We start from the raw sequence: 288,358 nt of genomic DNA on the forward strand, positions 1-288,358 counted from the left end.
TATGATCCCAACTAAATTCATTGCTACAAGAGGTTTCAATATTGGATTGTGAACTTTGTGAGTTCAAGGATGTATCATACAATCCATCTATGATCACAAAGGATTAAAGAGTTTATGTAAAGCAGCTCTCAGTGTTACTCTTTAACTTGAGGGCTGCTCAACATGAACTTCTCCCTTCATTTGCATTTGCTTATAACCCCTTCTCTGCTAATTTATAGGTACATGCCAGGGCTATGGGAATAATGCACTAGTTAAATCCAAATGCAGAACTTTAGAGTGTAGCTTTCAAACAACTCTGGCTGCTAGAAACGCAACAGGCTTGTTTTATGCTCTCCAGAGTGCCTTCCTGATGAAGACACTAGGGCACATTGAGAAAAATGACCAGTCATAAGTTTTAAAAGAAGCAATCTCAAAGGTAATTTTTTGTTTTCAATTACCTTAGGACATAGTTAGTATCAAAAATATTAATTGTTTAATAAGTAGACGGAACAAATGTACATAACAGAAGTCTGACAACAGTTACTAAGCCCAGTGATGCAGATTCAACTTTCAGCTCAGGAAGTCCCCAAGCAGTAATTTGCCAGAAGCCATAGGAGAAGGAGCAATATCATGTGAAGTAACGCTCTATACCTGTGCCATTCCTAAGCATTCAGCTCTGGATGTTTTCCAGAAAGCTAGAGGACCTAGCAGCCACAGCCACTAACAAATTTAACATGTCTTCGGTGTGACCCGATACAGACATTAAGTTCCCATGGACTGTCCAGGAAAACACAGACACATGACTTTAAATGTATCTTTATGCACGTATCTTTAAGGTTTTGAGTGGGCTTGTTTCCCGGTATCTCAAGGACTGCTTCACACAACAAGATAATTGCCAGTGCAGTTATAACTCAGAACTATATAACTTTCTACATAAGTGTGACATGCATCTGCAGGGAGAGAAAAATTCCTTCCAAAGCTACAAAATAAGGTCCTGTACTCACCTCCTTACCTGCAATGCAAGTTCCTTCACCTTTGTCACTGTTAACATCAAGCAGACACGATCTTGTTAATATTGAAATAAAAAAAAAAAAAAAAAAAACCATACCAAAAAAGAAAACCTACTGTGCCTTACTTCTGGAATGGCCTGAATGAATTTTGTTGCAATTGTGACGGTGTTCCAAGTAGAGAAAAAACCCTGATTTGAGCAAGGTTTGTTGTTCTGCCTCCAAGAAAGTTACTAACTGAGGCAGGTCTGGATGCAGCAACTGGAGTGAGGAAGCCTTATTCCTAAAGGGAGGGAGATTTGTTCTGGAAGAAGGTTTCAATAGGTAGCACAGACAACAATTAATGGCTTAGGGATCATGATCTTGTGTGCTTGTGAATATCTTAGTGGTAGGAACGAATGCAGTGCAGTGTTCTACTGAAATGAGTATTGCTTTAAATATACATCAGGCTAACCTAAAAGCTGTCAGAGTGAGGGTCAGACTAATGAATTTGATGCCTTTTCAGTATGCCTCACTGCAAAGTTACGATGAAAAGTATGGATCTTGGTAGACAAAACTAAAATAAATCTGCTATGTTTTTTCAGTTTTGAAAACAGTCTTTCCAAGAAAATTTTGCTCTGCTGTAGAATTAAAAGACATCGTAACAACGTTTTATCATTCATAGTTGCTTGCATGTAAAGTTTAACATAGTCCACTGAGAGTATCAGAACAATATCAAAATTAAATTTTCAATTCTATTCTGTGTTTTATGCAATGTTATCCTTTTTCTTCTTTAGTCATCTGGCACCTCTGAATGACATTTTCCCACTGAACTATTTTTAACTGAAGCAAAATCAATATTAGTTTGAAAGACTGGGAAAGGGAAAAAAGACTTCAGCATTTTCAGTTAGCAGATGTTGGAAAGATAGGGGGAAAGTTTCTTGCTAACAAAGTGTTTCTCAAGGATAAACAATGATTTAATAACAATTTGATCTAAAGCATATTCTGCTGAGGAATTTACAGTATCTTTACCACACCTATTTAAGTTACATGAGGCTGAGATGAGACACTGCGGCCAAGAAATATTTGTGATTGCCCTGAACAGGAGGAAGTTCACTGTAGTCCTACATTCAGTTTTCTACAGCTTTAGCCTGGTCCTGCATGGAAAGAAAGACTCAAAGCTCTCTTACATCCTCTTAAATCTGACACATCATCTTCATCTTGTGTGGCTACCACAGATTTAATTTCTTGCAATTTTTTTTCACTGGGAAGGAGGACGTGATAACAGAATCCAATTATTTCTGTTCACTTCCAAAGAGTATGCAAAATCTCTTATCCCTGCAGGCAAGAGCCAAAGAGCAAAGCAAAGGTTTTTTGCAGAAAACTCTGAACCTCTTTGAGCCAGCACCTAGCTGAAAAAATCCCTCTTCAAACTTTTCCTCAGTCAGTCACTTACAGGTCTTGTTCCCATTCTCTCTCCTGGCCTTGTAAGTTTATTTTCTCTTTGTCACACACAAAATGCCACCAAACTAATATACAGTCATGGTCCCTATACCCTCCTTGCTTTTTGACTCAGAATTCAGTGAAACATTGTTGGTTTGGACCCCTGGCTGGACTTTCACACGGCCTGTGCCTTTAGTGTTTGGTTTTCATTAAGACATATTGACTGTTCCTTGAATGACAGGTGTGCCGTTCACCTGTTTGAAGAGAGAGAACTTCCTTCAGCCTCTGCTCTTCATCCTCACGTGACAGAAAAGCACCATTATGCCTACCTTCCTGATAGGAAGACAGAAAAAAAGGTAACAGAGGCCATTATTTTCCACACATCCCCCTGAAAGTTCATTTTGCACCTGTAACCAGGTCTCCTGGGCTGGTGCCCCAACCCTTGCACCGTTCACTTGGTACCCCACAACCTCTGCAGCCCCTCTTTCACACGAGACCTGCATCCTCCCCAGCCCCCAGACCACGCCAAGCCTCATGGTGAGCCACAGGGCAGCGTGGGGGCTGCCCCACTCCTCCCAGGGCTGCCTGATGCCTCTCCTCAGCCTGACGCCTCGGTGCAGTGTTGCACTGTCACAGTGCACCATTTAACCCTGCCTGCCTGCAAGCTGTTTTAAGCCTATGCATTACAAACCCTTAAATGAACAGGCACTTTAATGAGTTGCTTTTGTATGATTAATTCATCAATATAAAACTGTGTTTTAATCATGATATTGCAATTTTTAGCACATTCGTAAAGAAGTATGGAAAGGGGTGCTGCAGTAGTCAGTCACTGCTAGGTAATATTCATCTGAATTAGAAATTATACTGACTCTAGACTAAAGCAGCTCAAAATGTCCTACAGCCTGATGTAAAGGGAGAAAATTTAAAAGACGTTTTGACTGCATATGAATTGCCCAAAACTTAGGAATGGCATATCAAATCCGTTACATATTTATAAAAGGCTTCTACATTGGCCATCAAATTAATTAATATTTAACTATGCTCAATCAAATTCAATATTTTAAGCATGTAAAATACTGCAACATGTGAGACTTATCCTTTCTTGATAAGGTGGTGTGTAGAAGCATGTAAGAATCTTCATGCGAGTACAACAGGGCTGTATTCCTCTGCATAAATACTCACTTGCATGAACATTTGTGGTATTTGAGCTTTTTCTTGTAGATTTTGGCTCTTTGTGAAAATCCATAAACTGGGATTCTAATAATGCAAACACTTGCATATCTGAGTTAACGCTGTGCGTATGAATAATCTAATTGAACTCACATGCACAAAATTATTTACATATGTTTGTAGGATCATGGCCAAAAGAATATTGATTACTATGACATATATTTACTCCTTTCACTTCATTTAAGATGAGCCTGAGCCACAAAGTGCTGGCCTAATGCTTCATCATCTCAAAGTGTGGGGGTGTTCTGAATAAGATCTTGGTCTCAGCCCATTTCTCGCACAATTAACATTTTATATATTTCATTTGATTGTCTGTTCTGATTTCATTCATCAGAACAAAATGTATGGCTCCAATCACTGAACAATACCTGGATTATTCATCTCATCTCCCTATGGTTAAAGAAAACATGAATGTACATACCCCAGTATAATAAGAAGCTCAATTTAGTAACTTACTACCTTAATGTAATGACCCTTTTCCTCTGAGAACTGGCTTTGACTCCAACCCAAACTAAGGCAGAGGAAACTCATTTTGACTGTAATGGCTACAAGTATAATGAGATTAGGCTGACAGAATCCTGCTCAATCCTTGTAGCCCAAAGGTATTCAATTCAAAACCTCCTTCTTCGCTTGGAGGGGGAAGGTGCTAATATTGGACCCGCTGGTCACTTACCAGCCTGCTCAAAACACTTTTATTTTATGCCATCATACTGACTTCTGTAATGAAAAACACTGTACAAAGCATGGTATCTAATGCAAAATCTCCAGATAAAGTTGTCTCTTTACCCAAGAAACTCTGCTAAGCCCTCTAAGAATCTGCAGAGACCATGCTGTTGTATGGTATATGAAATTAGGGCCATAATGTTTCATTTCCTGGCATTCATGTATGCTTAATTAACTTATGAATTTGGTAGCTTCTACCTAGCCCAGCTAAGGTGAATATAAGAGCAAGATGAAGAGATTTTCATTTTAAGACAGAGTACCTGCCTTTCAAAGGAACCAACAGAAGTAGCATGTAAAATTTTAAGCTTCTGCAAACTATTTTAAGGAACAGAGTTGCAGAGATGCTTGTATGTAACACAGCAGCCAGGTGTTGTGCTGACACACAGGGTAAAACTCTTTTTCACTGCCCCTGTGTAATCTGTTGTCCCACTCTATTGAACAGTGCATTTTGAGACAAGAAGGGTCCATTTTTGTAATTTAATTCTACTTCTTTCACCTAATTATTTTCACACCAAAACCATTCTTCTAGTTTCAGTTGCAGCCTCACTTTGTGAAAGATATCTTATCCCTCAGCTAAAATGCCAGCATTGATGAATCAGCCATGCTTTGCAAGAGGTTGTTTCAATTCCTGCACTTTGAAAAATATGCCCTGTCTTTCTGACCCAACTCTAAGAAATCATTGTGCCTTTTCTGTGAGATTAAATAGCTATCTCTAGGAGAAATCTTTTTCACATCAATATTTGTAAATTGTTGTCAAGTGCTATCTGTGAAGACCTGTGAACCAGTGTAGCAGGCAGTACACCATCACTTTTTCTTAGGACTAAGGCAGACTGTCACAGAGTATCACTGGAAAGGACTTTTCAACTTCAGGACGTTATTTTAACAGATTGCCATCACACTCCTTTTAGTATTTGTCTAGCACTTTTTTTTCAATGGTTTTACCTTATTTAAAGTATGATCATCAAAAAAGCATGTACGTTTTCTGCATTAAAACATCTTTGTTATTTCAGTGGAAAGCAGAGCACTGCTATGATCTTAAAGCAATAACTACATATTTTCAGAAGGAAAAAATTACAACAAATCAAAGGACTACAAGCTTCCATAATTTCTTTCAGGAAGAAGCATGCACAACGTTTGCCTAATCAATTAGTCCCTGTGTGAAACAAATAGGAGTATTGTTCCACATAGAAATTCTCCAAGCACTGAATCCATCAGACTTAGACCTTATTATTCACAGGTTCAGATTTAACATGTCATGAAACTCCTCATACTTCCTAACATTCTTGTTTCTGAGCTCCTGTGATCAGTGCTGCTTATTAACATGGCCTGTGGTGCACCACAGACACCATTACAAACCTGCTGTTAAATCAATCACTGGGTGGCACCCAAGAGCCAGCTAAGAGATGTATTGAATTGCAGACGCTCTCTAATACACATATTTTAACAATTTCCTCCGTCTTCAGTGAAATTATGCTAATATTTTAGTTGAGTTTCCTTAAGTCTGGAACTCAAATTAAGTCTGTCTGTTTCGTTTTTATGATAGTGCTTGAAATCACTTGCAGACAAGGGGTTGTTGGACCATGAGATTTATAGTGGCAATGCCACAAAGGTGAAACACATCCTGAGGAAGAGGAAAGCAATCTGTATATCCAGTGTTTTCACTGCAGTAAAGTTTATAGCAGTATTAAGGGAATAGTTACAAATCAGTTTGATGGTGTTGATTTCATTGAGAATAAGTATATTTACACTTGCAAGCTTTCTCTTAATAATTTTCAGTATGTTTTACACAATGGGGTTAGTGAAGGTTGAATCTGAGCATATTTCAGGAGTGACAAAATCTGTTTTTCTTTTTCCCACCCATCCTTCTATTTTATTTCACAAAAATGGTTTTATAACAGCTCCTAAGGGGCTGAGTCAAGGTTCAGCTATTTTACTGAGGCTCGCTGATGTTTCTGAAGATGCTGCAGAATCTTTTATGTTCAGATGCTTTTGGTTATGATGTAGACATGTGTGGGAAGTAAAATACTCACAGTGTATGAGTACCAAAAGCCATCCACTTCCTCTACTGGCTCCATATCACCAATTAATTACCTGGAAGGGTGGGGTTAGAGTATATGATTTCCAAATATAAAGCCTTATAAAGCATACAGGTTATAATAATTTTTCTTCCCTGGTGGCAATTGAACTGTTCACACCTCATTGTGCTTCTGTAGCATGTGAACTTGTCACTTGCATAATATCTCAAAATTCAGCCGCTTTGGGGTTCAGAGTGAACCCTTAAAACATATATATGTAACAGATACACAAGTGTACTTGGGGACAATTACACTAGGTAAGGGCAATAAACTGGCTGTCTTCTTCAGATAATATTCCAGTTGAGAGATCACATTTCTTGAAGGACACTTGGGTCTGAAAACCCTTTCCAGAGTGAAAGAAAGGGCTAGCAGCAGGAAAACCAGAACCAGAGAGAAAAATGAGAGAAGATAGACTCTCGGGGAGGTTTTAAGGACTATTTCCAGCAATGGCAAGAGAAGGGTACATAAAGGTGAATTATGAAACAGCAGTTGCATCCAACACGAAGGGGCAGCTGGAGAGCACTCATCACAGGGGTCAGGATGCTGGTCAGCAGGCAGAGAAAAAACACTGGGGAAGGTCTATCTATCAGATACCTGTTTCAAAGGTGTATTATCCAAAAATGCAACAGAGGGTGGGAGCATGTATGCTCTGAACCGTGATGAACATAAGTCCATCCTCTCTCTCTTCCTTCTCTCTTCAAATCTATCCAGAACTGTTCTGCATTCAAGCATTTTACACTGTCAGCCCTTCAAAAAGTTGGCCAAATGTTGTTGTTGTGTTGTCCTAGCACATCATGTTCAAAGTCTTCCCTCACCGCAGCCCTGAACAGCACAGACATTACACTCAGAGTTTCCCACTAACCCGCCTACCCTAAACGGCTTTTCTCTTCGTCTTCTGCTTCCTTCACATACACCCAATTTTTGTGTCTTTGCTTTTCTAACTAAAACAGGCTTCCAATTAATGTTTGCCTTTAGGATAGTGTACCCTCCACAGTGTGGAGCAAGGCAAGGTCACGGACCTCACTTCCTTCCTTAAACTAAGTAAGTGCAATTGCATGGGCCACACAAAGAGGACTGTCCTTTTTCCTCCCCGCCTTTGTTCATCCATGCAAAAGACTCCTACAATTCAGCCCTGAAGTACTAAGGCAAACTGTAGCTATACAGCTGAAATTACGACAGACTCATCTTTGGCACTCATGAGAGCTCTGCTTTAAGATGTAGCCACCATGTGCCTAACTTCTGTCCCCAAATAAGGTATAATAAAAAGTTAACATGTCTGCTTGTACATGCTCACTCTTTGGAGTACATGAAATAGAGCATCAATAGCTTGAGAAATTAGATTTCTCTAGAGATAAAAAGGTTAAGTCTTTTTATATAACAAATTAAGCTCCTATATAATTCTTAAGCTTTTTTATTTCAAGGGGTAGGAAAATGGTCTAGTTTTGTCAATTAAAATGCTTTAAGCTAAATCCTTGCAGTGATTTTCTTTATAATGAAAAAAATATTTTACTTTTATAGAGAGCAATGAATGGTTATGATAGTTACTTTTTTTTTTCTCATTTTAAAGAACAATAGGTCTATTCAAGAAATGTGGTTTTGTTCTTTTTATTGAGTACTTTAAATTTTTTAGTTTCCAGTTTCCTTTGTATAATGTTTGCTCATTCATTGGAGTAGGAAATTAATATAAATCACTTATTCCAATGACACAATTTGGAGTATTTTTTTCCTTAGATAATCTTTTAAGAGCAGAGCAATCATAATATAATATCTTTATATTGAAGAGATTTCTTCCTGTCCCAGGTCTTACAAAAATATAATTCATAATAGTGTGAAATATAATGTCAGCCTCTACAATTTCCATGCCTCTGTGCAATGCTGAGGCTGTTTTTTTATTGGCAAAACTGGGCTAAAACAAAACAAAACAAAAAAAAAAGGTGATAGTAAAATTCTAGATAACATGTTTAAACTGCAGGGACATGATTGTCAAGGTGCATGCCTGTCTGATGAAAAGTAACCTTGCTGTTATGCCTGTGGAACTGTGCATCACTGGGTTAGGATTTATTTCTGATTTATACCCTCGTAAGTGAGACCAGAGCCTGTGCAAGTTAGTGACTTCAGAAATGAATGAGAATAGGGGTAGCAGAGCCTGACTGTACCCCACCATTTCTTCATCCTGCATGCGTTGTGTGACAAGGTTGTGCTAGTGTGCGGGTCACCTCTTCCCTCCCATTCAAATCATGAATGCATCTAGATCTGCATTTTGTTCCCAACTAAACACCAGCTAACGGATCTCCTTCTTTCACTGAAGTTGTTCTCAGTAGTCCACACAGCTGTACAAAAAGTCGTCTTGCAGTTTTTTCATACTGACATATTGCAAACAGTGCCTTTATAGATTAATGATATTTCAGTGTAGAACTATAATTTGAGATTAATCTGATGAACTACACAGTCTTGGAGGACAATTAGCATTAGATGTTCAGAAATATGAAGGACCCATTGTCCTTCAAATGCTTAACTTGGGTACGTAAATGCCATTTATCCAGGTATGATAATACCCAACTTGCTCATATGTGGACTTTCTAGATATGAGTTAAACGCAAATGCATTTTTCTACATTGTTAACTTCAGCTCTGGCTCTAGTCTGAGTTCAAGAGTCTACACTGCCAGATCATAGTGGGAATGTATCCCTAATTCAAGTGTCCTACTGGCCTATTTCCCTCAAATACACACTTGCTATGTGGCAGTGAGTGATGAATAATCTGTATATAACATAAAAGGATGTCCTTAATATTGTATTGTTTTAATTAAACTTTCATTAGACATTGGCCAAAAGTTATCACCACTTCCAATTCTAAGTTCTTCACTTGAAATGACTGCTGTGATAGCTTAAAGAGCTAGAAGTCAATTGGACAAGGTGCAAGGACTATTTTCTTGAAAACTTACAAGAACATTCGAACCTGTCTTTAATGCAGTATAAAAATCACTGAAAGCAGTAGTTTTAATTATTTTTTTGGGGGGGACTACAAGTTTTTAAGCACATGACCTCATTTCTGCTTTTTGTTCTCTTTTTGCTTTGCTCACTGTCGAAGAGGCACACAACTGAGGTGAGCTCTGTGTGGAGTCAGAGCACATCATGCCTCAATAAAGAGCAGAACAGGATATCTATCTGGAGAAGGCTCTTTCCCTTAACACAACAGCAGTTTCTGTCCAATGTGTTAGTTCAAATTCAGCCAGGGTTAGTCATTTAAAAGGTTGCATCTTGTTCTGGTAACTGAGGTCTAATGACATGTTCAAATTCCTCTCTGAAAATTACTTGATTTTGGGTGAAATCACTCATTATCTCTATATAACACAACCTCTTCAACCTAATGACTTTCAGACTACTCATTTTATTTCTCTACTGCTCCTCCATCTTTCTTCTCCTCGTCCTCTTGCCTAATATATCTGAAGAATCTTTTCATCCATCAACTTTCTCCATCAATAACTGACTAATTTCTTCAATGAAGAAATCAAACATGATCATCTCTAATATTTTGTTCTCATACTTGTTTTACAAACGCGCTGCAGTACGTGCAGATTTCCCAGTGTCAAAAACAAACTGCAACCACATCCATAGTTCCAGCTCCCTTTCCACCACATTTAGCTGAACTCTCAGACCTTCTCTCCAACTCTGCTTTCATTCTGCACTAGCTATAGCATTAGCTTTTATCTTTTCCTCTTTTAAGTAAGTAGACATTTTTCTTACCTCATTCTGTGTATTTGAAGAGTCTGTCAGGGGCATAAGAGTCTTTTCTCCCTTTGGAAGCCTATTCCATAAACTCACCAGCCATCTCCATGCTGAGAAATCACATACTCTACACCTTTAGTCTAAACTGAAGCTGTAATCACTCTGCCATCTGCTAGCGTATACATATCTAGCTCTAGGCCAGTTACATGGAGAAGTTCCAAGACTACCACAATAGTTCAAATATCAGATTGCAAAATATCTTCTTTCCTACTAAGCCAAAATAACAGAACAATAGTACCCCGTTAGTAGCAGCCAAATAAAATGTTGACCCTCTTCTAACTGAGCAGTGTAGCACACCTGTCCTGCTCTGAAAGTCCACCTCTCACCTTAGAGTTGCTCTTGCCACAGTGCTCCTGTCTATCCTGGAAGAGTTTTAAACCTCTACTCACAGGCATCAGAATTATCTTTTTTTCCGATTTACATCTCCTGCGTGTACCTTAGCAATCTAGGTTTTTTTCTGGGACTTTAAAAGGAACCACATGCTTCATTTTATCTGCCAGTCAGGTTCAATAGAGTTAGGGGAAATAGTGCAACACCTTTTGATTGCTGTAGAGGCTACTGCTCCTTGACTTAAGTTGCAGTTTCTACTGGAGACTCTCTCTCAAGCTCATATCGAACCTTACTGCTTTATGTGTTTGGAGGTTCTATTGGCCTTTTGAATTTAACCAGGCAGCCAAAAACCCATTCAAGGTCTCTCTTTGGTTGCTACAATTTCACTCTCTCTAGCTTTGGCAAATAACCCATAGTACCATCATAACTTTTGGGGGACACCTTGTGATGACCTGCTTACTTTATCCCTTTGAGTGCATAAGGTCCTCTACAGACTCCTTCACTTCTATTTTATATATCAAATAAAAAAATACTTATCTTCACTTTCAAGGTCATCATACCCTACTTCCAGCCTATTTATACTTCTCTTTCACCACTAAATTGAGTCCCTGAGCCATATGCAATTAAGAGCTCATCTGTTGGGGACATTTTGAAACAAATAATTCTATGCTTTCTCTCAGGAACAGCAAAAGTTTCTCTCCTGCTCACTGTAAAGATATCTCAGATTATTTTCTCAAAGCCTTCCTTTGCTGGGATGGCTCCAGGAGTGAGCTGTGTGGCTGGACTTCACTTACTTACTGTTGCCTTGCAGCTGGACTGAGAGCTATTCAGGGCACAGGCTGCATTTCAGGGGCAGGGAGGAAGATGAGGACTCCTCACATAGCGCAGTCATAGTTAGTCATTGTTCCTAATTGCTTTGATAACACAAAAAAAATATTCATAATAACAGCTGCAATAGCAGTAAAGAGTTACAGCTGTCTATCTAACAGATTAAAGACTGAGTTTTCAGTAAGGCTTTTTCAGTTGTGGAATTTATCATTAGCTACCACATCACGAGTCTCTTGCCATTCGGGTCACACAACAAAATCATTTGACCTGATGGAATTTAGAAAGCCAAATATGTTGATAGGATGGCTTTATACTCAGTTTTTTTGGCAGGTTATAGAAAATCAGTTTTATTGAATATTTTTATCTTAGATGTTTGAAACATTCAGAAATGGCTCAACCTTGACTAGATCACTCATTTTGTGCTTTCAAGGAAAACAGAAATGATTGAAATGGAAATAAAACCTTTTGGTTTTCATTATGATCAAATGAATGCCATATATGGGGCCTCAAACATTTCAGAAAAACTCAGATGAAAAATGTACACTGAAGGACAAATGTGCTAAATATAAAGCCATATCAGTTTTAGATACTGGCATTCAATTTGTATTACTAGTTTTCCATTGCTAGTATAGACATTCCAATTAAGTTTTACATAAGAATGTGAAAAGGTTCTATACTGAAAAAAAAGGAATTTGAAGTTCACTTTGCATCTCTTCTTACAGCGTAGATACAATGTAACATTCCTTCCCCATCACTGGAGCTTTTCATTTTACATTAAAAGAAAAATCTAAGGGTTTTTTCCCAATATTATTGAAATGCACTGTTTCTGATGGGACTTTAATGTTCATATAACCTGCTTGGGGAAAAAAAAGTCAGAGCCATAGTACAATGTCAGTGCAAACTTTCAGGGAGCTAGTAGTGATCTTTCTGTTTTCTGACTGCTGGCTCTTCAACATTTTCCATCTCATAAGAGAGCTCAGAGCTATCCCTGTAAGATCTTGCCCCATGGTGGATGCTGCAAATGAAGGTGGTGCTAAGGCCTCCATCTCTCTTGGGAGCCATCACCCCCCTCACCCATCCCTCCCACAGGACCCACAGATCCTCACTGACTCTTCATGTGAGAATGACTGGAAACAGTGATTCTCCACTATTTCATTTGTGGAAGAAACTAATTTAAAAAAAAATCCAATCTATGAGCTCTGACTTTTTCAATAAAGATGGAGTAAAACCCACGAGCTAGGTAAGTCTGTAATCTATCACCCTGACTGTAAGTCAGAAGACCTCCAAATCTACCGCTCTTTCCAGCTCAAAGGAAATAGCGTTGCTCCCTAAAAATGAATTTTTCTTTGCTCAGAGCTAATACATCACCTGCTCCCTACATCCTCTAGGGACTTGCCATGCAACAAACTCAGGAAAGCAACTGTGACTGGTGTTCACACAGGCTAAGCAGACTGATTTAGCTTCCTTCTCACAGTTGCATCTGTTGTTGTGGACAAGAGTATCTGTCACGGTCCATTTGGATCTCTCAGATTTACAGGGCAATGTATCCTGTGAATACAAATACTGAATGCATACATTGTGAACAAATAGTTTCTTCTTGTTTAGGCAGAAGACTGCTGCCTGACTGCAGTTGCAGTCAGTAAGTTGTTTTACATTTAATTTCTGTTCATTTTGGAAACTAAGCAGCAGTTTGAATAGTAACAATTAAAGCTACAACATGATGAAAAATATTATCCACTTCAGATCTACTTAAACTTGTCACATTCAGTAAACATAGTATAGAAAGAACAGCCAAGAAATGTAAATGTCTCTGCAGTAAATTTATATTAGTCCAAACAGCTATTTCAAATGAGGTCAGTAGGGTGCATTTTCCATTTAAGAGAGTCCTCCAGACTTAACAGAAGGCATTGAACACATATTGGATCCTTCAAAGAAGAACAAAACATAGTTGTCAGGCAATTTAAACAAATACTAGGTTGTCAGTTAATCCTTATAGCTGCATGGCAGATATTTATTGTAAACTAGGGATCACTCTAGTTCACATTGTTTATACTTTATTTGATATTAGTGTTTTTAATATATAAGTAGCACTGAAACTACAGACTGAAGGGTATATGTAGTACTTCTCTACGTAAGTATCTGTGTCAATTTTTTGACTAGGAAATATGCCACCATTTCAATTCTGCTGTGAACAGTGGGTGGTCAAACAAAAGGCTTGGTGCTACTAATGCATTTAAAATTAAACTGTGACTAACAATCCCTAATAAACATGCAAAGTCAAGATACTCACCCTCGCACTGGTGTAAATTTGGAATAGTTCCTCTGGTTTAAGTGCACGGCTCAAATTTACACCACTAAAAAGGGAAGCTGAATGTGGTCCTGGTCTTATCACAAGTAAATGAAGAATCTGTTATGTACCTTCTTCCTACCGCAAAGCATTCTCAAATGATACCTTCTGTGCTCTTAAAAAATGAGAACCTAAGCTGTTGTGAATTGTGCTTCTGCAGGAATTCCCACAGTGAGGGAGTGATCATTGCCACATAGCTCTCTTTTCATGCTTTGTTAACAGATATTTATATTCCATAAATACCATCTCATACTCTGCCCCTTTCCTACAATGCCACCACTTTACTGGGAAACCTAAGGCCCCATTGGTCCTTTAACTCCCTTTTTACTCTGAATCCAAAGTAAATAACATCGCCTTGAGAAAGATTGTTTGAAAGATTAGGTTACTCAATTAGAGGGATTTATTCTACTTTACCAACATCCTTATAAACATTTTCATTTGAATTTTTGAGGACAGGAGTCCATTCTCATAACATGAGTGGGCCAGGCTCCGCATACCATCTGACATTTCTTTATGTGGCTTGTCTTAATCAAAATTGAAAGCTTCTTTTGTCAAGTCAGGTGTTAGCATCAGCATGGATGTAGGCCATCATGGAAAGCTCATAAAACCTAGGTCTCTATCAACACATTTAAACATCAGCCGGGGCTCCACTGGTGACATGCTCTACGTAAATGGGAAGAATAAATGCTGCTACTATCCAGCAAGGTAATAGATACATATTACTACTCAGAGGCTAAGATACAAATATAATCTGAAGAACAGTGACACAAACATGACAAGGTGACTTACTAAATTTCTTCATGGGGGATGGTCATCATGCTCTGGAAACAACCATGTTCAAAGCTCAAGATTTCTCTGACCTGCACACTATTGTGCATCCAGAGCTCCCTACACTGATTAATACTCCTAGCGGTGTTAGGAGGGTTTCCTTTCTAGATCTCATAGATTTATAGACTTCAAGGTCAAAAGGAATCACTGTAGTACTATCATCCGACTTCCTGCATAATGTGGGCTACCAGCCTGCCCTGACCTAATTAACTCCAGTAAGTGGCAGTAACAAAATCTCTGCTCGCACAGTTAGCACTTAATAAATAATAAAATGCAATATCTATAGTAGATGATGAGGAGCAAGAGTCTCGTGGCTGACACAGGACACAGCAGACCTGAGCTCTATCCCTCTCCCCGCTGCTGTGACCCTCCTATGTGCCCACCATTTGCAGACAGAACCTTCCTTTCTCTCTGCTGCAAGATGCTGAAGTGCTTTCCCCCTATCACAGGACTCTTAAACACTTGCAAATTGCATTTCAGACTTCATAAAGAAGATGCCAGGGAGTCACAGAGAACTCATTTTTGGATGGTGTGTATTTCAGCAGAAACCAATCTCATTCAACAGACTTCCAGTTGGAGATCTGAAACCTCAGAAAGAAGCAATGTATTCTGATTTAAATGACAACACGTTCTAGTCACTTGCGTGTTACTGCAATGTAGAGTAGCTAGTCATAATAAAGGGTATTTTTCCCATTCAAATAAGGATTGTGCATTCAAATCTGCTTTAAACTTTTTTTTTTTTCCTGATTCCTTTACTTTAATCTAATAGCACTAATCCACTGACCTTTATTTTTGACAATGTACATCATATCTAGCCAGCAGGCCATTGGAAAAGACTAAATAGTATTTTACAGATCAATGCCAAAGTATTTGTGAAGGTGTCAGTGTGTTTTTAGTGTGAAATGTGCTGTCCTTTTCTCAGAAGTTTCCACCCATAATAATTAGCTAGAGAAGAGGCTTTATGAAAAATACAGGTATTTTGTTACTGTGTGACAAATGGACTTAATAGATCCAAGCAAGGAAATATCTTGAATAACCACATTTTTCTGCAGTTCAAGAGTGGCAAGAATCAGTAGGAGTCCTGTGTCTCCAAGGGTCCTGCCTAATGTAGAGGTCTGAAACTGCCTCAATTTGCTGTGGTGCATCTGGGCAAGAAAAGAGAGAGAGAGAAAGAGAGGGAGAGAGAGAAGAAAAAGGCAAGGAGACATGGAAAATAACATAAAATCCTTCTGCATTACCAACCAGCCCAATAGTTAAACAAAGCTTGCCTTTACATCCCCAAAAATACCTCAACACTTTTTGTTTTATCAATCAAGTAAATAACACTCTCTGAGTTCACCCCCCATCTGGCATTGATACAGCACTGCTGCTCCAGTATTAGCTATCCTGGAATTGAGATTTTGATCAGAGAGAATTGTAGTAGAATTCTTAGCCACTGAAAAAGTGTTGCATGATGGCCACCTATATGTGATGCATCCATTTTACTCAACTTTGAAAGGAAAACCAGTGGACATCATATCAACACAGCACAGAAAAAAGATACATGGCTCTCAGGGGAGCATTCACATTCTTAAAGGTAAGCATGTGTGTAACGTTTGCAAAATCAGAAGCTTACAGAGGGAAAACAATTATTTTAGAGTTAAGATAGGTCACTCATTCAAGGTTGCATTTACCTGTCACAGGGGAAAGCCAATTTTGCATGTTATTTTGGGAATAGCAAAGCTCTCCATGACAGAATGTCCATTTTTTCTTATTCACAAAAACTACTTTTAAAAAATTGTAGTTGGTTTTGCATTTTCTGTTCACAACCTGTTTCATCCATTCCCACTTCCCACTTAGGAACAGAAGACTTTCTGCATTTTTTGTACCAATAATCCACTTAGCCCAGCATAGAGTCTTTAATGGTGACAGCTGCAATAGGGAAGAGTATATAATACAAGTTACAGGAAGCAATCCATCCCTTAGTACATTTTCATAATTTACAGGAATTAACAGTTTAGGGGTTTCCTGAGTCTGTGGTTAAATATGAACAGTTGTATTGACAGACCTACCCTCTAGGAACCTATCCGGTCCCTTTGTGAGCCAGTTGAGGTCTTTGGCCTTCTCAACATTCTATCCCAATGAGTTCCATAATTTAACTATGTGCTAAGTCAAAACATTTTCTTTAAATGCAATGCCTAGTAATTGTATTGAATGCATTGTTATTATAGAAAATAATCATCCTCTGTCTACCTTCTCAACACCATTCGTTAATCTTACAGACCTCTATCAGACTCTCCCATCATATTTTATGGGAATTCAGAGACAACTCTTCCCAGAAGAAGAATCCTACCCTACTTTGCCTCTGACTATGTGGCAGTTGCTGTATCCTCTAACCACTCTCATCTAGTTCAGTGACGTGCCAGGATACAGAGAGCAGTCAAAGATGGGAGCATCAAGATTTGGTATAGTTGTGATTTCTGTTTCTAATTATTTCTCCACAACTGCTAATGTTATATGGCATTAAGACCAGTCCTGGGCACTAAGATGGTCTATTCATGTAACAAATGATGACTCCCAAGTCTCTCTTGACTAGTCAAACCTAATTTGGAGATTTTGTATGGACCATTCAGGTTGTCTGGATACAGACAGACTGGGCAATGTTGTTCTTATCAGCCTTTCTACCAGGCATAAGACCATGATTAATGATTGAGGTCTCACCACTGTAGGAACTGGGGCCACAACTCAGGGAAGAAAGAACGGAAGGAAAAATCATTTGACCTAAGCAGTGAGGATATATGATATCTGGTTGTCTGATCTGCTGTTTCTGAGACCTAAGATGAAACAGCATTTTGAAGACCTTTTTAAGATATTAGACTGGGTCTAAATGACATGTCTGTCCCAGTCACCCTGACATGCCATACTATTGGGACTTTTTTCCTGCAACAACTGCATTCTTGGGCTTGCATAGTCAAAATCTGTTGATCTTTGGGACAGACTGCAAGCCTACTTTCTTGCTTGGTTATTTCTGGGAAGTTGAGAGCAGCTTGAATGGTAGGAATGAGGAGTGTTAGTGGGTTGCCTGCTGTACTTTGTAATGTGGAACTTGGTCATGTCAATCTGGATTTTTGTTATTTTTTCATGTTCATACGGCAGGACACTTGAAAATGTCTAAATAACTTGGAACCTCACAGAGGCAACTCTTTCAGGCTAAAAGAGCAAGAATAAACAAATAAACAGAATCTAGCCTGCTGCATCCCTCCCTTCCATGGCACCTGCGTCAGACCCCAAGGCCGTGCTGACCACCCCGCTGCCACCAGAGCTAGCACGTTGTTTCAGGGCCCGTGCCAGTGACAGCAGAACTGGCATCAGGCACCATTGATCATCTCTGCTCTGCCACATCCCCGAGGGGTTCCTGACAGAGTCCAAAAGTACAGTACTTTAGTAACACATAAGCATGGCAATAAATATAACGCCTTTCTTCGCTTGAACACTTAATCTATTACCTAAAAGCTCCACGCTAAGAAGAAATATTTGTCTTGAAGGAAAAACATTTTACTGTTCCTCATCTGTTTTTACAAATCCACACTTACTCTGGTAAAGATATCCGCTGTCATTTTAAATGAAAACTGACTGAATGTTACATCAGTTTAGAATTATCTCATACTGCAGTTAGAATTTACTGTAGAGAAGCTGGGTTTTATTCCTATTTTTTAAAGAGAACATATGGATTATGACAGAACCTATTAAATATCTCTGGAGTGTATCTGGGTAGCTGTGTCGCTTTACTCTGAGATGCATCATTGAATTTCTGTCTGAACATCTTAGTCTTCTGTAGGGTCCCATCAAGTTACAAGAAGATAGAAACCAGAAAAGCCTTTCTTAAACATGCTTGAAAACATAGCTGGGTGAATAGCACAGTTTCCTTGCTAATTCTTTGTCTTGCTTGCATAGGTGACATTTGAAATTAGTCCAGGCTGTTCTTTTTCTTGCCCCAGTTAATACAGATGAAAAGTGCACACTTGAATGTGTGAACTGGGGATCATCAACTTTTCACCTCACCTCCGTGTTATCTGGTGCAGTGGATAACCTACTACACAGCAGTATCTTTTGTAGAGATTAATGCCCTGGTTTACAAATGCTTTTATTAGATTACTTGCTATTGCTAAGGTTTATGGCAAATATATGTCTGTCACTTTGTTCATTTTATTGTGTTATGGTAGCAGTGTTTTCATATTCAGCAAAGCGAGAGAGCGTTAAGACAGAACACAGCTGTCAGCCCACGCCTGCAACACTCTCCAGCAGTTTCTGTAAGAGGGTGAGTGAAAATAGCTTACTCAGTGGAAGCTGGATGGGTGATTTCTAGGCAGACTGAGTGCAATTACCTGGCTGGGAATTTGTAGAGGAAACTGTGGTTAGTGCCCCTCCTCTCCTGAAAAGTGCATGGGATCTTTAGCAACCACAATGGTCAAGATTTCAGGCTTTAGTTTAATTACTGGGAGACGCACTGTACCATTAACACAGGGGGTGAAGGAGGGGTAGAGCTTGGTGTGTAGAGTGAGTGAGTGTGTGTGTGGGGGGGTGCGTGTTTTAAATGCCATTTGATAGCCTTTAAAAGCTCTATGCTGGAGCAGCTCAGATGCTTTATTGTTTAGAAAACTTATGAAGCAGAAATTCTGTTGAAAGAAACTTCACTGGAATACATTAAGATCCTTCATTTGTTGGCAGCTGACATTATGAATGTTACTGGTCTTTACAAAGAAGATGTAATATTACATTTTATTAAATTGCAGAATTTGTCTTGTTGCACTGTTGCAAACTTCTCAGGTGTTGCAGTCTGTTTTGTTTTATAATATATTTTGTATTACTAACTGATAATTAAGACACCGATTCTGTAAACACTGTGCCAGTGAGTTGTCATTGCACTCCTTGCCTGTGCATTTTAAACAAAATGTCTGCTGATACTAAAAGCAAATATTCATTATTATGAACTGTATCATTTTCAACTTGTAACCATTTATAGAATCCTTAGCGTATGAGAGGAAAAAAATACAGTTTGATTGTTATGTTCCAAGTTATTTGCAAAATTGGCAGGAAAAAACATTTTCAGACATAACAACATGAGCACTTCTTTATTTTATGTGTTTCTAACAATAAACACACCAACTCTGAAAGAAAAAAAGCAGTTTTCTAGCACTGACATTTAGGATGTTGATAATAGAACAAATCATCAATTCACCTTAAGAAAATAGATTATTAGAGAAATGTGTAACAGTGAGAAATAAAATAAATATTCAAATACATGAAGCTTCTCTAAAGGTGAAGCATTAGTGAAAGATTTCATCACACTGACCTATCAACCACCACTTTTAACACTGATTACATGTTTATGGCTTGAACTGGAGACATAAATCAGACTACTGCTGACAAACACAATCAATTTGTGATCACAGAAAAGCAGCATGTCTTTCTCACACAAATTGCACTTGCAAACAGGAAAGCAAAGAACCAGCATGTCTGGAAACTTGCTTTTGAAAATGTAGCAACGTGTTTCTGAAGATCTACAAAGTGGAAATAATTCTTAAATTTGCATGAAGAATAGCTGTTGAGAAAGCTTTCTGAGGAAAAAATAAAAGCATCGTATGAATGATAGTCAAGGAAGCTGATGTGCTGAAAAGGCATAAGGGTCCGGTGTACTAACCTATAGTCAGTTAGTGGAACTGCTGCTGTGGGGTGAAGTCTCTACATTGCACTATTCATTTTTAAGGTACTACAGTTCAGAGTACCGTTCGTATTGTTTCGATATTTAACTGTGGTGAAAATAACTTTTTTTTTGTTATGTCCACATAAGAAGCTTGTTTTCCACAAAGATTCCAAAAGTCGGTTTTATCCTTCAAATGTTTCCTACTGCACATCTTTTGTCAGTGATCCAGCGGTTTGAATGAAGGCCAAGCAGACCAGGTTTTGCCATGAATACACAGCAGTTGGTGATCCCCTCCCCACATGATCAAGTGATGGAAAAAGCATTAAAACATCTGTAATTATAAATCTTATGGCCTTTTTAGAGAGGCAAGGGGACCACTGCGTGAGATACTGAAGGATAAAGGGGGTGCTTCACTTTGCATTTTGCAGCACTACAAATACTTTGTGTTGTCCAGAGTAGAACATTTGCTCTCCCACAACCTCCTTCAATTTCAGTCCATCTTCCTCTCAAATTAGTCTAGCTGTAGTGGAAGGACAACACTCTTTGTATTCAAAAAAGTACCAGGTTTTGGAATTTTGTTCTTAATAAAGCCAAAAGAGCTAAAGTATTTTAGTAGAACATCATCAAGTAATCCAACCACAAAATACATCTCCAATCCAAGTTTACTTGGCCTTTTAGCAGTCACAGCTCCCCTTGTTCCCTCTTCCATAACCAGCATTCTCCACTGAGTGAGTGTGAAGGCAACTTCAGAAACACAGGGGAAAAAACATATCACTGCTCTCTTGAACTGCCTTTGGACCAGTGAGAAATAGGGGGTTTGAAAACAATCTTTGCTTCATCCAAAGTCACATATGACCAGTCATAACCTTGCCCATTCTTTGCAACTTGGCTTCCATAAGTCTTTTAGCTTATAAGAATGTAAAGACAGAAGTAGAACAAGATTAGATGGAGGGATCTGTTAGGATATGGATGACGGGTCATTTCCTTTCCTTAATAAAAGTAAATTAATTCCCAGTAAATTACTCTTCACATTGCTTTAACTCACCACAATGCGCTGCAGTTTTGGAGCAATTGGTATTGGTGTGCAGACGTTTTAATTGGGTTTTGTTTGACGGCTGTGAATGAGATATGAATACGATTGTGCAAGGCACACAGACACATGTGTGAGTTCATCAGTTTCTGAAGTTGCTTTTAATCTTCTCCCTAATAAAGTATTTTCTGAGAAAGATACTGAATGAAATTCAGCCTTGGTGTGGCAACTGGAGTTGCACCAGTGTCAAAATGAGCAACTTGAGGTTTGGATCTTATTTCTATTCTAGATGTTCTCTGAGTGGCTTTCCATACCAGGATGGATGAATGAGCAGCACAGTTAAAAATTAATAGCAAATCCTACTGTCTCCTCACTAATAGCATGAATTTCTATTGTTGACTTTGTAGGTCCCTACACGTCTACTGAACTTGGTGGTCCCTTTCCCATTGCAGCTCTAGGGCTATAGTCAAGTATTTTCCTAATTGAACGGTGTGCTTATTAGACGCAGTCTGTCTCCCAGACTGTCCTCCCTATGTGTAGATTATTGTGGACCTCAGAAATTGCTCTGAATAGTGGCTGTGGATGGAGAAAACAGACATTCTACTTGCAGACTAAGTTACACAAATTCTTCTCTTTTTTAAGCACAGTTGATGTTTAAAAACTGTATCAATAGGCCTCTTAGGAGTTTTTGTCTCAATCCAATGTTAAGCCTAGCTGTTGTACTTGCTAATTCTCAGGGCAAAATCTCATTTGTTCCACAAGACTCTTTTTCTTGTTTGACATGTGTTCTCCAGTGGGAATTCCATCACCCTTTGATTTAATTCTTCCAGATGTTTCATGCATCCTATTATGAGTCTCTTCAAAGAAAAAATAGTCACTGGTCTAAAAAGCACTTGCATTTTCATTGTTCCAGGGAAGGTAATAATTTTATGCTAGGAAACAGGAGCAAAAAAGTGTATGGGTAGTTGAACATATATGTGTCTATATGTATATATATAAATCAGTAATAAAGAACTCTCTAAAATCTTGTCAGTTAAACCCAATGGAAATATACTACATTTAAGCAGTAAATACATACATAAAAAATACATTCTATCTGAAGGTAACAGTATCCTTGGGAATGGAAGATTTAGAGCTTTTAACTTCTCCCCTTTCCACATAATGATTTGCTTTGTGTTTATAAAGGGGTGTTGTTACAAAGAGGGGTAGTTTATTGCACCTGAAAGTCATAATGCCCTCATGAAAGACTGTAACAAAATGGACATTTGTAGAACAGATTTTAGATTTTGGCACTTAAAGCAATATTACACTTCAAATAAAAGAAGTCAAACGCATGGCTGAATCTTTGTTCTCACTCTGAACTTAAAGGTTGCTCCTATAGTAATTATTTTATGAATATTTCCATATTGGCTATTTGTATAACTTATTGTCAACAAATTGACTGCACATATTATTTCTCTCCTAGCACAATGCTTTTTCATCATTGTCATACAACTATTGATTAGGGACCATTAACTTTTTCTAATTCATTCAGAACCTCTAGGCTTGAGAGGAAGGATTAATTAGCTACGTTTTCAAAGAATTTTTGACATCATATTGTGCCTTTCCTGTTCCTTCAAATAGAAATCACAGCTTAATTTCTCCTCCCAAATGTTTATAGAGTACATCCAGCTAACGTCCCCTCATAATTCACTGGTCTACACAAGCTCAAATCATTGGGTTGTTGATTAATTATATTTCAAGAGCATCTTCAGTTCAAGCTACTTTTTCTCTCAGGAATCCTGGAATATTCTCTGCAAACACTAACATTTTTTCCAAAATTATATGTCATGACAAACAGTCTGAAGATAATATTTTCATTTTCTTTTGTCTTAAAAAACAAACAAACAAACAAACAAACAAGCAGGGTAGGTAGTCAATATCATAAACTCTGTTACCAAGTCCTGTACCTTTCCAGTTTCAGCACTTTACCTCCAATGTCTCCAGACAGAGGAGGGCAGATTTTGCTGTCTTGGGGTTTCACCCATAGATCAAGTTGAAATTCTACTAATTGCATGAGATTAGAATTAGTCCTTGTTTCAGCATTCCTCATCATCTGACTACTCTAAAAGCAGAAAACGTTTTCTTTGCTTATAGATGGTACTGTGAGAGGGACCTAACTTGTAATGACTGCAGAAAGGATGTGCTGGAACAGCTGTGCTCAGCCTCCATGCTGCTATCGACGGCCCATCTAGATCCTGTCCTCCGGGGTACAAGGGGCACCCACCTTTCAATTAGCAATGTAAGAAGGGCAGAAGATCTGAGAACCTTGAGTATGAATATCCCACACTGGAAAACCCACCCTCAAGCCCAAAACGTAGGTGGAGCACACTGATTACACCCACCCGAGCTTTGTCACTTTAGTGCCACAAATGTGTTGAAAACTGGATTTGATAGTTTTTGCTCAAAGTGCTCTAGATTACATTTACCAATATTTCTGTGAGCTTCATGTTATGAATATTGATCTTTCTAAAACGTAGTATACATGCCAGGCATATATTTGTCCCTGTAGAAACACAGCAGAAATAAACATTTGGACTTAACTAACCTGAAAGAGCTTTCCAAAAACAGCAGATGAACAGAGCATCTTTGTACAACCACGTCTAAAATAACATGCCCAGATTCTCTCAGCAACTACAGCAGCAACTAACACTACAAGTATCAGCATTTCTTTTTACCTGTAAAGATCTAAGTCACTGAAAAGAAGACCTGAAGTTTCTTTGTCCTTACAAACTTTCGTAACAGAGACAAATGGAAACCTTTTAGAAAACCTGAGTCCACACTGTGTCCCAGCAATAAGTCAAGGTTTTGGTTTGACAATTATTGACCTACGTACAGGAGGAAGCAACTGAAACCTTCCATGTGTAACTGGCAGTTAGGTTGTTATGGATTATTAGGCTCACAAAAACAACTAGATCACAATCTGTGATTACTTACACGTGGCAACAGAGACCTCTTTGGTCTCCAAAACTAAACCATAATGCAATCCAATGGCTACAGGTGGGACTAAAATTACTTTTTAAGTGTGTAATTGCTCCCTGAAGCAAAATAATTCCTTATGGTCTTTGTCACTTGAAGTCTTTCAGCTGAACATCTTTCTTCTTCAGTCACAAGTTACTGAGTTTGGTAATGTTCACTAATTTGGGCACTGATCTAATCACTGTCAGTAAGGGTGATGCAAAGGAAAGCAATTCTTTAACATTTGAAAAGAATGAAATCCTGTGATCTGGAGGGAGCTGCCAATTAGGCTGGGTTAGCATGTTAGTCCCTCCTGAATGTGAAATTTAAGGATGTAACCAAAATTTCCACTGACTATTCTGAAGCCAAATTTACCCCGAGTCTTTTAAAAGACATCTTACATTCCCTGTATATGTGTGTTTCCATGGGTTTGTTTATATCCTCATGTTGAGAGAGGAGTAAGATACTGCATTAGACCAAGTAATGTCACTCTTCTGTTCTGATGTTTTTATCTCTATTCCAAAATATGAATGTTGATATGTCAGTGATTAGTGGTGGTGTAACTGTGATGATTCAAGTGTATTATTGGGGTACAATCTGTAACTAATTCTCCTCGCTAACCTTGCTTCATGTTCACCCTTCATGTCTTGCCGCTAATGATGCTGCTATTATTTATCTCTTAGGAAATTAATGTGATACACCTTGAAGTGATGTTTTGGTTTGATATAGAGTATGATATATTTCTTCTTCTGGCAAAATCTGCTTATTTGCTTTGTCCCAATTCCCTTTGTTTTGTAGAAAGAAGCACTTTTCCCAGGAGCCAAACATCTCTGAATGATTTGAAATACTATTTCTCACAGCTTAGCAATACTATTACTTACAGTTTAGTAATGTCCAGAGTACCAAAACATGTTGGGGTTCCATTTTACCAGAATAGAATTTTTTTTTTTTTTTGGAAGAGGGATGATAGGCTAAATACTGAGTGAGTGTAACACACTGGTAGGGTAAGAGGGAAGGGAGGGACACCTAGGAGGAGAATGTTCCTAGATGGAAAAAAAAGAAAATTGTATCTGTTGCATGAATGGATGGTTTCCCTCTTGAGAAGGACCAGCAGATCAGTAGGAGTGGTCCGCAGCTGTCACCTGCCCCATGTGTACTCAAGCCAGTGACTCCGACTTGCTTCTTTTGTGTTAGCAGAGGTTTTACTCTTACTCGGAAAGAAGCAGGATGACCCAGTGTGAACTGAGTAGGGGGTAAAATGAATGACAGAAGGATTCAGCAGTAATTCTGCATTTCCTTGATTTTGTCAGTTTAAAGTTGACCTCTTAACATTAATGTAGATTTTGTCATTTATTTTTTATGCCTGGTGTACCTACCTTAATACAGGGACAACAGTTCATGCTGAGTGTTTTATACATAATTTATATCCAATACTAAAACCCTTTGTACTGCTTTAAGGAGTTATAAATTCACTGCAGCCTAGCGGACACGTTAATGCAAAACTCCTGGCCTGCACTTTTTACTTGATGTGAATTGCCTATGATTTTCCACCCTAGACATTTTGCCAGCAATATATAAAAAAAAAAGAGTTACAGAATGTATCCATGAGCAATAATAAAAGCTGCCTTCCTGGGAATAATCACATCTCTCATAATAATTATCCACCAAAGTTTGGATCATATATTCATTGTTCACATTACTTTATTATCCATGAAGCAGTGCTATTTCCAAGACTTGTACAACATCCAAAGTTGTGGTTGTAGAGAAGTGTAACAACACTATATCCAATTTTATTGCACTCCGTCATATCAAGTTAACAACATACCGAGAGTTCTGTTATATTTTGTCTTGCTTGTTTACACATTGGCTAAGATGAGCTAAACCCGTTATTATGATACATAAAAGTCATCCTAAGGGTATTCCATTGTGTTCTGTGAAATAAACACTATAAAATACATCCAATTCATCTTCACATCCCTATTTATTATTGGCCTTCCTGTCTTTGCACAATGACATTAGTGGTTAAGATGCTTTCTAGATGTGACAAGTATAGTCATTTTCCACAAGAACTTGCACTTTTGGGGCACTATTCTACAGACTGTGCCCTTTATACACTTTGGTTTTTAGAAGCTTGCAGGACTAAACATTAAATTATGATGTGACATAACAAAATAGAAAAAGAAAAGAAGGAAAAATTCATGTGCAGAGCCAAGTCAGAGCAGCGTGCACTATCTAAAGGAGCTGCATTTGCATCTTTAGAGTTCTAGAGCGGGTGTTGGCACACATCAGTGCGCGTGTATCAAAGATATAATTTCTGTCATGAGACTGATATTAAGAAGAGACAACAGGACTGGACGCTTGTTTGGAAGACACTGGTATTTCACTACTTTATACGTGTGCAAACATGGTCCCTCCATTGCCTAGATGGTGCTTTCTTTTCATTCAGCCTCCATCCCATGGGTCTCTACAATGGAGCCCCTTCATGGAGAGCTTTCTAGGTAGAGACACAATCATATTGCAGACATGGAGTGGAGATAGAGAGGCAAACTGACAGATCTCAAATGTAGGCTGGGGTAGGAGCAATGAAATGTGGGAAATGAAGCTCGGTTGCATGTAACCGTTTTTGTTGCATTAAGACTCTCCTTTTGTAGCAGGAGCTGGAGGAGACCTCCTGCTGCTCTAGCTCCTACTGTGGCTAGACAGATGAGGATTAGAGTGCTGTTATTAAATCTCTGGGTCTACCAATTTCCCCTTCCTCCAAGAGCTGCTCAGTGCTGCATAGGATGATGGCCTCTCTGGGTCCTCAGGGATGGCTTGCTCCCCACCAAAAACCCAGGGGCATCCACTCTGCATCACAGAGCCAGCTCTCATCTCCTGGAGAGGGGAAAATAATGAATCTAAGAAAACTGCAAAGTAAATTCAAGAAGCCAGAGCATCATTATTGATGTTATAGTCTCTTATGAAAGGCTGCAAGGGAACTTTAAGATTTCAAATAAGCTTTCAGAGCTTCGGTTTTATGTTCAAATAAAATAAAACAAAAATGAAATTAAAAAGGGATTTCTCTATGGACACAGCTTCTCCTGAAACCACACGGGAGCCTTGATCAAACACAGAGCCTTGAGAAAATGTACTGTTTTATGTACAACATTTCCAACAGGCCCCAAACTTCCCTTGGCAGCCTCTCATCCAGATGCTTACCAAACCAAACACACCTTTATTTCATTCAGTCTCACAGGCTCTCAGTCCATCATGTTAAGGGTACAAGACCTTAAGAAATATATAAATCTACTCTGTAAGTGGTATGGAAACATGTCCAGTGTGCTAGGTACTGTGTCTCGTAGTAATATGCACACAGAAAAGCTGTCATCCCATGCAGGGTTAAAATAATACTGCTTTATTTTCCACGGAAATTGTTTTTGTTTTTCTGAAGGGGAGCACAATTGTTCAGGCTGTTGTAAACTGAGTCAGAATAGATTTCAGCAAAGACTTACATTTCACTGAATTATTTTTGACAGCTTTGATTAATCACAGATGTGATAATCAGATTTTTTCAATTTCTTATTAACTACAGTACCTTTTTTTATCAGGACCTGATTTTTCTTCTTTGCTGGTGATAATGTAAACCTGACCCAAAGGCTGGCTTCAGTCCAGCCTTGGCAGCTTGCAGCCACGAGCAAAGGAACAGGTAGCCTCTGGCTCTTTGTTTGTTTTAAAGTCTCTGTGATGATTGCAATCTGGCAGCAAGAAGACAGATACAGGTCTCGTTTTTTACAATTGTTATAACGGGGAAATTTTATAAAATTCCTTGAAGCCAGTGATGAAACAGGACAACGTTCCTCTGTCATTACAACCCCATCAAATGGCAAAGAGGATCAGAATATGTCCTGTGTGTTTAGGAAGAACTCCCCCTGAAAATTAATTAAGACCTAGGGTTTTAAAATGTCACCAAAATATATATGTTTAAGAGATAAAAGGAAAAAATTACTTTGAGGTTACAGTCAACACTTAAGTTAATTTAAGTCAATTCTGTTTATTTTACTTACAGGCAGCGAGAGGTATTGGATTTCAACACATTACACACCTGCATCTTCGGGGCTTGTTTGCTTTCCATCCCATGACTGCATTCAGTAGACAATAGTAACAGTCAGTAAGAGCAAAATATTTTCTAAGCTAAAATGAATGAAAATCCACATCTCAGTTTTTAGAGTTTAAGTGAACTTTAGAGACCATGAGAGAAATTTGGGATATTGCAAATAGCCCATAGTCATGCCTTCAGGTTGCACAGAAATCATATTAGTTAACGCCGAGGCATGATCAGTAAGTGCTAATGTTCACCATTGGGCTGCTCCTGCTGAAAGTCAAGTTGTCACCTCTAGGTAAACGTATTCCTACTTTGATGTGAAATTAATGGAAAATTCAAAATTTGTTTCAGGGCACAAAAATTGTCAGCAAGTACTAATATTTTTTTGTTTCTCTCTCCTCAAATTGCTTATATATGAGGCTTGACCTCCTGAAGTCAGTAAAAGGACTTTGTTTTTATGAAGTTTTGAATCTGCCCTCTGAGTACACAAAGGCTTTTAAACAAGAGGGCAGAGCATAAAGCCTCACACGTGTCGACATCTCCACAGCCGTGGGCGTGTGTGTGTGTACATGCAGGAGGGCTGCGGGTGGGGCATGCTGAAATGTTCTTGGCTTTTGTTTTCATTTTGCCTTTTCTTCAAGGAGAGAGAGGTCTGTGCTTCAGTCTGAATGTAAGTCCTCAGTTCAGCTTTAAGAAAAGTTACGTAAAGAATAATGTCGCTTGGGATAAAAGCTATAAGGTTTTCAATGTGTCTTCTGACTATCTGTAAGTAATTGAGGTCTACTGGGAGGACACTTCCCTCTATTTATCTTTCCTTTTTAACCTGACACTAAGAACCTCATAAATCTCTCCCAGTAGTCCCACTTCGCCTCATAGACATCTTGAGCAGTACCACCAAGGTTCTGTGGCATGCAGCTAGCAACTACCACTCATTACAGCTGCTTAATAAAATCACCTGAATTCTGTCATTCTGCTTTTACTGGTTTCCAATAAATTAGTTGAAAAATGTAAAAAATAGCTAAAAATAGAAAGAGGAGGTGCTGTAAAAATGCTGACTAGGAGCCTGTAAGATTCTCCCTGGGTACTGGACTTTCCAGAAAGATACATAGGAAGCTTCCTCTGTTGGAATTTATTTTTTTTTTAAATTTACTTAAACTGGGGATTTTATGAGTGTCTCCTTAGAAGGGAAATGTTTGTTTTCTTGGAAGGAAGGGCAGGAGAGCAAGTCCTCTAACACCCATGAAGTTCAGGGATCAGTAGGGCAAAGCAGCTCAAAACCTCCCCTGGCCTCTACATGAAAGGCTGCCTGACTCCAGACTCCCCTTACAGTTGATATCATGGTTTTCCTCGGAGACGTGCTGCCACCAGCAGCTAATGTCTTGGAACAGGAGCTGGTATTCCCTTCAATTCTCTGAGAGATGCCGTTGGAGTTTCCCACTAGTCCTGCTCGGAAATATTCCCTCTTCTACCTACCTCAGGCTCTTTGCTTTGTGGAGCTGCTACAAGCATCTTGGAAGAGGACACATATTCAAGATCAATCTTTCCCACACGTCCTCCTGTGATGGGCATTCAGAGCTTTCCTTTTCCTTCAACTACTATGTATTCATCAGTCCAAGAGTGTAAGGCCCAAAGAGAGAATACAATTACACAGAAGTGAACTTCAAAAGCAGAATTGTTAAACTATTTTTTTTTCTATATGAACTTGCCATGACTTGTATGCAAAATATCTTCATTTCCAAAAATGGAGAGCAAAGGAGATGGGATGAATGGTTGCAGTGGAAACATGCGGTTCATTTTCTTACATTTCAGTTTAAAAACAGACTAGGAAGGAAATAGTGACCTTGGATACAGTAATTTCTCAATCTTCTCACCATAGTCAAAAAAAGTATTGCATTGTTCTGAAATGTGGCACAGTGTTTTGTTTGTTTGTTTCCAGAGAGTAGAGGTGTTCAGATCTGAAGATGTTAGGTTCATTAGAAAGACAAACAGAGCTGGGACTACCTGTGTCTGTAAAACTAGAATTTTTGAGAGACTGATGTTCTCTGTCTCCCTTTTCCTCTCTCTCTCTCTTTGATTCTGTTTGTCTAAGTATCTTTATTCTATTTTTTGAAATTTCATGGCTGGAATTTAGCATTTCTTTTCCAGACATCCTTTCCTCTGTCCAATAATAAGCACAATTCCCGCCCTCGCCCCACTTTGTCACGATGAAACATCTTCTGTGAGCTCAGACCTGGCTCTTTATTGCTAACACCAGCTGTTGTTATCAAGAAAACTGGGGAACTTCCAGGTGAGATGTGGCAGATTTCTGCATTGTGATTTAGATACTGGATCTAGTACAAGTTTTAGACCCTGATATTTTGTTGAAGATGTTCAAAATGGAAGGTTGAAGAGGACCATTTATCGAAACAAGAAATAATTGCAATATTCAAGTGCAGGATTTTATTTTAATCATCCCCACTTGAGAGTTTTGAGCTTTATGTTGGTAATAAAAGAATCTGGTCCTTCTTTTATGCCTTTTCCTTAAGAATTTACCTGTGGCAGAATAGAAAAATAAACATTCTGAACTTTTATGCATTTATTCCACAGTTACTTAAATTTCCCATGTTGAAAGTTAACGGAATTGTCATGTGGGAAGATGTAAAAAAAAAAGGAAAAAAGATTAACCTGGATGATGGAGAATGCTAAAAATATTCAGATGTATACAGAAAGGCAACTGTTCTTGTTGCTTCTAAAACTGCTTGATTACCACTTGATTATTAGTCTTTTATTTTTATTCCTAGATTACCGGAATGTTTTAGTACCATCAATGATGGATGATATTTTTCTGAATCTCTTTTACCTCTGCTATGCGGTGAAGTTCAGCCACTCTGTACAAAGGTTATACCCAGTTAAAACAGCCTGTTAATTATTTATGAGACAACAAGAAGACCAATGGGACTTTCACTTGTCCTTCTGGAGAAATAATGAGACCATTACAGTCTATTTAACACCATGAAAAACAATATCCACAGGTGACCTTTCAGAATCATTGCCAAGTTGGATTTATGGCCATCACGTACTCTCATCAAGTAAGCATATCAAAGAGGGGCTTAAAGTTAAATCGGAACTTCAAATGGCAACAGTGTCCTGAGGTTTGATAATAATAAAATCTCTTCATTTTCCTTTACTTTATTTAAATGTGTGAATGTCTCTCACTATCATGTGATAGCTGGTGGTGTGTTTTTTTAAGTTCTGGGAGCTTACTGAATACTTTGAGTATGTGCTGTGATATGACGTAACGATAATGGCTGAGATATTGTTGTGTCTGTTAAAATGGTCAAAACATCTGTACTTGGAGAAAAATTTCAGCACTCCATTCCTTCAGCCACACAGTCCCTGAAACCAGCGCTGGATATTGAAACTGAAAGTTTTTCTAGTAGTGCTTACTGGTCCCACTGGCCACAGGTACAAAAAAACTGAATACCACTATCACCTCCCAGGGATGAGAATTAACTTAAAAATAAAAATACATAACACTTTGTTTTTAATTAGTAACTAATTCAAAGGAAAAAATAAAGTTTTCCTGTCCTTTATGGTAGCAGATTATACTGAGGTAGATACAATTTCAATCCTGATCCCTAGGTGGGTTCGAAAAGACATGTACATCTATCAGAATGGTGACTATAGGAAGAAATAATAACTTAATCCAAATGTTGTCACTGAACAAAACAGCAGCATGTAGGACACATGCAGCTGTGAAACTGAAGATGGAATAACAAGGAAACAGAAGTTAACTGCATATCTTGAAACAGATGTGAAGCAGAAGGGGCATGTTCCCAGCAGCTGATTTGAAAAAAAAAAAAAAAAAAAAAGACAAGTTGCATTGAACTAAATATAATTGACTGCTTAGCTTTAAAAAATTACAATAATTGGTGATATACAGTTTCAAGATGTAGTCTCGGTCCTTGTCTAAATGACTGCACAATGGCATGGCTGCAACTTCTTCATGTGATAAAAGAGCATGACCCACAAATACCTGTGCCATGGGAACTTCCAGGGAAGCCAAACTTGGCATCCAAGAAATGCTGAGTTCAGGCAAAAGGCACAAAAGTTAGCAAGATGTTTACTCATCTTCTGTCATAAGCACCACATTCATGTGCTTTTCTTGGCCAAAGAGGTAACGTCTTCCACCTTCTGCCTTGTCTGTCCCTTCCTTCTCCACCGAAGCAGTCAGCAATATTCTCCTCCCTTACAGCAAAGGAACAGCAAATGAGAAGTTTTCTTCATTATAAGACTCTGGTTATAAGAACTCCCTTTATGTCAGAAGCCATTTCTTCAAGTTGCCTCAGACTTTGGGTATGAGCAACACCGACTCTTGTGGAGCTCGACCCTCCGCGTTACTTTTGTGGAGTCTCCTCCTCTGCGTTAATTAAGCCATCTGCCTACACAGCTGCACAGCTCCAGCTGTCATTGCTGCTGCTGGCCGTTGTGTTCCCGACTTGTCACCCTAACCCCCTCCTGCATCACCACCTACCTCTGCCCCCAACCAGTCCCATGCAGCCCATCAGAAAAGGTTGTAAAACCTCAGCATGTGCCTTCTCAGCAGTGCCAGAGCCCTGACCAGCTCCACAAATTCCTGTTTGCTCTGTCTGATGCTGTAATAGCAATGGATGTATTATCTATAAATAATGACACAAAACTTCCAAATCTTAAGTGACTGCAGATTCAGCAGAAATTTTTGTGTCACTTCTTCATATTGAGTAGTTTCAAGATCCTCACACCTTTGGGAAAGGAGGTGTTTATTGAACTCCTAGTCAGAAGGCCCTTCACAAGGAACTTGTGAATTACCAGATTTTGCTTTAGGGCAAAAGAACCTGTATTCCTGTTTGACCTTCACAGTTCAGAAGCTAGGACAACTGTATGTCCTCCCATAACTCATTAGCAGTAAGGAAATTGTAGGATTAAGCATGGTATAATCTTCTCCTTCCCCTACTTACTTTTAAAATCCATGAACTCTGTATTCTGGATTTCTTTTCCCTTTTTTTTTTTTTTTTTTTTTTTTTTTTTTTCCCCAAATCCCACAGTAAATGAACTGGAGACTATTCACACATCAAATGTTAAATGCTCTAGTATCTGAGATCACCTAAATCCTGGGAACAATGTTGGCTGCTTTCCAGCTCAACAGCCCATAATCTGTATATTTTTTTTCCAGTTCACTTTCAGAGCTCTCTTAAATTCAGTGTAGTCTGGTGGTCTTCTACAATTCAGTATTTTAAGCAGTTATCAGGCATTTTGGAAAAAAAAAAAAAAAAAAAAAAGCAAAACCAAAAAAACAACAACAACAAAAAAATGAAATAAAAAGATGCCTATTGTTTTTTTTTTTTTTTGTCACGAGCAGTGTTTTTGTGGTCTGCTCTTGAAGCCCTCCCACATTCATCCTCTCCTTTTCACCCTCTTGAAGAATCTGATACACCATGTCAAAGCAGAGCCAACATTTGAGGAATAGAATATCTGTCCAAATGGTTTCATCTGAGTTTTCACTTTGGGTCTGTAGAGTACCTGCTGACAGGGAGCAGATTCCTCATTTCCTGCTGTTCAACATACAACTGGATCGTAAATGAAGCTCTTGACATTGCCTCTGTTACTAAAATCTGGCTTCATCCTCCCACCAAGTGATCTCTTCCTCAAGTCCTCATTTATCACTTTCATATTCCACTTTGAAAGAAACCAAACTTCCAGGGAGCAAAGTACCAGAAGGGAACCATTAGGAGAGGATGTTTGGGGAGAAAATTATCTACACAGACCATCAAGTTTTGTCTATTCATTTTTATAGGTTCAAGACAAACCTTGATCAAAGAGTGCTTCCTTCCTATCCCCAACCCCCCAAACTACAGCAGAAACAATTTATAAGAAACTGATTTTTGAAGATTCTGTTTGTTTATTTTAGAGGGATCACCACAACATGTAAATTCTTCAGAGGCCACTCTTCTTCAAGGCAAGCTTCTGCCATGCCTCTTCAAACCAGTATTCTCACCAAAATAAAATACTGTGTATTTTTGATCTGCCAGAGTTTGCTTCTAAAGAACAGAGAGCTGTTCTGTCCGAGCAGGAGCAGCCACCCTTTCTTCCTGAGTAGCCAATACATGCTTTTGGTAATTGAGTGCAGCTGTTCTCCTTTCTGCCCCTTCTTAAGCTTTTGAAGGAAATCCTACTTAGAGAGATACCAGTGCCTTCGGCAGGGATCCAGAACATGAGGGAACGCCAACTGGAAAGATTACCTTTGCAAAGGATAGGTACTGTGTGACCCCACTCTTAAATCACTGCAGAGAATGTGTGTGTGATGTCACAGGAAAGTATAATTTCAACTATCTATATTTCAGAGTCTAAACAGATAGCTGACATTTCTTTAAAAGGTCTTCCACAAGCGAGATAGCCTTCTGGTCTCTTGGATGGAGATGTCAAATCCTTTTGCCAGTGAGATAATTCATATGAAAAAGACTTTCTGTAGCCATCTATAGACACCTCATCTATTACTTGTCAGCATGACTGCCCTCATGGAGATGTCCAGGGAGTAGAAGTATGGTAGTTCTCAGTGGTAGACCCATGGGTCTGCATAGCCTCTCCCATACTATCATTAAAATATTAATGCAGGTGAGCCACAGAATACAACCTTAGAAGGAAGGGACTAAAATGAACTTTAAAACTTACTGTTTGTTATTTGTAACATCACCAGTAAACACAATTTTATGTTTATGCCTTCACATTTAGATGAGACTGCAATGTGGACCTTGGACTTTCATAACTGAATACATATTTCAGCGTTGCAAATTTTGGGAACACGCTTTTAGAACAAAAGATAGATTTTCTATAATTACAAATGAGTATACTGTGACAGTTAATGGAAAGTGCAAAATTAATACCAGGAATGAAGCCTCAGGAGAGTTAGTAATAACAATAGCAAGACTTCAATAAATTAATGGCTTTACTCAAATTGTGCAATTCTTCAGAGTTATGCCAACGCAAGCATGAGTGACAAGGACAGTGGAAGTGTTGTAACTTCTTAAAATGGATCTTAAATTAAGCAGATAGTTTCATTCTCTCAGGCTACAGACACAGGATCCAGTAGATAATGCTCAAGGCGTAAGCCCAGATCAAATCTCACTGCAGCAGCAGTATACAAAGGAGCAGAGAATAAGCAGTCAAAAGCATGCTGACCATGCATTGAAGCGAGGGCACTTGAAAGCCCCTATTTACCCTTGTTTCAGCCAGAGATACAGTTCTAAGTGTATGGGTGATGCAAAAATAGCTCTTGAGTATTGTGTCAAGCATTCATACACAGCATTTTAAATAACGATGAGCTGATGTGCTAGAGATTAACTGCATTGTAAACATGGCTGCAGTGTTCTGTTGAGTGAGGTGCAGTGTTTCCTGAGGCAGGAAAAGAAAAAAAAGTCATTACTCCCACAAAATGACACATCACCCAATCTAGTGAACCAGGATGTCCAGAATTTTGTAACACTGAAGTAGGTCTGGTTCAGGCATGTCTACATCACATCACACAGGCATCAGCTGCTCTACACCTGCATCATGTGTCCATAACCCTAAAGAAATATTCTTCCACAGGTAGTTACTGAGAGTTTTACTAAGTTAAAATCAGCCAGAGTGCCTCACATCACTGCTGGCAGAATTTTGCCCCCTGAATCTGGAAGCAAATTCTTCTGTAATTAGAAATCCAGGAAGAACTAGGGCAGCCTCTGAAGTACGAAGAGCTTTCACAGCAGCTGCCTTCACACTTTTATGGACATCAGTGAGACTGCACGGCTCTAGGTGAGGATGGATCACAGCTCCTGAATGCTTATTTATGGGAAGAGGGGGAGAATCTGTGAATGTAAGATCAGTGCTTGGCCTCCTCTAAAACAAATGTTCTCAATGGCTGAGAAGGATGCCAAATTGCAGAAGCCAGAACTTTTGGGGGTGAAATAAACATTTCTTTTTTTCTTTATATTTTTTAACAACCTTTGAGAATCTCTTGGCTACAGCAGCAAAACTGTCTACAGTAAAAAAATAAATCACTAATTCCTTCAGTTTACACTCTGGCATAAACTTTTCAAACCTTGACTGTCTTTATTACATTCTGAATTAAAGCATTTCTGCTGAATGTGGTGATTTATTTATATTTTTGTTGTTTCTGTTGGCATTTTATGTTCAGACATTTTTTGAAGTACTTAATATAAAATAAACTCACATGCAGATAACTTTGGAGCAGTGCAGTACTTTAAAAACCACATGTTTACAATAAAACAGTGAGAGCTTTGAAATAGAAGTTAAGCTCAGGATGAACCTGGGGAATAAACTTAGAAAGGTTGTGCTCGTGAGTTTGATTCTGCCCGAGCTGGGTCAAAAGTCTTTTCTCATCAAAAATGACTTAAATCTGAACTTCTCCCAGTCAGTCCATGAAGATACTTTGTGTATGCTCCTCTCAGGAAAAGCATAATCAAGGCCTCTGGTCCCACTTTTAGTTTAGGTAATAGAAAATCCCAAAAGCTGAAGAAATATGGATAAAAGACAGCCATCTAAGGCTTAAGGGTTTCATCCATTCACTCAAAATGTTTTTGTTGCCTCTATCTTTGATTTCTGTATGCTCCGATTTTGTACCATTTTACAAGGGATTTTGTAAATGAGAGGCAACTTTAAATAAAAGTCACTTACTGAATGCATTAAAAATATGAAATACCTGGTATCATATAAACTCTGAGCTGATATGGAATAGTATTTTCCTTCCTCATATTTTTGGCAGATTTGTATTGGTTTTGGTGGTGGGAAAATGACCAAAGAATGGTAAAAACAAACCCATCATTCATTGGTAGCCAGATTTTTCTGGAAAAATATAAACTAAGCTAGTGTTCTCTGAAGATTTCATCTTGCTTTAATTATACCTTAATTATGTTTTAGCAACCCAGTTTGAGAAAGGTAAGAAAAGTTATGCAGGTATCAGCTTTAAAGATGCCCCACATTTTTAAAACTCTAATTGAATAACTAAGAAAAGGCATATTTATTGTGCAATTCACTTCATTTTTAGTTACTGTTGTCTGGTTCATCCAATTCAAAGCTCACTGACTGGAAGCTTGGCCTGTGTTTTCTGCTGTGGCCACTTGAGGGAATCAGTCTGTAGCTGTGGTCCATAATTTTTGTTTTTACACTAAGGAAGTAAGAAAAATTATATTTGTTACAGAAAGTTTTCCAACTTCACTTCAACATGAAAGACATCACAAAGCACCGGCTCAGAAATAAATTACTCCCTACATACTAAATATCCAGGAAGGGAAAAAAAATGTTGATAAATGAGAGTCTTGGGAGTTGCTAAGTGAGGTCCCTGAACACAATTTATGATCATGCACTCTTGGAACTTCAGAATGATTAATACAGCTAATTCTCAGTAGAATAAGAGCTGTTTTAGCCCAGGAGAGAACTGTATGCTATTGTTTATAGAAGCAGATAACATCAAAGTGGCCCACTGCTTGTGTTAAGCAAATAGAGAATTCTGGGTCAGTGCAAATTAATCCTAAAGGAGTATGAAAAAGTTCTTAATGACTGTTAGATCAGTGTGTTATCACTTTTCATACAACCGAAAATGGTAGAACTGTTAATGAGAATTACAAATGGCCTCGCTCACCACAGCGCGCTGGCAGCTGCCTATTAGCATGGTCACCATTAAGTCCTCTGACAATCTGTACATATGTCATTTGCTAATGAAGTGAAGAAGATTTAGGGAATTATCTGAAATATTTGAGCCATTTCAAAATGGTCTTTTGCAACAAACATGCAGAGCTGCAATAAGCTGAGTGGACTGAGAGCCTTAAAGCCATTATCTTCAATTCATATAGTAAGATCTGGTTCACAGAAGTTGAATGAACTGAATATACACATGAAGTAACTGTGGGGAACGAAAAAAAAAGTCATGTTGGTTGTGTCTATTAAGCTGTGTTTTCTAGTTCAAAGACAAAGAAAGCAGACAGTTTAGCTTTGTTTAGAAGGAATAGGTTGCATTTCACAGACTGACAGTACCGCAAAGTTTACAAATTGCCTTAGAAGCATTATTTCGTTCCCTTAAAGTACAATTTAACAGCTAGACCACAAGAAGGTCTAGAAAATAAACTTCTTTTATTTGCTTTTTGGAGGTGGTTCGGGTTTTATTGGTAATGATTTGTGCACCTCCGAACATACCCCAACACATTATAATTCTGTTCCAGTCCCACTGACGTGATCTACGCGCCACGTTATAGGATGGGGCAGGGCTGTTGACAGGAAAGGAGTGGGAATAGGCTGTAAGGGTACAGTGGCCTTGTAAGCTGCCGGCTCGTTAGCTGTGCTGGCGGAACAGAAGGGCAAAAGTCTCCTCAATCCCTGTTGGCAGGTCCATGCCTGTTTACAAGTCATCATAAAACAGTATGAATACACACTCTGTGGGCAATTTAACTCTCCCAGTGTAGTCACTGTACAATTATTTCTCCATTAAATTTGTTTTGACATAAATTGTCTTGTTTCATTCAGGATCATTACACCAAGAAACTATTTACATAATTATTAGGTCCTCTGATATATTGTCCTCTGGAACAGTTGTTGTCACTCAGCAAAGCTTTTCAGTGCTTCTCAGAATATTTGGCCATGAAAGCAAACACTTTTCAGAATGCAGTTACAGCAAAAATAGTTTCCCCCCCTCCCTGACTTATATCTTTCCTTTCTACCACTTCATGAATGTGGTGCATCTTTGCATATGGAGACATTTCCTGATGTAAGCCGAGGATGTGAAATACCCCTGTGTGTACACGGAGGGAAAATGTTTGCCTTGTATAGGACACCAGCTCTTTTTTTTTCCTCACATTGATACTCTTATGCGGGAGAGTTCTTTGCTCAGGGGATGCAACAGAGTAGAGCTGTAGCAGTGTTGCTTTATTCTATCATCAAACTTCCCTGAAGACCTCTGAGATCTTTTTGTATGTATCTGGGTGGGGGGTAACCCAGATCCCTACGTATGCTGTCTGGAGTAAATGAGCCAACTCTTTAGCAACACACAGAGGGGCTCCAGATATTTGCCAAAAACACTACGGTTGGCGGGAAAAGCTGCTGACTTCCGAAATTAATAGCCTCCCAAAGGAGAGTTTATTAAGAAGGGGAAAAAAATCCCCCCCCACAAAATGAAAATACATCTTCTCTTCCTGTCTTTAGCCCTTCTCACTTAGTTTGGTTGAGGAAGGTGAGCAGCTTTCCCTTCCATCCGTGGTAAACCAGTTGCCTGACCAGGAGGGCGGTCACCCAACATTACACAGGTAAAAATTGCACAGCCTGTGGTCTTTGTCCTAGGGAGAATGTCCGTAGGTGGCTCTTAAGCCCACCGCCCCATCATTGCTTAACCAAGTCATTCACATTTAATTTTTTTGAATCTTCCCACAGAGGTCTGTCCCTCCTGCACTTTAATCAGCCTTGATGTTTCTCTCTGAACTCCATCCAGTATGTCTACATTTTTTGCTCGTGTGTATCTGGAACTAAACACAGTGTAACGAGTGCAGAACAGAGCTGTATTGTCATGGGCACACTGAAGAAAAAACATGTCTTCGGACTTGGGTATCCACTGTCTAGCAAAGTTAATTTACAAATTTTGTGCTTGAAAAGGCAAAAATATGCTATTATTCATTTGCAGATAAAATTCTGAAATCTTCCACCTCCACTCTAAATGCTAGCAAAAAGAGGCACAAAAGGAAACTACTGAGTGACTGCTTGTGTTTCGGCTCTGTCTGTGTCTCAGAAAACCATACCCAGACCCATTAAAATGCTCTGCAGACTTTCTTGGTGCTTGGCTTGTCCAGTTCACCCTTTCTTAGCATCATACAAGTAATATGCTGTGCAACTGGCCACTCTGACAGCTTTCATGATGCCGAAGTTTATGGCAACTGTAAATCTATTAAGCCACAATTTGCACTTAATAAAATGAAACAGCAAGTAGTTAAACGAAAGCTCAATCCTAAACTGGAGAACATTTTTCAGGAAAAGTCATTGAGCCTGCCGTTGCTACTGCTGCCTTCCTTTGAGAAATTTAATCGTGCTGATTGAGGAAACCTGGAGAGAGACGGCTATTCCTTCCTTTGGTTCATAATTGCCCCGTAGACCATTTAATCATCTGTAGATGAAACAAAGCCTGTGCTGTGGAGTGCCGGAAGGGCAGGCATGCGCTTATCAAACGCTTCCTACCCACCGAGCAGAGCTGGGAGCTCATCCCGGTGCCTCTGAGCAGCCCTGCTGTCAAAGCAAGGAGCTGAGAGCAGACTGGCTCTTCCTGCTGTCGCTACGCCGGCCTTCCTGCCTGCCTTGATTTTATTACAGTGAAGTCCTCGCAAGCCAGTTTTTCAGGAGCGGGGTTCAGAGCAGAGAATGAAGGTCTTTCTGCCAGCGAAGGCAGGCGGGCACTGAGACACCCGCCAGGACATGATACTGTCTTGACCAGAAGAGATAAACCCTGAAAACTGAATAAGAGGAGAGAGGATTTAGCAGCTCCTGTAAAACGCATTTATCTGTCAGCTTTAAAATGTCATTCTTCATACCCCCAGCTCTGTCTGTGCTCCATATTGTGGTGTTTCTGGGTGACCAAGTGGATGGCTCTGTTTCACAGATGAATAGTCTGGTCAGAAACCATATGCCCAGTTTCATTAACTCGAAGGAAAGAAAAAAAAAAAAAGCCTGGCCAAGGGAGGCACTGAGAGCTCGAAAACCTGATCCATCATACTAATTGGTTTGGAATATTAGCCTTTAGTTGAGATTTGAAATCCACTTCCTCCTGAATATAGGCAATTTGCCTAACAGCTCAAGCGCTATACATAACCACGTAAAGCTTGACACTCTGCCCTTGACTCCTAGCTTGTATTTTCTGGAATATACCTAGAGAATGCGGCACTCAAAGTAGAGTTACAAGAACTGGCTGCTCCTGGGAGGGCATCTCTAGGCACGTATCTTGCCCCCTTCTGAAACTTTTGTAAGGAAGAATTCTTATGAGGATTTTTAATTCACAAAAAAACGCTCAGTGCTGACTAATGCGTGCCAATTAAGTTCAGCCCATTGAATCAACAGTTTCCTGTTACCTGTTCCTTCAGGTAGAACAGCGGCTGATACCCCTGCCCTTTCCCAGGCTTCTGTGCAGGGACCTTTCCTGCCTGAAAACAGTGGGGACACCTGTTTTCCGAGCACGGAAGGCCAGCACCTGAAATCCTAGGAATGGGCCCGCTATTGAGAAAAGGGTGCTTGATAAGGCAGCCACTGTGATAGGCAGCGGAAATTTGATGATGAAAGGAGATGCCTAATAGATTAATCTGGTGTGATTTGCCAAAACACAGGGTTTTCTGGAAGATTATCCACACTCGCAATAGGAAGCCCTTTGTTTTGTAAAAGTCCCCACTTATCATGGTATTCTTTATCTCAACAAGAAACATAATGGTTTACTTGTTTACATGCATGGCAGATATATTCAGAGCTGGGCTTAGGAACTGTGAACTCCTTTTCATTTGAAATGTTTCCAGCAGGCACGTTATTAGCTGAGGGGGAACAAGCAGTTGGACACACATAAAATTTAAATCTGCCTTGCTTAGATTGGCAAAAATGAATGTTATTTCATCCACTGGGAAAATGTTTTACTTCCTGCTCAAATACTTTTGGAAGAAAATCACAAGCTCATTTGTAGACATCATATATGTATGTATATATTTTTTTAGCGTTAAGTGGTATGTCTACAGAAACGTATTTGTTACTGTATACCAGTTATTTTCCACTAATATTAATTATTTTATTAGCTTGTCTTTACTTCTTCAATTTTGCTTTGCTTACTATAAAATGTGACTGATGGCTTTACGTTATTTATACTGAATGTGTGGCTGGAATCTAGCCCTTGATGTACCTTGGATAGAACTGCATTGGTTTCTGGAATTGATTTTTAAATACCTTACACATCCGGGACTGCAGAACTACCAAAGCACTGTGTTCTTGATCTCTGAAAATAAACAAAAACTACCGTGTTAGAAAACAGCTTTATTAAAGCCCTTTTTAGCAATCTTATAGCAACAACGTTTTTCACAGAGTGCAATATTATGTTTGCTGGATACACAACAAACATGCCGTACACAAGCGCGCGCAGCAAGAACACACATTGTATAAAAGGAGCTGGAGCACAGGAGTTTGACGGAGTTATTTTTTGTGCTCCTCAGCGGTAGCATATTGTGTGTACCATATAGGTTTTAAATTTACTGCAGAGGCAGCCAGTTTCCATATCATAACAAGTACGAGGAGGGGGGTCATTTCACACACGGCTAAAAGAAAGGGAAGGCGAGTAAGCAAGCTGCTCGCCCTGATGCCGCAGGATTAGTTATGTGGACCTACCTCAGCAATCCGCTGCAGCCAGCACAACAGCGAGGGAGGAACAGAAATTAGAAAGAGGGGGGAAATGGGGCTGGAAATCTGATAAATCCATCAAATAAAGAATAGATCTCCAAAGATTTGTCTGTCTAGACCAGTGGACGGCTACCAACGGGAGTTAGTGGCTCATGCAAATGGATACAGTGTAATGAAAAATTACCATGGAGTAATGCTTGGCATAGACAAAGGTTTTTATTTTACTTGTAGGACATATTTTATGGTTTATGAAGACATTGGAAATCTACTTTCTGTTTTCTTCTTCCATATTCATAGTTTACATTACTTATTTTACAATGTGTTCAGGCACACGTTATACGTTTTTCTGTCTGCTCCAAACCTTCCTATAGTTCAAATTGCACTTAAAGCCAAGTCCTGCAATCCAGCATAGTCAGTGCACAGCAGAAACTGAGGAGTGCAGGGTAGGCCTTCAGAATTTGCTTGGAATTAGTGCAAAATCATCACAATATTTGCAAAATTTCTTCTTTGGGTTCGCAGCATCCATACAGTGTCCATAAAAACCCTTAGGTGGGAACGGCAAGCAGAATAAAATATCACAGACACACACACACACATGCAACATGCACAGACACCAAAAAAAAAAAAAAAAAAAGAGGAAGACTTGTTCGGTTTTACACTAGTTTCACAAAGGTGTCTGAATAAAGTTACATGATGGAAAATAACAGCATCTTCTGGCCACAATCAGTGGGACTGCTTTCAGAGGAAAGCCCTTAGCAAAGCAAGAGTGACGTCTATACTCTCTTAACTGTAGCAGTAGAAACAAAAAAATAATTTCTTGATGTATTTTTTGGCACTTAGTTCTTCCTGCATATTTATTGAAACAATTGCACTTTCAGTACTTTCTACTTTCTATATTTTTAATTTAGGCTTGTGTTTAAAACATTCTAGCAAATACGAGATGATTAAACATTTTAGCCTTTGAAGACACGTTGCTTCCACTACAAAAATGAAAACATATCTCATTAGGGTAAGTATGGTCAGCCTTATGTTTCATACCACTGTTTCTCACTCCCTTATCCTGAACATAGTACAGGCTTCTAAAAGAGTCCTTAATTTTTTGGGGGGTAGGAGGTACTAGATTTTTTAGAATTGGTTTGTTTTCTCATTTTGGGGGAGAGGAGAGGGGTAGCAAATAAATCACACCTATTTATTTGCTATTAAAAGCTTATGATTACACCAACAGACACTAAAAATAAGATAATTCCTTTTGTATAGATACTAAAATATTATATCTGACTAGTCTTTCTCCCTAAAAAGTACCTTCTAGGTTAGTCAGGTTTCTGCAGTCACACGCATAGATCACCTATGGCTTTGTGACCCACTCTCACACATAAAATTTTCCTGGTGATGTTAGAATACTTCTATTCGAAGGGGACTTCTACAAATAACTTTTGGCTTTTATTATTGTTATTTTAACGTCAGAAGCAAAAGTGTCTATCCGCATCCCAAGTCTCCTGGAGGAATATGTGCCCCCTTGAGAAAAGGAAATACAATGCCAAAGTGAAGTGCTGATGCACCACGAAGGACGTGGCCATTGTGCTGAGCCCTGTTATAGCACAGTGTGCTCCAGAGGAATCTACAGCAGTGGTTTAGATCAGATCAGAAGTGCATTTCTGAACAAATCTCCTGGTTGTTCCCAGTCACTATGCTTTGATTCGCAGCACAGAGTGGTCTAAGAAAAGATTCAATAAACGTTTTTTGGATGAAACTAAGCCAGATGTGCTCCAGGACTGCACCTAATGCACTCCAACAGTTAACAGGTAGCTGACAGGTCCCAGACCCAGGCACAAACTAACCCAAAGCAAACCCCCTCTGACACGTGCCTGGTCCTCGGCACAACAGATTTGCTCCACTGATCTGCTCATACCAGCCTGTACTACCTGCTACTGCATGCACAGCTTCTGTGACCAGCACTAATTTTGCCATATGGAAGGAAGTTTATGTGAATAAAAACACAGCGGTGGATTTCAGAGCAGATTAAGATGTCCTGGCACAAACAGAAACGTTGCATAGGGGATGGGTGGTTTGGTGAGAGGCAGGGCTTTAGCAGAAGCAAAGCATCTTGGTAGACATATGGAGGAAGCCCTGACGCTTCCACACAAGCCTGTTTGCTGCACACTTATACTCCCCATCAGATCTGTCACTCATCAGTACAACAGACACTTGTGAGTGTGACTGAACAAAAGCAAGGACTCTATTTCAAATCAGTTCCCTGTGTTGTTGTGAATGTCCATCACAGGAAAACATTTCTTAAAAATACATGGAAAGAGTACTGGGGAAAAATTACATGTATAACAATGAAGTAGCAGGCGATGGCACATCTCTGGCTAGTGACACAGGCCCTTCAGCATTTCTGGTTCACCATTAGAGAGAGATGAGACAGACCTTTGTTTCTGGAAGCTCACGGGCTGCTTTTCTGCTTTCTTGCTCCAGTTAAGTCTAGTAAAAGATACCAGCTCTCCTTACAAGCTTTGACTCGGTTGTAAACTTAGATCATCCAAACTGCAACAGCAACAGGACAAACTCCGCATAGCACAAAAGTGATTTGCAGGGTCAGCATGAAACTGATCCTGGCTCTTGGATGAAGAGAGAGCTATATATGTTGTGTCACATCCACGGAGCTGCCAGCACCTGCTAAGAACCCTCAACACCAACTGAAGCCAAAGTGAGCTGAGATCACGCTTCAGGCATGCCAGGATGGGTGAAGTCATTGTGTTCAGTGACCCTGGCTAAATGCAGTGGCATTGCAATGTATACATATTGCAAAACCACGGTCCTCTGTCCATCCTCTGTTCCAGTTGTCCTTGGTCCTGCTCTATGGAAGACATGCAGGAAGGGTAGCCTTTTGACTGTGTGGAACAGCTACAGAATTGATTTCTACACTGTCAGATTAGGTACAGACTTTGTATGCATGGTCTGAATTCAGCCCAACATATTTTCAAGGTTTTCCAGAAGATGTTAAACGTGTCTTAAATTCACCTTTGAAACAAATGTGTGAAGTATATTTTGTAAGATATATTCAGCTCTACTGACCCCCCTAATGGGAAGACAATCATGGCATCTTTACTGAACAGAAGGATGACTTTGGCATGTCAGCTCTCCACCACTGGATCTGAAGCAACAGAACATTTATTGTTTTCAGGTCTGAGATTTTTTTAAAGAAAATCTTGGATTTTTGGCAGCTGAAAATAAGAGCTTTTGATTCAGACAAAATAATTGTTGTTTCTGGTACTCGTCCAAAGGATTAAATACAACATAAAAGGTAATATACTTCTGGCTGTACCTTAATGCAAATGAGGTGTGCACTCTAATTTTGTCCTCTTCATCTTTATTGATGGACAGATTTGCCATCTTTTGCTTCGTTGGTCATCTTCCCTGCACAAGAAGACATGGTGTGTGATGTCCCTCTAATCTCTCATTTGGCTATACGCATCTAGGAATGGACACTATGACAAAAGGTCATCAGATCTATTAATTAGTATGATCTTTGTGTAGAAACTCATACTCTTTCACGTTAGAGAGACCGCTTCCATTATCTAGCTTGTTGTCCAGCATACCGTAGAAGTAAATGCAGGTGTTTCATTTTGGAGCCAGTAGACAGTTCCCATCATCAGTAGCAAAATGACAACTGTTAGATTCATGTTATCTGCTTGTCCCCTCTGTGTGTCTCTCCTCTCCCCTGACCCACCCATCCTGCCCACGGCTCATCACTTCCTATGAAACTGGATGGAACTATTCTCAGTTATTCTCTGGAGAGGAGTCACCTTCCTAGTTTCAGCCTTGGGAGACTCTTCACTTCAGGCCAAATCACCACTGGACAAAGAGATCCCTCCACCTCTTCTCTATCCTTCTGCACAATGCACATGGCAGAAGGATCTCAGTTATCTTTTGTCAGTTCAAACAAAGGCTGTTCAGGAGGAAAGAGCATTCCCATTGCCATCCTTCTCTCCCACACAAATGATGATCATTTATAGCAATTTACAATAATACAGCTTTGGAAAATATATATTGGAGCAGAAAGTGTTGTTCTAAGAACTATGTGGAATTTTCAACGTAAAACTGAGAAAAGCACAGGCAATTTTTAGTGGTAAAATATTTAAATCCCTGCATATTTGACAGATTATTCCAGGCGAATGATAATGATTTGTTGTAAATATCACCATAGCAACTACGTATAAATATATACAGTCTAATCTGACTTCAGAATAAAGCAAGGTTTATCTTTATTACCTGGTACGCCACCAAGAATAGAAACATCCCCTTCATATTCTTGAGAAATTAGATCCAAGGTTTGCTTTTCTTTTTTTTTTTTTTTCCTTTCATTTACATAGTGAGAAAATTACAATGCAAGTTAGCCAGAAAATGTTGGCAATTGCACATTGGATAGACTTGAGGGGTGAAATCTGAGAATCCCAGAGACAAAGGATGTTGTCAGGAACAGAAACTTACATTTGGTAGCCACCCTCCTAGAGATGTTTGAAAAAAACATGAAAATGAATTACGTTGCCGAGGGATGAGTTGGAAAGAGAGAAAGGGAGCAATGAAAGAAGAAAGCCTTAAGAAAACACTGAGATGCAGAAGAAGAGGCAATAAAAGGAGCAGAGGAAGGGAAGTACTAAGTGGCTCCAGAAGCATTAGGAAATCAGAGGGGGAAACAATTCAGTTGTCTAAAGGAGCAAGTGACCACAGAAGAGCGGTGATGGAGAAGCAGCAAGAGAAATCTGCTTGAAGAAGGTGGCAATGGCCTCAGTGAAAGCACTGCAGGAAAGCTGGTGCAGGGGAAGACGTGTAAAAGGGCAGCTCCTGAGTCAGGGAGAGAAGAGGAGGTGGAAAATGACAGAGCCCGTGAGGGAACCTCTCTGCCCACTCTGCACGTGGTCACCCCACCTCTGACCCTCCGGCACGGGCTGGGCGGAGAAGCGATGGCCAGACCGCACGGCTGTTAATGCAGCTGAAGGTCCTAATCGTGTTCCTTCCCAGAGAAATTACTTTTCTTTAGGCCCATCCTGAGGGGGAAAGAAAGTGTTTCTTACACTGTTGTGGCTGTTGATCTCACCCTGAGAGCAGGGTCTGAACGAGCTCCTCCTCCACTTAGGCTGTTCACACCATCCATCTGAAGGCATTTGAAGGTAGCACCTAAGCCAGGGGTAGGGTCTCTCCAGCTCCCACACAGCCAACAGAACAAGAGAGGTTGCTCCAAGCAGCAGTTCCAGGCTCCTGGCACAAGCTTCTCTTCTTGACTGCCCTCAGGAAGCCACTTTTTCTCTCTCTGGCCTGTACATGGGACCTAAGGAGTCCAGCCCCCAGAGGGGCAATGCTCCACCACCAAGTCTCCCAAGCCAGCTCCAGATTTCTTATGGTGAAAGCAAAAGCTATAGTTAAAGATAAGTTAAAAGCTTATCCTTGTATGTCTACTAGGATTCTTTTTTTCCCTTTTTACATTTTTGAATGGATCGTTTCCTGAATACTTTTAATTCAAATGAAAAATGGCACGTACATCAATTTTTTGTAAATCTGAAAATGCTTAAATACATATGCAAAATAATAGGAAGAATCGTAAAGCTAACTCATGCATTCAGCAGTGAAGAATATGAACAGAAACTTAACATGTTATCCTTTAAAAGGCACTAGTGTTGTATGCATTGGTGTAGAAATACCATAGATCCTGTTTCAATTAAATTACTTCATTGAAAGAGCCATAGCATGAAGATAGAATGCTACTATTTATTGAAAGTGATAAATTATCCAAGAATTATAGTTCATAAACATGAGACTCAATGTCTAGGAAAAAATGTAATAACTACCTTAGATATATTTAAAAAACAAGCTGTTCTGTGAGTAGCTAGCAGAGCCTGATCCCCTGTATGTTTGTATCTTATATCCTCTACACATTACTACTGCATTAACCCTATTCATCCCTCACGTCTCTACTTGATAATCCCTTTTGGCAAGAGACAGCACAGCCTGAAGCCAGCCCAGAGCTGTGGGTTTACTGGTGAACTGGCAAATACATGGCCATGAGCATTCGTCACGCACCTGGCCTTTGCCAGGCAGAAGAAAAGCTGGCTTTGCCGAATGGGGGCCAAGTTACCTGGAAGAACAAATAATGTTTTTTCCCTTCCACCCAACCACAAACTTTCGTAGCCGTTATTGGAATTTAACGATGTTTGGAAGTTCTCCTCCTCTCTCAAATGTGGTTGAAATTGGCCTGAATTTTTGTGGGGACAGGAGGGGGGGGGGGGGGGGGGGGGGGGGAAGAGAGAGAGAGAAAATAGGGCTAAAAATAAAAATGCTTAGATTTTTCCAGTCCATTTATCCTGGAATATTAGAAAATGTTATGTCCAAAATAATACTTTTTTTTTTTTTTTTACACTAAAGGCACATAGTAGTAGACATAAATTGATTATTGTTATTTTGACCCAGTAATACACTTTCACGCACATTGATGGCTGCATTTTCTTCAATTCAGAGTACATACACTTTGAGGTCTGTATTTTTCATCTCCCAACAGTGTGGACAACAGACTAGGGAGTCATTTGGCCACTGGAGGAGCAAGAATATTTTCCAGTGTGTGGATTATTATGGAGATAAATCCACAGCTGTGTGAGGAGCACATCAGTAGAACCACATCTGTTTACATCAGTTGAAGGTCTATCACTTATCTGTAGCAATATGTTTCCCAAGACAGCTTAACTGATTTGGACTTAATACTTGATTACATGCTTACATTAAGAACTCTACAATGGCCCATAAGAGAAATCTTACTGTCTTCAGTAGTCTTGTCTAATTTATGCTCTAGGTCCCACAACTATTACTGATACTATGTATTAACAAACTAAAGGGACTGGTTTTAATAGTCTGTGCCATTGTGTTCACGCTACTCATCAGTAAATTTATAATTTTGGGGAGTTAAAAATCTTTCTTTAAAGTAACTGGGCCTAAAGGCTGGTCCATGGGCATAACTAACAGTACCAGGGGTTGGAATGTAATTCAAGTCCTATGTGCTAATGCCAAGACCAAGATACAGCAGGTTCAGCACAGCCCCTGCCCTGTATTTGGCATTCTGATTACATGGATAAATATAAATTATTATTTTTAAGAATAGTTTCCTCCCTCAAGTTCATATTTTCACACTAGTTTCAATTTGGCTTACTGCATCTTAATTACAAATCTGTCCTCTCTTTTCCATGCCTACCTCCATGGTATCCAATTAAATCCTACAGAGGTGCAAGACACCAGATCAGCATGTGGCAGATGAGATGCAGATGCATCTAGCAAAGGCTTTGCTGTTATGTATGTTGTAATTTATAGCTTTTGTCACGTGTCACTCAAAGGAAATAAGTTTACACACATACACAATTATCTCTGCCTTTCCTCCTACTTCCCCCCCCCCTTATTTCTTTATTTTCTTTTTCTGTCTCAATATATCTCTACTGTTCTGTTGTTTCCTTATGGAATGGCACCATTTTATATGTTTAGATGTCTACAGTGAAAAAAAGCAAAAGAAAATGGATCAATGTAAACATTGGCTTTACAGACAACTGAAGTGGGAAAATGGCCAAGGAAATTCTGCTGCAAAGTCGGTGAAGAAGCCAAAACTTTTAAATTTCACTGCCTCCAATGCACATCACCCTAATGTTCATTCCATCAGGAAAAGCATGGGTAACTTAGAAATCTAATTACATTGAACTTCAGGGGTAATTTTTACTTGCTGCCACTCCAAAGCCAGAATTCAATCTCAGGGCCCATAGTCCCTTGTTCTCATTTTTAAAAATTAATGACAGTGCATCCGTCCATAGTCCAGATCTCAAGATGCCAAACTTTTCTTTTCCTTTTTCTTTTTTCTTCCCACAGGAATGTTGGTAGATGCATAGATGAAGCTGAGAGTTTTGTTCAGATCAGCTTTTTACATATGCACTGTTTCACATTGAAAAAAAAAACAAAACAAAAAAAAAAAAAAAAAAAAAAAAAAAAAAAACTTAGGAATCATACCTATAGAGAAGGAACAGCTTTATTTATAGAGAAATAACTGTTTTGTCTGTTCTTAATTTACTACACATTCAATTCCTTTCTGAATATATCATAGGGGTTATTGTACTCCAAATACACTTTTCAGACATCTACCAACACAATAATCAGTTGTGTTTACATTACAATCAGACTTGACTCGTGCCTGTAAAGTCATCCCATTTTATATATTTACACACAGACTTTGTCCCCGCTCTTTCCCCCAACAGACCATATAAAATTCAAGGAATGGTTCATACATTCTGAAGTCAAATCTGCAAAAGTTGCAAAATGTCGGGATAAGGCTGTTTCTTAAACTAGAAGAATAACTGGTAGTTGGGATTAGGTCATCTGTGGACTGACTCCAGAGGAAGAGCTGGGGTACCCTCTCAGTGCATTTTAGAGCTAGAAACAGGAGAGAAAATTGAACGGTGATCCTCAGGCATCCCACATCTCTTTCCAGGCTGTGGACCAGGCAAGGAAAAATGAACTTTTAAGAAACAGCAAAAGAGCAAGTTTGCACTGTCATTATGTTTTTCGTAGTGGGTTAAAGTCACTGCAGACAAACGTAGGGCTTGAATGTGCAGCTTCAGGAGCTGAATCTCTGCTGCCTGTATTCCAAATGTCAATCAGCTGGATTTCAACACGCAGAAATTACAACTGCAACTCTTGCACTGTGTGAATAGGTTTGCTCATGCAAGTCTTTCAAAGATAGGGATTTTTGAACAGGAATTTTTAATGAAATTTGGATGAAAAAAGGGATCAAAGAGGCAAACAATGAAAACAAAAAGGTACAAACAGCCTTTAAATTGCCTATCCGTAGTTCTGCCACAGGACTTGTGTGGCTGATATGGAGGAATTGATATTTTTATTAGACAGCTCTACAGCAGCCCTTTTGATGACTTAAAAACTGTGAAAAACACGTCACCCACTCAAACACTTCCCAGTCTATCTCTAAGGCCAAGTGACTTGACTCACCATACAGCAGTGTACTAAAGAGCCTGTACCATTTGAAGCACAAATGGTCCCCCTGATTTGATGTCAAGCACTAGGAAGAAAAATCAAACAGTCAAAGATCACAGGGGTTCACAGGAGTGTGAATTTACCCAGAGGTTGAATTTAATTGGCAATCACAACATTGTTTTATCAGGTCTAATAGTGATTCACCATGCTAAAAATCTAAATGCAACTGTATGGTAAAAAAAAAAAAAAAAATCCAGTCAGAAAAAAATCATCACCATGAAGAGGGAAGATGCTTCAACCAAAACCTCACAAGGAGATATCTGGCATGGAACCACTAAAATAAACACTTTGCCAAATACTTGTTGGCAAGGTCAAATGTTGTTGTTTTCATTCAAGTCTACAAAATGAAAAAAACAATCACTCTAGGACCTACTATTTGTAGCTGTGTTTTGTCAATAAAATTATCCTGTAGGAAAGGTAGCATGCACGTTGTTTATTATCATTTTAAATTGGTGAAGTTTAGATTTTCTTCCACTCTGAAGTGATTCCAGAGTGTACTCTGTGTCAGAAAGACTTTAGATGAAAAGTAAGTATGAAGTTTAATAATACAAACATGACAAAATTATAATTAATTTATGCAAAAAAACATAATAAAAGTACATCGTAAGATTTCAGTGTTGTGGTGAATATATTTAAAAAAAAAAAAATAATGCTCTTGCAGCAGATTATCTTTTTTCTGTATTCTTTAAACGTTCTGATTTCAAATTTCAAAACACTTTCCTATGTCAATGACAATCTTAATAGAGTCCAATTAGTTCCACAAGACACTTTCTTATGCACAAGCCCCTGGCTTGATTGCGGTGAATGGTGGGTATTTCCTGTGTTTAAGTCCACATATGGATTGAGTAAGGCAGTGGCAGAGAGACTACTGTTTTCCTTCACTACATCTTCATTTCTTTTTCACAGGCTAAGCCTTTTTTGTTTTTCCTGGCTCTGTTGTCAAAACATTGACCAGAGTTTTGGCTCATGGTATTGGAATAGGAGGCCAAAACAATCCTCTGGAAGCCAGTGTGGCAAAATGTATTTTAAATCTATACATTCACCATTCAACCACGGGAGTAACCACGCCCACTGCCCCACTCTGTGGTTTAAAAACAACATGGGTTTGCCCCCAGAACTGTTTGATTTATTTGACAAGCTTTTTCAAGCTGGGTATATCAACATTTGAACTGTTCTGAGGCTTGGCTTCCTACGTCACATGTACAGCAAGTATTAAAACACACTCTAATCATTTTCTGCCTCTATTAAAGTAGACAAGGTGAATGCATTGTGCATTCTGCAGGATTTCTTTGAAAACCTGTTAGTCTCTCCAAAGACAGACAGGCTACAGTGATGATTTTTTTTTTCCCTCAAAAGCATACAATTGGGATCTTTGAAATGTTACCTTTGTCACATCTTTTTTGGAAAATACATCTCTATAATAAATAGGTAGAGCTAAGACCTTTTCCTGACATACAGAAGTCCAGTGCAAAGCAGTACGAGATGACGCATTTTAAAGACTTCTTCATAAAACATAGCATAATGCACAAGTACATTGCAAATTATTTTCCTGTGTTGTCAGGTTCCTGGTGGGATTCTCTTTCCTCAGGGGTAACTAGGAATACAAACGAAAACTCAACTGTAAAATTGAAATCAGGACAAGACTAATTTTGCACACATAATTGGGAAAATTAAAGTATAGAGATGGTGTGTGGTAGATTAAATAATCTATTCAAACATAATCTAGTAGCTTAAGTACTAGGATGTAATTCCTCTGAACCAGAATTCCTGTATCATTTACTTCCAGCTTTTTTCATTCCATTTTTTGCATTGGGTACCACAGCACAGAGCTGGGCCTCTTTCAGTGGAGATTGCATGGACGTGATCTACGTAACACATATCAACAGAAATATATGCATAGACACGCAACAGTACTCCTAAATTTGGGGTGAGGATCTGCTTCTACCTTGAACCATCTAGAAATGATCCGTGTGACACTTGAACTGAATTTAAATGTCCCACCTGGATTTACTCCCAGACTGCACAGCGGGAACCAAAGAGAGGGCCAGAAAGTGCCTTTTGTTGTTAAATAAAACATAAACTTCTAATCCAAACCTGTTTCATTGTGCATGCCGCAGAAAGCTTGGGGGGGGGGGAGGGTAGAAGAAAAAAATACATGTTTGTGAACGTAGTGACACGTTTTACGGTTTCTCTTTTCTCTCCCGCAGCCCAGAGCTCCCCTGCCCGATTTCCACCGGCGGGGAGAAGCAGCGTGGGGAAGCGAGCTGGCCCTAATTGCGAGAAAAGCAAAAGCAATTAGCGCGGGGGGGGGCGGGCACCCCTCTCGCCGGGCCGCTGCTGCTGGAGGGCCCGGAGCCCCCCGAGCCGCCCCCCGGCTCCCCCTGGAGCCCCCCCGGGCCCCCGGAGCGGTGGCTGGGCAGGGAGCGGGGGGGCGGGGGGGGCCCCCCCGGGGGAGGGGGGGGGACACTCACCTTCGCTCGCCACCTCCCGCCTCCTCGGCGGCGGCTTTTTCCTCCTTCAGAGTGTTCCATCGGCCCTTCGTCAGGAAAACTGTAAAAGCGCTGTGCTGGATTTCTAGTGGCTAAATACAGAGCACCAAAAAAAAAAAAAAAAAAAAAAAAAAAATGGGGGGGTGGGGGGGAAAAAGTAACATGAAGCAGCGTTTCAACAGACCCCATAAACCCAAGATGCGAGAGCCAGCGAGAAGGGGAAGGGGGAAGGGAGGAGGAGAAGCTTGAAACTAACAGTGCAAATAGCAAATAGCTTAGTTTTTACTCCCAGACACCATAACTTGTTTTACGATTAGTGATGTGTTTAAAGATTTGTCCTGGAAGTACTTGATATTGGGTTACAAAAGGTTACGTTAATTGCATTACGCCATAATGACCCATGAAGGACTGCAGAGACTTAGAGAAAAACACGCTTCTTCCTTAAAGAAATAAAACATTAAAAAAAAAAAAAAAAAAAAAAAAAAAAAACAAAAAACGGGGGGGATGAAATAATGAAATTAAGAGAAATAAAAGAAAACAAAATAATAAAATAATAAAAATTAAAATAACATAAAAGACAAGTGGGAGTGCAGCAGGGCGGCGGGACGGGCGGCGCGGCCGGGGCTCCCGGAGGAGGCAGCGCCCCGGCCCCGGTGGGCTCCGGCCCCGGGTGTCCCCCGGGTGCCCCCACGGGTGCCCTCGCCCCCCGCCCGGCACAGCCACGCCGGGAGGGCGTGTGTCAGCCCTGGGCGCAGCCGCCTGCGTTATGGTCCGGAATTAAACGTGTCTACTAATAATCTATAGTCTCGCTGGCCGGGGCAGAGCAGACAAACAAAATTGTCATTCCAAATGAAAAGAAAACACTATTTCTTAGAAGTGTTTAGGAGGGTGCACAGCAGGGCATATTTTCTTTCTTACTGGCAAGAGTTTGTAACTGGATCCCTTAACATTACTGAGAACATGAAAACATTAAACAAAAGTATTGATCCAAGAATTCGCAGAAGAAAAGTATCCAAGTACACACTGGTTTGTTTGAATTTTTTTTAAGGTTACATCAGATGTTTACGGGGGAAGTGGAAGCTTGCGCTATAGCTCTTGCCATGCCCCATCGAAACATACGTGGAGGAAAGTGTTATTTGTGTTGTTAAATTTGCATTATGTTCACTTTAATTGCATCAGCTGCTAGATAGATCTAGGAATAATGGCGTTTAAGAGGGAAATAGCAATCATCTTCAGAAGACTGCAGCATAATGGAGGAACCTAATTAATTTAACCTTGCAGTCTTCCATAATGGCTGCACTTTATCATTTCCACAGATGGAGCTTGAAGGAATTAACAATGTTGTTTATCCCAGCAGACATCTCTGACTGTGGTTAGCCAATGGCAGATCTCCCACTTAAAGATGCGTTTCTTCACTTGAGGGAAACCAGCTCGAGCCCTGGCAGTAGCTGTCGAAACTTGCTAGTGCTACATGTGTGGGGGCTACTGAAAAACGGAGAAAATGTACAATATGTGTCTTTTTATGGTCTCATCAAGTGGCGCTGGAAGAAGACAGAGTGTTTCCTTGCTTACCAGAGCCAAGACTTTCCCAATACCATTTCAGTTTCTCTCCTTAGTTTTCCCCTACACTGTATTTTTTTCTTTATCAACGTATCTTGCTAATGTTTTGGGGTTTGGTTTGGTTTTGTTTTTTGTTTGTTTGTTTTTTAATTATTTATTTTTATTTTGAAAACGCAGTACGTGTCTGTTTCTAGACTCGTAGAATTCAACCCAACACTTCTAGATGATTTGCAATGTTTACAGACTTTTTATGCTTGGGAAACCTGAGTAGACTTGAGGTAAGCACTCCTCCACAGACAAAACTCAGCAAAAGCCGGGTTATTTGAACAAGCCGATTGTTTATTAATTCAGGAAATAATGCGTTTTCCACGCTGTCATATTCTAGGGTGCACACGCACGCACACACTTAGGTCACTCGTGGGTGTCAGACCGGACTCGGGCAGGGAGAAATCCGCGGCTCCGTGGTTTTGGGCTGTGAGAGAATTCCCGCTCTCCCGTGGTAGTGACCGAGAAACAAACTACAGCCATTACATGCTCTACGCTTTTACCTGCATAGCTGGGATATTAAAGAGCGTCGTCTGGCCACTTTGAGGTGGATATTTGTTCCCCCGAGCAGCCGGGACCTGAGGAGTTAGGCAGCCGTGGGAGTGACTGGGGGGGGTCAGACGAGCCCCTTTTCTGCCCGATTCTCTCCCCCCGCTCTTCTACAGAGAGAAACGTTCATCGGTGGCTCGAAGAGAAGGATAATTCTGCTTTCCGTGTACAGTACCTGTGTTTTGTGTTCCAGATAGATCTTAAACAGTATTTTTTTTTTAAGGTTTATTGGTATCGGGGGGTTACTGTTGCTGCTGTTTGAGTTTTGGGGGTTTTTTGTTGTTTGTTTGTTTGCTTGTTTGTTTGGTTGGTTTTTGGTTTGGTTTGGTTTTTTTTTGGGGGGGTGTGTGTCTTGGTTTGTTGGGCTTTCTTGTTTTTTTTTTTTTTGGGGGGGGGGGGTGTGTTTTCTTTTTTTTTGCACACTTCCTAGCGCCTGGCAAGCAAAACTCCCATCCTTGAACTTAGACCTTGTCCCTGCCGCAGATGATAACTTGATACCGTTCTTACACCCTGACACAGAAAGCGTCTTTTCTATCCCTCCTTTGTCCGGAGCAGCGTCCGATAGAAACCAACGTACACAGGGATGATCGCGGGGCTGCTATTAAAATTCGTACCATTATTAGTTGCTATAAAGCGGTAAAGGTGAATGGCAGCCCAGGAGCCACCTGGGCTGCTTGTGCCGTGTCATTTTAGGAGGGCAGGTTTGGATCAAAACCCCGATTTGTTAATCTGGCAGGTATCTATCTCCACCACCAGCCAGCGGCGTGACACTGAATATCTCTACACTCTATGAAACACTTGGGTGTGCTGTCTCTTCTCTCGTTGGCGGGATACCTCCCTGGCTGCTGCACGGCGGGGAGAAGCGCAGGGCCACTCTGACGGGGGGAGATGCTGTGATTTGGGCTGATGACGTGCTCCGTGACGCTAACCCAGCTAATGGGCAGCTAATGATGCCGCTCCGTCAAACAAAGGAGGCAAAGCGGTTTGAAGTCCTAGTCATTGGCCACCTGGAAAGAACCCTGTCCACCTGTGTGTGTATATATTCCCGTGGAAGAAGTAGAAGAAGAAAAAATAATAACATTTTTTTTTTTTTAAAAAAATGAGTATAAGGAAGAAATCGGCACAGAAAGTAGCACAGGGGAGCTCAGGCTGAGACCGGCACGTAGCTGAAGTCTGGGCATGAGGCAAAGCGTGAGGGCAGCACCGCTGCATGGAAAGCTGTTAAACCAGCCAAAAAATTGATTTTTTTTTTTTAAATGATAATAATAGTAATGAAAAAAGGAGAATAAAGACGATCGGTGAAGCCCACAGAGGCACGGCGGCGCCTGGGAGCCGGCAGCACCTGCTCGCCCCGCCGGGCCGCCCCCGCGCAGCCGGCTCCGCGCAGCCCCGCGCAGCCCCGCGCAGCCCCGCGCAGCCCCGCCGGGCGCTGCCCGCAGCGGAGGCCGTGGGTGCACACGGGTTGCCTGTGCTCCCTAGGGTGCCGGCGAGCCGAGGGGGAGCCCCGCGAGGGCTCGGAGGAGAGGGGATGGGGGGGCTGCGAGGTGGCAGTGATGAGGTCGCGGGGGGGGGGGGGGGGGGGCGGGATTTTAAGTTTTGGTTCGTGATTTCGGTTAACGCCGTCGTGGGAATGCGCCACACGGCAAATCCCGCCCGTGGGAAGACGGCTTTGCAGCTCCTGCCCCTGCTCTACGGCCGCACATTCCCGGTGACAGTGATTTCACGGAAAACAAGAAAAAGCTGAAAAACCCGCGAGCTGTCACCGCTAGAAAGCTAGAACACAAATCCCAGCGGGAAGCCCGAATGCTGCGGGATCCCCCTCTCCCCTCGCAGGAGCCGGAGGGCCCCGGCCGCGGAGGTCCCCCCGCCGCCTCCGCGCCCCTCGCAGGGCCGTGGGCGGGAGGAGAGCGGTTCCCCCCCTGCTCCCGCCTCGGCCGCTCCTCCCTCCGGCTCGGGGAGATCTGCCCGGGGATCCGGCAGGATTTCCCTGTTTACCCAGCCCCGGTGGCCCCCGCTGGTGCTACCTCTGGTGCCGGCGCCCTTGGGAGGGGAAAGGGGGAACAGGGGGAGATGGTGGCGGCGGGGAACCAGGAGACGGGAAGGCTGCAAGAGAAGCTCCTTTTTTTTTTTTTTTTTTTTTTTTTTTTTTTTAGGATCCGGGCTGTACTTGTCCTGCTCAGCCGGGGGACAGCGCTGCTGCGCATCTTCCTCCCCCCTTGCGCCCCTCCAGCCTGAAACCCGCGGAGGCCAAACCTCCCCGGTGCCCCTGCGAGAGCCCCGCAGCCAAGACACCGGGGAGGTTTGCACCAGCGCAAAAGCCCTGGTGCGACCCCCCCCCGGTCCTCCCCCACCCCCTCGCCCCGCGGCTGAGACTCCCGTGGGCTCCATTCACGGCGCAAGTCGCTTATGCAAAGCGAAGGGGCCGGGGCAGGGTTGGTCCGCCCCAGGTAGGGCGCGGAGCGGCGCGGAGCGGTGCGGAGCGGTGCGGAGCGGTGCGGAGAGGCTGCAGCCGCCTCCGCCGGTGCTTCCCGCCGGGCCGGGTGCCGGCGCTCCCTCCGGAGGGTGGGCTCCTCTTGTAACGGGGAGATCACGTAAATCTTCAAAGCTCCTATGAAAATTAATAAAAACACACGAAATCCTAGACAGTCCATAGCAACTGATTTTTATCTACCGTTTTACGCGCTTCATTATCCACCTAAATATAACCACTCCGTGATTTAATGTAGTTTACGGAGACCACAGGCATTTTTGGCTTCCCTTAGCCTTTTCACTCTAGCGCTGGCAGTGGGCTGACTTCAGACTTCTCTCAGCAGTTGAATATATCTGGGGGTTGGGATAGAACCAAAGAAGGAGAAAAAAAAACCGCATTCAATGTACTTGTCTCGGTGCCTCTTCAAACCCACTTGGGGAGCCCCAAGCGCTTCAAACCCCGTATTTCTGTGCGCCTCCGCGGGCGCTTAGCTCTGTCACCGACACGGCCCGACGGACAGTTTCTCTGGAAGCTGGAGACCCCGGTCGGGCTCGGGGGGAGGCGGGGGTTGGCTTTAATCAGCATTGTCAGAGAACCAGAATCAGGTGTGGATATGTTTCAGGCCATGTTTACATCAATCAGTATTTTCGTTACAATCTTGTCAACAGTTTTAATTCAAAGCGTATGCTAAAGCCGGAGAAATTAAGCGGTACAAGGGAGAGCGTTTTTTTATATATATGTATATACATATATATTTAGAAAAATATTGTTAAACAATGCGGCCTGGCTGAAATATTTTGATTGTACCAGAGGCTCCGATTTTTTTTTTTTTTTCTCAGCTTTACCGGCAACGAGATGGCTCGATAATTTTAGCGACAGTGGCCTGCCAATGCGGAGGAGCACAGGGTCCCCCCCTGAACGCCTCAGCCAGGCGCAGCCACAACCCTCCGGTTTCCCCACCCCCGGGGCGAGCACGGGGCGGGGGGGGGGGGGGCGCTGAGGGCCGGGGTAACCCCAGCGCCAGCCCTTGCGCGCCTTGGGGCGCCCCGCTTGCAGCCCCCGGGGGACCCGCCGTGCCCTCCTGCGCTCCGGTGCTGGGGGCAAAGAGGGGGCGGGAGCCCGCCGCGCCCCCCCAGGGCTTTGCGCGGCAGAGGGTGGCGAGCCTGTGCGCGGGTTTGCGGGGGGGGGGGGGGGGGGGGGGCAGCCGATGCCAGGCGCGGAGACCCGCGGAGAGCATCTCCCGCGGAGCCGGGGCCGGCGCAGCCACCCTGCCACCCGGCTCGGGAGGTTGAATCCACCGGATTAAAAACTGAACCGACGGAGAAGCGCTCCTACCTGCGCGGTATTTTTGGCTCAGCTATTTGCGCGGGGCCGGGGCGGGCCGGCTGCGCGGCGCGGCGCGGTGCGGGCGCCCTGCGTGCGTCTCGCCGGCCCGTTTCGCTCCCGCGCTCCGGCATCCCCAGCTCACTTTTCACATCTAATAGGCCATTAACTTTTGATCATCCTTGCTGTTACATTCCAGGTTTCCCAGCGATGGTTCCTGCACGCTGAGTCTCCCTCCTCCACCACCCCCCCCACCTCCCCCCCGCCCCCACTGCTGTCTCACTTCGCATTTAAACACTGCCCGGTAGATCTGAATTTCTGTCGAAAATGTAATTTTGATTATACGCACTCATTTGTATCTTCGCGCTTGGCCTCACATCGAAATCCCTCTCGGAGAAGGGACCTAACTTTTTTAGATACCCCAGAAGAGTGTTGAATTTTTGGTTTGCTTACACCTTCCAGCAAGCGAGCCAGAATGAGACCTATTAAAATACTGATTAATGCCTGCGAAGACAATTTCCATAACTTCAAAGCCCTTACGCGACTATTAGCAGTGGCTGCGCTCAAGCGCTGCAAACAGCCAAAGGGATCGGGGGGGGCATCAGCAACTCGTGTTGAGGACGTTATTAAGCAGAAGGCAGCCACTCAATCTTCTGCCGAATAGGGGTTTTTTTGTTGGTTTGTTTGTTTTTTTTTTTTTTTTTTTTTTTTGGGGTGTGTGTGTGTGTTGTTTTTTGTTTGTTTGTTTGTTTGTTTGTTGTTTTTTTTTGTGTGTGTGTGTGTTTTGTTTTGTTTTGTTTTGTTTTGTTTTGTTTTGTTTTTTCTCCATTTGATCTCCTAGCTTCGTCTCTTGGCCCTAGGAAACCACTCGAGTGATCGAATGTAATGTTGAAGGAGCACCCCCAAGGTGCTACAAGAGATCCCCTCTGCGAGACAGCGGCGTCGGCCCACGGTGGGTGGAAGGGGATGATTTCACGCATATTCGTGCTTTTGCACCCCGGGCTCCACTTCCCCAAACCCTCGCTGCGGGGGGACCGGGCGCGGGAGGCCCGGGTTAGGTCCCTGCCACATCCCTCGGAGCATCACTCCGGCCCCGTGATCCCCGTGGGACCGCAAGCCTGGCAAGTCCCGTCAGAGCAGCCACGGAGGGGAGAGTTCCAAACACAGAGCTCGGCAGCATCCCCAGCCCGGGCTCCGCGCAGCTCCGGCTCCGCGGAAGCGGCTGCGCGGCTGCGGAGCGGGGCGGGCGGCGAGCGGGCACCGCTCCTCCCTCTGCCCCGGTTTGCTCCCAGCACGTTTGCACCGGCAGATTTGGTCGTGGGGTAATATTTACTTAAAATTCGCCGTTCCGTTAAGTGTCTTGACAATAAATTAACTTTCTGGAATATTTCCAGACGCGTGCTCAGAACAGCCCTGAACAAACTCGGAGAAAGTGGTCTTAAATTCAAGCCTCTCCCCCAGATATCTAAGGATGAATTTTTTTCCTATTAACCTGTCAGAAACGTGTTGCAATGCCTTCATAACCTTTTGTTCATTAAAGGAATACTATTCTTTTATTTCCTCATCATTACAATAAATATATGCCTTTTGGGTTAATATTTTCTTCGAAGGCATTTGAACACCCTGCTACAATTTTCTCGAATGTACCGAGAAATTTTCTTTACTGATCTTCCTGAGGATATAGTAATGATAGATAAGCAAGATTTACATTGTCAACAAAATGATTAAATTACACGGGCCAGCCTCTCGGACTGCTAGGAGTTAAGTCGAGCCACAGAGTTCTAAGGAAAAGGAGGAACGTTGAATATATACAAGTTTTCCAAGATCCCCGAATAAGACACCTTTGATTAAACTCCTGTATCTGGTAAACTGCAGTTCCAATTTTGCAATAGCGACTCTGCGCTTAACTACTTCCGCAAGTGGTTTTATGTAAAACTGATGCACAAGTCTGTGTTTGCAGAGTATGACCTTAAATGAGTGGATTGTCGCTCTGAAAGGTGCAGCCTCCCATTAATACCTGTGTTATGTACACAGGCTTCTGATTTCAGGCCTTTACTGCTGAAGAACCTCATTTACAACTGTAGAAAGACCAAAGCTAAGGATATTATTCCATTCCACACGGAGTATTCAGTTTTAAGATCTTAATGAACAAAGGCACAATAAAAATTACCAGAAAGTTTAAAATATAAAATAAGATTTCATTGATAATCTACTTTATAATCTGGTTTTAGCCAGTTATTTCCTGGAGGAAAAATCTGTAAATCCATGTATTCATAAATAGCATTGTGAGTAGATTCATTAAAATTACAAACACGAGTGTTTACAGTGTTAGATCTTAGAAACCATTAGAGATGAATTTACAGACACTGAAAAAAAAAAAAAAAAAGTGCTTGAAACTCACTGGGAGAGGGACTTCGACCACTGACCTGAGGAGCTGTGGGAAACTTCTATCTGCAGCGACACAATTACCAGATTATGAAGCTGGAAGACGATCTCTTTATCTGCTCTACACAATGTTAAATTGCTGCTTTTCCCACCTCCCTCCATCTTCATCAGTTTTTGTTTTTTTTTTTTTTTTTTAAAAAAAGTCTCTATCAGAAAAAAAATATATTGACAAACTAACGGAGTGTCAGAGGAGAAATGAGCAGCATAGCAGAGGAGGGAATATTGAAAATTTTATTTTCTAAATCAGCATCTCATGTGGAGGATAACAACAAACACTGGAGGTATTGAAAACACAAGCACTAGAGATGAAAACGGTTTCTTTTGGGGAATCAAAGAAAACATAACCAAGAGTTAGAAGATTAAACAGATTTCATTTTGAGTGGACTACATGTTATTTTTCTTCTCGTGGGATCTACTAAAGGAGTAAGTGAAGCTCTGCTATCACACGTGGCTTGCCAACATAGCATTATAGGTGCCAGTTCGTACTGGATCCCAGTAGCATATACCTCAGAAATGTTCCCATGTTCCATTAGAAACCATTACTGGAAACGTTCCCTTTGAATCTTGTGGGTTTTTTCTAGTAATAAAAATTTTGCTTTTAATTGCATCTAGGTGCAACTGAGGGCTGCATCTACCTCTGGAACTGAAAAGTTCAGTTTTACTAGCCCTTCTTTGCATGGGGAAGTCAGGTTTACACTCATGGCAGTGCTTTTGCTCATAATGCCCGTGCCAGAGCAACAGCCAGCCCGTCTGTGACAGCTGCACACATCGTGCAGGGGACACGGGGCAACAGCATGAAACACCCCTGTCTGGTACTGCAGGAAACCCAAAAGACACTGAGGGAGACAAGAGGATGTTTACTGACTAAGGAGGTCCGGTTTTATACTCCCTTTCTTGGATGAAGCTTCACTTTAGTAAAACAATTAATGTTTCAGAAACTAAACGTATGCCCGAGTTGCTTCTGGAAAGTTAAACCGCAGTGTCGACTGAGCGCTGGGTTGTGTTTTTCTGGCTTTGTTTTGTTTTGTTTTTTACTTGTCAGGTCAAGGCAAGCAGCATGATACAGCAGACCTGACACAGAAGGGAAAAACATACAGATAGGGTACAACGATGTTTCTGGTAATGAACTCAAATCCTCGAGTCTGTAAACCCACATTGTATTCCTGAGTGATGAATTTTGTATTTGGATCACTAACTTAGTTGAAAGAAGTGTAAAGACAGCTTCCTACTGGCAAAATATCTGAGGAGGTTATAGAATGCTGTTTATTCCAGCTAGTGTCTGGAATAAATTATGTTCAAGAAATTGGCTCCTGATACTCCTATTTCAGATGAGAATTTGTACGGTGTGCTAAATCCTAACACTTCTGGCCAAACCATAGCCTTCATTAGGATTTGCCATTCATCATACCTGCCAGGAGCTCTCAGATCTGGAGAGGTGCTTGTTTTCGAGGAGTGAAAGAATAACAGAAAAGAAACAGTTTAACTTAGAGCTACTGTCCGTTCTCAAAGGCACTGGTCTTCCCAATTTCAGGGCTCTGAGTTGCCAGTCCTAATATGTTTTCTTACTATTCCTACTGAAATTCATTAGCTAGATGAGGGAGACCCAAATTGTTTGTAGATAACACTGTAGGTTGCATAAGCCACTTAACGTTTGGGAGGTTTCTACTGCAGATAAGAGGATAATGGCAGCAGGTGACCTGACAGCTCTGGGGGTGGGAGGGAGGGAGCTTTCACAACTTGCTTTTACTCCAGTGGCAACAGCAGATGCTTGGCAACTCATGAGTCTGGACTCTAGGAAGTAAGATGGCAATCTGAGTGCTACTTCAATCATTTTGATCTATAAGCCGTGTTTATCAATCACCTCCTGTGAACGGTAATTATGTTGATTTTTTACTCAGTGCCCTAATATTATACAGGTTTCACTTGATTCTTCTCACAACATCCACAGCTCAAAACCCTGCAGAAGGGGAAATCCAACAGAAACACTGCAAAATCAAATCAAAGACAACCTAAATCACTCATTACCATACTGTCCAGGGCTTGTTTTAGGAAGGAGGTCTACCCTTTTACTTCCAGAACTAGGCTCAGGGCTCTCTTGAGAGCATGGTCCTGCTTGGGGCTGTGTTGCCAGCATTCTCACATGTCTACGCAACATTTACCCTCATGCTTGAGCTGACATTCATATTTTATTCTGAGGTATCCCCCACAAAAATAAGAGCATCCCTGGGGTCCTAGATGTGCTCTGGTAGAGACCTTCTTAAATTTTTTGGGTATGTGTATGGTCTTCCAATACTCAACTACTTGCTCAAAATTAGTAAATGCCTAGGAAATATGAATCTTTGAATTTTTACCAGGCAAGACTTCTAGGTGAAAAGGGACAGAATTTGGATGTATGCTTAGCCCTACACCTGACCTTGAAGAAAGGGTTTATCACAGAGTGGATAGTCAACTACCTGTTCAGTCAAAGAGTGTGAATTTCTAAAGAAACTGCTTTGTACAATGTAGATTTTAGGCTGCACATCTATTCCATGAATCCATGAGAAAGTATGTTGCAGAAATCCTGTTTTCCTCTTTGCTTCCAGAGATTTTCCTGAACCCGCATGTTCTCTTCTCCATTTCATATTCCACTAGAAGGGAGCAAGTGGACTTGTGGCTTTACCTCTCCTGCGTCTTTCTTGTAATCTGTGGACCACAGTTTTAACAACTTGTAAATCTCATTCTCCCCTCAGGTGTATGAGGGCTATATCTGCTTCCCTGCAGTATAAAAACACTCAGCTGAGGTAGTATCATCCATTATTTCCCACCATCATGGGTCACAGTGAGTTTGGCTACTGAATTTAATAGGAATTAGAGTAAGCTCTGTTTAAGATCTTAAAATTGTGTTGAACTAGAAATAGTTTAATGAAAAAAAAATTAAATACAAATAAATATCCCATATTTGGTAAGTCAAAATACAGCCTAATAAATTAATTTAACTTCAAAAGGATATGAACTCCATCTCAGTTTGTCTGTATGTTTGTACATAGTCCCATGCTTGACATTTTACTTCTCACCCTTTAGTTTACAGGACCGTTACACTGGAGAAGAAACAGGTGGGGGAAAAAAACTTTAAACTTATTAAAAAGAATGGATTCCAAGTGATTGGGGTCCTTCAGGACAAACACCTACATATTCTAGTGACTTAAATGGCATTGTTTGTGTATCTACAGTTAAGGAAAATCATAAATGCTTGTAGGAACATAATTTCAATTTCTCTAAAGGTAGAGATATATTTAGAACTTTCTGAAATGGGCATACAGGCAGACTGTGGAAAAGGTAAATAGTGTAATAGTATGTATTGAAGATGAAGAAGTGTTTGAGATAAACAGAAGAGCCTGAAGCAATGGCAACTTTTTTGTTTTGCCTTCTGGTTCAAGAAAGAAGAAAGGGAGGAGGAGGCCTGGACTTCAGTGTTCATCTTTAACGTACAGGTTAAAAAAAAAAAAAAAAAAAAAAAAAATCTGTGGCCGTGTTGCTTCCATGCGTGGAGCAGCTTGCCAAATTGAGCAGCGCATTGAGCATAACGTAAATATGTTTAGACTCAGATGCCTGTGCTTCACACTTCACGCAGGGTCTCAGTTCATGCCTCCAGCACGGGCAAGCAAAGAGAATGTTCTACCACTGCTGTGCGCTGACTTCGTACCTGCGGTGCCAAGGCACAAGGAATCAGACTCGTGCTTTCTCTCTTCACAGGTAGGGAGGAGGGGACGGTGTGCCCCAGCCCTGATTTTAGGGCCAATCCGCGGGGTCAGGTGCCATAAGCTCAGCACAGCTTCTCCCACCGCAGCGTTCCCACGCCGCCCCCGATGCCTCGGACCCGTTCTTTGCCTTCTCCGCCAAGGCCAGCGATGGCTCATCCCAGCGCGGCGAGGAGCGGTGTCACCTAACCCCCTCCGCGCTGCCAAGGCAAGCGGCGGAGCTGCCGCCTGGGTTTGGGGGGGTGTCCAACCTGCGGCCACCCCCTACGGCCCGCAGCACTGCGGGGAGCCGGCAGCCCTCAGGGCCCGTCCTTCCCCTCTGCAATAACACCTTCCTTCTGAATAATAAATAATAATAAATAAATAAAAATAAAAATAAAAATAATAAAAATAAAAATAAAAATAAAAATAAAAATAATAATAATAATAATAATAATAATAATAATAATAATAATAATAATAATAATAATAATAAAGGGCGGGGGGGGGGGGAAGGCCGGCGATCCAGCGATGCTGTCGGTGCGCCCCGGGCAGGCGCGGTGCTGCCGCCGGGCGAGGCGGCGGCGGGAGGAGGAGGAGGAGGAGGAGGAGGAGGAGGAGGAGGAGGAGGGGGAGGCGGGCGGGCGGTCGAGCCGCTCCGGGGAAGTTTCCTCGCCGCCGCCTCCCCGAAACCCCTCCCCGCAACTTACCGCCGGGCGCCGCTCCTGGGGACCCGCCGGGCCCTCGCCGCCGCCCCGGAGGCCCCCGCGGAGTAAGTGCGCGCCGTGCGGAGCCGGGGCTGGTCGGTACCCGCCCCCACCCCCCGCCCCACGGAGCGGGCGCGGCGTGGGGTGCCGGACACGTGGGTGCGGCGGGGGACGGGCGGGACGCGGCGGCTCAGCCCCGGGCGTTGCGCACAGAGGGCCGTTACGCGGGCGCGGAGCGCCGCGGGGTTTGCGGCTGGGGGGAGGGGAGGGGAAGGGGGCGAGGCAGCGGGAGCCCGCGGGGGGGTGGGAGTTGGGGGGGTGGGGGGTGGGAGAAGGGGCGGCGGAGCTCGGCTCGCCCGGCCGCCGCGGGAGCCCCCGGTACCGGCCGGCAGCCGCGGAGCTTCCGCGGGGGCCTGAGCGCGTCGGCTCCGCTGAACGCGTTTTTATGTGGCAAAGGGTAAAAAAATCTGCGGGGGGTGGTGTGTGTGTGTGTGTGTTAAAAATCCCGCTGAGGACGAGCGTGCTGCCTTCACCCCTCTCCCCGGGGCCTGCCGGCGGGCAGGGCGGCAAGTGCGGGGGGGGGGGTGGGTGTCCCCCCGGGCCCCCGGCAAGGAGCGGGCAGCTCCTCCTCCGGTGCCGGGGCTCCGCACCCCGCGCTGCCCGCAGCCCCGGGCACGGCCCCGGGCGGGCTGCCCGCCCCCGGGGGGTCGGGGGAAGGCGGGAGGGAAGGGAGGATGCTCTCCTCCCCCCCCTCCGCACGTCCCAGAGCCTTGGTCGGGACGAGGAGAGTGCCGAGCATCGGCGGCAGGGAGGGGGCACCCACAGGTGTCCCTCTCCCCAGCTCGCCCCTGGGGTTTTCATCTCGCCCCCCGGCACCTAAATCCTTCCAAAGGACTCTTGGATATGGCTATTTACGAGATTATTTTTGTCTGTGGTGTTGGTTGGGCAGAAAAAGCTTTTTTTTTTTTTTTTTTTTTTTTTTTTTTTTGTCTGTAAATACTCTGTTCTTTAAAGCTGTAATTAAATAGGCAATTTTTCTATTGCAATGTCAAAGATCAGAATTTTCTTCAATTATTAAAGTATAACATTAGGCTTTTTTTTTTTTTAATTTTAAGCTCTAAGGAACATAGTGCTGCATTGAAATTGCAAAGAGTAGTACACATTGACTTTTAGTAGCAAAGCACTTTCATGGTTATGTATGCTCTGGCAAAATGCAGTAAGAACAGCAGCACTGGACAGTCGCTTCGTTTGAAGACTCACTTTCCACAGTTTTTTGGAATATGAATATGGTTATAAGAAGAGAAATCAGTCATTCAGTGCTGTGAGAGGTTCTTTAAAAAGAGAATGTGGTGTGTGGAAAGTCCCTATGAAACAATTTCCAGATTAGAGCTGTTCGTTCTCTGCCAAAAGCTGTGTAAGCATGAACCATAATGAGGGTAGTTGTAGGATCACAGAGTAGTCATGGAGCAGGTAGTCTGGCTGCACCAAAAAATAAGAGGCAGAAGGGCAATATGTATGGAAATGTCCCTAATTAAAGGCTGCAGCTGATGGAGGTAGCTGGCGTATCTTCTGAAGGCTAATCTGGATTTGCTCCCCCCAGACCTTTGTTTTAGCTTGCAAAGATAGATCCCATTCTACGCTAGATTTCAGTGAAAGGTAAACTGCAAGCATCTGTGTCCTTGAACAAACTTTAAGAATTTGTCTTTATGAATGGTTCAGCAATCTTCAGAACTGTAGAATTTGTCGTAGCATCGATAAAAATGTTTACAACCCTTCTAAGTAGAAATTAAGTCACTGGCTCCTGACAGCTGTGTGATTTATTCCAGGCCTGATGTTTCATTCCTAATTTTCTTCATTAGCTGCATCTTTCCCATGTAAACTGAATCATAAAATGGTAGGAAGAAAAAGAAGGAAGCAAGTCACTCTTTTTCATGTTTGTGGCTCTGTCTTCCTTGTGCTTCAATCCTGTCACTGTGGGCATGGTGAGGGGTGGACTCTGGCAGGGGAATTTTAAAATCTTCAAGGGTCATTTGAACAGTTTCTCCAAGTCAACTGGAAACTGGAGGCCTCTTGCATCCTGTGCATTTAGAGACTTTTAGGTTATTTTCTTTGTTTCTTTCATTCAATTACTTAATTATAGAATCCACAAATATTGTTGCTCAAAATAACCTTCTAGATTTAGGGAGAGGGAGAGTGATACAAAATTAAGAAATTAAATTGAATTAAAAGGCTTGAGTTTTTTCCTTCCTTTCATTTTTACTCTTTTTATCCTTGACTGTTTAATCTGATATATCAAACGTCATAAGATAATGATTTCTCAAATGTCTGGACACTTTTAATGCTCTTTTTTTTTTTTTTTTTTTTACCTCTTTGTGACACAGCATCTCTTCTCACTCTGTCTCAGAGTGCTAGTCCTACCGCATGGCCATAGAAAGTAAAATGTGAATTTACCATTGAGTTCTGTGATACAGGTCAAGCTACCAAGAAAAGGCTTTAGTGGCTGGACCAAGAAAGATTTGCCCAGGTTTAATGCTGTGACAGTGAGCTGGTGGCTGCTTTGCAAGGGCAGCTCTTGGGGGGGTCTGGGGGGGCAGCTGCTGCCCATACCCAGGGCAGGTCCCGGGCAGCGGGTGGGGGCGTGGGGGGCGCAGGCAGCGAACGCCCCCACCCCGGCCCGCCCAGGGCCCCCCCGTGCTGGGCCGCCTGGAAAAATCACAAGAGGTGAACTCCCACCCTGTGAGGTGGGTCTGCATTTTTGCAGCTCCCCTTATAATGAAGTGAGCTAGGGGAAAGCTCTTTTTATTTATAAGAACGGAAATTGTGTGCAAAGTCCTTAAAATCAAGGAGGCCACAGCTGGGTACTTCATATGCTTTTAAAAGCTTTGCCAAATCAAAGTTGTTTCTCTGTCCTTCCTATGCTGTTTCCATAGCGAGTCACACCTACTGCCACTTTAGGCAATTGGCCTAATTCCTGAAATTTCTGAATTTTAATTTCTTAGCTCAGTGTCTTGAATTCTTTGTCATCTGGATATTGAAGGGAATTGCATGGTTTTGTGTGACTAAAATTTTCTTTTTTTAGCTTTTAGGTCATATGGTTCTCAAAGGAAAGTGAAACATTATGTTCAGAATATGTGTAGTACATTATTTTCTCCTTTAGAATGAAATATTATTTATTACAACTTAGTTAAAACATTATTTGATAAATGAAACAATAAGTAATCTCTCGCAACAAATTGTAAAAATCATGGTATAAGGATGACAACTATTTTATGTTGTGTTTTTCACGCTTATTATATTACTGTAGCCAGTAATAGATAACAATAATTACAGATTTATCTTGAGCTGTGATGGTGAAACCATTGTGAGAGTATTAGGATAAGCAAACTCGGAAGAAGTGTGGCTGTTGCTGGAGGACAGGGTGATTTAGTGACTTAAAGAACTTCAGTTGTGTTTTGCCCTTATGTGTTTTTATTTTTTCATAAATGTATATAAAATTAATTCTCATTGGTGGATACAGTTTGGAGACATGGAGAACTGAAACTGACTACTGCTGTTTGACTAAACCTGGTGCGTTTTTTGCTGACAAAGAACACATAATGCATCTTTGTGTAGTTGTGTAAGCAGAACCTATTTGTCAAGGTGCCCAATCCTTAAGTTTTGCTGTTATTATGTTAAAAAATGATGAGTTACTGGATTAATTTTCATGAAAACACAGTCTGGAAGAAATCAGAAGAAAAGAATGTCACCTGTCAAGCAAGAGATATGACAGAGTTGAACAAACCAGCGTTTTAAAATAGTTTTTAGCATTGTTTTCCAAGGAGCTGGGAGTCCTACAAACGTTCTTACAATCATCTCCTTTTCCTCCCCTGTAATATTCACACCCATTGCCCAAATTTGGCAAAGATTTATTGGTGGGGGGGTTTAGTTTCACCAGAAGTGGCTGCTGGCTAGAGGAGAGGGGTCCTAGCCAGTGCTTCCTCCCTTGACCCACTCGGAGTGGGGATGACCCCGTGGGGATCCGGGCATCACTGTCCCTGGGATTTCTGCCTGAGAGGCAAGAGCTCGAGGACGTAGCACAGAAACGTGAAGGAAAGCTGGCAAGGTTGTTAGGTAAATACAGTACCACTTCTGTTTTAAAATTAACTCTCAGTTAGTGAGTTGGTGGTGTTTCTGGTCACCACAGCTCAGGCTTCCAAAGGTCTGTTGGTGACTAAAGGTGCAGCTGGGTGCTTACTGTCATTCATAAGGGTGCTTGCAGTATAAACAATAAATAAATAAGTAAATGTAAATGATGTAAGCTGATGAGTGGCCTTTAAATATCCCATTGGACGTCACATTGGCAACTTTGGCAGTTCAGTGATACAGCCCTCTGGTTTTCTCAGGCGTAGGACCATTCATTCTCTTTTACTTGGACTTTAACAGAGATTGGAAGAGAAAAAAAAAAAGAAAAAAAACCCGTCTTCCTTTTTCCATTCTTATAGATGAGTCCAAATGAAGAAAATAGCCTACTTGCCCTACTAGTGAAACTCACGCCCACTGCAAGTAGGTACTGCTTCACTGCATGATGAGAAGAAGAAGTATTTGTAGATAGAAAATGTGAATTCTGGCATCTGGTCTGTTGTAAATATTGAAAGCGGGCTGCGTCTTGCAATAGGTGAACGTTGTGACTTACCAAAGAAGATTTAGGTTGACCCCGAGAGACAGGGTAGTTTTCTCAGTGTAGGGTAGGCAAATAAGGAGAGCGGCCTCCGTAGCCTGGCGGGCGGAAGGTGGCCGGTACGCCCCCGCGGCTGGTGCTGGACCTGTCACGAGTGGGAGTGCTGGCCCGGAGGGGGCCGGGGGGCTGTCACAGCGCGTGGGACCCCAGGGCGCCCAACCCTCGCGCTCGGGAAGCCCTGCGCCCGCGGAGGCCAGGCCCTCGGCCCGCCGGTTCCCCAGCTGCGCCTCGGCTCTCCGTAGCCGCGGTGCCTCGCTTACGACCACGCTTTCTCTGACCCGTCCTATCTCTGGGTATGTTTTTCTGCTCTCTGGGATGCTGGGGCTTCCACTGCTGAAAATACTGCCAACGGTGTTTATTTCTTGAATGCTTTTAGAAGCTTGGGGGAAGCCTCGGTTTTAACGAAGTTTGTTACAATTTTAGACTCAAATGTATCTGATTTATTTAAAAAAAAAAAAAGGAATACGGGTGAAAAGGCTGATTAAAATAAGGCATGATTTCACCTAAAGGAAAATTACTTTTGATTGCTCTGTGTAAACCTTGAAGCCTTGTATTAATTACGATTAGCAAACCTTTACTTGTTTGCACTGAATTGTGCAGAAGCAGTACAGTTGTTTGTTGTTAGACCACAAACTTTTATAGACTGCATATATTTTACAAACTACTTTAAAAGCCCATGTAAAAGAATAAGTAATGCCTTACCTTTAGTCTAAATTTATAATAGGTGTAGAAAGGTTTCCTAGAGCACGTATATAATTATTTTTCATTAGAAATGTTGTCTAGAACCTCATGGGTTGAAAGTAAGCTTTGTTTGTAAAGCATCTTACACTTCTTTTCCGAGCTAGCTAAAGTATTCCAGTTGCACATTATGATTCTAAGCTCAACATTTTTCTTGTATGTATTTCATATTCTTTATTAACCATGGCACTTAGTCTAATAGTCAGTGTTAATCTCTGGACCCCCTCATCTTTTGTAGTGTGTTTGACACGTAAAAAGCAGAAAATGGACGTACTGCTCAAAAAACTCACAACGAAGGAATTGACTGTTGTGTTCTCTTTTTATTCTCTGTTACTGGTACATAAACAAACCCAGGGAAAGTAGGGACTCCTGTCACTGATAGTAAAGATTCCGTGGAATGCTAAGAGCAGAGCTGTTTAATCCTGTTTGAGGCACAGAATTCACATTGTAAATGGTAATTTTATTAATTTTTAAAAACATAAGTTTCCCTTATGTTTTCACCTTAAAAATATTCCTTATTTCCTGTCCTAAACTGTTCGCGTGTTTCTTTGCTGAACAGTTTCAACCTACATTTCAGATACAAATAAAGTGGATCCCACCGGGTAGTTTAAACGTCATATTAATTTTGTAAGTCATTTACAAAAAAAATCCTGGCAAGCAAGTTGCCAGTATAATTTTAATGTTGTTTTACAGTTTGACTTTCATGTGTATTTAGTATTCAGTGAAAAATACGATCTTTTTGCTATGTTTGGAGAGCTCTGCTTTTAGAATAACATTATTGCTTTAAAATTATATATGTATCTGCGTCTCCTGCTTTGGCCCTTTGCGGAGCTTCCCAACAGAGGTGTCCTGCTGGGCGCCTCTGCCAGGGAGATGCGCTCGGCAACCCGGCCATCGCTGGCTCCAGATTTGGAACCTGGAGCACATACTCACCAGGGCCTCCTTCCCATTCACAGTTTAAACCATTCCTGAGCGTGGTAGATGAAGGAAGCAACACAAAGACTTTATCGAGACAGCTTCTGAACCAGTTATATTTCAGTTTTAGAACTTGTAATAGCAATGGCTAATTATTAACTGAATTTTTGCAGCTCTCCAGTCTTAAACTTTTGTCCTTCCCAGGTGCTGTGGGAGTTTTGGTCACTATGTTGTCAGGTTTCTTTCTCCACCTCAGGAAAGGTTTCTTTGCATTTGACCAAGTCTCTTCCAACAGAAGAGGGGGACCAAAGAGCTCTTCTGAACTTGCTGAAATGAGCAGCCACCAGATTCCCATTCCTTGATAAACATGCCAACATCTTTTGCCTTTGTTATTTCTTCAGGTGGGAATTTTCTGTTATTCTCACTCCACTTTCTTCAAATAGATTAGTCTGAATAATTGTGCTAATCAGGCACAATCATTTTTCTAGGTTGCTTCCACTCGAATGGAAAATATTCTGGGTTAGCAATTTAAATCAGCAAATTGTTTATAAATGACTTGGAGAATGAGTGGAATAGCAATGAGAGCAGAATGTGAAGAACTGCACAAAGACCTTATGAGACAAGTCACTAGACAATAAAGTGACAAATGAAATTCTGCAGGGATAAATGTACCAGGCCCTGGGCAAAATAGTTGTAGCTGTATGTGGAAAGTGATGGGCACTGAGCTGACTCTCATCATTCAGAAATGAGATCCTGTCATCAAGTACAATTCCAAGAAAAATTTTGTTCAGTGCTCAGTAATGCCCCCCAAAAATGAATGTTCAGAATTGTTAGGAATCCAGAAAGTTTGCGTGGGTTCAGGAGGAGGATGGACAAGTACTTGAGAGATCTATACTGAGGGTTGCTAGCCAGATGAACTCGATCAGAATCAGGAAATCCTCTGAACTGAAATAGCAGGAAACTGGGAAAAGAGTGGGGAAATAGCATATGCTTGTTCTGTTCTTGCTCTTCTGTGTCCAGTTAGGTCTGTTGTTGGAGACAGCACCAGGAGGATTGTTGGTCTGAACCAGTATCATGGTCCTTGTGTTCTCAAAACCTCTTTTTCTTGTTAGATTTAATCGTATATGGGAGAAATGTAGCACAAAATCTATTGTCAAATGGTTTCAAGACAGGCTTACAGTATTGTTGTAATTTTATAAGTATAATCAGGATTCAAAAAGTAGTGCAAATATATTTCCCAGGATGTCACTAATGTCATTTGGCTCTGCTGTATTCTTTGTGTTTATAGTGCTTCCATCCTTCTTTCTTTCTTCCATGTGCTCTTGTGCTCTGTTAATCTGGTCCAGCACCCAGTGAGATTTCAGTATAGGTAGATGAGACCTCGTGTTTCCTTACTAGAAATTTTAGTTTTCAAGGAAATTAAAAACATTAAGGAAGTACCATAATTTTAGGTTTTAACTGATTTTTTTAAATCTTTAAAGTTAGAAGTGACCACCTAGATAGCCAAAAAATCTAGATATTTAATTTACTTAACTGACTTAAAAAGAGCGAGATTATTTTGATGCTGACCTAGGCATCACAGTGAGTAGAAGTGTCATTGGTTTTACACATGCCTGTCCAGGACTCCAGAGTGCTTGTTTTATATTTATATAAAGGAAAGCTTACCAATGGACCAATAAAACTGAAGTTTTTCAGCCCTCTGCCCTGCAAGTTTACTCCAGCCACAGGTCCTGACACTCCCTGCATTTCTGCTCAGTGGTATTGGAAAAAAACGGTTTGTTGAGATGGACCTGGGTGTTTCTGGGGATGCAGAAGCGGTGACCCACCTCCCGTGCTGTGGTGCCGAGCGTGTCGCCTGAGGGTGCTGTACCCAGGGAGAGGGCTGGGGCTGGCCCAGGGTCTGTGTTTCGGGCAGTGTCAGCACTACAGCTGGTGTGGGGTGTCTTCCAGCAAATGTGCATGTTAGGTCCTGTGCATCTGGGCACCTATATGTTTTACTGGAGTTCCTGAGGCTGGAAGGGAGAATGCGGTATTGCATCTGCAGGCGTTCCAGGTTGTATCAGAGGTGGTCCTCAGTCACAGCACTGGAGTTAATTGTTTATAAAGCTGATGAAAGGTCCCTACTAAATTTCATTTAAAAAAAAAAAATCTTTCCCTCTTCCCTTCTATTTCCTTCCTCATTTTTTTTTTTTTTTCTCTTTGGTTTTTAGCTGTTACGCTTGGCAAGTTTCTTTCCTAGCATTTGGAAATAATTGTTTTCTAAATGCTACTGAGGTTATCTGCCAAATTTAACACCTTAAAAGGAAGCAGGGGTGGGGAACGAGAGACCTACCTGGGAATGGAGTAAATGTAACGAGCCTTTAGCAAGTGCTGAAAAGGAAACTTCCCAAATATAGCACCTAAAATCAAAACCATCAAGTTCCCTAGCATTAACTGTAAAATACCACATGCTTTCATCTACATGGTAAAAAGAGACCATTTCTCCAAGCCTCATAGCCTCTTTCTGTCTTCCCCTAACAAATGATAAAGCATGTGTGGCTTTTATGTTGGTTTGTTTGGTTGGTTGGTTGTTTTTTTTTTCTTCTAATGAATGTGTATGGTTTGCGGAGATACAGTTTTATCTGGGTGTTGTTAGAAAGTCCTACCAGTTCCTTGGAAAGTGTGATCAGTCTGGCAAATTTTAAATAAGAACAAAGCAGTATCCACTGGTGACACTAAAAGTGACCTCATCTTGGAACTTTGCAATGGCATAATCAGCTGGGAGGTTCTAGGGCAGGAGCAGTTTTGCTGGTGGCTCAGGAACAGGAAGAAAAGTTTAATCCCTTCTCTGTGATGATGGAAAGGGCAAGGTAACCCAAGTCATTGCTGTGCTTGGGCTGGTTGTGATCACAGTGAGCTTCGGCGGGGGCTCGCTCCAGCTGAACGTGCGTTACAGAAGCCCTGGGTCGGCTCCGAGCTGTGGCAGAGTAGGGCTTGCGTGGGAACTGCAAAGCTTTTCTGGAGAACAGCTCGGCGAGCACAAGAAACCAGGTTCCTTGTCCTTAAATGTCAGTGCCTGTGAGTGCCAGGAGTCAGCCGTGGCCAGTCAGTCACTTTTTGGTCACTTTTGCCGATACCTTCCAGCCCGAAGAGATGATTTCACGGTGTCCCCGATGGCGTTTAGCATCTGATTCCTGTGTAACCAGCCACTTGCTTTTGTCAGGTTTTTGGGTGGGTGCTCAGGTGGGGACAGCCCTTGCACAACAAGGAGCTTACTGAAGCTCCCGGCCACCTCCGCAGCCTGGCCGGGGAGCAGTTGGCAGCCGCCCTGCGCCTGGCTCCAAAGGCACGCGTTCGTATCCATGTGTGCGGGGAAAATTGCATGGCGTTGGCTAGCGTTTCAGAAAGAAGGGAATAAAATCCCCCGTAAACCACTTTCTGGACTTTGCTGCTCTTTGTGTTTTTTTTTTTTTTTTTTTTTTATTCCCTTTACAATGGTAATAGCTGTTTGGAAAAGGGGGCTGCTGGTTATCATGCCCGGTACAATAGTACTTCCTTAGCTGGTGGGACTCTAACTGCTACCATCATGTATTTAATAATAATAATAATATTTAACCAAGCAAATGACTTCCAAAGTAGTAGAGAAAAATAAAAGGGGATATGTACTTTCATGACTTCCCTTCCATTTAGATCTTGTCTTTTTCAATAATTTGAGGTATTTTCCCTCATATTCGGTGGCACATTTTGCATATAACGACTTTGCTGTAATAGATACTCTATGTAATTTAGATGTAATTTTTGATACATTAACAACCCAAGGGAATTTAATTAGTTTTCGTAAAGCTTTGCTGAAAGTTAAAAATAACCTAAGATGACAATTATAATAAGGATAACTAAGTTGCTCTTGTTTAAAAGTTGAATTTTTCAAAATTAAAATTACTTAATTACATTGTAAATCAGCTGTTCTGTATTAACGTCTAAGCCCTCATGTTACTGCTAGCTTGATTCTGCTGCCAGAGGTCTCTGGTGTCTGCTGAGAAAGACGAGTCTTTGCCCCTAACAGTGTGTGTGGGGGGTATGTATAGGACCTTTTCTTAAATCTCTTTTGCAGTGACTGGGAGGGCAGAATACATCAGAGCAGAATATGCAGTAGTGGGCTCTTTTGACGCTGGTGTGTTGTAGGAACCTCTCCCAGAGAAAGAAAATGTTTGCTGCAGCAGCTTCTGCAAGCTAAGTTGCCTAATGACGGTTGAACTACGATATACGCTAAAACATATATGCTTTTTCCTTATGGGCTTTAGCAGAAAATGCTTTTTAAATGTAGACGATTACCAGTCTTGGTAAAGTTTTCTTTCCATTAGTAAAGAGAGCACTGCTGATCTGAAAAGCTGTCAGGTCATCCACATACCAGCATTACATCAATTGACTTTTGAATATTTTTCCATTAGAAAAGGCTCCATTTTATTCCCTTGCTGAAGTGGCAGACTTTCAGCTTGTGCGGTTTTTCCATTTATTGAATTTTGCAATAAAAGAGTTTTTGAAACAGATGTCAGTCATTGCTTAGGAGTGGGGCATTGTTAGAGAACTGTTTTCTTCTGCTCTTTGCTATTACTATTTTTTTTAAAGTTAGGATAAATTCTTCTTCCCCTCCCTAACTTTAATTGTCACTTTTTAAAGCCCTGAATCATTTTCTAACCTATAATCTGGTGTCAGAACAAATATGAGCACCAAACCCTGATTTCATAGAAATATTTTAGATTTGCCATTGTTCTCAGCAGGAGCGGGACTGGATTTGATCTCTCAATTGTAAACCAGAAAGAAGGGAGTGGATGCATTACAGAAGCATGGTTCATATTAGCATCCTCCCTAGGCTGTGGAGTGGACCTGTTAACACTTTATTAATGTTTAGATTTTACCGAACTAGTCAAATGTGTGCTATGAGTAGTGTCCAATATGGATTTATTGTGCACAGGACAACTGGGCTTGAAGGGATTTCTTTTTTTCTTGCAAAAATCCCATTCAGGTAGAAAGACACAGAATAAGTTTTTTGGATCCTCATCCTAAAATATACACGTGTCATATACAGAGTGGTTTTAGGACAAATTGAATATCCTCAGACCATCAGATCTTCACTTATCATAGATAAGCAAATTGCTATTCGCATTTCTGTACATATAGATACATGTATATATATATGTACACATACACACACACACACTTAAAAAACAGATTTACGTTTTTATTATTCTTCAGCAGTCTGCAGCTGTCCCATGTCATTAAGAAAAAAAGTCAACTTTTGTAATGAGGATTTTAGTTGTGTTTGAATCATTCGAATGACTAAGTCTAAATTTTAAGAAGGCCAGAGCATTTTATTCTGAAGAAAACTGTCTCTGTAAGGAAACCATATTTTGAATTGATGTCAGTCTGGGGGGTAAGCCTTTGTTACTTCATCTCTGCGCTTCACTGTTATTTTTAACATCAAAGAACACTGTTTCCAAAGGTGAGAGAACACAAAGCATCCCATATTTATAATTTATAGGGGCTAGGACTGTGACCTAATGTAAACTTGAAGAGATTTAGTATAAAAATATCCTTAGCTTGAGGGCAACATTTTGAAAACTTTGTGGATTTTCTTTTTTTATCCTGGCTCAATCTACAATCATATTTCTTTGTTATTATTTCCTCTTAGCATTAAAGTAGAATTGACATTGATAGATATCAGGGAGAGGCTGAACTTCACCAGAAAAACAAAACAAAACAAAACAAAACCAAACCAAACCAAAAAAGAAAAAAAAAGAAAAAAAAAAAAAAGAAAAGATGTGTTGTTGGCACAGAAATAGCAGCGGTGGAAGAGTTCCTGGCTGCCTTTTATTCGTCTGCCGACAGCGAGCACAACGGGGCTCTTGCTGCCTGCTTTTGGCTCGTGTGGACTTGTGATGAACAGCTCTGCTATATATTTATTTTTAAGATTAATTCTATTCATCGAAGATAACCGCTTCTAACTTGTGAATACTTGTTAGTTAATGGAAAGTTGCAGATGTAAAGATCAGCTCTTAATTTCATGCCAACAAATTAATACGGCAACGTGGTACTGTCTTCTCCACAGGTGTGTGTGTGTACTAGGACTGTGTGAACCTCACTGTAACTAATAGCCTGTATATAACTTGGAAGAAGAAATCTTCAATGGAAGACCCGCAGGGAATAAATGGGAAGTCTGTAAGTAAACAACTTGTCAGTCCTGAGAAAAAAAGTTATGGCTTTTAAAGTGATAATTATTTTTGTTGCGACTGCGTGGCTGGGAAGTTTTAGAAAGCCACATGCGCTTTTAATGATTGGAAGCCATGAATGATGAAATTCATTAAGAGGTGGAGGCTTATGCTAAAGCTACAGAAAATAAATACAGATTTAAAAATATTTGTTTTCACTTATTCATTTTACAAAATGATGGTTGTTGCTTTCTCTAAGAAATATCTGGCTTGCTGCATATTGTTAACATTTGATCTGTTAGACAGTTTTAATCCTGTTATTTTAAGTTATTTCTCTTTGTCTGTGTGAATATACGCAAACATTGCTTCTGGGAAAAGCGGGTGCAGCTCTTAGCTGCAAAGTCTTATGAACATTGGCAAAATTCGTGCTGCTTTAAAAAAAAAATCTTTAGCAGCATAGCTGTTTCTTGTAAATGCCTGTTTATAAAGTCACAATAGTAAGAATTTTTGCAAACTATCAGACATGGTTAATAATATCTTAAAATGATATTCCGCGCATGGCCAAATGATTAGTGTGTATTACAGATTTGTTGGTTTAGTTTGTGATATCATTCTTGGCACTTGGTGAACATCAAAATGCTACATATATGTTTTTATTCCGGATTGCTTTAACAGAAACAGTGCACACTGAAATTGCCTTATTTTTACTAGTTGTAAAATAACTCCAAAACCTTCTATTTAGTACATTTGATTAGATTTATTTCCTGCATTTTTTTCTGTTTTTTTTTTTTTTTTTTTATTTTCTACATTTGACAGTAGTCTGCATCATCTCTCACTTGTATATCGAGTTTCCCCGATGCTTATGTTAGCTTTTCACGTAGCAACAGAGTAGAAAGACCTAAGCCACCTAATAATAAGCCTGTTGTGTTGCGTGTTTTTCTTAGACCTCTCATCTAGTGTCATTTTTACTGTCTGAAGCAATATGGCTTTGATTATTTTCCAATGTTCATTTCTTCCACAGTCTGTCTCTATGCGTACGTTTGGGTATTTATCCATCGCTGCTACAGCAATGTGTGAAAAGGACCAATTCACTCCTGGAGAAAGGGGTGGCCATGGTTACCGACTGGTGCTAAACAGGGATGGTCCTCTTCACAGTTGCAGTCCCAGAGCTTTCAGCACCACCCAAGCTCAGTCCTCCTTCTGTTTGGGATCAGCCTTTCCTCTATGCATGGAAAGCTTTTCCCTGAAGCTGTCGGGATTTTCTGCCGCCTCCACTGCAATCCCACCTCCCCAAATGCCCGGTATAGCCCAGGCTTCGTGTGCTGCGGTGGGTTTGGGTCGAGTAATCGGATACTGGAGCTGTATGTAATGACAAATGTAACTGTCGCTTAACATAACGGGAGTATTAAGGGAAATATTTGTTCATGGTTTGGCACCACCAGCACTCCTGTTGGGGTTATTCATTCCATTCCTTCTTTTCACCACTTAGTCCAGAGAGCCTGTAAAGCACTTCGTCTGCTCAGAATTTCCCTTCACATTACCCAAGTGGGTGGTAGTCATGGATGTTATCAGGATTATCAAAATCTAAACCAGTAACTGCTGAATAGACTTGCTGCATCGACAAGCACTCGGGCTTCTGTAACGGTGAGGACTGGACAGCCCAAAGGTATATGACACAGGACAGAGGTACCACTGCGGGGTGTGATTCTTCTGGTTGTTGTGTCATTGGATAGGTTTAAAATTGGCATATTAAACTTGTGAAGCAAATCCCGTGGTTAGGCCTCACTTTAATTCATTCTTAATCAGACGGGCTATTGCATTTGTAACAGTCAGTTGACCAGCATGGAGGTTTCTTAAAAGCAGTAGTCAGAAGGCAAAATAGTCTCAGGGAAAATAAAGAAGATGCTGTGAACACTGTTTTTGTTTATTCTGCTCTCTGTGCGTGCAGAGAAGAAAAAGAGAGGTTGAGGGACAGATTAACACTCTGCAGTGACAATACAGAAACGAAAAGCTGTTTGGGATTTAAGATCCCAAACATTTGTAGATACTCCTAAAACATGGTGGTAGCACATCGGAAAAGAGGAAAACTTTTCTACAAGCATCATTTGAAAGATACTTTAATTTTGGAACTGGCCAGCGCAAACCATGTTGTGGAAGCAATTTCAGGTACATGTGGGTAAGGGGAAAGCTTTATTCAACAACTGAGAATTGAAGCTGTATAATGTTTTAGGAAAATAGAGCTAGATGGGCAACAGTGCAAGTCCCAGGAGAAAGGGAAAGGAAAGATAAATGAAAAAAGGTTTATCAGACAACAGCATGAGAGAGTAGATGAGTAAGTACTTTGCCACTGTCTTTGGCCCAGATTTCTCTGTTGAGAAGGAGGATGATGTTTCACATGGGAATGCAAGCCACCAGTGTTGTTGTGTACAAGAGGATCCCATAATAAGCCAGTTAGGCTAACTTCTGCTCTCTGTCACATTCATACAGCTGAGAGAGGATCTAAACAACACTTTCATCACCTGGAGAAATGGCCCTGATGGTGCTGTCATGTGTTTGGTTCATATTCTGTAGCAACTGACTTGCAAACTTGTGCTTGCAAACTTGAATACTGCATCTGCCCCTGCCTTCCTTTTACCAGGTGTCTGAGAAAGAAGCATAACACAAATCTGAGCCTGCCTAGACGTAGGGTATCAGTGTGTTAGCCTGCCTGAAAAAGGCACTGATGTTCTGTTTCTTTCTGTCTTTTCAAGTCCAAAAAAGGTTTTGAAACTTGTTTGCTAATGATTTATGCACCTATTAAAGATGGTCCACTCGTGTTTTATCAAGCAAAAACAAGTGGTGGGTTATTTTTAATTTGTGTTACTCTATTAACAAATTGGTTGTTTATTTCAACCCAGTTTATCAATGAAGCAGAGATCTTCATGATAACCAAGATGTTATGAATTCCTGCAACTGGGATGCATCAATGACTGGGCTGTTTCTTCTCAAAGACTGTCAAAAAGCCGTGCTGCTCACCTCACTGATCTTTCTGTGGATGTACATCTTCACTTGATCGACTTTAGAGCAAACACCAGCAAAGCAGTGCTATTTGACTTGCTACTGAAATCTTCAAGTCTGGTACATAGCCAGCATGTTGAAGTGCCATGCATAAGGTTGCATCTCAGGCCAGATTTGATATACTGGTGCTCCAATCTCCATTTGTGTTTGTCAGACCATGCTCTTCACCATCCTGAGGGGGCTCTTCTGCCTGCCAGTCATTTGCAATGGGTCCCACTGCTCACACACAACCCAAGAAATGAAAACCAACATCTGGTTTTAAATATTTTTGAGATTAAAATGTCATTTTGGATATTAGAGAAATTCTAAGGAAACTGAGAATGGGTAACTGTACATCTTATACCAAATTGATTTAAAAAAATTGATGTAAAATTATTGTGGCTTACATTTCTGGTAGGCTGAATCTCTACCAGTCCCTAAATTGTCATTGCTGTGAATGCATTGCCCTAGAAACCCTCTAGAAGCCTTAGAAACATGACACTGATAATCAGAAGATTCTGGCATGATATGCTTGATGTAGCTATGCACCTGGGCTAGAGGTACCCTGATGACAACTTTTAAAAAAACTCCAAAAGGGCGTTGCAGAGGTAAGCAGGTATTTTATTTCATTTGATTTGCTTATTGATTAAAAAAAAAAAAAAATCATGGGTTTTTATTTATTTGCAGGATTCAGCACAAGGAAGTTTTCTCAAGTAGATATTAGCATGTTTTCGACAATTGTTGTACCCTCTGGGGATATTTTGGAGGGGCGTTTCTTCCCTATCAGTCTCTTTTTGGTAGGTTATTATATAGCATAAAATGCTTTTCATTCCTACCCCGTCCAGTCTCATAGTTGAAAATTCTCATTGCAAAGTTGTACACTAAGAAGTATTTTCATCAGCGAGCATTTTTGATGATGGGCTTTGCCCATCTGGAAAACAGAGCGAAGACTCTGAGGCCCTCAGCAGTCAAGTTAGATCCAAACTGTGTGTACCCAATGAGCCAAGAAGGGGAGGTGCTCCTAGTCTGCTTCAGCAGTTAGTCTTCTCCGATTCCCCCCGCAGCCCCCAAACCCCAGCTTTCGGTCAGCGCTCTAGGCAGCCTGGCTGCATACTTCCAACATCTCGCTCCTCCCCGCTGCTCGCCGGACACCGCTCTCCTGCTTACCCCATGCCATGTACCGGAGAGCGGCGCTTGCACTGAAAATCCACCTTGTACCTCCGCTAATGGAAAGATGCAGAGCGAGTAGCCAGTTTCAGCAAGAAAAGGCGGGGGGGGGGGGGGGGGGGGGGGGGCAGGGAGGGGGTAGAAAACCAAACCAAAAAACATCCAGCACCTGGCTGCAGCAAAATAATGAATTTTGCAGCAAACATGCGAGATTCTGTGGAATCTTGGAAAAATGCCAGACTCCACGACCACAGAAATGCTGAGTCCATGGGGCCCAGAGAGAGATGGCTGGGGCAGTTCACATCTCTCAGTCTTTGTTTCAAGCTCCTTGCAGTCTTACTGAGGCATCGGATTACACTCTCTTCACATTTTCAAGGTTATCTTCACTACCAGAAGGGCTAGGAAGTTCATTTTGTTTCGAGGCGAGCTGGGATTCGGCGGCACGGCTCTCCAGCCCGGCAGCGGTTTCAGCGGCCACCGCCACGGTGGTGGCACGGCTGTGCCTGTGGACATGGCTGTGGCAGCCAGACACGACCTCTGGGTTCGAACAGCGTCATCGACAGCACGTTTGTCGTGCTACCTGTTTGTTACATTAGAGAACAAGGTCTATGAGGAAAATGGGTGAAAATGCAAGTATTTTTACCTTCTGTTGAAAACTCATAGTGGTGTCACCTGTGAAAATCACGTATGTTGGTGCTACCTCAGTTTCTCTCAAAGGCTGGCACAGCGCTGTACTCCTTTTTGCGTTCCCTTCCTTTTCTGAAGAAATGTGTCACACGCTTCCTTTTTGGAAAGCTCTGCGAGGCAATAACCAACAAGCACCATGCAATTGCAATCTGTAACTGAGCCTATAAAATGTAATCGCCCGCACCCTTCCCACTCCCCTTCCCCTCTCTATCTGCAATTGGTAGGATATTGGAAACATAAGCCACAAAACCCACTTATAACACTCGGTGAGTGTGAAAAATAGTGAACAGCCGGAACTAGCTGATGTATTTAAATTCCTCAAATTGAAAGGAGCTGCTGCTAGGCAGTCTATGGTAACTGCTCAATCAGTATCTATTAGCATAATTTTTTCTTTAAAAACATTTTAGTGAAAATACTCCTGAAAATTGTAAACTGTTTGTGGATAGTTTGAAGAGCATACCTTATTCCCTACAAACCATTAATTCAGCTGGGTTTTCAATAGCACCGTGGATGAATTCGTGTTACTTAAAATGTGCTTTTCCTAAGCGGTGGCAGAAACCCTACAGGGCTGTAGGCAACGATGCTTGCAGAACCGAAAGATGTACTTCCACCCACAGCTCGTGGGGTTGGGCATACTCATTTTGCAGAACCAGAACCTAAACACAGCATTCATTGTAGCTCATATTTTTAATGAGTATTTGTAATTTTCTGCCAATGATACTGGAAACTAATCCCACTGCCAGTGTAACTCTTAGTACATTTTCTGTACACACATGTCAGTGCTGACCTTATGGTCCCAGCTTTAGGAGCAGGAAAGAAACCTTGCAGGGTTTTTGTTGGGGTCTGTCAACAGATACCATCACTGATCTCAGCTACGAACCCTCTTTTCCTCAGAGAGGTGGATCTTTGTCTTTGTTACGTGTGAGGCATTTTTAGATCACCTTATAAAGATGAATATATAATGGGTATATAAAAAAAACAAAGTCCATCTGACTCTTTCCAGCAGCTATATACATGCACTGTATGCATAGTGTTCTGCGTGAAGTCTCGTCTTGAAAGTCTTGATGAAGTTGTAGCCCTTAACAGTAAAAAGCAAACTGCCAGTGAAGTTTATTTTCTTTTTACTAGGTTTTCTGGACCATTGTTCCGCTCGAGGAGCCATGTTTGTTAGTTTTGGCTCTCTGACTTTTCTTCCTTAAGGATAAACTCTCCTTAGGCAGTTGTACAACTATGCACTAAAAGACTGCATAGCAGTTTATTCACAGCCCAAGCTCCAGCAGAATTCAACTGTGTGACTTCCTGGCTTAAGCGGGGGTGCATCCGTAATGTAAATACCTACTTGATTTTGTGGAAAACCAGGGGGTTTTTTGTTTGTTCTTGTAAAAGATTCCTGCTGGAAGCTTAACTTTAAAGTTGGCATCCAGCCTCCTCTGCTGTGACTCGGATACTGATCTGATTTTGTGCTTTCATGGACATTTTTATATTTTAAAATTTTTAATTCAACATTAGCTTTGCTTACAAGCTACAGAGCAGAATAAAATCGCATTACAAACATTGTAGTATTAGATTTTATCACCATTTATTTCTTCTCGTCTGCCCAGGGATTTCTACATGTTCGGTAGAACTAATTTGCAGTCAGACACTGAGGTCTTCTAGAAGGCCAGCAGGCTCCACAAACTAATTTATCCAAATAACCAATCCCTCATAGGCCAACCATAGAAGGACACCAAAATGGCCTAAGCAGGCAAAGCCCCCTTTTGAAGTCTGGAATGTTTTGACTGACTTGAAACAGGCGGCAGGAATGAAGGGATAATTTTCAGTGACCCATGGGACTTTTTTGCCATTTTCAAATATTAGGTAAAACAAAGAGAAATTGCTTGTTCTAATTTAGAAAGACTTAGCAATCCGGAAGGTAGCTAGACTCAGAATTGAGTATTAAGGTATAGAGCTGAAGTTTACTCAATGCATTGAGCGTTTGCATCTGGGTATATAGTATTTACACACCCACACATACACACACTGCTTTTCTTATGCATACACATACCTAAACTGTTTTTTGAATTTTTGTAGCAAAACTTTAGTACAGAGTATGTCTATACAATGTTAAGTGAACTACCTGAAACACTGTTCTTAAGTACATACTGTTTTTCTGGAAACAGTAATTTTTAATTAGGATGATGTGTTTCTGTTGCTGTTTCAGAAGCTGGGATACTCACTCAGAGGGCGAGACTTTCATGACATACCTGTTTTCTTACACCCCCTGTCCTGGTGCCATTTGAACAAATGAGAAAATTAAAATTATTTTAAAGTGACTTTTCTAGTCTAAAGTAGTCTTGCAGACACAAAAGGGAAGTATTTTGCTAAATACATAAACCCACAGTTTTCTATGAACACTTCTAGGGAGAGAGAGAATGTGAATATTTAGGAACAAAATTAAAACAGTATGGATCAGGTACTTCATGCTCAGCTGCTTGAATGTGTATCTTAACAACAGTGTGGAACAATCACAGGGATTTCAGCAACTCTTTTAGAGACACGCTCTTGTAAATTTTGTCTCAAATTTACCATGCAGGTTTGTGTGGCAGGTCCAACCCTGTGTTTAGCAACACTAATGACACAGTCCGACTCCAGCTCTCAGGTTTGTCTCCATGACGTTGACTCACAGATAAGCTGGAGCTTCCTAGCAGAAAGAGTGTTGTCTGTAGGGAGGAATCACTAAGCCAGTAGTGGAGTTTCTCTACCCATGCTTAATAGAAGTATGTTTCCTTAAAACAATATTTTGGCAAGGATTTCGGTCACCAACTCACCCTTTTCCTTCTGACATCTTCGATGGTTCTTAGGAGCTGTACAGATACAATACTCATGGTTAAGGGAGAGGGTAAAATGCCATCTCCTGCGCACTCAGAGTGAGGTTACAGGTTTAGGGGTCTGCAGAGCATTTCTGTGGGGCTCGTGTGTCCTGATAACTGTATGGATACCAATTTTAATCTGGCAGTTTAAAATTGGCGCTTAAAGCTCTATGGTACTTGGTTGGGCTATAGCTATTGCTGGTATTGCTTCTGCACACACAGCAAACTCCTAGATTTAGTTTGTTATTTTACATGGGGTATTGAAATACAAGTTCCTCCTGATTTCAGATTTCTCTGAAGTATTTGTGCTTAGTATTGGCATATGGTAATAGAAAAATATGATAAAATGACAGAGAAATCCTGTTGAAGTGCAGTTTTCAAACTTATATATACTGACCTCAGATTAGTGCATTTCAGTAACATGATGTTTAAATTAATGTTATTTTGGTGTGAGTGTATATATGTGTGTCTGTGTGCATGGAATGTATTAGATTAAATTAAGTTATGTTCCAGCTTTTACTTGAGGAATATAATTTTGTTAGTAGTTAATAATGTTAATGCCATGATTTTCTCATATTATGTTTACATATATGGCTACAGTAAAATCAAATTATATTTGCTGGGGGTAAGATTAGTCAGTCAAGGACCTGTTTACAACAGGAGAAATTAAAATTCGGAGTTCGTAGGAAAGAGATGCTTCTCTGTTTCTGTCTGCCTTGCTTTAGCTGTGTTGTCTAGACCGTCCTGGAAGTCGTAGACTTGCTGGTCTCGCGGTCCCTGCGCATAGCATAGCGGCAGAGTCTGGCAGCGAGTGGGGAGGCTTTGCAGGGATTTCTCATCAATCACATAGAATTTGTCATTCTGACATTTTTGGCGTTCAAAGCCTTATATTCTGCCACCAGCATTCACATAGGGTGAACTTTCCATCGTACCAACAATGCACCTATACAACTGTGCAGTGCAGCAGATGGGAGAAAATTTCTTCCCAGCTCCTATGGTGATCAGCTCATACCCTGAAGGACAGGATTGGATTATCCTGATTATAAATTACAGAGCTATTAATGTTGTTAATGGTCATGAGTCAATGAATAAAATTGCTTGAAGATAAAAAATTGCTCGGTTTTTTTCTCATTCTGTTTTAAAAGGAGCAAGTAAGAGAGTAAGTCATTTCAGGCACACTTCCACACTGTCCTTATGCAGCGAAGTAATTTTAAAATATAAACTGTTACATTTGGACAAAAAGAATGAGGATTAAAAGAGAGCTATCTTTTAGAGTAAGCACTGCTTTGGGTGCTTGTAGATTCAGTCATTTGCTCTTGCTGAATGTGTTTAGTACTGTAGATATTTTTAGGAAAGTAAGCATGATCTATTTTTTATTTTATTTTTATTCTTAATAATTGGACATATTTTTCATGTTTGACCACCCTTTTAGGCCTGTAAATAATTTAAAAGATCTAAAAGTATCTCTGTATTCAGAATCAACTAGTTAAATGCTTATATGCCTTGCTTTCACCTTCAGTTATTTGTACATGAAAAAAGAATCTAAATTTAGGGATGGCCTGTTTCACTTCTATTTTTCTACTCTAGTTTGAAGCGTTAGGTTTTTTGGGAACAAGGTATATTTAGTGGTAGGCTGATAGGTACATCAGATTTGTGTCATTTGCAGCAGTATTTTGGAAAGGGAGAATGTGTAAGATCTGTGTTTTATTTTTCTCTGGTTTTAGTAAGGCATTGTAAAAGCTAAGTGGCACATCAAGCAGGTTTATATAGTGCAGACACTGCATAAATCCCCTGCTCAGTCCCTGGACAGGCTGTATGCTGCCATTATGCTTTCTATAAACAGAAGACAAGCACACTGCCAAATCCTTGCAGCACTGGACGCCAGCTCTTTCTGTTCTGAGCTTGTCTTGTTTATTGTTGCTCAAATACTGTCTTTGCCAGTATTGCATCCGCTTTTGAGCATCAGGAGCAAAGAGTATCCTGCACTTCTTGGTAGCTGGACTCTCCATCTTCTCGATTTCTTCTCCATATGCAGTTTTAAATAAAATAATTGCCTCCGATGAGTGTAATTAATTTGACAGTATTTTGGTCTGGCTAAGGAGAGTTAACGACAGTATCTAATCAGAAGCAAATGCTTTTGAGGCTGGACAGGAAAACAGGAGCCATGTATGACAGCTTAAAGAACGCTCAGACTTGGACTGGCAGAGGAGAGCAAGAGGTATGTAAGTGCCACTACGTTGGGTTAAACAACATAACTTAGTTTGCTGTTGTGCATCTGACAGGGACCGTTAGCAAACATTTAAAGACAGTAGGAAAAATAGAGCAAATCCTGCTTTTGATAGGATGGAAGATACACCCAAACTATTGTGTTTAATGCTATCCTTCATGAACTTGCTTTTACTTGAACATGTTTATGCTTTGAGCCTCTGTAGTGATGAGTTCCACAAGTTAATTATGTATTTTCTAAGTCTTTTTGTTGTTTTATGCTTTCTGCCTCATAACTGCAGCAAAACCATGCGGGTGTTAAGCTTTTCTGACATGACAAATAATGAATTGTCAATCTCTGTTCCCTTCCTGCAGTCTCATTTCTGATTCTGTAGACTTTTGTTGTTCTCACGACACTGAGGTGTCTCTTCCAAGCGGAGGAGCCCCGTTTTCTCCTGAGGCTGCTGCTGAGCTTTGTGTGAGAGGTTCAAGATGTGAGCACTCTGGCTTTATAATGTTTTCTGGTTTACTCTGTGTTTGCTTTCTAAAAATTTTTAACACTATATCCACTCTTTTGATTGCTATTGGCCACTGAGCTGCTGTTTTTAGAAAATTATTGGCAACAACTCCAAGATCTCTTACCTGAGAACAGTAGTTAATTTAGCACTTATCCTTGCCCATCCTCAGTTTGAGTTGTCGTTTACTTTGCATTTATTAACACAGAATTTCACTGGCATTTGTCGTGTGTAGTCACCGCGATGGCAGTTCTCTGTAGGCAGCTTTACTTTGAGCTGGCCTGAGTAGTTTAGCAAATTTATAACCTTGCTGTTTGACATCTTTTCCAGGGCATTTATGTTTAATAGAGCAGGTTCTTTTGGAATTCCACTAGTAATGTTGTGAAAACTACCCACTTATTCTGTTCCATCCTTTAAATAGTAATTCATGACAGACCTTTTATTTTACCTTTTGACAAATTGTTTAAGAGCTTTTGGCTTGTGAGATCTTTTCAGAAATCTAAATATACTACATTAACCAAATCATCCTTATCCAAATAATCATTAACTCCTTACAGAAATGCTAGTAAACTTGAAGTTATGACTTCTCTTTACAAAGCCATGCTTTCTCTTCCCCATTACATCATATTCCCATGTGCCTACCAATTCTCTTGTTTATTATAGCAGCTGATTTGATCATGCTTCCATCATTTTAGAGCTCTTGGGTGAACTCTTAGGTCTGGGTGTTTTGTGCCTCTTCATTTTGTTAGTCTGCCTCAAACCTTCCTCTGCTAATACTTTGGTTTAGAGCTGTCAAGGTCTTATCTTCTTGCATAGTGAGTATCATGCAAATAATTAATTTAGCTTTTCTGCAATGGTCCTGCCTTGACTCATTGACCTTGAGAATCTCTTTATTACCACAGGCAAATGTTGGCTTTTTGCATGTTTTCCATGAAGCTTTTACATTAATCTGAACCAACAGCAAATGGTTCTGTAGGGCTTTTTTTTTTTTTTTTTTTTTTTTTTTTTTTTGTCCTGTGTTCTCCTGGATTTGCATTTGAATCTACAGAATATAAGCCCTTCTCCAGTTCCAGGTATTCATCTGTAATGTATAGTGCTCAGCCTGTGTATTATCTCTGGACCCTCAGCATCTGCTCCAGTGAAGCTTGAGTCTTACGCAGCTCTGCACAGCTCAGCTAGTCCTGTGCAAGTGGCTAGGACACCTAAAATAGCACTAAAGACCTTGTCTGAACATCAGAATTGCTTGCAGTGTCTTTTTATTTTATTAGTCTTGTATCCTCCTGTTTAGTAATTTTGTCTTTTTGTACTTTTTTACTCTTTGCAGTGTATAGAGTGAACATACTGTTGCAGATCATTTACCTCCTACAAGTGTTATTTGCTATTTTGTATCTATAAATCCTTGGTTTAGTGGGATCTATGGATCACATGTATTATGTATAAAAATAGAAAACCAGAAAACGTGGGGGGTGAATTGCATGCTGACTTCCAGGTGATACAGTTATAAAGCACAAGCCTCATAACTTCCAAGAAATTAGGTATTTGAAGCATACATACCATGCCAACTGTCAGTACTGTGAGCATGTCTGGTAGCATGACTGAATGCATACTTGCACCTTTGGAATCTCTTCTATTTCTTAGGAAATGAAAAAATATTCCTGGTGTTAGTATATAGTAGTTGATTAATAACTTTTCCTGGTTTATATGCTACAGGAGTCCTGGTATGCAAAGCCCTCCTAATATGAGTATTGATCTAATTCTTTTTTATTGTTTAAATGAATGTTTCAGAAAGCCATCTCCCGCACGGTCTTACAAAGAATTTAAATAGAAGCCTAGAAATCTCTTTAGTCTGTCTAACATGCTCTTGAAAGATTTTTGAGATTTGGTTCCTTTAGGTGGGCTGCTGTAGTCTTGTTCATGTCTAAGGCAGAGGGGGTAGATGTGTCTGCTGCCCAGGCAGATGCCCAGCCACTGCCTGCTGACACCACTGAGGACAGCCGTCTCTTCCAAACGGAAAACTGAGCCACACAAGTAATGGCACTTCTCTTTCTGTCAAAGATAAAACAACAGCAACAACAACAGGATATTTCAACATCCCTGAAACATTTTTAAACAATTGGATTTTATCCTGCTGCCTGTTTTGTTGAAGGTGAGCTCTTCAAACTACATCAGGAAGAATTAGGTCACAAAACTGGTACGCAGATGGCATTTTTGAAGCCATTTCCTTATAATATAGATAACTACAGAAATGAAGTTGCAAAACAAGCAGAGTATACTTCTTGTTATTATTTGAAGCAACAGGTTCTCTTTACGAGACCAGAGCGCTCTGTGACGATGTGTAAAGCTTTTGTATGATGTGCCAATGACTGAGAACAGAACTTACTATCCTGTGGTAACTTTTGCAGTGGGAGGTTTTATACTCCATGCAGATGTGACAGTACAGCACTAGGGTGAGATCTGCATAAAGCTTTTTGCTGTTGTTAGAAAGAGTTGTTTGAACAGTTAAGCTGAACAGACTGTCACCAAAAAGAGGTCCCTTCTCCAGCTGAGAATTGCCAGCTGAGAATTGAGGTGACAAAATGTTGCTTTTCACATGGTATTCATCACATTTGATGCATGAGCTGAATAGCAGAGCTCATTACAGTGAGTGGTAGAAGTGTTGATATAACTGTGATGAACTAAAGAGGCAAATGAGGTAAGATTTGCAGGAAAAAATTGTGTCTTTTTATAAGATCAAAATGATGGAGTAAGAGATTGGAAAAATAAAAGCAATTTTAGGTGGAAAAACATTCAGAACCTTTCTCACTGAATGTATTCAGTTTAAAAAACTAATAGCTTTGAAAATGAAACTCTGTGAATTTGTGTTGAATTGGGGTTAATAGTTTTGAACAAAAAAAAAAAAAAACCAAAACAGAAACTGGGGGCGATAGCATCAGTTGCAAGTGGGGAAGGTGTGATTCCACCCCTTCTTCACTCTGTTCTCTGGTGACAGTGAGTGACATGTTGGGTCAGAGAGCAGAGAGGTGAATGAACACCTTGCCCTTGCGAGCAAGTGTCCTACCCACTTGACTGCAGATATTCCAAGGGAGAGGTTTGAGAGCAACTAGTTCCAGAAAAGCAAGAGGGAAGATGCTTTCTAGGACAAGCAGTTTGAATTCAAGCTCTAATCAGGCAGAAGTGGGGTTCACACTCCATTTTGCATTCTTTGGGTTGTAGGATAGTCAGGGTGCTAAGAAACACCTGCTCCAGCCACCTGCCCCCCCCCCCCTCCTTTTGTTATCTAATATTTTTGTTAAAAGATTTTTCTCCAAAACTTTTTTCTTCCCCTGCTAGTGGGGACATAGCCTTCCAGCAAAATTCCATATTCACAGCTGTGTATTTCACATTCTTTTTGGAACCTGTATCTCACTGACCAAGAAAAGATGATGTTTGGAAACATTCCATTATTTACATATTATTTTAAAGTTGGTTAGTAGCTCTGTGATTTTTAAAAAATATAATTATCCTTTATATCAAAGACCCATCCTGGTAGGTGGCACAGAGAGAGGAAAGAGGAAAGCAAGCTGTCACTTAAAGATCTTGCAAGTTTAATTTATAGAAGGATATGGTAGAAGAATAAACATTAGAGCTGTAAGCCCATCTGTTCTAGAAACAGCTTCTGAGAGCTGAATTAATTAATTTAATTTTTTAAAAAAGATTCTATTGATGTTTTTTATGAAAAATAAATATAATCAATACCCTTAATAAGTAAGCCAGTGATTAGTTTTTCTTTTCTTCTAGTCAAACAGATGTACTAATTGAAGATTGGCTCTAATACAGGGCTTTATTCCTGTTGTTAAAAATCAGTAGCCAGTGACATCCACTGACTCTCAGGAATGGGGTAGTTCAGCCACTCTGGCCTCAGTGCACATTTGGAGCCAGTGCCTGCTGCAGTGTTGCTGGAAAAATCCTAGATCTTTGGACAGAAAAGAGAGTCTGCATCACCATTTCTATCCACTGTGGATAGATCCCATGCAAGTCACCTGGAGTACAAGATGTGGGCTTCTGCTCTTACCTCGTGCAGTACTTCCCTTCCTCCACTTTATTCCTCATCTTCCCATCTCTGTTGCCTTCTGTCCAAAAAAACCACATCCTAAGTAACCAGCATGATTCCCCTAACAAGTCAGTTGTGAATCCTCAACTAGTGAAACCGCTAAAAAGTAAGCTTTACACTGTCTGTTGCTAGCATAGTTTGATAGATCTGAGAATGGCTGATAAAATCATGAGCTCAATATGGTCAAGAAACTAAAATTAAAAGTGTGCAGGAAACACAGAATCTGATTTTATTTTAATTGTGCTTCCTTCTCCTTTTGTAAGTATTTTCTTTGTTTTATCTTCGAGAACGGGAGACTGGACACCAGCAACATGGCAGCTCCAAATCCTTTTTTCTGCCTCTTCCTAGACTTTGTCCAGCAAAGAGTTAATCCAGTGGCAGCTGGATTATAATGACACCACAAAAAGATTTTATCTCCCTCTTGACTTCCCCCATGAAGTGGTTTGGCATATAAGTGGGAAGAGAGTAAGAAGTGTTAGCAAAAGTAAAGCAGTATGTAATACCTTTGTAATTTAAAAGAGTTAATTGCTCTTCTTTAATAAAGTTTTAGACAGTTTGTGTGGGGTTCGTTGTCATGGGGGCCTGTGATGGCTTCTCTGTACTTGCAACACCAAGATGTTTTGTCTCCTTGTCACTGTGTATTGAAAAAGGTCATACTAACTCCTCTGGCTCCATGGGCCTTTTAGAGCATGTCCATTCTCCTATGTTTTACAGCTGCTTACCTGCACGTTACAGCATGCAATGTGTTGTGCAGGAGGAGGCTGTGGTGAGCAAGTGAAACGTGAGGAGGAAGGTGGGAGCTGCACTGTGTGGTGTGATGCATGAATGGGTAGTAAAATGCTGTGGAAGATGACTCTGAACTGTAAGAGAGTCAAGTAAGTTTGAAGAAAGAAGCACAAGTCATTTGCTCCCTCCTTTTACCTCCAGGTGAAAGTGCTCCTCCACTCACCTGCCTTTCCTAGCGTTTGACTTCTCATCTTTGTTTTCACATTTACCAGCACAAACAATCGTTTTTTTTCAGTTGAGGTTAACACATGACCAAGGATCATACCAGCTCATGCTTGAAAATTTATTTGTGCCTCTGAGCTCTCAAGTCTTATATGACCTGCCATAAAATTAAAAATGCACGTTAAACGCTTTCTCAGAATGACTTTGAGAGGTATCAATTATGTACTTATCTTTTGCTGATGAGCATTGTGTCCATTTGCTTACTTCACACTAATGCCAGATTTACACTCATGCTTTTTAGGTCATCCCGAGTCCTTTCCTTAAGCACTGGTACACCTTTGGCTTTCTTCCCATTCACTGTCAGCTTGTGCTAATAATAATCTGTGGGTCTCAGCTATTTTTGTCAAAAGACCAGTGCTCTTTTAGGGATTTTTTTTTTTTTTTCTACACTCATCTTATTCAACCACTGATGTTTTGTGCCACTCTAGTTTCTTATTGTCAACGGTTAAGTAGGAAAATGTTGTTCCCTCCAAAGTGTGCACAGGGTGTTCAACATTAGAGACAGCTGCTAGAAATAGAAGTTGTGTCCTTCTTGGTTTTGCTGAGCGGTTGTGGATAGTTCATGTCAAATGAACTTGGAGGGAGACTTCATGTAGTTGTTACTGCTGTTACCCAGAGAAGATTACAAACTTTTGCCATGGTTTTTTATTACAGATGGCTTTTACGGTCAAAGAGTTCTTGTCTTAGTATTTTTTCTTTTTACAGAGTCACTTGGCAAATGTTTCACGCTTAACTATCTTTACTCCTAAATCCTTGTGAGATACTAGTTTGGAGGGCCTTATTATTCTGCCTGTAAGTCTTGTGCCCCACTGAGAAATTGTGAGAGTTACACTTTTAAGTCAAAGAGTATTGTCAGAAATGAGCGGTGCTGACAAACCTGATGTATTTTGTACTTTAACATTTGTTTTCTGTGAGTCATTTGTATGTATAAAAGCAACATTTGAGTGAGTTAAGTGCTAAGAAGTGTTACATAGGACCTGTGTAGGTCTGCCAACAAAAATAAATGTGGCTGCGATGAGGTGTGTGATGGTGGTGTTAGCAGGGCTGTGGAGGCTCTTGGAGGGATGCTGAACAAGTACCTTTGGTACCACAAACAGGCTGACCATGGGGAGTGTAGGTGCTGGGATTCTGAACCAGAGATTACCTTAATTCAGCACAGCCTTTCATTTTAATGTTCATAACAGAATTTTAAAACTTTGTTATTTTTAACAGTCCTGAATCTGTCAAAACTGAAGGACTGGGTTAACTGGCTGTAACAGCCAATGTGCTTAATCCAAAAACTTTGTGTTAGCCCATTGTGCTGAAACTGTCACTAGAGGTTTCATGGTTGCTCTGCTGTCACTTTTTAAATACCTAGGACTTCAATGAGGAGGAAATTAGATTTCTAGCTTTGAGATGTCATTTTCTAATTGGATGTAATGTTTAGGTGGCAAGGAGGGCTTTGTCATTAAGACACAGCCCTGACATTGGGATATATGAATCTTCTCCATGGCTGTCCTGCATATTGCTCGCATGACTGTAGTGATGCCATATAGCCTGTCTCTGCCTATTCTTTCTCTGCAAAATGGGATAGTAATGCTTTCCCTCGCATCATATTAGCCTAATTAATTTGAGCGAATTGTAGTAAAGAAGTTGCACTAAGCACTGTGTCTTGCAGTCTTGAGTACTGAATTTGTGTTTCCTTTTTAAAGTCAGGTGAGAGAGTGCCAGACATGAAAGATATACTACTCGAAGCTTTTGCTTTCAGTAATGAAAATGATGATGCTCCAAATATTCCTATGAGCATCTCTGTGTAAATGCTCATAGCAACTATATTCCAGCGGACAAATCCAAAACACACAGGGACTGACCCCTATGCTTTTGCAGTGATAAAGATCTGAAGTCTAGATTTGAACACTGTATAATCTGTCCCTGTGGGGGCAGTGGGAGTTATATGTGCACAGCTGAAGCCGTGAATTTGATCCAGAATTTTCTCCTATGCTCTGTAAAGGTAGTAATTTCTCTTAAAGCATATTCTTGTGTATGGTTTCTTCTTCTTTGTGACTGTACACATACTTTATTGTAAGACTGTTATACGGTTATGAAAAACTGTGTGCTTTTGAATTGTTTGAATTCTAGAGAAATAATTTTCTATAGCAGACTGACATTTTTAAATACTGAGCACATCTTTAAATGACATTGTTCAATCCTTTCCCATTTCTTTGTTCTCATCAGGTCAGAATATAGTGTGGGAATATTTTGTGATAAACCAATTTGTAGAATATGTTTAATGTTTATTTAGTCCATTGAGTAGTTTAATTAATTAATGTGAAGTGGTACTGAGAGGCAAATGAAGGAAATGGCAGGATAAATAAAGCAAATTTTAAACTTGTTATTTAGCTCTTTTTTCTAAAATAGGACAAAATTAGTAGACTTACTTTTAGACGTCTGCTGTTGCTACTGTGCACAAATGATGCCGCATGAGCAGAGGGCTACGTGATGCAATTTTAATAGTAGCAAGAATCTATTATCTTGTAACTTGATGGGTTTTTAAACAATGCAAATTTTAGAACAAATATTTTTACATGATAAATATAAAAGTAGTTTCCACATGTATTTCTTTTATTTATTTTATATTTAGCTGTGGTTCCTCTATTAATCTTTGTTTCAAATATTAAATGCCTTCCTCATGGCAGCTGTCCATTCACTCGTACCATGACTACTGGCATGTTAAGTTCAAAGTGGAATGTCATGGAGAATGCAGATAATATATTTAGTTCCTGTCACCAGACAGCACAAGGCACCAGTGCGTCTCGTTCTCAGAGGGGGAAGCCAGCTACTTTCACTGCAATGTTCCCCTTCAGTTAATATAATTTGGGGTTTTTTAGAGGAAGTGTTAATCATGTCTATCGGTGTGATTTTTACTGTAATCTTCAGTGTTATGAGTACCTGAAAGACATGTTTTAAACAAAATAATTTTAAAAGCAGTGTCAGAGAGAATATGTAGAAGAATATATGTTTATTTTTCAATGCTTTGATATGTGTGTGCCAAAAAATTAGCTGTAGCTGGAGCGGATGCAAGAGAACTCTGGGTCTGAATGATCAGAAGCAAGCCATTTTAAAACAAATTATAGAGGCTTATAGAAGAGAAAACTTTCCCAAGAGCATAGTGAAAGGCTTAATCCATATTTCTAGAAAATTGCAGCTGTCAGGCTTTCTTTTATTGCCCTAGCAAAATGCTGTGTCAGGTGTTACAAAGAAGTTTGGCCATGCATTTAGAAAATTAATAGCTTCCTTACATCAGATGTGTTAAATAGAAACATGTCTGGTTGTGTAGGCAGTTGTCATATTTTGATGTTCCTATTGAAAGTTATTTCTTTTACTGTATAATTTATGTTCTGTAATTAAGCTATGAGGAAAGAAACATTTGTTGGAACAGTGATCTTAATGCACATAAAAAACATTTATAGGATGAGACCAACGTTTGCTATGCCAGTCTTTCTGTATATAATGTCAGGTGCTCCTGAGAGCAGTTGCTATTCAGTCACAGTGAATTCCAGTGTAGAACAACAAAGACTTGCAAATTTACCACAAAGGAAAAAACTAGTATTGACAAATACATTTATATCCCTGATAAATTGTGTTCGGTTTGTCAAGAGAAAAAAGTAACAGTCAATAGAAGTATCTTACACTGATGCTTTGATTTTTAGTAAGTTCTACCTTGTCGTGATAGGCTTTCCAGCTTTCCAGTGCTTTCATCTAACCAACAGATTACTACTTGCAACAATTTAAACCTCAGGTTTTATGGGGTTGGATTCTTCATTCTATGTTATGATTAGCATACAGAAAACTGGTGCTACATTACTCTCATGGTGAAACTTTTTTCCCCTGTCTAATTTCCCATGTTGAACCTGGTGTTTGTTGTCTCTTACCCTGTCATTGCACACCTCCATGAAGAATCAGGCTTAATCTTCTCCTTATCTTCCCACTAGGAAGATGTAAAGAGCAATAAGGTTTCCTATTAGTCTTTTCTTTAGTCTGACCAAACCCAGTTCCATCAGTCTCTTCTCATATGGCAAGTACCACCTAATCTTCTTGATAACCTCCCGTTGGGCTCGTTCCAGTACAGCAATGTCTCTGATATACTGGGAAGTCCAAAACAAGACACAATACTCCAGATGTGGTCTCTCAAGTGCCAAATAGATGGGGGAAATAACTTTTTCTGATCTGCTGCTTGCAATTTTGCTAATACAGCCCCATATGCTTTAGCCTTCTTCACTTTTGCTAGATCAGGTTCACATGCTCCACTAAGTACCCCCATCCTTTTCTGTAAATCTCCTTTCTACCCACTTGGCCACCAGCCTGCACTGTTGCATGGGGTTATTCTGTCCAGGCATGGGAACTGGCATTTCCCTTTGTTGAACTCCATGAGGTTCCTGTAGGCCCATATCCCCTGCATATCGAGGTCCATCAGATGAATATCAGCCCTGTCCTACCAGTATGGGAGTGCAGGGTTGCAAACTTTCAAACTTTGCAGTCTGTGAACTTGCTGAGAGTACATACCACCCATCTCCCCGCTTGTTAGTAAAGATGCCAAACAGTATTGGCCATATTATCAATCCCTGAGAGATGACACTGGCAAGTACCTTCCAGCTGGCCTTTAGATGGCTGATATCAAGCCTCTGAGCCCAAAGGTTCAGCCAATTTTCCACCTGCCTTATCTTCAACTTATTTGTCTGAAAGGATACAGTGGAAGACTTATGGGCTCTTGTCCACAGAGACAGTCATTTCATCATGAAGGCAACTGGGTCAGTTAAGTACAAGTTGCCCTTGCTAAATTTGTGCTGGCTGTTCCTAATTATCTTCTTGCCCATGATGTGCCTGGAAATAGCTTCTGAGAGGATTTGTTCCATAACCTTTCTGGAGATTGAGTTTAGGCTGACTGGCCTGTATTTTCCCACAAGCTCCGTGTTATTCTTGAAGATGGTGTGACATTTGCCCTTTACCAGTCTTCAGGAGTTTTCTCTGATCATTATGACCTCTCAAAGACAGTCAGTGGTTAGTGCTTTTCTAACTCTATCCATACACACTCAGGCCACGTCTCTATACTCCTTGAAAGTAGCCTGTGCCCACCCCTTTATGCACTTCATTTTTGTGGTTAAGATCAGTCAGGAGTGTCTTGTTCATCCATGCTGGCCTTCTGCCCTTCCTGCTCAGATTCCTACATGTTGGAAAGGAAAATGCTTTGGAGAGGTTGTCGTCGAGGGTCAGCCAGCTTTCTTTGCCCCTCTACACCCATGGGATCCTGCCAAACAGGTCCCATCTGCTCTTCTGAATGATAAGTTTTGGATAGATGAGAGAGTGAGACTCAGTCATAGTCTGTAGGATGAGAGTGTTCATGGTATGGGGTTGGCTTCTCTCTGTGGGACAGGTCAGAAGAGAAGGGAGAGGAGGTAGGTCTGGTCTCCAAGCTGGCAGCATTTTGAGGGAATGTGGAGAGGAAGAAGCAGAAGTACACGTCTTCCATTGAAGAAAGACTACTGTTGCTGATAACAGACCTGCTGATGACACTAGGTAATGGTGTTAGCAAGATAAATTTTAAAGCTGTGATTTAGACAGTCCAAATGTGGAGAAGACGATTATTACAAAGGGCACATGGGATTTGTAATGTTTTGGAAAAGTCCTTTAGCACTGGAGTCCACAGGGTAATATATCAAACCTGAAAAAGGTAATAATGAAAGATTGGCCAAAATTTTTCCCCCACCTTGTGTCTCTGCTTCAGAATTACTTACATTGTAATACTCTTCAGCTAGATAAGTATATAGGACTGTTACTAACCTCTGTATAACTCTATATAACTAAGAGGTAACTGCACATATAAGAGTAGCCTATGCTATCACTGTTAATTTCCTTACACAGTGTTGGCGTATTAGACCCCAACATCAGTTGATATTTCTAATGTATCAATACTTCATTGACATTACAAAACCCCTTAAAAAAAAAATAAAACAACAACAAAACCAACAGGAGAGTGTGTAGACATTATTATGCTTGTTCTTCAGTGTTTTTAGAACAATATGTATGTGATTTTTCCTCACTTTAAAATATGATGCTGAATCCAAATGCACGTGCCTGTTTCCACAGAGTCAAGGCAGAATGAAAAGGCCTGGGTCTTCTGAAGAAACAGAACCTCACATTATTTTTAATTTACTGCTTGAGTCAGGAGACATTCTGAGCCTTAGAAAGTAATTGCTTTGTTTCTCTCAGTTTTTCATGAAACTCAGCTTGTTTATTTGAGTGCAAACTAGCTAGGAAAACATCACACAAGAGACTCAATGACAAGAAAAGAAGAAACAGTGGAGTTTGTGTTTTAGTTACAACTGTTGAATTAATCAGAAAGAAAAAGAAAAAAGAAATTACAAGCACTGTTTATGTTTTGACTGTAATATTATGCATTGTGAAAAATCTCCATATTCAGTTTTTACACAGTCCCTAATTTGCTGAATTACCACATGCATAAGGCTTTATTCTGGCAGCACTTCTGAATATGCAGCTATCGAAGCAGTTCTTCACTCAGTAGCCCAAAGTCCTTGCATCACTAGCTGAGGAAGAAAAAGAAAGTCTACAAGTAATATTTGTAAAAAGCAATCAGACCTTCTCAGTGTTAGGATAAATGCAGATTTATTAGAATCTGAAAGATTTATTGAAAATAAAGTAATTGGGATGCGGTTTGAGGTGGCAGAACAAACCGGAGCCACTTCAGAGAGCTGCGGGCGCTGATCGGCCGGGGAGGTGGGACTGGGAGGGAGCAGGTGGGAGGCACTGCACTTCGGAGGGGTCAGGGGTGCCTGAGAAGTTGGAAGCAGAGCAGTGAGGTGTAGATCGTCTGAGCAGCCACAGTAGCAGCGATGTGGCTTTGCTGTATTTTTGATCTTGTCCATAACCGTGTGGTACCCATTGCTAACTCTGCCAAGACTGCAATGCATTTGAACCAGAAGAATGCTCCCTACGGCAGCGTTATCCCTGCCCCACTAATGGATTTGAGACATACTCTTTTTTCTCAAAATTAGAACAATTTTTCAAGGCCATTTTTATCCGTAAATTTCAAAGGAAATATCTTTAAATAAGTGAGTGTTTGCCTAGAAATTGGCAATATTTAAAGCTGGCTGAATGCCCTTTTAAATAAAAAAAAAAAAAAATCAAATAGTAAAACATGAGTGCAGATTATGGATGTAAACCATGGCTGGTTAGGTGGAAAGAGAAAATTGATTTAAGTGTGCTTTTTTTTTTTTTCATTACAGAATACTGTGAAGTAATTATTATATTTTGAATGACTGTTGTTTCTGCATAATGCTTATGGCATAAACACAGCCCTCGACTTCTGAGAGCCTGATAGAATTTTATCAATTCCTGGGGGAAGTTCTCACTTCTGAATGACGAGCAATTTTATGTCAGTTTATCTAATTGGTAATGTTTATGCCTGTACAGTGTACAAAACAGAAAACCGCTTTTGTGGCAAATTTTAAAAGCTGAAGCTAGGCTACAAAATTTGATAACCACAAAAACTATTTAATGCAGCTAAATGCCAGGGCCCAAATATTTTCCCATTATGTAATGTAACAAATTCAATACCCACAACATTAAAACAATGCTTTTCTCTACTTCCTGGGATGCTTACAGTTCTCTGCCTTTTATTTTGAAGATTTTTATAAGTATGCTATTTGTTGGCCCTGTTTGCAGAGAAGGACAATAATCACTAAATGAGTAAACTTACTGATAAGTTGACAAAAAGCATTAGCTCTTCAGTCACTGTAGGTGGACTTTTGTAAGCACATACTGTGAGATAAGGTACACTAAGGAATACAATATTGAGTTCATGATTGAGACATGAAGAGGCTGAATGTTAAAGAGGTTGAGTTATATGTAGATGTTAAAATGTTAGCGGTTCCTCTGCCTTTTCCACCTTAGCCAGTTTATGTTACAGAATGCTAAAGGCGACATAGTTAATTTTGAAATCGCTAAGGAGACTTCAAGAACAATTACCAAAATCTAGTTTAAATTCTGTAGTCCCTTCCGACTTGCAGTCAGATTTCCGGCAAATAAACTGCTGCCCTGCTGACCTTAAGCCTGGGGATATCCTCAACACAAAATGCTATTTGTACTAAATTATGAAATCTTAGTTTTATAATGTAGCTTGTGTTATCTAGGGGCTAAACTGAGACTATCAGAGTCCCGTATTTGTTGAACCTAGATGTTAAGTATCAAAATAACTTTTTCTTATTTTCTAAAATGTACACAAACTACTAATACTAATACTAATACTAACACTAATACTAATTAACACTAATACAAATACTAATACTAGGCCTAAAGTTTCATCTTTTCTTGATCCTTTACTGGTAGGAATTAGACTTCCCTGGTGGTTTCTGGAATAGTCACAATAGTTGAAACACCATCAAGTAACTAAAAGACCTTAATAAATGGCCAGGTCTTAAAAAAGACTACTTAAGATACAAAAGGGTGTTACTGAGGGTTTTTTTATTAAGTATTTTTATGTCAAAACCATTTTTGCATCCCTTACAGCTGTGAGTTTCTTATTAATGAGATCTATACAAGTATTTACAAAGGGGAAAATGAGGCACATAGCTGAATATTAGTGCAGTTGTTTTCAGCTGTGATGAACACAGTAGTTGAGTAGTATCTGTGATGATGTGGTTAATTTTAAACTTTTCATGCTAATGACATGTCTGTTTCTGTAAAACACACCTGAGTAAAACATACATGTTGTCTAATTACATATATAATCATGTTATAGAAATACATGTATATGTGTGTTATATATGTGTGTTATATGTGTGTTAAGTAAACTGGGAAGATGTGTAGAAAGCTTCTCAGTAGTATTGCAAGTATAACTGTTGTGAATGGATCTCAAGTTTACATCCATGAAAAATGTTCTATTAATTTTTTTTCTATATTCTAAATGAATTTTCAAAATGTTTCTACTGAATCCGTTGCTTTAATTCCTTCGGTGTTAATCTTTTAATCTTTGCAGAAGCAAAGTATTACAATCACTAAAAATCTTAGAGTCTTGATTTAGTAGATCACATCTCCCAAAAGGGGACTTGTAAGAGGGAATATTATACTTAACTTTTCTAGGTATCTGATTGACAGAATATTAGTGAGAAAACTTTATTAGAGCCCAGACTCATTTTTAAGGTGACTGACATTTCTGAACTGCAGCCAAGGTGATGGTTAGGCAGGTCATTTGTTATGCTGTTGGATTTTCCATTGATTTTTGATTGTGAGATTTCAAGCTTACAGGGAAGATCCTGAGTATGAACCAAGTGTAAATGGAACATTTCAGTGTTACTATAATTAGTCCTACCAACAAGCAGTGCTTTTGCAGACCTTCTGTTTCTATATTTATGAACTATTTTTAGTTTGTCATAATACAAACAACATAAAAATACTTCACTGTAGTATCTAGGGGCCTAATCACAGACTATGTATTTCTAGGTGAATGATGAAATACATTATTATTTTTAATGGTTGGACCTAATGCAAATATCATGAGAGAAACTACTACCGTGCTGAAGTCAGCAAAAGGACTATCAGCGATTTCAGAGGGACTAGGCTCTCATTTTTTTTGCAAATGTAATTTTTTTTCTTACTTGAGATAATTCCATAATTCCATGGCCCAAATTTCTCCCTTTTTACAATTCTAGTTTCTACCAGTTGATAATTAGTCTATAGTGGATTAGTCTATTAGTCTACCATGCATTTCAAAGACTATTATTTTGAATTATATCAGATTAAAAGTAGACCTGTGGTGAAATTTATGAAGATCAGTTTTCAATAGCTGTCCCCTGTGTGGATTGTCTATTATCTAAAATCTGACTGAGGTTATGAGGCAGCCTTTGGCTTTATGGTGAAGAGCTAATCAAAATCTCCCTTCTAGTTAGTCTGCTCTGTTCCTTAGCACTGTAGAAGCTGCCCTCTCCTGCCAGGTTCAAATGTTACCAAAGAAAGAATGAGAGACATGTGGCCTGTATGACAGTAAAATACTTGGTGGTTGTAACTTTGATGTGAAATTGAATTTCTGTTTTCTGTGTAATTAAAAAAAAAAAAAGAAAAAAAAAAAAAAGATAAGTTTTAAACATACCTTCACCTTTCTCTCATGTAAGTATTAAATTTTAATAACAGGTATGTCACTGTTCATGGAAAATCCCTAAGCTTCATCCTGTGTTGAAAATATGCTTTCTAGTAAATTAAACTAGATGCCAAGAAGCATTTCACAGGATCTTTTTCAAAGTCAGATCACATGTTAATATAAGATTTCACATATTTTACACAATTTAATGATAAGATTGGTAACCTGGGTAACACATCTCAGGGAAACAATTGGTAGTTATTTAAAATCCTGGAAGAAGTGAGATGGGGACTGTGTGGAATCTTAACAGGAAATTGTAACTTCTACTCTTGACTTCTGTGTCCTACATGTTTTAGCAGGAACTCATGTAGTTCTCTTATGGGTACCACGCCATTTCCCACAAGTGAGTTACTAATGTAATCATAGAATCACAGAATCATAGAATAGTTTGGGTAGGAAGGGACCTTTAAAGGTCATCTAGTCTACCCCCCTCCCCCAATAAGCAGGGACCTCTTCAACTAGATCAGGTTGCTCAGAGCCCCATCCAACCCTGCCTTGGATGTTTCCAGGGATGGGGCATCTACCACCTCTCTGGGCAACCTGTTCCAGTGTTTCATGACCCTTGTCATAAAAAATTCCTTCCTCATACCTGTCTGAATCTCTCCTCTTTTAGTTTAAAACCATTACCCATTGTCCTATTACTATAAGCCCTACTAAAAAATCCATCGACATCTTTCTTATAAGCCCCCTTTAAGTACTGAAGGCTGCAACAAGGTCTTCTCTTTACCAGGCTGAACAACCCCAACTCTCTCAGCTTTTCTTCATAGGAGAGGTCTTCCAGACCTCTGATAATTCTTGCGGCCCTCCTCTGGAACCCCTCCAACAGGTCCATGTCTTTCTTGTATTGAGGACTCCAGAGATGAACACAGTACTCCAGGTGGACTCTCATGAGAGCACAGCAGAGGGGCAGAACCTCCCTCAACCTGCTGGACACACTTCTTTTGATGCAGCCCAGAATGTGGTTAGCCTTCTGGGCTGAGAGCACAAATTGCCAACTCATGTCCCGTCTTTCATCCACCAATACTCCCGAGTCCTTCTCCGCAGGGCTGCTCTGAATCCATTCACCCTCCAGACTGTACCGATACCGGGGTTTGCCCTGACCCAGGTGCAGGACCTTGCACTTGGCCTTGTTGGACCTCAGGAAATTCATATGGGCAGACTTCTTGAGCTTGTCCAGGTCCCTCTGGATGTCATCCCATCCCTCAGGCGTGTCAATCGCACCACTCAGCTTGGTGTCATCTGCAGACTTGCTGAGGGCGCACTCAATCCCACTGTCTATGCCACTGATGAAGATATTAAACAGTCTGGTCCCTTTAATAGCTTTAATAGTAGATGAAATTTCTTGATGTTTACTGGCTGAAAAGTGACTAAAAGCAGGATTATTCATAACAAAAAAAAAAAAAAAAAAACACAAACCACAAACCAAACAATTCCTGACAAAAAAATCATACAGAACCATAAAACTTTTGATATATATTTTAATATCTATTTCCATTTTGTTATACCAAACAGTGTTAATAGACTGGCAGACTTTTAAAAGTCATCTGCAACTGCCTATAACTCTCAGATAATTATAACTGATCACACCTTATCCAGGTATTTGTGGGCCATATTCTCACTGGCCAGCTGCCATGTTTCATCACATACGTCCCTGAAAAGGAGTATACAACATGATTGATTTTATTTGATAGGATTTTGTGTTCCTTTATAAACACACTGTTTGTATATAAATGACAATGCAAAGTCCAGGGGACTTAGATGAATGTGCCTGGAAGATAGTTTTAACCATCCTATTTCAAATGAACCAGAGGGGACAGGCTGACTGTCTTGAGGACCAGAAAAATTTTCTGTGTCTAGTCAAGACATAGAAATTTAGAGGGATCAGTGACCTAATTAAAGAACATGAATCCTTGTAGTGTTGACGCCTAAAGTTCAAATGTTCTTTTTATACAGGAAACTCGCCTGCCTGGCTGCTACACAAATATTAAAACAACTCTGTGTGAGACAAGTTTTTTCAGCATCTGGTCTGCAGCACCATGAGACAGTAGCTAAATCTTTGCTATGCAAGACCTCCTTGTCAATCTTGAGCCTAAACATACTAGCCAGTGTACTAGGATGTTTATTAGGGGAAAAAAATAGTTCATGTCTTGAGATAAGCTCCTAACATAGACCACATTCCTCTTGCAAGTTACTGTAAAATGACTACTGTGTTTTCTTCCTAACTGTATTCCTTTCAGGAAGAGATTCTGCATGCCTGCTATAGTCATTTGCAGCCTTGTCCTCCATATAAATTAATGTCAAGGTTGAATAAGACAACTAATGAGTTGGACAACTTCATACTTGAACACCAGAAGAGAGGTAGCTCCAAGTTTCCTTCCTTTAATCATTGGTGGGTCGCTCTTATCCTCATAACTTTTTCTCCCAACAATCTCCTTACTGTGTGTTTCTGGAAAAAAAATACCTTATCTAGGGCTTATCCAAATCACATTTACTTCGTTACCACATTCACCTTGGGACAAAAGCTCTTAATGCAGGACAGGAGTAAAATATGAAAACAATGGTTTCCAACTGTTCTAAATCTTTACATTTTTATAACTAAATATTTTAGTGTCAGAAATTTAGCTAATAAATCGAAAGCTTTCAAAATCACAACCAGGAGGTATGCTGTACCCTATAGCACATGTTTTAAAAAGGAAATGACTGAATAAATTAAAACATGGGAAGACAATCTGAGTTACATAATAGCTATATGTATTAAATCATTCAGGAGAAGTTGCAGCTGAACTAACACTCTGTAAAAATGAACTCTCTGTGGTAGACTCTTCACTCACTGAACTTATTTAAAATGTAACAGAGAGGAGTGAATGGTTGTACAAAATGGAAAATTGCTGCCATGAAAGAGATATGTTCAGATTTATTCCTTCCAGAGGAGAAGATGATGATTCAGTTACATACAAGTGAGAAGCAATTAACTGTATCTTTCAGTTTAAATCTGATGCTTATTTGAAATTATGTTTAACCCCCAAAACAATTCTGTCCCTCTTATCTAAATGCTCATCTATAAAAGGAAGAAAGCATGATCTATTCATAGAGAAGACACTGTAGATGTAATTAGAAATTGTTTACAGTCTGTATAAACACCAGGTCTAAATGCTTTCCCCATAAATGCTCATATAAGCACCCCATTGACCATTTTTTCCTCAAAATGTTCAATTATGTTTTCACTTCAACTACATGACATAACTACAGCCTGACTAAAATTAAAGTCTTAATAGCCTAATATACAGTCCCTTACAGGGGGCCCCTTACAGACCAACCAGCCTTATGAATTCAGATCTTACTGTTTTATCTAAATTAGGAGCCAATGAGCTGGAACACATAATTTAATTTTATGATGTACTGAAAGTATTTCAGTAAGTAGTCATACCAGACTGCTACAACACACAGTCTCAGAAGGGTATTTTACAGGTTGTCTGTATAATAGATTTTAAAGAACAAAAATTATCCGCTATTAGTAAACATAGAAATATTTCTGATTTGTCAGAAGGGTACTTTTACTGGTTTTTAAAGAACTGAGTTTGAAAAATGCTTTGACATGTATAAGACCAAAATACTGCAGATAATGCTTGGAGAACCAGTTCTTTTTCTTTCTTCTGTTCCTTTTTCAAAAAGGTCACTTGCCAGAGCTGCTTTCTAGAGATCTTCCTTTTGTAGCTGCTATGAAAACGTTAGCTTTTATTTTGTCAGAGAAATAAGCATAAACATATAGACAATCTCCTATATTCATATGCTAAAGGCATTAATATTTCATTATTGCACCTAGAATTTACCAGTTCAAGGGACTGTCCGCTCATGCATCCTGGAAAAAGAATGAATTCCCTCATCAGGATGCACACAGTTGGTAATTGTATAACATATAAAACTTTTACTACAGAAATTATCTAAATTTACTTATTTATGAGAAATACACAGAAAATGGTAATATTAATTGGAAGGACTACGTTGTATTTCCTGACATGCTTTCTAATCAGTGATTTAGAATCATAAATCAGAGATACTGTGCTGAGATTTCAGGGAAGAACTTTACTACGTGCTAATGCTTTAGCGGTTGCTCCATCTTTTCTGAGCTCTTGTCACGTCAGCTGGGGCAATTTCAGTGAGGGAAGACAACACAAATTCAGTGTGTCCTGTACTTCCTGATGTCTTTGAAGAAGAAACTGAGTTGAATCCCCTGTAGTCAGGCTAGTGAAAACTTGGAAGTGAATGGACTGTGAATACTGAAGTTCATTTTATTCAACAGGGCTGCAAATTTTAAACCAGAGGTGGACAAACCTCTTCACTGTAGGAGCCCCATCCTAAAATCCCTGTGGATAAATAGGTGCATGGGGTCCATTGAATACTTAAGAGTCAGGGGTAGAAGCAGTGTGATTTCCCAATAAGAAGTGACAGAAAAGTCCCTCTGCTCCATCGGGCTGATCTGTCTTGCTTCTGTGTCCCAAAGCAGCTGAGGGATGTCATCTTCAGCAAGCTGAAACTCGCTGGCAATACAGATTACCTGGCAGCCTGACTAAAACTTTGCTGTTGGCCTTTCTATTTAGCTTCACTGTAGGGAAATCCCTTTGAATATCCACTTCTGTCTAGCACCACATTTAGGCCAGCCTTATCTGATTGCTTTAAGAATCAGAATCAGCTTAAGCATTAACCTCAGGAGTAAATGGTCTCATTATAATCAATGCAGTTAGCAACAGCCTAAACTTATGGTTCATGATTTAGGACCCTCCATTAATAGATGAATAGAGTGGATTCTAGTGGTTCCATATGTCCACTCATTTTTCATTTATTGAAAGATACTACACCAGCCACAGTTCAGACCAAGCTGCTTTACAACACGTTACTATAATCTATTTGAGATAGGAATATACAGTAAGTAGTGAGGTTAGACACAAGCCTCGTTCATTTGAAAAGGTACAGTGAAAACATGTTTATTTCATTTGAAACTCCTGTATGCTCCATTAAAGAATAGCAGCTTATTTCTTTTGCTAAATTTCTGAGGATTTATTGTATTGAAACTAGTGCTTGAAGCTGAGAGTTACTCTTTTTAGACTTATAAAAGAGTATTTTTCAGAGAAATTTATCAAGAGTGGGACTACTCTGCTTTGTAGAAATCCAAAGAGGATAAAGTCCATTCTTGGCTGATACAGTAGTCTAAGCGGTAATACTGCAAATGATACAAGACAACTCCTACTCTTGTTATTGATAGTTGCTTTATCATTTATCTGTAGAGGACATTTCTTATAAGAAATTTGAGACTTTGATCTACGAATAAGAGTAAAATCAGGCTTTTCATTCCTAATGACATTTTTACTACATTATCACCATAATATTTTAAATATGCTGACTGTAAATAGAACAATATTAATAGAAGCATAAATGAGTATTTACTTCAACAAATTGTTTCATCACCATCTCTGAAGCAGGATCAAATACCTTAATTATTGTTGTACCAGTGGACATTTATCTAACATGATGGTGGAGTTTGTTCCATTCCCAGTTCACAGAGGATAATTTACTGCCCTCTTTGTGAGAGACTTTTAGGAACTGGTAGTGATTCATCATACCTCTTCTCAATTTTCTCCTTTCTAGATCCACCAGCTCTAGGTCCACCAAGCTCAGTTCTTTAAGTGATTCCTGATAATTCATGTTTCCTCAACTTGATTGTCTCTGTTACTCCTTGCAATGTTCATCTGCTGATTCATGTTTTTATTCGGGTGTGTTACCTGAGAGAAGCTGAGACTGTACTGGAGTAGAGATGTGTGGGAGGATTACTTTGCACATCCTGCATTTGACATTGCAGTTTATCTGTTACAATAGGATGAACACTTTTTTTTTCTCTGTGTAGATTGCTTTAGACTCAGTTTGTGATCTGCTCCAAAGCCATTTCTCCAGAGCCGCTACTTGTCCAGTGGTTGCTTTCTCATACCTGTGCAGCTGCCTGTTTAGACCTTGCAGTTGTTTTACATATTAAATATAATTTCAGTTTATAATAATTAAAAGAAACTAAAAATACAGGCTCATTTTTCTGACCTGACAGTGACGGAAATGCTAGAACCTTTCAGTGAGCATCTTTAATTCTAACTTTTGCTCTTATTTTGCTGATCTTTATATTTTTTCCTCACTGTTCTTGAAATAAATGTTCAGTACACAATAAATTAGAGCTATACCACAACTAGAGTGAAACCTCTCAGTCTGCATTTTAATTAGTTAAAACATGTATTTTTTTATTGTTGGTGTCTAGTAACTATTATATTGTCAGTCCCTTTTTCTTGAATTTTTAGTGGAAGTCTTGGAAGGGCATTTATTTTTACTGGTAACTTCTGTAAAATTAATTATTTTTTTGTCAGATGCTCAGACATAAACTGTTGGTTTTGATTATGTCCCGTAGCACTGCTTTCCTAGACCATGTTCTTGCAGACATGCATTTGCATGTAACTAATGTGGTGGAATTTGAGGGGACTGCTTGCAGGGCATACATTTAAACATGTGTTTACATCTTCTGAGTACTGAGTCTTTACTTTGAAGTTTTCAGGGAAGAAACTCAGTTTGCTTTCCTCCACGGAGGGTGACTTACGGATTATAAAAACAACAAATATTATGAAGAATGGGTATATTTTCTTATTCCAGCATACTACTATACACAAAGAAAACTAGGTTCTTCCAAATTTTCAAGTGCCTGCATATTTCTTTAGCAAATACTTTTGTTGTCTGATGACCTTTCCTTCATTAGTATGAATTTCCCTTCAAGGCAGGCATTTTTCAATCAACAGTAATTTGCATATAATTTATCAAGAGAAAAGAGAAGCAAAATAATTTTATTTAAATATTTCCCTTTGTTTTAAGTGTCATTAGCAGTTCTGACTAATCAGATTTTTACAATCTCATCAGGAGCTTTTAGAAAATCTCTATGAACTCATCTAGAGGATGCATTTATTCCTAAGTGTCCTGTATTGCATTACAGCACAGTAACGAGTCACCGACTGCTACAGATGTTTATGTGAAATGCAATTAACACTCTGCCAATTTAGTTTTTATAGGGACACAATCAATTTTTATTCATTTTAAAGCTAGAATGCTTTCTTTTATTGTGTGCTGCCTCTCTGCTGATTATATAGCTAAACAAATTATTCTTCTGTTTGTAGTAAATGGTAGTGTTTAGTCAGACAGTACTGTGGCATTTTACATGGATCACGTATAAGATAGGAATTAAATATTTGGATTATGTAGAATTTGTAAGAACTAAAAGCTAATTTAAAAATATACTTAAGTTTGATTTATTAAAAAAAAAATCACATAGAAATGTGAATGATATATTTAGAGATGTTTAATCGCAAGCTTGGTCCTGTGATATGCTTAGTGTCTACAGCTACAGTGACTTTCTTTATTAGGGGAATAGAAAACTCAGCTTGTTCAGGGTCTCCTTTAATAATGACATTTTCTTGGATATTTGACTTAGTTAAAGCAATTGCAGTGAACAATACTAAATTATTATATACTAATCTTTGCTTCATAGAGAGACCCTAAGTGGTACATTCAACAAACATAGGACTATTGTTGTAGGTAAGGGCTGTCAAAGGCATGAGAAGAATGGAGATTTCTGGATGGTCCCAGGTGGGTAATATTTTGAGGTTATTAAAGGTGATATTAATTCAAGTAAACAATAAGAAGGCAAAAGTAAGACTGGAGGTAGCATTTATGTGAAATATTAGGAGAAATTTTGCTCAGAATGAACCACCTTCTGCACTTAGCAAAATTATTGATAAAAATGGCCTGTGCTCATGCAGAAGCTATTTTTATTAGAAGGTGATTCCACCTTAAATGAATACATGTTATCCTGACCTTAGTGATCACATGCAGAATCTGTAAATAGAGCTTCTGCTCATTATTCTTCCTTTAGAAGCATGCCCGTGTCATTTCCTATCCTTTCCTTACGCATTTGTTTGTTTGCTTTTCTCCCTTGACTGTTGGGCTATGTTTAACTTCTTCAGTAAAACCTTATCAAAGAGTTACTTGCTGCCTATCCTTAGTGTATATGACTGTATCATCGAGCTGGCCAGGGAAACACCTGAACGTGACTGCATCTAGGCCATCTGCTGGCATCTTCTGTTTGGGAAGGCTGTGGTTGACCCCCGAGCTGTTCCCCTGTGCACTCTCTATGTTTCGTACTCAAGTGAGCAGTCTCAGCACCCTTCTTCCACCGTTACTGGTGTTTCTTCCTTGGTGGGTCCTCCTGGTCACTTTTCTTTCTCATGGTCAGTTCTAGTGTTCATTCCTGGGGTGTTCCCACCTCTTGTTCTTTCCATCCTCCAACCCCAGGTCCTGCACTGCCCCTTATGTCCCTGCATCCCCAGCTCCTGTCTCACCAGTCCTACCTTTCTTCTTCCTCTTTTTGCTCACCTCTCTCCCTATTCTTCCTGTTTTTCTCAGCCCCAGAGCTCATTTTCTCTCTCATCTGCTCTTCTTTCCCTGCATTTGAATCAACTTCTTTCTCTGTCCTTCATGGACACAATGCAGAGAATGAAGGGAAGGAAAAGATCATTTAAAAAAAAAAAAAAAAAAAAAGATAAAACCCCATTTCTGCCCTAATTTTATGAGACAGTCCACTCAGAATTCTCCAAACAATGCCAACAGTGGACTAAAATGTAATATGCTGTCAAGTTTCTACCATGTGCTGCAGTTTTCCAAGATTAATTATTTTTTACCAACTTCATAGAGAAGTTGCTGCCTTGAAATAAATTTCATGTTCCTGATCGATAGTCCATCTTAAGAGAAAATAATTCATTATTTTGAATGTGAGTGGAGTTGTTTTCCTTTTCATCATCCTCAGAATGGTTGAACATTATTGATCAACATTTCATATCAATCAGCTTATTAGTGGCGAAGCTGTAAATCTACTTTGGAACTTTTTCCTCTAGCAGATAAAACATGTGCACATTTAAGTTTTCTAGGTCTCTTCCAGCCAAGTTGGAAAGTAAGTTGAAAAGCCATTTCTTCTGCAACTGCCTTGCTACCCTTTCACTGCCAGGCTGCAAGGCTTATAAGTGTTTTTATAGTCCCAGTCACTCAGAGAATGCTTAGATTACACCTACTGACTATCAGAATCACCTCTGTATAACCTATGCAACTATTAAAATACTTTCAGTTTCAGAGAAAGCAGTAAGAATGTGCATGCTATGTGTGTTTAAAGCCCACATTTACATCCTCTGAATTTCTGCTGCACGTTTCGGAGAGATTTCAGTCTAACCCCAGATGTATGAGTGCTTAAAGGCAGTCTTGTCTTTATACTTGCCTGTCAAGTGTCATGAATGCTTATAGTTTTGTTATCCGCACCAATGTTAATTTACTTAGGATGCAGTTACAGCATACTGCTGAATTTTATTGACCTCAAGCACTGAGACAGAAACTTAAAGCACAGAAATAGTTTCCTTAAATTCAAACTGTGACTATAAGTAATGCATACACTTTTGTGTAATGAATTAATTAATATTTTCCCCCAAGTGTAAACTACTAAAATTAATATTTACATTTTTTAAAAGTTCAGATTTCTATCAAATTCCTCTAATAACTGTATAGAGCACCCCAATACAAATCTAAATAAAATATTTACAGATTAATTAGCCCCTCCATTTGAAATTGGTCATGTAAGGATGATTCAGAAAAAAACATGCAAAAGTTTTGCTTTCTTTTTTAAGGTGTTTTTCACCTGATCTGGTTCTCTTTGGCAAGTAACAATTAGCACCAAGGGTGCTAGTACTAATAACTCACAACCTAACTCAGTTTTCTGAGGCCTCCCTGCAGACAGTATGAAGGCTTCTTGTTTCAGTTCTTAAAATTTATTAGTATTCAAGTTCAGTGAAGCCTAGATGAATAATTGCAGAAAATAAACACCTCTAGGAAGTGTGAATAAGGTGAGCTATAGAAGCTGCTCTTGCACCAAAATCAGATGAGATCCACATTTGGTTCTCTTTCATATTTCTCTTCCAACTTTTCAAAGGAAATAGTACAATGACCATTTTTAGTAACATGCTGTAATTGCCACAAGATTAGGACACAAAGCATTGTGAAGCAGGGGAAAAAAAAAAGGCTGAAAATGACCAGCAAGGACACTTTAATGAACACTTGAATGCACCTCAAATGAAAACCAGATGTTCTTTGTTAACTTCAGCAGTAAGCCTTCTGTTCCGATTGAGGAAACTGTACCTTCATCAAGGACAGAGAACAAGGAGAGCTCTTTCCAACAACAATGCGTATTTCTTATGTTTAATAGATAATACTGCAGAGGTATGTTTCTGAACCTTTATGGCATATTTAACATCAGTGATATAAATAACAACCCATGGCGCCGTAATTTTATGATTTGAACAGTACAGTTCTTTATTTCAGAAAGCCCTGTAACACAATTTGCTTAGCAAATGGAAAATATTTCTGCAAAATAACTACCAAAAAACTACAAAAAAGAACTACTTCCTTACCATTTCACTGCACCAGAAGGAATACTGCAAATAAAGTGATGCTGTAAATAGGGTTTGATTTTCATCATAGTTTTGATTTAATAGATCGTAAATACCATTTTTAAGCTATCCGTTCTCCAAATTCTAGTGGGACTACCTAGGTCTGGCAAATCAACCGCTGACAGGAAACTAAAAATTCCTGGGAGAATTAGTTGCAGTATTTATGTGCATATGTGTATCTATATCAATACATACCTAGACATTCAGAGATATATAGCATTGTATAGAAACTTTAGACCTTAAAACGTACTGGTTTGTAGAACACCTACAGCAGCTAAGCCAGCTATTAGGTACTCCAGTTATCCCTGTAGACCTGCAGTCCTACTGCAAGTACAACTTTGTGGACACTGCTGGAGCATAGAAATAGTAAATTGTCTCTTCAGACTATAAGGAAGAGGTTTAATCAGGGATGTTCAGAACTAATTCTGGAAACCTGTAACATTTTATAGGTTCAGCACTGATTTCTCCAAGTCATCATGTTGTTCTGCATCACACGGTATGTGGCCAGCTGAATCACTGATATGTAGTGAGTATCCTACCTCTGCCCCGGGAAGGATACAGATAATTTTCCTGTACCATCCATCCCCTTTCCCATTAGGAAAAGTGGAGCTGGAGGCAGAGACAAGTCATGGTGGAGCTAACTGCTCTGTGCTTCATTACTTGTTGGACTGTGCTAGTGGAAGTACAGGTGGGTTGTTTTAGCTGGAGGTAAGGAACGGTGAGGAATAGCCAGCTTCTTGTGTCTGTCCGTCTCTACTATGTATGAACATAGTACTAGGATTATGTATGTTGTGTTATTTCATTAATTACTCATGTAATATGAATCATTGCAATCTGCTATGTCAAGACCTACTGAATGGAAATGTAATATATGATGCCAAGATCTATTTGGAGACAATTTAATTTGTGTCTTATTGACTAAAATTTGTGACCATTTTCTTCTGAGCTTTTAATATATGCTGCATGAGGGTTTATCAAGGCATTTGTTCTAGAATAAGTGATGTAGGAGATCTGAAAGACTAGCATGCAGTGGCTCATGCTAAGCAATATACTACAGCTACAAGGTATGTGTATTAATTCTTCTGTAATTAATATTTCATTATTTAGCCATTTATCTGTTTAGATAGATGATAACTTAGAAAGTTAGGTTTATATGAAAATTCAGTTTGGAAGGCAACCCAGGAGATCCCTAGTCCAACCTGCTGCTCAAAGTAGGATCACCTATAAGGTGAGACCAGGTTGCTCAGAGCTTTATCTAGTCCAGTCTTGCAAAACCTACAGATGTTTCATTTCAGAGTGAAAAAGGTTTTCCTATTATCCACTCTGAAACTTTTCTGTTTCAGTTTATGCTCATTGCCCTTCATCCTCCCACCATATATCACTGTAAAGAGCCTGGCTCTTGTCTTGATGACCTTGCAGGTCTGGAAGGCTGCTGTTAGGTTCCCCTTAAGCCTGCTAAACATGATAGAGTTTGCCTGATTTAATTCACAGGCCAATCCATGTGTTATTTTGAGGAATAAAGGCCAGGTTTTAACCATTAAACATTTCCCAACATCTCACATGTTTAGGTCCTTCAGACTTTTTGCCCTCTTTGTTTGTTAGTACCGTGCCTCTCTGTGCTGTACAAGAGTTGGCCTGAAATCAGTGAGCATTTATGAGCATTGTGCGTGGAGGTTCAGCATGAGGAGAATTAAATGTTGGAGGGGGGATGTTTAGGTTGTGGATACTCAGTGTTCTCTGTCAGCTGCAGAAGGCTTTTGGTTTTGAGTTCCTCTTCACATAATAGGAGTAATCTGCTATTTACCTTAGTCACACAAGGTTCCTCCACAGGACCGTGGATATCTCCTCTCTTGTGTTGTTTTCACTTAATCTGTTCAGGAGGACATACCCTGTTTGTATCCTTCTTGCTTTTTACCCTTTTTCAGGAACTTTAATCTCTGAATTGAAAGTCAGATCCTCAAAGCTACTGGGAACTCCAGTTCATCTTCAGAGAACTTCTGTTTAGCTCATCTTCACCAGATTATACCATTTATACTACTACTTAGGATTTCATAAAACTCTTAAGACATCCGCTCCTTCTCTTTGACTGTTATTTGTTTTGCTCTGCATTTCTTTAGCGCATTTAAGTGTCAACACAAGATGTCTGAAAATGTTCATACTATGAAAAGTGGTTCATCTGTTTTTGTGAACAGTTTCTTTTTTACAAATACATGAATCTCATCTTCCTGAGAATGTGTTCCAAAGTTGCCATTAGCTGTCTTCATTACCTTGCATTCAAAATTGTTTTATTCTTGTGGCTGGATTGAGACTGGAGTAGAGGGAGTAGGTGGGACATTCCCATACATCATCAGAGGGAATTCAAGGGTGTATCTTACATTTGTTTCAAAGTAAAATGACAAAATTGACCAAAAATAAGCGTGGTCTATATCAATCCTTTCTTTCACATTTTCCATTTGAAAGAAGAGATCCTATGTATGCCTTGGGATAAAAGTGAAAATCTGTTACTTTCCAGCCAGTAGTTTAAGAATACAGAACTGACTTCTATAGCTGTATTAACGAGTTTGCATACAGCATTTGCAGCACACCAGAAATTACTGTGTGTAAGATATTGGAAAGACCAGATTCATAGATATTTTCGGAGCCTTGCTCGTCTTTCACAACTTTATGCTTGGCTCCAATGTTTCTGTCTTATAGGGGAGCTGCAGACATGTAGCTGGGCTGCATGCAGCTGAAGCTTTCATAAAGCCTTAGCAAAGTATATCCAACAGATCATTTTAAGCTCAAACTGTTGGCAGGAAATTTGAGGAATTCCTTCTTGAGATTCTGTCAAGCTTTATACTTGGTATTTAAAGATTTTTTTCCACAATACATAGTATATCTACTGTAGAGACTCAATTTACCTTGGCTAGATGTAGAGGTGGAAACATTTTCTTTTTGATTTCTGCATTGTTAGAAATGAGTGGCCGTTTAGCATATTGTCCTCATCCTTGGAAGACTTGTAGGAGATTTAGTGCCATGTGAGACTGTAGAGAGATGCACTAGATGAGAAGGGAGGGGAGCAGATCACCAGGTCCTCCTTCTGAATATCAGAAATTGTGATCATTTAGATTTGGTGGTAGCTACTGATGAACAGTATCTATGTATGGATAGATGGACAGTTTTCTCTGAGCAGATTTGCTGACTTTTGTTTGATAGCAGCCTTACAGTGCCTTGAGAAGGCTTCAATTAGCGACAGGTACCCAGTCCAAGTTCTACAGATTTTGACTGGTTCTATCAGAGCATCCCTCCCATACTGCAAGCAGGAAAAATATTAGTGTTTTGGTTTCTTTCTATTTTAAGTAGACTTTTTCTCCAGTGTAACTGAAGTTTTGTTGTTCATTATGCCAACTAGTATGTCTCATGGAGAACTGAGGTCATGGAAATCAGCTGGGGAAGGACTTCACAGCAGCAGGAAGGAGTCCAGAAATGGCAGTAAAACTGTTTTTTTCGTTTGGTCATTGAGGCCTATTAAATTTATGTTTAAGCGAGCAAACTTATGATATATGAGTTTGTACACTGCAAAAAAAAAAGTTTGGTTTCCTGTATTTCAAGCTCTAGCAATTAAAAGTGTAAATTCATGTGCTATTGCTTGTTGTTTTATATAAAAGCCAGTCTGGGATACTGATTCATGTGATTTGTGGAAATAGTAAAAGATATAATTATTTGGGAAGTCATTCTTAGGTTTAATTTATATATTTTGAATTGGTCTTGCAAAGTTTATCCCAGTGTCATCATAAAATAGATTCACTCCTACTTTAAGTGACAGTAGTACAACAAAATTATGTTTACAGAAGTAGATTTCAAAAGAAATATTAGATAAACCAAATAAGCCCCAAATGTACAATAACTTAGGTACAAATGCAGTTTTAAAAACTAGTTTGAGGATAAGTTTAACAGGGCAAATATTACATGTATTTCATCTGTTTCCTCATAGTTTCTGTGCATTAAGTTTCAGTAATGCATGCATGCAAAAAGCAGAGCTTTACAAAAGCACTAACTGGTGTACTCATTAATACCACATATCAGCTCTTTACTAGAAGATGTTGACGTGTAGAATCACTGGTTAGAAAAAGTCCTTGGATTTGCAAGCTGAAATTACAATTTTTCGATACCATACTATGGTAATTTTGCTGTTTTAGAATACATGGAATCATTATTCAGCTACACATCAGTGTTAAACTTTGCATATACTGGAGTACTGCATGAAAACTTTGACTGCCAAAGTTTGGAGTTTAAGGTGGCTGACGGGAATTTTCATAAAAAAACCCAAACCAACAAACAATAACAAACAAACGTGAAAAAGGGAATTATACTACTTAGATATATTTTTGATTCCCACCAAAATATCTCCATGTTATTTTTTCATTTGGGTCTTTTTTTCCCTTTTATGACTTATTGGAATTTTGTGTTACAGTCTGGGAAAGCATTGTAACAGGGAGTAGAAATCACAGATTATAATTTAAATCCATGGTATGATCGCTATTGCAACATTGGATATAGCTGTCTGCTGAGGTTTTGGTATAAGAATATTAGTTCCTGGGGGGGAAATGGAATTGTAACTTAATAGGAAAAATAAATAGAAGGTCCCAGTCTTAGAAAAACAAAATCCCCCTGCCCCTAGCCCCTTAAAATTTGGACACCATTCAGAGTTAAAGTTATACTCCAACAAGCCACTGTGGAAATGCAACGTGGAAAGGGAAGAAATCAGTGTCTTTTATATATGTGTCCTGTATTTTATATAAAGCAAGGAAAGTCTTCATTTTATAGTGCCTCGTATATTTTAGCTTGGTTTACTGGAGGTCTCCTTAGAGAAACAGAGAAGTGGATAGAGAACTTCATTAGTTCTTGAAGGACAGAACAGATTAATGAATAATCAGCAGAGATCTTACCTCTCAGCTGTTTGAATTAAATAAGCTGTAATAAAAGGTACACAAATCCTCCAAGAGATTTAAGCAGATGACTGTGCCTGAGGAAGTTGAATTATAGAAAAGAACATCTTAATTTCAGCCCACTGTCTCTGAAACTCATTTCATAAGCACTGAGAATATTTCACTCTCAAAGAAATCAGGCTGCTGAATTCTGGATACCCAAGAGAGAAAATATAGCCCCTTGTATTTTCCCAAGACATATATATTTTCGTTTGTAGAGAAATAGGTGGAAGATGTTAGCTTATAAATAACAAAAAAATATTTTGTGATGATTTTTCTTAGGTTCCTTTTGATAATCCCCACTAAAATAAAAACCATCAAATTGTTCATTTTGTAAAAGCCAAAACTTTAATCAGTCAAGCTATTAAACTATAAGAAAATAAATATAGTAGTCAAGAAGGAAAGAGGCACTATATCTCTATAATGACTCATGAATGATTCATTTATGTTTCTGTAAAACTAAACACCTACTTCTTATACAAAGTTGAGGAACGATTTGTGTTTACAGTACTGAAGGAGGTGCTAAACCAAATAACGAAACAGCAGCAAGAAAGCCAAATGGCATTGTATTTGTTCAGCTTAAGAAGGGGCTGGTTAAAAAAATGAGTAACAATACTGAAAAGTGCTGAGACATATCTTTGTATGAGGTAACCATTGAGTGTGGAGGTGTAAATCCCTCAGAGAACATATGTGAGACACAATGAGACTTCTGCATTCTTCACGTGGACCACTGAGAAGGTGAACAAAACCCAGACAGATATAGTATATTTGGATTTTTGAAAAAAGCTTTAGAAGCAATTCAAGAAACACGTTATTGCTAAACTTCTGTGTGGATTGAAAAGTGGCTGGCAGAATAAAGAGCAAATAGAAATAGGAGACTGATACTTATGCAAAAACTTCAGCATCTCTACTACAAGTACTTTGATAAATGCACTTATTAATCAACTAAAAATAGGATGAGTGGAGAGATGGCAAACTTAAGACAAGATAATTTAGGTGCAGAAGATTAAGAAAGGCTGAAGAACTCCTGTGGGAGCTGATGTAACTGACAAATAATGATGCAAACTATTTGGAAGGACTGTGAGCTGCTGTAGCCAGAGGTCCCAGAGAGATTCAAGCATCCTTTTGTGTAGCTTATCACCACTTCTGCTCAGATCATGGCACCAATAAAAAATTCAATGTTTACATTGATACTAGAAAATGTCCTTTGTGCAAGTTATAAGCCTGCATCACCTATAGAAGAAAAATACCTTTCAAAGTTCAGAAGCATTTAAGAGGATATCAACAAGGATAATACAGATAACAAGAGCAATCATAAAAAGATTTTTTTAGTGTTAGATAATCTTTATGATTCAGAAGGCAAAAGCATGGTCAGTTGTATCTCCGTTGTACTAGAAGAGCGATTGACACCTCTCTGATACTGTCAGATGGGTGAGAGCCTCTGGAAGGGACAAACCACAAGGCTGCAGTGGTAGAGAAGTCATTGTGTTCAGAGTTCATCAGTAAAGATAAAAGTTTCTAAATGAGAAAATGCTTGTGCATGTACAGGTCATTAGAAAGCGGAAGTTCAGATTGCAAACCCACTCCATTTAGCTTTTGGGTCTTGCACATTTACTGTGTGCAAGATGACACTTGTGTCTTATCTGAAAAGATATAACCTTCACTATTCATATTAATTCATAACTGATCACCTGCAAATGAGCTAACTACTTAGACTTGTATGGTTTTAGTATCCTAGCCTAGCTAAGTGCTTCTGGAGACTTAAAGCTCAAAACTCAGCCCACTCAAAAAGCTTGTTAATGGGTCCCACATGACACAGCTATCAATTTTTTAGTATCAGATATACATGCTGTATCCATTATAACTTTCACTTAGGGGCAGGCTTGCCCTAACTGTACAGAGGCTTGTAAGGCTTTGCTCTTATTTTTGGTCTGAAAGAAGGAAAAAAAAATATTAATAATGTTAGACGAGAGTGAAACTGTGTATTGCAAAAGACAATGCTTACTGTGTATCTGGCAGAGAGAGGCCTGATGCATTGCAAAGGGTTGCAAGATTCTCTCTCTGTTCTTAACATTTCCCAGGTTGTTTAAATGTGCATTGTAAGCAATGATAAAATGACAAGTTATCATTGATCTGTCCTTTCCTCCATCTCAGAGGGATTCATTAAATAATGCATGCACCCATGTGAATTACCCTTCTTCACTATACTATCCCCAGACCATTAGCCAAATATAGCAACAGCAGCATCTTTCAACCCCTAGAAACCCTTTGGCTTTCATTTAATTAAATTATCCCATTATGAAAACTCTTATAATGAGATTAAATTTAATTATTTATTAGACACTTATTTGCACTAGGGAACCTATCAATTATGCATGGTTGTGCTAAACATTTTTCAATCCATCACCTTTTCTTTTCATGGAAGGTGCAATTTATTAAGTGCAACTGAAGTACTGTAACAGAAGAGCTTCAGCAGAAATGTGGATGCCATCCTAGTTCAATTAATTGCAAATGTAATAGGAAAACAGAAATATGACAATTTATTCTCTGTCCTTTTGAAATACAGCACACTGACAGAAATGCATATTTTGCAATTATTTGGTGCCTCTCCTTTTTACATCCTACCTAGTAAAGTTCACAGTCATTTTAATTCATGTTTTTAGGTTGTACTTTGTGAGTTAATGGTTTCTAACTACACAAAAATTCAGATGTAATGACAAATTAGAATAGCTCAGAGAAATATTTCTAGCACACTGTGGCTTGTAGCTATAAATGTACAAGAATTTCTTATTAATTTATAGAAGATACTAATGCTCTCTTAATATAAATTAGTTAATCATAAAGATTAAAGTTTAGGCAAACTGTTAATGCTTGTATCTATAGACATACAAGAATTTATTTTTAATTTATAGAAGATACTAATATTCTCTTAATAAAGATGAGTTGATAATAACGATTAAATTTTAGGCAAATTGTTAATGCATATAACCATAAAACATCATCAGTCACATATCTACTAGATAAGAATTTGAATATGAAGGCAAAAACATATAAGCTACCAATAATTGTTTCAAGCAGAATGTCATTTTCTGATGAATGTTAAGAAGATATAAATGTCAATACAGCTCTGAGCTTCTCTCTTATAAGACCTTGTCAATATGTAATTAATTATTCAGCTGGAGTTCTGTGTGGCTCAGGGCAGCATTTCAAAGAGCTTTCTTTTATAAATTGCAAAGTCATCATAAGATTTACTTTTACTTTTTTCCTTTCCTTTTTTTTCATTTAGAAATAGCACGTATATAAAAGCTCATAGACACCTGCGAGGTGGCATATGCAGTGCAGTGATAAAGTGAGGAGCAGTAGGCTTTTTAGTAGCAGTAGGCTTTAGCAGATGCTTTTAATACATTACAAAATTCTGACTTGCTTTAAAAGTGCTCATGTTTCATGTTCAGATGTGAATGGGGGTCAAACAGAAAGATTTATGTCCTTTTTTTCCTCACTTATGCATGTAAGAGGATGTTTGCTTCATTAACTTTGAAATTCACTGGCCAAATAGACTGCATATTTTAGAGGATTTAAGTAAATGTGCCCCAAAGTTCACACAAATTACTATAGAGCATTTCAGTCCTCATCTTGAAGGAATGAGACATGATGCATCTGTTAATAAAAATAAAGGAGTACTGCTTGTATTTGGCAAAACAGTCATATCTTGTACTTATGACTTTATCAATGTCACTGGTTGTTATTATTTGGTACTTTCTTCCTGAAAGTCAAGACTGTTAATTAAATCTCAGTGTACCCTAGTGGGCTTGATATGATGGTTTTATTCCTGTGAGGGAGATTATATTCATTAGGACATCTCTCCAGATGATGTTCAGAACTGAAGTTTACTTTTTGGAATGCTGCTTTTGCCAGCCGAGGATCTAGCTCTCGTCTTCCAGAATAGCCACTCATCTTCCATGTGGATAGATATGCTCATATGTAAGATTGGCACAGTCACACACAAGAATGTTTCTTCTGTTGAAGTACCAAGATTATATATGAAGTGAGCAGTGGTACCAAAACTAGTAATTTTGGTCTCTGACACTTCCTCTGCAGAATCAAACGTCTGAGTGAAGCTTTTTTAGCTTCTAGTATCTAGACCAAATCCTTTGCAACATTGCACTGCAATGAGGTTACCATCTGCAAATTCTTGAATGGTGAAAGGGTGAGTTACATTTGACATCTTCTCAGCCTCAAAGCAGCATTTTAATATATTTTTCAGTAAGTTATAGCAAAAACTTCATTTTAACTTTGGCAAAGATGTGACGATTGCTGTATTTTGCATTCTGAAACCTTGGTGCTGCAGTTGGCTGTGGAACAGCCCATCTTAGTCTGTGTTGGGGGCTGGTAAATTGGCAATAGTTGTTCTCATTTTTCTCATTGTATAATCAGTTGGCAGCTTTGAACTCTACTTTGAAATCTCCTTTAGGGATCATGAAGGCTACACACTACAATATGTTAAAAAATAATTTAAATGCATACTTGAGACATGAAAATGAGATGAAAATGAACATGAAAAAGCATGCTTGAGACATGACATCTGTCAGCCACCTGCTTAAATTATAGCTATCCAGATGCACTGGTAGTTGTATGGAATTTTTGCACCTATATTACATGAAAGTTACAGTGTTTGCAAATTGGCTGTGGTTGCAAGTCTCTATATGCTCGTCTCTTCTTTTTACATGTGATAATATTTTTTTTTTCAAGTGGTACAAGGAAGGTGAGCCTTCTAAGAGCTTCAGATGCCAAAACATTAAAGGAACTGTATATCCAGCTTATATTGTGGAGCAGGTTTTCTGGATACAGCTTTTCAATACTTTGGATACAAGTTTTGATAGTTTTAGCTGGGAAAAGACATGATCTACGAGACAAAATAGAATGGCACTGATGATTTCATCACTGGTGTCAAAAACTTGTCGGTAGGCTTTTAATTTACAGCTTGCTAACAGCTTGTTAACTTTTATTATCCTTTTGCTTTCATATTTATTAAAGTCAACAATTAATAGGATACTGTATAGGTATCAATATGTTTAAAAGCTACAAATATCAGCTGTGTACCTTTTTGAGCTTTATTTTTAACACTGATGGTGAAAACACAGGATGTGGCCCCATCTAGCTTGTTTTAATCTTTGGTCTCCTGTCTTTTTTAATAAAGAACAGCATGAATTTAGTATGGTCCTAAAGTAATATAATTTAAAATGTTTTAAAAGAAAGATATCAAGTTTAGTAATAATATTACTTAGAGGCATGGAGTTGCCACCTTTGTTGCTTGTTTATTGCTTTCCCCTTCCATAACTGTTTAACTAGAAACAGGTTTCTGCAGAGGAGTTAAGGTAGGAGTAAAAATAATGTTGTATCAGGGAAATTATGTTAAAAAGGAAAAGCTTGTTAAAAACAGAGGGAAACGTGGGTTTTCAGAAAATTGCAGGATGCAGTAAAATTTTTAGGACACTTTAAATGGAAAGACCTTCCAGCTTTTTTTATTCTTACAGCTTTTAAAATATTTTTAGACAACTGAGACTTTGTTTAGCTTGGGTAAAAAGACTTCTGATTTGAGATTTCCTTGTTTCAGGAAAAGATTCCTTTTCAATACAACATTGATAATTTTCCCAATACAGATAACCATATCTGGAAATCGTCAAGGCATCGGGTCATTAAGCCAGGGAGAAAGACTCTTGCTTCCCTATCCCTGATGCAAATTTTTTTACCATCATTTTAGGCCCTCAGGTTGCCAATACTCTTCCCGTTTTCCCTGAAACAAGCTGACAGCCTAAGGCTTTCCAGCAGACTGTGTAACAAAGCCCTTTCAAGACCTACTTGATGTAAAATCAGGATCATCATGAGCTCATACATGATGTCTGTTCTTGTGGCTTTTACTTCTTTTCTAGTGGTCTCATCCCTCATTACATTCCTATGCTGCCTTTGATTTTATTTTCTGGTATTCATCAAAGTAGACTGAATGAATGGGTGAAAAGGAAGATCCTCTCCACTGATGTCACTCTTACTCATGACCTGCTGCTACGTGGTGGGGAAGAGAAAGTCAATCTGGCCCACATATGAGACAGGAAAGTCCAGCTGTGTACACCATAAGGTCTGAGATGCTGGGTAAACAACAACAAAAAAAAGATCAGATGATCTGTAATATGGAAGAAGTGACTTCTTGATCGCAGCAATAGCTGGTCCCTGGTAGCAGGGAATGCAAAACCAAACCGAGGAAGGTTTTTGTGTCTGAAGTATTGTTTTCCCACCTTTAGCAGCTCTATAGGACGAACCTGGTTTCCTGAGGTACAGCTTTGCTTATATAGGTAGGGACTGAAAGGATTTCCTGTGACAACTGACAGATCTTACCCTCTGGGGAACCGTCTTTCTACGTAAAATGAAGTTGCTCTGTCAGCAGAATGAATGTCAGCAAAATGAAGAGGTTCATTAAAATAACTGAACAGAACTGTAAATGGAGATGAGGCAGTTTCTTGTTATAACCTGGTTTTTGAAAGAAAAAAGGCTTTTGCAACGACATTCTTTGTACATGTCTGTCTAGTAGTATGTCCCCTAATAATAACTTTCCAATTTGTTAGGAAAACTCAGTCCAGTCTGACAGAGAGCTACCAGCCTCAGAAATCCCACACTCCTTCAAGTTGTATGCGAACAGGCAGATGGGTTGTGGAGAATGTGTGTAAACGTCCTTGGCTGATGAAAAGCTAAAGACCTTTCAGTGGACAACACTGAATCTGTGAGATGGGGCTGCCCTGGACTGATGATGGCAAGGTTGGAGGCACGTGGCTTTGAGTACAGGCCAGCGGACTTTTAACCCTGGGGATGCTGCTGATGGGTGCAGCTTGTTGTGCGTCCCTCTCCCCAGACTGGGGTTCTGGAAGAGGTGCATGGCAGTTGGTCTGTGTCAACCCTAAGCCATACACACTCAGTGCACCCAAGCCCGGAGATTGCATTTCTAAGCAACTTGCGTCCCAGAAGCCGGACATTTTCCTCTTAGGAGCTACACCATCCTCATCAGCAAACCTCCCCTTCTTCCCTGTCTCTTGATGCCCTTCACTTAAGCCATCCCATGATCTTCTCTTCAAGTTTCCCAACACGGAGCTTTCGAACCCACCGCAGCTGCTTCGCCACCAGATTTCAGCCTGTGTTAAGGTGCTGCTTTGAGATGGCTGTGGCTGCCCGTGTTCACCACCCCCGCCTCCGTGGATGCTGAATCTCCTGAGGTTATCTGTGTGGGGAAGAAAAGTCCTCCCTTCCCCCACTCTCCATTTCCAGGAGATGTAAAAAAGCTGGTTAGAAGTGGCAACTGTGAAAAGTGAAGCCTATGAGCTGTAAAACAGGGGGAATCTCTGGCAAGACACTGTAAGTAACTCTAAGCCTGTAATTGTCTCTACTCACAGCCTTGCTCTAAAATACCCCGGCTGACCTTCCTGGCACATTGTGGGGAAAGTTCAAATATAGTCAAATGACAAAAATCTTTCATTTTTAACTTGCTGTCATTAGCTTCTGTGGGAGGAATGTCAAAGCACAGTTTCTGGGACTGTTTGATGGGTTACCAGGTTGATTACATCTTGTTCTGGTTTCAGTGGTTCTTTTGATGCTACTTTTTTGGTAATTGTGCTTTTAATTATGTCAAAGGTTCCCAGGTTATTAATTTTCTATGTATCTAAGTAGGAATTTCAGCAAAGAAATTAATGGAAACATCTTTAGAGATGAGGATTAGGAGCAGCCTGAGGACTTCAGTAACTGTGATTAGGCTGGGGACTTTTTCCTTTGGGTATAAAATACCACTGGAGCATCCTGAAGTATCTATATGAAAAGACTGCATGTCCCTTGTGTATTTATAGATTGCAGAGTGGGAGATGCAGACAGTGCGTACTTGGAATTAGACAGTTATTTTAGATGGTGGAAAGCAGGAGGGAAATTTTCAAATTAGAGTGTGAGAATGTAACCATGTGACTCTTATTAAAATTAATAGGAACTGCATAGTGTAGTCTCTATGCACCACTTTGAAAATTTCCCTGGGTGTTTCTCTATGAATATTTATGCAATCAGAAATAAAATGCGAACAATGAAGCAAAAGCCAGTGTAAATACAAAGTGATCACATAATTTACATGTTTTTAATTATTGACATAAACTCCACTTTTGTCCAGTAATAAAAAATGCATACAGATGAAGAAAGTAGTTAAACACAAAATAAAGCAGTTTCAGCAATTACCTAAAAGGAAATACTTTCCTGATTTGGTTTCTAAGGAAGTCACTAAACCTGCTTGCACTTTTAACAGAGATGGTTAAAATCTATAATCCAGTGTGTGGTGGGTTTTTTTTTAAAAAAATAGGTGATTGTATCACTCAAGAGGTGAGATTTATGTCAGTCAGATCACCAGATATCAAACAACCTTCTAGTAGTGTATCAAGAGTCTTAATTTGATCTCAACTTTGCGTTAAACTAGTTCTTGTATTCTGAAGACTGTACCTGCACTGAAGGATGACATGAGAAAAGTGCAGGAGGTAAAAGAAAAGGGGTATGCATTTGCTTAAGAACCCACCAGCTAGTGTCCTCTGAGTAGACATGGGGTGTTTATCTTTAATTAAGTCATGAATGATGTTAATTTTATTATCCACTGATCTTTTATTCAACAACATCAATCCAAAGCAAGGTAACTAATGGGGTTTGTGGTTCCTGATCAGTCAGTTCAGTTTAGGGAAAAATGAAGCAGTTACATCTGAAAAAAAATTTATCATATGGTGTCTGCACCCCAACCAAAACTCAAGACCCCCAGAACTAATTTCAGCTGGTAGTATGATTGTACCACCTTCGCTTTCCCAAGACAGATGCAGCAGGTCAAAGAATGACAACGACTGCAAAATGAGAATAATTCTGATTCAATATAACCTTTAAAAAACCTGCCAGGAAAAAGTATATATTCTGCAGCTTTCTCTGTGCTTCCTTGTCTGCAAAGTGGTTTCTACATTTTGAAATCTTGTCAAACTGAGCAGCAATCTTCCACCAAATAATTCCGTCACCAATTAGTTTGTCATAGGCTTTGTCAGTTTATCTTAACTTCTCTGTCCTATGGACTGAATACTGGATACCAAACTAAGATCAAGAGAAAAGAAACGTTATGCTTTCTCTCTGTATAACACTGCCTTAACCCAAACATCCTCCTTCCCTGAAGTTGTGAAGCAGCGAAATTCCTCCCCAGGACCCCAAACTGAAAAAGAAAACAGTCACATCTCCGGTAGGACCGAGCCACTCACACCCTTCCTAGCGAGACCCAGTGTAGGAATGGCTAAAGAGTGAGGAGAAGTATATAACAAATTGATCAGTATTAGAGAAAGTGGTTCTTTATGTGTCACAAGCAAAATATAAGCACCCTCTCTATCTTGTGGAAAATCTAGGAGAATAGATTCCCCTGGGAAATAAGTATGGTTCTTCCTCAAGAGAAGGAGAGTTTAACTGGCTTGTGTAAAGAAAGACAAATTGTGTAAACTGGTTAACTGAAGGGTAAATCGAGAGAGGGCTGGAAAATTGTGCTAGGTGAATGTGGGCATCCTCAGCTGTTGGCGGCAGCTCGTGAACAGCTGGGCACCAGAACCTAATGCAAAAAACTGCCAGCCAGCTTGTATTGCCGCAGGATTGTCCCTGCTGCCAATATAATTCAGAATATCTGTGATTCCTACTTCAGTGGTTCAGATCAAGAGAGCTGATAGAGTGAACACAGAAGACATCTAATAAATACATCCACTCCCTTCTCTCATCTTCAAAGTCAAGAGAAGGGAAATAGACCTGACACGCAATAAGGCAGTCACCCCTGCGTGGGAGAGTGGACTCCTCGGAAAGTATTTATAATGTGGTTAGGAGCGAGACACCGGCACGCTGGACAACGCATTGAGTTCTCTGATAAACATTTTCTGAAAAGTAATTTCCAGAGCTAACAAGGAATTATGTAAATAGAGCAATAATCAGATAAACTGATCAAGACTGAAGAAATGAGACACTCTTTCAGGGTGCAGTTATGAAATGATGATTGGGATGCATCTAGCAAATTTCAGCTAATGAAGCCATAGTTGTGATCGCAAGCAGGTGAGGAAATCAAACAAATTTTAAATGGTAGATCAGTATTTATGTTTTCCAGACTTGGAGGGAGTCAGTGTTTCATTTGTTTCAGCCCAAATGTTTGAAAAAAAATTATGGGAAATTTTGAAAACACTCTTTTCAGGAATAGCTCTTTTTGGGGGCAGAGGATTCCCTAAAAAAGTTTTATTTTCACCATCAAAACAGGCTACTCTGCTGTGCTACAAAAGATGCAGTGTCTGGCCCTAACAAATTGCATTTGCATGAGGATGTGGGTGTTGTGATGTTTTCTGAATCCTGGCAGGCCTTAGGCAGCAGAGAACAGTAGCCTAAGCCCTGTGCTGAGCTCTGCAAGGGGAGAAACAGCACTCAGTATGCTCAGTAGCACAATTTAAGCTCCACTTCCTATCTGACATTGTTAATTACTTCATTTTTCTTAGGTGATGTCCAATACGGTTATTTGGGTTTTGCTCTAAGTTAGGTTGAAAGCTAAGGCAAATTCATGGAGGTGGGAGCAGTTTGGGGACATTTGTTTTTTCACTTTACTGATCCAATTCATAATTATCCCAGTATCATTACTCATAATATTAATAACTTGTCATAAATTTTAGTTTTTATTATAACTGTTAACCAACAGCCATTAATAAGTTGCTAACCTTTACTTGATATTCCACCTGTGACTGGAATACCAGAATTCAGGTATTATAAATCAGTTTTAAAGGTTGAACATCAGTTTGAACATTTCAAAGCATACTTGTTTCTGTCAAGCTTTCATAAAAGGATGTCTCAAAATTCATCATTTTTTAAATTCTATTTTGTGAATGCATTTGCAAATTTCAGAAAGCAAACAAGGGTAAGGAGTAAATTCTTTAGGATTTTCAAACCATGGAGCTAATCCAAGATCCATTCAAGTGAACAAAATTTACTGAATTTACTTCTTTCGGTAGAATCCACCCTACAGAGATGTTGATTTGGACATCATTGCATTTGAAGTTAGGCAGGGAAGGATGCTGTGGTTTATTAGTTCTTCTAGGATAAGAGGAGAGAAACACATTTTCATATGCTAAAAGAGATATTAAATGAATTAGTCATTCCCTTGAGCAAATGACACCTATGTGCTTATGGCATGTTGTTATGTGGAAATCTTATAAAGTCTGGATAATCACTATTTTTATTATTTATTAGGTTATCACATTTCCACTGGTGTCTGCACATGTATTTTCATGTTTGCTAAATGACATCACTGTTTTCTGACTGCTAATGATTCGCATTTCTACTAATTCTCAGCTATTTGAGGGAATATTTATTGGTATTACACACAGATCTTTCTAGCAAGAGAAAAGCCATGTGTGTGTGCTACAACACAGCTAAGGTTGGAAATATGCAAGTATCTTTAAGCCGTGCAGTACAGTTTTATTAAAACAAAGAAAATTATGTCTTGCAAAGTTGCAAGCAAGCTTAGGTGAGTGTAAAAATTTAGCAAATCATTGTCTCAAACCAATCTCTTAAATCACTGTGATTTATTCTTTTTTTATTCATAGTCATTAATTTCTAAACCAAATGTAAACAGCAGTCTTCAAACCTCTTATTCAGGGTCTCTAAAGTCCACTTCTCTTACCAAATTAATAAGAAACATTTTTATTGCGTATTAACTTTCAGCTATTTTTTTCATTGCCATTCACTTCAAATCATTTTATGGTACCCATTCAAGATTAAGAAACGGGTGTCTTGGCAGACTGCAGTGGATCCAATCATGAAGAGATAACTAGAGCTGGATCCTGCAACCTGGGCTGGGAAGGTAGGCTCCAACACCGGCACACAGCTCGTTTGAGGTCGGAAGGGCTGTTAATGGGTACACAGTCCCCCTTTGGATCGGACTGCAGGATGGTGGTGTGGACTGAAGCAGACCCCAACACTGGCTGACAGGAACCTCATAACATAGGACCTGCTGAAATGCGTTTCATCCTGCACATTCATCAGATGGTCAAAACAATTTTAGGCAACCCCATATTAGATTGCTATAAAAAATAGTTGACCTACCAGTTGTTATGTTATGATGTAGTACGTAACTATTTGCTATTACTTACTGTCCAGAAAAACAAGACCAGAATCCTGGAATTCATCAGCTAATAGAGAAAGATTTGTATAAAGCTCCTGCTGTGTTTGGTATACCACATATGTCTGAGACCAATTATATAAAAAGAAATTTAACGTGAAGTTGATCCTATTTTAATTCAGGCTTCAGAGATGCATACACAATATTTTATGGTATTTTGGAGGTAAAAATTTTAACAGTTTTCTTATTTTACAAAAAAAAAAAAAAAAGGAACTAAAAATCATGAGGATTTTATGAAAGGGGAGACAGGAGGGAAGAGGATTGCGTTATAGGGGCATCATAGCTGGTTTGTGTCAGGTTTTTTGGGTCTTGCAGAGGAATGAGAGCCTTATGGTGCCCAGGCTGTATCCAGCTGAGAGGCAGCCAGTCTCCATCCCTTGGATTTCCCCCTTCCCAACTGTAAGCACCATGCAGTTTCTGTGACTCTTTCTGAATTCAAATCCCTTTCTAGATATGGATTAAGGTTCGGCCTTCATTCTGGACAGCTGTTTTCCTCTGCAGTGAAGGGGTGGGGAAGCAGTTCATCAGTGGCTGTGGGGGCCAGGGATGCTTTCTCACACGGCCACAGCCCGTTGGGGCTTGGTGGGGCAGGTGGCAGCACTGGTGGTGATCCTCAGCCAGGGCAGTGGAGCCCTTGCTTGTGTCCCAGGCACCGTAAGGCATCACTTGAAGCATTCAGTCTCCAGCAATATAATTTTGTCTTTCTTTCAATCAACAGTCATTTGCGGAAGAAGTCATTGGTGGAGTATGCTTCAATCTCGTGCATTTTTAGGCTACTAAATCTGCTGAATTTTCCTAGCTATCTCTAATTTAGGATTTGCAGCATTCCAGAAGAGCTATTAAAAATCAGCCTAGATAGACAAAGGTATCCTGCTTATAAATACAAGGAAAGTAACACCAGGAATACAAGGAAAGTGACACCAGGAATACAAGGAAATGCACCGAAAAAATTAAGGATTTCTGAGTTGCACTCAACGCATTCCTGGTACACTGGTGGCTGCCAAACTACGACTTTTTAAAAAATCAAATTATAAGAGTTTAAAACTGTTTATTTCTGCTCATCCACCTTTGTTCTGAGTTCTTCATACAGTTGTGTTCTGTTGTGTGTATTTTTGTGTCCTCTTCTCCTTATGTTATTGCATTCTTCTGGTATCACTGCGTGAACAGCGTGCTGCCTCGGCTCCGTGGGCAGTACCTGAGCTGTGTCTTTCAGCACATAAATTGGCATTCAGTGCAAGGCGTGTTTTCATTTGTCTGTGTCTAGCTTAGGAACATTATTTAATGGAGGTTTCTGTGTATTGGGATTCCTGTATTAGAAAAGTCAAGGCATCCTTTCAGAACTTCCTCAGGTGAATCACTCGGCTGGATGTGAATGCCCCAGTCTTTTATACATGCAAATGTGGTACAAGACAGAGGGGAAAGGTACATGATTTGGTTTTTTAGATATCGAAATCAAACTTTTGCTTGTTCTTAATTCCTGTGAAAGCCTCTTGATATCCTTATTTTAACCTATTTCCCTCTAAATTAATTACAGGTCTGCAGGGACAAAAGTACTGACTGCCCTCTGATTTTTTTTTTCCCTTGAGCCTAGGTTTAAAAGGGATCTGTCATCTTATGTTCATAGACTGAAAATATAGGTGTAATTGTGAATAATTGGTTTAGGAATTAAATATTTATTTGGAAAGTTAGGTCATCAAGCAGGAAATATATGTAGAAAATCCGTATAATGTACTTAATTAAAAAAAAAAAATCCATATTGGTAGCCCGGAAGTATCCAAGCAGTAAAAAGAGTTTAAGCTTTGTTTACATTTTGGCTGCAAGAGGTGCCTCTCTTTAAGTATTTAGATAAACAAACCCAAGCTGCTGTTTTCATTAGCATGTAACACGGAGCCCAGTTTCCTTACCTCAGAGAACATTAACTAAAATTTGGTGGCAGAAGGCAATTTGATCTCTTGCAAATATGAGTCTTGATAAAGCTTACAGTATGAAAAAAAAAAAAAAAAAAGAGCCAACCTTCAGATTTCGTACCTATTGACATTGCTTAATAAAAACATCTCGAGTGCTGGTGCTTCTGGGTGTGTTTCCAATAGCAATGTGATTGCAAGGCTCTGTGGATAAAGTTACCAATCCTTTGAATTCTGACCTTCAGTCTAAAACAGCTTTAGAGGTTACTCTTTTTCCGATTTGTGAGATTGCAGAGAAAAAGTTAATGCTGCTGGAAGGAAGCGGGGGAGGGATCTGGGCTTGGAGATGAGAACTGGGACTTTGAAGCCATCTGAGAAGTTTTCCTCTGGCCTTGATTTGTAACAACAAATATTGGCAGCCTGACTCTGAGTAATTATATGAAGTTTCAAAATAGAGCATGTGGCAATTGAAATTTCTGTGAATACAATTACTATTGAGACCCAATTGATTTTAAGGGAAATTATACTGTTGGGTTCAACAAAGTCCGGATTCTTGGGGGAGCTGTAGCCATTAAAACCCGAGAGCTAGCTTAAGCCTATCATCTGTGACTGAGGGGAGGCAAAACCTCAAAATTGAGCCTCCCCTAGACACATTGACTGGAAGTGTCTCTCTCTACTGAAGATGAGGGTTGGCGTGATCATCTTAAACTAAATGCTTGATTTTAGATGGTTACAGTTAGGTGAGAACCTAACCCCTGCTGAACAAATGAAGGTCATGCTATAACTACTGTAAGGTTCAGAAGAATTTATTGTGGTAAATTTCTTAAAAACAGTTTACAGGAAAAGCAATTGATGCGAGTGTAAAATAAATTGTCCTTGTAATGATTATTTTAACTTAGACTTCCACTTTTTCCTTTTCATTACAAGGCCCAAAATGTGGAATATTTATGAGCTTCACTTTTAGAAGATACTTCACCCTTCCCGATCGTCGTAAGAAAAATATGTGTGACTGAATGTTTCAAGGTTAAGGACGTACATATTTACTGTATTCAACTACCGCAAGGTTTGTGATTTGAATGTGTGTTTATGAATCACTTCTATTAGTCATAAATGCAAGCTTGTCTTAATAATTTGTCAAAGTGAGCTTGGATTGCTGTTCTTTCAATTCTCTTAATAATTCTAAACACTTTAACTAACAGTTACTTTCTCTCTATATTCTTTTTTTATTTGCTTATCCAGTCTTTTATGTCAGCAGCTGAAAAATTATGCAATAATTGACACAAATAACTAAAATACAGTAATGATCCACTGCTCCATCTACTGTTGAACAGTGACATGAATAATGCTTCAGGAAAAAAATACGGAATGCATTTAGGAAATAATAACAAAATGGAATTTGCAACAAATAAATCTATTGTTTCTGTGGTTAGTGAACAAACATATTTTTCTTGCAGAATTAAGAATTCTGAGTACAACTTTAATTCAGAGCTGAAAAACAAACAGCTTTCCATCTCCCTTTTCACCTTATAGGAGGTGCTGACAAAACTGGTTTTGTTCATGTTAATGGAAAATAGTTGGAGAAAAGACAGTCTAGCATTACTGAGCTGACTCATGTTATACAGTGCGCTGTATTTATACCACTGACAAAAATGTAAGTTATTGCTGTGAAAAAAATTTGCAATGGTTTGTAAGTTCTAACTTTTTTCTAGTAGCACTAAATGAAAGATGAGTAAGGCTTAAATAGTTGTGGGAGGATGAACTACGGAGAAATGGCATGTGTGTGAAATGTGTTTTATAGTCTTTACAGAACAACGGAACTTGATTATTTTGTCAGCTCACTGGTAATCTCTCATTTGTACTGCGTTCTTCGTGCAGCTTAGTCTTCTGAGGAACTATGGAGTACAGCTTTTATTGCCTTTTGGAGTGCTAGCAAGCTGCTCCTCATGATCACTGGTGCATTTGATTTGACTTGTTCATTTTTGTAAGCAAATTATTATTCACACATCACAGCGTAGGATGATTATTTTCAATTTTTAGGCATTTATGTTTCCATGCTGAGCTGGAGTAAAAGCTTGAATGTAAATTAGAAAAATTAGCTCTTTCTCAAGGACGCTCACAGATTGCAATTTACTCCTTTCATTTCACCCCCTATCTTGCAAACAGCTAATTCTCCAAGTAACTTTGTTCATTATGTTACCTTCAGCAGGACTGCTTTTATAAACAGTTACTAGCATGATTATGTATCTTTTGAGCTGGGGTTTTTGTGCAGAAAAAGGCGACATTCTCACTGATTCTTTGGTACCATAGACAGTATTAAAAATCCCCCTGTAAAACTATTGAACTCTGTTAGAAAATGGAAAGTAAGTTTCAGTAGTTCAGTTTAATGAATAAGACAATGCTTAAATGAAGGCTGTTGTAGTTAGAAAAGCAATAACTTTACTCTTAAATCGGGAGTAGACCTAAGAGCCCTGCCCGCAGCATGTCACAGGCCTGGCGTCTCAGTCTTTAGGGAGAAGCAATGACATGGCTTTTGGGTAGAGTATCTACTTCAGATGATCTGGAGACCAAAATTTAGCAGCATTTTTGTGTGGCAATCGTAAGTATAATTACCTTCATGAGATTTCTAGAAGAGAAAAGTGATGTAGGAAGTTTTCAGTTGGGTGTTACAAAATACCAAAAGAGAGATGAGAGTGTCAGATATATTTAAAAGTTACCTTCATGTAGGAAACCTTCCCTTCACCCTGCCAAACTACTTATTAATTTTGCAGTTAGAGTACTAAGCATGTTTATAATTTACACTGTTTATGTCTATAAAAATATATATGTGCTATATATTTTTTCCCCTGCTACGTAATGCTTTAAAGATGCAATGAATCCACTGAAAAAAACCCATGCATACCTTGATTTTGGAAAGTGAAAAATTGAGAAACACTAAGGTATTTGCTATCAAATTAGACTTTGACCGCTTCTTCTGTGGAAAATCTCTTCATTTGTTTATATCATAGTTGTCAAGAACAATTTCAGAACCATATAAAGTCATGCCTTTGTTCAAAAAGCTAAAGCAGTACCTACTTAAGATTAATAAAGACTACTATTTCCTGTTTTAAATTAGACAAAATGATCCCGTACTTCATGCTGAAGTTGCTGATTAAAACCAAGTACAATTGCATGCAAACTAGCAAAGATGGCATTGGGACCAGGAGTTCATACACATTTTGGTTAAGGATGATGGTTAGCAGCGGGCATGTTTTCTTGTAACATGTTGCACATAGACCTTAATTCATTATTAATTATTTCCAGTTTATCTTGAAAGTATATAATGAAATTTTCCTTCTCAGTCACACTGATAGTTTTTGGACAGGGCAGTTAAAATGGTTGACTTCTGTCACTTTTTTTGTTTGCATTTACCAAGGTCTTTCTACCTTTGCTCACGTGAGTAGCATGAGACAATAAGGGCTCCTGTCAAACGTTGCAAACTTCTGCTCCAGCCAGGGACGTCTCTAGGCAACAGCTGCTATGTGTAAGATAAAACTGGTGTGGAGACATAGGCGGGATGTTGCCTGCTTCAGAGGGTTCTGACGTGGTGTTGCAGTTGTTATGGGAAGAGCCAGGCAGCAGCTTTCGGGAGTGATGGGACGCATCTTTTACTTCAGCGAAGTCTGGCCTTCCTGGGCCTAATTCTGATGTTAAATATTCCAGTAGCATTTCCTACTTAGGAGACAAACTTGCAAACATCCCACAGTTCCATATCCATCTTATATCTAATTTTTCTTAATTATCAGCACATCTATCATTGTGGCACCTAAGCCCCAGTGAACACTGTGTTCAGGATGGACCTGCTTTACTTGTGCTAAAACAAGCGTGTGACATTGCATATGGAGTTAAAACCATATTGCGTGAGTAATAGTTGCAAAAATACACCAAAACACTTGTTGCGCATTTGATATTATATAATAGGCCTGGTCCTTTACTTTTTACAACTCTTGAGATGCCAGCTGCATCAGCAGGAATGCAGAATCAGGGCAAATTCTGGCATGATGTAAACATATACAAATCCCACTGAAATCTCTGTTCCAAACTCAGTGTTAGTGCAGTTGTTGTTTCAAATTGGTGTTGGGTGCCAGTGATCAACAACCCAGCCTGCACCGATTGGGTGTGCAGTTAGTTGGAAGAACAAAACCAAAAAGCCAAGTAAACAAACCTCTTTCCAATAGGTTTCAAATAGGTGCGGTGCTCATCTGGCATAATTAGATTAGCTTTTGAAATAAAAAAAAAAAACCTGCACTCACTTAAACCAAACGAGGATCTGGTCCATGGTACCAGCAGTAGGGTAGGTTCATAGGTTAGACCATACCGTGGGGTAATGATACACACTAATCTGAAGTCCAATCTTCAGACATCAGATAAAGAACTTTAAGGCACTGTTTAATGGCTGTATAAACACAGCGGACCCTACTTTATCTTATATCCCCCATCTAGATCATTTATACGGCTTCGGTTCCCATACTACCTACATGCCATACTACAGAAGAGATTAAAAATTCAAAGCCGATTCTTTTCTTGCAGTGCATTGTCAACACACTTTTTCTGATCATCTTAGCCTCTGTGTAATTTATCCTGTGTTTATCATCACATCATCAGGCTCTGTATGTGTGTGGGGGGATCTGTCTTAGTTTAATTAAATGCAGAGGCTGGGCACACTCCTAAAGTTATTACTTAGACAAAACTCCCATAGGGACTGCAAACTCTAACCAACAGTAAACCTGTTTCAGTAAGCTTTACATTTAAAACAGTAAAATTTATTCATATAATTGTGCTATTTGTTTTTTGTTTTTTTGTTTTTTTTTTTTTTTTCAAGTATGGAATGAAATAGATTTATTCAAAAATTCACATGTATCACTGGAAGTCACAGTCATACTTTTTTAAGAAAATGATTTTTAATTTCCATGGCATCATTTAAGTATCACTGTTTTTGAGAAAGGGTTTTGAGTTACATTTTGCAGTGTCAGATCGTACTTCACAACAACAATATGACATTTTTTTGAGGTTTTTTTTCCAGAAGTAGAATGAGCTGCTGCTTCCTGAAAGTATGTGCATGATCTTTTTCATGTAATAGATGGAGCTTCTAGAGACAAGTGAAGCAAGAGATGTGTCTTTAACTCTATATAGGATTGGGTAGGGTTTTTTAAAAATTACCTTATTGACACTGGTAAAGACTTCAGTGTTAAGCATTTTCCGGAGGATCATGGCTGTTCCAAAAAGCACATAGTTCAGAATGATTGCATAGCCTTGTACTTCAGGATTTCAGTGAATTTTACCTGAGAAAACTGCATGTCTCCATAATAAGCAATTCGCGTTTCTTTCACAGTTTAATATAGAACATCACAAATAGTTTTCTTGGCGCGAGATCTGGTTTGTGACTATAAAGAAGTAAAGGGATTGTGTTTGTGCTGGCTCCACAGACGGGCCCAATCGAAAGCTGCTTATTTTGACCTGGGTTCCCATATATGGTGTGTGACTGTCCCGAGATCCCTTTTCTCCGCTAAACAAAATGAAATCCTAGGTGCCTTTTCAGCTCGAGGTTGACTTGTAGCTTTGCAAACCGATCTGCTTTCCTGAAGTATTCCCAATGTACTTGCTACAAAATAATGTCTCGCTTACTGGGATGTAGTAGCCAGAAGACATTTCTCCTCTAGAAGTATTGCTTTCATTCACAGATTAGTTAATTGAAGGTAAGGATATATTAGCAGTGAATAACCACAGATTTTTGTAAAGAAAAAAACGTTCTGTTTCAATCTATTTATACAGTATAAAGTTATTTCTTTTTTTATCTAGTACTGTAGACCTGGTATAGTATTAAGACTTCTTTTTTTTTGTACTGCAAATCATTACGCTGTTTTCCTCATCATATTTGGATTACGTGTACTGAAAAAGTGTAGAAAAATAAGTGTTACATGAATTGAAAGATACTGTCTACAAAGTGGAAATGCTCTGGAGAACCCTGGTCAAATTTAGTTACTGTGTACGTTATAATGTTTTTTAACATAATGTATATATTTTTTAAAGAGGTTTTTTTGAATTATGAGCAACTAAAAGTGCTGTAATAGAAATGTATCATAAACCCATTTCAGTTTAATGGCTTACTAATTAAATTACTTAATTACTTATTGATTGGTAAAAGCTAAGCTTTAACGTTACTGTTACTTAATGCACAAATTTAACTCTGTGCAACCATCTCTCTCTTCTTTGAAAATATTTGTAAGGTCTACGGAAAGGGCCTTTATAGAGTTTTAAATTTTAAAACTTTAGTAGGTGAGTAGTAATAATTTGAAATACAAATTTGACTAGTATTTGCAGTTGTTTTTAGGGATACAGATATCTCACATATCTGCATGGTTTAAAACATTTTGAAAGTTTCAGCTACTTTATTTAGTAAATATCTTTAGATCGGAGGAGGCTGGCTGAAATAGTTTTAGCAGACCCTTTCTTTACAAGGTTGCAAGAATCTCAGATATTTGAGAACAAATCTGTTACATATCCAATCAAAACGGCATGTCCGGACGTGCATGCTGGTTGTGTGCTTAGGAGCCTCTATGAGTATCCTTACTTAGCTTCTCTCATTGATATAATGTTGGTTTAATTCCAGTTATTCTATTAGTACGGCTTTTGTTGAAACCCAGTTTACTAGAGGGGGACGCATCTACACACCATTAAACTTTTTAAATGAGGAGGGACCCGAGGGATTCATGAGTTGTTCTGGGGTGAGGCTGCAGAAGGTGCAAAAAAAAAAGGGGCTCTGGCGTGCGGGCTGGGCGCGGAGGGGGCGTCCGCCGGCCAGGGCCGCGCAGCTCCCGCGGCGGTTCCGCGCCGGCGGAGCGCGGCAGCAGGGAGGTTGACTTCAGCCTCCGTGCAGTTGTTGCTTTTAAACCAATGAGGTCGGGGACAAGAGAGTAGCTGCGGTTTGCATTACAAAAACAAAAACAAAACCCAAAGAGGGAAGGAAAAAAAAAAAAAAAAAAAGGGAAAAAGGAAGGGGGGGAGGTGGGGGGGGGGGGGGGGGAAGAAAAAGGAAAAGAAAAAAAAAAAAGAGGAGCGAGGAGGAGAGAGGGCGCGGGAGCGGCAGCGTGCCCCCAGGCACTGCCTGGGCAGACCCACACGCTGAGCACAGAGGCGGCGGGGCTGCCGCAGCTCCCCCCCCCCCCCCCCCCCCGCCGCCGCTTTGTCTGCCCGCCGCCCCGCTCCGGGCCCCGGCCCCGGCCCCGGCCCCGGCCCCGGGGCCATGGCAGCCGCCGCCGCCGCCGCGCTCTGAGCCCGCCAGCGCGGAGGCTGCGCGCCCGCGGAGACGGCGCGCCCCGGCACCGTGAGTAGCAGAGGCGGGGGCAGCGCGGGGCAGCGGGAGAAGCGAAAAGGGGAGGGAAAGAAAAAAAAAAAAAACAAAAAACGGCAAAACCAGAGGGCGAGGGCGGCAGCCGCGGGCGCGGAGTTGGCCGGGAAGAGGCGGCGGTCGCGGACAACCCGCGCGGTGCCGCGGTCCGTTTGGGCCGTGCTGCGGGCCCGGGTCTGCAGGCTGCCCGCAGAGCGGCTGCCAGGCGGTCCTGTCCGCTGTGATCAGCCGGGTTCGGGGATCCGCGCGTTTGGTTCCCTAGAGTGCTCCCGCTTCGGCAGGTAGGGGTAGCGTGATGGGGGGGGGGGAACGGGGGTGTGAACGGAGCGGGGGGTGGTGGTGTAAAACACAGGCACGTAATACCCCTAGACCTTTCTGAAAGAGACAGGAGAGCGTGAGAAAAATGATAAAAAAATTGGGAGGAAGAATGCCTGACAGAGATTTTGACAGCGCTTTCCGAAGCAGGAAATCCTTTTGCTTAATGTGTTTAAGTTTTCCAAACACCAAGGAAAACACACAGGTCCCCACAGGAGAACTTTTCAAGATGACAGAATAAACATCTACACAACTGAAATATTTGACGTTTGTTGAGATTTTAGGTGGCTTATTTAGAACGATGATCTTGGAACGAGGTAGTTAAAGACCTTTTGAAGTCTCATTAAATTTACATCTTGCTTTTGAGCAACCGAGACGCACAAAACATTCCCAAGTATGTATTTCTCTCGGCGTTTCTGACAAACACCAACAAGAAGCAGGACTGCCCTTTGCAGTCAAGGGTTTATTCTGGAAAAGTAAAGCTGTTAGCGCATTTAAAAGTTTTTTAGAAGGTGGTTGGGGTTTGGTGAGGTTTTTTTTGGTAAGTAAACATTTAAAGGAGAGGCAAACAGGAGATAAAAGCTTTCAGGAAAACAACAACAACAACAAAAAAAAAAAAAAAAAAAAGAAGAGGGTAGTAAATTTCATGTAGTTTGTTTAAACTTAAAAATGATCACGTAAAGAAATGTGGGATAATGTGTAATTATCACTGGAAGTTTTCAATATTAGGTACCACATATAAAGTATCTTTTCTTTTCCATCCCATACTGTGACGATCCGCACAGCATCTGCCAGAACACAGGCTGCTGGTTTGGCACTTAAAATAAATTATTAAGGTGCACATGTATCTGTAAATATATATGCGTATGTGTGTATACACACTGTAGACTTTTAGATATAAGAAGACGTATGCACACAGCGTTTCACGTGTTGCTCACGAACCCATGACACGCAGTTATTTAGCCAAGCACCTCGGTGCTGTCGGAGTTTTCCCAAGGCCTGGTAGGGTCTGGAAACGAGCAGCCATCCCCTCTCAGCCCTGCACGGTGACAGGCGGCTTGAGTCATGCTTCGCCCTTTGGAGAGGGGAGGCGGAAAAAAAAAAAAAAAAAAAAAAAAAAAAGAATGAGTAATCATTTTGTTTGAATTGCAATAAGTATGAAATATTTCTCGGGAGCCAAAGAAATCTTGGAAAAGCAGAAAGGCATTCTTAAATGGCTGGTCATAATAGGAGCATTGTCACATTGTAGTACTTCTTTCTTAAAGGGAAGAAAGTGTTGGGGTTTCAAAACGTTTCATTCATAAGCATATGAAATGAGCACACAGGACAGCACTTTTAGAAGAATTTAAACTAGTAATTAAAAATGAAATAACTGTAATTACCCGCTTCTGGTTTAATAAGTGCAATTTGTCTTTGATGTGAGTATCCAGTGAAAAAGCCCTACCTCTTCACTTAGAGCCCAGCGATATGATTATTGGAAGAGTGAAAGCATTACCAAGTTTCATGTGTTGCCAGCAAGGTGCCTTTTTGTAGCCAAGTTACATTTTAGTTTTGTAACATTTTGGCTGTTGAAGCCATGAGGTCTGCAGCTACTGATTGCAAGGCTCTTTCAGGGAGGCAAAGAGTGCTGTTGGGGGCAAAGTCGTCTTCTCTCCCTCCCTCCACCCCTTGCTAAAAATGACAGATTTTTTTTTTTTTTTTTTTTTTTTTTTTCATAAAGAGGAATACTCTGATTTGAAAACTGCAGTTGTCTTTGAAATTTCCTTCTTTAAAGTTGAATTGTGTTTTACGAAAAAGCGCGTGTGCTGGTTATAGTTTTCTGGGTTAACTTCTTATTTTCACTTAGAAAATTTATTTTCAGTTGGAACAATGTTTTAAATTATAGACATTAAAAAAAAAAAAAAAATTGCTCCTAGCAAGCAAAAATACTGTGGAAAACCTGTAATTTAGACAAGTACCTACATTTTATTTGCTCTGTGCTGCTGAAATTTAGAATCCCTTCCCATTTACAGTTTACTTTTCACAGAACATTATTAACTTTTTGGCTTCATACATGATCTTCTGTCAGATGCTTTTGATTTGTAATTTAGCAAAGTATAATAAACAGTGCAAAAGTCATGAATTTTCCTCTGCATCCTGAGCTCTGTGGTAGGGAAAATGTGATAAAATGTGTACCTTAAGTCTTGTTTGATGATCTCTCAAAGCAAGTTTGCCTTCTGGAAATAATTTCTGGGGTTGAAGAGCATGGTATTAACAGATTTAATGTGGCTATTCAATGGATTGGTGGAGTACTATGTGAGGTTTAACAAAATGAGAGAGACAAATTGAACATCAACAAAACCTACATCTGTGAAGAATTATAAATTTAATTAGAAAAAAGGCAAACTTAAAAGACCTCATTAACTAATCAGAATTTGATGTTACTGATTTAAGATTCTTAAATGGATGAATTTTAAGTAGCTTTGCTATCGTTGTCCTTTTTTTCTTGCCATGTACTATGTAGTGCCCAGATCTGCAATCCGTGTTAAGGAGAAAGATGTGGATGTTACTTACAACAGTCAAATTATACACAGTAATATTTTTGAAGTATTAAGAAGAATGTGTATGTTATTTAGCATCTAAGTAATTTTTAGTTTAAGCGGGGTGCAGAGTATGAAGGGTGAGTGACAGCTCCTTTCTTTTTGATTTTTTTTTTTTTTTTTTTTAATGTGCCCCTTGGCTGGCTGGGTAAGGCCATTGCAATTTTTTTTTTTTTTTCCACTTTTTGTTTGATATGTGAGTTATGTTGCAGAACTTCAATTATCCAGAAATCTGCTGGCAAAATGGGAGAATGTATGAGAGTAAGCACACGCCACCCAGAAATGTTTTTATTCTATGAACTGGTCATCATAAGTGCGGTTCCTTACTACATTGTAATTTTGTACTACACATAAAACACTGAAAGCATGTGAAGTGTAGCATTTTGTAAACTGTAACTAATTTCACTCACATCTGTGTCTAATTGTTGTCTGCATTCGCATTCTTGAGAGTAGATTTATTTTTCCTGGACCACTCTGTGGATTCAGCTGACCAGCCTAAGTGAGGATTAGTTGTTTTAAAGTTATTTTGATTAAAGAGTCATTTTTAAATATGGTAACATGCAACACATGGTTTAAATAATCGTTGAGACACAAAGGAATATATCTGAAGTATGCCTAATGAAAATGAAGATTGTGGATATGAACTTTCACAAATCATAGGATGTTAGAGGACATATAAGGTATATATTTAATTCACTTTGAATGAGCTGTATTATTTTTTCTTTTGCCCTCTTTCTCTCCCATGAATCCATAAATGAAACCTCTCTCACTACACACACACGTGCACGTGTATATATAGATACGTATATATATTTGTAAGTGTACGGAAGTTTTGGTTTGCTTGGTTGGTTTTGTTTTGTTTGTTTGTTTTTTTTTTTTTTTTAATTTGGATAAAATAAATAGTGAGGATTAAATGTATTTTAGACTTTAGTGAAGTATGAATAATGCTATAGGGCAATTTGGAAAACATCAGTTAATCAAAGGATCTGTTTGAAAAAGGAAGGTTTTTTTCTATTATAAAATACACATTTTAAAGGGTCCTGTGCAAGAGGGTTGAAGATAGCTCTGCAAGCAAACTTAGTTCTCACCTATAATTTTTTCCAGGTGTTTAGAAGTAGCAGCAGAAACATATCCTAAGGCACTCTGCTGCAGTTTCTGGGGTAAAGAACTGATATATAAAAAAAATCTTTAAAACAAAATGCACAGTTTTGAACGTATCTGCTCGTCTGGTTTAATTTGGCATGCGACGATGTATTGAAAAGCACGCTATGCACTACTTTAAGTACCCAGTTATAAAAAGATTGATGTTTTTCAGTGTGCATTATTGCATGCTTCTTGACATCATTTGTAAAGTTCTGCATTGCCTGGCTGCCCTTAGCAGTTGTTTACTCTTGCTAGTAGTAATTCTGTCTGTGATTAAAAATAACAAAAAAAAAACCCTACAGACACATGAGTAGGATTTGCTTGGATGATTTTTATGGCACTTAAAATGCCTCATCTCTCTTGTCTTTGCTTAGTGATCATTTAAGAGATGTCGGTTCAGGTTGAATGGAAACGCACATGAAGGATTCTCAGTGCAGACATTAAGGATATATACCTTGCCCGGAGAAGCTTTTGTGTGCTTTTAAGCTAGCAGTGTCTAACAGTGTAGCTTCACCTGAATTTTATCACCTGCTGACAATAGTTACTGGCTACAGAGGAGAGTCTGTTAGCAAAGCAACTGAGTTTCTCTAATAGGATATGAAAAACTGTTACTCACCTGAGTTTTAAAAAGAGTTGTTTTATTAAACTGGAAAATGATTGCTGGGCTTCCCAGTGGAACCAGATTCCTTTTCTTGATGAGTGACCGTGGAGGTGAACGCTACAGCTTCCTCCTATTTATTTAGCCAGAAGTGTTCCTTTAAGTCACTTTATCAGAAATCTCATTAGCGACCGGAATTTTTACAAGTAAGACTTTGTGCAACAACGTGTGGAGTTTTTATTTTAATTCACTCCCGTTGGAGATGGGCTCGCTTTGGAGATGGTTGTGTAATACTGTTGGTCATATATCGAAGACCTTTACCAGAGGTAGACCTGCCCCTTCTTGGGCCTCCCCCACCCCACCCAAAAATAGCGTCAGCCTCTCCGGCTTGCTTCGCCCCTCGCTTTTGGGGTGACTTGTGGGTTCCCCGTTGCCCAGGCACGGAGGAAGGATGATGAAGAGCAGAGGAAGAGGAAAGCCAACGTGATGAGGGCAAGAAGCTGTCAAGAGTTAAGGGGATGGGAGGGAGAGATAACTCGGCCGTCGATAGCAAGAGGCGAGAAGGGTGGAGGATGCTGGGGGGCCGGAGCGGCTCCCGCTGCCCTCGGCGGGGCGGTGGCACAGCGGGGTTCCCTTCACGGGGGTGCGCGGCAGCCGTGCCGTGCCGTGCCGTGCCGTGCCGTGCCGTGCCGTGCCGTGCCGTGCCGTGCCGTGCCGTGGGAGGAGTGAGCCCCTCTGCAGCTGTCACGGGCCCCTGATGAATCACTATCCCGTCACTTGGCCGCCGTCCCCCGGCGCGGGGAGGAGGGAGAGAGAGACCTGCCGGGGAAACAACAGTCGAGCCTTCAATTTAAAGACAATATGCCTTTCACGGGCACCGCGCCCTCCTCCTCTCCTTTTGCGTTTAAAGGACAGAATTGTCAACCGCGGTGATACCCCTTCTTTAAATTAAGGCCTTGTAGTAAAGCGGAGTAATAGAGGCTTCTGTTTGTTTCCCTGGTTTACAGGTGCAGAAGTCCCAAACCAGTTCAGATGTTGCTGTTTCCTCCAGCTGCAGGTAAGGATTTGATTGAAAATTGCTAAATTGCTATTTTTCTGCAAGTCTTTTATTTTTTTTTTTTTTTTTTTTTTTTTTTAACTTCAGGTGATAAGTAAATATTTATTCTTGTTTTCCACATTAAGCAGATAAGTAAGTACTGGAGCGTCGCTTTTACGTGCACGCAGCCAGGTCTGTAACCCATGAGCACATGCACTTTTTCAGTAAATAGTTTGAATTTATATTAGATACTGGCTTTTCAGATTTGTTGTGATATCATCCTTCTTTACGTGTAGAGTGGTTTAGGTAATGAAATATAAAATGAAGGATTTGTGTTTAGAACTTGTGATAAAATCTCAGTTAAAATGTGAAAGCTTCATAGCTGAAATGACACTTGGGCTTAAGGATATTTATACCATTACTGTGGGAGGAATTTTTTATATAATTTTAATAGTCTTTAAAAGAGCCTAAGCATTTCTTTTAAACTGAAAAATTATTGGTTCAAATGTGTTCAAGGCACAGTAAGCTATGACATTTCTACTGGGAGCAATTACTTAGACTGAATACATGAAATAACATTATCAAAAGTTTTAGGTATAAAGAAACTGAAGGATAGGGCATTTCAATCATAATCTTCCCCAGCATCAGCCAAGGGATAAGTCATGGTAGTGATAGCTGTTGGCCTTTTTATATAAGGCTATTAAAAACACAAATCGGAAATATTCAGTTGCCTGCGTGCTTTATAAACATTTAATTTTTGCTTTGCATCGGAATTGCTCTCTTATTTTCACTAAGCGACAGCTGCTGAGATACAGCAGAGAGCTAAGGCATACTAATGCCTATATGGATTCGCTGTATGTTGGTCATATCCCTTTTCAATTGGGCACACTATGTAATCCACAAAGCAAACAAGTGAGCAGACATAATAATGTTTTAATGCTGCATTTGTTTCAACGGAAACAGAGGAACAATTAAGTAGTTTGCCAGAGTAAACACATACATCAGGAATATCTCATTCCCTGTCAGTAGATGATAGGGTTCCACAATTGCTTCAAGTGTTTTATTTGGTTTGGAGGCCCATTATGTTGCCACTAAGTGGTAAATCTTGAAAAAGCAGAGTGTTAATTTGTTGTTAAGAGAATATATGTCTTTGTATGTCGGTGAGTCCGTCTTTGTACGTATCTTAAAAATACAAGGTGACATGAGTGTTTAAAGTACAGTACTTTGTGTCTAAGTTTTATTCTCTTAGAAGCTGCAAAAATAATTACGGTAGCTGGTCAGTCATGTGTGGGGCTACTAAATGAGTTTAGCACTAGAAAAGATCAAGTTGGGAGAAGCTGTTCATTTTTTACTGTGTTTTCAGGATGCTGATTAATAGCGAGCTGTATCCCGTATAGGTAATTCCTCTGTAATCCGTGTTGAATATGTCACTGAAACTAGTTGCATCTTGTTTTCAGGTCTATGGAAATGCAGGATCTAGCCAGCCCACATAGCCGACTAAGTGGTAGTAGTGAATCCCCCAGTGGTCCAAAACTTGATAACTCCCATATAAATAATAATTCCATGACACCCAATGGCACAGAAGGTGAGCCACCATTTTTTTACTGTTTCATGGTTTGTTTTTTTCTCCTTGTTGCATCGGTGTTTGTGTAGCCAGTAAGCTATATAGAGAAAACGTTTTACTGTTTTAGGTGTTCCATGTTTATGTAATGCGGTGTGTAGAGCCGACGTTCAATGTTTATCAGTAGTTACTATTATCAAGTTTCAGCAATAGCTTTCATTCCAGGTTTACGTTCTTTTCATGGAGTCTGAATGGACTGAGCAGAGAGTATGTGCACAGCTTAAAAAAAAAAAAAAAATCCAAAAAGTTTAGTGGGGTAGTTTAGTGATGACAAAAAAAGGGAGGTTTAAAATTGTCGTACGACAAAACAATCTTTCAGTCTTTTTCACTATTTCGCTATTTCTTATGTTCTCACTTTTCTCAGGCTCCTAGGGCTATGAAAGTTTTGTCAAGTAGGCTAATAAAATTGAGTGTTGAAATTTCCTCGGGCTAGCTTGCTGCTCTGATGGAGTGGCCAAAATTCAAACAGGTGTAGTAATTCAATGGGGTAAACTGATACCTATTTTTCAAGAAGCAGTCAGGCAGTTGATAAGTTATGTTTGTTCTCAGTAGAATACTAACAGCAGAACAACCTAACAGCTTTGCCGGTAATATAATACATATATAATACATATAATGAAACACAGAAGGGTTTATATAATAAGCAGCAAAAAATACCCTTTCCTGTAACATTTCTATGGCAATAGTAGGGACGATCATACATGACATTTGTCTCGCAATGTGAACAGATATTTTAACATGTCACTAGAAAAGAGAGTCATGCAGCTTCAGTATTACTGTTCAATATAAATGTACAGTTAAACAGCTCTTGTAGCAAAGGTATGCCATTTTTCCTAAGAACTGGGTCATATTAGTGCTGTCAGGCTGTTTAGGATTATGGACATGCATTGCATTCTTCTAGGAAAGGCACATGTCAATCAAACAGATGTCGTTCCCCCCTTGATTCCCCAAACATCTCTGTTATTCATTCTAATTGGAGTCCTCTGTAGTGGGGAGGGTTTATGGGTTATCAGATTAACAGGCATTTGTGCCAGAGTTGTGTATAATTTACTTTTTGCTATTGCTGTGAAAGGATTGCTGCAATAAATTTTTAAGCCATCTGGAAAAAAAAACAAAAAACAAAAAACAAAAACAACAAAAAACCCATCGTTTTTTAAAAAATAAAGTGCTTAATGTGTTAATGTAGTGTAAGCAGAAAAATATTTCACATCCACCAGTGAGTCTTCTTCTTTTTAAATAGCCAAGTATATTATTATATTTTTATACCATGTTATCAGATATATACCAGTTGTGGTACAGGGTAAAATTGCTCGACCCTTTCAAATTAAAATTCCTCTAGTTTATGAAAGCCTTTGCTGTAAACTTCACCGGCTTTTGTAGCTTCCATGTAACTTGAAGGTTCTTTAATAGCACAAAAATAGGGAGTGTTCCTTGAAACACTGAAAGACGCTCACCATCTGGCTCGACTTTTTCTTCTAAGTAGCTGTTGTGTGCAGGCATACGCTGTGAAAAATGGGGTGCTTAGTATTACTTTGTCAGCAAATGAGCTATATATTGTATCTATACATGCACTGACCTCAGATAGCAAATAATTTTGGAAATAATAACCCAACTTCTAGGTAGGTGCCAGAGTTTATTGAAGAAAGTAAATTAAACCATGGTAACTTATTTATCTGACACTCGCATTGTCAAGTTCAGGCTTATTAATTTGGGGTGAATTCTACCCAGAAAGCTCTAACCTGCAATATGTGTTTACGTTCTGAGACGAAGCCAAACGGTTTTCTTTTGTTTGCCATTTTCCCTCAGGTGACATGACCCTCCTCAGCACTGCAGACTGGTTGCTAAGCCCTAGCACACAGACCCCCGCAGGTTTGGGTGGCTGCGGTGGGCGCAGCAGGCATGGGCGCTCCGCATGCGTTTTCAGATGTTGTCCAGAAAGCCTCCCGAGAAATAGCTTGTGCCTGGCGATTCTGGTCTAGACTTTCTAAATTGAAAATTCCTGTCTCTGATTGCTCTTAAGTGAGAAAGAAGGAGAGGTTTTTGAAAGAAACGTAATCAAACCACTTATTTCTGAATTAGATGTGTGCCAAGAGACAAAATTTCTGAGCGAAGCAGATGCCTAAGAATCTGAAGGTGGAAATTTTGCTGTTAATCTGTTTTATCTTGAGGAAATGTTTGGTTTGGGCTCCTTGAGCTGCTAAACAGGCTTAAGAAAAAATTGAGTGAATGAAACAAGGGTTTCTTCTTTTTTTTTTTTTTAATGAAGGGTGAAGTAAAATTATTTTTTCAGAGATTCTTGAAGCAGAATCCTGCTGAGACACAAGTGGCAGATAGTAAGGATGCTGTTGTAAGGGCTTGCCAAACACCTTTCTTAAAACGCTGCAGTGTGGTTTGCTTGCTTGTTGCACGTGGAGTGGAGATGTGGGTTGCTGAACCTTCACATGTTAAATATAATATGTGAAACCAATGTCTAATCTGCTACGCACTTATACTCACTAACATGCAAGATCCCTCCTTTCCTGGCGTAAGGGACCTTCATGTGAACGAGAAACAGGGCCTCCAGGTATTTGCATGTCATAAATATCTTGTAAAGATATGTTAAATTTGATTTGACTATGGGTGTGATTTAGGCAAGCTTCCATACCCTGAAGTGCAGGATATGTTCACTAGATGAGGAGGAGGAAAAGAAGAAAAAAAAAAAAAAAAAACAATCAAAAAAAAAACAACAAACCTGTCCCAAAGTGAAATGGCCCTGTTTCAAACAAATATGTTCATTAATTCCTCTAAGGCACATTTTCAGACTTGTCTCTTATTGATGTTGTTCTACAAGAGGATGTGGTTGGAAGATAGCTCGCTGTTATTAGCTAATATTTTTAGCTTCACACTTAGTGGTAAGTTTTCAAAGCACTGAAAAGGGATTTAGTTGTGTGATTGAGTCTGAGTTTAATCTCTGCGTGCAGCTTTGATATAATAACTCTTTGTGTGCTTAATTTTACTTTGGTAGAGCAAAATCACCGTAGTGAAGAAATGACCAGGTAGTGCTGGCCAAGGACTGCAGCTGAAGAAATTCAGGGGGCTTTGGGTGACTTTTTTTTATTTCATTCTATCTAAACATTTTTAAACAAGTCAGATTTACTACCTCTTGTCTCAGATAGCAATTCCTCTACAGAATTCTCTTAGACCATAGTGATTTCTGTAGAAAAAACATTATCCTTTTAAGTTTGTATCAGATCATGAAACAGTCTTCATAGCTCTGGAAGTATGTGTGGTGAGGAGAAAAGTAGCATTCCCTTAACATCTTGATTTAAAAAAAAAAAAAAAAAATCAGACCTAAAAATAAGTAATTACTTTGCTGGTGTTTGGGTATTTTCTTCCTCTTCTCTGGGCCAGGAAGCATGGTCTTCAAACCAGTGATGGGGAAGTAACAAGGAAATTATAGACCCTGACCAGACAGAAATTTCCCAGGATCAAATGCAGAGGAGTAACGCTAAAATGTCTGGCTAAAGACACTCAGAAAAATCAGTCCTGGCATGCCAAGATGGTGTTGATGATGTAAATACTGCAGTATTTGAGTTTTCCATGATCTCTTTAAGTATTTTTCCACAAAATGCCCTCTGTCATAGGGAGCAGCGGGCACTGGACACCAGTAAAAATTTGGCCCTATATGACTTACCTAAGAAAATCTGTTGAAAAAAAAAAAAAACAACAACTGAATAACTGAAGTAGGGTTCAAAATGTTCATAGTTGTGCCTTATCTCTAATCTTCCTTTGTCAGCAAATTGCTGTGGTGGTTTTATACTGAAGGAGTTAAAGAAACAATAACAACAGAAGCTAATAAAATTGCCATTCATTAAGTTTTATCAGACAGCTAGCGGCTATTTCAACAGCAGTGACCGCTTTGGTAGATATACTTCAGAGGGGAAAGGCTGCGAGTAATCAATAAATTTGAAAGGAGTAGCAAAGCTGTTTTCTGTAGCGGACAACTGCATCCAGTTTCTGCCTACAGTGATCTTTACTTTTATCTAAAGAATGTAAATCAGTTCTGACAGATGGCATAGAGTGAGAAACAGATGCCCGTGGCCCATGATGATGATGTTTTATGCAACTGAAATGGAAAAGAATAGATGAAGATCAGGAGAAGGAGCCATGGTTCTCCAGGCAGCTACAGTTCATTCACGTTAGGAGTATGGAGCTGCTTCTGCCCTCATTTTTGAGTGTTCAGAAGGAAGAAGAGAAGGCATTTTCATATCAAGTGGGAAGGGAAAATGGATAACAACTTGAAGATCAGATTTTCAAAGATACATAGGAAGGGAGGCTTCAAAGGGAGTTGGACATCAAAATTCCTTTGGAAAAAAAAAATGGTTCTCACTCTTTAAGTACCTGCTGCAACATGAGAATGAGATCCTACACAAAGGCAGTCAAAGCTCCCCACTACATGACTATCTGATGGGTGGCCATTAGAAAGGTTGTTTTAAGCCTGGTGAACGTAAATCCATCTTCAAGGTTTTAAAAGGCAGTGCTGTGTAGTATGTTTGCTGTCATGTCGCAATATTATAGAATGGAGAAAAAGTTGTTTTCAGTATTTTCTGAAGTAATGGTGGAATAAGATGTTGAAATCCATAGAGAGGCTGTGAGCTGGTCATTGTTATGGCACATTATGTAGAATTATGTAAGTAAATTATAAGTTGAGTATTCATTGTAATTCTAACAATACTTTGTAGCACTCAAAATAGTCTTTCATTATTGCAGTCAAACCTGAACATTGGCAGTGAATTATTTTTATTTTTGTATAAGTTATTAATAATTTTTAAGTTATTAATATTTTTTTTGTGCTTTGGGGTGCAAAGTTGTGAAGGGTAATGGCAATCTGACAAAGTGATCCTCCTCTGGAAAATGCTTGGGTTCTGGTACCTTTTAATTTCTCGTTTCTAGAGTTTCTGCCAATTATGTATGCTGAAATTTCTAGACTTGTATTTGTGATGAAGGCCTTGATGGTATGAAACTTGTAATTGATAGAGGGATGCCTTCATATTTAGACATCCTGAAATAACAGCACAATAAAGGTAAATCTAATATTTTCATTTCAGTAGGGTGTTAGTATCGAGAACTATTGATGTTACCTTCTTTACTCAGCCTCAGAAGAGCACAAGAGGACAGTTGTGTGGCCAGAGGCAGACGGCAGTGGTCCCAGACCCCAGACTGGCAACAGCAAGCTGGGGGTTTGGAGGGGCTAGTAATAATCTTCAACCTGCTGCCACTTCTGGGGGATAAAAATCAGATACACATCACTGCCCACTTATGTGAAGGCCAGGGGCTGACTTGGACTATCTTTTCTTCCCTGCTCTTTACCTTTTTCTTCTTGCTGTATTACATTGGCTTCCTTCCAGACTCTTTGTCTTACCTGTGCTTTTATTCTCCTGCTTCCCCAAGAGTCCTTCTGTCTGTTCTGAGCACATGTAGCATAATGCTCTATTATTCCTCTTTCATAGGTGTTTGGCCAGTGAAGTAACTTGTCCACTACTCTGTCGGCTCAGTCTAGCAACTCCTGCTGTAAGGTCCTGAGGAGGAGACTGGCTAATAAATATTTATGTATTTATGATCTTTTCTGTATGTATGTGCATCTGTTTGTGAAAGCTTCACCATTTGGTTTTCCTCCCATAACATTTTCCTGAAAGAAAGGACCTCATTTAAGCAAAAAGTCAATAACAATACTGGTTCCCACAGACATTTGAGGGAAAGAAAATACTCCAAAGGACAAGTGACTTTAAGAAAAAAAAAAAAAAAAAAGGGAACATCTTAAAAGCACAATTATTCTAATATCACTTATATTTGCAAGCTCCTCATAAAAGTGTTTGCAGTACATGCCATTCCAGACTGTGGATAGAGTGTGGTGGCGTGAGAGCACCCTACGAGCGTGTCTGCAGGTCCCAGAGCCCCGCTGGCACAGTGGCTTTGCACAGGCTGCGGGATGTCAAGAACCTGTGAGGATATTCACTACTTCACTGAAAACTGTAACTGCAACACATCGTGCTAGGTGCGTCATCTCTCCCTTGGGACCAGCCCGTTATGCACAATCTGCACGTGTGCAATAGTGTGATTGCACAGCATAAGATAGAAATATCATATGCCTGACCAGTAATACAGATGAGAAGGAAATATAGCCCCTGCTGTTGGTGTGCACCAGCAGAAGCTCCAGGGAACAGTAGAACATCTTAGTCTAAGATCACACCATAGTAGACAATAGGGTGATATTTGAAGAGCTTCCACAACTTCAGAGACTTGTGACTTGATGATTTAGCACTTGCATTTGCATTTTGTAACCTTCTGAGGGGTTTTGGTTATCACAGGTAGATAAAAAAGCATGAAACTTGGTTACCTTTCAAGGTTAGCTGTGTCATCTGACCCCTGGTCAATGAGGGAAGTTCTTGTGCCACCTGGTTTGATGAGACAAGCTGGGGAGTTTGCTGCTGCTACTGGTTGGAGGGGAATGAGATCTGGCACTATCCCTCTTTGTCCAGGTGAACTTGGCTTTAAGTCTGACAATCATCAAGTTCAGACTCTGGCCGAAAGAAGAGGATATTATTTCCTGCTTATGAAAGGTTCCACCCTCTTGGTCATTCTGCTTCTGTCTTCATGTCTCAGTCTTGCGTCTTGTACACCTAAATGGCAGAGTGGGCTCGACTTCTCCATGACGCTCTCTGCTTGCTTGAAGCCCTCCGTGTTCCCAGACGGTAGCTGAAGACAACCTTCTTTGCCATTAATGGCTGGGGCTGTGACATTGCATAGTCATTCTGTCTGGCTTTGGTTGAAGAATATGGATATTTTACATGGTCGCTGTGCAAACCGTTACACATATGCAGAGGAGTTGCAATGGTCAGGTTCCCAACTGAGGATTTAAGAAGGCAAAAAAGAAAAGGATATAGGCCATAACACCTCTTAAAGGATCGTTTCTGGATATATGCTGACTCTGTTTGGACAGGAGAGATACAATCATTTGGTATAAATTGGCAAGTGGGTGTGAAGGGATAAGAACATTAGTTTGATTTGGATATTCTCGTCTTCTCCCTGCAGTGAATGAGACTATTTTCACCCATGACTGTACTTGTCAGACAAATATCCGGGTTAAATCCTGATTAGCAGATACAAATACTAACAAAACTTGTCTCCACCCAGGTAGTTTTGAATGTTCTTTCTGATTTTGCATTGTAGTGCTGATGCCATTTCTTTGTAAATTTAAGGTTTTTATTGCTAGATGAGCAGGTACAATGGTGTTAAACCTCTTTTGGTTGCAATGCATAATGTAAGAGGAAGATGAGGGTGGTGGGGAAACCATGCATGCAGTGAAAGCGAGGTGTTAGCCGCAGCCCAAATGCTGCAGGAATTTTGAAGCCTCCTCACATCAGAGGAGGGGAGAGCAGGAAACAGTCTGGGCTTGAAGTAGAATGTGCTGCTTTGAGCAGGGACTTTCTTTGAAAACTAAACATAAATCTAGGCTGGAAATTACCTTGTGCTAATTACCTTCTGGTAATTTCCAGACAACGAGATCTAGGAAGAGTCCTCTGCTTTGAGAAGCAGAAGCAAGAAGTATAACAGGCTTCATGGTCAGGAGCTGATGATTTGATAGTCTGTGATAAAAAGATAGAATAATATCCCGGATAGGAATTACTATAATTGAGTAATCTGTTTGTAAGTAACCTGCAACCTTTAGTAACCTGTTTGTAATCGCAAGATTCTTCAGTACAAACGGGCGAGTTTGAATAAAATAATGGAAAATACCATCAGCTTAGAGATTCAAGGTACAATTTTTGTCCCATTGTTAGTGGCAATTATCTCTGAGCTTTCAGGTGAGCTTTGGGCTTCTAGTGGGTAGAGAAAGGGCATGTTATCAAGCAAATCAATGTATGAATAGTAATGGATTCATCAGATACTTAAGATATCTACCTGGTGTTTAGCTGCTAACATTATTTGAAGATGTCAGCTTGAGACAAACCAAAATAGGGCTAGATATTGTATTTATGTGTATGTCTATAAACAAACTAACAGCCTCATTTACTTTGTTGAGATTGTTTGTGACCCATGAACCCTGAGAGCTGTCAACCAGGAATGATTTCATTTTGCCCACTTATTCATATAATACAAAGAGTATAAAATTATAATACTAATTCAGTCTTAAAACTGCAAAATCAAAACTGATTTAATCAGTCAGACATGTTTACAATATTTCAATTCTGGTTTAATGTATATGACATAGCTGTTAACAAAGACTCAGTGGAGTTAACTTTGTTTACAAAATTCAGTGGAGCAAGCCTTATATGTATTTAGATAATGAAAGTAATTTTAAGAAGATATTTAAAAAACTTACTTTTTTCATGCTTGAAGGTGCAATCTTTATGATGTATTCATATGACTTTTGTGCCCGGAATGGCCAAATATTAGGTATCTAAATCCATATTTAAAACAGCCAGCATCTCATTCCTCATAGCACTCTTTACTGCTGTGTACACCAGTGACTGCATAGCAAGCTGTGAACCCCGAAAGTTGTTACTTGGCCAAGGAACCACATGGAACTGTGAGTTCTGGTCTGAAGTTCTCTCTCTGTGGAGTTCAGAAACTGCCATGTTTAATCACCTTTTGTAACATGGCTGACAGAGCAGGGCACATGGCAGTTGCAATCTCTGACTGTCTTAAGAAGAAATACCTTGACAATTGATATATCAGATCAGCAGTTACGCTATCTCAGAATTTTTGTGCTTTTTATCTCAGAGCTAGCATGTGTGTTATTATCTGCTGCCCCTATTTTTTCTATTATTCTGTTATGTTGTTTTCTTACACAGTTTCTTTTTAGAATCTCATAAATGACTAGAAGAGGAAAATAAGGAGGAAAAATGTCACTCTGCTGACGTAGCTTCTTAAGCTCCTTGGTATATAAACCAAATCTGTATCATTAATTCTAAATAAGTGTTGAATTTTTGTAGCATGTGAGGAATGTGTTAGATTTCTTCTTGAACTTACTGATAATCTGTTTTATTACATGAGTGATTTTGCCAGCATTAAAACTTAGTTGCATATTGCTAAATCAGAGTCTGCCTCTGTAATGCAAGTCTTATAATTCTGTACCTCTGTAAAGGTCTGTTTTGATAAGGGAGCAGCAGAAGTGTGAACTCTCCTGTTTCACTTTTTGCAGTCTCTGCCCAACTGATCATGCTGTTGGCAGTTTCTGGCAAGCTTGCAACGTGTTCTGTGTAGATGTGGCAATATTCCCACTCATTGCCCAGTGTCATCCTGTGAAAACTTAGGACATGTTGCAGAAATGTTAATTGTCATGGAAAATGTGGAGAGCTGAAATCCAGAGCATGCTTAAGAACCACACAGCAGGGCCAGATTCATGCCCGTCCAAACCCTTGCTTCCTTGGGCAGCTCCATAAGTCTCTCATGATAGACATGGATTACTGATGCGCTGCTGTGATAGACTGGCAGACTCGTAACCTTAGGAAATCCCTTCACATCTATCTTGCCCATGATTCTGAGGCAAAATATGCTCCATTGCAGGTCAGTTTTTGCCTTGGGCAAAAGAGAGACCTTCCTTTGCAGTGAGAATACATGGGGTGAATATTTCCAACAGGTAAAACCATGGCTGTTCTTCTCAGTATGTTCCTAAGCATAGCAAGCTTTCAACCTCTTGAAATATATTAGGCTCAGAGAGAAGGAAATATGCCATCATTTTCTAGTATTTTGATTAAAATGCTTGGGGAATGGAGGGATTTTCAGTTTCTATCCATCTTCATTAAATTCCCAACTAGCTGCGGTGCAAAGGTCCTTTAAGGTCATGGTTGTTCTAAAGATGGCATGATAGGGCTTATTTATTATCACTCTACTAGTGGATATCCAGATCAGAAAATGAACAGCCTTTCTTATCCTGCGTTTCTTATATTTAGGAAATACAACAGCTGAGAGAGGAGACATAAGGAACAGTTGTTATGAAAAATTTGTGAGCACCTCAGTCAGCAACTAGAATTTGTTTCCACAAAGAAGGCACTGCTTTGTATTTCATGTATGTTATCCTGCATCTTATCCTGTATCTTCAAAAGAAGTATGTCTAGTAAACAGCATAGATTGCTGCACTGAAATATTTCTCATGAGTCATAGAGACAGCTTCCATTTTGATGAGGTTTTTCCCAAAATGGTATCTGGAACAAGGATCCGAGATCCAGAGAGGTGCAAAGGTACATGAAGTAGGCTTTTAAACCAATGGCGAGAAGCATTTACATCCACTTAGAAATAAATTATCCTAAAAAGCTTTATCTAGAACAAATGATGCTATAGGTCTCTATAGTGTGTGAGGTGGCTCAGCGTGGTCCTTGGACTGCTAGTTTACAGTGATCCAAACAATGATACTTTATTTTATAAGGAATACAAAATTGTTTCTTCAGTAGAGAAGAGGGGAAGAGTTTGGAGAAAGCATATACTGATATCTTCCACCCTTTATCCTAAGTTAGGTTGATCTGTCTCATCTTCCTCTCTTTTCCTCCCCCACAGCTGTCAGCTATAGAGAAAATAATCTTTCATTCTAATTTCCAAAGTATAATTGCTTTATGGAAATGAGGTTCAGAAGACCTGCAAATTTTTGAGAAAGTCAGAGTATAATCTATGGGTGAAGTATTACTCTGTAAAATGTAGCTGTGATAAACTTCTAATAAAAGCAGAAGATAATCTAGATGCTATAATTCTTGGTATCTAGATTAACAAACTGTAGAACTTGCTGTAAAAATCTGGTAGTTTCTGGAAAATTACTTGGGACAGACACTTTACAACAAAGATTTTGTTTCATCTGTGTGTTAGATTTTCAGCATTTAGTTTTGAAATGGATGTTGGGTATGTTATATGCTGTGTTTTTAAGAAATAAATTTGTATTAGAGTTGTAGTTCATATCATGAGTGCACTCTTGAGGTGATCCTCTTGGCACCCTTTCTTATCACATGTTAATTCACATTGTGGAGTCTCTTGGACTTCACTTTTTTCAAAAAAGGTGCTGTGCAGAAGTGCAGCTAATGTTCTCCAGTTGCTGATGCGTGCTTACTCCTTGGGACAAGACTAAACTTAGCATGAATAACCCCTGAAAAAATACCTAAAGTGTGGATATTGGACCCTCCGCACCAACCATTTCACTCCATTAAAATTTTCTTACTGGGCTGTGCTGCTTGCTAATGCAGCCGTAGCAGAGTTTTGTATGGAGCTAGTACTGATCTCCAGAGTTAACATGTGCAGACAAGATAACCTGCGTGGGAATCAAAAGAAAATAGTGGGTGATTAGTAAAATCTTGAGAGATTGCATATAAATCCTGTGGATGAGGTCGGGTGAAGGAAATAGTTAGGCATGCGGAAATAAGGATTCAGATTGGCAAGGCAAGGAAAGGCCCTTTGTCAAAAGGGGAAAGTGCCTCTCCCTCCCCCTTTCCAAACCTGGCACCAAAAGGGTGTCAGCCCGCGATGGTTGCAATTCCTGAACACATATGTATAGACAAACATACACGCAAGGTGCTGCTACAGCTTTCCGTGTCAAATAGGGTGCAGTTCACCTTGGTCTTCTGGGATTCACTCTGCGGTGTCACTGAGCTGCCCCGCTGCTCAGGGGTGCACCAGCGCTGGCGCTTGGGGAGGGGTGGCAGGAGCGAGAGCGGTGGGATATTGATCGTAAGATCAGCTCCCTTGTCTTCTGAAACGTCATCCTCAGTTGCTTTTGGCGTGCTGCTACTCCAAAGGGTAGGGATGCAAAAATGGATTTGAGAAGTTGCTGTGCTGATCTGATAACTCCCTGGGAGTAGGTGTCGTGCCTGTTAACATCCCTTGCCGGGTCATCCCCATCCGTGCTCCATGGATTGGAATAGTGCTGCTACTGAGATTGCGCTGGAGTAGCAGAAAGGGAAATTTGTTTATTTACCTGAGGCTTTATTAAAAGTCATTAATTAATAATTAATTATGAAGCAGCATAAGCCAAGAGACAATATCTCCTACTCTCATTCTTTTTTACTCTCTGACGGCCGTGTTGGGTTGTGGTTGCAGAGTGAATAAAAAGTAAAAGCATTCTTTGAAGTATCTGGTGAGGACTGTGTCCCCTTTGTTTATTCAGGGTTGCCAAGTATAAAGTTGGTTTTCATTTTGAGAGGAGAAATCCACCATGAGGAAAGTGGTTTACTTTGTCACAAATTCTCATTTTTCCTCTGAAGAGTTATTTGGATGGAAAAAAAATTTGAACAGCCCTCAGAGAAACCCATTTAGAAATTATTTCCTTTTTTGTCTTATTCAAATTGCAGTCTTTCAAGCCTGTAAATGTCTGTATGACCTGATCTAAATGTGGACCCTTATTGTTGGGTCTGCAGGATTAAGAGGAATCAGGACAGGTGCAGAGAGTTGCATGGGGACTTTGGTTTGTTGCAGTGGCTCTTATTCCTTGGGGACAGAAATAACCCTCTTGATCATTTTATATGTATGTGTAAATCATAGCTGCCAGTACTTTGCATTGTTTGTATACACAAATACATAAAATGCAAAATATCAATAGCCATGATTTAAAACATTTTCAGCAGACCTTTGTTTTATTGAATTTGTGGCTGTAGTGAGTGTGCGTGCATGCGTGTGCAAGAATATTAGGTGCATATAGAATATATTTTATTTATATTTCTATAGTTAAAACAGAACCAATGAGCAGCAGTGAGATTGCTACTACTACTACCACAGACGGGTCTTTAGACAATTTCTCAGGATCAGGTAAGGAATAAACAAAGGTTTTAAGCTCAGCATTTTTTCGTTTACTATTTTCTTATCCCATGTGGTCTAAACCTGTGCACAGCTGTTAAAAAGCCTTGTGCACTTTGCAGCTTATGCCTATCTTTGTTCATCTTACTCAGACAGTGTAAGTCAATAGGAGTTTTCCCTGAGTAAGGAGCGTTACAGCATCAGGCTTATTAATGTCCACTGATGTCTTCGGTGGGAGTCTCACTAGGGAGTATTCTGGCCCAGAGTAATTACTCTTTTGTTTTCTGTGAGTAAACATACCTGCCTCTGTGATTAGTGTTGTACTTGAGGGGTAGGTCTTCCTCGTTTATTGTAATTTATTATTATCAAGGTATTCATTCTTTTGTCAGGCTTTTTTTCTTCCTGGAAACCAAAGACATTTTAGCTTCTAACACACAGGAGACAAACACTGAGAAAATCCTAAAATGTTTGCAGTTTTGCATACCTGTGGATTAACTGTGGTATTTCTAGCACATCATTTTTATAGTGCAAATCAAATAAAAAAGGATCTAATACTGTGTTGTGGGATTATATTTCCAGATGAACAAAATTTGACATCTCACAGCCAGTCAGGCTTCAAGTAGCCGAGCCTTTTCGGGTCTTGTCACAGCCTCCGTTTTCTGCACATGCTGTTGAGTATGAAAGTCTCAAACTTGAAAGCCAAAAAAAGGTTTCTAGGGTATTTTAAATCTCTGAAAGAAGAAGGGGTAGTGTGTTTAATAGTAGCTACGTATGTCTGTGGTGATCTGACTAAAGGTCGGACCGTAACATTTGACATACCTGCAGCCTCACAGGCCACTGAGGAGAAAAGCTATCAGGTGTGGAAGGCACGGAAAGAGATTCCCTGCTTCCCTACACGCTTCGCGAATGCTCCCGGAGTGTAAAAATGATGGATTTTCCCTGTAGTTGGCCAGGAAAGGGGTAGCTGGCGAAGGGTAATTATCCGTGCCTTGTTTATTTCCAAGTACTTAGCGATAGGGCCTGTTGTTTCTCCGGCTGTCTGATTTTACAGTAGTCTCATAACCTGCCGCTGACCCCTTCCTGGCAAAGGCTTCAAAACCCACCTTGGGACCTAGGGGAGAAATGGCACCCAAGCGGTAACCAGAGAGGGAAGGGTTCCCGAAAGTAACACCCAGAGCAGAGCATGCCAGCACATCCGCCACGCTCTCGGCAGCACCCAAAAATACCGAAAGAAATTGGGATGGGTTGGCGTAAAGCTCCGTGTCAGCAGCGGCTGGGCTGCGGGGGCAGAAGCTCACTATTTAGCCTCCTGGGCTTAAGTGTTTCACTAAGAACAGTTGCACATCGGACATCTTTATGCGGTACTGACTGTTTTGAAGGTCTGAAAGCATTTTAGAAAGCAGATAAGATGGAGAAAAGAGAAGGAAGTATAATATGGTAATACATCGTCTCTATTATGGAATTATTTTTTTAAAAAAGAGGCACGTGCTCTGAAGCTGGCCATATGTTTTCAATCGAGGCGTGCATAAAGCTCCTTCATAAAATGTAGGTCTTAAAAATTCTAAAAGTTAATAAAATGTTGCACTTGAGATATCAGTAATCCTTTGAAAATATGAAGGGAAATGTTTCCATTAGGAAATAGGTTGTTTGCATTGAAAATGTTGTCTGTGTGCGAGCAAAGAATACACTATTGCTCAGGAGTTGTACAAAGGAGCAATTTAGTATTTGATATGCGTAATCTAGATTTTAATGTCAAGCATTCTTGTATAGTTCCTGATAAAATATTATTTTCTATCTAAGGTATCAATGATATTTGAATTTAATTAAAATCTTGTTAATACTCTGAAATTCTATTAGGAAAAATAATATTTATCTTTGGTGTGTGTATTTACACTTCTGTGTGCTTTCTTTTCTCCTTGGTGCAGCAATTGGAAGCAGTGGTTTCAGCCCAAGACAAACACACCAGTTCTCCCCACCACAGATTTACCCTTCCAAGTATGATATCTTTTAAAAATAATAATAGTAGTAGTAATAATAATAACTGAAATAGGCAGATTTTAACCTCATTTAAAATAATAATTGGGTCCATCTGTTAAGTCATAATTTAAACCACAGCATCTTCTAGGGAAAAAAAATATTTTTTTTAAAAAATGCTAAGAATGTGTTTGAAAAATATTTGGAAAGTTCTTATTTTACTTATTCTTTTATTATTGATTTCTTATTGTTGTTTTGTCTTTTGTCTTACAGTTTCTGTTGTCTAGCACAGCCTATGACTATGTGTTAATGAAGTAGCAGGATTATAATAAGGCTAAAAATAAGTACACGCATGTCTGTCTAATGCAGTGTCTGTCCTATTTTCTGTCATTTGTAATCAATAGCAGACCATACCCACATATTCTTCCTACACCCTCTTCACAAACGATGGCTGCGTATGGGCAGACACAGTTTACAACAGGGATGCAACAAGCTACAGCTTATGCCACTTACCCCCAGCCCGGCCAACCCTATGGAATCCCTTCATATGGTAAGAAATCACGTCCGTGTTACTTTGTTCCTGAGGTAAATATTTTGTAGATCAAAATTACGTGACCCTTGCGTTAGTACTTAGTGGGACAGTTCTGCTCCCAAGCATTGCTTGTGGGAGACTGGTAATTTCCCCATTGGAGTGAGCGATGCTTAATTAATATATTAAAGAGCTAAGAAGCTACTCAAGAGGATGACTCTATTCTGGGATCGAGGAGAGAGAATCATTAAGTTTTTATTGGTGATATAAAAAAACAAGCACTGAAATAGGAAAAGAGATCTAGGGACTTCCATTACACAGGCACAGCCTCTGGTGACTTGCCGAGGAGCTCTGCTCTCCAGCAACGCAGGAGGGTACGTCAGCACATAAAGGCCTGAATTTCTGCTGATCCAGATCGCTGGAACCCGAGTGAATCAGTGAAGCTGTGCTGATTTTCAGCAGGTGAAAAACTGATTCAAAAAGACCCCCACCAAAAAAAAATCTCACTTTCACTGTTTTGAAACTTCCTGGAGGTGAAAATTGAGGCAAATTGCCACTAAAGCTCTGTGTGCCTGATGAAGGAGATAGTACTAAGTAACGCATATTTCCAAAAAAATTTAATTTAAAAACAAGCTGCTGTGGGTGAGACCATTTTGCTGCCAGACTGTCTGCTGGCAGACCACATAGCAGTTCGGCAGCGAGGATGCATTATTAGAAAATAGGTCTTCTATTCCTCTGGGGGAATATATTAAAAATATACAATCCACATGCTTCTAGCAGTATATTTTGTAAAGATACGTTCAGGTAATGTAATTTTTATACCAAAGGGACAGGACAGAACTCACAGTACAAGCTGTACCAGTTAAAATCATTAAAACTTTCAAGTGCAAAACTGGTGAATCTTTCATCTTGAAATCTGCAAGTTGAAATCCTCTAGGTCTCAAGTACATCCTACAGCAGATTATTGTGAAGAGTAGGTACAAGAAATAATTATTTTTTCTTACTTTAAAAAATGCATTTCATTAATATATCATCATCAATAATAATGATTCAAGAAAGGATTCTTCCTGTGGCTCCAACCTTGATTACTTACCTCCAAAAATATGGTTATAAACATGAATTGGATGTTTCAGTTTCAGTTCCGTTCCACATATTTAAACTTACACAGACAAAATACTTTAAAGGATATTTAAACTACTTTTTCAAGACAAGAGAGATGGGGATTCTTCTCCCCCCCGACACACGCAAGCTCATGTTGCTGATGAGAGCTTGTCTGCTATTTCCAGTTGGATCAGGTGGTGTGATAACAGACGACCCCCTTTCCCCACCACGCTTTTCTTGACCCATTTCTCCTGCGGACACCTCGTGTTCATACTTGGCTGGCTGCGGTGGCTTGGGCAGCCCAAACAGTGACTTTTTTGTTTTTGCTTGGTTCCTCTGGATGAAATCCTGACCTCACTGAAGTCAACTATAAAAGTCCCACTGACTTCAGCAAGGCCTTGATTTCACTGCTTGAGTTTAGCTGTCTCGCTGTCGTCGGAGCTATAATTGAGAGTTGCTTTACTTGGCAACTGCTCGCTGGGGGTTAACATGCCTGCCTGCTCTTTTGTTTTGTTTTGGTTTTTTGCCCAGTCCATCCCCCGTGCCTAGGATTTTGGATAATTTTGCCTAATGTTTTACATTGCAGAGCTGATTTTGACCACTGAAACCCCCAGCTCCTGAGCCAAGTGGATTTTCACGCATTTTGTTCTTTTCAGACAGTGCCTCATGGCTGGGGCTAAGGTGCTCCTCGCTGATGTACTTTATACGAGTAATATTTTAAAACAAGTAACTATTAAAAAGTTTTGGGACCTAACACCATATATATTTTTGCATATTTAAGGCATTTCGTATGATCCATGCTCCCAAAAATAAATTGCATGGGGAACACTGGGATGTTAATTTGCAACAGGCAAGAACAGAAGCCTTGTTTAGAGCCAAAATTCTCCCCTTGGGCCTGCAGCTTGGAACCATGTACCATCTGCCTTGCCTTTCTCTCATCCAGGCAGAGACCTTCCAGCAGGTATCAAGAGAGGAGACTTATGACATATGCAACAGGAAAAACTCTGAGGTGGAGTGGCGGGGCTTCTTTCTTTTTGTTTCTTTTTGCTCAGGGGCTTACTGGAAGAAAAAGTGTTTGTGAAATCCCATATCAGCCTCCCTCAAGTTTTCTCTCTAGGGCAGAGTCTGGGAAGGTGCTGTCTCGAATGCACCTCTAGCCTCTTCATTTTTCCACTCCCCCACCTCTACCGTGGTGCAGCCGTGCAGGCAGGAAGGGGGGTGGAGGGGAATGCCACTGACAGCTGACTCCCAGGGGCTCCTGGCTCTGGTTCATCTGCAAAGCCCCTGAGGAGGCTGGAGAATTTCCTGAAGCTCCCTCCTCCTGCCTGCTCTGGTACCAGCATCTAGCAACCGCTTCGCTTACCAACTTATTTTCTTGCCAGATCCTGGCAGTCCCCTAATGTTTCCTCACTGTCCCTTCCCGCTTCTTTGCATACATTAGACTTGGGAGAAGGAGAAGGGAGCATCAGGGTTTGATGAGCAAAGGCCTTCTGGATGAGAGCAGGTGGGAAGAATAAGTTCCGGGAGACTAAAGGCTTTTCGTAGCATGGAGGTTTGCAAAAGGACACGTCAGTGCCAAGTTGTCTTCACTCAAGTGGCATCCTCCTGCTGCTTTTGATCATCTCCTCCCACTTCGTCTGAGATGGAGAGCTGAATCAGGCCATTGAAGCTGGACTACAAATGTGTTGCTTGATTTAGTTAAGCTTTCTTTGAGCAATATTTAATCAGCATTTCAGAAGTCCTTAAGCAGACAACAAGTAGAGAATTTTGGTACCAAAACATCCATAGCAGGAGTTTCCCCTTGGAAACGGGGTGTCTGATTTGTCATTAGGATTGTTAAATTGTAATATGAAACGGAAGAAGCAAGTAAGCATCAGGGGAAAACAAGCAAACAGGGTTAGTCTGGCAGTTAGAAGGTCTGGCCGAAGGAGTTAAGGGTAATTAATGGCAGCAGTTGAAAAATAATTATTTGAATGGCAGATGAAAGTATGTTGCCATTTGTATATAGGGAGATATTGAAGTTTTGCAAACACAGTAACTTCTCAGCTCTCTCCTACCTTCAAATGTTGTTGAATATTGTTTAAAAAAAAAAAAAAAAATCCATCCAGGAAATGGACTTAGATTAACAGTCATTTTCAAAGGAATGTTACTAATTCACACTTAGTTAATTCAAATAACGGTGGTTTCTGAACAAAGAGGTATCACTGAATGCCACAATGAAACCTAAGACTATTGTATTACTTTTCCATTGCTTTGGCTATAATTATTTTTAAATGGCAGTTCACGTTGGGACAACCTTATAATTAAAACTAAGAGACAGAGGCTGAGTTGTGTGTGTTTCCTCAGTGTTTGCTCGTTGCCTTACAAAGTGGGGGAAGAATCACTGAAGTTGGGAGGCAGGTTGTTCATTTAATTAGACTTCAGATTGTTTTATTACTAAATTTGGAAATGAGAAAAAAGTAATGTGATGTGTAATGGATTTCCCTGTCAGTGCAGATTAATGACTCTCTGCTGTTTTTCCCAGTTCGGGAGATTGCTTCAGGAATAGTTCCTGTCTATTAGGTGTTTATTTGTTAAAAGACTGCCTCCTATAGTGTTTAATTAGCTCTGAAAATCATCATTACACTTAATGCCAGTTCTCTTTATCCACTTTTAATTTGTTAGAAAGCCATTGCACTCAGAGCCATGTAATTTTCATGTAGGAATATTATACAATGCAGATCTCAGTTATGTCATTAATGGGTGGATGGCAAGAGAGCTTGGCTATGCTATGCTTCATTAAAATCATATAAAGCTGCTAATCTACCTCTGTGAAATGTCATGAATATATGGAAAAGTTAGCCTCTGGCAGGAAAGGAAAAAAGGAATAATGCAACTTCCTGTTCATGTATAAATTTCTTTTGCAGTTATTGGAAACACAGTTTTGAATTTAACCTCTCCCTGGTGAACTTCAGTTTTATGTGTGCTTTTAGACTGCCCTTACCCTGTTCATTTGTGCATGCTCTCGTATTTGTTCTTTCATGCATGCAATAGTGGGTATATATTAAAAATGCTGTTAATTAAGTGATTTTATTTTCCATCCCTGTTTGAATATGAACAAATAGATTTGCTGTCACTAACTGATTTAGGTGCATTGTGGGCAGGCATCAAGACAGAAGGTGGATTGGCACAGTCACAGTCACCTGGACAGACAGGATTTCTAAGCTACGGTGCCAGCTTTAGCACACCTCAACCTGGACAGGCTCCCTATAGCTACCAGATGCAAGGTCTGTATAAATACATATTACCATTAGATATAGTTAATGTTATGGTTTGGGGTTTTTTCCCCTTATTTCTTTACATTCTTGGGATAAAAATGAATGTTTGCTCAAGCGTTTACCTCTGATGTTATTGCAGTTGGAGCTGAAATGATGATTGCGTTTGCTGAGAGCAGCGACGGGCCAGCTCTCAGCAGTTTGGAAGATGCCTTGCATAGTGACTTCATTAATTTTTCAGAGAGTGAAGTGTTGTAGTGTTATTACAGTAAAAATGTATCTCTGAATAGCAGTAGTTTAACAAATAGTGAGTATGACAAAGCGAGTCCTGGAAAACACGTCAGGAATATGAATTTAGGAAGTGCCAAATATAATTTGACACCTGAGTGTGTTTGAGGAGGGAGAAGAAGATAAAAATACCTACTGCAGCTGTGGAGGTAGCTAAGTAATGATTGAAGTCTGTTTCTTTGAAGTCTATTTAAAAGCTGTAAGTCTTTGTATGTGTGGGCTATTATTATCAATTATATTTTGTAGCCTTACTTGCCTGTTTAGTTTACTAAATATCTTTCCACCTTGTTCTCCCAATTCCCTTTTCCCCTCCTGTATTGGGAAGTTGCTGGGTGTGCCTGGTTCTCCATTTTCACTACTTTTAGGGATATTTTAAAAAATCTTTGTTTACTACAAATGGCTAAATTTAGATGTCTACTGAGGGATTTTTGATGCCTGAATTTGACAGTTGAAATCAGCGGTGTTTCAGATTTTAGAATTGTTAAAAAAAGTGATCACTTGCAGAATTGGACCACATTTTTTAAAAGTTTAGCACCTCTCTCTATTATTATCATGTTCCATTTAAATCGTGTGCCATCATGTAAATGCTTCATGAATTGTCTTGAGGCAGAAGTGCTTTCAGAGACCAAGTGAATGAAGTTTTGCTTCTGTTCCATGACGTTAAGGGTATATTGATCTGCTACTTCGCTCAGAAACAAGAGAGATGTTTTGGGTTTTTTTTTTAAATCCCCTTTTGAACTGTGTCTTGAGTAGCTCCATAGGGCAGAAACGACCATCTGACATGTGAAGTATTGCTTACCTGTATTGTGCTCTGACAAGTAAGAGGAGGGTAGTATGAGTAGTATGTAAACTTTCATCTACATGCTGAATAGTGGTGATCTTCTACTCATCAGGGTAAATACAACCATAACTAGGGTATTGAGTTTGTTTTCTGCAGATAGCGACACTAAAAAAACCAACCATACATACACACACACACACACACACCCCAAAAAAAACCCCCTATCTCTCCGTAGGAGAGATCTCAAGATGCTTGCCAGCAGCAGCTACAAGGAACTGCTGGATTCCAGCTTATAAGGAACTGATAATTCATAGTTGCTAGGAAATAGAACTATTGAAAAATCATACCTGTGTTGCCTGTAATTTCTATTGCAGTAAGTAGTGCCTTCATGCCACAGTCATGTATTGGGATACTGTTGTGCTAACTTGTACAGCCAAATGAAAATATAGTCCCCATAGAAGTTGGAGGCTAAAATAAAGCACACAGCCTAGGAAGGCCTAATATAACAATAAAGCTGACACTGTTTAGGCATAATAAACAGTTGTCGTCCCGTGTCGGTTATCTAACAGCTCTAAAGTGTTTTTCTTTTTGTAAAATACAGAGCAGAGGGATGTCAATAAAAAGGGATTTTAGGGAGGACAATGAAGTAGTTTTGCAGATGTCTATGGGAAACTCATTTGATGGAGGGAGGAAAGGGGGAGCAGCATGGGATAATGTGAGAGAGTGCTTGTTGGAAAATTTTAAGAGTTAACAGTGAATTTTGGCATTAGGAGAGCAAAGCTAGGATTCAGTCAATGAACTGCATAGAGGTCTCTCATAAAGGGCATTGCTTTGTTGTAGCGACATGCAAAATACAGATAAGATCAGAATTGTCAAGGTCATGAAAGGGTGGAGGTTGTCAAGAGATGGAACAGTAAGATCTTGGAAAGCATTTCAGTTGTACACATTGAAAGGCAAGGATCTAAAAATACTCTGCAAAAGAAATGTGTTAAAGATGACCCAGTTGCGAAGCTCTAATGAGAGGAGGGTCAGAGGCCTTGATTTCGTGACAGAATTGTCCGCAGGGCTGAGGGAGGAGGGGGCCTGACCCTGGGTTCTGCTCCAGCCGTGCCGTGCTTGGGCTAAAAGCTGCCCGTCCGTGGAAGGCAGCAGATCGCTGAGAGTCGGGTGGAACAGCCACAGGTCGGAGTGGGAGAGTCTGGGGGTTCCCGTGGTGTGTGTGTCATTTCTGTTGTGCTTGTGAACAGCACGGCGTGTGGATGGGGGAAAGACCGGTCTCCTACAGAAAACTTACAGACCGTAAGAATAGAGATAAGCAGAACATTTCAAATTAAAACATTGGTAGAGTTGTTAGAAGCTGAATAGAAAACGGTCACATTACCAAACAGGTCGGTCTTGCAGTTAAATGTTGACAGTATATATCTATACTATACATGAGAATATTATGTCTTTTTAATGTTTTCATTAGGCTTTTGAATTTGAAACAACTTCAGATTGACTTAATTCTTCATTTTGATTGAACAGATGTTAAAAATAAACAGGAACATTTGTTTCCCTTTCCTCATTTAATTTTGGAAGGAGAACCTATTCATAGTTTCAACTATTATTTAAGGACAAAATTGATTCTCTTGACGGAAGAAGGGGTTAGTGCTGCTGCTGTTGAGTTGTTTGTGCTGAAACCTCCAGAGAGGGAAATGAGTTTATTCTCCATTTCCCCTCTAGCAGTATATGGGCAGGCTGCAGCTTCAGCCTTTTCACAGTCTGCAATAGCCATTCTTCATCTCCTGCATGCGGCTGCTGAGCTGCTGAAGGGAGATAATGGATCCCACAACCTACTTCACAGCCGGGCGTTACATGACAGTGTGCTCAGGACCCTGCTGGCATTCTTGCCTGCGGTAAAGGGGATTTCCTAGCGGCCTTGCAGTTGCTGTGCTCATGCTCCCTGCTTGGGGTTACCTCGTGCTTGAAAGCTTTGGAGTTATTCTGGTTCCTCTCCCCGGGGTGAATGTCTCCCTGCAACGTAAAGGCTTCGCCTCGCGGTGCGTGTGCAGCCAATTAAACCCAGTGCTTTTCCTGACCCTGCTAAAATTACAGCGTGATTAGTCACTGAACAATAGCGGAGGGAGAGACTGCCAGCTTTTGAAAATGATGAGGAAAATCACTGCCTGTGACTCCTTGCTAAGGTTATTCTGGTAACTGGATTTTTGTTTGCTACAAATTTGTCATCCCTAAAACAGGGGGTACGGAGGGGAGAGGGTGGGAAGAGGATCTAAACGGTTCTGCCACCCACCTTCCCCCCCCCCCCCCCCCCCCTTACTTTAATGAGTATGTTCCTTAAGCTGTTCTTCATATAAGTTGCTTCATAGATGTTGAAAGACCACTTACATGACAAATGGCTGTGGGAATGGGCCGTTGTTCCTATATTGGCAGAGTTATAAGGATTGCTCAGTGAGGATAAGTGGAGTGGAGAAGGGCTGGGGTAGGTGCCAAGGAAAGAGCTCCATTTACAACTGTCTTCTTGAGTATCCTTTGACTGTGATAAACGCCTGGTTTGTGCCCTGCATCCGAGTATCCTACCACTGGAAGGGTACTAGACCTGGGACGAGCACCAGCACTGTTTTAGTTACCAAGACTGTGGTGTTTGAGAATATACTGACCGATTGGTTTGGGAATTCATCCATAAAAAAATAAATGTTAAGGTATTCCGTTATTATTATACAGTATAAAAATATTGTGCTGGATGGCTAAGCAGTTACTAGGACAACAAGGGGGAGTTTGCCAAGGATTTTTAAACACTGTAAGTAAACGGAAGAAACCTTGAGTTTAAATGGCCCATCTGGCCGTCTTAGGCTTTCCCAGGAGAGCTGCTCTAAACTTCTGCCGCATACATTGTACCCTGATGATAGACATAGCCCATGGCAAGGAGGCTGAGCTAGGAAAGCAAATGGACTTCTGTGGCGAATACCCAGGGGAGGACCGCATCCTGCGCATCGCGGCGGCACGGGGGCGAGCCCCGCGCCTGGAGCCCGCGCCCTGGTCCCAGCAGGGTCCGGCCGTCTTCCGACGCTGGCTGGGATTCCCAGCTTTAATGTGGGTCTGCGCTCTTTGCAAAATAGACCTTTGACCTGCAATTTACAGCTTTTATCACATTTTAAAGCTACGTAGCTGGCCAACTTGGGGCAGTAAATCTCACGCGCTTCATAGAGATTCTTATTTTTGTGTTTGTTCAGCTAAGGCAGGAACAGCAGCTCTGTGCCATGCTGTGGCTGATTATTTAAAAAACAAATGGCAAAATTGGAGTATTTTAAAAACAACTTTAGGCCAGTGGTTCTGGGTGGCCCACAGAGCCATTTCTGAAAAACCTGCTTCATGTTTGTTACGGTCTAGGAGACCCCTACCCCTCCTCCATAGGAGCCGGCGCTGACCATGAGATGAAAGAGAGAGATCTGCATGTTAGTAGGTGTGTGTGTCTTTGTCTGAGAGGGAGAGATGCGGGCTGGCATGTAATTACTTTTCTCATTTGCTCTTGCAAATTATTTGCCAAACTTTCTGTGGAAAGATAATGTATGCCTCAAAAAAAGTTTGTGTTTTTTTTTTTTTTCTTCTTCTTATGAGAGAATTTTTATATCTTTTTAGAATGGCTCAAACCATGCACCTATAAAACCTGGGTTTGAATGTACCACTGCATCACTCAGAAATAACTACCGAAATAAAAAGAGACACAGTGACTTACATTCTTCCAGCCAAGCACTTTTAGAAATAAAATAGCATTTCAAAGTTTTGCAATTTAAAATATTTTTCAGCTGTATTTTGGCTCTGGGATTTGTTATAATAAAAAATAACATCTGTTTTCCAATTTTAAATTAAATTTAAAACAACATGTTTTTCTCATTAGTACTGTTTATCTGTACTATCTGCTAAACTTGGATGTCAACTCTTCTGCTGAAGTAATCTGATTTTAGTTCACAGGATTAGTAGCATCTATCAACAACCACAGAGCTTTTGCACTAATAGCAAATACAGGAGAAGTGTTTACAGTCATTTTCACACGTTAAGTTTAAACGTCATCTTTTGCTCCCAGTGCTGTTGGACATATTTCACATCTACTTTGAGACTTAGCTAGTGTGCATTTTTAGGAACTTTTGCAATCAAAGCATTTAAATGTTTTTCCTTCTGTCTTCTTATAGCTAGGATACCTATTGGGTTTTTTGTTTGTTTGTTTAAAAAAGTAAATAGGTCACAAATGCCCTTCAGGGGTTGTACTAAGCATACAGCCCTGCCTGCATTCCTCACTGGAGTTACAAGAAATGTTGCTTTTCCCGATGAGTAACCGCCGCGTAGCATTTGGTTGTTAATTGAGTTGTGTCGGGTACATCAGGGGACTGGTGCATCTGTGCGCCCGGATCCCTGTTGATTTCCATCCCTCCTTGCCTCCTTTGCTCACCTGCAAGCTTTTGCTCCCAAGGTCTCAGCCTGTCTTTGCACTAAGGCAGGTTTCGGTGAGGAGGGAGGCTGTAAACAGCCCGCGCGCTTTAATGCGAGCTCCTGGCTGGCTGGTGCTCTCCCGCTGGACGAGTTCAATAGGTTGCCTCGTTACAGACTTTCTGGTGGCTTATGTAGCTTCACCCTGTGCATCCATATGTCTCAGCTGGTGGCTGTGTCACTCCCGGGTTATGACCAGCAAGAGCAAAACAGCTGAAAGGGGGTTGCTGCCCTTTTAGTGGAACAGATTCTCAGGTTAGGTATTAAACAAGAGCCCCATCTGTCTATTTTTGGTGGCTCGTGAAGGGGGGAGGAGGGAGGTGAAGGTGGTAATTCAGTCTCTGGGCTAAATTCAATCTTGGGTCTCCGTTCTGAGAGAGGTACTTTTTTTTTTTTCCTTGTGTCATGCCTGGTAGACGCTATCAAAAAAGAAAAAGGATTGCGGCCTAGGGCTGTCTATGATCAATTACAGAATACTAATGGCTTCGCAGTTGGGCTGAGGTGTTCGGAGCAGGGAGTTACGGCTTTTGCCTTTGCAGCGAGGGGCTGGGGCTCAGGGAGGGGTGAGGACCCAGTTCTCAGAGGCAGCAGAAGAAATGGAGCCAGCGGACTTCAGTGAGGGGAGACGGCATCTCTTGGGACAAGGCTTGCAGTTATTGTTCAACAAAACCAGAAAGTAAAGAAACCCTCATTACTTCCACAATGCTGTTTTTATTCAGAGGGGTGGGATAGGGATAGCCTAATATTCAATCAGATCTGAGGTGGCTCCAAGTTCCGGTCTAAATTTCAAGTTTTTATTGAAATAATGAAACACAGGGTGTAGGAACAATGAATTATCACTTTCCATATATTAACATGTTATAGAGCTGATGACAACCAAATCGGTCAACATATGGGAAATATTACAAATATGCCATATCCTTATGATATAATTGTATGATGGAAGTTATTTTCCAATACCTTGTTTTAGTAATTCACGTAATTTTTCATTTCATTACAGGCAGCAGTTTTACAACATCATCAGGAATATATGCAGGAAATAATTCACTCACAAATTCTACTGGATTTAATAGTTCACAGCAGGTAAATTTGTAAATATAAGTTGAGGAAACTTTGGCAAACTTAGAATTCTCACCCACTGAAAAAATGTAGCCCTTTAATAGCTGTTTGAAAGAAATTATCATCCTTTCAGGTTAAACTACATGTTTATAAATGTTTTTCTTCAATTTGTCATCTTTCAGTAGTAGAAATAATTGTCTGAGGTTGATGTTCTTATTCACACATCCTCAGCAGTGTGTCTAATAAATTGTATGAGAAGACATACTAAATTATGTGCAATTTCAATTTCATTTTACTGCCTCGCAGTTTTAGGTCCTACAGCATTCAGTCCAGGAAGCATACGTGCTGAAAGTCTGACATGTGTTTGTAGTTACATTTTGGAATTTATACTAAAAAGTAGCAAAACTTTGATGAACTATTCAGTTGCTTTTTTGTCTTGCAGGAATATCCCTCTTACCCCAGTTTTGGCCAGGGCCAATATGCACAGTATTATAATAGCTCACCATATCCTTCACATTACATGACAAACAGCAACACCAGCCCAACGACACCCTCCACAAATGCAACATACCAGCTTCAAGAACCACCATCTGGCATCACCAGTCAAGCGGTTACAGATCCTGCAGCAGGTAATTACATGGATTTTATGGTTCCTATGAGACACGTTTTTGTAAGTTGAAAGGAGGTTGAATTGGATTTTTTTTTTTTGCTGTAGTCATTGATTTTTTTTTTTTTTTTTTTATTATTTCTTAATCCTGAGCCTGTGGCACGTCTTGCACAGATTCTAACAGAAAATATACTAAAGAAAAAACAGGATCAGTAAGAGTTTTAAAGCTTGTACGAAATACAAGTTGTTTGTATTTATTTGTAAAATGCTTGTGTTAAAGATTGAAGGATATGGGAAAGTCTTTACACTAAACCAGAACCTGACGCTTTTAAGCTCTGTCTTCATTAAGATAAACTCCTTTCCTAAGTAAGACTGAAATTGAGAGGCCTTCACACCGTGGCCCAACTGTCCACTTGAAAGAGAGGTTTTGTGTTTTTCACTTTCAGAGGACATAATAATGCTTGTAATAGGGAGTTGAAATTGCACAAGTGTTTCCATTTTAAGAAAAGATTTTCAGTGGCTTGTCCTTTTTCCCAGTCGTTTTACCTTTCTTGCTGGAATTTGGCAGTCCTGTACTAGTTGAGACATTTTTTGAAAATTTAGGCCAAACTGCTCCAGCTGTTTTTGGCAATGAAGGGTGAAAAATACTTTTCCCATTATTAAAAAAAAAAAAAAAAATTTAAAAATGCATTTTTTAACAGTTCAAGCATTAGTAGATGGCAGAAGTTTGCAATCTGTCAAAGTCCAAGGCTGCAGATGTGATTCACAGTAATGCAGTAAGAAGCACCTATGATTTGGCAATGTTATCAGGAGGGTTTGTTTTGGAGTTTTGTTGGGGGAAGTTGTTTTCGGTTTTAGTACTTGATAAGACTGATCTTGGGTGTGCAGTGTGATCTTTAATATAATTTGCTAGGACTCTTGCTTTTCTGCATGGGTGTGTACCTGAAGAAAGTGCATGCAGTGTTGTCTCTTTTGATACATTTGCTGAAAGTAACTAGGGAAGAAAATACAGCTGCTGTGTGTGTTTATATACACAAGATCACATGTGTGTGCAATGTATTTGAGAAAGGAATCTTTCTAAATATATGAAGGCATATGGGAGCCTGTGGCTTTTAAAATATATGGATGAGTATTGGAGTCTGCATAATTACTCTGTCTACTTTGCTTTTAATTTTTTGGTTTTGTTTTCTTGTGGATTTGCTTTTCTTCTTCAGTTGGAAGCAGTAAGTTCTTCTTACCCCAAAAAACAAATGTGATCAAGTTTTAGCTTTTATCCAGATACTAAAATTGAATCGTTGTATTGTCTGGGTCTTGATTTTTTGCAGAATAATTGCTTTTCATTTTTTTTAAAGAAGTTGGTACTTCTTAAAAACAACAGTAAACACTTATATGGAGAAAGGAGGTATATTTTTCTCAAGCTCAAACTTAGTGGCTTAAAGGCTGTCTTCCTATTTAAATAGTTTTCCGTGCTCTATAAGCCCGGACAGAACTTTTCTATCAATTCCTTTTTAAGAAGTCTTTCTTTTCTCCCTCAAATCTTCCACACTTTTCTTAAGAAAGTTTTGTCTAAAAATTTAAAAGAATTTGTTGAACTTTTTCATGGATGGGTCCTGCACCTATGCCCTCTTCTAGTTTATGCTTTCATGTATAGAAAGCTGCACATCCATGGATGCCCTGCCGCCCCTTGCTCAGACATGCCGTTCCTTGGACAAGTGCACATCTCCTCTGGCATTGCTGGCACTGACATCGCTTTCCTTGAGATATTTATGTTACTGATTTAACAATTCTGAAAACGTTCCTTCAAATAGTTTGCAAACAACTCTTAATGTAGCTCTGAGGTTATCTTGGTCTGGCTGCCTGTGCCACAGGCAGGACACATTTAGGAAAGTACCTTCTGTGAACCACTCTCTACTCGGAGGAGCTAATTGAAACCATCTTTCTGATTCCCTTCACTAACACGGTCGCAGTCAGCAGAAGGCATTGGGCTAGACCCAGATTTCTGCATTTATTTATATGCATTTGCCTTGATGTATTTAAGCTAGGATCAAGCCCATTTAGGCTCCTTCTGTATTGAATGGAGAGAGAGAAGTACATCTGTTTAGAGTTCAGTTTAACTGTAATCTTAATCCTGAGGTGCCGGAGCCTCTCCACTGGTATGAGAGTAGTTTAAGGTGGCTGACATACCAGTGTTGGATTCTTAGGTTAAAATTAGGTGAGTACTTTTTGCTGCCTCACAAACCTTCAGCCCTGCTGAAAGGGAAGCAAAGACCAGTCAGCAAATACAGTGCTGTGCTTACCATATCCCCTTGGACAGTGTAAATTTTTTTTTACTTTCTTCTTGCTGAAGGCTTATTGTAAAGCCTCATTTGAGCTCATACAGTATGCTCAGAAGACAAAGCAAAGTTGGGGTTAAAGAAAAGAGGGATCAGCACGAGGGAAGAGAATTCTGGTGGAGTGGAGACAAGTGAAAGGCATATTAGAGAGAAAGAAATGCACAGTTGGGTCAAAACCACAGAACAAAGGAGCAAACTAACTAAATTTTAATTACGATTAGTCAAATTTCTGTAGGATGTTTTGTGACATCTGGTCAAGTGTGCTGATTCTCTACCACAACCAGATTGCTGCACATGAGGGATGATGGGGAGGGGAGCAGTGCAGAGCCATCACATTAGGCTTCTGTACCCTTTTAGTAGGATGGGCTCCAGCTGCTGAATTGCAGCTGTTCTTACTGGATGTTGATATCCCTAGACATCTCCTATATTTAAAAACCCCATGTAATCTCTGCAGTTCTGAACTATGCCAGGACAAGCATAGAAGAGCCTTCAGACTTTACAGAGGCACCAGAATAATTTGACAGACATAGGTGGTTCCTATGAATTTGGGCCAGTAAGTGAAACAGAAGAGTCTGGTAAGAAACATGTGAAAAGAGAAAAAGTAGTTATGTGCTCTTGTGACATTTTTAGTAGAGTTTTGCAGACTCAGAAAGCTCATATAATTTCACTTAAAATATGTTTAATTCCTTGTCCAAATATAAAGTAATCCTTTTATGGTTTCCCACAGTTTCTAGTTAAATATGCAACTTTTTGCCATGCAATCCAGGACATGCAAGGATTCTTGCAGACAAACCTGAGATTTTCCATGCTCACAGTTTCTTCTTTCTCTTCCCTTTGTGGCTCTGAAAAATTCCTTGTACCTCAGTCATGACAAAACCTTTTGATTGCAGAGAAGTTGATAGTCCCTGTCTCCATAAATCAGACATACAAATTAATGTTATTTTCTTGTGAAGAGAAGGCTGTATTTTTGCTAGTGACATAATCAGAAAATTATTAAATGAAACAATCTCAGTATGACATTTCAAATTTTTAATGTGTGCTTTGCTTCAGATTTCACTGGAAATTTTGTTTCAGTTCAAAAGTAAGAATTTTTAGGTCTTTTCCACTTGTAGAATTCTAACTTTTGCTTTATGGAAGAAAATGTTTTTCATCAGAATAACAATAGCATATTAGGTTCCTTCTGGGTTGAGTTTTCAGTCTGTACATGAGTAGATTATCCCAGGTATGAAGAGCGAGTTGCTGATTTTTTTCTGTGAGCTGTAGTATGTAAGAGAAGTAATGATAATTAAAAATATAAAAAATAAAGTAGACTAGTGAGCAAAAATTCACTCCCCCTTCCAATAGTTAAATTCATTGAAGTAGGTTCAGAGTGAACAAAAAAAAGCATTTCTTTATGTTTCATATAGACAAGCTGTACAGCTCCTTGTGCAGGATGTGGATGCAAAATGTTTATGCCAGTTCAAGCATTGCTTAGACAAACTCAAAGATTGGATTTATGCAGACACCAGCTCCAATTGAATTCCTGATGGAAAAAATCAGTGAAGACAGTGAATGAATTAGCACTGTGTGTATGTCTGTCCTTCTTACATGCTCTCACATAGTCACTTGCTGTTGGCCAGTGTTGAAATTTATCCTGGATGGACTTTGGCGCCAATCCATTATGCCTGCCCTGATGTTCTAAAATAATTAGAGGAACATTCATAATGTGTATTTCTAAGAGTTATTGTGGAAAATGACTACTTTTTCTAAAGTTTTAATAATTTTCTCATGCAGTATTTCCACTCTGTTACCACAGCTGCTAACGAGCATTCTTGATCTGTGCAAATTTTTGTTTAGAAATTCAGTCAACAAAGCTGAATTTATCCTTCTATTTCATATGATGCTGTAGTTACAGTTTAACAGTGTTTCTCACAAGAGAGTCTTGCATTGTTCTTGAGATTTGATCTCTCTCAGTTTTCTTGGTTTCTGCAATAAGTATGTTTAAAATATTGCTGGAAGGTGGGTTTTTTTTCATATTACTCACATACTTCACAATGCAGATTAAAAACCCCACAAGGTCTGTACTAGCCAACAGAAATTGTTCTCAGCCTTGGGTCACCATTTTGATCTTAAAGAGTAAACTTCTTTTTCTTTGAACACTATATCACATTTAGTATTGCAAAAGGGAAGGCTACTTCTACAGTTTCTCTTTATCATATTTCATAACAATAAATTAGAGACAGGAAAGCGAAACAGAGCAAATAGGCTATAGAGGCAACTTTTCACTAATACCTGTATTGAAACAAATACTACTGTATTCACAGTACGTAACTGGTGTTCTAATGTCTGCTCTTTTTCATAAATATAAAGGAAGAGTAAATCTAGAGTATATATTTATATAGGAAGGAAACTCAATGAAAATTCTGTAAAAAAGGAAATGAGATTGGATGCAATAATGAATGGCAAAGTACAGGACTGGTTCTGCTTTTCTGATAATGGTTGTTCTCCTGTTTTTACATTAACAGTGTACAACTTTCATCTCTTTTGCATTGCATTCAACAATATATAGCCTGACTCACAAGATTCATTGAGGCTAAGAACTTGATGCACTTTTCAATAGACTTTTTTTTAATAGATAAATAAGATGTTTGACATTGGTTTTAGTAGGATTAGAAGGAACAATAATTTCAAAATGTTTGAAAGCATAAATAATGAGTAAAGAACAAAAGTCTACAATGGAGAGAGGTACTACCTGCCCATTACGGGATTGCTTCATCTTTCTTGCTTCAACATTGAAAGCTGGAGGAAAAAATCTGGACCACTGCAGTGCTTGTTAATCTAGTTGTTGTCACACATAGTTAATGTATACTGTTATATATAATATATACTGGTAAGATGTTATTGTCTTTATTTTGAATATATAATCCTAAATCAAAACGTCACTCAAGCCTTGAAATAAATAGGCATTTTTGCCAACATTTTTAACACGCTATTGAGAGTATCTGCCAGGTTTATAATAGCATGCTTGTAGGCCTCAATAGACAAATATTAGATGCATTTTTCAGGTGAAGATTTTGACATTTCATCAAAACAGCACTAAAGACATCCTTCTATGATCCTGTCAGCAGGCATTATTGCATTTCTTTCAATACTTATTTAGTACTTTTACTTACTTGCTACTAATATAGTAATCATATTTTTATAGAGCAGTGAAAAAAAAAAAAGTCCCCAAATACCTATGTGATTCTGTGGCATTGTTTAGTCCTGGTCCAGTTTTATGTAAGCAGTAATGGAAGAAGTTAGTAAACTTTATTTATGCAAAAGTAAGAAAATCATAGCTTGAAGCTGACATATTCAAACTACCTGTATCTTACATTTTTATTTTGGTATAGCGGAGTTGAAATAACACTGGACTGAGGAGTTAAGGCCTTTATTCAAATTTAAGTGTAAGATTTGAGTGGAAACCATTAATCTGGGCACTATCTAAATGGAAAATATTTGTACATACCTACTTGGAGAGACATTTGACTGTACTAGCTATCCTAGACCCATCTCATTCATGTGATTTACACTTTGACACGAGATATTATTACTTTGATAACATGAGTTTATTCTTTTTTGCACACCTTTTCAGTGTAGGAGGGAAAAAGTCTGATGAAATTTGCAAAGCTTGTGTCAACAGCAAGAGCTCTACCTGCACGCTTGCTAGTTGGATCTAGAGAAATGATTTTGGGATTTCTGGGATAGCTAGTTTTCCCCAGATTTGTCATTTGATACTATTGCTGTATAGTACATTGAAATCAATAGTAAGACAATACAGCAATTACTTAGGGGGGATTTCCATAACAAACAGAAAGGAATTCCAGAATACGGTGTTGCAAATGGCATTTCTGTGGCTGTACTGTCTATTCATAAGTAATCAAAGTATTCTTGTTTATCTGATGATGGAAAATGGTCTTGTGTGACAAAACCATGCCACAATGATGTATAACAGAGAAGTATATGCTTATGAAATATTATGTCAAATTGCAATAATATGATGCCTTGAAGCATAGCGGAAAGTCTGCTACAGTATAGTTCACGTATTTTAGGTAAACCAGAATGTAAACATATTTTATTCCTCACAGTTACGTGTAGTTTTTGTCTGGCTTGATGTCACCATACACTACAGGGGTTACTGCCAGTCATCAGGAGCAGGGAGTACCAATCACACCTGGAAGAGTCATACGTTTATAGAATATAGGTTTAAAGTATTTTTCTGACTGACTAGAGAAGTCAGGATAGGGTCTTACACTTGGTCAAGGTTTGGAAGAGGGAACTCTGAGTGCGTGAAGCAGAAACAAGCTGTAACGTTTAGTGTCTGCCTGGGGCAGAGTGGAGAGAAGTGCGGTAGCAGAGAGATCTAAAATTATGTGTCTGTAAACGGATGAAGGAGAGTAACTGCTGCTACATTATTAGGATAATTTTGTGAAGGCGTATACAACACCCAGAAATGGCTGTAGTGGTCCAGACCAATGGATCAACTGGCTCTGTACCTTGCCTGTCGCACTGGCCATCAGCAGACAACCAGGGAGCAGCGAGGACAGGCTAAGCTTGTATAAAATTTGCCCTAAGCGCTTTTCCGGCTTCCAGATATTTTCATCTCAGGGAATTTCCAAAGCTGCTGTTGTTTGTATGTTTAGGGTGTGCCTAGATTAGCATTTTAATTTGAAGCAGGAGTCTGTTTTGATGTGGAGCTTTGGCTCAGCAGAACAGTCTTAGAGCACTCAGCTGGAGTCCTTCCAGACAAAACTAACCTGGAAAGGTGTCGTCCAGGACAGCTCCTAATTCCTCTAGCTCCTCCTGAGGATGCTCAGGAGACTACATCAGGCTGGACCTACACTGAATGACTTCCCAGAAACAAGCAGTGAAACCTGGGGTCATTGCTACCACTTGTTCGGTCCTACAGACCAAACCTGCTAATGCAGCACAGCTGTAGCACCCCATAAATCTTCTCTTCCAGGGATGTCTTCAGGCTTCTCTTGAACCGTCATAATTTTGGAAACCTGGCAGTTTTTTGGGCAAAATGTGCCACAAATCTCCTAGCTTTTATCTGAACTCCTCCTTCTTGTGTTTAACCTGGCTGCTGCCAGCTTCCTTTGGTGACCTTGCTTTAGTATTGGGACAGGCAGTGGAGAGCTGATCCTCACCCCCTTTTCTGCTCATGATTTTGTGGAGGGCTGGGTTTTCTCCTGCACTTCCCTGTGTTTGTGATGCTTAGGAACAGGGTAAAATAAAATTTAGTGCTTTAGAAACATAATCATTTCCCTTGGCTAATATGTCTGATACTATGAAGTCAGCTGAGGTTGAACAAATTAACCTCATCCTGTCAATGAATGTAGAATAAAGGGTATAACAGTCATGTGTTTTGTAGCTATATAGCTTGACTTTGACAGGCTTTTGCTGCCCTGACAGTTAAATCTTTTCACTTAACGATCTTATAAGCAAACTAGGCTAAGCAGTCTAGCAGAAACTACAGCAGAATGATATAAAGCTGTTTAGGAAACCATGTCCAGAGAGAAGTCAGTGAGAGCTCGCTGTTAAAATAGAAGGGTGGCTACAGCAGCATTCCTCAGTGTCTGCCTTGGGCCTAGCACCAGACCGCATTTTCATTAATCATTTAGATGACGGAACAGAATGTGTTTGCCTATTAAATATGTAGATGACACCATGCTGAGAGGGGCTGCGAGTTCTTTGGAGACAGGATGAGAACTCAAAAAATGGAGATGTGATCTGAATAGGAGCAGGTGTGAGGTATACATTTAGGCAGGAATGATGAACTGCACAAATGTGGGATGGGGAATGTTGGCAGCTCCTTCCAGGCTCTACCTTTCCCTGCAGACCACTCTCAGTAGTCCAGATATTAGTGGCACACCAAGTACCCTCAGCCGCTGTTGTTTTTCTTGCTCCAGAATTTGTCAGGGCTTGGGCTTGTCAAGGCTCAGGGCTCAGCTGGATACTGGATTCTTTAATTGGGTTTCCTTATGAGGACCTGAGAGCGACCATTGGACAGTGAGCTGGTAACCCAGTCATGCACACGGAGGCTGCCCTGTTGAGCACCCTTAATCCAAAGAGTACACTCCATGGTTTCCCTTTACATACATGGAATAAGTTTCTTGCACACGATGTCACGTTCCCCCCCGCCATTGGTTCCTGCCATCTGTCACACTGTTCATAACAGACTGGTTGCTGTGGCTGTCTCCTGAGTGGGCTCAGAAGCTCCAGGTATTAGCAGTGTTCTGTGTTCAGTTCATGTGCAATATTTGGCCAGGTCTTTGAGAAGTGACCGGTGAGGTGTCGCTTTCTCCTCAGAAGATGATCTAGGGATCCTGAAACTAACATTTACTGAAAATACTTCAGAAAATGCAAATTGTTTTCTGCCAAATGGTGTCCAGGGGAGGGTAGCCGGTGGGACATGGGAAGTAAAGATTTACTTGACTTTGCTTTGGATTACTGTGTCCAGTTTGGAGAGGCTATAGAGAGTGATAGTTAGAATCTAGAAAATACGATTGTCGGGGAAGAGTTAATCTAACAACAAAAGGGTTCTGAGAACAGTCTTCAAATGCATGCAAATACAATGAAGGGAATATTTTTTTCCCCTCAATTCCATACTGAAGTGATATTGCTGTAATGAAGTTGTATGTTCTGTTTCTAATGACACAGCTGTTAAAGGAGTAAAGTAGATCTCCTGGAGATATCCATAAGAGCAAGACAGACATATCTCTCTTGGGAATGATGCAGGTACAGTGGTCCCAAGAACGGTGGGATAAGTTGTACCCAGCCAATGTAGAGTTGGGAGTCTTATTGCCAAGTGAGGGTCTGTCTCATCCAGAGAGATGGGAGAGGGAAATGAGCCTTCACCCAAACTTGCAGCCCTGTGCTTGAAATTTTGAATGCAGTATACTTAAGTGAAGATGTTTGCAAAAATGGAAAGCTGGATGGCTCTTATAAACAGACTTTCTTCCCTGCCCTCAACACACTCTGCTCTGCCTGCTCACTCTTTTAGGTTTACCTGGTTGCATTTGTCATGAATTTTTGTTTATACTTTTTCCATGCTATCTGTTCCCTATTTTATTTAGCATTACTGTTACTACCTCAAATTTAATACTTAAAATTTTTAGGAGTATCATGTCTGTGAGAAGAATTTAAAACCTGGGATCTAAAGCCAAACTCCTTAAAATATTGTCAGAGACCAAGAGCAAGCCTAATTTAAATTAGTCATTAGAAAATGCAATTTTTCATTACATCTGACTTTTGGAGCACATATTTAGAACATCGTTGGCCAATATACCTGTTGAAGAAATTATGGTCTGTTTATTTTACTAGGTTATAATTTATTTCAAGGCTTCTGTGCATTGTTTTCTTTCTTTTCTATTTATTTTTTATGAAGGATTTTAATAATAAAAATAATGTATAGCAGATAAACTCAGTTAAGTTTAAAAGGTGGGGAAAATTTGGACTAGTTCGGTTATGATTTTTTGTTTATGTTTAGAGTAGGTGAAAGATCAATCAGCATTCAAAGTTTAAATAAATACTCTGAAGTGTATATTGTCATTGCAAAAATATATATTATTGGAATGCACATGATCTTCAACATTTAAACCTGTCTTTAGTTATGCAGACTGGTGTGGCTTAGAGACTTTTGTTTGGCACATACACAGATTCATTCTTTTAGGTATAGGTCAAGTCTCTTTTGACGATTCTTTGTTTTACCTTGAGTTATATCTTAACTTGTTATTCTGCTTTGTTTAATGTAGCCTGAGATACTTAGGTAAAAGTATAATGTAAAATATGTAATATATACTAATTTCCACTAAGTGTAGATTTGAAGGCTGAACATGAGAATTTCAATACCTTTTCCTTCCATTCAGCAAAAGCAACTGTTATTATTTTGAGTAATTGTGAGTATGTGGTGTTACACAGATGTCCATAGCCTCCTCCTTAATCCTTTGACCTCAACAGGATGGGTTTTTTTCGGAGAAAGAATCACTTGTGTGAGAAGTATACCTGGCTGTTCAAACTGGAATGCCATGGTCTAGGCTGATTAAAAAGAAAATTAATATTGATACAAATATCCACACCTACTGAACTCTAAAGAGTAGTTAACTGAAAAGTGAAATTGATAAATATATTGCATGATGAAAATTCCAGCTGCCTTCACAAAAAAATAGGTGTTTTTAAGAAAAAAATTAACAACAGCCATCAAAATAAAAGTCTTTTCTCTGTGAACTTAAGACTGTGAAAGGAAGTCTTGAAAAGAGATTTAAAAATGTGTTGTTGCATTTCTGATGAGTACGGTACTTCTAGCTAAATGAGTTAGGAATGATAATTTACACTGGTTGTCTCCTTTGTTAATGTTCAAGCACTGAACTATTACTGACTCTATGGATGTTAAGAATAGCAAAACATCTTCCAACTAGCATGTTGTCATGAAAACTTTGTTGTTCTCACATATGTAAATCATCATTCTTTTTTACCTGTTCAACAACAGTAAATATTTTTGTAAATAAATTTTGCTAAAGAATAATAATTAGTGTACAATACTGTTTATAAAGAATTGTATCCTGTCATGAAGGTACTCATTGGAAAAGTTCAACGTTGAGTAAGCCTTTGAAGAACACTATAAATTTTATCTTCACAGTTGATTAATATTTAAAATTTATTGATTGAACTTACACTAGCAAAATTAGGACTCTGTTTTATGCCATATTTAGAAAGAATTCTATAAACCTGGCTCAAATGTAGTGATCTAAAAATGAAGTGTCTGCAACCAGGCAATTTGGAAAAGTTTTCAATTTATATGGAATTTTTTTCACACCTGGATGTTCTTTTCTTACCAGTCACCATAATGGTTATCTTAAAGCTTATTTGAAAACTTAGAATTAAATCAATGCTCTTTAAAAAAAGCTACTATCCCTTAAAATTGTTCATTTAGAGTTTAATCGTGTCTATGAAGCGATATGATCTTCTCTATGATTTGAAGGAATTAAGATATTTTTTTACTTAACTCCTTTTTTATTTGTTTACTGAAATAATTTATCTCTCTGTTTTTACATATAACTTGATTGAATTATGTATCAGTATTGCCACTTATTATTGTAGATTTAATTATTTTAGTTAGGACTTTTCAGTGAACATCCTGGTTTTAGTGTCACATGTAAAAAGCAAGTAAGTTGAACATTTTGAAGTTTCAACTGAAAAGTAAAAATGTAATTTCTTTACTACAGCAGAATACAGTACAATTCACAGTCCATCAACACCCATTAAAGATTCAGATTCAGATAGATTGCGTCGTAGTTCAGATGGGAAATCACGTGGACGTGGCAGAAGAAACAATAATCCTTCACCACCACCTGACTCTGATCTAGAGGTACATTATATTAAATATCTTTGACTTGTTACAGACTATTTTTATCATTAATTTGCACAGAGAAGTATTATTTACACATCAAAAATAAAGTGGCATTGGAGATCCCTTTCTTTTTCTAACTGTTTTTGTAGAAGATTGAATATTTCTTCTAAAGAACCTTCTTCATGAAGAGCACCTACTTTTTCTGAAAAATACTAGGAGTTTCTTTCTGCTTTTGCTTGAAAAAAAAAAAAAAAACAAAACAAACCAAAAAAACAGAAGTGCAAGCTTTTTCCAAGTCAAGGAAAGGTTTGAGTTTGGACAGGAGACACTTCCAGAACAATAGTGGGTTTTGTTCTCTCATGCTGTGTTTGCATTCCTCCCAGTGGCCCATGCTTTATGTTGAGAACACATCTCCAATGACACACCACAGCTATGAGTGTCCACACTGCATTACTTTTCTTTTCCAAAAGCTTAGCCCATTTGTCATCATGGGAAATAGAATCTCACCAGGATTTAAAATACTTGTATTTGAACACTTTATTTTTCATTAAAATATCATTTTGTGTGTGGTCAGAGGACAAATTTAAAACACATATTTTCCATTGGCTGTAAGTGAAAGAATTATTTACTGATGCCATAAATTCTTACACATTCAGCATCCAAGTTCATAATTTTCATTGTTTAGGTGCCTAAAATCCATTAAAAATTAACATAGATTAAGAGGGTTTAAGTGCTTAGTAGGAATTTGCTTTATTTTGTATTTAGAGGTAATTTTCAAGAGCAGTTATATGAACTTTGTTTTGTAAAACTTGCAGAAATACAGAATTCAAACCCTGAAGATTAAATTTTCAGAGGTTTCTCTTCATTTATTTCAGTTTCTATCTCACATCTGGCTTTAAAATAATACATTGTACAATCTCATTTTCTGTGTGTATTTGACAATAACTATAATTCTATTCTAATAGAATAATTTGATATAATAGCAATTGTAGTAAAAAGCTAACAGATTGTATTACCCTATTCTGGAAAAAACTTGTTAGTTCTGAAAATAAATGGCAAGGAGACTATGGTTTTAATATATAACCATTTCAATACAATTTTCTAATTTGTGCGCTTACTGATTCGAATTTTAACTTTCCATTTCAAGTATCAGCTTCACAGAGGAACACATTGATTTGATTCTCTTTTTACAGAGAGTATTCATTTGGGATTTGGATGAGACAATCATCATTTTCCATTCCTTGCTTACAGGGTCCTATGCTAACAGATATGGAAGGGTAAGTGTCAAGAAACTGATGGAAATTTTCAGTAATATTTGCTGTTTTATGGTTAGTACACAAGGAAGACCAGAACATTAGTTGATTTTCTAGAGGCAGACCAGTACTGGTGTTTCAAGACATAAAAATTCAAGGAGTAAAGCTGTTTCATATGTCCATTCGTTGCACTTAGTCAGCTCTTATATTCAGTAAATAATTGAATAGCATTGGGAGTAATACTTTGACCACTTGAGGTTTGGTTTGTAGATCCAGAGTGTCTGAAACCTGTTGATACCATCAAAATCTGTAAAGGTTTACCTCCTGTCAGAGAGTGAAGAACTTCAAGTAGTGATTGCTAAAATAATTTTTGAGTTCTGAGTGGTCAGCAGCGGACTGTGCTCTATACTGAGAAGGCAAGAGCAAGCATACTTTTGGACACAGACAGAGTAGTCTAAAATCTTTTACCGTAACTTTTTTTTAATCTACATATTGACTGATGTTTTTGAAAGTCTGCTTATGAGTCAAATATTTCTATTATGCACAGTCTATAAATCATAACTGAATTGATTAATATGTCTGCAGACTGTGGGTTTCCTTGGTAATTTTCAGAAGAGAAATGCGGTCTTAGGTGAATAAGAATAGTTTATGAATGGAATGACCTTGTGAGATCAAACTTTGTTTTTTCAGGATTGTATTTGAAAGCTAATGTCTCAACTTATGCTAAAATCTGTTATGCCATTTCATGTTCACCTCATGTGAGTTACAACTAGAATGTGATTTTTTGTTAACCTTAAAAAATTCTACATATAAAGAACAACCAGATAGTTTTGTCTCACCTCATTTGTCTTCTTGTAAAGTTTATGTTTATCACTACAAAGTTTTACCCTACCCCCACTTGAGTGAAGGGCAAAGCTACCACTGATTTGTTCTGTGCCTGGGTCAGGTTCTGAATTCCTCCTAATAGCTTTTGCATTACAAAAATCTAAAGCAGTACTGGTTTGCAACCTTTCTTGCTTTTTCAGGTGCGGTGTATGTTCAAAAGTGTTTGCTGTAATAGCAGCTTACCTGTTTGAGGAATATAATCATTTCTTTTTTTATTATGTGTCAGAAAAACAAGTAAATTCAGCAGCCTTGGTTTCCTAGGTATTATTAGTTTATATTTAGGTTGTAAAAAGACACTGGAACTTTAAATGTTTCAACAGTTACTGTATGGATACATAAAGACATCAGCGTTATAGAGTATTAAACATTTACCAAAAGCTATTTTCCATTTCTCAGGCCAAAACCAGCTTTTGCATGGCACCCCAAAATCACCAAATCTATGACAGTTCAATTCAGAATGAGGAAAACAAATCCCATTGCTCACAAAAAAACTCAGTGCTAACAGAATTTCACCACTTGCTTTTGGGCAGCAGAGTAGTGCTGGAAAAGCCTAATTAGTCATTGCTGTATAAGTACTCGTGCAAGCATATTTTTTCCATTTGTTACTAGTTCCCTATAGTGATTTCATTAATTGGGCCCTGACCATAAACACCTTTCTTGCTGCATGCTTGAGGCTGAGGCAGGTGGCTGGTATTCAGCTGTGAAGACGTATAAATACGTATGCTGCAAGGAGGTGGGTGACTCCTGATGGCAGCACCATTGCTGCTGGTACTGGTTATTTGAGATGTAGCTTTCGCCCAGCTGGCTCTGGTTGCATGGCATGTGGCAGAATACTTCTGCACTGCTAAAAGCAACTGGCCATTGATGGTAAGAGGGATGGCAGCATTAGTGCTTGTGCTGTGGATACATACTAGATCTTTTTGGTGAGGGGTAGCAATGTGCATGTCCTTTGGCTCTTAGATGCAGTCATGAAAGAGTGCCATTCTTGCTTTGTTTTCTTGAAGTTTCATTCATATCACATTTTCTCTTGGCTTATCGACAGCTTCAGACAACAGTTAGAAATTTCCACAGGCATTAGAAGAAGACAGTGTCAAATGTTCAAAGCAAACATGATAAAACATATATCTGTGATATGAGAATTGTAGGGTTTATTTGTAGCAATGGGAGGTGCACATTTTTTAAAAGAGTCTTTCCTACTGATTTCTGGCCTTTAAAATCAGAAATTCAGAACATAAGTCAATCTAGGAAAAAAAGAAAATGTTGAGGGGAATTTTTGTTCTTTTCACCTGTATTCTGCTTTTTGAGTGACTTAACATCATGTTCTCGTATGTTTCTGCACTCTGGTGAGGGCTAGAAATGCCCTTTCAAAAAATTAGATCTAAGCTGCTCACATAATCGTTAAAATACAAAAGCTGAATCCTCAAACAAAAAAAAATATCCTAATTAAATAATAGGGGATTTGGCAACTTGGCATTCAGCTCTTTTTATAATGTCTGAGTGAGTTTCATGGTGAATGACTATGAATGATGAGCAGCCCTGCTGCTGAAGGGATTGATTTTCTTTTCCTTATTCTCTACCTCATTCCTCATAACTTTGTGCTTGTGCCACCCTTTTCTGTATATTCTTACTTTCTCATCTGTTTTTATCACCTGCTCTGCTTTTGCTGCTTTTGTGCTCTGCTTTGTCTCTGCTTTTGTCCTTCAGCTTTGTTGGAACAAAATAATACCTTTGTTTTTCAGTTTGAGCAGTCATGGTATAAACTGCTCCATTTTTATTTAAGGCTGATTTGAATTTTGTGAATTTCATGGAAATGTATGAAACTAGTTTAGGAATATGATTTGTCCTTCCAGAAGAGAAGAAAAAGAAACAGAACAAAGTATTTCCATTTGCTTTTGGAATGTTTCTTTTTAAGACATACAGAGAGAGATCTATTGATCAAATATAAAGTTATCAGATACTTTAATTGACATTAGGGCTTCTAACACCTCAAAACTTATGTTTATGTCAACTGATTAAGTTTTGGAATTTGGAAAAAGTTGGAGCCCTTTTTAGTATGTTGGGGCAGGTGGAAATATGTCTCAGTATTGGCACTAGAATACTGTAGTCTTTACATACATTTCCATTCTCCGTGAAAGCATTTATATTCAGAGGCTTTAAAGGAATTTTCCCTTAAATTATAAGCTTTTTTAATGTGGTTTAATATATTTTAGAGATTGAGAAAAACAAAGCCTGGTTTCACTTAACCCTTCATTTGTGACCTGTAGGCTTAAGTGGAAAATAAGCCTTGTACCCAAAGTGAACTTTCCTGTTTTTCAGCTTCTTGTTCCTCGACAAAACAAAGAAATCAAGTGGGTAGAATTTAGAAATGACATACAGACAATGTTTTGGCTCCAATACCAGTATTCAAAACAAGAGGCCTGCTTAAGCAGTTTGACATTGGTATTTCGTTTCTTTAGCTAAACTGTACCTCCCTCAGAGATTTGTACCTGATTTTGACCATACCTAAAAAGACACTCCAACTGAACCTGCAAATCCCAATCAACAAGAAGAGATTGGTAGCTTTCTTTCTCATTGTGTGACACCTCACAATAATTAGTTAGCAATTAGTGGCTTAAAATTGCAAAAGGAGGTTCAGTATGGGATTATTTTTTGAAAAAAGCTTATTCTAGCCTTGTCTTTTTTTAAAGTTTTCAGCCTGCACTGTAATGTCTGACATCAGTTTAATCTACTGCAGTGCCTTAAACCAAGGCTTTTGTGCTTTTTACTGGAGCAGTTGGAAGATTGTGACTACACAGATATTTAAAACCCTAATGCACATAAGGCTTTTGGTTCTGTTAAAACCAGAGCTGCAGCTTAACACAGTTTTTATGCTAAGTGGAACTTTCTATAGAAAAAGATTGTGTTTACTCAGTGAATTAAAGTTTCTTTGAAAAGCAACCTGTTTTGTTTCTTCTCTTAGCTTTTATGGTATTTACTCTGACATTTTCAGTAGGTGCCAATGATTTTCTTATTTGTTTTTCTCCTAATTAAATTAACCTAATAAATGGCATTATTTTAGTATTACTTTAGAGAAATCCCCATTCTGTTTTGTCTGCCATTTAAAAAATACCTTGAAGTAAAATGGTTCACAGAAAGCTTTACAAAAAGCCATTTTTTCAGACTCAGAAGTGTGATAAAAAGTTTAATAAAAATGTTTAAGTCATGTGTACATTAAAACTTCAAATATATATTCACAGCCATTTGTTTAAAATTAACAGTATTGGGTTCATAACCAATATCTTGCTCTGTCTGCCCATTTATTCTGCTTTTCAAAATTATGGTCCTATTTATGTATGGAAGCTCAGAATGGGATCAGTTCTACACTGTTACGTTAGCAGTTGATAATCAGGATGTAGCTAGTGATCTTCATTTGCATCTTAGACCTGTAGTCCATCTAAGTCCTTTTAATTACTAAAGCAGAGACTTCTGTGCATGTGCTCAGGCACAACAGAAATCCTTGTCTGATTTAAAAAAAAAAAAAAAAGGCTGATGAGCTATGAAGGATGGTGGGGTGGTAACTGGGCACAAAGATAAGCAGGAATGTCAGAGGGAGAAGTAGCCTCAGGCCTAGCTAGAGAGAAAAACATCACCTGCTTTCCACCTCCCATGCCTATAAAAGTAAAATGAAGGAAGACATAGATTTACAAAGAGAGCAATATTAAAACAGAGAGACAGCATAATTTTGTTCATATTTTAAAGTGTTTCCATTTGAATTAAGAAGCCAAGTATTCTTTTTTTGACAGTGCCAGTTTAAATAGGAGGTTTATTTTTAAGGGCAAAGTTCATCAAAATAGCATGATGTGATTTTTATTTCCCATTTATAAAAACTATTTTTTTAGATACTAGAAAAGGTATTTATTCTCAATGTATGTGAGTTCAAGAATAGATATTCTGTTTGTTCTATGTAGCTTTGTTTCTAAATGCTTCTTTCCAAAATTCTTTTTATGGTTAGTTTTGCTTGGGTTTTGGCATTTCCAGGAGGCAAACAGGCTGCCAAATCACCATTCTTTTCCAACTCCGCTACTGACACATTTTGCCTTTTAAACAGTAGTTATAGAAAAATGTTTGAAAGTTCAGAGATCATGTTGAACCACCTATTAATTTGATTGAGAGGTGGAAAAAGAAACTAGGGACTGCATCTCTTGGTTTTTAGCTTTGAGTTGTCATCAGGTTTAAAATATTAACTTATTTTAAGTAAAATATGGGTTGTCACTTCTGCAGTTCTATTTAAAATATAATTCCTAACAAACTAACATTGTTAATAGAGGGTGTCATGAGATAATATAATGTTCTTTCAAACTCATGCTTCTGTGTGCTTGGCTATACTTGGCATTATAAATGAGAAACTCTGTATCAAATGTATATATTAGGCTTTCTTTTCGATTTTTCAGATTGAAAATATATAAAACACAAAAAAAAAAAATCAAAACAAGACAAACATCTGTAATGCATTTGGTAACCACAATGCTGAACATGCTTTTTGAGTTTATTAGCTCAGTAAGGAATAAGTTGTTATGGTAATTTCTGTAGAGAAGTTAAAGTGTGTTATGTATTAATAACAAACAATAGATTTGTTCACCCTGCATGGGTGGGCCAAACTGAAAGCACAATTAAAGCATGGTTTTGTAGAGAATGAAGGAGTGGCTTTAAATATAATTGCCATTTGCAAATAAAACATTAACGGTGATTTGCCTTAAACTCACTAGGTATTCCCAGGACCGAATCCTTTCGCTTGTGACCAGTGAGAGTTTGTGTTGAGTAACAATAGCATTATCGTGCCCTTGGTTGATCATAAAACTTGTAAACAGTTGTAAAATCTGGAGAATTTTCAGGTGAAATGGGTTTGCCTTTTCTGCATGGAGGGCAGAGAGCCCATGCCAGGGATGCACAAGGATGACCACAAAGGTCCCACTGCAGAATTATGATGTCAGTCAAGTTAAAGTTGTATTTTTGAGTGTTACTGGTGTTATAATACAGGATTAGAGAGTTACTGAAGTTAAGCTGAAGAAACAGATATTGCATTTAATGTGTTGAATAAACTCTCTCGAAAAGCAATTCCTCCAGTTTGCATTCTGCTATGTATGTTAGGCACAGTATTGATGGTGTACTCACTTAATTTCTTCTTTAAGGATCCACCCACTTCTGTGTCTCTTGGACTCCGAATGGAAGAGATGATCTTCAATTTGGCAGACACGCATCTGTTCTTTAACGATTTAGAAGTAAGTGCTCGTTCTTTTAAAACACATAGAGGTGATTTAATATTTGTCTCTTTTTAGATGTTGTTAGATGGTTTGACAATTATTTTTTTGTTTCACAGTGTTAATACGGAAAAGTTTAGAAAATAGCTGTATAATTTAGTCATTAGGATATATAGTATTATCTTCACTAAATGTCTGCACTGGCATTCAAAGGTTACAACAGTTTAAATGGTAGAGTTTTGTTCTCACAGGTCTTCGTATTTATGACCACAGTAGACAAGTTTGAGAAGTGGATACACCAAAAGCATCTATAAACATTAGAATTCAACAGTCTGCACAGGCCATTAATTATTAAGCTTCAGCTTCTATAAACAGTTAATGGCTGGGTGCAGATTTCTCACTTACATCCCACTGTGGGCAAGTATTACCTTAACCCCGAGCGAAATCATTACTGTTGTATAGGCTGTCCGTCTCAGTGGCGTATTACCGGGGGTCCCCGGCCTTCCCCGGCAGCAGGTACGGTTTGTTACGTGCGAGGTTTCTCTGCCACGCATGCCTCTCCCCCGCGGCGTGCCGTGAGGAGCTGGTGTCGACACGCCAAGGGCTTTTTCAGCCTACGTAGGCTATGGTTTGGCGACACTTGTGAGATCATTCTAAAACTATCCGAACTGCTGAAAGAGGCTGTCACCATAATGCCTGGCTGTTTCATCTTGAAAGGGAAAAAAGCAATTTCTGATCATATTTTAATAAAACGAAAACATGAAAACAGTCAGATTTCTTTCCCATCATAATGAAGACAGCTGTTTATTTAAAATCCAACTGTTAAGCAAGCTTGTGGTGGGGCTGCCAACACACATTAATCATCAAGTTGTTGTTTTGCTAGATTTTAGAATAGTGTGTTATTCCAGACAGGCAAAAGAATCTAAAAGATTCAAATGCAACTTTTGCTGATCAAAGTTAATTGGCAGCAATTGGCCTTTAAATATTTCCTGATGTTTCCCTTTTCAAAATCAAGCAAAATACACCTTATTTAATAGATGAGCCAAAATCATTTGAAAAATGCCAGTGTGTGATAGACCTCAAATGTGGTTTGTCCAACATCTGTCCTATATTTTGATTTCTTTTCATCTAAAAAGAAACCACTCACAGATGATTTGGCATCTTAGAATATAATGAAATTATTTAAATGTGCTTTATTTTTTCTTCCATTCCTTAGTGGAGTATTTATTTTTTATACTTACAATAAAATAGATTATTTCTTTAAATTTTAAAGTAGTGGGGTTTTTTCATTAAGGTAGCTGTGTATAAAGATGCAATTGCTTTGAATATAAGAAACACCATTAGTGAGTTGCATGTATAGGACTGATTTTTCAGATTTGTAGAAAAGTATAACAATGCTAGTTGTTTTGCAAATCTGTTTCTGATTTCTGGTTATATTTCATTTTATCCAGAGCAGAAGAAGAAAGTACTACTGTATCTTACCAGCACATTCAATAAAGTTCAGTGTGTTTTCATTTGCTGTGCGTAGCCAGATACTTAGTGGATTTGTAGCTACTTCTTTATACATGATTGTCAGAATCGCTGACTTTAATGGAAGTTAATCAACTGCATCTCAGGGATAGTAGGTTATCTTCTGCTAATTGACATGATACAGCCTTAACGGGACAGCATAGCAATTTATTTGCTGAAGAACTTCAAAGCTGCGTATGAAAGAAATACTTATCCAGGTGGTTCACGGAAGCAGAGGAGCTCACTGGATGAGCTTGATTCTTTGTATTTCCCCCATAACAAGACAATTTATCTTGCATCTCTGAACTCAAGTGTAATAGTCTGTGTCTATACCCAGGTCTGTCTTCATACACAGAGGCACTTAGAAGTGAGCAGTTGTATTCATGTCCTTGTACATGAGCTCTAAGTCCTTATTTCTGAGGAAAATGAGCTCTGATCTGAAAGGTCATGACCTGTCCAAGGGAGTGGAGAGCATGTTCAGTGTGCAGAAGAGTGGGTTTGTGTTTGTGGACTGCCATAGAAAAGTCTTCAGAGAAGTACACAGGGAGGGGACATAAGTGAGCCTGTACTTTGTGGGAAGCAGCACATAAGGATCAGACCTGGCCACGGACTGAGGCTTGCAGTTCACTGGAGATGTCAGGTTTTTTGAAACATGTCGCAGACACGTGGTGGTTTTGGAGGAACATGTCCTGGAGCCGTGGTTTGTCATTCTTGTGAGCGTCACCGTTATTAGCAGGGCCTGCCTGGTTCCCAAGTCCTATGACCTTGGGGCAGATTCCTCGCGTCTGTCTCAGAAACTGGAAGTCCTTGCTTGGTGGCTTGGAAGTTGAGGCTGCCTGACAGCTTGACAGGCTTCCATGAAAACTGTGGGCAATTTGACTTGGCTGTGCCTCAGGCTTGAAGCATCTGTGCTTGCTGATGAAGGACTGAGTCTGGAAGATCTAGTGGTGACCCTGCTCAGGCCTAAGCTTTCCAATTCATGTGCCCAAGCATCTGGGCTGCTAGAAATCAAGAAGTTTGAGGCAACATTGCCAGTAAGCCACAAAGCTTGAGCATCCTTGCCCAGAAATAGTATGAAAACAGTCAAAGTGGGATTTGGAATATGTCTAACCCGCAATGTAGACATGTCTTTGGGTCTAGGCATAATTCAAGGCGGGAACCTGAAAGCTGATGCTTTCCAACTCACCCAGGCTGAGAGGGAACCCTTCATGGCATACAGAGAAGCTGTGTTTACAGGCAAGAAATCATCTGTCATAACTTTGGCCTAGAGTGCACATTTTTCCAGATACCACAAGTTAATGTTTTTTAATAAAAATCTTCTTTTCATCTGAAGCGTTCCAAAAAACTCGAATCAGAACATCTCTCTTGTCATCCAAGTTAGTGGGAAAGTATTTTGTCGTCTTATAAACTGCTGAAGACTGATTTAACTTTTTGAATGCAAAGGGCAGAGTTGCAGCAGTGATCTCCGAAGCACTGCTTGATTTGTGTATGACCTGACTGGCTTTTCAAAGCTCAACCTAGAGACTTATTTAATGTCATTAAGTTAAGTTCTAAACTTCAGCACTCATTTTTTAGTCTGTGTAAAGTGAATCAATGCCAACACATATCAGTTGCAGACTAGTTTGCCCATCCTAATTTAGTAGGGGATACAGCCCTGTATGAATCATCTAATTTCCTAAATGTTGCTCTTTATGTAGTAATAATGGTAATAATAATGGTATTTTTAATTGACATTTTTAAAGCTCAATAAAAAAATTCAGTCAGATCTTACCATCTAGCTCTGAAATCAGTATTCTGTTTATGAATAAGTGAGCTGCACTTAGATTACAGTTAGGTACTGCACCCTTGGTTTGTATTAGTTCTTAGTTTATTGCTTTGAGAAGAAGTAAGAGGTGGCTTATTTCCTTCACTTTGCACAGATTTATGTTGAGTCATTAATTCCAAATTGATATAACAGCAAATAATTTCAGACCTTGAAGGAACATTTCTTAAACACCATGTTAAAGGGGTATGACAAGTTTTTTAACATACTGAAAAGAAAATATTAATGTATACTAATGTATAATTTAATCTAAGTACCATCATAAGCAATGATTTCTTGCATTAATAGTAATTTCATAATGAGATTATAGAAGTATATTAGGACAAAAAGTAGAATATAGTGCAGTATTCTCAAAATTTAGATTCCAAAGTCTGTATTTGGGCTTCAAAATGGGAAGTTTAGGCTTTCAGTGTTGAAAAATTTCATTTATATATCTCATACTCTGCTCTATAGTAGAATTTTAATTGTGTGCAGGAGGGAATAAATACACTGATGTAGTGCTCTCAAGAGAACCAGAGTTATCTCATCAGAAAAGAATGTGTGATTTTACATGCTAATTATGTTGTGATAGGGATAATAAGGTATAATATTTTAATGGTATGTATGAAGCAATTACATGTATTAGGTTCTTTAGGATGTACACTCCAGTTTTTTAGAGAAATCAGCAACTTTCAATCTTTAAGAACTGGATCTATTTACGTATTTATACTGACCCTCTTAAAAGCTTATTTTGTTAATTTCTTTGGCATATCAGGTGCACATTATAACTGGATATGTTAAAGGAATAATTGTTGATAGTGAATGATTATGAACATCTTATTTTAAAAAGTTAGCTCAGTGCTTTGCAAACTCTATTCTAAAATGGTACCATCTCATTAGATCTGTTCCTTTACAGATACTAATGAAGCTGAAAATGTCACTTATTACGCCTTTTTTTTTTTAATCTTATCTAACACTTTGTTATAAGATACTTTTTTTATCAGTGTGTTGAATTCTACTGAAGTAATTAAAATCAAATTAATTTGAAGTTTTATTTCATTATTATTATTTTTTTCTTTTAGGTTTTTTATTTATGTTTATTCATCTTGGTTTTTTGGTGTGGGCTTTTGTGGGAGGGTTCAAAATGAGGTTATATATATTATAATACTATAAAAAAAAAAATGACACCTCCTAGAAATGCAATAATGCAAAAGAGCACAATAATGATGATTAGTATTAATTTTTCTGCCATCAGTGAAGGCTATATAATGTACACTCACAGCTTTACGATTCACTTTTGTTTGTGGAGTCTATATGCAAAGTGATGATATGTGTATGGGAATAATTTATAATGAATGGCAGAATGATATGAGTTTTTCAGCTGTGTTAGTTGATGTATTTCTCTTAACGATAAAAGGAGAGGGAATACTGCCAGATATTACTATAAAGCAGTAACTTTGGTTCTTTGGGGAAAAAAAAAAGAAGAAAAATTGTTATGTTCTAACAATTAGGAAAACTGACCTTGATTAATTTCTCTTCAGATTCTTACTTAAAATCTACCTGGATGTCTATTAATGTGTTCCTAGTGGTAATTCAGAGCACACTCTCCTGTGCCAAAAAGAGCTGCATAAGTGCTTTATGATTACAAGTATGGCGTTACTTCAGGTTAATGAACCTTTAAGGCGTCGCACTGGCATATTACCACGTACAGACGCCCCTGAAAAGCTCCCGCATTAGTCGCGTGTGGTGTCCATGGGGTGCAGCTCTGGCTGTAACGCCGGCTGGCTGGAGCGGCAGCCCGGGCAGGCGGGGGCCGCGGTGCTCGCTTCCCACCCCCGGCTACCGGGCAGCACCTTTGCTCCTCTCTCCTGCCCGCCTGCCGACAACAAGGTCAGCCTCCTTGTCGAGGAGCGGCAAAGAGCAGCCGCCTGTGTTGCTCTGACTCTCTTGCCTCTTCGCTCCATTAAAGAAAGATTAATACAGAAACATTTCACAAACCCTACACTTTACACATATGGGAACATACCAGGCTCTCATGAAGCATCGAGATTTACATAGATGCATCATTTCACAGTTTAAAGAAAAGAATAAACAACACTTACATCTCTGCACTCTCACTCTCTGTGTTTGCCCTGTAAACCTCTTCACCCATATGGCAATAAATCCTTCCAGGACTCCTACAAGTCTGTAACTGCTAGCTTGGATTTTCTCAGATCTAGAAGTTAAAAGGGAGAAATTAACTGCCAGATATTTTTTATTAAAACTGCCCTTTGTGGATTGCTTTCTGCATAACTTACTATGTGGATGTGCCTGCTCTTCTTGTTTGTAGCCCGCAGTCATCAGACTACCAGCATTTATCAACACTACCTCTCCCTCGTATTCCTTTGCAAGCTCAAGGCTGTGTGGAGGGTGGCTTTTACAACTTGAAATGCGACCGACCCGGTTGTCTGACACTCAGCAGTACACAGAGCCCTAAAGAAATGTAAACGAGAGCTCTAAGGCCCACGTTGCAATACAGACTGTTGTGGCACTAAAGCAGATGGTGATTACCTCTGTACTAACACTGGGCACTAAAGGGATTGCTCCAAGAAGCGGTGCTCCAGGGAGATGGTAGTGAGAGCTCAGGACTAAGAAAGGGAACAACAAAACCCCAACACAGCAACAGCGAAGCCTGATCACAGAGCAAAACTTCAACTTTAGTCCCACTTTGGCCTTTGCTTTCAATTCTTACAGGTGAAACTAGGCCGCCTCCCTGCTGCTGGAAGCAAATGCACCATATAAATCACTTCTAGGCCTCAAGGAGACCTTTTCTTCATGACAGGGACATATATTCTTCTTTTCATCAGCCTGAGAATTTTCTCCTTTGTAGGTCTCAGTAACACCACAGGAGACTAAGTGACTTTCCTCCCCGGTCCTTCAGTGACGGTGCACACAGCGATGTCCCCAGTGTACCACGCAGTGCCCTATAGGAATGCCTTTGAAGCAATGCAGCCATATGTTCTGTTTCTTTAATCTGAAGGAGAAAGGGAAACTATTTCCCCTCAGACCTTGATACTTTAATACGCCACAGACTCAGGCTGGTAACTTTTAGCACAGTAGCACTCTGAAGCATGATTTGGGATCGTGGGCATTATGATAATATACATTATTGAATAATAACGTTTGACAGACTTATTGTGTGCAGGTTACTGCACATCTCAAAGAACCATAACCACTATAGGGTAAAAAGCTTCTCTTTCTGAAAGTATTTTAGCACATCTGGTCCTAGAGTCAAGTAATCTAACAAGTGAACTGCTTGGATGTAAGCCAGCCCTTAAGTGCAGGCTTTGAGCAAGCTCCAGAGAAAGCTGGGAAAGCGGGTTGGCCACTATTGGCAGTGTGGAAGTCCATCATTTATTCTCTCACACCTTGTGGAAATGTCATAGAGCCAGCTTCGGGCAGGCATGGTAGGTATATTGTTGACTAGTTTTAAGCTTACCTAAGTTGTACAGAGGTCCACAGTCAGTGGCGGGATTTGGGGGAGCTGCAGAGACATAGCCAGACAGACCAAGGAAACGGAGGATGCCTGTGAAAACAGAATCACCAGAGAGCAAAGCTTGTTCAACTTCTCTGTATAGAAATTATCAAATCAAAATCGTTTTGTGTCTGAAGCCATGCTCCAAGGTCTGAACATTTACAGGGTAAAACTTTGCTGGCATTATGTACTAATCAGTTATTTGGTGCATGTTTTTTACATGCATATTTGTGTAGAATGAAGTGGCACAAGGTCCAGTTTTGTGACTGCCACTACTTTGTAGTTCCTGATCACTGTGCCTTAGTCTCCTCATCTACAGGTAGGGATGATGATGGTGATAAGGATGGTACCTGCAGGTACAAGGAAGATAATTCTGTCATAAAGCATTCAAGAGGGAAAAGAGACAGCTAAATCTGGTGGTTGTAGTATTTGTTATTGTGTGCTGTTGTAGTTGGCTTTCTAACAATGCTTCAGCTTGGTCTCTTTAATGTCTCACTCCTTCAGAACATCCTGGTACAAATGCTCTCTCTGCTGACACAATTAGAAAATGTGTGTATTCAAACAACTTTAAAAAGAAAAGGACAAAAAAAACATTGCAAATAGTTATCCAAGAAACCTTTTCAGTTTTCCAGTGTATTTATTAATTTGTTTTCTACTGTTTTTTACTTTGGATGATTTGTGTAAATTGTAATTGTTCCAGTTTGAATTATTCATACGTTTCAAGTAAAGTCCATTTTTTAAAACCACAGGTTAAAAAAAACCCCCAACATTTAGATCAGAAGGACATCAGTCATTACTAATCATTGCAGTGTTTCAGGTGTCTGTAATTGTGAACTAGTAACCAGTATGAACTCCATGTAGACTACTGTTTGGTACCGGGGCTTCTGTTTGGAATGCCTAGAGTTTTCTGTAGTACAAATGAGCTAAAGAGCAGGCAGTCATGGTTTGTGAAGTACACTGACACACAAATCACACAGTATAGTAAAGAGCATTTCATAGAATCACAGAATGCTTTGTGTTGGAAGTGACCTTTGAAGATCACCCAATACAAGCCCCCTGCCATGGGCAGGAATGTGTTTCACTAGATCAGGTTGCTCAAAACAAGATCCATCCTGACTTTGAACATTTCCAGTAATGGGGCATCCACAACTTCTCTGGTCAACCTGTTCCAGTGTCTCACCACCCTCATCGTAAAGAATTTCTTCCTTATACCTAATCAAAATCTACTCTCTTTCAGTTTAAAACCATTATCCCTTACACCCTGTCCTGTTGCTACAGGCCTTGGTAAAAAGTCTGTTCCCATCTTTCTTATAAGCCCCATTTATATGTTGAAAAGCCATAGTAAAGTTTCCCTAGAGCCAGTCCAGGCTGAACAACTCCAAATCTTCTCAGCCTTTCCTCAAATGAGAGGTGTTCCATCCGTCTGATCGTTTTTGTGGCCCTCCTCTGGATCCACTCTAACAGGTCCATGTCTTTCTGGTGCTGGGGTCTCGTGGGAGCAGAGTAGAGGGGGAGAGTCACCTCCTTCAACCTGTTGTCCAGGCCTTTTATTCAGCCCAGGATCAATCTGGGCTCAGTGCACATTGCTGGTTCCTGTCCAGTTTTTATCCACCACTATCCCCAAGTCATTCTCTGCAGGGCTGCTCTCAATCAATTCACTCAGCCTGCACTAATACAGGTGATTGTCCCAGCCCAGGTGCAGGACCTTGCACTCAGCTTTATTGAACTTCATGAAGTTCACATTGGCCCACGGCATGCCATTTGTCAGTGGCATATATGCTAGTGAAAAAAGGTTTGTGATAGACAGCTAGCTAATATTTAGTGGTATTAAACCCATCTCTAAGACACTACCCTAAAATAATTTCTATAAGATAACAAAACATGTTTTGTCTACATACTCTCCCAAATTGCACATTCAGAGATGTTCCTTCCAGTGACAGAATTAAAGTTCTTGTCCCCTTCCAAGGAAATAAAATACCAAATGCTGACATGCTTTTCGTGGTAACAATTGTACCTGCACATTACAGCTAGATTCTGCAGAGCCTAAAATACCAGATTTAAGGATCCACCAATACAGGAGATAGTGTATTGAAGGGCAGTGGTAAGGTACCTGGAAGTCATTGTAATATCTGCATCAAAGCAGTTCATAGACAGGGTCTGTTACTGGAATCACAGATCTACATCAGGTATGGCAGCTTTAATTGCAACAAAAACCTTAGTGTTGTGCTGCAATGGCAGGCTCTGAAGTGTAACATAAAAATTGCTATATAATGAATGACAAGAGATGGTGCGTTGAAAATTCTCTTGTAACCAATAATGAAACAATATAGTTGTTCTAAAAACTTGTCTAAGACTTGATGGAAATTCAGAGATGCAAAAATCACTGTTTTTAACAGACTAAGACATTTGCAGTCTGTTTTCATGCTTTTGCTATCAGTCCATTAGCAGATTTCAAAACACTGGCTTACGTCATATTGCCCACACATATAAACACCTGCCCTTAGTGAATTTTTACTTTTGAGGGGTTACAAAGTCCCCTGATACATGCCATAGAGCTCTTCTGCCAATGCAGATTGTGCTCTAAGCACAGATGTGTTACACTGCTTGATGGTTCAGCATGTTAGAACCAAAACTAGGTGATTATGCAATCCATCCTAAAGGCCTCTTAGTGCCAGAATTTTAATTTCAAAATTGAATAGACTCTTTTTTATTATTTAAATTATCCCAGAAGTCTGAAATAATAGAACAGTGATGCCAAATGAATGAATAAATAGTTGATACTAGTGGTAAAAGCAGTTAATGTTGTTATTAATTAATGTATTGCTTTCCATTTATTCTTGTGTAGAGAGGCTTCTCTCTGGCTTTTAATATTTCACAGAACTGTTGTGACCAAAATGTTTTTTACATTTACTTTAAGTATTATGAATATCACTGAACAAAAGTCTATCTACTACTGCAGATGTCAATGCTGTAGTTATGACTCATTCATAACACACTCATAACTTTGCTAAGTAATCCATTATTAGTTTATAACCTAAAAATCTAAAAAGTTTCTCAAATTGAAATAACATTCCTGAGCAGTAGATTTTGTGTTTTGGTCTCTGATTAAGCTGACAGATGTGTAAAATCTCATACAGCCAGTCAAGTCCCTGGTGCAGCTGCAAGTGCTGAAGAGTGCAAGTTATTCCAGCTAAAATCAACATTAATTTACACTCAAATATCTTTCCCAGCCCACCCTTTCGGTTCACGTAATGCAGTTATTTTGTGCTGATTCCACCACTTTGAGTCAAACCTTTTTTTTTTTTTTTCCCTCACTGGACTCTTCCAATGCAAAACCCAGAAGATAAACAGAATAGTCACCTTTTAAAAATTCTCTTTGTGTTAATTTGGGTACTATCTTAATCTGTAAACCTGAGGGTTGCATTATCCAGATTAGTGTTTTAAGTGGATTAGTCTCTGAAAACGATGTACCTTTTATTGTAGGAAAGCTGCACAAAACTGGGTGTCATCCTTACATGCCATTTTGCATGATAAGAGGACATTAGCCACTGCTCACATAAGTACAAAGATTTGAAACCATGGTATGAGCATCTTAGCAGTATGCATGGTAGGTAGTTTCTATCACCCTCTTTAGCCTAGGCTCAGTTTTGTGCTGGTGTGGTTACATGTGACTGCTATGATTGTAGTTTAAATTTTAAGAAAATATGCATACACATGTATTTTAAACATCTGTTTGTGTTGGGGTTTTTGTAGGAATCATATTAAGATGTTGCTACAGGAAGAAAAATTAAGAATTGTCTTTCATTCATTTCGTTTTAAAAGCACGAAAGGAGTGCTTGAAGTTGGTTCCCAAAATGTTTGAGTTTCATGGTCTCAGGAGATTTCTACTGTTTCAGTGTGGTTACAATAAGGCCTCTATTTGAATTTCATCCAGTTCAATGGTCTAATGAAACTTTAAAGAAAGGGGGAGGGGATTATTCCCTTTACTCATGGCAGTATCACTTTTATTTTTCTGTGTTTTAAAGTAAAATTTGACTGCTGTTAATTGTATTTTTAAAATTTGTCTTTAGATATGGTCAAGAAGCTGGGTGATACTGTAGTGGACTAAAGTGATCTTAATGTGTGCTGTTAAAGTGTGAGGATTTAATGAGGATTTTTAAAAATGTAAATGAAAAGCTTAACAAAAGAAACAATAATCTATTGAGGGAATAGAGTACTTGTTTTCTTTTTTTTTTTTTTTTTACCAAGATCCTTGTCCAGTCGGAACAGGGCAGTCCATCAGGAACTTTCTGAACATTACCTGCAGTACTATAGAGTTGGGCGATGATGGTTCTTACATCTTCACTGACAGCAGGGTACAGGCTGCTGACATGGGTCCTGAGCTCAGCTGAAATATTATGGCCACAAGAAAGATAAGCTATATCTAAGCAAATGATCCTTTCTGAACTGTGGAAAATAATTTCAGTCAGTTGAAGGATCTCCTCTTTTTGTTCTGCGTATTTGTGTAACTTGCATTGCGAATGTTAAGTATGGATACACAGGGGAATAACTCCTTCCCTAATATTGGTAGGCAAGGGGGAGAGCCAATTGTAGCAGCAGTTATAACTCAAGAGGTTTTCTAAGAATTTTCTCTGACTGAAAAGTTTAAAAATAGGAGTCAAATATTTCAATTCATTTATTGGAACAAAATGTGTATATTTTTCTTAAAGGTGCATTTACAAGTCCAAAGCTCCCATTGTGGCCTTGGTCAAATGAATAAAGCATAAATCAAGCTGTAATTACCTATGAAAAAGGGTTGACGAACAGAACAAAAAAGACAGTGAAAACATGCACTGACTTTTTTTGTTCCATCACTTTAATAAATTCAGACAGAAATTTGAATACAAGCAACCTCTGACTCTCAGACTGTCAAGAGGACTGACTAACAAAACTAATGTTTCTTTCCTGAATCTGATCTCCACTAGTTTGGTGTTTAACAAAGCAAATATAATGACTAACAGAAGTATCTTCCACAAAAAAATCACAAAGCAAACAGGTTTTTTTCTAATTGTTCCATTATATTGTAAATTCATGCATCTTTCCTTACGATAGGAAGATAGGAAAAGTAGGAAAAAAAGTTTCATATGACTGTAAATTTTTAGTTTATAATCAAAACCACACTCAAGCATCTATGCTAATGTATTGTTTCATGTACTGGGAAAGAGTCTATAATTTTAAATACAGCATTGTATGTTAAGAAAAATATCCAAATACTGCTTGATTGATTCCAATTCAGTCTTTTTTTTTTTTTAACTTTTTAGTTAAAAAAAGAAGTACTGTGAAAAAATAATTTTAAAACTTTGCTAACAACAAAAATGCTTTTACTAGAGCATTAAATCAGCAGTGTGGTAATATAGCTTTTATGTATAAACTTCATATAGTCATGCAAAGGGTTAAGCTGTGTGATTTCAGGATAAAAGGTTTCCTGAGTTGACTATTATTCCTATGGTCTGCCAACAACTTTGCAATAAATGGAATGATTTTTATGGGAATGTGGTTATTCACAGCAAGACTACAGTTGGTGTCAGTATGAAAAATTCTTCTTTAGTAGATTCTCTCAGCAGGGATAACAGATCTGAAAGAAAGGCAAAAAGTAGTTACAGAGAACTCTGGCTGGTGTTGGTGACAAATTATGTTTACAAAATGATGGGATAACCCATTGAAAAAGAAGAAATCAGAACAACAGTAAATCAGTCTTGCTCCTCTAAGTACTGCTGTTCCAAAACAAGTTACTTGTGATTGTGTGTATCATTTAATAGCTCCCATTTCTCTTGTCCATAAAGCAAGTGAGACTTCTAGGCTTTCAGTTGCAGGGGTGTGAAATAATTCTTCAGAAATCAGTAAGATTACTGCAAAGTTATACCATTGTCCTCGAGATAACATAAAGTATCGGTATGTGTGAATTAAAATAATTCAGGAGAAAGGAGAAAAATTTTCTCCTTTGTTTAGATTGTAATATTATTTTCTAATTACTGGTTATTATTATAATATTCATAATTTTTATTATTTCTTAGTATCCCTTCTCTATTTGTTAACTTCTTTGGGTTTTTTTAAATAATATTATTAGAAGGAAAGTGTGATGGTGTACATGCAATAATATATTAATGAACTTAGTATTAACAGTTACTACATTTAGGTTCAGTTTGTGATAAACTTGCAGAATGCTTCAAAGATTAAACCATTGATATAAGTCTGCAGCACTGCCATTAGAGCTGGTATTATCTTCCTTTCAAGACGAAGAGTAAAGATACATATAATTTAATGATTCTCCCAAAACCATACAGCAAATTTTTGGGGCTTTGATTGTCCACTATTCATAAAGTTGTTGGAGGATGGGAGGAGGTTACTATTTTGGTTGAGATTTTTTTTTTAAACAACAGGTAGCAGCTGTTTAAGAGGTGAACACGGCAGCTTTGAGTGCTTCCTGCTCTTTGTTTCTCTCATGCACAATTACCCCAGTTCTATTTAAAACATTTCATTTGTGAATTTGTCTCGGAGCATTGCAAGACCTCAGTGTAGCATTATGGCATGAATTTCCTTTGTTGCGCTGAAATCAGCAATGATGTACCAGCAAGGAAGAAAATCAACCTGGTTGTGCCAATGTCAGGAAAAAAAGGCATTTATGCAGTACAGAGCAACAGTGTTGCTGATGACGGAGATTAACCTCTCTTGAGGTAAACAGGTGGTTTACTGACCCAAAAGTAAATACAGACTAAGATGATGCCAAAGAAAATATATTTCTTGAGAACACTACATTTCACATTCTCTCAAGCAAGAAAAATAGCATGTACATTCTTGAATATTCTAAATGTCTTCATTAGAAATATTCAAAAACCATTCTGTGAAGAAATACTTTTTTGTTTGAAAGTATTTTTCAAAAGAGCATGATAGCTAAAGATGCAGCTGAAAGCAGAATCAGCTCTTAGTGAGTGTTGAAGGCAATCATTCATGTTGATCATGTGAATATTATTGCTGGAAATACAAAAATTGAGAACACAACAGTCATAAAGTGATGGGCTTTGCCAGATGACCTTCATTTAACCATGAATAATGGACAGAAGTTCATGTTCAGACCACTAGGTCTGGTTCGACAACTGTGAGAAATAACTTTTTTCCTTGAGGCACCTATCTGACTTTGGCAGAGTTAGTCTGATTTGTCTGTGATTGGAGGATAGATCCTGGGAAGTCTTACTGGACCTTTGGCCCTTTACTTCCTAACTGGTTAGCTGGATGTTGAATAAGAAACAACTGTAGTCATTTATTACAAAAACAGGTAGAAAGGACTGTAGAGCTTACTGAAAATAGATTTCTGGGCCATCAAACTGAAAAAAAGATTACAGGAAAGGCTGTTGAATAAGCCCTACTCCTGGTGAGATGGAAGGGATGGTTGCAGAGAGAGGAAAACTTCAGATAGAGCCAACTGAATTATCTCCTTCCCATCCTCAAATACCGTAAGGATGGCAGCTGAACTAATCCCTGGTCATCCAGGGTCCTACAGAGGAATATCTATTCAAAAATGCCTTTTCTCGTTTGGCTGAAATAAGAGTGCGCCTCCGCCTGATGTTTGTAATGTCTGTAATGGGAACCTCCCAACCGGACTGTGGCTAGGTATGCTTTATATGAGAAGCTCGAGATTCAACCTCTGATAGTTCACCTTCAGCAACAGAGAGTTGTGGGAAAGCCAAATGTCTTTATTCCAAAAGCTTCAGTAGAGCTCTTTTTTTACAGCACTACATTTATTTGTAGATGCAAGCCTAATTTTTAAGGTACTTTAAGTCCTATAAAGAGCAGGAGACTTCACTTTCTAATGAACCCATCAATGATTGTGGACTCCCTTCCAGCAGGCATCACAGCGCTTATCTTAGCACAATCAGGCTGAGACACAAAGCCCATCTATTTGCATCTAGTTTTCCACAGTGGCAGTTGAAGAACAGCTCAGTTTTGCTGCAGGAAGGAAGGAAAGAAAAGAAAGGAAATACAAATCATCATAAGGAATTTTCCCTGATAGATATATGAGGCAATGACTGGAAATAGTTTCTCATCTACACTGTGCTACAACCACAGGTGACTTGCAGAAAGCTCATGAAGTTCCATTTCATGAAGGTGGGACTATATTACTCCACACATGTAGCCGTAGGTAAATGGACAGAAATGCACAACAAAGTCTCTATTCAAAGGCAGAAACGTGGCTTTGCTGGTGTGTGCAAAACCCAGCTAAAAGCTTTGACCCATCCAAAATGCGTGATGCCTGGCTGTTGTGGAATGTGCTGCTGTGGTGCATGAGTGTTAGAGTTACGAGGAATAACAAGTACCCCTTCAGCTTACTTGAGAAGATCATTCCTATAGTCTTATGCAACTTATTAATTACGTAACTTCCTTCCTTTCATGTGTCCAGTGATCACCTTCATACTGGGTGCCACTGAAAATAGACCCTATATGATTTCCTCTCTCAAGAAAATCAGATGGAGTGGTCTTTGCACACGTACAGCTCAGCTGAAAGATGCAGGAGCCTCATTTTATCACTTCATTTACCTTCCTGTTGCTTCTCACTTTGTCTGAATGTAAGGTGGCAGAAAAGCTCTTGCCTATCCAGCTGGCATTCCCAGAGCTCTGTCAAAGCAGACAGTCATCCTCTGCTCCAGCTGGGCAAGGCAGCAGTCCCTCAGCTCGCTCCCTACTTCTGCCACTGGGCAGAGGTGCAGGGATCAACATCTGCCCCACAATGTCAAGGGGCAAAAGAAAAGGAAGGAGAGAAATGCAAAGTGTTGTGCAAAGGTCTTCAGGCTGCCACAGGGAGCAAAAGTTTTAGCTGTCTGTACTGGCAAAGTTAGCAGAGAGAATTTTAATCCCAGTCTTTGTCCCATTAGCAGATAATTACAAGGATGGGAGACGTGCTAGCCCAAAGCATTGTAGCTTTCATTTAAACACATGCATTTAGGAGATCATCAACAACACCAAGGCACAGCAAGTTTAAATGAATTGGTCACGCGGGACTGAAAGAGAGAGTTTACATCTTCTTGTGAAAATTTCCATGTGAACCTCTCATTTCCTGAGATATGAGACATTCTTTTCAGGCTTCTATGGAAAAATCATTCTCTTCCTAAGTTTAATTTTGAAATTGTTTAAAATTTAAATATATTTGAACAGCCTTCAGTATGTAGTTTCAATAAAATGTTTATGTTCCTAAAAGTATACGTCCAAGTTAATACGTTTGGGAATAATTCATGACATGCTGACCAAGTTCATGGCTTTTGTTCCTTCTTTAAACACATTCATATTTTATTTTCACTGGCTTTCATTAGTCATAGAATTTTTTTCTTTTTACAAAAGTATATATCCTCAGATAACATGAATCATGTCGTACAGAAGGTATTTACAATGTGAAGTGCTGAACTTTTAAAATAAAGTGATTTTGACATTTTTAACTTAACACTGTCCTTTCCAGGAGTGACACAGACTCTTTAAACAGATAAATTTGCGTCCTATTTGGCCGTTTCTATCTATGGGTAAAATTCTTTCTCTGACACCCTCCTCTTCCTTTCTCTTCTGCAAAATATACAGAGTTAGAATAACAAATTATTTTGCCAGAGCTGTAGCAAAAAGTGGTTGTTAGAGAGGCACTTCAAAACACTTCCCTGAGTAAGATCATACATTACAGAGATAGAATAGTTGTATGTTATATCTTGTCTGAACAACTGGAATGTAATGAGCATATTCAGAATGATAGGGAGTATTTCTGAACTGGAACCTGAACAACAACTCCACACCCTAAAGCAAGCAAGGAAGCTCTGGGGTTTGGAGGACTGTGGTTACTGTGATTGTCCTGAGCTCTGCTGCCCCTGTCCTAGAGATAGGATTTTACATTTCTCCCTTTTTTTTTCAATAGAAAGATTTCAATGTATTGAGTAACATATACCAGCACACTATCAGTTCTTGAAATATCTGCTTCATGACACTTGTAAGGTAAAGAGAACTAGGAAAATAGAGTTTTCTTTTGCTGTGGGAATGTAACTGTCATGTTACAGTTGCTATATAGATACTTCTCTAGGTCATGTTTTATTTTAAATTGGATTCTTTCAGTTACAAGGTGCAGCTGAAATGAAAATGTAAACCTTGATTTTAGTGTAGCTACTTCAGTAAACACAAGTTAAAGAATAAGATCTGTATTTATTTTGGAACAAACACTGTTTACGTTAGGAGTATCATATTTAATCCAAATGCACTTGTTCATCTGAGCAAGCAAAATATGATTTTAATCACTTTTTCTATTAGAAAAGAATGATATCCATTGTGCGTTCTAAAAGGGTTATGTGTTCGGTGTGGGAGAGTGCCCCTAAGTCATTGGCTATGAAAATGAGTTGGTTAAATAGTTCTAGCTCTTAGTCATCAGTATTTATAATAGCTAATAGTTTATATAGCTAATAGCCTTGAATTTATTTTTTTTTTTTGTTATGATGTGCTATTTTAACAGTAAAAGGTGGAGTTTGGGGTTTTGTTGTGATTTTTTTTTTTCTTTACACTATAAGCTTCTCTTTATAGTCTTAAGTTTAAAATGGGAGTGTTTTGAAAACCTTCACAGCCTGATTTAATTCCTTGACTGTTCATCCACAAATTGTCAGACAGAATGAAGTGGATTTCAAGAACTCTCTTTGTTCTTCATATCCTGTGCCTGACCCACAGGTAATCTGCACCTTTTTTCTTCAGCGCCGAATAATTGTGGTGGGAAAGAAGAGAAAATGTTAGGGTCACAGAGTGCAGGCTAGACAGAGATGACAGGTCCTGCCAATTGAGTGCCAGTGTTGAGAACCTGCGAACCGTAGTCTCTGCTTTTTCACATGGATTTGTGCTGTATGTTAACAGGCACTCCGCGATGATGGGTTAGGGAGTTCAGCACTTCAGCCTTTATTGCCTCGGCTTGAAAGGAAGTGCTGAGGTTTTTGTATATTTAGCAAGTACAGTAGAGGAGCATTTGGCACAGGCCATACAAACATATATATGTGGGATGCAGGTGTGTTGTCCTCTGTAATGTCAGTTTTCTAACCTGTACACATACTAGAGATTTTTCTATCCTTCTAGTCAAGTAAAAACCGGAGATTGACTTGTCAAGTTTAATGACTACTATTAAATAATGGTGGGATCCTTGCATGTTATTTTTCTAAAATTAGACTAGAGACTATTTGGAGAAATCTGCTTTTTACTTTTCAGGAAGATAATCACAGCTATAACTAAGAAGATGTGGAAACATTTATAATTAAAAATGGTCATTCAGAGACTGGCTTTGGAATACGCAATTGTTGCTTGGAAAAACTTTCCCTGGCAATCTGTAAACCTGTGTTTTCCAAAGAAGAACATTATGATGGCTTGTAGAAGTGATGAGTATTTGTGCAGCAGATAATAATCCAAAAGGTTATATATCTTAAAGGGTATATATATCTTACTTCTGGAAAAGACATAAACAGAGATTCTGCTGTTGTAAAAAAACTGCATAAACCCCACAATGTTTCACACTAGAGGATTTTCTTTTTAATTAAGGTTTTTTCAGATACATCACATTTATAAAGGATTGCAGCTTTAACTTGTTTTGCCAGATCTGTTCTCACATGTACATGACCAAATTTCTCTACTGTTCAGTAGGGAAAATGAAGCAGTGGATATAATTGCGTAATGACAGATATGAGAGGAACAGAGAATCCTAGTAATCATTTCCTGCGAGCTGGCCAGCTTCCAGGCTGTCTCAATGGGCATGCTGATGTAAAGGCAAAATGAAAATAGCTTGTTCTGAAGGATGGTTGTTGCAGAGGGGGGTGTTCCCTCTCTCATTTGACTTTGCAGACTAAAGTATTGAAACAATTAGTTGACAGCCTGGTATTAGTTTTCTCACGTTAAATTAAGAAGATTAACCAAATGTGGAAATGTATTTTAGCTATAATCAGCAGATTTGGGACTGTAATACTTCGGCATTCTCTGAGGTTATGTTCATAATACTACTCACAATATTCCTTTTCATAATGTGCAAACTTCTCCAGAGTTATCTTACACTCAGTATTTATTCAAAGACTACACTCAGTATTTATTCAAAGACAGCAGAATTATTAGATTTATTTTTGTTAGTTTTGTAACACAGAAATGTAGAGGAATAGCATGCTAGTCATTACATCACTCCACTAGTATTGGCACAGATAAGAGGAACTCTTGTAACAGCCTTAATCTCTTTTTTTTTATTATTATTAATTTTCCTACAGTAAATTGAGTAGTGAGGCATATTTTATATAATTATGGCCGAGGTGCACAACTTGACGGGTGGTAGTGAAGGAGCAAAGTAATATAAATATTTGCAGAACATTTCTGCCATAACTTAATGTTTTGCATATGAATCTTTATAAAGATCTTAAGTTAGTTTAAAGGAATGATTCCAGAAGACTACGAAGGTCCAGTCATTTTAAGAGCTGTGAATGATGACTGTGGAGCATCTCTGGGAGTTTTTGGCTCATTATACAAAAACAGAAAGGAGAAGGAAGAAAAGTTAGCAGGAAGGAGTTAGCAAATGCTTTGGGAATGGAGGAGGGAGAAGACACAACCTTTCCATGTACAAGTCTTAAGCTAGACTCATCTAGTCATTCATTTTCGATTGTTGTTTTTCTTTGGCTTACTGCATTTCACTGGAGACATGTTTTCACTTAGCAAATGACTGAAGAAGTTTTAAGGAGCTCCTGCAAGCATGTATGTGCTGCTGCTTCAAGCCCCAAAGCAGAGCTGATGGAAGGGAGCGTAGAAACAATTCTCAGTTACTCTGTGCAGTGTCTGTTTAATTGAGCTGCTGCAGGAGATTTGTTTCAAGCTAAGCTACCAGCTGGCACTGGAAGGTCTGAGGGACGCAAACACAGATCCGTGCAAGCCAGCTGTGCAGGAGAACAACAAAGGACAGCATGGACTGTAACTTCTTAAACTACTATAGGTAGATTTGCTAAGTTACACATGCTGACACCCTCATTTTCCCCTGGGCTAATCGGTAAATCCACAGACAACCCCCAGTATTGTCATAAACATCGTAGCTTTTAGCATGCTTTGAGCTTGTTACTAATGTTTTATATCACCTTTCTAGCGTTGTCCCTCATTCAAACTTGCACTTTAAATATATATAGGAAATGGCTCCTTTATCTCCCTAGACAATAGCTTTTGCTGGGGTCTCGCTCCTACAGGCTTTTAAATCCTTCTGCATTTCACAGCTTGCTGTCTTTCCTGCTGCCGCTCCGTAACTGAAAAGACTTGTTCTCTCCCTTTGCAGAAGATGAATTTTCTCTCTGCCTCAAATTCTTTCTGAAATTGTAATTCTCCATGAAGCCTTTTGAACAAATCTCCCCAGCTCCCAGGTGGCACTTACTTGACATAGCTCTGGGGGTGCTGTCTTGGGCAGCTGCCAGGGGGGCCAGTCCTCCTCCCACTACCCAGCCCCAATCTCCCACCATTTCCCACAGCAGCCGTCAAGCTGGTGTGCTGATCGCACAGAAAACCAACTGAGAAAAAACAACCACTCCGGGTTTCTGACCAACTTGCCCTATGATTGCTGGCCATGGCTGCAAGGGATCTGCAGCAGAGATCTGAATCAGAGCAGCATTGCTTCCCTACACTAAATTACCCTTTGCAAATACCTGTCCTATCCCATGTCTGCCCCTCATATACAGAACATTCATGCAGCACCATGAATAAGGTTTTTTAAGGCTTCTGTATGCTTTTGTAGCCCAAATCTCATTTTAAAATGTGAATTAAGCACTTTAGCAAGGATTTAATTAAAATCAGTGCAGTTTAAAAGACCTAGGTGGGAATAGGGTTTAGATGCCTCAGACGCTTTGCTCTTCTGAAAATGTTATCCCTGAACTACACCAAGTGCATTCTGCTTTCCGGGGATTGATCCCAAAGTGCAGAGCTGCATCTCAGCCTGTCTGACTGAAATCCAAACCTTCAGTGCAAACATGTCATCACTTGTAGTCCCTCATGAAGATTTCAAACTGAATACACTGAAGTTGCAAGGTCAACACCTTTAGGAGCAAAACACAGCTTGCTGCATAATCTTTAAACATAAGCCACAGGATATTTTGCTCCTTACTTGCCAATTCAGCCTATTTTAAAAGAGAATCCAACAATTTTAATGTTCTGCTTTGGAGCTGACTGCTAAACTGATTCTATCGTAATAAAATACATCTGCATAAATAACATGTATTTCGAGTGTTTCTACAAGGGCTTTCAATATTCATTTTAGATATTATTTTGCCAGAGAAATTAGAGGGAGAATACTATAACTGTATTTCCCAAGAAAATTTTGCAGAAGTGTCAAATATATCTGGAAAAGTTCAAAATGGGAAAACCTTCAAACAAAACAGGTTTGTTTTAGTTTGATTTGGTTTGTTTTTGTTTTGTTTTTTTTTTTTTTGTTCTGAATGGCTGTTTATCTCTAAGTTGGCTCCTATCAATTAGCTTTTTGGGAAGTACCTAAGGATTTTATAAGTCTTTATATTTTTATTAAAATATACCTTTTCAAAAATATCCTGGTTGGAAGTGCATACTTTAATTGTTGGTCAGTGTCAAACTTAATTTCAGCATATCCCTGAGTATGGTGCATATTGAGTAAAATGCTATTTTTAAACGTTAAATGTGTGGGTGCTTGCTTTTAACTAATCAGGGGACTGGACAGCGTCTTGGGGAGTCTTTGCTCACAAACAAAATGTTGCACACAAAGTAAGCAGGTGAAAACAAATACAAGTTGTTCTGAAGGAAGGTTGGACCAAATCAATTAATGGTGGGCAGGTAATCGGTGTCTTTGAAGAGGTTTTCCTAAATAACTTTACTGCTAAAAGAGCAATTGCTAATGCATGTTTTTCCTTCCCATGTTCAGGGGTTGAAAAATGCACCCATCACTCATTAGCCCAAAGTCCGAGTCAGTTAGACAGCGTGAAAAAATACCTGGCACTCAAAGCTCACATTTAGCCTCAAAGCTGTGTCCTGCCACTCAATAGGAACAAAATAGTTGTGCACTGTTTGTGACCTTCCTTTACTTGTAACGTAGTGTCAATCACACTAGTCTTTAATCCTGTCCAAATTATAACGTGTATCTCTTATGCTTTAATTTTGGTTCATTCCTTTCCTGAATTTACTTTTTTTTTCCTTTATTCCTGATGAAAGAGGACATTATCTCTCTCCATTATATTCAGTATTTCACCTGAAATTTGTGATGTCTGTGACCTTTTCTTCACTTTCTTACTTTATTGACACTGTTTCCATACCTTTGCCCTACCCATTCTTAGACTGATTTCTTTTCTGTTTTTTCTCTCCAAAATCCCTCTTTTGATACCATGATTTTTGTTTTCTAACGTATCATTTCAGTTCTCACTTTCTACCTACCAAGCATATGGTTAGACAAAGGGGAATAAATGTCTGTAATTTCTCAGGGCTTGTGATGCACCCAAGACCCTGCAGTATAAGTTAAAATTAAAAGTCCTCAGGTCCTCTCTAACTGTGGGATCTAAGATGTAGTGGTGTCATCTTTCCTGCCTCTATCTTTTTCCTGAGAAAACTGAAGTTGTAAGTCTGTTGAGTTACTCCTTTGAACTGTTCCAGCAAGAAGCTGACCTTCTACTTGGTCCTTTAGTTTTGTGGTTGCTAAAAAAAAATGTTTATTTTTCCCAGATTTATATTTTGAATCTTCTTCTCAAACAACTTGTTCTAGTTGTCATCCATAGTTCCCAAACTGGGGAAGGAGGCTATTGACTTGATAATTTTCACTGCTACATTGTGAAGTCAAGATTAAGTTTTCTATCCATGGAGACTTTGAGAAGTCACTGAGCAATGGAAGAGTCACTGCAACTAAAAACTTGCAGATTCAGCAGGGTGTCCCTTCATTAGCTTACACTCAGTTCATATTTGAGTCATTAACTTTGTAGGCATTTGGATGGACAGTTCCTTTCAGATTTAAACCAGAAAAACCCCTTAATTTATGTGAGTTTGGTAATTTGCTGATGAAGCTTCTGGCTTTTTTTTTTAGCCAAGTTGATTTTCAAAGGCTGGCAACATATGTTCACACTTGGAGTTTCAGCTGCGTCTGCACATCTAATACATTTTGTCTGCCCGAGGAGGAAATTCACTGTATGGTGGTTAAATATGAGCAAATGTAGTACTGTCTTTCCTGTACTGGTTGTCATTCTTACCCCTCTCTCTAGCACAAGCTACCTATGTGTAAAATACAAAAGAGTATGTATTACAGTAAGAATCAGTACATGTTGTACAAGTGCTAAAGACCACACCTTGCTCTTCAAAGTGTTTGAAAAGTTTCTGAGGTGTTTTTTGTAGACCTATGTTTTTAAAAATCTAGAATCCACAGCCATCATGTGAGGCCAAATAGAATTCTTCAGCTTTTTTCTTATCTGAGGTTGTTGACCTCAGGAGAGGAGGAGAAGGTTACAGGGTCAAAGTCTTTTCCTCCTTGGAGCTTGCTGCTTGCTGGGAGAGGGTTGGCTGGAAAATAGATGTTTTAGAAAAAGGGTTGAGGGTCATGATTTTAATTCTGTTAGGGAACAGCTGGTTTGAGTTTCTTTCCACTTCTATCTTCCCTCCCTTCCTCACAAATCCATAGAGAGAGAAAAATTTGTTCAGGGGAAGGCAGTAACACAAAAATAAAAGATTGCAATATATTTTAATGTTTAGAATAGATCATGTTTGTTATAGGACTTCATATTAAGAGGGAGAAGAGGAAATTATTAAAATAATTGAAATCCATTATTGTTTCCGGCATTGAATTGAGATTGATCTAGAGTACCAGAGGTTTATTTGTTTTCCTGCCAAAAGTTAAATTGTTAATAATAATGTTCTAATGTTTTTTTGGTGGATAAACAATATGCATTACGATTTTTAATTTAGTGATGGACAAAGCTAATTATGAATGTGCCATGTTAGTTTGCATACAAGTCACTGAAGAAAGATGATTTGATTTGGCTATTTCTGTTCAGATTTTCTTCATCTTTGCATGCTGCTTTCATGCACTAAGACCAGAGAGAGAGAAGGAAACTCACAACTCTCAAATGAATGGCAAACTAGGAACAGATTTTTCGTCTGCGCTCCTCTGAAACACTGGCCTCAGGCTATGTTGGTGTGTGGCTCAACAGCAATCAGAGGTCATAATTTCATTGGCGGTTAGCATCAGGTTTAATTTTTCTAATATGTTACATTTACCAAAATGTCTGGTTTCAGTTACACTTATGCACTGACTGAATCAGCTTTGAGCAGCATGATGTTTTAAGGTACCTGAAAGGCTACAAGAACGTTTATGGAACACATATGCTAATTGTTTTTAACCACTTTCCTTTCTAAACACAAAAATGTGTTTTTGGAAAGCCATTTAACAGTAGTAGCTAATGATAGTGTGCATTTGTTCTAAGAAATGAGCACAAGGAATAGGTAAAATAGTTGTTTTAACAAGACTGCCATCTACTGATTTCCACAATTTAAAATATTCCTGATGAGTAGATTGTTCGTAGTTTTTTATAGCTTTCTTTTCGAGATTTGCAAGATTGAGAAAATTATAAAGTCTTTTTGTTGCCTTAGGAATGCGACCAGGTTCACATTGATGATGTGTCTTCAGACGACAACGGTCAAGATTTAAGGTACAAGAGAACTGAACAAGATAAAACGTTGCTTTGCAAGTTCCCTCGTGAGAAATTGATGAACTGCTGTAACACTTGCAGTAGCCTGCTCGCTTTTTAGCTGTTAGCCTTTGCAACCCAGCCAAGTGAGTAGCTGGTGTTTGAATGCAGACTGCTGCCTTTTGTTAATCTGAGGGTTTTCTTATCTCTGACCAGCACCTATAACTTCGGAACAGACGGCTTTCCCGCGGCCGCCACCAGTGCGAATTTGTGCCTCGCGACGGGGGTGCGTGGAGGAGTGGACTGGATGCGAAAATTGGCTTTCCGCTACAGACGAGTAAAAGAAATATACAATACCTACAAAAATAATGTTGGAGGCAAGTGACTCTGGAGTATCTAACAAATATAGATTAGAAGTAGTAAAAGGGAAGAACTTTTCATTTCTGTTCTTTTTTTAACGTGGTAGTGTTTAGTGAGATTTTAGTTTGCAGTGTGTGGAAAATTGTATCTGAGCTAATGAAAGCAAAGGAGAATGACAGAACGTTACTTAATTTTGGTGCAGACATGCCCTTATCTACTCCACAGGTCTTCTTGGTCCAGCAAAAAGAGAGGCTTGGTTACAACTAAGAGCAGAAATTGAAGCTTTGACGGATTCATGGTTAACACTTGCACTGAAAGCACTCACCCTTATTCATTCAAGGTGAGTATGGAGAGTACGGGGTAGTTAGGAAGTTCTAGGATGTCTGTTGATAATCTAGAAGAGGCTGCCTGGTCTGATGGGCAAAATGCTGAACCTAGATGACCTTCTCATTTCTTGCTCTGGTCTGACCATGCCACTCTGCCTTTGCTCTCCTGTAAGGTGGAAAAAAATAACTTTATTTGTAAGTGGCAATAATAATAGTGAAGGGTTCTGATGGGAGGGATAAGATTTTCCTTATTTTGTTTTGTTCTGTTTTGCTTTGTTAAAAAAAGGATGTTTGCGTTTTCTCTTCCGTAGGACAAACTGTGTGAACATTCTTGTAACAACTACTCAGCTAATTCCAGCTCTGGCAAAAGTCTTGTTGTATGGACTAGGGGTTGTATTTCCCATAGAGAATATTTACAGTGCAACTAAAATAGGTGAGCTATTTTTATAATGTTGAGATACATTTGAAGCTGTAATTATAAAGATATTGTTATCTTTATTTATTTCTGGATGCATTCACTGTAGCAAAGACAGAGATCAGTAATAACTCATCTCATGAAACACTTTTCATACTAAAGCTTCCTAAAAGTGCTTTTCAAATGTTTGTCATGATCCAGCACAGAAAGCTTCATATAGCTCTATTAGTGCTGATGTTGCCTCTGTTAGGAGGAAATATAATTACTATTTTGTCATCATTTCTCAAAACTCTGAGGCTATGTAGCAGTTGAGAAGGCTTTTTAGTAGACTGTAAGTACAGAGTGCTGTAGTCTCCCCACATTAGCAGAAGAAAATCTGTAAAGGTAAGCCCTGGCTCCATTTTTTTTTATGGGCTCTGGAGCAAGTTTTGGTAAACAATTTACCAGAAGCAAGAATGTTTTGCTGCAGAGTGTAATTATCTAAGTTCATTCATACTGACTGTAATAAGCTTCAGCCGGGCAAATGTTTATTTCTGTTTTCTGGTTCGATATAAAAGATGTTATTCTGAGTATGTAGAAATACATAGGACCAGATGGCAACGGTGCTTGTAGTTTTTAACGTGATTATGACATATCTGTTCTGTCTCAGATTCCCTCAAAATTGTGGGCTTCATGAAAACATTTTTCATGTGTTCTTAAGTATCTATAATACAGGAAGCTCAAATGGCCAAGAAGAAATGGTGGGTTATTTTTGTTTGGTTTTGTTTTTTTTAAAAAAAAAAAACTTGGTTGAGAGTTTTATGTAGAAATTTGAAAGCATTACCATAAGAGATTTAAAACTGTTTCCTGAATAGAAATGTTATAGTACCATCTGTCAAAACTTTAAAGTAATTTAAAACTTAGAATTATAATACTTTCAGTACACATTTTAATTAAAACATATTTTAATAAATATTCACTTGTGACTTCACGTACACAGGACAGAAGGGTATTTTTGGAAAATGTGTTCAGTCACTGACTGTCACATGAAATCATGTGATTTTTGTAACATGACATGATTCATAATTTTCAAGCACCATTTCAACCTAGTTAGTGCTGGAGTTTTCTTATGCCTCGTGCTACTGTTAAAGGAAGTCATTGAATAGTTCTGCTTCTCTGCTGGCTTGAAACCTTTTTTTAATTTCCAACTTACTTGTTCTTACACTGGTATTGTTCTGTGGCTGAAATAACCGTTCTGAAAAACCATGATTTTTCCTGTTGGTCACTGTAGACGCGCAGGTAAGCATGTACCATGACCAGACTGAAGTGATCTTTCAGAATGGGGATAGCTGAGAAAGCTCAACTGTAAGCATTTTTTTCTGGCTTCCCAGTATACCAGTACCTGAAGCTTCCCAGTATCAGTACCTACGTGTAGGACTGAAGCACTGGGATCATGTCCCTACGTCTATGCAGTGAATTAATGAGCCACATTAATGGATCCCAGTGCAGGATCAAGGACCTTGTCCATGTATTGGATTACAGGCATTTAAATCTAAATCTTTTGGGTGACCTTCTAAGTCAGGATACTACTGTTTCAGGAGCTGTGATTAATCTTGTCACAGGTTGTGGAGAAAAAGCTAGAATTTCAACTCAGATTCAATCAATTTGCTCAGTTCAGGATACTGGCAGTAAACAGGCAATAGAGAATTCTCCTGGTAGGGAAATTCACCCCAAAACCTGTCTCAGATTAGGGAAGGAGACAAGAAAGGTGATATTGCGGACCTCTAGTCCTCTGTGTCTACAATGGCATGTGTACCAAAGGACCTCATGGAGCAGATTTTTAAGGTTGCCTGTCAGCCACTGTGGCGGGAGTAAAGCTGCAACTGGCCTTGATACATCCTCCTGCGGGAGAGGCTCTTCCCTCCCAGTAGCTCTACTTGTATTTTCAAAGTGTTGGGGAGATCCGGGCTAAAAAGTGATTTATTTGCTGTCATCCCATCACCACCTTTCCTGAATAGTCTGATCTATTTCTTTCAGGAAAAGAAAGTTGTTTTGAGCGAATAATTCAAAGATTTGGAAGAAAAGTAGTGTATGTTGTTATAGGGGATGGTGTCGAAGAAGAACAAGGCGCAAAAAAGGTAATGGCCCTTTTTCAGTACGGGTTGATTTCAGGAGTCTGAAAGCAAACTTGTCTTTTCTTCGACATGGGACAGCATGCATTGACATTTGGGTTTTGTATCTTTGCTTTATGAAATATGTTTTGACCGTATCTAGTAGAAAGCTGCATAAAACTGTAGATAATAATGTGCCCTGCTGTTCTCCAAAAGACACATTAAGCTATGTATGTTTGATGTATTTCAAAAAGGAGCCAGAAAATGGACCCCGGCTTTTGTGCCAAGAACTAATAGTTCTGTTTTCATTGGCATCCCAAAATACCACATAGGATGTTATGAATATAAGCAAAAAATGGCAATTCTTGCTGATCAAAGGCAGCATGCTATTTGACTATATGAAATACGTATATGTCACACCTTGAAAAGATATGTAGGACTGGAGTAGGCATACATAAATTTCAGTTTTCTTGTGTGTCCATAATTTGGATTCTGCGTTCAGGTAACTACTTGTGGCTTGTCCTGCATTCATAACCTCAGTTAACTGAGCAGAGGATTATATTTGACTATGTCTTTATTATTTTTTGCTTTCCTCTGGGAAGGGAAAAATTCACCTTTTTTTTTTTTCCCCAGTGTAGAGTAAGCTCCATAAAAAGCAATACTTTCCACTGTACTCCTAGCCTTGCTATTCTACCCAAGCACAGCAGATACAGTCTTTGCTTGGAGGAATGAGGCATAAATATTGGCTATTTGAACAATAGTAGAAAGAGTAGGAAAATGGCCATTTCTGTTCTTTCTTCCTTTTACAGGTAAATTACTTTTACATAGCTGCTGTTTTATCATGAAACTCTGTGGTACTTCTATATCTGTTTCCACTGTACCTTTCGAAAGTGGAAAAGTGAAACTAATTAGTCCACATGACGTTTTAACAACTATTGACTGGTTTTGCTTCATGAAATCTGGGTTTTGTGCCCCCGAAGCGTTGTGGGTAGGTTCCTGGCTTGTCCCGGCACTTCGCAGAGTCTCAGTTTCATATATCCCTTTGGTGGACTGACGGGAACAGTTTGCTCCTTTCTCCTTCAGAAATGCCTTTCATCTTTGCGGAGAAATGTTTTCCCGCTGTAAATGATTACATTTTAAAAGCTGCATTTAAGATCAGGGGAAAAAAAAACTTCTTCCCTTTGTTCCTTTTCTGTTGCTCGGTGAAATAGTGTTGTATATGATAATGGCAGGAGTAGTCCTTTCGGTAACATTATCTAATTCAATGCTTTTTTCAACAGGAAACATGATTCAGAAAAGCATAAGAAAAAGCCTTTCCAGTCGCTAAGAGGAGTAGCAGTATAGAAAGTTCCTTTGTGCCATTACTTCTATGTATTCTTTCTCGGTGGAAGGAATTTTCAGATTCAAAGCATGTTAGATGCTCTGGATTAAATTATCTGCTGCAGCAATGCCAGAGGAGTCAATAAGTAGACCAGCAGCCCTGCCTTTCTGCAGAAACTATTAATTTGATTAAGGAAAATACTTCTGTGATTCTTGTCCTGCTTCTTACTCCACTGAAAAAATAGTCACCATTTCACACTGTGAAAGCAGGGTTTGTCTCTTAAATTTCGGCCCTTGCATCCAGCCAGAGCAAGAACCACGCAGTGCCTTGTGGTACGAGGAGCTGCTCCCAGCTCAGACGATGCTTTTTTGGTTGTCTGCTTCTCAGGTTGTTTTTAGGGTTATTAGGAGGAGTGAGCATGGCAATGCACCGTAGTCTATCCTGAGCTTCAGTTTAACGACATATGCCCTGTCTAAAGAATAAATGGTACCGCTGTACTAGAAAACAGTAAAAGCCTAGACCTTCTCTGGAGCGTGCAAACAAAACGGGGGGAGATTTACCCCTACAAAAACACCCAAAGCCCATCTATCCAGAGTGGTGTAACTGCCCCATGGTGTACCCCATTGCCTTGCTTATCCCCTGAACCTTGTTAGCTGGTTCCTTCCGACCTTCCTTCTCACCAGCACGTTGGGCTTTGTGGTATCCTCAGGGCAGGGACAGCTTCTGTGTTATCTCTTTGCACAGCATTTTGCTGAAGGGGTTTGGCCTGTGATGAAGCCCTTAGTATATGTATGTTTCTTTACACTACTTAGAGTGTAAACAGTACACCTTTCTTTAAACAGCGCTTCACTGATTACACATAAACTATAAGGAGTACATGTAAGTGAGCGTATAAATTCAAACCTGTTTCATTTGAGAGATTTTTTATTCAGTGTTCATTTAGTGAAAAGAGCTGAACTTCCAGCTTAGCAGATAAGAAAGTTAAGGCTTGTTATTGAAAATAATTTACCAATAATTTATCAATTGCTTCATTAGAAATCAGATTTTCATTTATGTCCTTCATTCATGGAAAATCCTGAGTCAGTACAACAATAGGAAAAATAAAGGACACATTTAAATTCTTTTCATTGTTGTCATAATCGTGAAAATTCAATAATAGAAAAATTTTAATACCATTTAAAAGATCATTGCTCTTTTGAGAAACTTTTTTAGCATAGACTGTTTTTTCATAAAATGCCTCTTTCGATTGATGAAAATGAATACAATACACTGAGGAAACCACACGCTCTTGCGTTTCACGTAGCACAGGACAAGCCATGGTATCAACACCTTTGGTTAGCTGTCACTTCCAGCAAAATATTTTATAAGAACAATTAAAATTCTCGGGACATTTGCGTTTCAGACTGAGGAATAATCGTACCCTTCTGGATCGGTTCAGCAACCAGCCAGCTTGGCTGTAATGCCAGCGTTCACGCGGAGGTTGCTACCTTCAGATCAGCTTCCCTGGGCAAAGAGGGAGAGGAGGGGAGCGAGGAAGGGGTGTGAGAGCCGGGGGGTGCTCGGGCCGGCGGCCGGCATCGGCACGGGTGCTGTGCGGGTCAGAGCCGCCGCGCCTGGGTGCCGCTGCGGTGACACCGCTATTCGCAGAATAAGTTTCTGGTGTTTTCTGCCAGAGACTCCATTGTCTTGGCATTTTGTTTTGATTTGCTTCGGCTTGTGTTTTGGTTTGTGTTTTTTGTCGGTTTTGTTTTGTTTAGTTGTGTTTTGTTTTGTTTCGCTTTGTTTTGTTTTGTTTGAGCTCATCTTTTGCCTTCGCCTTTGGAGACACAGTCGGGAAATACTTGTAAGGCAGAAAAAACCCAAGCCCTGAGTTTTTCTATTTAGGAGAATCCTCCAAAGGATTTCTAATTCATGAGAGGAGACAAAGGAGGAGGCTCTCTGCACTGAGGAGCTGGATTTTACATCAGGTGATTCGGGAGAGCCTGGGCAAATCAGCCTCTCTCTTTGTCTCCAAAATGGTCATGCTGCCTCGGAGGGAAATTGGGAGGAAAAATCATAAATCTTTGTGGAGCAATAAATAGAATATAAATGGGTATCCAATATGCCACTGCTTTTAAGCTCACAGTCACACTGTGCTGGTCAGGTTTGGGGGTAGGAAGTAAAGACGACCGCTTAGCAAATCTGGCAGGAACACAACAAAAATACTGTGAAAGATGACAGAAACTGATGAGTTTTCTATTCAAATCCGTCACAAATCTCAGGAGTAAGGATTTTGTATAAATATGTATCCATTTAAGGGAAGGGGGATAGTCTGTGCTTTTTGGTGTTGCCATCAAAAAATGGCTTTGTTTTGCACGTGTATTAATAGAAACACTTTCTTTAATTGAAAAAAATAGTTCAGGTTTTGTTCTTTTAGTAAATACATGATGAAAAATAATACAGCTTCTATTTTAGACATAAAATACCTTAATATTTTAGGTTATTTAATAATATTATAATTACTACATTTACTAAATTATCAATTTCACTTTTCATGTCTTTTACACTAAAACCAAATTCAAACTTTTGCCACCGTATTTCATTTCAAAATATCATAAAAATTAAATCACTAAAAAGTTCATAAATGCATTTTTTCCCAAGTATCATCTGCAAAGCAATTCATGTTTTTTTAAAAGACAAAAGTCTCATATTTACCTGGAAGATACTGAGATAGTACACAAAATCATTTTACTAGCAGTCTAGATGGATATTTCTCCCATATGCAACAAGAAAAGCTTTCTTATAGTTTCATTAGGTACTAATGCATCCAGTTACACCGCCTGTTTATTAGCAGCTAGCATTTGTCATCCATTCTCCCACAGCAGCAAATGAGATATTAGCATTTTTCAGTGTGCTCAGAATAGAAGATACATGTTATACATGACATGTGTGCTAAGTGTTGGCAGGCGTGGCTTTCTAAAGAGAATGTTTAGTGAATATATATACAAAGCAACTCTTGCCCTGTTGTTCGATAGGAAGAAATGTATTTCTGTCTCATGGGTGTGTTGCCACTTTCGATGGGGCTGAATAGTTGTGGTTAAATGGAGCGTGTTAGTACAGGAATAATGTATAAGGTTTTGTATGACAAGGTGAAAAGCACTGTATATATCCCATGAACACACATGCGTATTTATGGACACATATGTGTGTGAGGCTGTACATCCACACACAAACATGTACATACAGATATATATGGACCTGTATAGGGTTTGTTTCCCTTCCTCTTAGCTCTGAAGGCCGTGCCTTAGGGTCAGACTGACAGACATCTGAATCAGCTGCATTTGGCTGTGCTGAGAGTGCCAGTGCAGATTCCAGCCCCATGCAGCCACCACGTTCCTGGCATGCTTTATTTCTTGGGAGTGTGCTGCTGGTCCTTTGACCTATAGGCAGGAGAACCGAAAATAATTATAAACCTCAGGTTTACACAACCTCTTTGTTTTCGTGGGACTCTCCAGAATCACTCCATGCCTTGTTCCTGTAACTACATGGGGTAAATGGAGGTATACTCCTTCCACAGACAGACATAGATAAAAGCAGAGGACGCTTAAGTGAATTTGAATAGACAGATATAACCAAAAGAATGACCCCTTAAAGTTTTGATTTAAAATCTGACCATAAACAGCTGAGGGTAATCCAAAACTCGATATTGCGTATGGGCATCTAGTAAGAATCACTGTGATTTGATTTAGCAGAGGCTAAACCTTCTGCTAAATCAATCAGGGTCTTTAACTGCCCTAGCTGCCTGGTGTGTGTACGCTCTGTGATGCTGAGGTTGTTACTAGGGAAGCAGTATAATGCTGGAGCTGCATGAAGTGAGATCTGGAAGCCAAGAATGTATTACTACAATTCTCCCTATTCATTAGTTTGCTGTATGACCTTGGAGGGCGTCCATGTCATTGACTCTTGGCTTCTGCACAGCCACTATGAAAAGGCAGGTGTCCACCAAACTCTTGGCCACGCCACGTCTTAGGTATGCTGTTTACACCTCCCTGACCTGGTGGTTGAGGCAGAGCCGGTGCCGTGCTGCCCAAGAGAAGCCGGGAGCTATGGCTGGCAGGCAGGGAGAGCAGGTAGGTCCTACCTGGCAGGGGGATTCTGAGAGATGGGGAGAAACTGCAGCCACACAGGGAAGGGAGGCGGTGCTGCTGAGCACCACCGGCCAAGTGCAGAGAGTTGGCAAACGCTGCATGGACCTGCTGCAAGCACAAACCTGTGCCTATTTGTCCTTGGTGTAATACCCCTCCCTATCAGATGTTATGAATTCTGACAGGAGGATATTGCAGCCTAAGTAAGAGAGAGGTGCACAGAAGCTTTTGGAGAGTCTGGAGAACAGCATGATTAGCAATTTTTATTTCGTTTTGCCCTTGCTGGTTCATTTCCTGAACATGGTGCAAGAAATGAAACTTTAGGAAAGATTTTAGTTGGAAAGCAGCAGTGTCTGACCTGACAGAGCGCAGAGGATAGACAGAGTGTTTAAGGTTAAAAGGGAAGACTCTGGGATGTGGAGTTGTAACTGAGCGAGCTAATTGCATCTAGTTTCTATTCCTGGTGGAGCATAGAGACAGTACAATGGAAGTCTAGATTGAAGATGTAGAAATAGTAGGTGTCATAGTGTTTAACACTTCCTTCTTAAGGAGAGGATTAATCTGTAAAAGTGTTTTGAAAATACCATAAACATTTTTGCCAGCAACATCTCACTTGTCTCTGAATTATTTTATTTGTTTTGTTCTCTCCATAAGCAGCTATTGCTCATGCCTTTATCTTCAAGCTGAGATTTAGTCAGCTGTTTCTCAAGACTTTGTAACAATCCAGAGTAAAGCAAAGCAGAACAGAAACTATTCCAGCAGTGCTTCCTTGTGGGCCATTTTATTTTCTTCCTGAAGAAACCTATTTGCTCTAAAAGCTAGGCATACTCTGAATGTGGGCATCTGTTCATGTACCCATATTACATTTTAATTTAGATGAGTGTCATATTGAAGGAGACTTCCCAATCATTCCCCCTCACTATGCTTACTACAGAACAGTATGTTGTCCAGAGGTCACCAAATGCTCTTCCACTGCTGATGGGCACGTTTTCCACAGTGACAGACTAGAGCTATTCTGAAGAGAAAACCCTGAAACTGGGCCCTGGGCTCTCCGTGCCGCCTCCTTCACCCTGCAGCCCCTCTAATTGTGCAACTCGACCTGCTAACACCTGTCCTTCACTGGGTCTTCATTTTCCAGATTCCTCACAGTGCTCCCTTGCTGATCGCGTATGACTCTTCAGTCTTGCTTATTAATATTAATTAATTCACTATTACCTTCTCTGCCTCTCACAAGAGCAAGAGTTCATTATTCCTTAACAGTTGTCATTTGACTTGAGAGAGACTTGCTCCTACATACATGGTTACGTTTCTTTTAAAAATCTCTGCTTTATTCTATAAATTCAATGCAATTCATCATCACATCATTATCTAGATTGAAGCATCATTCTTCTAAAAATAATTATTATTTATACGTTGACAGATAAAAGTTTACCTGAGCTTCTAAAGACAAACTTATGATAGGTTGTATGCTAAGGTGTTTGCCTTCTGAGATAGGTCTAAGGTAAAATTACAGGGCTTACAGTAAACATGCAGCTGGAAACAGAGAGTATCACATTGTCTTCAAAATTGTTCTCTAACTTAAAATTTGAGGAGAAGACCTGAATGAAAAAAGGAGGTCAGCGCAGAAGAGATAATCAGAAGTGATGGAGTTTTGCCACTGGTTTCAGTAGAATTAGTAGTTTACTCAGGAGGTGCTGAAGGAGGATGAAGGAAGCCTCTCTGAGAAGTTGTAGATAAAATGCTTGGGGAACTCAGAAGCTATTGTGAAAATAAATTGCTTGTGGTTTGCCTCCTAAAGATGCCAGGATGCAAGCTGACCCAATTAAAAGGTGAACATGATCACTGCTGAATTGAAAGAGTTTTCCCATGGGATTTATAGAATATTTTCCTCACACAAGCTGATGGTTATCTTTTTTTTTTTATTATTTGTGCAAAAGTTCTTGCTGACAATATAATCCCTGGTTTAGAGCATAAATATAGCTCTTAATCATATTTTTTACCCTTCATGGATGAGGTAATGTGTGCTTTTTCCTGGTATTTGTGGTTTTGGTTTATTCAGCTTCTTTGCAAACATATTTGTGCTCCAGACAGATTTTATTACAGCTAATAGGAAAAAAATATGTATTTATTTTAAAATTGTCCCATATGGAAAAGATGTTTTAAGATCAGTGCTAACAATGAGCAATGTTATACAAACCACTGGGATAAAATACCTTTCAAAGTGATGAGAGCAATGCATGAGCAATTCTGAATCACCATGACTATGTTCTTAACTCACCTGCCAGGGATAGTCCCACAAGGAATAAACATGTTTTGATAGTAAATAATACTTTCACTTTCTTTATTTTTTGTTCTTTAATCAAGTTCTGTTCCCTTCCTCAAACTACCCACATGCTTTATGTATTGGTTATTTTTCTTAATTTTTTTTCAAAAATTAGTATTTTCTTCTGCAACATGCTGAAATCTGTTTTTCTTATAAAGAGAGGAGAAACCCCTCTGTCCCTTATGATCTCCTGATATGTTTGCTGTTGCTCCTGTTGGTAAATAGATTTGCTGTTTTTGAGAATTTATGCTGAAGGGGTGGGCCAGGGAAAGCAGAGGAAAACGTGAAGGGCTGGAGGTTTTAAGAGCTCTTCTTCTGTCCTCACAGTGTTCCCTTATCCTTGCAAAAGACAATGGGTGGGTCTAAATACCAGAATGCTTGGGGTTATTTTTACATGTTGTCTGTGCTGTTCACAGCATGCTATGCCATTTTGGAGGATCTCAAGCCACTCTGACCTTATGGCCCTTCACCATGCCTTGGAACTGGAGTACTTGTAGCAGCTCAGCAGCACTTTGAAACCTCAGAGCCTCCTTCTGCCCGTGGACGGGATGCCTGTGTCTTGTGTCAGCATTGGACTACAGAACTTTGTGATTTCAACATGTTGACGTACAGCTGCAATTGGTCTTAACCCTTGCCCTTTCAGTAAATGGAGGAGCATGTCTTTTTCTTCAGAACAGCTGTTGACTCTGGTACTGAGAGTCCAACGAAAATAAGCCATGCGAATGTTTGAACAACTCATCTTTACCATATTTGCTACCAAAAAGAAATAGAGAAGGAAAAATTTAAAAAAAAAAAAAAAAAAAAAAAGGAAATAAAAGGTTCATACCTGTGAAGAAAAAAAAAGGACCTGCAAATTCTTTGTAGTTTTTAGACTCTTCAATGTGACACACACCATTTCTTCAACACAGCAAACTTGATTGCACAATGAAGACTGAGATTTTTCAAAATACCAGTGGAGTAATTTTCTTGTAAAGAAGGTTTACTTTTTGGTTTCTCATACCCAGGGTACTCTGTACATCTTTACTTATTTATGAACAGACTATATTTTGACACCATATAACTGAGGATATGTATAATAGGATTAAAGGCTATTGTAAGCCTTTGCCTTATGGTACAACAACTACTTTTGATTTTAGCACATTACAGAGTAGTTTAAAATATGTCTAATTTAAACTAATAGGTACATCACTGAGACAATCATGTACAGGAAGAATTTTTTGTGTAAATTTGTAATAATGAATGATTCTTTTACATATTGTTAAGGTAAATGCTATTGAAAGATAGTAATGCCTTGTTGGTGAAGAATGAGGCCACGAGTGCACAAACGGTTGTGCAGTGCCTTATCAATGCATTGGATATAAATATGTAGATAATGGATTTTTTTAGATAAATTTGTCAAGACCAAAAGCATGGATGTCAAGTGTCAATAGGAATTGGGTTTTGTTCTTCTCAGCTGTTTCTCTACTTTTTTCTTCTCTCATCTACTCTGATTATGAAAACATTGATTTCCTCCCCGCCCCCCACTGAAGGAAATACCGATAACACAACTGAAGAGGAGTCCTTTGCTGTCTTCTGTTTCCTCTTTTAAAGTTAACATATTAGCCCTTTTTTAGAGTACTGAAAAAATGATTAGGAGATTCATTCCATAACAAAATAGAGAAAGAACATATATATTTTAAGACATGACTTAAACTGGAATCTTGGTACTCAGTAGTTTTTGTCTCATCCAAAAAATGAAGGAAACTATCATCATTGTTATTTTTAGAAATTAGGAATGAGAATATTTTGGAGAAATTGAACAAGAATACTCATATACATTTAAGATTTTTAATCCTCTTCCACCAGGAGTCAGATTTTCCTAAGTTATAGCATCCATTGCCGGCAATGGAAACACTGAAATAGTTATCGCCAAGGAGTTAAAATTTGCTTTTGTCTATACCCATTTACAGGACATACTTAGACTGTCTCTGTCTGTGACTTGTGACTTTTCTAATCTTGAAGGCCATGAGCTACTTGGTCAGATAAACTGTTAGTCTGACTTTTTGGCTTGAATTGTACCAATTTCCTTTGCCCAATTTAAATCTTTTCATTTAAAAAGAAGCCTCGGCTTTGTTGGTTCATTCTCCAGCTTTTCTTCTTGTTTTCTTTTGCTAAAAACACCAGCCTTGAAACAGCTACCTGCAAAGCTACAAAGCACCAATGTAGCTACAAAACAACACCCTTCTCTATTGGAGGAATCATATTGCTGCTAGAATTCAATGTTTGTGGATTGCTTTATTACCAACAGAGAGGTTTTCATCATACCAAGACTTGCATATGTGCTTTACTTTACCCAGTATGAGTGCTAGAATTCACCCAGTACTTGCATACATACATAAAGCACAATGTGGGTAGTTTTTAGAATTGAGACTATAATTAGCCTTTTTTTCCTCAAGCAAAGTAGACATGATGGGGGGTTGGTTGTCTTTTTTTTTTTTTTTTTTTGGCTCTTTTCAATTTTTAGTCACTTGCGGACTGAAAAAAACAAACAGTTTATCTGGGCCTTATTGTACAAAAAGTGTGTTGTGTCCACAATTGTGTACAGATTTTTTCTTCATTAATTTTGTTTTAAATTAATAAAACTGATTTGTGAACATATTAATTGTCTTGTATGCAAGTCTATGATATTTCTGCCCTCTTGGTTGAGAAAAGGAGACATCTCTCATCTCTCTGCTGTCCCAAGGCAGAAGTTGTTCACCTTCTTGTGCCCAACTGACATGTTAAATAGGATAAAAAATATTTGCATCTAGTTTATAAAAGGCTAAGTTAGATGGGCAGAAGTTCTTTTGCTTATCAGTAGAAGCTAGAGAAGGTCAGTGCAGAATAGGGATTTGGTGCCTGGTGTCCTGGAAATGTGTGCCTAAGTGTCTCATACCAGTAAATGCCTGAATGTTAGGTGCCGCACTACCTCTGAATGTCATCCAAAGCAATCCAGGTGCTGAGTGGATGGACCCGTCATTCAGACATCTCACTCAGGGCTACAGCAAGTCTCCTGTCCTCTGAGGATCTACAAGCCTGAATGTCTCTGGGAATTCAGGGCTGGTATTTATCTTCTGCAAGCATGGAGCAGGTCTGTCCTTTGAATCAGGGGAAGAGTGGTAGTGACCACCATTTTATAGCAGATGCCTTATTGTAGACCCATGAAGTATTGGTCCAGGGTGTGGGTCTGATTCTCTCTTCTAAGGAGGGGGAGGAGCATGCCCAAACCCACATCTCACCTTCCACAAGTTTATCCTAATTAACAACTTTTACACTAATCTGAGCAAGAAACATCCTCCACTACTTCTGGTACTTATGTGCCACCCTGTACAAAGGAATTAGTTGAGCCAGAGACTGTAGAAAAGAAGTCAGTGAGCCAAAGAGTATGGCTGCACTGATGGGAAAAGCAGGACCAGCCAGGAGGAGAAACTGTGTCCATTGACCATGTATGTGTTTTTCAGTGGCTGGTGAAGAGCTCTCTTTGCTCCTCTGCCCATGAGTGAGAGCCTTGAATGGTGGCTAGTGAACACTTGTGCTCACTTTCTGGTCTAGTGAGACATGGGGTTTGTTGCTACATTGTGGTACAGCTTCAAAAGGAGAGATGGACAGTGTCACAAGCCAAAAAATCTCATGGCTCACTCGAGTATGGGTTTGTGTCTTCTCAGAGAGAAAATGGGTTAAGTATGCATAGCTTCTTTTTGAACTAATTGTCCCATGATAACAGTAGTGACCAAAAGGAATACATTGCACCCATTCCCTGCATGGCATAGAATTAATGGATATCTGCCATGTTTTCTGAGCAACTTGATCCTAATGACATCTGAGGTACTGGAAATTCCTGCCAAGTAAGGGCATTAGGAGATTTAAGAGAAGAAATGTCTACTTTCCAACTCTCTGATGGCCCTAGGAGTGAGCCAGGAACAAAGACTGGATGCGCATAAAGAGCTGAAATAACTAAATGCAAACAACTCAACTTTACAAGCCTCAGTGTCTGATAATTGCATGTAAGGAACAGGATGACACTTTCATCGTAGAGTCTGCCTAAGTGTCACTTCAGGTAACTTGAATTCTTTATTTATCTGTATTTATCCTCTAGCAACTCCCTCAGTCCTGCGGAAGAGGAAAATAACCTGAATAAAAGGTTATAGGCAACAAACTAAGCTGTAGTATTAGCAACTGCCATGTGTCAAACACCTTTCCTTTCCTGTATATCCCACACTTTGGCTTTTCCTCCAACAAATGTTTTCTTGCATTTTGCTGTAGTGTAGCTTGTTCTTTGGCAGTGCTTGTTGCATGATGTCCAGTCCCACTATGTGTGAAGGACTCAGTTCTGCTATGCCACCAGGTGCCAGAAATTGTCTTCCCTTGGGAAGTGGCTTACACTCAGAAAGCTCAAAGTGGAGGTTTTTCTGTTACAGAAAAATTGAACAAATTCTTCCAAACAGTAGAACTCTGGAACAGGCATAGTGGCTGTAATTCCATGAGATTTTGCAATTTGCTTTGTCACGTGATACACGAAGCCTCTGAGGGTTGCTGTTTCTTGTGATTACTAGGATAGAGGTCTTTTGGAGATTGAAATCCCCTTGCTAGCCAGTCATACTTTTAAAAGCCACCTCTAAAGCTATCTCCTCCGCTTGGTGGACTGAATGCAGTGCTCAGGTGTGCTTCTGAACTGCCCACGAAAATGCACCAACTGTTCTATTGAACTCATTTTAGACGTTTTGGTGTTTAGGCTGGTGGATGATCACAATATTTTAAAGACATCCTCATTCATCATTGCTTCTGATCTCAGATTAGTCTTAAACCAAGGACATAAAATTGCAAGTGTTGCTTAGCTCCAAACATTTGCTTCCAGAACCCTTAAAGGCCTGTAGCTAAACATTGTCTGACATTACTGATGGAGACTATGTAGCCTAAATATTCTACACTGTGAATCAGCTCCTTTGATACATGAATACGCATACTCGTATAAAAAATGTTGCCTCGGGTCCCTCATTTATTTTAAACTTTTGCATCTTAAAATGATTATATGTACAGTACTATTGATGTTTTTGAGGCAAAAGAAGCCAGATGCAATATGTTATTCTGCTGTAATCCATTAGAGCATTGAGTTTACAGTGGCAAATCACATTTACAGCTTTACATTTACTTATAATGTGAAGATGAAATTGAGTTTTTTGTTTATATTTCCATCTCTTTCTTTTAAAGCTGACAACCTAACAAATGGAAGCAAAACCAAGACCAAGTGAGGAACTGCTTCTATGTATTTGACACTGACATGGAAGTTGGATGCTCAGAGTTAAATTATATCTATATGTTTCCAGTGCAACAGCAATGGCAATAGGCACCTAAATCCCCTCTGAAGTCTGTGGCTTCCTTTTCTGAGCCTCTCAATGCTCAGAAAATTAATTGGTTTTTTTAAGGAACTTCATATGTAGATCCTACTTGAATCAAAATCTTGCAAGAAAGCAGGGATTCCTGTAGAATGAAGGGTGTCATGTTATGATGTAGGTAACTCATAAGCTTGGGGTCTGCTTTTTGGAACATGTCAGTACCTCTTGGAGTTTCCGTTTTTTAGATGTTTACTGATGACAATGTGTTCAGCTGTAATAGCTTTAGTTCTAAGAATAAAGCACATTAAAATCATTAGAGCTATGTAACTTTAGGGAAGTGCCAGAAAAGTGAAATTAATAAGAGTTATTATTTATGTCTTTCATGACTGGAAAGCATGCTCAGTGAGTGTTATCTTTGCCTCAGAAATGCTTGCAATGCAAGTCAATAAAATATTGTTAGAAATTCTCTTTTGCCTTTTCCTTCAAATTTCTGCATCTCTCGGTGTTGTGACTCTTGAATTCTGCCCTGTAACATGAGTAGAGGATGGGTGTCAAGAGACATGTTGCTTTGTGTCGTATGCTAACAGAGAGGCACAGTCCTGCACCAGTCTTCCTCTGTTCTTTGTTAATGGCAAGGCTACACAGCTGCCACTTTTGTTGATCTCCTTTTAGCCAGGGACTGGCTCTAACAAAACTGCCCAGCTCTCTTGGACCATCAAAGAGCTAGAAGAAACAGTGAAAAAACTGGGGAAAAGTCACCTCCTAGGTGGAAAAAAAAAAAAAAAAAAGAGAGAGATGTGAAGGTTGCAAAGCTCCAAAGGGCATCTGTAGATACCCAGGGGGTGTCACTGAGTGGAGCACCCAACACTCCCAGGCAGCCTCCCAGCAGCTGCCCAGTGCTCTGTCCAGGAATATGGTGGGACAAGAGACTGGTGAGAGGCCCCACAGTCTCTTGGCTACCCTACCCCACCAGCTTCATGGTGTGGGTGGCCAGCCTGGCCACAGCAAGGAGGACAATATCAATCTACTACTCAATATTGGCCTCAGCTGAGAATGGTGTACATCAAGAGGAGGCTGGTTGCAGCCCTTCTTCGGGCTCCTCCTGAACCTCTTGCCCTGTCCCCATTACCTCTGCACAGCTGGGGTGCAGCTTCTCTCCATGTGCCAGGAAGACCACAGCAGAAAATATAAATCTAAGAGATATGTGTCCTGGGGTCCCTCCACAGCCTATTGACTGTAGGTACCTCTCCGTAATAGATAGATATAGATGATAGAGATACAGATAGAGATGGAGATGATAGAGATAGAGATAGATAGAGATAGAGATAGATAGAGATAGATAGATAGATAGATAGATAGATAGATGATAGATAGATAGATAGATAGATAGATAGATAGATAGATAGATAGATAGATAGATAGATAGAGAGATGATAGATAGATAGATAGATAGATAGATAGATAGATAGATAGATAGATAGATAGATAGATAGAGATAGATAGATAGAGAGAGATAAAGATAGAGATAGAGATACACACACACACACACACACACATATATATATATGTTTCCACACTTGGTCATGACAGATGAATTAAAATAGTATGTCATTGAGCCTGTTGCCTAACTCACTTTAAAGCAAGTGCTTTGCAATAGGAAATGCCCCTTACTCCCATTCTCCATAGAGAGCTCTCTATAGAGCTATAACAGATAAGTAAAACTCTTACATTTGACTACTCAAATCATCCATCTTTATAAGTGTCATAATTTCATTTTGTGTGAATGCAAATAAACTTTCACATTCTGATACACCAGGGAAAAATACATTTTTTCATTTTGTACTAATATTCTACATTGCCATTTCTGGTTTTTAAGTGGCTATTAGTTCCTGCTAATGGTGTTAGAATAACAGCAGAAGGAAAACAAAAGATTTGGACTTATCCAAAGAAAAATACATCTCTGCCAGCTTTCATGGAAGCCACATAATGTTGCCAGCTAACACCTTGTGGAAGTCTGCCCAAGGCACAAGTATGTTATTAGAGATCTGCCCTTTCCATTGCTTCACTGCCACTGGCAGGGTTTTTTCTCGGAAGAGATATTTGTGGCTTGGGTTTTGTTTCTCACCCACTCTTTGAAATATTTTGCGTGGACTGCTATTTACTGCTCCTGAAGGTCTGGCCTTTGACACTGTGCTATTTCCAGTCTTATGTATAGATGCAGCATTATTTTCCAATGCGAGAATTAAAACATTTGCAGAGGAAGCCCCAGCCTGCTCCACTTTCTTCATTGCCAACTCATGTCAGATTTGACGTGGAAGTGAGGTGAGGTCTAGATATTGCATTAAGTAGAGTAGCTGGGACTGCAGGGACAGGAGATATAATGCAGAGGAGGTGGAGACTGGTCAGAAAGAGAAAGACAAAACATAATTTGATTTGAAAAATGGGGGATAATAAATTTAGGGGAAAATAATCCAAGCAAGGAGTGAGAAAGGATAATGAGTTGTCATAAGCAAAGCATGGAGTCAATTAGCCCCGGACTGAAAAAGGCTCAACAAAGCCAAGTGTTTGGTGGCTGGCCACCAAAGGGGCATGTAGAGCTTCAGCTGGTCATGTGTGGCCTCCATGGAGAGAGCTGGGAGCCTCGGTGAGGAGCTGCTGAAACCAGCTACCAGCACCAGAGCTGTGCACAAAATCTTGACCTCTGTGGGAGACTGGGCACCACATCTCACCCCTTGACTGCCAGCTGGGAGCCCTTTCCCATGCAGGAGCAGAGGCTGCCCATGCCAAGGCACATAGTGGGAGGTGCCCCGTGTCCTACTCCCACTGCTCACCCTCTCTGCAGAAGCTCAGTGATTAGTGACCACTCACACAGCATACATGGTGACTTTAATTCAAGTCCACTTTCAGCCCTGTCCAGATCTATGTGTTGATCTCCTGGGAGGCTGCACACTCTTAATATTCTCGGAGAGTCAGAGGATTTTTGTGGGAGCAGAATAAGACAGAAGAGAAGGAGCAAGCAACATGCACACAAGGATGGTGTTTGCAGAGCAAGAATGCTTTGCCTCTGTATAGCAGCTTAATGCAAAAAAACCCAGAAGGTCTTGGGAGGTGGCACTTAACTCAGGGCTGCTGCCTCTGAGGCATGCACTCACACCACCGAATTACAGTCATGCCATTTGCTCTCCTCAGGAAAATCCACTGGGTGGACTGAAGCAGATTCAGCAGGAGGGAGCAATGATACCTGTTTTCCCTCCTCTCCAGAGTAAAAAAATGCAGTTCTTAGAACAAAGATGAACAACTGAATAGAAAATCATGACATCTCCTTTTACTTCAATAAACACTATAATTCCAGAAGGGATTATTAACCGTGCATTAAATTGATGTTCCAGCTCCTAAATCCATCTATGCAGTCATTATTTATATTTGACTCACTAAACATTCTGTAGAGCATCTCTGTCATTGATATCAGAGTTCTACTTACATGCCATTTGGTACTTGTCATTAATTTGGGGTCACAGGAGATTAGTCCAGTAATATCTCCACTGCATGGCAGGTATATCTTCTAGGGCTGCTCATGCTATCCTCTTATAAAATAAGAGTTTGAAATGCAATTAAAAAGGCCCAGATTTATCTCCAGTAATATCTTCCCTGGAGATTTTTTGCTTTAGGACAAAAAGTATTTGAACAGGAATAAAAAAAATATATACTTAGTTCTCCAGAAGACAAGGAAAGCTCAGCAAAATAAAACAAAACCAGAAATAATCAAGGTTGCAATATCCCTTTCAAATTATAATTGTATGGAAAAAAAAAAATAAGTTATTGGGAATGTTAAGAATCCTTTCTTGTACTCTTACAATCCAGCTGAAATCCATCCTTCTGTCCCAGCATTTCTCAAATACATGCTCCTGTGCCTCCTGATTCCTCTCCCCATTGCTCCAGTTGCTGTGTGAACCAGAAGGTCCCAGGATTTTGCTGAGGGTCTTTGGGTATTTCCCCGCAGAAGAGCCAAACCAGGAGATGTGTGTGCAGAGCAGATAACAGAGCCAATGTTAATATCTTCTTGGGAGTGAATGTGTTCTTGTTACCACTGGCTATTCTTGCTTAACATAGGAAACAGGCTAATATGTTTGCGTGATAAATGACAGCTGAGAAGTTTGGTTTCTGAACGATTTTTTGTCATTTTCTTTCTTACAGATAAGTAGGATTGGAATTAATTTGTGGTGGCTATAAATCTACTTCCATTGAAGTCAAAGACTAAATTTCCATCAAAATCTGAATGTAAACTGTCTATTACAAATCCCAGACATTGGGACAGCGATTGGTTTCCATAAAAGTTATGGGCATCTGTGCAGATCTGCAACTGTAGCAGACCCTGAAAGCTTATTGGCATTTTTGCTTAATATTTGTTCTTTTCCTCCACTAGGAATAGAAATGAGACAAACCTGATGATTGCTATGGCAACCCCTAGCCAGAGATTTTTCTGAAGACTTTAATTTGGTTCTTGAGCCTTGTTTTGCTTCGGAATGTGGTTTGTTGTTATTTCCTCCTTCCTGCTAAGCAGTCCAAGTCCTGAGCTGGGCTGCTGGGTGATGAGAGAAGATACTGACCTCATGATCCAGGGGTTTTTTGACCACCTTTTCTCCCACGCTTGTCTGTGAAGAACTGATCTTCAATGATCCTGTTCCTGCCATTTCAGCTTCTACCTACTGGGTGCAATGTCCTCCTCCATCTTCAGTGATACCCCAATGTTTTAGCATTGACATCTGAGACAAAAGCTATTTAATACTTCCATAATAGTATGTAATACATTTCCTTCTGTTCTGAGATGGAGAATACTGTACCTGAAATGTGCAGAAAAAGTTACAGTTCAGATACTAATATTTTCCACAGGCTTCTAATTACTCTTTCATCTGTACCAAATATAGACTGATGTTCAAACCTTGTGTAGGTCTCTGGCAGGACTTTGAATGGTTATGTTGTCTCTGGTCAGGTTTCTAAAACCATTCTAGTAATTTTGAAAACATGCTGGCAAAAGGAGTCTGTTCCACAAGACACCGGTTCAATTCTTAGACAGTGGCTTTCTGCTGAATATTTGTGGTATCGTTCTAAAGTGTGGAAGTACATGGGATTTCTAAACCCTCAGTTTCCTGGTGGGAATAGTTCTGGACAGATGGTTTTACTATCCAGATGACAAACTAATTGCCAATAATTTTGTAGAAATAAGAATCTTATTCGAAATAATGACCTAATTGTTATGTAAAAGAAGAATAGACTATTGTAAATGCTTCATTGTGTAACATAAATATGAAGATGAACTATGAATTCTGCTTTCAAATCAGTCTGTTAATTACACTTTATTAGACTTGTAGGTGATACTCAGAGGTTTCTGTTCATTCAGAGGCATAAAGCATAGGGAGATTTTGGCTCTCATAGATGGAAAAAAAAAATTTAATCCACTCCTTTCTAACTGGAAATGGAAAATATATCCCCTTCAATCACACTTTGAATCAAAAATGAGGGACAGCTGCAGTCTAAGGTTAAATCCAATTATTCCCACAATTCAGTAGAGAGTTTGAGATTTGAATTTTGGACATTTGATTTACTAATCCACCTAAATAACCAAATGACATAGCTTTTAATCTACAAGAGGGTAACTAGGTGAGAAAAGCTAACTAAGATGCAGCATGTTTGCAGCTGAATTGGTACATGAACATGCTTAAACATGTATAACAAGTATGCACTAGATCTCTAACCCTTGTGTTTCCATTCCCAGTCACTCAGATTTTACTTCCAACATCGACTGCACAGTTAGTATCAGCATGGGTATGAGGAGTCCCCATATGGATGCAGGGTCACCTCATGTCCTTCCCACCCATCTTCAGATAGGCTCTGTTGTGAATCTGCATTTATGCAGAAATCAGTATTTTAGCCACCAATCACCTTCTTCTGTTATATTGGTCATGTGGCACAACGAGTGAGGCAGCAGAGGCAGCAGCCTATAGGTCCATGCCCATCTTACCCATTAACAACCTCAACACCATATATGCAGGGAATGTTCGGCCATATTCAAGCTATTCCATATAGAGCCCTAGTTCATATATCTGCAGAATACATTCCTTAGCTCCATTGGTCTTGGTCTTTTGGTGTTACATAATATTAATTCCCTATGTTCACAGTCGGTGTAGTAATGCTGCAAGAATGTGAACTGTGAAATGGCAGAACTTATTGTCATGAGATACTGGCTCTTCTACGCAGGTTGGATTCCTCTTTATTAAATTCAAGTCACTGAGTCACATGTCACGTCCTCATGTCTCATTCATTTTATAGCATCACTTGAAAGAGAATTTTCTGTTTCATCTTCATGTCCATCGTTTTTCAAAGGTGGCTTGGGTAAAATAAAGAAAACACTGTGTATTTATGTCTATGGCTAGAAAAAAGGATTCATTTCAAACTCATTACAATACTCCTTAACAGCAGCATGCAAAATTTAAGCTTGTCTAAACAATGCCAGGAAGAAACAATTGCATTAAGTGTATCAATAAAATTAATCATTGGTTCTCTAAAACATAGATTAAACATGCTGTTAGTGATACAGCCCATGAAAAAATAAACTATGGAGCCCTAGTGGTCAGACTATAACCAACTCTGACATCCTTGTATATTCTTGTAAACCTACAGTGGTTTGTAGTTTTCTTTGCTGTAAAGAGGAAGGCAAACAAATATAAATCGAAAGGCACTACTATGATTTGAAATCACTCAGCCAATAGTCGAACCCATGCAACTGTGTCTTTTTATTTATCCATCAGCACTGATGTTTTGTTCTGCCAGAACTCCCCATATCCTGAGATCTATAACACAGACAGTAAATCCTAAAGAACCATGTTTTAGTTACACTAATTGGCACAGATGCTGAAAAAGACCAAAGACCCAAAAGACCAAATAGGATAATGGTAAAAGCTTCTGCCCACAAACCTAGCTTGTGGTCTCTGCAACTTTTCCACAGCTTTTCAGTTTGCTGGAGGCTGACTGCATCAGTCTGCAAATATTCTACTATTCCTTCATTTAAGAGCTGAGGATGCTTGGTAAGTAACGGCGATTTTGGATCTTAAAAAATAAAAGGATAGGATAGGATAGGATAGGATGGGATAGGATTAAAAGCAGCAGAGTAAATAAATGGTTTTGGTTGAATAACGTAACTGATGGGAAGTCAGCAATCATTACTTATCTCCCAGAAACTAAAAGACAGGCAGCAGTTTGGGAGAAAGGTTCAGCCAGGCTAGGAGAAATGATTTGGCTTAGAGAGCATGTTATATGTCATGCCAGCACCTGTGGTCAATTTTAGAGTCCATGTTAGATGAAATATCCTGTAATAGTTTGGCTAGGGCTTAACCCACGTCTCTCCAGAGTGGGAAGGGGAGTGGGCAGTGCTCCACAGAGGGAGCAGCCAGGCTCACCTGACTTCAGCACTGCCAGGTATGACCCTCTCCTGAATCAGGGATCTGCACTTGCAGGGACAGCTGAGTCCCTTTAGAGCTAGAGCTAAAATACTGAATGCTGTGCAGAGTGGCACAGCACATGCATCCCCCAGACACTGTCTTAGATGCCATAGGAAAGTAAAGCATGAACATGACCAACATCAAAAATCCCCTATCCTTATCAACTGTTGTCCTCCAACCAATGCATATCATGGAAATATATTTTCCAGTTCAAGCTGGTATCTTTTGTGAGTCAGCAGTAGTGTACTGGAAGGAGAACAAGGACTGATGCAGCTCCAGTACCCAGGATGTATGGGTTGCATCCTCTGATTCCCCATGTCATGCTTAGTGGCTTATTGACTCTATCTGATGTCTTTTACCTCTTGGTAAAGAAAAATATCATACAAAAAACAGCTGTTGGTACACTGGCATGGTTACAGTTGTGAAGCATTACGTGCTTCTCTGACATACAAAAAGGTCAAATGTTTTCAGTGATGTCAGTATTTTATTGCATGTACATTTCCATTTTAGTTGCAGTCTTATTTCTATTTCAATTGTTTTATTTTCTTTACCCACCACAGATCCCAGTAGATCAATCAGATGTCCTGATGTTTGTGAGACAGTCCACCTCCTTCTTTTTCTCCTCCTCTTCATTCTCCTCCTCCTGCTGAATTTCTGTGTCCCTTGAGAAAGTGCCATTGTGACCCGGTTCTGACTTTCCGTGTAGTGTGTAGGGTGCAATAAGAGGTAGAAAAAATGATCATCCTTGGTGATCACGCGGCAAAAGTACATGGAGATGACACTTTTTGCTCTCCCATCCCTCTAAATTCAAGGCTGATGGCTCTGCAGGGAGGAACTTCATCTCTCGTTGAATTTGGTAAGATATAAGAAGGAGAAATCCTCCAAGCAAATCTTATAACTCCACCTCTACCCCTGGACAAGGCTCCCACGTTGGCTACCGTCGAGGTGTGTGCCAGATAATTACAGCCCAGCAGCCTTTCACATTTCATGAAATTTGAACTGGAATTGAATCCTAGAGTTACTGTGCCAGCTAAATGGTAAGGGTGTTGTGAAAGCTTTGCTTTTATCTGAAGGGAATGATCCAAGGAGGAAGAAAGAATGTTATACAGAAAAAGTTGTTTCAATTCCAGTGTTACCAGACCAGTTCTGATGCCACTTTTCTCTCTCCCTTACTAAATATAATCCTCAACTCTTCATAAATCTCTTTTTCTTCCTCATATTTTTAATGTCTAATTGTCTAACCAGTAATTGGGATGACTGGACAAGGAACGGGGGAGTTGATTATTTCCTTTTTGTCAGTATTTGCTTTTTTAAAAACTGGGAGGATAAATGGAAACGAAGCCTTATACAATATGATCTTTTGATTAAACAACTGTTAAAAATAATATGTAAACAGTTTTCTAAAACATTTGTTCTAAAATATAGCATCTAGCAAATCAGCTACTTCTAAAGCTGTGAGCAAGTCTTAGTCACGTATTGCAGCAAGAGCTAGGGTTTTGCAGATTCTTCTGAAGGGTTTGTGTGGGCAGCACCACCTGGGTCTTTCAATGAGGCTGGGATGAGGACACCTGTCTCACTCAGGATGATGTCATTTCTGCCCTAATTTGTGATCAGACAAAGAAACTCACCTGTCATAAATTGCCAAGAAGAATATACTCAGGCTGTGAGCCAATAAGAGGTTTGTTGGGGTTTTCTTTCCCTGTTGAAGGATAAATGGGGAGCAGAACTGAAATACGGAAGAACCACTCTAGATTTTCTGGAACATCTGGGTTTATCCAGTTGCTTAGTGCCTATTCTGCCTATGTAGTTTCTAATTATTTTTTATTTAAATCCTGATTTATATTTGGTTGTGTTAAATGTCATGTTCCATCAATATTACTGTGGTTTTTTTTTTCCTTGCACTTTGTGAGTCAAGGTTCTTCTGCTTGCTGTACTGGTTTCTGTACTTACCAGCTGTGGAAAACAGAATGTCTCTTATAGCAGGTGAAATTTTCCATTCCCCTCTACCCACCTGCTCTACATGCCTGCGGTCACTGTCCACCAGACTTGTACTAGTCCCACTCTTCTCCAGTAAAGCTCTTGCCCATCCCAGGTGTTGATTTCATGCAACTCTCCTTCCTTCAGAGCATTCCCAAGCAGCATCAACAGGAGAGTCTTTTGGACTGTTGCTTTGTGCCTGAGGCAGCACACTAGGAATGCATTTTTAGTTTTTGAAAGCATCTACTCAGTCAAAATCATTTCAGCTATTTTCACTCATACTCAAAAATTGATGATTTTTAGAAGGAAAGCACATATATCAGGTGGAAGTTGCTAGAAATGTCTTTTTCTTATCAGCATGGAAGAAGAAAATTTGTGGTCTGGTACTGACAGAACATGGCTTTCCTGGGCTAAAGCACACATTTACCTCTGCTACTGGTTCAGAAATGCTTTAGAAATACACAAAGGATTTTTAAAAATAAAAGCATGGTGCCTCAGGGAGTACTGCTAGTTTAAATAACACATGAAAAGTATTTATGAGCCTTTTTTTATGAGGTGGTCAAAGCAAAGACCATCCAGCATGTAACATAAGACTGGCTAAAGAAGAAAGGTTTTTCAAAACCACATTGGAGAGTTAAGCATGAATGGAATTTTATTTCAGTCTCTATTGCTTATTTAAATTAATGATGTTTTCAGGTGCAGACTAAATGATAATACAGATCAAGGTGAGTTTTGCCAGGGAGCTGGACACTAGTCTATTATTCAAAGAATGTTACTGACTAATGTTGAAGTAATCATAAACAGATAATAGGTTTAGTGAAAGGGCATTTTGAAAGTTTCAAACATTTTCAAATGTGCTGGAACTGTGTCAACTCATTCTTTAGCAATGGAGTTTAATACTCCTGAATAGTCCCACGTACCTTAACAACAGATCTCCCAGTATGTATCCAGCATGTCCAACCACAGCAAATTGCAGAATAAAGGTCATTGCCTCTTCTTTGGTCAGGCAGTACCAGCTCAGCAGTTTCAGCTGTGTTGTTGTAAAGTTAATGAGGTTTTCCCTAATACAGGAAGAAGCTTCGGTCCATGACTATGTCAAGGGATCACCTCCAGGTCTAATTCCTGAGATTGCCAAACCCTGGCCCATTTCCCAGAGCTCCTAGAGGGGTTTCAAGTGCTACCACTGGTCTGTCACACACTTTCCTTCCACTTAGTACACACTCACACTCTTATTTCCAGCTCTTCATGTCCCTAACTTTCTTATCTCCACATAGGTCTCTGAGCTAGAAGACTGATTACAGAGATTTGTGATCCCAGGTGTTTTCTGAGGTGTTATGAGTCCAAGGTACCTACTGACCAAATACACCAATCTCAGAAAGGTGAGCTTTATACTTCTTGAACTATACCTCACTAAACAGGTGTCATGTTTTGAGCCCAGAAGGCAACGGAACACCATGCAGCCACTCACTGACCCCTTTCTCCTCAGGAATGGGAAGGAGAAGATACAACAAAAGGCTCGGGAATCAAGACAGGGAGGGATGGCTCAACCATTATGGTCATGGGCAAAAGACAGACTCTTTGAGAGAGATAAAAAAATATCAGTTTAATTCAAACACTAACAGCAACACTTAACAAAACAGAGTAGGACAGTGAGAAGTATTGCCACATCTTAAAAACACCTCCCCCACCCGTCCCTTCTTGCTAGGTTCAGCTTTGCTCTTGATTTCTCTACCTCCTCCCCTCCAGCAGCACAAAGGGCAGGGGATGGGGGGGTGCAGTCAGTCCCACCTCTCTTTCCTCCTCAGGGGAGGACTCCTCACATTATTACCCTGATCCAGTGTGGTGTCCCTCTCACAGGAGACAGTCCTCCATGAACTTTCTCCAACGTGAATCCTTCCCATGGGCCACCAACTCCTCCCAAACTGTTCCACTGTGGGTCACTCTCACATGTTGCAGTCCTCCCAGTGCCTAACTACACAAGCAGGGGCTTCTCCCCTCAGAGTCCTGGCCTTTTTTGGGTTCAGATACCTGCTCTGTCATGGGTTCCTCCACAAGCTGCAGGTTGGCATCTGCTCCACAGTGGACCCTCATGGGCAGCAGAGGGGGTGGCCCTACCATCTCACCACAGGCTGCAGGAGGGCTCTCTGGTCAGGCACACCTTCCCCTCTTCCTCCTCCTTTCTTCCACTGTCCTCATGTTCACATAGGTGTCCTTCACAACTCCCAACCCCTCCTCCCAGGTTCCCTTTCTTAAATACGTTATTGCAGAAGTGCAACCACTGTCTCTAATTGTCTCAGCCTTGGCCAGAGGTTGGTCCAACTTGGAGCCAGGGGAGCTTTGAGAAGTTTCTCACAGGGGTCACCTGTGTAGCCCCCCTTCCCCACTCCCAAAACCCCCACCATTACCACAAACCCAACGCACCAGGGAGAGACTCCATTGCCTTCACGTTATTCACTGACTCTGCATTAGGCTTCACTGCAACTGTGCAAGTACTTAAAGGGTTTGCAGAAATACAGGTTGATGAGGAAAACTTGTGAATGGACATTCTTTTGTTTCTGCCATAACTACGCATGTACATTTTTAGCTAATTAGGACATTAATTGGAAATGACTTTTATAATTACTATGCTAGTAAGTAGGGCAGAATTGAACAAGATTGGTTACACTGGGACTACCCTTAACTGCTTAAAGTAAAACATGGACATAATACCTCCAATGTATCCACAACAAACTTTATCTGAAAAAAGAAGAGCTTCTATTGTGCTGTTTGTGTGACTTCATTGTGAATAAGATTGATGAACTGATCTGGATGCAAAATCAGTTAAAGATTTTTTTTTTTACCATGGTTTGGTTTCTTAACTGGGGAAGTTTCTTTTAAGCTGGTATCACTGGTGACCATTTTGAAACATCAAACCACAGCCTCCTACAGGAAATGTAAATAAATCCTGCCAAGGGTGGCATGGAACTTCAATAACCTTAAACCATTTTACACCTAAATAAGAGCATCTGTGGAAGGGATTAGCATGCTGTGATTTATGTGCAGTACTTCCCACCTTGAGCTGGTTTGCCTTAACTTTCCCGTGTGTCCCTAGGCAGATAAGCAGATACGGAAAGCGCCTGGGCTGTGATGGTTCAGTCACTTCATGGAACGATTCCATGGATCTGGGTGTTTGAAACTGATCGTGCACAGAGACTCCTTGATTTTGGTGGAGGAGCTTCACTGAATGGAGTCGAGCCACTCACAGCAACTCTGCAGCTGAGCAGGTTTTTCAGCAATTTATCGTTAGTGATGAGGGCAGTACGTCTGTCTTGGTAACTATTGTTATTCAAGAGCATGCTGTTGGCTATGGTAATGGAGATTAAAAGCATCTTAAAATGAAACAGCTGCAGTCTCTCAGTTGTTATTCATTAACATTTCATTGTTCAATCTGTTTTATTGATTTTCATAGTGCATAAAACACAGAAAACATGCAGAAAATTCGATACTGAATGAAAGAGCAATGTACAGAGAGAATCAGTCTGAGAAATGGTTACAGTGAAACAGGCAGTCTTAAACAGGTTGGGCATGAATTCACCAAAGGAACTGGACTAAGCTGCCACTCTTCATTTTAAAAGGCTTGAAAATCCTATTAAGTGCCTCTGTGGAAGTATGTAACTGAAATGATAGCAGCCTCCCAAACCAGAACACAAGTCTGTGTCTCCACTCAAAGGGCTGTAAGATCCTGCTCAAAATTGTAAACAATTTTGGCAGAAAGGTTTTGGCCCTACATTAAGTGGGATATACTTGGATGTGTGTTTATGCATTTGTGTGCCTGTGGTTTTGCTCCTTGTAGAATAGGCTGTGCAGGTGCAGTGGCAGGAAGCTCAAAAGCAGAAAGGAAGTTGAAGAATGGCCTGATCCGGTAGAGGCATCAAGAGGAAAAAGAGCTTTTGTGGGGAAGCTGCCCTAAAAATTTTGCTGCTAAAATCAAAGTTGTCTCCCATTTCATTTTTCAATACAACCTGGGTTCAAGAACACAGGGCTTGTAGCCAGAGAGAACTGCATACAAACTGCTTGACTCCATCATCAGTTTCTCTTCCTAATGAGAATAACCTTCAAGCCTCCAATTTTTTGGCATAGCTAATCAAGTTGAGAAGGGTAACAATATAATCTGCATGAACAGTACAAATTGTGCCTGGTGGTCAGGGAGCCAAACTGGCATCATCCAAATCCCAGGGAGGTCAATGGGATGACTCCGATTTCACCCAAAGTGTGCTTTGGGTCAAGTCCAGCAGGAGCATATGTATCATCTAAGTGTATATTGCTTCCCTCACAGGCTAACCATTGTTTTAACTTTAAGTGGTTGCAAACCAGCAGCAAGCCAATAGCAAAGTCGTTATCCTGTCACTAGTGAAAGACAGAGAAGATGCTTTACATCAGTGAAGCACTTCATCCTGCCAAGGACCACTCCTGCTTTGCAAAGCAGGGGCTGTCTCCAGTGCTGCCTCTGCCCCTGCCGAGGGTCAGGGCCGTGAACACGTGCAGCGGCATATGTCCTGACAGGGATGGGAGCATCTGAGGCCTCTGGGCAAACCTTGTGAAGTTCCATAATGTGATTCCCAGGCCATTTTGGACACTCTCTTCCCTTGGACTTCATACACAACAAAGCCATAATGGGATTCTCAGTGTGCCTGGGCTCGGTGCCATATGAACAGCAGTTGTATCCTGGCAGAGGCATAGTCCAGCCCTGGGCATTGCTTTCCTGTACTTTGGGAGTATTTCAGGTCTGGCGCCTCTATGAAATTGGTCAGAGAATAGGATTTGGCTATGTCATCCCTGCTGAATACATTAATTAACTTCCTTATTAAAGCGCCTGGCTTTTTCTGTAGCCATGCAATGTTAGTGTGCAATACAGACTATGGGCTTTGCTCTGTGGGAGCCAAACACCGACCTTTTTCTATTTCATTCTCCTAGAGCCTCTTTTCCTATGATTTTTCATTTACATTGCTAAATAGTCCAAACATACTTAGTCTACTATCTATCCCTCTCTAGAATGCAACAGGCACTTATCTGGCACCATAAATGTAATAATAACAGAGCTGTCTCTAAGTGTTTATTTGAACACACCTGGTAAACCCAAGGGAAAGGCTGAATGCAGTGACATATTTCATTAAAAGACAACTGATGTTTTATTTAACTCAATAATTAAAAGTTTTACAAAGATCACCTCAGGGTAGTTTTTTAATAGCTCGGTTTCAACTGAATGCCCAAGTCAACAGGTATGCTAATTGTCCAAGAGAATAATTTTAATATAAGCAATAATCTGTTGTTACAGATTCAGATAGGTTTCCCTCAAGACAATGAGAACTGTTTCTATAGAGATTATGATGACTGTATAAATTAGTCCATCATTCTTCTGTGCACAAACTGTGGAAGGCTCCCAAATGATTTGAGTAGATTCCTGCAGCAGGTCTGTAATGGTAAAGAGCTGTAAAACAATGGTACTCAGCTGGTTTAGTTCCCATTTGGAGAGGATTTTTGCCTAATGAAAGGACAATATTTTGCTTAAAGTAGAACATGGAAAAAAGAGATGCCGACTGCACAGTTGTCAGGTTGCTCTTTTTTTTTTTTTTTTTTTTTTTTTTTTTTCTTTTTTTTTTAGAATAGGTTATTTTTTTATGAACTGGGGACTTTTGGAGGGACACAGAAAAGAAGTTAGCAGGGAAATGTCTTGGGAGCAGTTAATTATTGAGAACATGATATGAAAGGGGGATTAAACTCTCTTTTTGTCTTGATGAAATGAATGCTAGCTCCTGCACAGTCTATTCCCGGCCTGATGCAGAAGCTTGACAGCTCTTCTCATGCATTAAATGCTAGAAAAATGTATTCTCATGCTGCTGCTCCAACTTCTGGCATTAACTTTATCCTTTTCATGTCCTCCCAATCTTAGCTTTTTTCCGCTCCATGCTGCTGTTTTCTAGGTGAAATACTTTCCTGTACCTTTTGTAACAAATCACTTGTCCTTTCTGTGTCCCTAAGGGAAGAACTAGTTGTTGTGACTAGACACATTTCTCTTATGCATGACATATTTACCTTCCTAACCTTGTGATGCCAGATGTTACTCACCCTGACAGATGTTTGTTATGCCAACACAGCCTCAGCAGTAAGCATGGCAAGTGTTTCTGCTTCAATACAGGATTAGTGGGCTAGCTGAAATCATATTGATGAGTTTTGGAGTTTATATGGCTGCATTTACACTGAGTGACCTGTATAACATGAAGCTGAAGATTGGGAGAAGGCCCAGTGAGCTGGCAATGGAGAAAAGAGGTCTTCAAGTACTCCAGTTTGATCTGGCAGAGGACATGGTTCCACGCCCCAAACTTTCTTTACAAGCAAACCCTGATTCCTTAGTATTTTATGCCTTGTCTTATACATACTTAAATAGGGCTGGAAAATATTTGCAAGGTGAGAATTTCATGCAGGGATATGGGCTTCACCTGGCATCAGTAGGTTACATCAGTATTGACCAACTAAGAGCTTGGCCCTTTGCAATTTAGGCATATGTATAATGCTATACATATGTGAGTGACTGCATGTGAGCACTGCTGTGTAAAGGAAAACAATCAAAATCTTAGTAAAGTATGAACATGAATTGTTATAGAATTACCATAATAGTGTTTATAGTAGTAGGTATAAATGGTACCATGAGGCTGATTAAAGCCAAAGAGCTACTTTTCCTGCTCACTGATTACAATTAGTTCTTCACTGAATTGCTTGCCAAAGGACTCCATTAAACTACAGTCAATTGACCTTACTGGCTGTATTTTTAGTATGCTTTAAATGCACAGCTGAAATTTTTCTCATGGAGAACTATTCATACTCTGACCATAAATACAGTTAGGTGAGTGGAATAATCTATCTGCAACAGCAGAAATAGTTGGGGCTTTGTACATACTGCTACATTACACGTTTGCAAGCTCTCATAAGCTTTTAAAAGTCCAAATCTATCAGCTATTTCTCTAGCTTGCAGATAAGTCCCCATCAGTCTGCTCTCTCATTTAGGTATGTCATAGGATTACATTTCAGGAGTTTGAGGGGAGGCAATAATTTCTGTATCCCTAAGGGCCACCAACTGAAAATGTGATCTGGGTGTTCAGTTTCCCAAAGCCCATACACTACTCATGGTAAGTTTTAAGACACTGTACTTTTATTTGATCAGTCCTTATTTTCAGTATAAGAGCAGAGCCTTTCACCTCACAAATCTCACTTTCTCCATTTCTTTCCTCCAAACAAAATTTCCTCCCCCCCATTCTGGTAACAGTCCCCAATACTGTAGTTGATATATAGCCAGCGCTGTACTTAGCTGGTATCTGTTTTTTACCCCTACTCAGCAGGGTCTATTACTTCCTCCAAGCTCCACCTAAATTTAACATAAATTTTCACACCCTCCTCTTTGTTTTAATATTTGTTACCCCCCCCAATTGTCTTCCCTGCTGATTTTCTTAAAGCACCATGAAGACTGATTTCAATCTTGCTGTGAATCTGACCAAATAAGATTGGCATTTAACAAAAAACTCTTTTAGAAACAAAGCCCTGAAGACTAAATGCAATCATTCTCATTCTGAGCGCTGCAGTCATTTGTCCTTGGCTTGTTTTTCCCAGAAATGACTGGCACAGGCACAGTTTTTCATAAGGGTAGTTGGCTCTGCTCTCACTTGGCTGGTCTTGGGAGATGATTTCAGTTACGGTTTCATCTGCCAAGTCCCATATTCCCTTGTGACCTAGTTTAGATTTTAGTTTTCCAGCTAGACCACCTGCCTGGTGTTAATTAGTTATAGTTTCCTTTTTATATGCAAAATTGTTTTAACTTCATGAGCTGGCAGAGATTTGCCTGGGCTTCTCTCCTAGTCCTACTGTACAAGTAGTGCTGCCTGCCTAGACCTGTCATCTGCACTATAAACTCAGCCAGCCTCAACCAGATATGACAAATTGTTCAAAGGGAAGGGGTAGGAGAAGAGAAGCAATAATTAACTTTCATATTTCCCACTTTGAGGCTGTTATGCTCTCTGGACTTAGAAAATCCTTGTCTAACTGGTCTTTTCTCTAAAATGTTGCTGGTTTTTAATCCAAAGCAGAAGGAGAGGTAAAATGTCTTTAATAAGTACTAGAAGTTCATGTGCCTGGCTATTTATAATCAAGCTGTACAGCTCTGACAGGGCTGTTCTTTCACACCCAGACTATTTACTGTCTACTTGTTACTATATCAGGCTGGGCTGATTATCCTGTTATTCTGATAGATACTCCCAGCAACCTCTGTGCATCCTACCTGGTCCCTTCCTGTTGTAACCGGTGTTATGGGAACTGTTGTAAGCACACACCATGGAAGAACAGCAGCAGACAAGCTGCGTGGTGCTGAGGCTGGCCACCAGCCTGGTCCTCACAAGGATGTCATATTAGCCCACCACATTCTGGGTTTCCTCTGGTCTGAATAAATAGCCAGACTCTGCTTTTCTTCGCTACTTTTTCTTAAACATAGGTATTCTGCCTACCCTCCCTTCATAGCAGCCTTTTGCCTTTGCCCCGACCATCAGACTTCCCCATAGCTTATACAGATTTTATTTCCCTGGATTTCATTCCTTCACTTCTGGGGACTCAAGATTTACAGTTCAGTTCTCAGAGATTTGTCATAGGTGATAAATGATGGCAAAGGTGGTAAAAAAAATGTTTATCTTTTCTCACCTTCTGTCAGCTTTCTCAGATGCCCTTCTAGTTCATCCTATCAAAAGATGCCTATTTCTTGGTCAGAGCTGTATTGCTCTAGTTATTTCAGTGAGTGCCTGGCTACCCTGAGTCTGCTAGAGTTGTCACCACATTCAGAGTTTTGTGTGAATAAATGATCATCAAAGCTCAGTTATCTACCTGGGAATCTCTTTGTGCTATGGCCAACACTTCTGCTGCTAACACTCCTTAAAAGCAGCAATGAAGGCAACCAAGACCTGCATTCAAAACAACATTGTTGTTTTAGCTGTTTGGCACAAAGGCTGTCCAATACCAAATGATGCCATGTCAAATGCTGACGTTCAATATGTGGCTTTGGATTCTGGTAGACACAAACATGCAATTCCACCTGTGAGTATAGTATGTCTACTTGTATGGCTTGCTTGTTTCATTCTGTGCACGTTACCTCTTTGCAAAATTTCATTGACCAGAAGCTTTTAAACCCACAGGTACTGTTAACTTTCTCTAATATGAACACAGACCACAAAATTTCAATTAATACCTCCAGACCCATTATATCTAACCGAAACAGCATATATTTTTGAGAAAGATATGCAAATCTTCATGTAAGGATTTAAAGTAGGATTCACTTATAGATATGTAAATGTCAGGTTATTAGTGTACAACAACCTCAAGGTACATTCAGAAACCTTTCATTTTAAGACCACACTTCGAGCTTCTAAAACTTCCCTTTGGTGTAGTTTCTCTCTCAAAGGAAACCTAAGCTAGGTTAGATCAGAGATCCAGCTTTCAGACAGTCAAAATTAAATGAAACAAACTTGCTCCTTTAATGTGACAGATGTACTAACTTTTCTATTTTATCATGTAATATGTGAATGATACCTGCCAGTTCTGAGTCAGCCATGTTAGCCTTCATCTATAAGGGCCTTGTCCCTAACTGTGCAATTCTGAAGATGCTAATTTGGATGACAACATGGGTGTTGTTATCAGTCTGCTGAGACAGGTGACATGAGGCATCACCTGATGCCTAGTTCTGTTTCCACGCTGTACAATTTAGATCTAGAGTAACTGTACAAGTGGCCAGAAACCAAATATTTCCCTACAGATTAAGAGATTGACTGTACTAAAAAAGGCCTAATTTCTGAACTTGGGGGAAATTTGTCTTGTTTCTCCTCAGATAGTTTTCATGATGTAACAAGAGACCATCCTGTGAAGAACCAAATTAAGTGAGGTCAGATAGCTCAAAACTTACATACTTTAGGCTCCAACCCAGAGATGTGACGAGGATGGAGCTGACCTCAAGCGTATGAGTTACGTTGCTGACTGTCACAGAATTACTTATTTGGTTGAGTGTCTTGGTACATCAAAGTTTCTGTGGGTCCATTAACAGTTCCTTTGAAATGAGAGGGGTATTTTATAGGTCCTTCAAATATCAAAGAGGTAGAGGTCCCCTAATACCACTCAAATTGTGTCTGAACTAATAAACTAAATGTGCTTGGAACTGCTCTCTGGGAGTAAGCACAACTGGCACTTGGGTTCACATCATCACACTCTTGCCCTCCAAAGCAGGGTCCCTGCACTCACGTTGCCCACCGGGAAAACTTTCTGTCCCTTGCTTGCCCTTGGACCATGCCTGGGTATTGTCCAGGAGAGTGTTATTTGATGTGAGCCAAAACCATCCCTGGGACCTTTTTAAAAATTTAGGAGTACAGGCAATTGAAGCCCAGTGCCTGGGAACATTCCTTGCCACTTTTTAATTTACTAGAATAGTTGTAGCCTCAGAGACTGAAAACTCATCTCAGGTTACTTACACAAGCATACACAGAGGCAGGAGAAAATTGAGAGGCAGATAGTTAGGAAAACAACCACTTTGTGCTTTCTGCAAAAGCTGCATATACTTAACTGTGATAATCTGGACAAACGAAAATAGACTTTCACCATGCTGTTGAACTACTGCAAGATTTCAGACCATGGAACTGTTTGTGTGCCAAATTCAAATCTTTATCCAAGAAATTTTTAGAAGCTACATCTATTACCAAAAAAAAAAAAAATAAGTGTTAGTATTTATTATATCAAATAAAAAATTATTTTGTGTACTTAAAAATTAATAGAGCATGTTTTGTAAACTAATGGAGAAAGGACAAATGAATGACTGCAAAACAAAACCAAAAAAAACCCACTCCTTCAGGAGTCTAATCCAGCTTGAAAGGTGAAATTTTAAGAACAATAGTAATAATGTAAAATGAGAAAATTCCTAGACAGCTGTAAGCTCCTGTTAAATCAGTAGCATTACTGTTCTTATTATTTAGCATTGACAAGCCACCCACTTCCACTGGGTTAATATTGTACAATCACGAAGAAAGACCATCTGCACTGAAGAGCTTCTGTTTTAAACATATCAAGTACAACATCCTTATTCAAAGTTAGTAAATACAGCAAGCCAAATTGCACTCTGTGAAACCTGTACAACTTACTATCTCTGCAGAGCATCTCAGAGAGCAGATTGTGGCCAGTTTCAGCATATGCCCTCATTTTTTAATTTTCACAGACGGTGCAGCCATGCTTCAAAATTGTGGCAGTCTTTTCCCCTCTCTGTCAATGCTCTCACTGCACTTTCAGGCCATGTAAATAATTTGCTGATGTGCAAGCTACAAATGCAGCCCTGCTACCTGCTGGCCTTGAGGCCATTTCCTGAATTTTCCCTCTTCCCTGTCAATTTATGTATACTTTTGTGAAACTGGATACATTCATCCGAGCATGCTTTAAGAGTACAAGTTCTTTTGAAAACTGTTCAGAAAAGACACCAGAACTGATGTACCTTACAGTATATGACTCTACTGAGAATAAATGAGGGGGGAGTGAACTGAAGGAAGGGAAGGAGGATAGCTGAGAGTCCCAGCAACAGCACAGAGCCACAGGAAGTGGCTAATGAAACCAAATCTGGCAGCAGCTGTGCTGTGCTGCATACGGTGTCTAGCAGAGACTTCACTGAACTGTCCAGAGGATAAAAGGAGGACGTACAGCCTGGCATGCACGTTACAGTTTGCAATTAAAAAATAGTTATAGAACTTTTTTTAAAGGACTACTTCACTGGGGAAAAAAAAAAAAATGAGCAAAGTGTGTTTGAAAAAAAGTAAGCATCTACTTGCAATTTGTGCAAGTTCCTGTAGGGCATTTTCAATAAAGATTCTGTCAAAAGGATTTTCCCTTTGCAGTATTCATGCTGACATAGAAGATGTTCAGCTGGTCTGGTTGAATTATTAGAAATGTTGTTACATTGTTTTACCAGCTAAGATCAAATAAGTTATCCCTGAAATTCCAGGAGTGGTACAAAATGGAAACAACCTGAATGGATCTGAGATATGCTTCACAAATTGAAAGTGGGGAACAGTGTAACTTTTTAAACTCACCAATTCGTGAGGAGTTACCAAACTATCACATGAACAGGACAGGCTTTGAAATGCTTTCCAGGTCTGTAGGTTGAAAGGGAGGAATTTCTCACAAAGAAGAGTAAAATGAAACCTGTAGTGTGAGGAGGAACCATCCCACTTTCTAATTCATCATACATAAAAGCCAAGTGCCGGCCACAAATTGAGCTGGGATTACTGTGGGTCTTTTAATAAACGACAGCCTTTCTAGGGCAGAGTCTTTGCCAAAGACTATCTGGAGTCTCATTTGGGACTGACAGGGAGTAAGATCATGCACATTTCATTACTACATAGGTAATTTGTATGATACAGCCTTAGGTTTTGAGTAGCTACTGGATACTGCTGTGGATGCAGCCCTGCTTGAATGGAGTGCTGGCTGGGGTGTTTGATAATTTTTTTTATAAAGGCAGGGTTTTCAGCCTGAGCTGAGCGCCCTGCTGCTGTAGCCGCTTGCTAACATTCTCAGAGCTAACTAGTTTAAAGCCAATGTGGTCATATTTAACCTTTAAAAATGCAATTAATTCCCCTAGATTTTAGCCATCTAAGGTTAGAAAGATAGTCTAATCTAGCCATCTGGGATAGGGAGCTTTACTGTAAATAAGGGATTAATGGCTGTAATGGGAATGGAAAACATGTCAAGGAGCATGACAGGCAGAAAGTCTCCTGTTCTGCTACAGGTTTGAAATGAATAAGGGGGTCTAAGACTCATATCAAGGAGGAAGATACATCCTAGATTAATTTCTTGCAGGGTATTCAGTGATGTTACTAAAATCTGGAGAAGATAATGGCTTGAAAGTTTTCTTGGGTCCTTAGATGTCTCAGACCAATCCATATATCCTGGTTGCCCCAATCTGTGTTTTCACCATCACCCAGGGAGAGAGTCAAATGAGTTGTTCTGAAAGGACGTGACTGATGAACTTCCTTCTGTAGGTGCTTGTCTTTTTTCTAGACACCAAAGGGACTTTAGCTCATGAGCTAAGACAAGCTCATAACTTTTAGCTAGGTAGGCATATGTGAAATTACTCCAGTGCAGTCAAGCCCCTCCGGTTCATTGTTGCAACAAGCCAAAGACAGCTGTGGTAGGCAAATTAAGTCAACTGCCGCCGGGGCCCAGCTGCTTGCTCCTACCCTCCTCCCCAAGGCTATTGCCTCCTCAGTTCTGCTGGTGTAACTAGCTGTCGGTGAACTTTACGTTGGGTTTGTGAAATAATCAGGGGTAAAAAATGGATGGACCAAGTGATCTGGGGTGGAAACCACCAAATGTGAATCAGCAGCAGCTGGGCTGCGTCATCCAAGCATGGCTGAAGCTTTAATTCTGTGGGCTTGAGCCTTGGCCCTTCACGGCGAAGTATTCTCTATATTGTGAAGGTCTTCCTTCCTAAAGAAAGAGGGAAAGTGTTTCTCCCCTGTACGTTAGCACAGGAGAGAAGCAGAAAAAGCACAGGGTAGCTTCTCGGGCAGGCAGAGTGAAGCGGCAACCCCACAAGGGTTCTTCATGGCAAATCTGATAAATCAGCTGTATGGCCATGCTGACAACTCAACACCACACAGTAATAAAAGGGTGGTTTAAACGATTTTAGCTGTGAGATTCTTCTAGTTAGTTATACTGTGATAGATTTCCAGAAATATCTTCCTGTCATCTGCAGAGAAAATGCTCAGTGGTAGGTCATGAAAGAAAAGCAGTGTGTGTGCATATTCAGTTCCAGCTGAACAGCTCTTATTTTTTCACTAGGTTTTCTATACACAAGATGCTACAAATAATATTCAGATGATATTATGTCGCTCCTGGTCCCCTGAATCCCTAGTGGGTTAAAAGCTGCAAGCTCTGTGTGCACTCGCATCCCCTGGAAGAACTACAGTAATATGCAAATGGCACATGTCATCACTAATTCCTGGGAACGATAGAGAAAATATACAAAAAGTTTAATGAACGGAAGAAGAAAGAGAAGTGGTAACTGACATTTCTAGCTAGGGAATATGACAATCAACAGCAGGGCTACCAGCCAAATCCTCTTATAGGCCCGAAAATGCTAAAAGCTTTATCTGAGTGTAAACAAATGCCATGTTCGGCGAAAAGCAGTCTTGAGGGACAGATCTGTTAACCATCAGTGGGCATGTTTCATCTCACCGCTCCTTTCGAGCCAGTTAAAGGGAGCTTTGTGTACCTGCTTACAGACAGGAGCTGTGGCTCCATGACGCAGGAAACCATTGCCTTTCCCCCAGGCCTAAAAGTGGAGACTATAGCTGCTGCCTACATATATAAAATATAATATAGACCATTTATAAACACAGAATTCTTCAAACGTCTTCCCTTAGGCTACCACTTTTCAATTTATACACAAAGAGAGCAAGGGAAATGTCAACTTCAGGTGAAAACTGAGGACAGATTTATTTTTTAATTTAGTGTATAAAGTGAACCCGTCTTGTTACATTAGCCTGGAACAGCATGAAGTATTGTTTAATGCTTTAAAAAATGAACCATATCTCTGAAATCATGCCTTCAAAATCTGCACAAGGTAAAGCACAAACCCAGGAAAACATTTAACTGTTGGTTTCACCCTCATCTCAGGAGCAGTCCCGCTGAAGTCAATGGCAGGGCTCATGTACTCGATGTTCTGCCCATGCTTAGATGTACCTTTCCCTCAGGCCTCAATGACCTTTTTCCATGACAGAAGCCAGTCCTCCCTCTTTTGAGTAAATATGTTCTTCATGCCTGCACAAGCCAAAAGTCAAGTCGTTCAGATCATCCTGAGTTCCCAAAATGTTTATCAAATTGTTGCTTGTTTAGTCAGCGAGCTGTTCAGCTGGCCAACCAAAGCACCTCAAAACCAGATACTTAACAACTTTCATTGATTTTAGCAGCTTTTGTAGATTTCTTCTCTATGATTTAATTCAAAGCATTTCAAAGCAGATGTTTACAGAAATCCCTTTCAGCAAAGTCTGACTACATCATTTGTAGGGGGGTCAGATTAGACTTGGCGATCTCCAGTAAGGTGCCTTCCAACCTCAGCTGTTCTGTAAACATTTTTAAAAAAATATACAAAAAACTAAATCAATGCTAAGAAACTCTCCCAAGAAATTGTTCGGCCTGTGCTTGCTGTACTAGGAGGTCTCCTTCCTGCAACTGTAACTCACAGGGATCAACCCACTGCCACAGAGCCCTACTACATCAGTGGGGACTCACAAAGCTGCAGAGGCTGAGCAACGAGAGGTGCTGGTGAAAGTCTGCTCCAGAATTACCCCACTGCAGCAAGGGCGCATCCCAGCTGCAAACTGGCTCCAGAGCTAGCAGAACCCACTGGGAGCTGGTGCACTTGCTTTATTTGCCTACCACAGTAATAAATATGTGATTAACGTAGTGATGACTCATGGTTCATAATGTTAAAATAATTGCAACTTAATGAGCAAACTCCTGAAAAAAATGTTCTCACCAAGAAAAAAGATGTGTTTGAAAAATAACACAAATCATACAATCAGGTCAAATGAATTTAATTTTCTGGGACTATTTGGCAATGCTAAAAGGGTACAGGCAGCCACACAGTCTCGTTCTTTATTTTTTACACTGTAATTTGAGTGGAGCTCTCTCATAGCTGTGCTTTTTTTCATCCAACAGGTGGTTCTGGGGTATCTCACCTGCAGACTAGGAGTGTTTACAGGTATTTGTTGATTTATTTTTTTCTTGATAATTTCCCAGCAATAAAAAGTCAACTTTACTAATTCTTCTCTACAGTGGAATATTTTCTTGCAATACGTAAAGGTAGCGCATTAATGGTTACTGGCATAATCTGTGCCCTGAAACACAATCTCTGCAGATATTCACATGGCTTAAGGCTTTTATTTTCCAGCCCGAAGAAATCATATTATACTTTTTAATCCCAGCCCCCTGGGTTATAGGGATGTATCTGTGGATTACCTACGAGGCACAGCTAATTGCCTAAGAAGTCGCCCAGATGGGTGAATTTAAATCAAACCGTTGGTGACAGCCTGTGTCTCCAGGATCTCTGACCTTGCTGCCGGCCGGAGCCGCGTAGTCGGCGGTCCCTGGGCAGATTCCCAGGCTGCATCCTGGTCCTGAGCACATGATGCCTCCCGCCTTCCCACAGCACAGCCTGTGTCTCTTACCCTTCCTGGGGCAATAGATGTGGCAAGCCATCACCGCTGAGCATCCTTCAGGAGAATTACCCTGGGCCTCTGTTACAAAAATAAAACCCCAATATTGTCCCCCTCCCCTCCACCCAAACCTGAGTAGCACTACTACAGGCATTTTCTTACTAGAAAGCCATGAGTTTGCCTCCCCTTTCTGTCTGTCAGGACTGGAATCAGCCCAAATGTATTCAATTTAAGAGTCATGTCTACATGTGGAAGAAGTAGTTCAGTTTTAAGTTGTTATCACCTGTAAATATACACTTGCTTTGATAAGTTGTAGAGCTACCTCAGGGATAAAGTACAGTTTGGAACGGTTACTACCTTGGTTATATACTCTAATATATCTTTCCTAAAACTCCTTCTAACAACTGGAACCACTCTGAGAAATTTCAAGCAACCTTTTTCACATACAAAAATAATTAAGTGGCTAAAAGAGGTATCACCCCTTTCCCCTTCAGAGCTGAACTTTTCTGAGTAGGCAGATAGGCAGAAGCCCTCTCACTCACTGAACATCTGGCATAACGCTGTGTGTGAGATGTCGTGCAGTTGTACGGGACAGTTCCTGGAATGGCAGGACAGGGAGCAGGATGTAAGTGCCCTCTAAAATTGGTGAAACTTTGACTAGTCCATAAAATTACACAAAAAGCCTTTTACCTTCTGTTTCTTACTGCAAACTACTATTAGTGCACAGTCCAGTGACTGTAAACATTCCAGTGACATCCAAGAAAAGTTCAGTAAGTTAGGTAAAGCACAGGTTTGGAAAAGACTTTTACTACAGTCTCATGTTGCACATTGATTTATTTTTTTCCTTCTCGTTGATAATCTCACTTCAGTTTTCTTTAGGAGTTTCATCTGTATCAAAGAGAAGACAGGTCAGATCATAATGAAATGTCTTTCTAAACGAACTGCAGAAATAATTACATACCATGGGCTTTTTCCCTTTCAGTGCCTGAGAAGGGAAATTTTTTCATTGGCCTCTGTTGGTGTTATATTCCTGTCACCATTCTGAGGCATATCAGTAGTGTGAATAATGTTGCAATTTTTCTTTGCTATATAAAAGCTTGGGCACTATAGAGCCTTAATATAAATTGTATTGCATTAGAATAATTTCTAGGGAATATAGGATAGTATTGACACAAACACTTCCTTCCCATTCAGTGAATGGAAAATCAGAAAAGTGTGAGACCCAAAGAGTTTGGGTGACTGTCATGAGCTCTGATAGTTGACTAGACTCAGGTTCTGATTGTAGGTGCATAACTCGAATAAGACACAGACATTATCTGTAGTCCAAGTGATTACATTCCAAATTATAAGACAGTCACAAAAGAAACGTTTATTTCAGGAAAGCTCTGCTTTAAGCTGTAAAAGCAAGGAATGGGTCAAGGAAAATACAATATATGCTGGCAAATGGTCATGAAAAGTGTACAAGTATGCACTGGCTTTGCTCTGCAAAATTTCCAAGTACCTGATGCTTTAAGTGATCATTCTTGGAATGCATTATTAAATCATAAATATGTATTTAACAAACAGAATAAGTATTTGAGGATGTCAGTCAAGTGTAAGGAAATATCTGAGAGAGCATAGCCAAAAGGAAAGTGCTTGCCCATTGTACAGTAATGGATGTGTGTGGGATTCAAAATATATCATTGAGGTAACACAATACCATAGAGCATATGACTAGCAAAACCATAGACTTACACTGCTACTCATCTGGCTGAAAATATATTTAGCAGAGCTCTAGAACATTAAATAAATGAAATTTTGAATCTTAAGTCAATGGACCAATTCAACATTTTCCATTCCAAGAATGTACCAAATAGGAAAATAAAATCTCTGTCTAAACAATAATTAATTTTATTGATTTTTTTTTTCTCTTATGGAATATTGCAATTGGAAAAAAAATATTTTTTACTGTTTCATTTTCATGCCTGAAAGCTGACATCTTTCCATGCATATGACTTTTGTGCTCAAATCATGGGATTTCAAGGGAAAAGTTCAGATTAAAGGTATAGAGAACAAGCACAATAAAATACAATTCTACCTAACTGAAGATTAACTCCTGTCTTTGGTGAATTTTGAAACAGCTAACAAAAGAATTAGGAACAGAGGAAGAGAAGGTGCCTTCTGCACAAATTAATCTAATTTCCTGCAAAGTGCACAAACATCTCTCTTAAGTGCTTGGCATTGCAAGGTAACATTTTGTTCAGTTAGGGAAAAGAAACTGATAAGGAATCCTGGGGTCTAGGTAGATCATTTTATCAAGGAGGAGTATGAGGCTTAAAATTTTAATGAAATAATTGGGAATTTCATATTATAGAACTTAAGGCACATTCCATGAATTGAGAAGAATTGAACAAAGAAGTCTATAAAAGTAAAGAAGAATATTTTTCACATGTTGAACTGAAAAGAAAACATGCTGGCGAGGACAAGCTTTGAGAAAAGGTACCACCAATTTGGCAGGAAAAGGTAATTTTTAAGAAACTTCTAAAAACAACATCAGGGTACTCCAGCTGAAAGAATTTTTAACATAGAAACCATCAAGCAAAGACAGCTTTTTGTTATCATACTATGGGGTGTCCTTGAGTTGAAATATGACAGCTGGTGCTTCTAGCTATTCCACCTCATTACATCCAACGCTTTTTTTCCTAAAAGATTCTCCAGGGTTCAGCCAGCCGAAAGGTAGTGACAGTGAAAAGGTTTTCTCATGCCGAGGAAGCCGTGGTGGATGAGCTCCAGCCACTGTCCCCATCCTGTGCATGTGCCTTTCCTCACTGCAGGAGAGGAAGGGCAATTTTTATGGCCACATTAAACACCTTCCTTGTGGCCAGGACCTCTCTTCAGTAGCACGAGAGGAGAAAAAGCTCCAGCAACAGCTCACTGGTGAGAGGAGGTGGCTGGTCCCCACCTCTTCCCCTGTGGAAAAGACCATACCCTGAATGCTTTAACGCTGCCAGGAGGCTAAAGGAAAGCAGTTCAATAGCAGCGGGTTGCCCAGGTCAGGCACAGTGATGCTCCTGCTTGCTCCCTTATCTTTACTTTCCCAGCCACCTGGAAACAACAGTTCTGTACTGTCTATTCTTTCCCATCCCAGTGAGATGAGGGAACAGGAACCACAAAGCTAAAACTACTATTGAATTTAGTATTTCTGAAGGCACTACTGAAGATTTAAGTTTTATTATCCATTGACACACATATAATTTATTCTCTGTGTTATAGTAATTAAGTGCCTTAGCAGCCGGAGCAATAATGGACACCAAAACCTCAGTACATTTTTGTGGTGGTCCTGTGAACTGATGACTTCTGAGTCACCAACAAGTAGGAGATTCCAATCAGACTACCTGAAAGGGTGCCTAGAAGCATGATAAATGAAGGTAATTAGTCACTGTCCTTGCAGGTCTGCCTGGTCTATAAAGTACGAGACAGTCTGCTGCTCCTGCAGACGGGAAATCACATGGAATCCTAGCCCCACACAAATGGGGCTCTTAACGCATCGCCTCCAAAATTAAACACCAGCAGCACAACACTGAGAAAGGAAGAGAGAGAAGTGAAGAGAACATTTTTATTGCCTTGATCTTTTCTTTATTTATAAAAGCAGCCACAAAAGTACTTTCAGCACAGGCAATTTAGGTATTTCTTTCTAAATAATACCTACCTATGCATTTGATTTTTCTGTATAGCATGCACAGAGTCAGTCAAAGCTGGAAATAGGCCTGACCCACTGGCTCAGATTGACGACTGGATCCAGCCTCTTTCAGAGTTCAGGGGTGTTCAGACTGAGCCCATTGTTAATAGCTGTATTATTACAAAGGGACTTACAAAGCCACTGCTGATGTAAGACACATATCCCCACAGTAATAAGCTTATTCATAAAGGAACATTTCCCGTAGATCAGGTTACAAGTGAGAATTGTACATGCATTTCTATATATTTAAATTCCTACTAACTAGGAGGTGAGAGTAAGTAGTAACCACTCCACTGAGCCAGCTGTCCCTTTATGGTTATCAAGCCATAAAGTTCTCACATGAGAAAAGGTGTCAGTATGCCTAGAGACAGCAAATCATGCAGAGGTGTTGAAGAAGGTGAAGATTTACTGCAGACATATGCAACCGGGCATTAACTTGGCTGGAAGTCATTGATGCCATTGAAGGAGAAAGGATTTGCTTGTCTCACAGGCTGTGGTATTTTACACATTTTCTGACGTGCTTTTTTGTAGCAGAAAAACGTATGTAAATGTCTTTGAAAGCACAGTAAACATAATTGCAGATACATCCATTCTAGCCTTAAAAAGGGCAGTTAGAGGCTATCCCCTCACCTGTGATTTTAATTTGGATCAAGATGGTAGAATTGGAGCAAATCCTGATCACTGGTGCTTTCCCCTGTGTCTCTGGGAGAGATGCCACTCTGGAAAGGGAGGATGTATTTGGCCAGGAAGGGCAAAACTCCATGAATGGGCTGGCAGCTCTTCTCTATCTCTATGAAGTTGTGCCAAAGTTTCAGTGCCACCACAGCCAGTTCCTCGCGAGGCCCCCACGCTGCTCTGTGCAGGGGCAGTGTGGGGAAGAAAATCGGTCCCTAATCTGCATTTAATAATTTAGCACTGAAAATGGCTGGAAAATTAACAAATTAGGACAACGTAGTACCTTGTGATCCACAGGCAACTGCCTCCCCAGTGCCCTGTGGGTGTCTTGGAGATGCAGGAGAGCTGCTGAGTGGGCTCCTGCCTGCTTGCACAATCACCCCAAAGGGATGGTGTGGGGGTGAAGAGGACGTGAAGATTTTGTCCAAGGACAACGATGGTTACTCAAAGAGCCTGCAGAGCAGAGCAGACGTCAGTTTTCAGGCCTGCTGCAGGTGAAACGCAGCTGTGAAAAGGCAGTGACACTCCTCCCGAGCTCTGAGGGGAGCGGGCATAAGAGCAGCCCAATGGGGTTTTGAAATCTCCATCTGTCCTAAGCAAAGAGGTTTAAACACTCCTATGCGACCAGATTAAAAAATTGTCACAAAAATGTCCATTTTCTTGGTGGGAAAAACATTCAGGAGCCCAAATTGCTCAGCACTTTTCATATCATTATGTACTTCAGCTATTGTTACTTTCGGTCCAGTAACAAATAATGAGATACCACTTAATGAAACCGTTGTAACAAAAATATTCTCTCTCTCACATGAATCAGAAAAATATATTGCAATTCACACACAGTTAAACTTACTAACAAAGCTGTAAGAAAAAAACAAACAAACAAACAAACCCAGGTATTTCTTCCTGGAGAGATTCCTGTGGAAGATAGATGTATTTGCTACTGCTGATAAAATCTGTGCTTTACAGAATCAAGATTGCTGGAAATCCTCATAGTCTGGTCATGGTGTGCTCAGGCTCAGAGACAGCTGCGTGTGTGCTATAGATAAAGTAGAATATTAGACTACAATTTATGTTACTTCTGTAAGTAATCGAGCATTTATCATTGAGCATTTGTTACTGTAGCTCTGGATTTCCTACAGCATGCTATCCATGTCGAGACATCCTCTCACAAGTGATGGTATAGAGTATATTTGATTCAAAAAAATCCCCAGTGCCTATTGCTTTTTCCTCTCAATATTGTTAGGTGAAAATAACATCCCTGACATTTTTTTGCATTTCACTAATGCCACCTATTTTATTAAACTCTTTATGTAAAACCACATCAGTCATACTGAGGGAAAATAATCCCCCCACTAATTTAGCTATAGTAAAATCAAAACCATTTTCACAAATGACTGGCAGATTTTTGCATTTGGTTTACATGGTTGGGTATGTTTGTTTTTATTACTCAGTTGTTTTTAATAAGTAAATTTGTTTAGACTACGAGGAACTTAAAATAATTGTAAATATTTTCTGGCTGGTTATTGAAAGGAGAACTCAAATACTTTTCAGAATGCATTGATATATAACAAGCATAGCAGTCTTCTTTTTTTTTTTTTTTTTTCCTATAGGCTCCAACATATATGAATATCACATGTTTTTCCTAAACCCAACCCCTAGGGCTTTTCTGCAGAAGCCCCAGCTGAAGACAAGGGATATAGATGGAAAATCTGGGATAAACTCTGAGCCACCATTCCAGCTTCCAGCTCAGCCTGGACACAGGCACTCAGAGGTTATTTCAAAATATTCCCGAGACTACTAAGTTTCACAAGGAGTTTCCAGCTGTTGTAAAGATGAAGTTGTCTTGGCCTGGTCCCGTTTTCCCATCTTGCAGTAAATGTAGCTTCATAAGACTGAAACTAATTTATTTGCCACAATAAAATTATCACACACACAAAATCTGTCAGGCCCAAGTTTTGAAATCCTTACTCAGATGTAATTAGGCAAAAGCCTGGCTTTAATTAGAAAAAATATCACATACTCCCAATTCTCCTACAATACTTCACACAGAACATAATTATGTCCTTCAGTGGAAACAAATTTTACTCTTCTACCACAAATAAGAAAACCCACCATGTGAAAGGTGATCTGTTGAAATGAAGAGCTCTTCAAATTATTTGAGTTCTAAACTAACACAAATATTCTTAATATTAGATTTTATGTAAGAAGTAAAATTTCTAAACTGTTTAACTAAGATCATATGCCTGAGAATTCTTGTGGTTATACACCATATTTCTGATGCTTGTCCTATACATCAGGTTTCCCATTAATTTCATTGGAACCAGGATTTCTCTGGTAGTATCCCTTGTGGTACTTAACAGCTTCACTAGGTTCACTTCCCAGTTTTGCAGCTATGTCACATTCATTCACGACAAATGTAATAAAAATCTAAAGTCTCAATTTTTGCTAATATTTATCCACTGGGCCCATAAAAATGATCTTATTGAAATTAATTGAACTGCTCATATGAGTAAAATTTTGGCCTCCTGATTTGTATCAGACGTGCAGAAGATGGTCTCAACATTTCATCACTCCTGCAATTTAATAAAAATTTCTATATGCTGAAGAGGAAAGGCTGAATATAAGAGTTCCTTCTGCCAGACTGGTGAAAGCTTAGAGCAAGTGTATGGATTTAGACTGAAGAAACACACAGGCACTTGTGCCATGCTTCAGTTCATCTGGTATGTGCAAGGAACCATAATTACAAACACAGGAATGTCTGCCATGTACTTGCCCACATAGCACTGCTGTATCTCTGCCAGAACAGGCAGTAAATTTATCACTATAGAGTTACAGCAGAGATAAAATGAAAACAATTATCATGGGTGGTTTCAGGCACTTCTGAGGGGCAGCCATGCTTGTTGGCCTGTGCAAACTAATTTTCCTCAAATTCAAACCAATTTGAACATGATAGGTTTGAGAGTTTAGCTTAAACACAAATACTATCCCATTTTTCAGTTGCTGAGTGATTAAAAGAGAGAGACACAGAATAACAGAAGGAATATTAAATAAATATAATAGAATAAATAAAAGTAAATAGAATAAAAATAAATTAGGCTGTAAATCAGCTTCATTTAACTGAAGAGTGTGCTTTCAATGGGGCTAAGTTATACTATAAGAAAAATGAGCTGGAGAGCCATTGCATTATTGAACAGCCACTACAGAAGTAGAGCTCACCAATTTGTGTGAGCTCACCCGTGCTTTTCCAAAAATCAGAAGAATGTTATTCTATTGCAAAATCACGGCATAGGCTTCCTCTTAATTAGAAATCTATCTTCTTCACTGGAAGTGAATTACCATGGTAATGAACGGCACAAGATGTTGGCAAATCTGGGGAGCAGTGGGAGGATAGAAGATTTGTAAAACTTTCTAGCTTTTTGAAGTTATGAAGAAATATATAAAAGTTCTCAAATATAAAACACCAAGACACTTGACTTATCTTGCTACTCACATTTCACATGCACATAAATTAAGAATATTCACCAATGCAAATCTAAATGAGAAAGCTACTGAATAATTGCAGCTATCCCTCAAAATATATTAACACATTCATATAAATACACAGTATTTTATATTGTCACCACGACAGTAATCAGCTACAACACCACCACCACCCCACCACCCCCTCCCCCCCCCCCAAAAAAAAATATGGGAGAGGGAGAAGTCTTTCTCTTTTCACAAGATTATTAAGTACTAATTTACTATTTGCAGTATTGCCATACAGACACTGGTCTCTGCAGTATAGGAGATATTCAGGGAATGATTGAAAAATACACATGTCTGTGATTTGCTCGGGTGTTGTGGGTAATAAACTGTCTCTTATAGGAAACCTTGTAGGACTATTTACGGCTGCAGTCAAACTCTGCTGTCAGTAGCCTGGTGCACCTTTCAGCACGTGATTACAAATCCTGAAGAATTTTATGCAGAAGTGCGTACCTTTATATGCCTGGTACTGAAACGTAACATGGTGAGCACAGCTCTGAAATCACCCTGTAGTTAGTTCTTTTCCAGATTTATTAAACTGAGCTTTAACACTCACTGAATTTGTCAGTTTGGTGGATATTTCTCAGCTCCTTTACGCAGTTCCTGAACAGAGTGAATAATATATATATATATATACACCAATTATTTAAATCCATAGCTTTTTGAGGCGTTGCGGCGAAATTGCCAGAGAGAAGCAGGACTGCAGAGATGAGCCAAGCGCTACCGCGGGGCGTTCGACGAAGCCCCCGGTGCCGTGCGCTGGGCACTTGCCGTGGCAGGGCGGGGTGTGCCGGAGGATCTCCAGTTATGCAGCATCACCCACCCGGGGCGGCGGGTGGGCACGCAGCCCCCGCGGGGCTCTGCCGGCCCCAGCAGCCGCGGCAGAGCGGGGTCATGGTGGAGGGGGCTCACCCCACCCCCGGGAGGGAGACCCTGGCCGTGCAGCCCCCCCAGCAGCTGGTGCTGCTGAAGAGCTGAAATGTGGCCTGAAACCAATCTTCTTCCCGGCACCATTATTTCATTTTTTGTTCAAAGCATATTGCTGAGCAGACGGAGGAACACACGCTGCAATCCAGACTTTCAAATATTTCAGGATCTGCTGTTGGGCCCAGATTTTTCTGAAGCTCGTATTCAGACACCAACGTTTTTATAAAAGGTCAAAATAGCCTACAGCCCCGCCGTACAGTTGGGCTGTCACAGGAACACGGCATACAACACACCACAGGGGTCCAGAATGGAAACAGATTTATTGAAAATTGTCCCCTCGTGGATAGAATGATGGGAGAAGGAGGAAGGCATACTGCAGTCAAGAACTGGCCATGTGTGCGCATGGGCTGCGAAGTGCTGCATGCAGGAGCACACTGTTTTAAATAAACATCAGGCACGCTGCACGTTTACTATACACATAGTATGTGCAAATGTGCAATAGGTCTAGTGTGACACAGAAGTATTGGATTGACTGCGCACGTGCTGTAAAGTCCATCTGTGGGCATGGAGTGGAAATATTTGGCATTTGGGGAGCAGAACTAGGAGAAACAAAAACAGAGACTGGGAAGGCAAATGGTCTGGAAGAAAAACGAGGGCAAAACTGGGGGGACACAGCCCTCATGTCAAACCTTTCTATGACCCAGGTAGAAAAAAATACCCACTGAAAACCTGAATTCTGGATGGTAAGTACTCTGCTTGCTCCTGTCTACCAACTGTATAACACCAGGGCAGTCATTCTGAGAAAGGGGATTGTTAGAAGCTTTTAGAAGGAAATACAACACCTTAATAGCACCTCCCATACTGAAGGATACATCACTATCACAATGATTAAACGCGCCCAGGGTTGACAGTGACAGTTGACAACTCTGTTGAAACTAACCCAATTGTCTTTATGGCATAGACATGTCTGTTCACACTGGAAATGGCTTTTCCGTTTCCTTCTCCTCTATTTGGCAAAAACCATTTTTTTAGCATACTTTTCAAGTTTGGGATAATTAGAGCATTGATCCTGAAATCTGAGCCATTGTGGGGTGGATACAGGGCTCAGAGCCTTGTTGGGTTTCAGGCTCCATACCCCCATATCTGATTGGAGATTTGGGACCTTTTATTGCATGTTCACACAAGAATAGTCTGCTGGCAAAGATCACAGCAAGTGCTAGCAAATGATTATACATTTTATAAGAAGAGTAAAACTCCCCTTTTTATCAGCTGCAGTCCAGATTGTAATTCTCTGCCTGATATACAGCACACCAGAAAAAAACAAACAAAAAAAACAAACAAAAAAAAAAAAAACAAAAACAAAAGAAAACAAACAAAAAACAAAACAAAACAAAACAAAACAAAACAAAACAAAAACAAAAAAAAAAAAAAAAAAAAAACAAAACCAGAAAGTCTGGCTTCCAGGAGAATTATTGCACCCTCCTGTAGCTGCTTTAATTTGAGAAAGAGAATCCAGGAGAGCACACACAGAAATAATTTATTTTACAAGTAATGCTCATGTCCTAAAGTCGATTTATTTTCATTTTCAAATCCATATAACTGTGGTAAACTAATATATAATCTGTGAAAAACAATGCACCACATGTTCACTTACAGTTCCATTTTTTATCAGAGGATGGTCTTTCTACAAGTTGTTGTTTTACTCATAAGCAAACGATCTCTACAGGAGGAGCTGTTTCAGTTCATAAATCATAAATACTGTTTGATTTTTGGTCCACTTTGTTTAAAAACCTGACACCTTTGTCAAAATAGTTCTGGTCACAGGAAACTTTATCTTAAGTACTATGGCAGTACCTAGGAGAATGGAACTGGGAAATCTGGGATAGATTTTGGGGCTGGTTTGAAAATGCAAAATCACTGCTGGAGGTTGCACCAAGGTTACATGGGGAGAGTCTCTGTGGATGCTTGTTCAGTGGCCCAGGTTCTGGACTGATAAAATAACTTTGAATACCCCGACATTTAGAGAAATTATACTTTTATTTTTTAATTGAGAACTTTATTTCTTATAAGGCAGACATGATTTTCAAAAAGATGTTCCTTTTTGCATGGGAAAATGTTGGTATTAAAAAAGCTTCCGTCAATTAACAAGGGCATAACAAGAGTGAATCTGGACTTGCAAAATCTCATCAGCTGAATTGCTTCAAAACCAGAAGCTGAGCCAGCTTGTCACAAGACACCACATATCTGCATCCTACTGCTCAGATTCCAAACAAGTTGTAAAATATTTTGGGTTTGGTGAGGCTCCAGCTAGGGTTTTCAGTGCAAAGCTTGTAATCCATGAAGTTCTGATGCACCTGGAGCCCCCTGATTTATTTCACTAAGTAGCAGCTCTCCTGGGATGTAGCAGCAAGTCCTGAAACAGTCCCCGAATCCAGCTCTGTGGGTCTACCTGGTCTCTGGTGAGCAGTGAAACATCAGGCTATGACAGATCAGGTTTGCTGGCAGTGCTGGTGCCCTCCTGAGAAAAGCTGGAGCTATTTCATCTGCCCAGCACCAGACGCCATGCAAAGGCTTCCAGTCCTCCCTGAGCTCTGCCTTAAAAAAACAGAGCTGCCCCGAAGCCACCAGTTTGCCACATCAGGGATTATTATTAACCCTCTGGTGCCAGAAGCCATGGTTGATGTATAAGGAACTTGCACAAGGGCTCGATCCCTTCTTTATACCCTGAGACATGCAGGCCACCTGAAGAGTGTCCCTGCTCAAAGTCCTGGTTCCCACAAATGCAGCTCTCTAAGTAGATTGATTTTGGTTTTTTTAGGTTGAGGGCCTTAGTGAGGCTCAGGATATGACCCATGTAGCAAGGCAGGCACCTGCAGCCATCTTATTTCACATTTCCACATCCCTGTGACTGTCTTTGTTCCTTTCAAAATCCCTTCTGAAACTGTTTCCTTCTCCTCCTACTGTTTAGATGCTCTTCTTCCATCATATTTTCTGCTAGGTCTGCTCATTGCTAATTCAGTTCTTACAGTTATTTCTAGATTTCTGTGCCCTCGGTCACCTTTCCTGGCACTTATCTGGAAGTGCGGTACAAAGATGTAGTGAAGGAATTCAACATGTGCCTGTTATCTTTGATGCCCAATTTCCTTCAAAACTCAACTCATATTCTTTCCTTTTGTTCACAAACCTAATTCAGAATAGCTAATTAAAAAGGTCAAATGTGAAGCAAACAACTGGCCCACAAAATCCAACAGCTTAAATGAACTTTCCACCTTTCCACAATAAAGGATTCATAAGCATGGTATCTAGATACCCACATTATTAATGATTCACTAGCAGTGTATTCATTAGTAATAAGCACTAGTGTCATGTCAATAGTGCATCTAAATTGAGCTAATTACATTACCTGATGCCTCATATTTTACACGTATAATTTATTCCCCATGGGATGAACCCTTGGCTTCTCTCCAAAATCAGGTAAACAGGCCTGGTTAGTCTATTCTCCACTGGAAAGAGAACAGAGCAAAACCCTTTATAGCCCGTCCCAGTTGGCACCCTCAGGTCTGTCCCATGGCCCGCAGCTTGCAGGAATTGTGATATTCCCCGGTTTTTCTTGGATGCAGGACTGCGAATTGTGCTTCTGCCTCACATTTGCTCTGTGTCCTGACTCCTTCGCCTGAACCCCTGTGGCAGCTGGAGGCCACGGTGTCTCACCCTCAGTGGGAGAGAGGCCACCACAGACATGTCATTTGCCACAAACACCTCTGGGAAGGAGATACTATTGTTCTTGCTCAGTATTTCTGTGTTGCTTTAATTTTACCCCCACTCTCTGCAAGTTGGTTGCCCTTTGAAATGTTTCCAGACATTCAAAAACACACGAAACTTTCTGAGGTGTCATCCTGCTTTGGGTAAATCCCAAGCCTTTTTCATGTCCTGAGAAAATCTTAATAGGCACAATTTCCAGAAGCAACGTCCTTCTTTAGGGAGTGTGAAAAAATTGTTCCCAGTAGGGAAAATCTTCAAAACATTTTCAAAATATTTTTTTTATTAAAAACAGGGACATGTACCTTTGTAAATATTTTGGCTTTATTTCTTCACTCTTTGACCAGATGTGGTTGCTTATGTCTTTGCATTCCCATCTGCTGGTTGCCCACCTTTAGTAGTCTAACTAAAATAAGAAAGATGGGCAATAGATACAGTCATACTGTCTAAGTTCAGCAACCTATCTTTAGTGAATAATTTATCCCAGACAATTACCCTGGGCTTTTTCTGTAGTCAGTGGAAAAAGATACTTCCAGGCATATATTCAAATCACTTAAATTAGGTTCCTTGGGTGGCACATCAGATGCAACCTTCTTATTTGCATTTGCGGTGGTGATTTGCTTTCAAAGGAAAATTCAGAGAACTTATGTACACAAATATCCTGTGCACAGTTTATCATCTCTCTTTTTACAGTGCCTTGATAAATATAAGTCTAAACACAGTACCCTTTGCCTAATCTATTAAAAATTGCATATTGCAAATAAAATGATGGACTTGTATTTCTGAAAACATGATACATCACCTCCCTCAAACACAAATACATGCCCCAGAGAGGGTAATATGACACAGCTGTGAGGATTTCAGGACTAACCATGTAGCTGGGACATGGCCTAGAGCTTATGCATCTTCTGCTAGTACAGCTTTTAAAAAGACCTCCTGCGAAACAGTATGTCCATCTAGACAGAGGACTACATTTGCCTAAAGGCTCCATTCTCCCCACCTATTTCTACAGATCTCCTTTCTACTACATGTCAAAGACATCTTTGCTATTAATTAACTGTTCTGATTTACCATGCACGTACTGAACTTCCACTGGTGAAATTCTCCTGGGGCTCTTGGTGGGACTTTATGCCCTCCTAATTTAGAAGAAACTCTGTGAGGGACAAATTGCTTGTCAAGGCAAGAGGATGAGTCTTAGACACTTGGAAATTCATCTATGCTAGGAGGAATGAACCCCAGGGACCTCCGATACATACTGTGTGCCACAGATTCCTGGATATCTTATGAGGGCTCAAGGAATCCCCTCTTTAGCATGTTTGGTGGTACAAACATCTACTTCAGCAGTGGAAAAAACATGAAAGGACAGATTTCCACAGTTGCTGCCAGCTGCCTGCAGCACATTGTTGAGGGTCACATTTTGGACACCGCCAAAACCAAGGGGTTTCGGTGTTGTCTGCAGTGGGGCTAGGATTTTTCTGTGAGTGTCCTCTCCTTTTGGGTTCTTCTTCTCCAAGTTCTGGAAACAAAGGAAATAAGTGCTTAGAGTAAGTGACTCAAAACACAGAAGAGGTTCAGGACACATTAAAAAGAAAAACCATTCAGCAGGGAGTCTATGGAAAAATCTGAAGGAAGCCTTGACATAAAACAAATCCAATACCTATCCCTACCAGGGTCTCCTATTACAGTTGTACTGACTGACATATTATATCTGGCAAAGACTAATGCTACTGTAAAAAGCCCATGATGTTAGTTTGACTGTTCAAATACTCATGAAAATAATTCTTGAAAAACTTTCTATGCAAATTTGACTACAAACACAGTATAATCAAATTAATGTTTATTTTTACTTCAAAATGCTAACACCATACTAGAAGTGAATAAATTGTTGTTTTGCTTTAATTGCTATGATAGTAAAATATTGTAAACTGGGGAATAAAAGAATATTGTTCTAGAGAAACATTTTACAATATCATTTGTGTCTATTTTACTGTCAACTTAGCAACTTTTGAGACCCCATAATAAAAATATTGTACTTGATTTATCCATTCTACTTGAGACTATGACTCTTGAGTTAATGCTGCAATGTCAGGGAAGTTTAGGAATCCAGTGGTCTTAAATGAATGTCAGTTAGCTAAGAGGTGTTCAAGGAGGGTCTATTAATAATGAAAGCTCCAGGCAAATGTATAATGCAAGCCCTTCAGATCACAACACAGAGTTCACATTCTCTTGAGAGTCATCTGAGGAAGAAATGTTTTGTTATGATGAAGAGAATATAATATACAGTAACAGAAAGAAAAATCTATGCTGTGCATTCTATATGCATGAATTTATGTGACACTATAGGTATAGCTACATAAATAATAGCAAGAGAGATCTATGACAATAGAGGTAGAGAAGACTTCAAAAGAAATACCATTTTCTTGAATGCTTTAATATTTAAAAATAGTAAAATGTATAAAAAGTCCAAAGAGATACTATTATATGTCTGGTGATAATCTAAATACAGTTTCATTACAGCCTAAACCTTCATCTTAGTTAGCAACAAAACTGACTTCCAAGAGATGCCTAAATGGAAATATTTATTCTCCAGTATATAATATGCTCAAAAAAAATTATAAACTTTGGAAAATAGTCCTTGTGATTTTACTAGTTAGGAAAATAAAAACAATATTTTCTGAATTTTATGAATGGAGTGTATCAGAGTCACATAACAAATTAATAGGATAGTAGGATTAAAGTACAGGGTTTGTTGGTTCCTAAACCAACTCAGACTACTGTTAGAATATTACTTTTTGTTTAGGACGACTATCAAGAGATGTAGATGGGCAGAAGTTATGCTCACGTTTTTTGTTTGAGGACATGCAACTCCACACTGTCCTCAATAGATGTATAGGTAGCCCGTGTTTTCTAAGACCATGAATGTGTCCTCTAACTGCTTGACCAAGTGAGACAGCTACGGCCACAGATACAGAACAAATTCAACCAGGGCTGCACGCAGAGGCAGCTCTCATGGCCGAAGGACGTGGTGGGCTGTACTCTTCCCTTCCCCTCCCCGGGAGCTGCTTCTGTTTTACATGCAGGGTGGATGACGCAGGTGTGCGGTGTGGCCGGCGCCCAAAGGCTCGCCCACGCTGCCAGGGCGTCCGAGCTCAGGGGCAATCAGCGCTGATGGAAACAGGCTCGGGCTGCCATGCTTGGGGTGGATTTACTGAGGGATTTACACAGTGTGGAGTAATGGGGGTGGGACCTTGGCAGACAAGTGAGCTCGCACATTTTATGCATCCAGCTCACACATCTGGCCCTTATTTCCACCAGCTGCATCTGGTGTGTGGGCTTCAGGAGCGGGAGGCCAGCTGCGGTGCTCAGCTGTAGCCCAGGACCGTGCATGTCTTTTTGGACATGGCCCAGCACCTGAGCTGATGTGGGACAGCGTGACTGTTTCTAGTGACCCAGCGTGGCAAGGGTAATTGCACCTGTGCCACGTGAGAAAACTGCAGCCGTCCTGCTGTACAGGGCAGCCGTCCCACTTCTGCCTTCTCCCGTCACCTCCCCAGGTCACCTGGGGCTGTGGATCATGTCAGGGTTACGTTGCCTTTGCCCATGACAAACCGAGCCAACACGAATTATTTTCTGGGGTCCCACTGGCAGTTTGGTTGGTTTTGTGGTATCAAGGAGGGGTGTAAAAACCACTTTTGAGAATGTCTGTTGAATTCAACCCTTTGTGTCCCAAAATAAAAATGTATTTTTGGTTCTCTGTACTGACTTTCAAGAAGGCAGAGGGGTACTTCAGGTGAAGATCTGACTATGTTCAAACACTGAGGACATATTGGGCTTGTCCATCTGTGCATTTTTCAAAAAGATTGCGTTGCCTGTGAACACTTACAATTCCATTCTCCAAAGACAAAAATAGTAAAAAAAAATCTTATAAGTATTAAACAACAAATATTTGTTATTATTATTTCCTATTACTCTTTTTAATAACATTCCACAAGAAAAAAGGGTGCAAGTTACTAGGGATGTTGTTCTTCACAGTGAGTCATCTTAAGTCAGTCAGAATTATGTAAGTCTCACTGCAATTCTTGTCCCGAGCTTCTGAACCCACATGGCATTTTCTCAGGAAACTGTTAAAATTTTCTATTGGTTTACTTATACCAGTCTCCTATCTTACCACCGTGGTATTGTTAAGACAGAGAAAGTCACAGATATATCTTTTAAGATAGTTAACTATCCTGAGAGCTTTTAGCCCTGTACAGGAAAGGATGCTGGGAGGTTGTATTTGCCAAAGCACATGAAAGGTCACCTTCTCAAGTCCCGTGTGGTTTGTCCGCTGGCTGCTCTTTAAAGAAAGGCTCCTATCCTGGTTTTGGGAAACGGAAAGAGTTTCTCTCCTGAGATTTAGTAAGAGGCTCATGATACATTTATGTCATAGGGATCAGAACAAAGCAAAGAACAAATGTTTTTAGCCTGGATCAAATGCTTGGGGAATGTCCAGACTGGCAAGATATTCAAGACTGCTTAGAAAGCTGGATCTTTCCTTTTACCAGCTTGTGGAAGAAGGCCAAGCATTTGTCATCTAGCTTTGTATATTTTAAGATTTTTACGCTGCTAGTTACTAGAGCTGGTCCTAACATGAACTTGTGAGATGGAACTTCATCTAGGCATGCCAGTTGGGGAATGTACCTGACAGCTTACATCTGCTGTTAGAGAAACCATGGTTCCTATAAAAGCAAAAATACAGTATAACCATAATCCTAGTCAAGGGCTTATGAAAGTGCACCAAATCTAACATACACTGAATACAGGGACAAGAGGTCCACGTAAACATGCAGAATGATGAGGTTTTCACAGCACATGGTAATTAATATATTTACTTCATTGAGAGTAGGGACCATGTCAGTCAAACCCCTGCACCTAAAAAGTCCTGACAATCAGATGGGTTACAGCTGCCAAAATACCCATAGTAATGATAAACAACAGATTTGGTTGTAGCATTTCATGTTTCAATGTTCTAAGGAAACTAATTAAATTGGCATCTCATAGCATTTGGGAATTCGATTTACTCCTTCCCTATTTGATTTCAAAATTCTCAAGGCTGTCACCTACTAATCTCTTGTGTACACTGCATCTGATGGCATGCACACAAGAGAAAAGTACTTAAGGTTTAGTCATTTGCCAGTAGGGCTGTGGAGAGGCAGTTCTTTGTTTAAAATGCAACATGGTTTTTAGAAGTGTTTAATATTCCTACTTGCAATAGTTAAAAGTTTTAAATGCAATGCTTCAATTATGAGTGCTTTGGGGGCTCCAGGACCACTTCCATGATCTAAATGCTTTGGACTGCATGTTGCAAATCCATTTCAGGAGAAGACTTGAGCAGATATTAGCCTTCTTCCCATGCCCTACTCTTCACAGGTGCTGAGCCCAGAAGGGACCTCCATCAGTTTCCAACATGTGTTCTGCTGTTAATGCAGCCATCACTGGGGCACAGATTAAGGAACGTGCCAGAGTGCCTCTTCCTCCTAGACCAGATCAGCATTTAAGACATCCTAAAACACAGGATTATAAAGACAACTGACTTTTTCCCCTTGAGGCAGAGATAAGACAATTCAGAACTCATTGAAGCACGCTAACAGGATGTTTACAAAGAAAAATGCATTGTGGAGAGACAAACTTTCACATACCACCATGGACATGTTATTTAAATTGTATAAGGAAGTTCTTAATCACTTTTAATGGGGAAAAAAGCTATTTGCCTACTTTTTTCCCCACTCATATCTTGACCCCTAGTTCAGAGAGAGAGATTGGATCTAGGAACCAAAAGTCTGTGTTTACAAACAGCACTATAAAACCCACATAGCTATTAGTACTACATATGTTTTTGTTGTTCATATTCCTCTACCTGGTTTTAAAATATAAAATCATTAATAATTAAATAATTAGCATCAATCTAAAGAAAATTCCAAATGTAAATGCTTCGCTAAAAATGCTCACTGAAGCTCCCTTGCTGTGATTGCCTTCGGCTATATTACAGCCATTGCTTGTTTTGCAGAGCTTGAATGTCTGTAGTCTGAAAAATGGTGCTGACAGGAAAACTTAAATGTAACAAATGTCGGCTAAAAAAGGGCTAACTCTGTAATGATCATTGTCTTGCTTCCACTGTGACTTGAAATGAGAAATGAGAAGGAGGTTTAGGTTGGGGTTTAGTGAGATATTTTTCACTTAAAAACATAATTAGGATATTGAAAAGTCTAACAAAAGATGAAGATTCAAACATCATGGAGTTGAACAGCAGTGAGTGGAGAGCACTTTGTGGCATGGCTAATGAACAGCAGTCCAAAGAAAAAGGATGGATTAGAAAGACCAATAGTTCTCTTCATACTAATTTCCCAAATTTCTGTATACTCTTTGGAATGGGGATTATTATTAATTAGGCTCTTGCAGCTCCTTTTAAACTCTTATGTCATTATCTTGGCTAAGAAACACATTAATTAAACATAATATGAGAAAAGTGACATTATTGAGATTACTTTTCAGGCCACTGCTGCACATGTGTACCTATGCTGAAGTCCTTAAGAAATGTTAAAAATGCAAAGTAATTGAACATTTATTGTAACCTTTCCCCTAAATCATTAGAACTCCATTGTTTCTGCTTAAATTCCTCTCATCCTGGGGACAAGGAGAAAGAAAGGCAAGTAACTGACAGTGTGGACCAAATACTCTCAAACTGAATGGTAAAGGTAAAAACACTGGAGATTTAGGGCGAGTAAGATCCACCCTGCGACAGAATGGTGCCACAAGTCAGTAGGTCTCGATCTGTATTAATCTGCCAGTAACTCACCATGTCAGCCTGTGCAGTGCCTCTGGCCTCTGGTCAGTGCCCATGGTCTTCACGTCTTCTTCCTCCAATCACAAACAAGACAAACGAACAATAACAGAGAGCTAAATCTGTATGGAAAAGAGTCACACTCTCAAACATGTCTGGAGTCTGGTCACCTTTCTATGCACCGTGATTTGGATCAGCTTCCTTAGGCCTTTGCTCTCAAACCAAGACCAGGCTTGGATGGGTACAACACCCGAGGAGACTGCGGTAGCCTTGCTCTGGAGTAAGTCTATGTTGGCAGTAATCTGATTCAAATTGTCACAGGGGATTCTTCAAACAGTATCTGATTCTTAACTGAAGATACAGCCTCATTTTAACCTCAAATACCAGCACTGGAATTTCTAAAAAGCAATGGAATTATTTCAAAAATTCTTTATTGCATTAGCATAAAGGAAAGAAAGATCAGACTAGAATATATCTCACTTAAAACAGACTGTTGCTCTTTTTTGCTCCTGTGACCCTCTCACTGAGTGGAATAAAAGCCTACCCAGGACTGGAATGCAGCACTTCAAACTTTACTGGTGCGAAGCATTTATTTCTGGGCAAGGTTAGTGGTTCACTTACAGAAGATTGTAGCCACTATAAATGTTTAAATTTTTCAGTTAAAAACATTTTACAAGTGAATGTCTAAATGCAACACCTAACATTTCAGCTGCAGATATTCAAAATCATTGAATAAAAACTTTTATTTAAATGCCAAAATACAGATGTAAGAGCCAAAATTCAATCACTCAGGTTTTAGAATCTGCAGTTCAGAGACCAATTCCTGTCTAAGCTTTATTTAGAAAAAAAAAAAAAAAATCCTAAAACCTGAGCCAAATCTGATTCATTTTTAATTTTATTGCACCTAGTGTTATTAACAGATGGATGATAATTGGAATGGGAAACTGAAGTGGAGACTGAGAAAATAACTCAGAGAGGAGCGTGAGAAATTAAGTATGGAGAAGAGAGTGAAAGGATGAAGACAAAGGAAACAAGATTAAATGGGATAAGGTCTGGGAGAAAAATCCTTTCTGGCCAGACCTATGGAAACTGAAGGCGTAGTGATTATAATTTTGTTTGTAGATTGTCTCTGAACCACTGCCAACATCAGATAATTTAGCCTTGGTTGGAGTTTAGGAATGACTTACCTTTTTCCTCTGTGGAAGGAAAATCACTTTGCGATACGTTTTGTAGAGTCTTTCACTGGATTCAAACTGTAGCTGAAGGTGACACCTGATAATAACAGAAATTAATTCTTGGGTTCTGGACACAACACAAAGAAATCAAAAGAATTAGCAGAAAGGTATACATCTTCAGAAAATCTGATTTTCAACACACGCTCAGGCAAATACAAAGATACCAGTCATGTAGTCAGGATTTGGAAAAAAAAGGGTATATATGTAAGAGTGTACATATAGTTTTTTGAGCATACCAGGAAGATTTGAACAAGTGGAAGCAACTGTAATGAGTGAAACAAGAAAATTAAAACTCCGTTATGCAAAATGAACAGGAGTGAAGGACTATTTTGACAGCTTCTTTGGAAAGAAATGGTGAGCAACCGTAAACTGAAGAGTAAAACGTGAGTTGTTTAAGTGTTTAGTGTAGTGGTTGTTAGGTTTGTTGTGTTGGCAGTCATCATCTTCCATCACAAACAGAAAATCTGACTCTGTCTGAGAGTGGGAAAAGCATCATACCTCAGAGTACGGAGGAGAGCCAACTGGGATAACTTAATTTCAGGTAGTTTATGACAAATTGGCAATGGGGTGCAGGTGAAAGGAATCACAAGCCTCGCAAGCTCAGCCATTAAGAGTCACAGGTCTGGAAAAGCTCTCGGGTCATGTGGAGTTTGGGATAGAGATCTTGGAGAACACGGGTAGAAGCATACTTGGTGAGATGAGAGCTAAACCCATGCGCGCTGCAGCCTGTGTGTTTTAGGGTACTCTATTTCTGCAGCTGTAGGGAAGCTGCTGTCCCTCACTGTGAAAGGCATCTCCTCCTTTAGACACCAAGTGCAAAAGGCCTTTGTCTTAGTTGCAGCTCTATAAATGGTTTCTTTCTAAAATAATAATGAACTTCAAACAACAGGTGACATTCTTTTTAATGCTGATGCAATTTGTTCCAATTTGACTCATGCTGTAGCACTTCTCCCTGTGCCCTATCTCTTATGTCCAAACTAAGCACGATGTTTCAGCATGGGGAAGCTGAAGCAAGCAGTGCAAGCAAAGAAAATGTGAAACTGCTATTGTTTCAAACACATCACTAAACCAATCTTGGAAAACAGCCCAGGCTGTTCCTACCCTGCCTCTTCAGTCAGTGGAAAGGGAGGCCAACAAAGGGAAAAAAAAAAAAAAAAAAAAAAAAAAAAAAGAAGAAAAAGGCTCTGTGCTCCTGGGCTCTGCATGATCGCCATCTCTGCCATCACCCTGTGCCCTCTTCATTCACACTTCACACCAGATGGACGGCTCTCTGACACCATCACCTGCTTTGACCCTTGCCTTCAGCTCCCTCTGAAGACAATATTACAGCAGCCTGGCACAAAGTGCTTTGTATAGATGCAGCAGTTTCACAAATGTATACAGTACCTCAATTTTCTAAAAATAACCAAGGACAGGAAATGCTGAGCTTAACTTCTTCCCCTCTGTATAGCAGAACATTCAGTGGCATAAGTGAAAATGAGAGTCTTAAAGCAAAATCTTTGATATAGATGCTCAGGGGAGTGGTTTAGTAATATATAACATATTTTTTATTTGGTAAGAAGTCCAGATTTCTTAATGTCCTGTTACATATCTAAAGCGTTATGTGCACATGCCTGAAAAATGCATTTAAGTCTACACATCATGCTGTTTCATCACGTACTTAAACTCAGTGAATTATTTCCCAGCCAGATTTTATTTTCAGATGTACCCAACCATCCACGTGAGGGGCAAAGCAAAGGAAACATGTCTCTTCCCCTTCCTCCTTTCTACCATAGAAAAAAAAAAAGAGCTTCATAACCATGAAACCAAAATACCTTTGTTCTTGGTGCTGTTGTCATGAAATATATTCCCATTAAGTCTGTTTAACCAAAACCATAGCTGAGACCTCAGGATGATTCCCGTCTCTTAAATATGTGACCCAGAAAACTGAAAAAAGTGAAGTTCTATTATAACCAACTAAGAAAATATCTTTAGGCTTGCTAAAAGTAATCAGGCAGGGATGCTCGACTAGCTCTGCAGAATTAGTTTTTACAGGAAGACATTTTATAACATTTGTGGACAATATCAGTGTACCTGGCACTCAGTAACAGCCAGCTGGGCTAACAAGTGGCAACAGAGGGAAATCCTGGTGCGCGTTACAGACACTTTGCAGTGCTGCAGCACTCCCAAGGCTAGTGTTGCCAGCTAACTCGGGTTTTTAAAGTATTACTACATCTAGGTAAAGACTTTTCCAGTGTATTTGAATCTCTGCATAAGTTGTAGGAGTATGGCTGGAAAACAGGCATGATCCTTGGCTTCTGCAATACCTTTTTGAAGCTTTTACCACTTGGCTATTGTTTCCAGCAAAAGAAGGCTAACGGGATGTGGTATAGCCTTTCCCAAGCACGCAGAAGTAAATAAAAGTAAGAAGGCAAAAAAACCCCAAAGATTAGAGAATGTCATGAAGCAGTGCAAAGATTTGAAAAGAGGTTTGAATGCTATTTTAACAAAGTAGTCTAGTTTTGGGGAGGATCACAGATGCTGATGGGAACTCTTTTAAATTGTATGGACGAGCAAATAGTAGAGCATAGCACATACATAGAAGGGCTAACCTGAACCAAGAGGTAACTTGTTATATCTGTACTTCAATATCAGCTGCAAAAGTTACATCAACAGATGATACAAATAACAAAAATAACAGTTTTTCTCCTCTACATATATAACACTGATCAGCCTTTCCTGTCTTCATTTTACAGCTACTGTATTTCCAGTTTACCTTCTTGGCAGACAAAACAGAAAGGGCACTTTATAACATCTGCATGCAATTTTTATAGACACTAGTGATTCATAAACTTTGATTTCAAAGACATTTCCTACAAGTCTTCTTGCTCCACAGGACCACATGAGTTTCCCCACAAAAATCCTTGATTTGTTTCCAGAGTTTATCTCACAATTTCTGTTGTCTTGGGGATGAAGCGGTTTTGTTATAGCTCAGTCACTGAGAGCTATTAACTCAGCAAGCTCAAACAAATTCCTAAGCCAGGAAAGAGTCCTTCAAGCATTTTTGTTCAGAGATTCTTTTGTTGTTATGATAATATATTTTGAACTTTATCCATATTGTTTCCATGATGGATAAAAGATGTATGAAGGTAAGATGGGAACAAGTAAGGAAAAAAAATTGGAGTAGGTTCGGTTAAATTTGAACAAAGTTTTTTGTAATTATAACTGGAATAAGTAAATATGCAAATAATAAAATGTTGATCTTGGCAATGCTATTACAAAACCATACATTCAAATTCAGTCAAAGTTGAGGCATATTGGTAATTTAAAGCTTAAATGCATTATGAAATTCTTTTAAGCATCACACATGTAATTTTGTAACATCTACTGATAAAAGCATTATGGGAACCCCAAAACCATGCGGCTTGGTTGGAACAACTGCTTTGTTGAAGTTGAATTGCAGACAGGAGCTTGTCTGATCTATGCTGAATGCAGCCATCATTACCACTGCATCAGAATAATGGTTTGGAAGTAACAAATGTTGAGGGCATTTCTAGCAGGTAGCACTGCTGTGGGCTTGTAGTAGGATCTAGTTTGTGCTCAGTGACTAAATATTTCTTAAAAAACGGCAAAGGATAAAGAATGAGTCCATGGTGGCAAGATGTGTAATTCCAGTAATTGTTGGCTCCAGGGAAACATTACAGGATCAGGAGAGATTGTGGGCTCTGAGTTTTTATTGGAGCAGTTTCAGGCATTGCTGTACATTTAGATGGAGTGCAGTAAAAATATTTGAAAGCATGAGGAAAAGGAAACTGTTCTCTAAACATGATAGAGATATGAATTTTATTTGGTGGGTTAAGGCAAGATCAGGCACAATCATATAGACATCTTTATGGCTGCTGTTTTGAAGAAGATTTTTATGGAATTAAACAAGCATAACCATGCTTTCAACCAGTTGTGGAGTTTCACTCACAGTTCCAGATATTAAAAGAAAACCCCCAAAACCAAGACCAGAACTGTTCCGCATCTAAATAATTCAGTGTATCTTAAAGATCCTACCTTTTGTCACCTGGGTGAGTTAGGTCTGAGAGCTAGCAACTTCATCTGCATTTTTTCAAACCTGTTCTTAAAGGTGCCTTTCAGCAAGTGGAAGTGGATCAAAAAGATGGGGACAGGAGTGCTAACAGGGTGAGAGTTCTGGGTTTAGCTTGTGTGATTCTCCTCAGACCTCTACGACATTACCGAAGAAGTTATTTCTTGGAGTGTCTCCTGCTTGCATATGTGTCTGGCTGAGAATTGTGGTGCACAGTGACCATTTCCAGAATGAACTGATGAACTCACAGATAGTTGTGATAAGATTAAGCACGTCAGCTGGAAACCAGATCCAAAGAAACGTGAGCTCTTTCAGAAAGAGGTCACCTACCTCAGGTGCATACTCAACACAAAGGGAATTTCCACTGACAAAATATCATGAGTATAGATCTGGTTAACTCCCCAGTCCTACTCAAACTTAGTTTTACAGGACTACACTAGTAGTACAGAAGGTCTACTTCCACATTACCAAAACTATTACATGGTTTGAAATGGAAGAGGCAAACAGGACTTTATTCCCTAACTGTGTCCTTCCATGTCAAAATGAAATACATGTTTTTACAAGGGTTCTTCATAATAAAAAAATCCTTGTTTGTGGCAGGGCTATACCTTCACAGGCAGACCTGTAGGCTTGGGGAGACACATGTGATTTGTACAGGTGGCCTCGTAGGAACAACATCTGCAAACACTGTCCCCCTCATAAAACAAGGAACTGGTTGCTCAGAGGGATTTGGTCCCCAAGGTTTTCGCATGTTCACAGTTCCTATTTCTGCTGCTAGGACAATGGAGAAGGGTGTTGCTGGAATGTAGCCCAGAGCAAAGAGATTGCTCAAACAGAGGATCTTGATGTTAAAATTCTGTGTTACTGGAATTTCAGTTGGTAGTTGCCAACATCTTGGAACAGTTCAGTCTTCGATATACTGTTGAAATTATTTTCAGTGGGAACATCTGGAATACAAAGATGTTATATTGTTCCAGTAAACAGAAATCCCATGAAATGATGGGAGAAGGTGTCACCTTATTATACAGTGTAACAGGGTGGTCTCCTGAAGGAATGTGATGGCAGGGACAGAGGTGAATGAATGGGATACGCATAATGTGGAAGATTATTATTGCCTTGTTATGCTTTATCCTTTTTTTACTATTGTGCCTATATGTGGCTGCAGTCTTTCTGTTGCCCAAACAGTACACTGTCTATGTAAGAAAGAGACAAATGGTTTGTGTGGGTTAGCCTTAGAAACAAAGGGCAATTGCTTAAATATCCTTGGAAGCCAACCTGAGAAAGCTACAGTCACTGCCCAGTTTCTGTGTTTGTGAAGGCACCTGCTGAGAAAAAGGACTGGTACTTTAAAACATAGCAATATGTGTGTTTGTGGGATGTCTTTTTCCTCTTTCTTTGGTACAAGGGTATTTTTA

The 288,358-nt window shown here is 39.6% G+C and overlaps 1 protein-coding gene across 6 annotated transcripts; it reads left to right on the plus strand.

Annotated features, from left to right (window-relative positions):
- The first annotated feature begins 67,115 nt into the window (after positions 1–67,115).
- EYA1 (EYA transcriptional coactivator and phosphatase 1) lies at positions 67,116–233,671 on the plus strand. Of its 6 annotated transcripts, none has more exons than XM_042786225.1 (19): positions 67,116–67,197; positions 79,588–79,697; positions 148,128–148,177; positions 149,614–149,741; positions 162,462–162,542; positions 164,456–164,525; positions 164,909–165,054; positions 169,263–169,400; positions 175,940–176,022; positions 176,441–176,627; positions 188,184–188,326; positions 189,502–189,585; positions 195,615–195,704; positions 220,139–220,197; positions 220,393–220,553; positions 220,762–220,876; positions 221,174–221,295; positions 223,294–223,394; positions 231,552–233,671. In XM_042786225.1, the coding sequence occupies exons 2-19, from the start codon at positions 79,665–79,667 to the stop codon at positions 231,630–231,632; spliced, it is 1,872 nt and encodes a 623-aa protein (XP_042642159.1). In that variant the 5' UTR covers positions 67,116–67,197; positions 79,588–79,664; the 3' UTR covers positions 231,633–233,671. The 6 variants fall into 6 exon arrangements, with proteins under 6 accessions (XP_042642159.1, XP_042642161.1, XP_042642160.1 ...); XM_042786227.1 differs by having other exon boundaries at positions 169,278–169,400; XM_042786226.1 differs by having other exon boundaries at positions 164,912–165,054.
- The last annotated feature ends 54,687 nt before the right edge of the window (positions 233,672–288,358 follow it).

Source organism: Tyto alba, unplaced genomic scaffold (assembly GCF_018691265.1).
Source record: "Tyto alba isolate M040663 unplaced genomic scaffold, T.alba_DEE_v4.0 Super-Scaffold_9, whole genome shotgun sequence".
Lineage (NCBI taxonomy): Eukaryota > Metazoa > Chordata > Aves > Strigiformes > Tytonidae > Tyto > Tyto alba.

Coding starts and splice junctions, on each gene's coding strand:
- EYA1 (XM_042786225.1), top strand. CDS start 79,665: ATGGAAGACCCGCAGGGAATAAATGGGAAGTCT. Junction 79,698..148,127: donor AGGGAATAAATGGGAAGTCT/GTAAGTAAACAA, acceptor CCTGGTTTACAG/GTGCAGAAGTCCCAAACCAG. Junction 176,628..188,183: donor GGTTACAGATCCTGCAGCAG/GTAATTACATGG, acceptor TCTTTACTACAG/CAGAATACAGTACAATTCAC.